Raw genomic sequence first — 288358 nt, forward strand, 5'->3', positions numbered from 1 at the left:
AACATTTTATCCTTTGATATATCATAGTTGTGATAAAACTTTGTCAATCACATTCACTCTTCCTGCTTCATATATAATCTTGAAATTAAACAGCTGTAACAATAAGGCCCATCTAAATAGTCTTGCATTTTTATCTTTAAACTTCTCCAAAAACCTTAATGGATTCTGGTCAGTGTAAATAATCAATTCTGATGAATTGCTGACAACATAAATGTTGAAATTTTGCAATGCCAATCCAAAACTTAATGTCCCCTTCTCGATGGTTGAATATTCATTTTGAAGAGTAGTTTGGTTTTCTGGAAAAATAAGCAACAGGTAATTCTAGCCTTTTGTCATCTTCCTGTAACAGTCCAGCATCAATGCCGACATCACTCACATCAGTGGCCACCTTGAATTCCCTTGCACAGTTCAGTGTCACCAAAACTGGTGCAGTGGTTGACACAGTTTTCAAATTCCTCCTGATATTCAGACGTCCACTGAGATTTTCTATGTTTTTTCAGCAGTTCTATCAGTTGAGTGACCACTGTGCTACAATTTGGCATGAATTTCCTGTGGAGACCAGTCATGCCCAGGAATCGCACCACTCCTCTTCTCATTAAGTGTATTGGGAGCTCCCCAATAATTTTCATTTTCACATTCCGTGGGGCCAACTGTCCATGTCCAATCTTATAGACTAAGATGTGACTTGGGATTTTGCAAATTCACTTTTAGCCAAGGTTATCACCAATCCCACTTCCTGTAATCGAACTAACATTTCTTTAAATGTTCCAAATGCTCCTTCCACATCTGACCGAAAACCACCAGATCATCATCATACATTGCCCATTATTTAGCCCAGAAGTGACCTTGTTGGTTACTCTTTGGAATATTGCTGGTGCATTCTTCATTCCAAAAGGCAGGATTTTTAACTGATACAGACCATTTGGCATCACAAAAGCCAGAATTTCCTTTGCTCTTTTTGATACTGGTACTTACCAGTAGTATTCAAGTAAACCAAACTTGATAATAAAATTTACTTGTCCCACCTTGAGTGAGAGAGAGAGTGAGTGGGTGAATGGCTATCATAGAAATCCTACAGTATAGAAAGAGGCCATTCAGCCCATCGAGTCTGCACTGATCACAATCCCACCCTACATATTTTACTCACTAATCCCTCTAACCTAAGCATTGCAGGACACTAAGGGGCAATTTTAGCATGGACAATCAACCTAACCCACACATCTTTGGACTGTAGGAGGAAACCAGAGGACCCGGAGGAAACCCAGGCAGACACGAGGGGAATGTGCAAACTCCACACAGTGCTAACCACTGTGCTACTGTGCCAGTATGATTGGGTCAGTTAATGTGAGTGCTTGGGTGAGTGCCTGTACGTTGGTGTGAGTGAATGAATAAGTGTGAATGGATGTTTATGTGGGTGAATGAGTGAGTGAGTGTGAATGTGTGAAAGAGTGTGTGAGTGTGAGTTTGAGTGTATGGGTGTAAGTGTGTGGGAGTGAGTGTGTGTGTGTGGATGAGTGGTGTGAGTGAATGGGAGTAGATGGATCAATTACAGTAATGAGGCAGGTTCTTTATCAACCTTGTTCCAGTACTTGTCCCGGAAAAGGAAAGTAGCGAAGATTCTATGAGATATTTTCGCTATTGCAACTGCTGAGGGTTCGTTAGTCTGGGTTCAGCTGTTCGTGTTCAGTTAGAAATCCATTCACCCGCTACCTAACTGAAACAAAACAGCCTGTTGGCTACCTGGTTTCTTTTTAAAAATTTATTTATCAATGTCACAAATAGGCTTACATTAACACTGCAATGAAGCTACTGTGAAAATCCCCTCTTCGCCACTCTCAGGCGCCTGTTTGGGTACACTGAGGGAGAATTTAACACTGCCAATCCAGCTAACCAGCATGTCTTTTGGACTGTGGGAGGAAACCGGAGTACCTGGCGGAAACCCATGAAGACACGGGGAGAACGTGCAGACTCGCACAGACAGTGACCCAAGCCGGGAATGGAACCTGGATCCGTGGCGCTGTGAAGGCAGCATTTTCCAGGCGGCACCTAGAGAATCCGAGACTCGGAACTTCGGTCGCTCCGCCTGTGTGGGAATCACCATCAGTTAATATTGTCAGAAATCTTTCCAGCCAGGGGTACACAGACTGTCAGCTCAGACACTTCTCCCCGTCCTAGGATGTGTGACACCTGGTAGGAAAGTTATCTGGGGACGGCTAAATGCTCCCAGTATTTTCAGTTATTGAAAACAACCCGCTGAGGCAAGAAGTGTGGAAACGAAAGATCAGTTTAAAAAACAGTTATACTGGAAACGGCTGCAGGTTGAAATACAATAAAAATGTGAGATTGGCTGAGAGATTCCACAAAGAGACGTGATTGTAGGAATGCCAGACTAAATAGAAGCAAATACTCCAAAAGGACAAAGTATGCAGGATCTGAATACAGTTGGAGTGCATCTTCTGAATGGGAAAATGCGCCCTGCATTGGTTTAATTTTAATTAGTCGTTTAATTTAGCTTTATTAACAATTTGAGACATCGCCCATTCACAATGTTAATCCTCCAACCTTGTCACAGACTCACCCTGGATTTAAGATATTACGACCTAAATCCAACAACCATACGGATTTAGCAATTTTGCATAAATTAGTGTGTGGATATCGGGCTTATTGCAAGGTTCAGTAAGTATCGATTCTGGCAAATGTATCTCTGGAATGGATTTGTTTGTAATATTCAGCTGACCAGACTGTTCTTTCCCGTTCTGTATCGGCCCTCCTGCAAATCTAAACTACTATTACAGTGAATTTTGAATAGAAAAACCCGAATTTATTCGGAAATCTAATCATTGTGGGGTGGGGGGGAGATGGTAATTGAATGGGGTAACCTTGCATCCAGCCCATGACTGTAACAATTAAGACTTTCTGCATCCAACAACTGCCGGTTAAACAAGCCTCAAGTTTGTCTACTGTGCAACTCAAATTAATCCAACACATTAACTCTATGCGAAACCTTGACAATAAACTGGAATAAACTGCGTCCCACAAAGAACAACGCCAAGTAAAACTTGCGCAGATGTGTTCCTTGGTCCTTGCACCGAACCCTTCACCGTTCGCGGTGAATGGTACAGGCTCGATAACTTAGTGTTGGGGAAGTATTGTTCAGGGCTGCCGGATCTGCAGGTAACTTTAACACAGCCAGCCTGGGGACGAGGGGTGGGAGAGATCTGCCCAATAATGACTTTGTACAATTCGCGTTTCCAAAACAATGAACTCTATCACAGAATCAAATATGTCAGACAGGCAAGTTATCATTGATCATAGAGTCCGTACAGCGCAGAAGGAGGCCTTTCGGCCCATCGAGTCAGCACCTACCACAATCCCACCCAGCCCCTATCCGCACAACCCCCTCGATAGTTCCCCTCACACTAAGGGGCAATTTAGTATGGCCAATGCACCTAACCCGCACATCTTTGGACTGTATTAATCTCACCCACACAGTGGTCAGAGGGGAAGTTAAATGCAAACAACCCCTTAATTTCCACCAGCTGGTGTCTGTTGGTTAGTACAGAGTCAGAGTCATAGAGGTTTACAGCATGGAAACAGGCCCTTCGGCCCAACTTGTCCATGCCACGCTTTTTTTAAACAACTAAGCTAGTCCCAATTGCCCGCATTTGGCCCATATCCCTCCATGTCCATCTTACCCATATAACTGTTTAAATGCTTTTTAAAGAACAAAATTGTACCCGCCTCTACTACTACCACTGGCAGCTTGGTCCAGACACTCACCAACCTCTGTGTGAAAAAAAAATGCCCCTCTGAATCCTTTTGTATCTCTCCACTCTCAGCTTAAACCTATGTCCTCCAGCTGTAGCCTCTCCTACCTTTGGGAAAAGGTGCCTGCAAAATCCTGACTTGAGACAATTCACACCTCTTTAACCTGTGATTATCCCTCTCCTCACGTCTGCACCTGTAAAGACTCACATTCCAACCATTATCTTGCAGTTGTGTCTCTGTCTATATATGCCCTGTTTGTGAAACGACCTCTCTACTCACCTGACCAAGGAGCAGCGCTCCGAAAGCTCATGATTCCAGATAAACCTGTTGGACTTTAACGTGGCGTTGTGAGACTTCTTACTGTGTTCACCCCAGTCCAACGCCGGCATCTCCACATTTTGGGAAAAGATGTTGACTACATAAGAACATAAGAACATAAGAAATAGGAGCAGGAGTAGGCCATCTAGCCCTTCGAGCCTGCCCCACCATTCAATAAGATCATGGCTGATCTGTTGTGGCTCAGTTCCACTTTCCCGCCCTCTCCCCATAACCCTTAATCCCCTCTCTTATCAAGAACCCATCAACCCGCTTCTTAAAAATATTTAGCGAGGCAGCCTCCACCACTTCAACGGGCAGAGAATTCCAGAGATTCACCACCCTTTGAGTGAAGAAGTTCCTCCTCAACTCCGTTCTAAACCGCCTCCCCTTTATCTTGAGGCTGTGCCCCCTAGTCCTACTGTCTTTTTTGAGCGGGAAGAGTCTCTCCACCTCCATCCCATTCACTATCTAGCTGATTTATGAAATACCTTGTTAGATGTGATCACCCATGTTGGTCGCTGATTGGGTCTGTCCATAAGGATTAGGTGGACCTCAAAGTGACCACACATCTCTCCCACTTTGCTCTGACAATTTCAAACAATAACCAGGGAACAAATCACAATTTCCCCAGTCGGACGCTGAATTCTCTATTTTCTTCGCAATGATCCGCACAGGTCGGATTTAAGACCCGCTTTAAATCGGGTTTATTGAACTTAGGAAACCGGCCCAAATCAGGGAGACTAATCATTGCAATCACTTTAAATGGAGGAGTTTTGAGAGCAGAATAGTTGGGAGATTTGGGGTTAACTATCATCAAACGCGCGAGTTGTGAAAAAGTTATTGTGCAGGCGTCATGGTTTCGTTAAAACTCAGAGTTAGCACCAACATCCCAGTAAAGCGAGTGAGTCTTCAGTTTCATTTGCCTCATTTTTTGTTTTGATCCGCCACAGTGGAAAATCTGAAGTGTAAAACTGCCTTTTCCCTTTTATCCTGGGTTTTAAATATCCAATATTCCCCCCTCTCCTCCCACCCCCTTGTCGCCCCTGGCCCAGCTGCCAACTCCCTCCAGATCCTCCCAAACCTGTAATCCAGTTTACAATATATATAACCGGTCATTCCCTCGCTCCCCGATCTAAACACAATTCCATCAGTCAAAGATAGTGTCCATTTTCCGACTGGCGGCAAATAATGTCGCAAAGGTGAAATCGTCAATTGTGATTTTACAAGCCCGAGACCATGCGACATTTTCCGGTCCCGACGTCTGGTCAAATGGCTGTCAATGGGGTGTCTAACCCGCAAGAGGTGACGATGCCGAATCTGAGCTCCGTGTTCGAGACTGGCAATGAGTAACTTTAATTGCCTGGAATTAAGGTGCAGCCTGAGCAAGGAGCGCCCACATTTCACTCCAGCGGAATCCTTCATTCAAATTCTGTGTCCAGCTTCTCGCCGCAAATGACTCGAATCGGACCTATTTTGTAGACAGAAATTGCTAAGCCGGTCTGACTGATTTGATTTGATTTATTATTGTCACATGTGTTAACATACAGTGAAACGTATTGTTTCTTGCGCACTATCCAGACAAGCCATACTGTACATAGAGAAGGAGCAGTTAGAAGTCTCGCAACACCAGGTTACAGTCCAACAGGTTCACTCGGAAACAAGAGCTTTAGGAGCTCTGCTCCTTCATCAGCTGAGTGACCCCATGAAACAGCGGTGCACCAAGAGCTCTTGATTCCAAATAGACCTGTTAGACTTTAACATGGTGTTGTGAGACTTCTCACTGTGCCCATCCCAGTCCAAGTCTGCATCTCTATATCATAGAGAAGGAAAGGAGAGAATGTAGAATGTAGTTCACAGTTATAGCTAGGGTGTGGAGAAAGATCAACATAATGCAAGGTAGGTCCATTCAAAAGTCTAATGGCAGCAGGGAAGAATTTGTTCTTGAGTCAGATGGTATGTGATCTTAGACTTTTGTATCTTTTCCCGGAAGAAGGTGGAGGAGTATGACTGGGGTGCATGTGTCCTTAATTATGTTGGCCGCTTTTCCAAAGCAGTAGGAAGTGTAGACAGAGTCATAAGAACATAAGAACATAAGAAATAGGAGCAGGAGTAGGCCATCTGGCCCTTCAAGCCTGCCCCGCCATTCAATAAGATCATGGCTGATCTGTCGTGGCTCAGTTCCACATTCCTGCCCTCTCCCCATAACCCTTAATCCCCTCTCTTATCAAAAACCCATCAACCCGCGTCTTAAAAATATTTAGCGAGGCAGCCTCCACCACCTCAACGGGCAGAGAATTCCAGAGATTCACCACCCTTTGAGTGAAGAAGTTCCTCCTCAACTCCATTCTAAACCGCCCCCCCCTTTATCTTGAGGCTGTGCCCCCTAGTCCTACTGTCCTTTCTGAGCGGGAAGAGCCTCTCCACCTCTATCCTATCCATCCCATTCATCATCTTATACGTCTCAATGAGATCTCCCCTCATTCTTCTAAACTCTAACGAGTACAAGCCTAGTTTATTCAGCCTCTCCTCATAGGACTGAAGCAATATTGTGACCAATCACAACTATCTGTGTATATCACTGGATGTGCAGTGTTACTCATGAATCAGATGTTACATTATTTCATGGGACAGAGTTGTTATAGGGAAGTGGGGACAACTGTCCATTTCCACTGCAAGAAATCAAACCAAAGATTGTGACCCATGTCCTGTTTTCTGGCAGGGAAAATAATTACTATTTTCCTTACCATTGTTAGTTTGACAGGTAAGTGTTTCAAAAGCGGGCCCAATCTGTGCCCAAAGTGGAAACTCGGTAATTTGTATTTTTTAAATAACGTAAGAAATCTAATTTTGAGCTCTGAGTTTATGAAGAAGAGTAATAGAGATTTAATTAGTGCAGCTTCTGCTTATTTAACTAACAAACTTTTTTTGTCACTTTTTCTCATAGTTACAGGATTCCACTGTGTTTGGAACATTAATTTTTAACCAATCTCAGCCTGTGGCACACAAAGGCTGTGTGTGTGTGTGTGTGTGTGTGTGTGTGTGTGTATATCCACCATTTTCAAAGCAATTATAGATAAAGCCTTCCAATTAGCATATCTGCCATGCATTGCAAAGCCAGGGTCATATGTCCATCTGGTTTTCATGTTCATGAAACAACAACAACAACAACAGATACAATGCAAAAATTGTAATCAAAATGGCCACTTTTTTTGTTAACTGCTTACTGGTAACTTTAATAACTTGTCCCAAGGGTAGAACAGTCATTGGGTGGGAGGCTGGTTTGCATGATGGATTGGGCTACATTCATGGCCTTTTGTAGTTTCTTGTGGTCTTGGACAGAACAGGAGCTACGCCAAGTTAAACCAATGTCTAACAGAGCCAATGTTCCGAGTCATGATGACCCTTCATTAGAGCTGAAATCTTGGCTCTATTCTCTCTTCACAGATGCCGTCAGACTTGATAAAGGTGATCCAAGTAACCCAATCTTTACCCATTGGCTTGGGAAAAAGATGCAGCTTGCAAACTGTGGGTTTCCATTCCCAGTTGAAGATAGATATTTCAAAGTTATTTGATTCTGTGGCCGGATTTTACCTTCTCACCAACTTAACTAAGAACTGTGCCCAAATATGGATTTTAAATTTTCTCAGACCAAATGATTTTGCAGTCTACAATAGTTATTATTTAGTCTATGCTCATGAGATGAATCATCTGTATTTATCTGTTATCCTGTCAATTACCTCATAACAATGTGAAGTAAATAATTATTGTAAATGTTAATTCAAGATAAGGGGCAGCAAATTTAAAACAGAGTTGAGGAGAAGCTACTTCTCCCAAAGGGTTCTGAATCTGTGGAATTCGCTGCCCCAAAGTGCGGTGGATGCTGGGACAGTGAGTAAATTTAAGGAGGAGCTAGACAGGTTTTTTAATTGGTAATAGGTTGAAGGATTATGGGGAGAAGCCAGGAAAATCGGGATGAGGAGGGTATCAGCCATGATTGAATAGTGGAGTGGACTCAATGGGCCGAGTGGCCTAATTCTACTCCTATATATCTTACCTCAGTAATGTTGTCACCTGAATAGTCAGTCTCAGATTTTCATCTTTAACTGTGCTGTTGATGTCTGCTGTGGAGGTGGATGGATAAATCCTGGTTAGGACATAACACAGCTCCAGGTGATATCTGATATCAAGGCTCAGTAGATGCAAAAGGTGGAGATTTTTGGGAAACTGGGGCTGAGAAAGACGTGTAGGCAAATTACATTTTGATCCTTCAATTCACAGGACAACGAATGCAAAAGTGCAAAGCAAGCTTTCCTGACCAAAATGACCAAATACAGGAGAAATAACTTGCATTTACATAGTGCCTTTCACAACCTCAGGATGTTCCAATGCACTTCACAGGCAATGAAGGGCTTTTGAAGCTTAGTCTTTGTTCTAATGTGTAGTCCAAAGGTGTGCAGGTTGGGTGGATTGGCCATGGTAAATATACAGGGTTATAGGGATAGGATGGAGGAGTAGGCCTTGATGGGATGCTCTGTTGGAGAGTTGATGCAGACATGATGGGCCGAATTACCTTTTTCTGTACTGTTGGGATTCTATGGTTCTATGGAAATGGACACAGCAAGGCCCCACAGACAGCAGTGTCTTAGAGTCATAGACAGAGTTATATATATATTTATCAGAATATCAGAACTCTGATACTTTTCATCAAAATAAGTCATGGAAGCTTTCCACCCTCTGCACAGGTTAGATGGGGGCCTTGGTTTAGGGTCTCAAACTCCTCTGTGGTATTATGGCTCGCTATCTCTTAATCTCTTTCAGCTCAATAGTCCTGGGAGATCTTTGTGTCCTTCCCAAAAAGCCTCTTGAACATCCCCAATTTTTATCTCTTCACCATCAGTGGCTGAGTTCTTCTGTGGTCTAGGCTTTAAACTGTGCAATTTTCTCCCTTAACCTCCCTAACTCTTTCTCTCTCCTCCTTTAAGACATCTATTGGAACCATAACAAAAGCCTTTGGTCATTTGTCCTGATAACTCCTTGCACCATTCAGTATAAATTTTATTTGCAAATAAAAATAAAGTTTCTTTCAAGAACGTTAAAGGTGTTATATAGATGCAAGTTGTTGTTGTCACAAGAGATTAGCTTTACAGAAGCCCTTCTCACGAGATAGGATATAAGCAGCTTATGATTTTATATCTATTTATTTTAATGGATCAAAAATCTCGAGCAGTTTGTGCCCAATTTTGCCATTAAACCTTCTGTCCAATTAAGTTCTTGCCATTCTGATGAGGAAAATCCTTGTCCCATGTGTATTAACCAAATGATTCACATCTTTAATTTGACAAGTGATCCTGCATCGTTGCAGGCAAACAAGCTAAAATTCTAGATTAAAGACTAATCCACTCTTCCAATTATTTGTTTATGTTATCTATTCGTTTCTCCAGCCGCTTACTATGAATTAATATATTTATCAGCGTACGTTGTGGTAAGGTAACATTTTGTTGCTATCATATTTACATTGTTAAAAATTACAGGAGAATAAGGTTTAGGTTTGTCAAGTACATTTTTCACCTGCCCTGAAGATGCACACATACGGTGTGTTATATCTTCATGCTACCGGCATCCCTCCAGCATCTCATCAAAGGCATCCTCAAGAAGGATCACTCAATAACTATCAGGGCAGGGGCTCTGGCCAGTCTGTGCACCTTCCAAGTACTGGAGCACTACACTCTAATTTTAGAATCCCTAATGCCTCGCTGGCTGTGACCAGCTAACTTAGAGCACAGTACTGATGGATCCTGTGGGTCTACATAATCAGTCTGATTGAATATCATACTGGGTATTGGATTTGTCCATTAAACTGGCAAATTGCATCTCCGAAAAAGGGAGGCTAATGGGGATGGCCTGATAATCAAAGAGTTCAATAGGGTAGATGTAATGAGAATGTTTCCACTTGTGTGGGTACACGAAACAAGAGGTCATAAATATAAGCTAATCACTAAGGAATATAATGGGGAATTCAAGAGAAAACTCTTTATCCAGAAAGCAGTGAGAATGTGGAACTTGCTACCAGAGGGAATGGTTGAGGTACATTTAAGAGGAGGATAGATAAACACATAAACGAGAAAGGCATAAAAGGATTTGGAGGTAATGTCAGATGCAAAGGCTCAGGTAGAGAAAAATCTCCAATAGATCAGTTGGGGAGAATGGCTCAATTCTGTACTGTGCAGCTGATGTAACTCAATGTACATCAGATGCATTGGTTACATTACTTAACCAAAATTGTTGTCAAGGTAACACATAGACTGGGAATCTCCACTAGTGCTTCAGTGTCAAATTTTATTTGCAAATGCTCCAATTGTGGCATCACCAATCCAGAATTTGCCATTGCAAGGAATACATTTTCATCGTGCTTTCAGTACCAACAAGGGCAGCACAGTGGCACAGTGATTAGCACTGCTGCCTCACAGCACTGGGGTCCCAGCTTCAATTCTGGCCTCGGGTTACTGTCTGTGTGGAGTTTGCACATTCTTCCTGTGTCTCTGGGTGCTCCGGTTTCCTCCCACAGTCCAAAGTTGTGTGGGTTAGGTTGATTGGCCATGCTAAATTGATCCTTAGCGTCAGGGGAATTATGTGGGGTTATGGAAATAGGGCCTGGGTGGGATTGTGGTCGGTGAAGACTTGATAGACTGAATGGCCTCCTTCCGTACTGTAGGCATTCTATGATGATGATACAAGTATAGTCACAAATTGATCATTATTGCATGTCAATGGCAAGGGTAAGTTTATCTCATGGGTAAGATTATCCCGTGCCATTAACATGCTTTGGAGACAAAAAAATTCTCAATATTGTGTGGTTAAAAGCATGACTATGCAGAGATCCAAAATCACCTGTTCAGGTTTCCATGGATTATTTTAAACTGAGAAGAGAGCTATTCATCCTACTGGCTCATTTCTTTGACTAGGAACTTAAGATGCAGTCAAACTATACTTAGTTATTTGCCATCCATTGCTCAGTAAGTTACAGTTCCACCTCTGATTTAGAATATTGTGGATTCAGGTCCCACACTAGAAGCACAAGAACATCATCTATGCTGGCAGTCCCACTGCAGCACTGAGAGAGTGCTGCATTGTCAGAGGGGCCACTTTTCAGTTGTGACATTAAACTGGGGCCTCAGCTGTCCTCTGAGATGGAATTGAGAAGTCCCAGGAAACTATTCAAAGAAGAGTAGGGTAGTTTTACTTCTGTATCATTCAATATCTATCCATCAGCTAAAAAAATTGACCTGATTGTTTACTTTATTGCTGTCTGTGGGACCTTCCAGTGTGCACAATTACATCTTCCACATTACGTCAGATATTACACTTCATTGTACATCAAGGACTCTGACATGTGCTGAGGTGTACAAAGAATTTGGAGCACAGTAATTCTGTGCAAGAACTCAGAGTAATTAAACAGGAAGGTAAATTCTGAATAAACCAAGATTAAGGACCAGCCATCCCCAGTAATGCTGCATTTAAACAACAGTGTGGGTGGTTTTGCTTCACAGTTACAAAACCTTTTTAAAAACTTCATTCATGGGATGTGGGCATCACTGGCTAGACCAACATTTATCGCCCATCCCTAATTCCACTAGAGAAAGCGATGGTGCACTGCCTTCTTGAACTGCTGCAGTTCCTGTGGTGTAGTTACACCCACAGTGCTGTTAAGGAGGGAGTCCCAGGGCTTTGACTGAGTGACAATGAAGGAATGCCAATATATTTCTAGGTCAGGATGGTGTGTGTCTTAGAGGGGAACCTCCAGATAGTGGTATTCCCATGTAGTTCATGTCTTTCGAGATAGTAGCGGCCATGGGTTTGTAAGGCACTGTCTAAGGAGGTCTGTTCAGTTGCTGCAGTGGATCCTGTCGAGGATACACACTGCAGCCATTGTACGTCAATAGTGGAGGGAGTAAATGTTTGTGGATAGGATGCCAATCAAGTGGATTGTTTTGTCCTGGATGGTGTTGAGCTTCTTGAGTGTTGTTGGAGCTGCACCCATCCAGGCAAGTGGGGGCTATTCCATCATGCTCCCAGTTTGTTCCTTATGGACAGGCTTTGGGGAGTCAGCAGGTAGTTATATATTGCAGGATTCTGAACCTCGGACCTGCTCTTGTAACCACAGTGTATGTGTATTTGTATGAGTGGCTCAGTTCAATTTCTGATCAACGGTAAGCCCCAGGATGCTGATAGTGAGGATTCGGCAATGGCAATGCCATCGAATGTCAAAGGGCAATGGTTAGATTGTCTCTTGTTGGAGATGGTCATTGGCTGAGATTTGTGTGGTGTAAGTATTACTTGCCATTTGTCAGCCCAAGGCTGGATACTGTTCAACTCTTGTTCCATTTGGACATGGATGGATTCATTATCTGAGGAGTCACAAATGATACTGAACATTAGGCATTCATCGCAGCCATCCCCATTTCTGATATTCATTGATGAAGCAGCTAAAGATGATTGGGCCTAGGACACTAGCCTGAAGAACTCCTGCAGTGATGTCCTGGAACTGAGACCTCTAACAATCACAACCATCATCGTTTGTGTTCGATATGATCTCAACCATTGGAAAGACTTCCCCCTGATTGTGTTAACTCCAGTTTTGCTCAGACTGTTTGATGCCACACTTGGTCGAATGCTGTACTGATGTCAAGGGCAGTCACTCTCACCTCATCTCTGGAATTCAGTTCTTTTGTTCATGTTTGAACCAAGGCTGTAATGAGGTCAGGAACTGAGTGACCCTGGCAGTGCTAAACTGAGAACCCATGAGCAGATTATTGCTAAGCAAGTGCTGTTGATGACTCCATCCATTACTTTACTGATGATCAAGAGTAGACTGATGGAGTGGTAATTGACTGGGCTGGATTAGTGTGTACAGGACATATCCAAGTAATTTTCCACATTGCAGGGTAGATGTCAGTGTTGTAGCTGCACTGGAACAGCTTGGCTAGAGATTAACAAGTTCTGGAGATCAAGTCTTCAGTACTATTACTAGAAAGTTGTAGGGGCCCAGAGCCTTTGCAGTGTCCAGAGCCTTCAGCTGTTTCTTGATATCATGTGGAGTGAATCAAATTGGCTGAAGATAGCTATCTGTGATGTTGGGGACCTTTGGAGGAGGCTGAGTTGGATTATCCACTCGACAGCTCTGGCTGAAGATTAAAACAAATGCTTGAGCTTTACCTGTTGCTGGGCTGCACCATCATTGGGGATGGGGTATTTGTACTCCCTCCTCCTCCAATGAGTTATTTAACTGTCCATCACCATTCGTGATTGGAGGTACTGCAGGTGAGATATACATGGGAGGAGGCTAGTTGGTTCATTTTCCCATGTTGGCTCTTTGAAAAAGCTGTCTAATTAGGATATTTTCCCCACAGCTCCACATATTTTTCCCTTCTAAGTACCTGTCAAATTCCTTTGTGAAAGTTCCTGTTGAATATGCTTCCTTTCAGCCAGACTATTCCAAATCATAACAACTTGTGGTACAAAAAAAATTCCCCTCATCTTCCCAATGGTTCTTTTGCCAATGATTTTAATTCTGTGTCCTTTGGTTAGTGACCATCCCCACCCCCAGTGGAAACAGTTTCTTCATAATGACCATATCAAACACTTCAGAATGTTGAACACCTCTGCTCTACTTTCTCAGGGGACTAAGGAAATTTAGCATCTCCACTATGACTCTCATCAACTTTTACAGATGCAACATAGAAAGCATTCTTTCTGTTTGTATTGCAGCTTGGTATGGCTTCTGCTCTGTAGAAGACTGCAAAATCTTCAAAGGGTCATGAACAAAGCTCAGTCTATCACACAAACCATCTTCCCATCCATTGACTCTGTCTACACTTCCTGCTGCCTTGGAAAAGCAGCAAACATAATCAAGGACCCCACATACCTTGGACATGCTCTCTTCCACCTTCTTCCATCAGGAAAAAGATACAAAAGTCTGAGATCATGCTCCAACCGACTTAAAAACAGCTTCTTCCCTGCTTCTGTCAGACTTTTGAATGGACTTACCTCATTTTAATTTGATCTTTCTCTACACCCTAGCTATGAATGTAACAATACATCTTCCACTCTCTCCTTTTCTTCTCTATGAGCAGTATAGCTTATCTGTTTGGTGTACCAGAAACAATACTTTTCACTGTATGCTAATACATGTGACAATAATAAATCAAATCAAATCAAAACCTATTAAATCTGCTAAACCTATTAAATTAGCCTACTCTGCCCTTGGAGAACAGTCCCAGCTTCCCTAATCTCTGGGTGGCACGGTAGCACAGTGGTTAGCATTGCTGCTTCCATTCCCGGCTTGGGTCACTATCTTTGTGGAGTTTGCACATTCTCCCCGTGTCTGCGTGGGTTTCCTCCAGGTACTCCGGTTTCCTCCCACAGTCCAAAAACGTGCGGGTTAAGTTGATTGGCTGTGCTAAAAATTTCCCTTAGTGTCCTGAAATGCATAGGTTAGAGGGATTAGTGGGTAACGTATGTAGGGATATGGGGTTAGGGCCTGGGTGGGATTGCAGTCAGTGCAGACTCGATGGACCGAATGGCCTCTTTCTGTACTGTAGGGTTTCTATGGTTTCTCTCCATGTAACCTAAGTCCTTCATCCCTGAAACCATTTGAGTAAATTACCTCTATATCTTCTGCAAGGCTTTGACATCCTTTCTAAAATGTGTTGCCCAGAATTGGACACGGGCAGCACGGTAACACAATGCTTAGCACTGCTGCTTCACAGCTCCAGGGACCTGGGTTCAATTCCTGGCTCGGGTCAATGTCTGTGTGGAGTTTGAACATTCTCCTCGTGTCTGCGTGGGTTTCCTCCCACAGTCCAAAGATGTGTGGGTTAGGTTGACTGGCCATGCTAAAATTGCCCCTTAGTGTCCTGAGATGCATAGGTTAGAGGGATTAGTGGGTAAATATGTAGGGATATGGGGGTAGTTCCTGGGTGGGATTGTGGTCGGTGCAGACTCGATGGGCCGAATGGCCACTCTCTGTCCTGTAAGGATTCTATGATACTCCAGCAGAGGCCAAAGGCTTTCATGTAACTCATCGCTTGTTGTATTCAATGCCTTGATTAGAAAGTCAGGATCGTAGGTTTTTTTAAAAAACAAAATCATTCTTATGAACTTGCTCTGCCACATAGAAAGGTTTTTTGTATATGAACCCCTAGGTTTATTGGTTCCTTCAGCCCCTCTAAATCGTATCATTTAGTTTATATTGTCTCTCTTGATTCTTGTTGCTTAATGCAATCATGTTGGATCCAGATTTGCATTATATTTGAGGTATGAATAGCATTAGAAGAAATATTGATATGTGAATGTTGTCAGATTGTAGGATGCTTGACTGTAACTGAAAGCAGAGTCAATCACAATACTTCAGAGAGGGTATTAGGTTATAGGGGAACAATATGAATTGGGACAGAAAGCAATGATATGGGGCTGATGAAGAATCTAATGGCATAGGAATGATGGGATTTGATTTCATTTATTATTGTCACATGTGAAAAGTATTGTCTTGTGCGCTATACAGACAAAGCATACCATTCATAGAGAAGGAAACAAGAGAGTGCAGAATGTAGTGTTACAGTCATGGCTAGGATGTAGAGAAAGATCAACTTAATGCAAGGTAAACCCATTCAAAACTCTGACAGCAGCCCGAAAGAAGCTGTTCTTGAGTCGATTGGTACATGTCTTCAGACTTTTGTATCTTTTTCCCGACGGAATAAAGTGGAAGAGAGAATGTCTGGGGTGAGTGGGGTCTTTAATTATGCTGGCTGCTTTACCGAGGCAGCGGGAAGTGTAGACAGAGTCAATGGATGGGAGGCTGGTTTGCGTGATGGATTGGGCTACATTCACAACCTTTTGTAGTTCCTTGTGGCCTTAGGCAGAGCATATCAAGCTGTGATACAACCAGAAAGAATGCTGTCTATGGTGCATCTGTAAAAGTTGGTGAGAGTCTTAGCTGACATGCCAAATTTCCTTAGTCGTGATGGGTTAAGCAGTCATATATTGTGATATATATAGAAGTTTACCATGCCATTGGTGGCTGTGCCTTTGGTTGCCAAAGCCTCATCCTCTGGAATTCCTTCCCCAAATCTCTCTGCATCTCTCCCTCGCTTTCCTCCTTTTAAGATCCTCTTTAAAACCTGCTAATTTGACCCTAGGCTTCTGGTCATCTGACCTAATATCTCCTTATGTTCTTCGGTGATATTTTGTTTTTTTCATAATGGTCTCCTAATAGCCATAGGACATTTGATTAATTACAGGCATTCTATAAATATAAGTTATAGTTATTTGATAGAAAAAGTGCGTACGTTCAGTATAAGTGAGTAGACATAACTTAAAATAAATGAGTGATTTACATTGCCTGAAGAAAGCCAGAAAAGTTAGATATATATATGAAAGAAGGAAATAATTCATCAATGATTTAATAAATATACAGCAGATAAAATCATTTTTTCTGAACTGTATATAGGAGTATTATGGCCATTTTGAATAGCAGCTGCGATTTTACCGATGATTAGAAGAGAGTAATTGACAAAATTTCAATAGCCCGCTAAGATTCTAACAAGCTATTAAATTAAGTTCTTTATTTTTAATTTGGTCTTCCTGGTTTAATCAAAACTTTTGATTGTATTTTTATGAGGTTGAAGGCTTTGTGGTTTTGTGCACCTTCCACCTACGACTGTGGAAAAAATTTGCGTTTGTGTAAATTTAAATAATTCAACACAAATTAATAGTAAATTGGAAAGACATGGAAAATGGCATGAAAGCCTGAAGAATAATTAAAGGCATTGTCAGTTGTTCACTGAATCATTTGCAAAACTGAAAATTGACTACTGGTTTAACTATTCTAGAAAGCATGTACTTTCCTCTCATTTTTACTCTTTTATATTAATGCATAAGATTGAGAAATATATCTTTTACCCCGTCAGATGCAATTAGCTGTGACAGCCAAAAAATTTTTTAAAACCTCTATAATTAGAAGTCTTTGACCAATGCCACTCTTTGAAACCACCTCTGAGGTTGGTGTGTCATTGGACTTGTGTTAGAATTCATTAAATCTCATCCATCTTCGAACCATGGCCATAATCAAAACCTCCACACGCCTTGACGACTCTCACTGAATACTTGGCTGCAATAGTAATGGTCTGGTCTAGGTGTTGGTGGCGAGGTCGGGGTACTCCTGGGGTGTCCTCCAGTGGTCAGGCGCCATGATAGAAGCTGTTGGCGTTTGTCTTGTCCAAGATCTCCCCTCCCTCCTCTCCCCCTTCCCCTCGGTTGTGAGTGACGTGTCTCGGGGGAGTGTCTGCTACTCTTGCTACATAAACAGATCCCTGACATTTAACCCGGCGATTTAACCAAGATAATGGAACTTATCAATCATACATTCACAATCCCACAGCACCACACACAAACACAAACCCTAGCAAAGAACACAATAGCAAGAGGGACAATTGTCAGCATTTTATTCCACTAATAGTTACTTTAAAGTTTACGTTTGGTGACACTGTTATTTATTCCTTAATGAAAATATCACTTTACACATTTTCAATTAGGTTCCCCGAGCCAACGAAAACCCTCTGTAGGTTTCCACCGCATATTAAAATAGAAGAATAATTAATCGAGTGATAATAGACAGCATAAAGTTAAACTCGCACTCGCCAAACACAGAGCCCTCTCCTTAAAAATAAACCAGTAATTATCAACCAGCCACTTAATTCGATTCACAAGAAATTATGTATCGTCTAATAAGGAAATTTCACCCAACAAATGTCCTTTGATGAGAAAGATTTGCCCAGTGAGTACCCTGTAGTAAATGGTGTAGCAACATGCATTGAATTTATTAAATTGCTATTTTTCAACCCTTAATAACTTATTATTTCTCATTTTAATAAGGACCAAGCAAATGCACTGACAATTTTTTTCACAGTTTGGGTGGGCGGCATATTAATTTTGACGCTTACATCAAGAAAATGGATGAATGTGTAATTTAATATCACTAGACTGTGCAACCAACAGGCGGAGAGAATTCCCTCGCCCCAGTTCTTTCTACAATGACATAACTCGCCTTTCATTTAAATCGCTCGGTCAGGGAATAACAGGTCGCATTTATATAGCGCCTTGAAAGTACTGAAATATCCCAAGGCCGATTTTTTAAAAAAAATCAAAACCCATAAACGCAAGCTCCGGGAACACGGAAATCCCTCAGTCTGGAGGGTGGGGGTGACAAAGGAAGGACTTTTTCGAAGCTGCCGCAAATTTTAGAAGCGACCAGGCTGTCTCCCTTCAATAGTGAAATGATTTGTGTTCCAGATTTACTGCCGGAGTTCTGGGACAAGTCGTGTAAATCCTAATAGGCTGCCTGTCAGGGCTGCCTACAATTACTGGGATTACATTCAGGGCGTAAACCTGCATTCATTTCAAATAAAGAGAAACAGCCATAAATGAGAAGACCCTGCCTCCCCTTTCCTTGAGTCTCTTTTGTTTTTCTTGGCGAGGGTCGGTCAGGAAACTTCAGAAAAGGACCCTCGCTGGCCGGTCCGGGGGGGGGTGTGGTTTGTGGGCGGGGTGGTGTGGGGGCGAGGGGGGGTGGTGGTGTGGAGGTAACGTTTAACCAACCTGTATCCAAATCAGCCATTTTATTCTGGGCTTCCCGGTGCCATCAAAACCCAACAAGAAGCGCAATTCTAACCCAGAAATAGTCAACTTCCTTCCCAAGTGACAAAAAAAAAGCAGATACTAATCCAAAACATCCAGAACATAATCTCAACAAGAGTACAGCATCCAAAGCAGGGTAGAACAAAAAATAACTCCTCAAAACACAAACCAGCAGAACCGACACATCAACGAAAGGAAACCAGAACACATTCTGTACAGGCATCTCAACCGCAGCACGCCGTTCCCATAACACGAATAAAATGGAAACAAATACACTCCAACTTACACACAGTCACTCCAGCCAGGGATGTAACCTCAGCACACAGACCCAGACATCAGCAATGTGCTGGGTCAGGCCTAGTGGCTTGTTTCTGTGCAGTATGTCCTACTTATGTCCCACTAAAATAGCAACATAACCACTGCCAACCCAAAATTAAGCAAGGTGGACAGCCACCTCGACAAGCATATAGCAAACTACAAACCATGGCCAGTAAAACACAAACCATAGCCAGAAAAACACAAACCATAACCAGAAAAACACAAACCATGGCCAGCAAACACAAACCATAACCAGAAAAACACAAACCATAACCAGAAAAACACAAACCATAACCAGAAAAACACAAACCATGACCAGTAAAACACAAACCATGGCCAGTAAAACACAATCATAGCCAGTAAAACATAAACCATGGCCAGTAAAACACAAACCATAGCCAGAAAAGTTCAAACGATAACCAGAAAAACACAAATCATAGCCAGAAAAAACACAAACCATAACCAGACAAACACAAACCATAGCGAAAAAAACATACCAAACACTAAACCAGTGCCACAAAAATACTAAAACCCTAAACCGTCACCAGAAAAACATACCAAAGAACTAAACGATCACCACTAAATCATACTAAATTAAACCAATGTTTCTGTTAAATTGGCATCTCTGTCCCCTTTAATGTTTGAGCATTCATTTTGAAATACTAACAGTATTAATTGATAGAGACCTTTAATTGAATTTTATAAATCATGGACAGACATTGATTGATAGCCTGTCTGTGAGGTTTAGCGTTGTAAACTATGCAACCTTTGCATTTTGCCGATGTGCAGCCTATAGAGCCACAGCATATAGAGTACAGGGCAGTGTCTATAAAGTTATATAAAACTGAGTAGGAAATAAATGGGAATGTTTGATACTTCCAACAAATAGTGGAACAGGACTTCCCCAGACCACCATCCCTCCAAAAAAAAAGGTGAACAGAACGCACAAGCACGCTCCGAAAAGAAAACCAATGGGAACTCCTCACCCTGAAAAAAAAACACATGGAAACATAATTCACAAGGACAGAGGGACAGAAATCCCTCAATCGGGAGGCAACCATCATTCTCTGAGGTTAACAATCCTATCGAACATTGAAATATAATCCAACTCAATTAGTAATCAGCGGACAATATTTCAAAATTAATCTCTGAAAGTTATTTTCAGCAGTTCAGCATTTTTCGGGCGAATTCTCACTTATTCATTTTTTTTAGGAAGTATGATAAATCTTGCAAGAAAATATTGGTTGACGCAGGGAGGTTAGGGCTGTTTGAAATGAAACGGCTTTCCCCAGTCTTGGCCCACTCAGATGTGTGTTTCTAATAATTAAAAATGCATTTTTTCCAACCCCGCCGAGTTTTTTTTAATGGAACTGGAGTAAACAAAATAAGGAAGTTTTCTGTGTGTTTCGGGTTTTACTGAGAGGGGTTTGGCGGTCCAATGCAACTAAAGGGAACGGCGCCAGAGCATCCTAATTGACAATATCACCCTCATCTTCAACTCAATTCAGCAGTTATCTGCAACACCGTCCCGATAAACCAAAGGCCACACAGCACAACTGTGACACATCTAATTTTTAAAGACGCGACTCAGATAAGATCCCCACCAGTCTTTTCCTCTGTTGCTTGTATGAATTAACATTGAGCTAAAATCCATCTCACTAAGAGCCACACCTAGCAAACCCTGTACTCTTTAAATTAAAATTAGAATCGTTTCATTAAATGGGCAGATTGCGGATTCGCAATCATTCTTCGCGCCGTTTTATCGATTTGAGTTTTGTTCGATGAGTAGATGGAATGAAATCTATTGTCAAACGCAATAAGAACTCGAGGGTTTCACTAAACTGGTGAATTCACACTCCAGTAGCATTGGTCCGAGTCGCAAAATACCGACCTTCACACATTTTCATATTGCAGAGTTTACCTATTGGATCCTTTATTTTGGATGCAGATCGGAAGGATTTACTTTTAACAACAGTCACCGACTGTAAAAATTTCTAAAAGTTTCCTTTGATTGTGTTGAGGCCAAGTTATTGTTCAAATACAACACGGAACAGTTAAGAGATTGAATCTAAAATGGGTTATGCCAAACAATTCCATACAACTTCCTTTATGTCCATCTGCCAAAGAGGTTGAGAGATTCCCTTCCTAATATTCCGATTTTTATTTTGCGAATTTGTGTTAAGCGTTGGGTCAAATAAGTAAACCTTCATCAGCTATCTTACATCCCTGAGCAGGTTACCATAGATACTGGAGGTGTACATAAATAATCATTCATATTTCAGATGGAATCAGCATTTGGTAGTTTGAGATGTTGCCAATTCGGTTACGATGCGCGCGATTTTGTGTCGAATGCTTTGATCCCATTTTACTCGCTTTCTTCCCCTATCGCTTCGGGAGGGTAAGCGAGACCCACGTTGGTTAAAAAGAAAAGTTCCCTGGGTCTCAGACAAGCTGCAGGTGCATTAGGGAGTTTTTTTTTTGGAAAAAATATTGCTGAAATGAAAAAAAAAGTTGGAGAGACAATTGTCACACTGTAACGCGTCTGATTAACATAGTCCTGACACTTTTCCCTTGTAGATTCGGATCCTAGCAACAGTGGACAAAGGGATAGAGCGGCCTTAGTGGGGTCCAGTGGGAGACACTGAAGCCTTTGATCTGTCACTATTAAACATAGGAGGAGAAAAAAAGTCAGAACCATTAACCCGGGCCAGAAGAGAGCCGGGGCACGGCACTCCTATCCTCACACACTTCAAACTTAATAACCAGCTCCTAAAGAAAGAGGATTATCTTTCAGTAAAATAGACAGCGACATCTTCCTTTAGCGCCAGTGAAAATGACATTGAATTGGAAAAGTTCCACTCGTTTTTTTGAGCTAAAAGTTAACAGGCTGTGTGTGTGTGTGTGTGTGTGTGTGTGTGTGTGTCACCTTTATTTGGCGATTGATTGCTGTTTATCTTTTTACTTGTCGCTGTTTTTTTTAATCTTTTGGCGGGTGGGTACAATTTTACTCTAATTCCATGATTTAAAATTTGCCTGTTAGTGCAATGGAACAAAGGTGTGGCGGGGGGGGCGGGTGGGGAGTGGTGGTGGGCAGAGAATATATCACAATTATTGAACCTCAAATAACACACAAGCGGGTTAAAAATATAAACCGCAGGCACGGATTATTGAATGCAACCGCCGCCGCAATAGAATACACTGACAACTTCTACATTTTTTTTCGGGGGGGAAGGAGAGAACTAATAATAATTGTTAACAGTTTGGATCTGGTGGAAAAGTCAGCACTATACATGGATCGTTCGTTTGGTTGCCGCTGGTCTGTAGATTATGGTGATTTCAGACTCAGTCTTTGAAGACTTGTCCCATTCATTTACTTTTGACTGTAGCACAAAGCGCCCATGTTTTGCCCTGTTCTCCGTGCTCGCCATAGCGGAAAGAACACGGTTTCTCCAACAAAAAAAAACCTGAGGTTGGAATACCTCTGCCACACCAGCTTTATCTTTCCTGTTCGGGAAAAGGGGGGAAAGAGAGAGTTCCTGAGCTTTTCAGCGCGTTTTTGCACCAGTCAAATCTGTCGCCCACCCTCACTCCTCCACACTCCAATAACATCGAAAGCTCAGCTCTGAGAAACCAGGAATGAACGGAAACTCACTCCACACCTCTTCCCCCAATCCCCCCCCCAAAAAAAATCCTCCAATTCTGCTTCCAAACCAGTGAACAATATGTGAAAAAAAACTCAGGAAAACTCAAAATGTTAGATGCAACGGAAATTAACAACGAGGTTTTATTCTTTTTCTCAAACCTGCCATAATTTCGATTATTTTTTAATTATAAAATTGTGATCAATAAATTGCCCGATGGAATATAACAAGCGAGCGCAGGTTGTGTAAATGCGGAACATCCAGCTTTTATTTTTGTCGAAATGGGCAGGCGCTTGATTTGTAAACCGTTTGGTGAAAGTCGCTGGATCCCCCCCTTCACCACCACCCCCCCGCCCCCCATCTTCACACCCCAATTTGACGAATTCCAGCGATATTGCTCATTTACTCTTTGGTGTTTTATTGAGGAGAAATTCGCTAACAATGGAGTGACCAGAGGGCGCTGATGGTGGGGAGAAAGCAACCCAACAGTAACGAAAGTACGACCCTCATGGCAAAGCCAGCCTGAGACGCACAAGTCTGGGGCTGCCTAATCTTCCAAAGTTGTGTGTGGGGGAGGGGGGGGGGTTCGAAGGCATTTTTATTTAGCGTCTCGTTTTGGGGGTCCCCGATTGCCAGGGCGTTGACAATACTAAAAGGGACGCTGTTTCGATTGGGAGGGACGACACTCAGTCTCCTCTCGGGCTAGTCTGGCGTTGCATTTTACAAATCTGCTTCCTAATCACTTGTTAAAAAGAAAATTGGAAGTGTGTTCCCCATTCCGAGTGTTGGTCTTGCTACCCATCAGCAAAATGTTTAAACTCAGTGCCCATTCATTGCATCCCGCTCATGTGTGCATCTCCCACTTTGCAACGAAAGAAAAAGAGCCACTGGCCCATAACGGCGATATTAGTGTCTAGAGTTGAATATCAGAAAGAGATTTATTTGCCCTGTAGAATCAAGAGGTAGAACCGGTTCCGAAAAAATAGCGCAAGAGAGCAAGGCATGGGGCGAGAGGATGCTAACAGGAGCAATATCCCACCTCTGAAATCCTACGGAAGGCAATGTTTAATTTCAAACTCTACCGGCTCTTAAATTCACCTTGTTAGTTTCCAGCGATTCCTGAAAATGCACACAAATTCCCAGATAAATACTAAAGATCCCGATCAGTCAGATACAAGGGGGAAATCGGGTTGTTATTATTTTTGTGTATATATTTCTTTAAATCGTCAGGGTTCAGAATATGTCAGTGAATGCAATGTGGGATTAGTCTATCAGACCGCGAGCCACATACCCCTCCCTTTTGCTAATAAAATCCATTAAAACTGAGTTAAATCATACGGTTATAGTCAAACTCGATAACCGCAAATTCTATCCTACTGTCATTTTACGAGAAATCATTTTGACAGTGACTGGACATTTTAGTTTAACAAATTACTTCGGAGAGAACTTTTTAACAATAGTTCACCTCTCCCGCCCCCTAACTCCACTTTCTTAACGGGTAGCGGGGGGGGGGGGGGGGAACTCAGCAATCCGTTCCAAATTTTAGTGCACCTGCTATTTCATAATCCCAACTGGTTAAAAAGTACACGAACTACAAGCGGATACCACCATTTCCCAATATGGACATTCAATTAGGAGGGATATTCTTGCTGTTTGTTTTAAAGTCTTGCCTTAACGTCGGACTTAAAATCGCGAACGATCCTTTATTGCCGGGGAGGGGGGGGGGGGGGGGGGTGGGAGGCGGTGGGGGGAAGGAAAATTAACCGTTTTGACCCCTCACACAAAAAGCCTGAGTAATAATCGGGCTAACACCTGATTAGTCTGAATGGCATGGATCACTTGAAACGATGCTGAATAAATACTTTACAGAGTGCAGCGGGCTCTCAGGAAATCCGTCCTTTCCCGACACTATGATTGTTATAATCACCTCCCCTCAAGAAGAATCAAAACCTCCCCATCAATAATTAAAGTCAATTTTCCTCCCCAGAAAGATAAAATTCGTATTATTATTTTGAAATGTAAATTTCCAGGTTCCTAATGGCGTGATCCAAACTTTTTTGTCCCCTCCTCAATCTAAGGGAGATTTCTATTTAATTCCAGCCCCCACCGCCCCCCCCCCTCACCCCCGGCCCCCCTTTTTTTATATATATATTGGCAAGCGAAGCAACAACGATTGACAGAGGTTTTAAAGATTTAAATCTGGAGAACTGGTAATTGCTTTCTACCCCCCCCCCAGCCCCCCACCTCCCCCCCCCCCCCCCCAACCCCATTCCTCTCCCGAGTTCTGCTGTAAAATACCGGCAGGAGGTCCCTTTGGCACAAAGCAATGTGCCTCCATCCTGGCGCACAAAATCTACAATTACAAATGCAGTATTTGCACTTCGGGGTCATTACTATGCACAAAATCCCACAGCTAATCTTATAATCCGTTTTGTTTCATTAATTGCCTTTCTAACACAGGCAGGAAAGAAAGAAGGGTTAAAAAAAAGATTGAAAACACCTCGAACCTCTGGTACTCAATACTTGTGTCTCTTAAAGGAGTTGGGGTGGAGTGGTGGGTGGGTGGGGGGGGTACAGTTGCAGATACATTTATACATTTCACGCGATTTAGCACCACGTTTCGGCATCTGGCAACTCCTCCCACCACCACCACACCCCAAAGCAGGATCTGAAACTTTCCAACATATTTAAATCGACGAAGAACACCTTTATTTTCAATATATATATGAGTAACATCATTAAAACACAGTTGGCACTGTTGCCTCTCAGCGGCAGGCACCCAGGTTCGATTCCTGGTTTGGATCACTGTCTGTGCGGCGTATGCACGTTCTCCCCGTGTCTGCGTGGGTTTCCTCCGTTTTCCTCCCACAGTCCACCGATGTGCGGGTTAGGTGGATTGGCTATGCCGAATTGCCCCTTAGTGTCAGGAGGACTAGCTAGGGTAAATGCATGGGCTTATGGGGATAGGGCCTGGGTGGAATTGTGGTCGGTGCAGACTCGATGGACCGAATGGCCTCTTTCTGCACTGTAGGTCTCTATGATTCTATGAAAATGGATTAAACTGTCTCTTCATGATGTTTACAACTGGGGCAACACAGTGGCATGGCTGCCTCACAGCGCCAGGGACCCTGGTTCGATTCCCAGCTTGGGTCACTGTCTGTGTTGAATTTGTACATTCTCCTCATGTCTGCATGGGTTTCCTCCCACAGTCGCAAGACGTGCTGGTTAGGTGCACTGGCAATGCCAAATTTTCCATCAGTGTGCCTAAACAGGGGCTGGAGTGTGATGACTAGGGGATTTTCACAGTAATTTCATTGCAGTGTTAATGTAAGCCTACTTGCGACGCTAATAAAAAAAACTAATTGATCAATCTTTATTCACATTATTGCAAAAGCATGTCCTTTCAAAAAAAAATTCATGGGATGTGGACTTAGGTCCAGCTTTTGTTGCCAATCGTTAATTATGCTGGACAAGGTGGTGGTGAGCCACCTTCTTGAACCATTGCAGTCTCAGATGTGTAGGTACACCTTCAGTGCTGTTAGGGAGGGAATTCCAAGGCTTTGACCCAGTGACAATGAAGGAATGGTGATATATTTCCAAAGCCAGGTGGTGAGTGTTTTGAAGGGAAACCTCCAGCTAGTGGTGTTCCCATATATCTGCTGTTCTTTCCTTCTAGATGGGTTTCACAGAATCATAGAACCCTACAGAACAGAAGGCGGCCATTCAGCCCATCAAGTCTGCACCAGTCACAATCCCACCCAGCTCCCATCCCCATAACCCCATGCATTTACCCTATCTAGTCCCCCTGACACTAAGGGGCAATTTAGCATGGCCAATCCACCTAAACCGCAGATCTTTGGCCTGTGTGAGGGAATCGGCGCACCTGGAAGAAACCCAAGCAGATACAGGGAGAACATGCAAGTTCCATACAGACAGTGATCTAAATGGAGAATCGAACCTGGGTCCCCGGTGCTGTGAGGCAACAGTACTAACCACTGTGCCACCCAATGGGTTTGGAAAGTATTCACTCCTGACTTACTCGCCCAATAACAGATTGCTGTTTTTCTCGTTTAGCATGTTGCACAATGGAACTATAGCAGAATCAGTGCAAAAAACTGGAATGACCATACTAAAATGTGAATCACTCCAAGGTCTCTCGTTGCCTCTGTAATTTTCACCAGCCCCGTAACCCTCTGAGATCTCTGCAACTACAGCCACCAGCACCTCCCCAGTTTTAACTGTTCGGCCGTACCTTCAGCTGTCTGGATCCTAAACTCTGGAACTCTGCTCCTTGGCCATCTCCAATACCCCACCCCCTCCTTTAAAAGCTCTTTTAAAAACAATCTTTTGGTCACCTGCCCGCATATGTCGTTTCGTAGCTTGGGGTCAATTTTTGTCGGATATTTGCACGTTCCATATATAATATTAATATAAATGCAAGTTGTTGTCTAAATAGAACAAGTTCATGATCAATTCTAAACACATTAAGGTGAAGACGTGAAAAATCAATACTCAGCAGGGGTCCAGGATATCACTCCAAAAGTGGAATTCAAAGGAATCGAGAGCTAAGTTGGCGAAACGTTCTCCCATTCCCACTCTGACATAAAGCAGCAACCTTTCACTTTTGCAGTGTCCATAATTATATCTACCACATGTGGGAGTAGGGCCTGGATGATTGCAGACAATATACTGGATGTAAATCAATCTGGAGTATTGACAATTTTTTTATCACATGTAAACTGTAACGCATGCTGGGGTATTGATTGAAAATGGAATGTGCACTTTTCCCTTGAATACCATCAACTAATGAAGAGGAAGTCGTTTCCTTATTGGCCAACAGCCAATTGAGTATGGCTCAGGTGACTGACAGAAGGCGATTACAATCCTTTGTGAGGTCATCATGGAAGGATTACAGCAGAGACTGACTTGCCACCAAGCTGTTCAATGAAGAGCAATTGATTCATGGGAATTGTTACGGGGGATCTGGTGACCTCACCAAACACAAGGATTCCAACATCGCTTGCTGTTTCTCTTGAGGCTTAACCCTTAGTTCACAAAAGTGTGAATGGATTTACTCCCAAGCCTCCAATACACGGCACCATCGTAACTTTCCTTGTTGTCTTCTTACCTCTCTCGTAATCCAGACTTCCTTTGCCGCTCTTTGGAAATCTGCTGTCTTTACCTGGCCTGGCTTACATGTGACTCCAGAGCCACAGCAAAGTGGTTGACTTTCAATTGCTCCCCAGGGGCAACTAGGGTTGGGCAATAAATGCTGGCCAGCCCATGTCCCACAAATGAATAATAAGAAGTATTTACATGGTAAGCACCTGGGGTCAAATTGCTTTGGCCACTGTAATGCCATACCCAAAGACATTGGGGCCAATGAGCACTGCAAATAATTGAGAGGAAATCATGGATTTAGGTGACATTTTCCTGGGATGTTTGGACTGCTTGACCATCAACTTCACTTATATTGATGATCATGGGTCTAGAAATAAAGACAGGTTCACGGCACTCACCATTATTCATGACCCAGAACCACCACCAACCTGCAGCGAGGGTCATACTCCCTGTGAGTTGTAAATTGCCCCACGTTACTGGACAAATTTCTCCTCTCTGCCATTAGCCTGATGACACCTCCTGCTCAGTCTCCCCGTGAATTTCAGGGAATTCATCTACCTGTTAAGCTTGCCGCAGGAAGTTAGGGCTGGTATTTCATTGCAGAAGGATCCAGTTAGGAATGTGGTTTACACTGCTGACATGAAACGCAATGTTTGGGAGGCCTAGAAAAGGACCACCTGAAATTGTGGAATCTGATTTCCACGGGTAGAAAATGGGTCCCAGGGATTTACTAAATCTTCCAATGTTTCTTTCTTAAATTTCCTTGTTGTCGTTTTATCTTGGTTGAGGAGATGCACCCATTGGAGCCAATGGTCAGGGAGATTGCAGGGGACCCTGTGGCAATGTTCCCCCTAAGTGAGTGGGGGGGTGGGGACCAGTGCAGCAAATGGGCAACGCACAGCTCAAGGAAATTAAACGCAACGTTGCCCTTTTACAGATCTGCAGCAATTTGAATAGTGAAGGAAACAGTCCTGTTCGCGGCGAGGTGGTCCAGCCCAGCAAATTCTGGGCTGAAGTGTTCAAGAACCCAAGGGTCCACCTGCGCTCTTGGTAAACCAGCATTTGGCACTCTGTATTGGAATTTACAATCCATGCTATGTTCAACTGAAGTTGCGAAAAATTAACTTCCCCATTTTGGCCTCCTTCAGTCAGTTGGGCCAGGCTCTGGCGACTGAGGAATACTCCAGCTTTTGATTTGAAGAAGTGTTCTCTGGAAATCTTATTCTTTCATATGGTAATCACAAAAAAAAGGAAATGTCAATAGCTAAATCAGATATTAACGCCAAACCTCCAGGTCTAACAGTGTGGATGTCTTGTAGTCTGTCTGTGAATTTCCTCAGAGGACGGTGTTTGATGATAGGATCCTGGGACTGATTAGATAGAATGCAGTCACATGGGTGTGAGTAGTGCTGGCAAGATCCCATTTATTGTCCATCTCAAGTTGGCTCAGAAAGGCTGCTGCCTTGAATTACTGCAAGCTTGCATAGTATGAAGCCAGGGAGAACTTAACATTGATGTTAATCTGACAGCCACCTTTGACCACTGTCCTGAACCAGCTAACAGGCTACATTTGACACAGCAGCGAGTGACGCATCCCATCTAGAACCATGGAAACATACCGCACAGGAGGAGGCCATTCGGCCCATCAGGCATGTGTCAGCTCCTTGAAAGAGCTATCCAATTAGTTCCACCCCCCTGCTCTTTCCCCAGAGCTATGAAAATGCTTCCTTTTTAAGTATATGCCTAATTCCTTTTGAAAGTTATTATTGAATCTGCTTCCAGCATTCTTTCAGGCAATGCATTTCGGATCACAACAAGTAGCTGCCTAAAAAATAAAATCCTCATCTCCCCTCTGGTTTTTTGCCAATTACCTTAAATCTGCGCCCTCTGGTTACCAACCCTCCTGCCAGTGGAAGCAGTTTCTCCTTATTTAATCTATCAAAATCCATCTCTTAGTCAAAGAATGGTGTCGAGATTTTGCAAGCACTGAAAGAAGTAGGATGATAAAATTTTAAAAAACTGAAGCCAAAGAAGGATTTCTGTTAAAAACAAGATAAAAGCAAGATTTTTCACTGGGATGAAAATTGGAATGCAGAGGTGAAAATTTGGAAGGAGGATTGCGTCATAGGACTTTCATTAGAAGGACCTTTCTACAAATATTAAACAACTTACAGTCTGTCAAAGCCACTCAGCCTGTCTGTTTTTACGTATAAACAGCCATCCTGCAAATCATCAGAAGGCGTGAAACAATTTCATGTCATTTGCTACTCCTGTTAGCCAGCTATTGATATTCAAATTGTCCCACATTAATAGCCATCTCTGCACCTCATTGACCATTTCAACATTCTAAAGAATATTAAACAAATTATTGATATATGCTCTCAAATAAAAATATGTTTGTGTAAGAGCACTCACATGAAGTTACGGATTATATGATCAGTTTTCCAAATCAGTCACGCACCAAATCAGCACCATTATTGAAACAAAAATGCAGACTATATATTATTAAAATAATGTGCTGTGTTTATTTCACATGATTAACTCCAGTGTAATATATCAATATATTTTCACAGCAACAATGTGCATTTATATGACACCTTTAACATAGTAAAATGTCCAAGGATACTTCACAGGAGTTTTATCAAACAAAATTTCACACAGGCCGCATAACGTTATATAATGAAAGACGCAAGATTTCAAGAAGCACTTTAAAGGAAGAAGAGAGCGAGAGGTTGAGAGGGTTAGGCGTGGAATTGCAATGCCTAGGGCCCAGGCAGCTAAAGCACGGTCAGTAAATGTTGGAGCAAAATAAATCAGGAATGTCACAGTATTATTGTACTCCACACGTAACATGAAAGATTTAATAAGTTCTCTTACATGTCTGTAAATCACAATAAGAACAAGGAGAGCAAAAACAGGTGTAAAATAGACTTACATTTAAGACAAAATTCTCTCTTTCCCTCTAACCCTATCTACTATTAAATTTGCCTCCCCCTCTTGGAAATCATTCACCTCTATTATTTTTTGCACTTGTTAATCATTCCCCACCTGATTTCCCTCCCCTGCCCACATTCCCTCTCCCCTTCTGAAGGTTCTTTCTTGTGCTCAAGTCAAGTTCCATAGGCACCAATCCTCCAGTGTTTCTTTCAGGATATTCCTTAATATTCAGAGCTCAAAACTATTCCTGCCTAATGCCCAAGTTTCAGCATCAGTAACTAAATAAGAAAGAGGAAGACCTTGGAACTAGATCGAATTTTTTCAGGACACACCAAAGCATTTTGTAGCCAATTAAATGTTTTTGAAGTGTCATCGTCGACACAAATTTGTGCACAGCAAGTTCCCATAAATAGCAATGGGATGACGATGACTAAGTAGTTAACGGTGGAGGGATAAATACTGGTCAGAATTCCCCTGCTCTTTTTCAAAAGAATACAATTGGATCTTTTACAGCAATGCAGCACCCCCTCAGAAGTGCGATGGAGTATCAGCCTAGACTTTGTCTTTATATCCTGGTACAAGATTGGGATTCACAACCTTCTGTGTCAGAGGCAATAGTGCTACCCACTTGAGCCAGAAACGCAACCATTCTTTCACATCCAGCATTACACCATTTGTTACAAACCTACTGCACTCCCTTCGAGCTCAAGCAAATCAGCATTGATTTATTTATTTTTTTCTATTCATTCATGGGACATGGACATCACTGATTGGTCAGCATTTATTGCCCATCCCTAGTTGCCCTTGGGTCGGTGGTGAGCTGCCTTCTTGAATCGTTGCAGTCCATGTACTGTGGGTTGATCCATAATGCTGTTAGGCAGGGAATGCCAAGATTTTCACCCAGCGACTGTGAAGGAACAATGATATATTTCCAAGTCAGGATGGTATTTCTGCTTGGCAAGGGAATTAAAGATTACGGGAGTAAGGCAGGCAAGATGGAGGTGAGATACGGTTGAGTCACAACCAATATGAATGGTGAAAAAGCTTGAGGGAGCTTAAAGGCCCAAACCCATTTCAGTTTCGTAAAGCATTGCACATTTACCCTGTCAAACAGTCAGAATTTGAATTCATTTCTCCAGATTTCTCCTTCTGAGTGATTTAGCTGCTGTCGTACACATTCCTGACACATTGGCAGCACATGACGGCAAGTGTCTAATCACGAGTACCAGAAAAACAAATTAGATCTCTGAAAAAAACTGGAAAATTTGGAGAGCTGTGGAGAAAGAGAGGACAGAATGGGAATAATTGGACAGCTATTCAGAAGTTCAGCACAGGTATGATAGGTTGAATGGCCTCCTTCTGTGTTGCATCATTCCATGAAAATTAAATATAAATGATGGGATAATTACAAAAACCAAAGTGCTCAAGATGTGATTTGACAATTAAATTATTTGTGGCCACAACAATCTGACTCGCAGTTTTATTACTTGTGTTGTACTGGAATCCATCCGATTATTTAAATGTTGGATCTTTACAACCATTGTGGTGTCTTTTATATCTATCAGAGTACAGACATTTAAAATAAACAGTTTGGCTGTTTTTGGTGACAATTTTATCCCTTCCTGAAGGCACTGACACCTTGCAGTGTCCATGGACATGGGTTTCCATCCATGGTAATTCACTGTTTGTATCCCCATATACTGAGTGCCCTGCAGGTTATTTAACTGTAGGGGCTTTGGGATGAAGAAGGGTGGGGAGATGGTATCACCAAGAGCCTAATCCAATTCCCAAAACCTCTTCAGCAGGGAATAATGATATTTATATAACACCTTTATTATAGCAAAATGATCAATGTGTTTCGTAGGAACATTCTCAGACAAAAAAACTGACACTTAGGGGGGAGAATTTTCCGATTCTGGATGCCAGAACTGGAATTGGAGCTGGCCAGGGGTAGACCATGGAAAGATACGTTGACCTCAGGCAGGATTTTCCGGTTTCGGGATGAATGCGGCCAGAAAATCCCACCCTGAGTCACATAACGAGATATCAGGCTGGGAGAAAGAAGCGCTAAAGGAAGAAATTCCAGAACCCAGGGCCTGGACAGCTGAAGGCATGGCTGCCAATGGTGGAGCAATGGAGACCAGAAATGGAGAAATGCAGAGATTTATTTTATTGGATGGTATTTGTTGTCCATGAAATGTTTAATTTAAGAGTCAATCACATTTATGTGGATCTGGAGTCACATGTAGACCTGATGAGACAAGGATGCTAGATTTTCTTCCTGAAAGGATATTAGTGAACCAGTTGTTTTTTTTAATAACAAAGCAGACCACTTGATTGGCACCACATCCATTCCCTCCAACACCATCTCTCATTAGCAGCAGAATATACCATCTACAAGACACACTGCAGAAATTCACTAAAGATCTCTAGACCGCACCTTTCAAATCCATAACCACTTCCATCAAGAAGATCAAGGGCAGCAGATATTTGAGGACAAAACCATCTGTAAGTTCCCCTCCAAGTCACTCACCATCCTGAGTTGGAAATACATGACCGTTCCTTCACAGTCGCTGTGTCAAAATCCTGGAATTCCCTCCCTAATGGCATTATGGGTCAACCCACAGCACATGGAGTGCAGCTTTTCAAGAAAGCAGCGCATCACCACCTTCTCAAGGGGCAACTAGGGATGGACAATAAATGCTGGCCAGCCAACAATGCCCCTGTCCCATGAATAAATTTTTTAAAAATAATTTCATGGTCACCACTTGCAGGTTTAGGAATGGAATTTAATTGATCTGTATCCAAATCCCCAAAGCATTAGCTTGGGCCTCTGGGTTAGTAATCCAGTGATGTTACTTACCACTATGGTACCAATCCCCTCAGAGATTTGCAGACCTTGAGAAGGTTATTGAAATAGGGAGGGGTTTGGTGCTGGAAAAATTTAAAGCAAAGAATGAGAATTTTAAGGTTGAAGTGTTGTCAGACTGGGAGCCTATGTAGGTCAGTAAACACAGGGAATAATGAATGAATAGGATCTGATGCCAGTTAAGGACATAGGCAGCTGAGATTTGGATGGACTCTAGCAAGACAGCTATGGTTTTCATGTGAAGGAAAACTGAAATTAGTTCTCATCCAAACTTTTGTTTAAAAAGCTTTCTCTTATGAGTGATATTCCAGTCTCTGACACAAAGGTGCCAGTTCCAATTGGGATGCTGCTATAAGCCTCCTGACTGGGGTTGTTAACACAGTGCAGACTTTTAGAATGAATCTGGCAAATTCACTGATGTGCATGAATTCATTGAGCCATCAAGAAAATTGCATTTACATTTCTGAAGATAAGTAACTGTAAATGGAAATATTACAGCTTTCGCTGAAGATAAACCTTGCAAAAAGCCAAAGGGGTGCTGGGACAACATAATCTTCACAAAGGGGTGCTGGGATTCATCAAGCACTCCCTATAGCCACTCCTCCTCTATGCTTTATTAAGCTAATGAGTGTTAGGCTGGCAAGATTTGATGCATTTTCCCTTTGTCCCCAAAGATCAATAAATTACTCCAGTCGGTTTTAATTTAAATGAAACGATTTATTTAATTGGGAAAATTCTCTCTGTTGTGAAGATGATGTTGTCAAAGATTGTAATAAAGGACCTCAAAACAATGAAGACATTGGTCGGGGAAGCCCTAGGCATGAATTAACAGAATAAAACAAATGTTGCCCGCGTGTCCCGTTGAGATGAATGAAAATATTATGCAAAAACATACAATGTAGATTTTATTAAATCCATAGGGTTAGTTTGGTTTCAGGTTACTTTTGGAGATTTAGAACTGATGTACTTAACTGTAACACATTCACTTTTATCTGGTACATCTTATTTTATTATTTATGCTTTGCGCATAATCTGGCTACATGCATTGTTCAAATCAAAAGATTATAAATTAAGAAGTATGGAGCAGATTTCAATACGGAATGAACTAAATGACTCACTCACTAACTGTGATACATTTACTAATTCATGGCTCCCATTAAAGCATTTGACAAGCGGAATACTTATTAGGATATAGTAGAAATGTCCTGTAAAACAATTACATCTAACACTAAGTCAATAGGTTAGGGGGCTGCAATAAATAATGTGGTGTACAGTTGAGGTCAGGGATGGATATGTAAGTAGGCTTGTGTACACATTGTATATGACAGTGAGAGATGGAGTTCATTTTTGGTGAATTTGGATGTGTGCATTTTAATTTCCTAAAATGAGTCTCTTTTGTCACAATACCAATGACATACCAGTCGAGGTTTGTTATTTGAATGTGTTGTATCATGTTTATAATTGTAGTCCATGTAACCTTCAAAAATATATACACATTCTTTCACAATTACGATTTGTAGGGCAAGGACATGGCATGTGCTCATTGTGGGGTCTTGTCATAAAGTGAAGATTAAGATCAGACAAAGTGAATCTGAATTCCTCGAAGTCTTGACCATATTTGGATTTGTACCATGCTATAGGGTGCCACGGCAGCACAGTAGTTAGCACTGCAGCCTCACAGCACTAGGGACCTGAGTTCAATTTCGGCTTCGGGTCACTGTCTGCATGGGTTTCCTCTGGATGCTCTGGTTTCCTCCCACAGTCCAAAGATGTGTGGGTTAGGTGGATTAGCCATGCGAAAATGACCCTTAGTGTCAGGGGCATTAGCAGGATAAATACATGGGGTTATGGCGATAGAGTCTGGGTGGGATTGTTGTTGGTGCAAGTTTGATGGGCTGATTGGCGTCCTTCTGTTCCATAGGGATTCTATGATAAATATTAGAAAGAATTTAACAGACTGGAATAGGTGAGTCGACCCAAAGGGTCTATGCTTTGAGTCTATGGTTCTTCACAAGCACTCTAAATTTAACCATTTCTCTCTTAATCTTGATGTAACTTCCACTTAAATGCATCTATGCTAATTGTCTTAGCCACTCCACACATCAGTGAGTTCCATATTCTAACCAATTTCTGGATGAAGAGTTTGTCAATTCCAAATTGAATAAACTAATGACTACTTTATATTTATTCTGCCCATAAGTGAAACTATCTTCTTTCTAGGTGGCATAGTGGTTAGTGATCACATTCCAGCTTTCTTAAGAGTGAATGCTATTTAGTAGGAGCAGGAGGAGGCCATTCAGTCCATCAGACTTGTCCCCCTCCCGTTCATTTAGATCATGGCTGATCTGTATTTTTTCCACCTGCCTTGGTTCCATGATCTGTAACACCCGATGTAATTAGTTCAGTTTTGACATTTTCCAGGGACCCCCACCCCCACCCCACAAAGCCTCAGCATTTTTTTTTGGTGGGGAGGAGGTTCCAGATTTCCACTCCTCTTTGTGTGAAGAAGTGCTCCCTGGCATCACTAAAATAAAAACAAAACACTGAGGTAAAACCAGAAAGTCCTGGGCAGCATCTGGGGAGATAAACAAAGTTGACATTTTTTACTGTCCCGCCGGCCACAGGAATCGGAGCAGGCGAGGGGCGGACCATGGGAAGTTCCATTTACCTCTAGTGGGATTTTACAGTTTCGGGGTGAATGAGGCCTTAAAATCCCGGCCTGTCCCTCTCTTTTCAACAACATTCATTTTCTGAACAACCAAATGATCATTTGTGTACACTGAAAATTATCTTCTCGAAAAAATATTCCTGTACTCCAATTGCAAAATTACATTGTTTTTATATGATTAATAATGGTATAGAGTACAAGAGCAAGGAGGTTATGTTGAACTTATATAAGATGCTGGTTAGACCCCAGACTGAGCATTGGGCATAATTCTGGGTGCCGCATTTTAGGAACGATGTGTTGGGGTCTGGAAGGCACTGCCTGAGAGTGTGGTGGAGGCAGGTTCGGAAGAGGCACTCAAGGGAAAGTAGGTGATTACTACAAGGTTAGGGGGAAAGGGCAGGAGAATGGCACTAAGTGAAATGCTAATTCGGAGAGCTGGTGTAGTCATGACGGGCCGAATGGCCTCTGATCTTTAATGTTTGAACAGATATTAACAACTATTAACGTAATGACTCACAAGCTATGAATGTACCACAATCTGAATGATGAATGAAAATTAGCTGCATGTGGTAAAATGACTAAAGAACATTTAAATATTAAAACAGAAAATGTAGTAAATGTACAAACAAATGTGTCAGATGCTACACCTTAACTGATTTTCCATGAACTTAGGTTGTCACTGTTTCAACAAAAATATAGAATAACGCTGTGGACAACTGTGAAACAAACCATTAATTCTGGTATATTTTAATAGAATGACGTGCATTTCTATAGCACCTATCATAACCTCAAGGTGTCCCAAAGTGCCTTCCAAGCCAGCCCTGGTCACTGCTGTAATTGTAGGAAATCTGACCAATTTGCCAAAAGCACAAGCGCAATGTGATAAGGAACAGATCATCTGTTTTCAGTAACGTCAGTCGGGTGGGGGGGGGGGATCGATGGCGTCCCGGGACACTGGGAGAACGTCCCACCCCCTCTTCCTCCTCCTTACCCCACACTCCTACTTTGAAATGGTGTTTGTGGAATCTTTAATGGGCACCCCAGAGGGTAGATGGGGACCTCAACTTAATGTCTCCCAGTTTATGTCAGAGCCACGCGTTTCATCCTGATTCGGGCGACCTGTTCACTCTAGAAATGCTGGTTGAAATTTGGCTTTTACCAACAAATGGACGTTCGGAAGATAAGGGTGACGCCTTATTTTGTTTAGTGCCATGCAGGAACACCTGTTCTACATTATTTACAGTATATAATGACAAAGATGGAGTGTTGAGCGGCGCTTTTTTTTTGCACTTTGAACGCTACAGGACTTCCAGCCCTATTGGAGCCACAAAGTAACTCTAGATCCAGATTGCATGTTTGATTTGTAGAAAAGGATTTTTTTTGGACTGCTCTTCAGCTTGTTTAGACAGAAGCGCCTGTGTCTGCTGAATGTGAAAGTAACACACATCAAACGCATTTAGTTCCTCTTTGGACGCAGCAATTCATTTATTCAGATGGTCATCTTGAGTCATTGTGTTAAAAAAAATTAATTTCCAGTGTTCACATTTGCAGACAACGCTGATGCAGGGAAGCAGCGTTAGATACAACAATAAATCACTGACAACAGAGTACAATCTGAGAGTCACTGTGTCAAATATACTTCAATCATTGCCTTGTAAAAAATGTCAAAATGGAATTAATTGCAGGATAGTAAACTTGTCCATTTTTAAAAATCTGACATGCCACAAAATCAAAAACACATCTCCGTTCATTAACTAATATCCTAGTGTCTGGGGAAAGCAGGTCAGCTGATGTTCTGGCCTTGGGGCAGGGTCAAATATATCTTTAATTTCCAAAGGGGTGAAAACCCCTGATTTTCTGAAGATCTTTTTTTCAGCAATGCGAATTTCATCTGGGGTTGCATAGTAACCAAACTTCGGCCCTTTGCAACCCTTCAGCGCAGGATTCTCTGCTGCACCATGTAACAATGAGTGACTGTTATGCTTACTTACCCTGCTACAAGCCGGGCAAGGCTCTGGTAAGAGAACCTTGCACCCCGGCCTGTTAACCAGCCAACACATCTGACCTGCAGCAGTGTATTTTTTCATGTGATATGCACAGTGACAGGGGTTCACCCAGACAAGTCCTGCTGCACTGCGCTTCTAAGTGTTGCGACAGAGAGAGAAAGAAAAAAACTACAGCTCTACATCTATCAGCGTCCCTAACTATACGAGTATGAAGTTACTGGGGTCTGGTTATGTACAACTGCTGCACTCAGTAGGGGGGTGGGTTCGGTCTAGACAATCTCATACGACTACACCAACCAAAAAAAATGAACAAGATTCTTTTTAAATTAACATGGCACGGGCCTTAAGGTATCACATTATTAAACTCCGGCACTTGATGCAGTAACCTCCACAACGCTTCCCACAGGCAACTGGTCCTGCTCTTCATTTTCTGCTGACCACTGCATCTGCCGAGCGATCTACGGCACAAATCAATCTCCTCTTGAGCCTTCACATTCCTTCGATGGCTGAAGCCAGTGTAATGACGTTCTGTGCCTGCCTCAAAGATGGCATGTCGATCATGCTTCCCTTGAAGGTGAAGGCCCCCTGGTACAAATAAAAAAGAATCAGACAAGGAGAATTTAAAAAAAACTTTCCCCTCCTCAGAACAACCACAGAGTGACACTTTCCATTGCCTGAGACTTCCCTTCCTACTGTAACCCTGCAAAGCTGAGCAACTGGGGGCTGAAAACATGAAGGTTAAAAAACATTATCTCGCACAATCAGGGAATGATATTACATTTCGAAACAGCTCATGCAGGACATATTATAGTAAAATGACACATATTTTCCCTCCATGTTGGTGTTATCACTGGGCATCGATTTATTTCCTATTACCTTGGTACAATAGACCATTAACTTCAGCTCAAACTATGAATTGTTTCCTTGAAATGCTTCACAATTACTAAGTGCATACATCTCCCAATATGCACCTCACAGGCAAAAGGGACATTAAAATAACTTTGATAATAATTTTAGCACATTTCATTTTGCAATTGTAATCAATCGTAAAAATTTGATTTTGTAACTTATCAAGATTTATGGATCGCTCCCTGGAAACTGAAGAGGCAAAATTAAGACATTTCTGTTCATTGCCAACAGATATGATTTTGCACAAAACATTCTTATAGAGGAAGACCCCAAGCTTGGGCAACTGTTGGGATGGATGATGAAGATTATATGGTGTTAAATAGTTCCTATGGAAGAGTTCGTAGGATGCAAACATAAGGTTCTGCTAAGATAATTAACTGACAACGCCGCGATTACCACAAATTCTTCCTCCAGGCTATCCTTAATCTGAGCATCAGTGGGACAAAGCGGGAGCAGACTGTGGATCACCACTGAAATATATATACAACAATAACCCACAGAGCAGGAAGCACAATGCGATTCAATGATGCAATAAATTAGGAAAGCAATGCGACATCACTAATTTACTTCTATTTGCCACACTAATGGGCCTCAAAATGTTTTAATCCCATTTGAAGAATCTAGCTCTCATACAGAGACTTAATAATCTTTAGTTGCAAAAACAACAAAACTTCAATTTGGTCATTAACCAAACTGCTCAAATAATTAAGTGGGGGTGTGGTGTGCAAGTACGAAAGTTCACCTTTCCGACTTTTTGATGTTCTTCAAAAGCCTCAATCAGCTCCTGTGCCCACCTCACCCTCTCCGGACTTGGTGAAAATGCTTCTTGTACAATTGGGATCTGGCTGGGGTGTATCACTTGTTTACCTGAACACAGATACCACAAGGCGATTTATTATTCCTGCACTGCGCTCACAAAGATATGTTTTCAGAAATACACAGCCCGTCTTTTAATTGTGAAATATTTTGCCTCAGATCCTGCATGCATCATTACTCAGCCCAGCTGTGGTGTTCTGTCACATCCATCATTCTCTGTAAGGGCAACTGCTTCTATTTTATATTTGCACACACAGGTGTATCTTTCTTCAACATGTCCACTCTGCTAACAATGAAGGTAATAAATAAATTGGCTAATCATGAGAATTAACCCCTTTCCATAAAAAAATTCAGGATTGTACACTTTTATATTTAGTCATGTAAATATTATTATTTTGTGCTTTAGAGATAAGAATTACCTGTGCACACATATTTACAATAATCATTTCACACCTTGGGCTGTTAGATAGAATGTTCTGGTCACCCGCAGACCATTGAGAAACAGAAATGATTTCCACAAATCAATGGTGGTGATCAGATTTATTTTTCAGCTGCAGGTACACCCTCTAAAATTACTTGCATTGGGCTGACTGAACGACAGACCACATGCCCCTCGTCTCACTGAATACATGTGTTTGCAACACATTGTACATTCATGTTACAATTTCATAATACCCATAAGTTCACGTATGATTGCATGCTTGTGTCCCAGGATCAAGTCATACAAGGAGTGGATTAAACTGCATTCAAAATGTTACATGTTACAGGGGACAATTGCAAATCTAATTAAATATTTCTTATGAATTTCCAATTAAGTTGCAAACACTTGATGTGCAAAACTAGAGACTTCCAGTTGTGATTACTAAGAATACAAAATAGAAAAATGCATTTGATTTGATGCAAGAAATAAAGGAGGACAAACATTGGGTCATATCTCAGAACTCAATACTGTTAATACATAATCAATGTGTATTATTTTCTATAGATAGCTCCAAAAATAATAGCATGCTTCATTATTTCATTTATATATAATTATGATGGTAGGCATTATTGTATATTAGTGGTTAGTATACTTTATTATACATAATGCATGGAAAGTGTATTATCAAGATTAGACAACGTGTAAATTCCTGGATTTTGCCCTGTAAGCATTTAGATCAACGTGACAAGTTTGAATGCTAACGCGGGTTAGACACTCAAACTTACCTGACTTCAGTGACCAAGGTTCTTTCAACAAGCAGTCACAACAGCAGCAGAAACCTTCTCGTCTCTGGGTGCAGTACGAGTAGGTAAACAGGGGGAAAATAAACTGGCAGGATCAACTGTGTCCAGAATCAACAGAGTGCTTCCAATCTGCTGACCATGGGACAGCACAGCTGGTGACTCTGGACATTTCTGTGCCAGGGATTATGCTGCCTTCCCCAGTCAGGGAAGGAGCATTTTGCTGGGTGGGAGCAAGATGGGGCTGTTATTTGTCTGCACAGGTGTGGTGAGGGGGTGAGAATCACATTTTAAAAAAAAACATGCATCAGTTACATGTTTAATGTACATGTGAATGTAGGTGAAAGGCTAAATCAAGTGATTCTGACCCTTACTTATGATACGAAATGAAATATATCCTCCATCACTGTCATTACGGTGGACATTGTACATGAACACCAAATGTAATCTTTAAGTCGATTTCTATTGTTAAATTTTTCTCAAATCCAATCCCTTAATGAAAATATCGGGAAGTGCAAAGCCTCAAAAAAGTAGTGAGCTAAATATGCAAAATTACATTGTTACGTAAGTTTGCTCCTGTTAGTTGGTAGGGGTGATTGTACTAACTGACACAGAATATCATCCATTAATAAACCTCTGCAAAAAGAAGAACACTGATAAATTTGTGCCAACATGTTAGTAATCTAACTACTGAATGCATGGCTTTAGAACATTTCAAATATTTATTGACAGATCTATCTCGTCTGAATAGATAATCCAAATAATGTTCCACTATTGGAAAATTAATTTAAGTTCCTGTGTGCTCTCAAAATATTATTTGCAGCAGAAATATTCGAGTATCATTATAAAGTGAAACTATAAATATGCAAGGAACTTATTTAATATTTAACAATTTATAATAAATATCACTTAGTATTTAATTTTGGTGCTTTTAAAGTGAGAATCAGAATACCTGCATTAAAGCACTGGTTAACTTGTTTTGAATGCTTTAATTGCAGGTTTCCTGTAAAATCTCCACTGCACATTTTTATTGTGCTCATTGGTATAAATAAATTCGATCATATTGCTGGTATAGCACAGAATTGCATCAATCAGTTGCGATCAGCATCATGGTAATATCTTTTAAAAGACATTCCAAATTAGTTTCTCAGTACTCAAACTATACGAGCTGCCAAAAATTTCCAAAAACAACATTTCTTAATAAATCACCAAACTGTAATTCACAGGAATGCTATCCTGCCCCATAAAGAACATGTTCATTTTCTTTTAAAGTGCAGCAAGGTGATATTTCTGATTGGTAAATATTACCCACATTTATTGTGAGCTGAGGGCACGGAAAATATTCCTAAAGTGTGGATTATTTACAGCTAGGGAAATCCGACATTCTGCAACACCATTTGATGTGTCCTGTTCTTGATCAATTTTGGTCAGATCCATTCTGAAAGCGTGACATTAACATTCCTTTTCAGTTTTGTGAGCAGGACTAAAATGTTGCAGCATAATGCTGTCATTTCAGATTTATGACTTAGCTTTCATATGTGAGATTAAGCTTTTCTAAATTAAGTACAAAAATGTTTAATTTTTACTCGACAAATACTATTACAGCCAACGCATGGTACGTTCCTCAGGGAGAGATTAATGGGCAGCAACAAAACTGGTAACATTTGAGTGCAAAACATTTCACTCTCCTGCAAACAGTTATTTTCAGGTGCAGTGAAACGATAGCTCATTAATGCAGCCCTTTATTTCTGATCCGTTTATCAATTTTGGAAAAGTACAATGCAGTATCTCTGTCCTCAATGTGCCAAGAAAGAAAGGGAACAACCACAAGTGTTGGGAAATTGAAATGTGAAAAAAAAATCCACAGAAATTACTGCAAATGTACAGCATATGTCCCCGAAGGAGGCTTAAGGGGCCAAATGTCCTTTCTTTTGTGATCTAACATTTAACGATTTTCTAAACAGCATCTGAAAGTGGAAGGTTAATAGTTTGGATTCCAAAAGCTCACAGCTATCTGACTCTTTTAGAAGCTTTTTTAACGTTCTGGTGTTTTCTGGCTCATTTTATATTCTGACTTAAGGCTGAGTTCATTATTTTTGCACAGTATCCCTAACCTTCACTGTCAAGAGACCATTTTACATTTTTAAGTAATGGTGAATAATTGACTTCTTTAACAATATTTTTCCTGGTTACTTAAAGTGTATTAAAAATAGCACAAGAAGAAGAAATTGGGGAAAGTGAAATCCAAGGACACATCTTGCAACATCACCTGCGTAATTCAATCAGAGAATGAAATTTTCAAAAATGATTCATCAAATAATTTGTCATTATTGAAGCACCTGTGCAAATATAAATTGGTGTATATTCCTTTTTACTTTAAAAATATTATTATAGCAAATGTATTGTACGTTTCGCAGGGAGAGATTAATGGGCTGCACAAAACTGATAACATTTTAGCGCAAAGCGTTTCACTTTTCTGCAAACAGTTATTAAGAACAGGATTATTTCCTGTTACGTTATTAAAATAGGAGGGTTCACATTTCAACTTTTTCTTTGCCACGTCAAACACCTGGCACACGATGTTACCCTCTCTGAGCACATCAAAAATATAAAAATCATTTTTGACTTCATGTCTAGAACAACATACAGGTACAATAGTGGAGACAATATGAAGTGTAAAAAGATTTAACAAGGAATATATAAGGGCCATGATCAGCTTCGAATCATACCAGTGAATCCCATCAAGGCACCCTCTCTCGATTGCCTGCAAAGGCCCTCTTCATCCTTGTAGTCAATATAGACAAGATCTATGGCTTGGAGACCAAATGCCTTGGCTGTAACAACAACCTTCTGTCTTGCATAAACAAGCTCTCGAGCATCTTTAGTTCTGGTGGCACCTGGAACAAAAGAAGTGAGAGCACTTCCACAAGGAAATTATTCCCCAAATTGGTTTAAAATTAGCTACATCCCATAAATTAGATCGGTTTCTTTCCCACTAAACACGACAAAGTATTTCATGTTTTAACAATAATTGATACGAGCAAAATGAATAAGTGATCTTAAAAGGTCTTTAATCTTCCTGTTAAAAATCCAATGAGAAGGTTTCTTGTGATTGGGTAATGATGTTTCCTTCTTTCTGGACACTGTTAGTAAGTAAATTAAGAATTTGAACACTGAAGAGAATCTAAGATAACTAGAAAGTTCCATTGGAAGTGAAAAAGAGGAATATTTATCAATTTATTTACAAAGTCAGCTACTAATTACAATAAACAAAAAGGTCTACATTTAATGTGGATCGTAGTTTGATCTTGGTGCGATGAAAATTAATCTGTTTAAAAAGTGAAAGTGTGGGATATTTGCATTCTAAAAAAGTTAAATATAAAGAATGAACGCGTCTATAGGTGATGACTGAAGGAAGGAGAAACATCGAGAAATAGGTCCTTTTTCCTCACCTATGCTGGCACAAAAATCATCCGACCCAAATACCACTCCGTCAAGATGGAAGCCAGCATGTGGCCCGAGACGCTTCGCTTCTTCACACCCAGCCTTCAAGAAAAATAACATTTCACAATACTGATGTCAATGGAATATTCCGTACACCTGGCAGTTTGCAAACATGTTTTCAATCACACTAACATGATCAGGGGCTGTAGCACACCTAATAACCATCCAGACTGAGTGAAAGGCTGGCGAGGTTCTTTTCTTCTTTACTTGTAAAGTGCAGGCGAAAATTCGATTTTGTAAAGTTTTTGGGTTGCGAGGTAAAAGGGGAATCATTTAATTTGGAAGGAAGTGTGACCATTGTTTTATTTCCTGGCCAACTCCTTCAGGAAAGACTGGTGTGACCCCTCTCTGTAATTCAGCGACCGCTTAGTTATCCATTTCTTTTTCTCATGGTTTTCTGGTTACTGAATTTCAGGAAGAATTAGATTATACTTTCTTCTGGGGAATCGCATATTTGTGGTGCTGGGACACAATAATCTTATTGCAGTCTTAAAAACAAGCGTGCATGATAAAAGTATGTGACATAATTTAACGTGTATTTTTGGACTTATATTCAGAACTAACTGCCTTTTATCTTCACTAGTTAAATGTAAACTCCTTAGAGTATCAGAACTATAACATTGCACATTTCTGTTCTTTGTTGAATACCTCATTAATTTCACACATTTTTAATGTTTTTCAAAATAAAACAAATCTTCAGGTCATAAAAATAATTTATAATACAGAATTTATTATTAGTCCTTAACTGGGTAACTTCAAAATTAGTTTTATTTCTTGTTGGACATGTCCCAAAATTTTCCCTGAATGCTCTGTGGCAAATAAGATTAAATATTTATTTGAATTTGTGTTGCCTGGATTGAGCTTTTATAAAAGGGCGTATTATTGACTATTTAAATACTGTAATGCCTTTATTTTTTTAATTTGTGCAACTATGATGATAGAAAATCTAAGTATGAAAAATTACCGAATACATGCTTTACATGACATTATTCTTTTCAACCATGATTAAAAAATAATTTCATTTGAATATATTATTTCTCTTACCTTGAAATTCAGCAATCCTACTGCCGTCTCCACAAAAGTGATTAAGTTCACTGGCTCCTTCAATGTCCGACCTTTGGAGTATTTTGCAAATCTGTCTGCAAACTAAATACGGGAATAATTCTTCATTTACATTTTTTCCCAGTTTTATAAGAGTGGCGAAATAATGCCTGAAAAGGGTTTGATTTGTACTCCAACCTTTTAATTTCTGCAAAGTAATGCTATAGTTTGTATTAAGTACGATTGTGTTTTCCAAGCCTCTTTCAAAGATACTGAAAATTGACTGTTGTCCCAAACATTTCTTTGAGATTATTAAATATTTAATGGCATTTTAAAATAAAATTTGTGTGTGGATTTTATAAGTCTCACGTCATTAACACTTAGATTGATGTCTATCTACAACTTAAGGGTGGCTAAATATTCACTTCCAATTTACTGATGTACAAGTAAAAACCATACACTTTAATATACTTGATTCTACTGAAATGAACACCTTCATGTATATCCCCTTTTTTGGGCTTGGATTTTGCAGCAAGGTGTCACCAGCTCTCATTGTGGTTCATTCAATTTCTGCAACAGATTTGAATTAGACTGGACTGTGTTATTAAACACACATAATATGACACAAAGTCTAATAATTCAGAACTCTGAAAGGTTGGGATTACAACGGACAAATCCTTTTGCTATTTTATTATACTGGTGGTGTAATTCCTGAATGAAGAACCAGCCTCTCAGACTGGCAAGCCCTTGCTTCAGCTTTTATACTATATGATTTCCCCTAATACTTTTGAGTTTTAGTTGGGGTGTCATAGAGAAAGTAGGTTTCTTTCTTTGAACACTGAGGATTGGAAAAATTGTCGCCAATTCGCAAGTCGTACTGGGCTGTCAGTGGGGTATCCCAAATTCCAAAATCTATCATCTGGAAAGATACAATAGCTCCTGCACACCACTCTTTTTTCCCTTTCAGAAGGAGGATTAGAGTACAAAACGTACTACATTTAAGTTGTAATCATCGTAGTTCTAAAGCTGACGAAAGTATCTCAGGTAAACCAACGAAGACAAAAAAAAAATCAGACATCTAAAAATGTAAAGAAAATTCATTTGTTGAAGGATTTCAAATGAGAAAAGGGAAATTTTAATCATCTCCCCATTCAATCTCAGTTGGGTAAATCATATCTAAGAGATTTGCATAAATATAAACCATCAAAGCCTTTTCATCTTCAAAGGGGGTTTCGGGACCCTATAAGCTTTGTACTGTAATCATCACAGGTCACAACCCTGCAGGAGTAGGGCTGCTATGGCAACATAAAAAACTAATGCTACAGGCTTAACATAATATTCTGGTTCATAGAAAAGTGCAGTAACAGAAATGCCTTTTATAAACTGCCAACTTATATTACAATACCTGAATCTCACTTTCAACTGCGTTAAGTCCCAGTTGTTCTATTAACGATGCAATTAGTTTTGGATTCAGATTTATTTTAATAAATCAAATTATTATTTCATTTTGGTTACATTAATTTCACCACACACCCCCATACCCCCCGATCGACCTTTACCCCAACGTAAAGTCCTTTTGTGCATGCAGTTTGCAGACTCAAACTGTAAGTTGTCTGCAGCGAATATTAACATACAAAACCTGGTAAACAGGTTTCAATTATTTTTTTTCCCTCTCTCTCTTTCTCTCAAAGAGACGATTAAAAGTTTCCGGCTTGGTTCAGTATTCACTGCACCGGAGTAAAAGAAAAGAGAAATTGGGGAGGAGAAGTAGCAAGCCTTAGCAATTCTTTCAATTCCAAAGCACACCCAATACTATGTTGGCAAGAATGCACACTGTTCAGGATTTGCGGTGGCATTGTTTCACAACAAAGGAGTCAGAGTTACGCTTGTTATAGTCCAATAAGCCAATGCCAGTCAAACAAGTGCCCATAACCAGGACAAAGGGGAGCAAGAGATTCTCACACAATAGACAACAAGTAAGTCCATCTTTTAGTTACAAATCAGCCTCCATGTTTATTCTTAATATAATTTTTCCCCAACCACCACCCCCCCTCCTTCCCCTCAAACGGGCAAAATGAACAGTAAAGGGTTAGGCGTGCATCCTGGGAGAGTGCAAATAGGCGTGTTCAAAACGGGAATCCCCAGGAGAAATCCAAAGTTAAGCAGAGGCCGATCAAACAGTGCTATCTACCAACTCATAATGTCGCAACCTGAGGAGTGGGGAAGCGGAGGGTGGCAGGGTTGGTGGTGGTGATGATGGTGGGGAATGGTGGGGGTGGGGGGGGGGTGGTAAGCGAATGAACAGGGACTATTTATTTGATAACATTTTATTGTCATTCCCATTGCCAATGTAGCCGAACCACTTTTCATCATTGCGAAATCTAGAGCCTCAAATTCGGTAGACTTTGCAAATTAAGTTAAAAAAAATAGACACAATCCTCTACTCAGGTTTTTAGCGGGTGAATTTACTTATGTTTTTGTCGTGAAAACAACTGCAGTAAAAGCTTGAAAACAAAGTCAGCATTTCACTTGTTAGCCATAAAAATCAGAGTTAAAGACGCTTTTATAAAGTTTTATAAATAGGTTTGCTTCAATCCTATTTAGGATTAACTGTTCCTATACTTTATAATTGTCCTCATTTATTGAAAGCATGTTAAGGTAATGAGGGCTATTTCAAAGTTGACTTAAGTAATTTGATGTGTCTCCTGTTTTTATTTCAAGACTTTACGGGCTTAAAAAACCTCAGCCATGCAGGAAAAGCACACCTGCTAGCAATTAAAATGGAAGAAATACAGAACTCTTCAGGAAATAATATCTGTAGTAATTAAAAACAGTGGTTAAAAGCTTCCTGTTCATTTTTCTTGTTTGCCCCAAGCACAACCCCTCATATTCCTTTTCCTCTTTTTTATTTAACCCCTCTCTCTCTCTCTATCTCTCAGCAACTCACCCATTTTATTTCTTCCACCGTTTCCACTTTAGGGAGCATCAGGGTGGGAGGAAGTGCTTCGGGTTGAAGGATGATTTCCATGTCGCGCTCAGCCAGGCCGCTGGACACAGAGTTGATGCGCACACACAGGTCTGTGCGGCCCGAGCGAGGTCGAGTCAGCACCTTTGCCAGTGTCAGCCTCGCCTCTTCCTTGGGCCAAAAGAAAAATCTATTCTTAGCCATCAAAACAAGAACAGCGGTCCAACCATTTACAGTCTGCGGTGGACGTCAATTCTCGACATCGCCACAATACAACTTGAGCACGTTGCAATATAAAATAATCTATAAAAGTCAGCAGCCTCAGGCTGGCTGTATTAAATCTAGAGGCATCTGTTTCAGTGATTCAACTATCTCTGGCGCTGGATGTTTGTGAACAGATTAGCGATTTGACGACTCTTCTGGTTAATATGTAGAGATATGGCGATGGGGCCTGGGTGGGATTGTGGCTGGTGCAGGCTTGATGGGCCGAACGGCCTCTTTCTGCACTGTATGAATCTATGAAATAATTCACCTTACAAGGGCCCCCCAGTGATGTGATGTTTTGTTGTGCATTTGCCACGTGCGGCGTGAGTGGCCAGGCTGCTGATGGGGAGAGGAGGAATGAAACCAAACCTTCGGTTGGTGGGGGGTGTGGGTGCAATGGGAGTTTGGAACTGGACAGATGTGAAAAGAAGGGACAACGCCAAGAGCGAGGAGACACACACACATACACACAAAAATGGCCAAAAGATTTGAAAATGTGGTCTGAGTTAAATGATGTAAGGAAACAGTAGCTTATAGTTGTCAGATTAGATCAGAAATGGGTGCATAAAGTTGTTTAAGACAGCACGGCAGATTTACGGGGGTTTAGGCGGCTGATAATTAGAGTAAGCACAGACACAGAATGAAGTGATGGCTCTCCGCAGTTCAAGTGAAAAGAATAATAAACCCCAAGGTTAATGAAACCTGAATCAAATAGCCTTGAGCCTGGTATCATCACACTTTCATGAAGGGCTAACACATGCCAGTCAGTGGGAGGGTGAAGCTGGAAGCGGCTGGTGATCATTTACTATCATGCATAAAATGCTGGAAGTGGAAAAATTAAATAAATAAAGGCGTACGGGAGCCCGCAGACCAATCCAGATGCGACTTCACCATAAAGAAATAGGGGAAAGAAAATGTACAGTGTGGCCACCCCGGCAGCTGTTCATCAGTCCTGCTGCAGATGAAATCAAAGACTCCTATCTCAACAACCAATCAAATCACATTTCCAGTCCCATATAAATCATGCTGAGGATGGACTTAAAACAGACACAGCGAGATACCTTGTTCCTCAGTACTTCCACACTGTTAACCATTTAGCTCCCCAACTTCCGGGCACATTTCATCAGGCAAAATTGGGAACTTATCCCAGAAGCATCCAGGAATGATGTCCCAGTTCGTAGAATCCCACAGTGCAGAGGGAAGCCATTCGGCCCATCGAGTCTGCACCAATAACAATCCCACCCAGGCCTTATCCCTGTAACCCCACGTAATTACCCTGCTAGTCTCTCTGACACTAAGGGCAATTTAGCGTGGCCAATCTGCCTAACCTGCACATTTTTCACAGAATCTTACAGCACAGGATGAAGTGCCTAGCCCGATACTTTGAAAGGTCTATTCCATTAGTCCCATGCCTCTTTGTTCTCATCCTGATAACCCTGCAAATATTTCCCCTTCAAGTATTTGACCCATTCCTCTTTGAAAGTTACTTGTGGATCTGCCTCCACCTCCTGCCCTCCTCTTTTAGGCCCCTCTGTTAGAATGTAACCGATTACAACATTGGATCTGTTGTAGTGTGACCAATAGTACCAAACCGTAGGGGTCACCTGACCCAATAAACTATGTAACTAATGACAAAATGAAATATAAATACGTGTGTGTAGGCATTGTTAAGGAGGTGGGAATGGCCCAGGGTGAGGCCGCAAGTGTTGAAGTAATGATGTTTCTTTATTAAACCTTTTTCTTTGATTTACAGGTTGGAGTAAGTTTTGTTTCATTTTATTGCCTAAAACTGAAGAGTACCTTCTATTGGATGAACACCCTCCAGATCACCCACACTTCACTGCTTAAAACACAGTCTCCTCACCTCTCATTCTGACTGACTAAGTTGAATAAATTTTACATGTCGAACAAACAATGCATTTCACAGTGAGAGAGAAAACTGCATTTGCCCACCCATTAATGGTTGTTTCATGTGTTAGCACTGCTTTTTGCTCAGGATTTTGTAAGAAAGTAATGGGCCCAAACACAGCCTCAACATTGCTTTGCCACTGAAAGCACTGCTTACATTGAAACTGGAGGCCAGGAGTAGGCCATTTGGCCTTTCGATTTTGCACCGCCATTCATTATGATCATGGCTGATTATCAAATTCAATGTCCTGATCCCTCTTCCCTCCCCATATCCCTTGATCCCTTTAGCCCCAAGAACTATCTCTAATTTCTTTTTGAAATCAAACAATGTTTTGGTCTCAGCTACTTTCTGTGGTAATGAATTCAACACATTCACCACCCTCTGGTTGAAGAAATTCCTCCTCACCTCAGTTCTAAAAGGTTTACCTCTTATCCTCAAACTATGACCCTTAGTTCTGGACCCCCCTCCCCCCCACCACCATCGGGAACATTCTTTCTGAGTCTACCCTGTCTAACAGGATAGAATTTTATAAGTTTCTATGAGAAAGGCTCTGCATTAGGTAGGATTTCTTGAAATAATTGTTTGTGCATCTATTCATTTGTTCATAAGATGGATATAAATGTGTCAAAATAGATTTGAAATCTCCATCTGACCCTATGGTTTCTAATGAGATCTGACAGTAACGGAATTACGTGAAATTATCAGTCTGGCTGCTTGATGCAGCAGCTGGAAAGGTTCCTAGTTGGATGTTGTAGATAATCTCAAATGGTCATCTTCATTTGAAATGATCCTGATATTCAGTCACACGGACATTTTCATCACTGCCAGACACAAAACACCCAAAGCAGATGATACTATTCCCACAGCGATGCAATCTGCTGTCCGACTGCAAGCAATCTAGGTGACATAGTTAGGAATCAAGGCTGCTTCAGTCTTTGATGTAAGCAAACCCAAAACAGAACTGCTTCACATTTTAACTTCATTGCAATGGGTAATGTAAGCCTGCTTGTTTGTGTCAATGGTAAATAAATTTTAGACGTTACTTTTCTCTATCTGTGAAGTGCGTCTTGAATGTTAAAAAATAACGCTTTCCCCTCACTTCTCGGAACCAGAAAACAACTCCTCGCCTTTCCACGGATTTGTTCACACTATCAAACCCCCTGCAGCCTTTGCAAGAATTGTTTCAGAGGGAGGGGTTCAGAAATCTCTGCACCCTTTCTCCAAAAAATGGTCTGCCGTAGGCACGATGGACTGAATGGCCTCCTGTGCTTTGTTATTCTAAAATGGGCGATTCTCAGAGTAAATAGTGTTTTCCTCACTCATATGATTGATAAACAGGTCAAATTCCCGCAATGCAAGGCTAGCATCAAAGTAACACAATAGCCTTCTCCAGCGAACGCCATTATTGCATCTTCCATCATCATCTCTTGTTTTAGATTCTAAAACCCAGACCAACGCTGTGAAATTCAATTTTTAGCTCTGGCCTGTAACTATCTAACAGCACAGGAGGAACAGCGGCTAATAAATATGTTATTGCGCTGACTATCGGGTACAGCTGTGCACTGATGAGAAGCCAGGAGACATGAGGATTTCGGCTACCATGCAGCCACCAACACCTGGAGAAGCTGAACAAGGGCCCGGCGCCGACAGGGGGAGGAAGGGGCCGCACAAGCCGGGAATGATTCAGGATGGGAACGCGTGTGCAGCCCCCCCCCCCCAAAAAAAAGAGGGAAACAAAAAGATTAATCGGCAGCAGCCATCAGACCCACTAACCAATCAGCCTCGCACATTCTGAGCTCCTGAATGATCAAAACTGCAAAGAAAACAACATCCGTCCACTTTCACACACCAGTGGAAATGGTGCTCCCTCACGGCAGGGCTGCACAGTCGCACCATCTGGAGAATAAATCGTGTGTGAAGTACAGTATAGTTTGGGACCGAAATCTGTGGCGGCAACTCAGCGGTTAGTTCATTAGTTCCAAACTTCCAGGGATTAGTCCGGCATCTATTCTGCTGTCAGAAAGGATAAGACAGACAGAATGCAAAAAAAAACTTCAAGGAGGATTGGGACAACCAGGGAGAGGCGGGGGCTGGTGGGGGGGGAGGAGAGGCGGGGGCAATCCCAGGGCTCATTTTCAAAGTACGGAGTATAACAGTGCATTGGCCATCCTCAACATAGTTAACATCACTATTACTAAACAAAATGATTCATTCGCTTGTTTGACCGAAGGATGTTAAACAATTCACAGGACTGAACAACATTACAGTTCATCAAATGGGAATGTATTAACAAGATCATACCACACAGCACGGTGTCATAATTTAGTGGTTACATTACAAAGTATGCTCGTGGGTTCTTAGACTAGTGTTATCTGACGCTTCAGTCTTCCATCTACATGTTTATAGGTACATGTATGTGTACATGTATATAGGTACACGTATGTATACATATTTATAGATACATATGTGTACATGTATATAGGTACATGTACATGTTTATATACATGTATGTGTATATGTTTAGAAATGCATGTACATGTACACAGATATATGTACACCTTTATAATGCATGCATGTGTACATGTATATAGGTAAATATACATGTTTATAGCTACATGTGTGTGTGTTTATAGGCACATGTGTACATGTAAAAAGGTACATGTACATGTTTAATAGGTATGTGTATGAGTATATGTAAAAAGGTGCATGTACATGTTAATGGGTACATGTATATAGCATTTAGAGAGTGCAATCGAGAAATTAGAACCTGGGCAACTGAAGATTAAAGTTGCCATACAAAGGAAGCTCAATGTTACTGATGCAAACATGTTAGTGGGCAGCATGGTGGCACAGTGGTTAGCACTGCCTCACAGCGCCGGGGACCCGGGTTCAATCCTGACTTGGGTCACTGTTTGTGTGGAATTTGCATGTTCTCCCCGTGTCTGCATGGGTTCCCTCTGGGTGCTCCGGTTTCCTCGCACGGTCCAAAGATGTGCGGGTTAGGTTGATTGACCATGCTAAATTAACCCGAGTGTTAGGGGTATTAGCAGGGTGAATATGAGGGGTTATGGAAATAGGGCGGGTGGGATTGTGGTCGATGCAGACTCGACTGGCCTCCTTCTGCATTGTAGGGATTCTATGATGCTATGAAAATACTTTACTAAATATCTCCACTATTTATTGATCACCATCTAGAAAATTGACATTCCTTTTCTCTTGGATGTCCCACCTCAGTGTCGGCAAGTTCTCTTCTCATTGATGCCCATTTTGAAAATGTTAGCTGTATTTGGATTAAGTGGGTTTGGGCAAATTGCATTGGAGGTTGGCAGTTGAGTTGAGGAAGTGTAGAAAAATGGAGACAACCAAATGACTTGCGTCTGTGCTAGACTGAAGCACTGAAACAGTGAGACTTCTTACACAGCAAACTACCCAGCCTTCAGGAGAACACTGACCACGACACCACACAATCCTGCCACAGCAATCTCTGCAAGATGTGCCAGAGACCTGGTTAAAGAGTTAGGTGGTAAAGGGTGACTTAAGGGTGGAGAAAGTGGCAGAGAGATTTGAGGGAGGGAATTCCAGGATTTAGGGCCAAAATGACTGAAAGAATCTAGGATGCGGTATAAAAGATTTATTATGAATATTAAAGATCATCAGTCTCGGCTCCAGAGTGGTGTTGTCATTACTCACATCCTTCACAATAGAGGGCCAAGTTTTATAGGAACTCTTTGCAGTCTTGTGGGGAGCAGAGGGGGAGGGGGATTGTTTTGTATTGTGAGATTCCTGGGTAGTGACAGAGTTACGATGTTTGCTGTTTAATGCTCTCACCACAGCCGACACAGGAACACAATAAACAGCAGCTTCATGTTCTGTCAGTGGGAATGATGCCACGCAACCCAGCACTCAGCAACAATAATCACATGTCAGCACCTTCACGCGCAGGAAATAAGCCTGTTGACCTCTTCTGGAAGGGCAATAATCCACATGGGCTCATTGGACTAATAGGAGAGTTGATCAATGTGAGTCAGCATAGATTTGTGAAGGGGATATCATGGCACAGGCACAGTGGGCCAAATGGACTCTGTCTGAGCTATGACTCTTGCAATCTGCCTGTCTAGCAAACAAAACAGGAATGGCAATACTGAGGCGACTGGTAATGTTCTGGAGGACACACAATGAGGAGGGAGCTCTCTTTAGCACTAGAACTCACTTCTTCTAAACCACAGGACAGTGAAAAAAATTAAAATCCTGGAGGGAAAAGCCAGATGCCAAAAAACAACTTTGGCCAAAAACAGGATGGCAGGAATTTCAGAAATGATTTCTGGAATCAGCTGTGAGTCGCACTCTTGCCTCCAACTCAGAAAGTTCACCCGCTCCAGAGACTTGAGCACAAAATTCAGGCTGACCGTTTGGAACAGTACTGCGGGAGTGCTGCACTGTTGGAGTAGCTATAATGTCAAACAGAGGCCTCATTTCCCCTCTTGGGTGGATGCAATAAGGTCTCGTTGATCACTATTTTGAAGAGGAGCAGGGGAGGTTCTGATGAGTGTCCTGGGCTATTATTGCACAGTCAAGGCCACTAAAAAATACTATAAAAATATCTGGTCATTGTCACATTGTTTTCTGTGGGAGCTTGCTGTGCACAAATTGACTGTCGTGTTTCCTACATTACAAAGGTGACTGGATTTCAAAAGTACTTCATTGGTTGTGAAGCACTTTGGAATATCTTGAGGTCGTGAAACCTGCTGTAAAAATTCAAATCTGTCTCTGAAATTCAGGCCCAAAAACATCACCTCCAAGAAAACTGACCAACGTCCAAAGTTGTGCAAGTTAGACAGATTGACCATGCTAAATCGTCCCCCTAGTGTCTGAGGGATTAGCAGGGTAAATAAGTGGGGTGATGGGGATAGGGCCTGATTGGGATCGTTGTTGGTGCAGACTCAATGGGCTGAACGGTATCCTTCTGCACTGTCATCTATGAGTCATAGTAAACAAAACAGGTCATTGTAAATCTATGAGTCAGCAACACTTTACGATACTCTTCCAGTAGTTTCACAGTTGTGCTATTGCGTATTTGCATCTTTACTTGCGGGCACTGCGCAGTACCTTCTTGTTCAATGCAACACCATCTTCACAGTCAAGGACAGCACAATCTACATGGAGACTGGTAATCTTGTGGAGTTTCCTTTCATCATTCCCAGGGACGTAGAGAACTGCCCTCCGAGGCACGTACTTATGCTTGGTATTTGCGCTGCAGGCGTAGTGACAACACTCCACGCGCCCAAACGTCTTGACAGAGTTACTTCTGCAAGGAAAAAGGGCCAATGTCATCAAATATTCAAAGTCAAAAGGGAAAACAAAGAAAAAGCAGGCTTCAAGCATGGCAGGCAATTTGGAAAAAGTAAATGTTCAATTTGCTTTTTATGGGGAAATATGATCAGCATCAGCAGTGGTATGTGAATCTCTGCAAGTTATCAGTAGTATGCCTTTCGTGACAACTTGAGGTACAGTATAGGCTGTCTGAAAGACAATATGTTGTGCATCCTCTTGGAAGTACTAGCTTAATAAGGTGATTCATTAAAGGACCTGGCTCATCGCTTCTCGGTCTTTTTCCTAAAATCAAGCATCAGATTAAGCCCAAGACTCTCACCAACTTTTACAGATGCACCACAGAAAGCATTCTTTCCGGATGTATCACAGCTTGGTATGGTTCCTACTCTGCCCACGATGACAAGGAGCTACAAAGGGTCGTGAATGAAGCCCAGTCCATCACACAAACCAGCTTCCCAACCGTTGATTCTGTCTACACTTTCCGCTGCCTCAGAAAAGCAGCCACCATAATTAAGGACCCCACACACCCCAGACATTCTCTCTTCCACTTCTCCCATCAGGAGAAAGATACAAAAGTCTGAGAACAGGTACTAACCGCCTCAAGAACAGCTTCTTCCCTGCTGCCATCAGACTTTTGAATGGATCTACCTCACATTAAGTTGATCTCTCTCTACTCCCTAGCTATGTCTGTAACACTACATTCTGCATTCCTTTTCTTCTCTATGAATGGAATGTTTTGTCGTATAGCGTGCAAGAAACAATACTTCTCACTGTATAGCAATGCATGTGACAATAATAAATCAAAGATGGGGTGCAACGCCTTATCTTGTCAGCTTGGATCTTGTTTGTCTCTCCTTGTGGGGACCAAGAATTGGATTCAATAGGAATTTGAATTTGGTTTTTGGAATGAGCAAGGAATGGATCCAGGTTTGTCCACTCCACTCTGAGCACTGGCTTTGTAACTTTAAGGATGGAGTAAAAATGTATGTGGCTTTAACGAATGGGAATAGGAGAGAGGGTGGGGATAATATGGAATTGGAGACAATGTGTGGAGAATGGGAAAAGGAAAAAAAGGAGGAAGAGGATGGGTGGGTGACAGGCAAGAGAGTCACACCAACAAAAAGTTGTATTTATGCAGCACCTTCATATAGCAACTATCAGACAAACATTGGACATGTAGTGCTAATCACTATGCCACCATACCACCCAATGCTTAGTTCATTTCCAAGTTTACCGTCATCTGCAAACTTTGAAATTATTTCCTGTGTACCCAAGCCCAAACCATTAACATATATCAAAAGGAGTAGTGGTCTGAATGACATTGTGCACTGGCCTGTAGGAAAAATGACTGTTCAGCACCACTTTCTGTCTCTTGGTCAGTGTTGTATCCATACTGCCACTGCTTAATATCTGGTACTTCATCAATCATCTTTATAAGTCCACGGGCACAGCATCAACCCACACGGTCCTCATCAACCTCATTTCATCACATGGCATAAGCATAAAGTGACATGAACTGGGATAACAATAAGCTCTGATAAAGGGTCATCCAGACTCAAAATTTTGGCTCTAATTTCCCTCCACAGATGCTGTCAGCCTTGCTGAAATTTTTCAGCATTTTCTGCTCTTGTTTCAGATTCCAGTAGCCGCAGCATTTTGCTTTTAACAATAAGTGGACTTGATTCTATTAGTAACACTCCGGGAAAAGGTTAACTTGAACTGTTCAGTTCGATGAAGCTTTTATTGTGTTATCCAAGCTACTTTGGCAGAAAGTCATTACATTTTCTTATAATTAATCTCAGAGCGGTTACACATGAGGAGGCAGACGATCGAAAGCTGGATCAAAGAGGTAGGTTTTAAGGAGTGGTTTAAAGCAGAGAGATTCAGGGAGGGAATTGCAGAGCTTTTGTCCTTGGCAGCTGAAGGCATGTCCACCAATGATGGAGTGATGGAAATTAGGATGCACAAGGGACCAGAAATGGGGATGTGCAGAGATCTTGGAGAGTTGTAAGGCTTGAGGAGATCACAGAGGGACAAGGTCATGGAGGGATGTGAACACAAGGAGGAGAATTTTAAAATCAAGGTCATGCCAGACTGGGAGTCTAAGCAGGTCGATGAGTTCGGGGATGAGGTTGAATGGAACCTGGTGTGAGTTGGGCAGCAGAGTTTGGAGGAGCTCCAAGTTTCTCAAGAAGGAAAAGTATGAGGTCAGCCAGGACAGCCAAGGAACAGTGAAGACTAGAGGTACAAAAAGCACAGTCAAGTGTTTCAACAGTAGCTGGATAAAGGGAGGATCAGAGGTGGATGATATAGATAGGTGATATTGGGAGTATGCAGTCTTGGTGATGGAGTAGTCATGAGAGGGGTGGGTGGAGAATGTTTCACATCTTAATGCTGGGGGATGGAGTTTTTCGAAGCGTGTTTTGACATTCTTAGAATCATAGAATCCCTACACTGCAGAAGAGGCCATTCGGCCCATCAAGTCTGCACCGACCACAATCCCACCAGGCCCAATCCCCATAACCCCACACATTTACCCTAAGTAGTCCCCCTGACACTAAGGGGCAATTTAGCATGGCCAATCCGCCTAACCTACACGTCTTTCGGACTGTGGGAGGAAACCGAAGCACCTGGAGGAAACCCATGCAGACACGAGGAGAATGTGCAAACTCCACACAGACCCAAGCTGGGAGTTGAACCCGGGTCCCTGGCGCTGTGATGCAGCAGTGCTAACTACTGCAATGAGATGGGTCAGAAACATTTTCCCTGAACATAAACAAGGGGCTGTTAGACCATGTTGAGGTCATTGTGTCTTTCAAAGGTTACCTCATTGACACATGCAGAATTCTTGAGAAGGCAAGATGATATGGAGCTGTTCCCACTAGGCTAGAGGATCCACAAATAAGATTCATCAACTTTTTAAAAATTCATTTGTGGGACAGGGACATCACTGGCTAGACCAGCATTTATTGTCCATTCCTAGTTGTCCTTGAGAAGCATTTGGTGAGCTGCTTTCTTGAACTGCTGCAGCCCATGAGGTGTAGGCACACCCAGAGTGCGGTTAGGGAGGGAGTTCCAGGACTTTGACACAAAGGAAAAGGAAATAGTCATTTAGGATTGAGACACGGAGCAATGTCTTTCCCTAGAGGCGAGGGAGTCTTTGGAATTCTCCATCCTATATCATCATAGATCCTCCATCACTGAGTATATTAAAGGCAGCATTCAATGGAGTTTTGTGTGGGAAGGTAAAAGAGGTTCAGCCATGTTCTTAGTAAATGTTAGAGCAGGTGATCTCTGGTTTAATACACGCCTGGAGGTTGCATCACATGACTTTCATCCCAGCCTCCAATGAATGCCCAACACACTCAACTGTGCACCACCACCTTACACCAATCAGAAAGCTTTTTGCAACTTGATGGCTCCTTGCTGTCGGACAGAGCCATTTTCCAGGTCCAATATTTTTACAACTTGTAATGACTTCAATCAAACCATTGAGGTTGGCCTATTGGAATATGAACTCCCTGATTAAGGAGTCAATTGATGGGCCAATCAGAGAGTCCTTTCCTTGTATTTAACCAGGAGTGTCAATTCCTCTGGCACTCCTGAAAGTAGACTGCTGACTGATAGTGCTCTGTGTACCACTGCTGGAATTGTAAATAAAGGGATTTTGGTGAAGGAACTTCTGCCTCTGAAGGCTTATTACACAACTAATGAACAAGAAAAATGAGAAAGATCAGAAGTATGTTTTATTGCCCCTATCATTTCATCCTCGGTTTGCTCACAGTTGGAGTCTTGAGGATTGCTGGAGGGAAGACAATCCTGTAAAATGGGTCACCTTCCAGAGCACCTGATTATATATTCTCAACTTTGTGGCACAGTGGTTAGCACTGCTGCTTCACAGCACCAGGGACCTGGGTTTGAATCCTGGCTTGGGTCACTGTCTGTGTGGAGCTTGTACATTCTCCCTGTGTCTGCGTGGGTTGCCTCCGGGTGCTCTGGTTTCCTCCCACAGTCTGAAAGACGTGCTGGTTAGACGCATTGGCTGTGCTAAATTCTCCCTCACTGTACCCAAACAGGTACCATAGTGTAGCGACTCAGGGATTTTCACAGTAACTTCACTGCAGTATTAATGTAAGCCGACTTGTAACATTAATAAATAAACTTAAACTTGAAATGAAATACGCCAACAGAAATGTAATAAAGATCAGATAATCTGTTTTAGTGATCTTGGTTGAGGGATAAATATTGCGTAGGACACTGAGGAGAACTCCCTTATTCCTTTTCAAAATAGTGCCACGGGATGTTTTACATTCATTTGATGGGGCAGACAGTGCCTCGATTTAATATCTCTGAGAGTGAGGTGCATACAGTTCACTGATATGTGCAGCTTAATATTCAGAACACATGGGCATTCAGCAATCACATGACACCTCTCCCAGTGATCCCAGAATATGCCTCAGTATGCTCACACCCTGGGGCCTCTTCAAAACACTTCTACACCCTGAGATTTCACCCGTGTCCTCTCAAATCTCTGATAACCAGAGGACACAGACTTCAGATATTTGGTGAAGGAACCCAAAGACAAGTTAAGAATAATTCATTTTTGCAGCGAGTTGTTCTGATTTGGAAGGCACTGTCTTGTAAGGCAATAATAACTTGATACATCGAAGGGGTGAAACTTACAGAGCTATGGAGAACAGACAAGGAGAGGAAGTCGTGCGGTAGCACAGTGGTTAGCAATACTGCTTCACAGCACCAGAGACCCAGGTTTGATTCCCAGCTTGGGTCACTGTCTGTGTGGAGTTTGTACGTTCTCCCGGTGTCAGTGTGGGTTTCCTCCGGGTGGTCTGATTTCCTCCCACAATTTGAAAGATGTGCTGGTTAGGTGCATTGACCCAATCAGGTGCCGGACTGTAGTGACTAGGGGAATGTCACAGTAACTTCATTGCAGTGTTAATGTAAGCCTTACGTGTGACTAATAAACAAACTTTACGTCACTAATCGCATCGCTCTTTCAAAGAGCCGACACAGGTGCGATGGGCTGAATGGTCCCCTTCTGTGCTGTATCATTCTCCGATTTCACATTTGCTCACAATCTTTATGTCCCTGGTAACAATACCCAGCATCGCGATGAGCCAGTTTAAATGAAATCTCCGATTCACCTGAAGAAATGCTCTGGGACAAATCTCCTGTGTCAGATGATGACAGGTTTGTGATGCGCCTTGCTATGAAGTAGCCTTTGTCATTTTGTGGGGTGGGGCTGTAACTCTGAGAACCCCAAAGATGCGCAGCACATGAAAGCTGATTTCACCACCCTGCTTCCTCTCACAGCAATGCCGTTTCCTCAACCTGAAATAATTATCCGTTCTTGCCTTGAAGGATGGAATGGTATCTGCCTGAAGTATTCCCAGTGGCACAACATCATACACCAACAATTCTGAAGAAATTTCTCCTCGCTTCCCTGAGTCAAAATCTTAAATTAAAAACCACTCAACACTGACTCCCAAAGCACAGGAAATGGCCTCTTCCTTTTTGCCCTATTAAAATCCCTTAGAATTTTAAAAGCCTCTATTAAATTGTACGGTCTCCTGTACTCCAATGGAAGTAATCCCAGTAACTCAAAACTTTCCTCATAACAATTCTACTTTATCCCGCTGAACCTCAGTATGTGATCCCTGTAGCTTTGCTGTGCTTCCTATATATGGGGCCTCAGCAATGACCTTGTACGTATTAATCTCACCCTGTAGCATCTCTCCAAAGGCTTTTCCCAATTTTGTTTTTGCAAAATATTTTCAGGGACTTGGATGCCCCTGCCCTGCCGCCAAAACTGGCATTTAGATAACACATTTCCTACCCTCAGAATTTCCAAAGCGTTATACAGTTAACAAGACCATAAGATATAGGAGCAGAATAAAGCCAATTGGCCCATCGAGCCTGTTCCACCATTCAATCATGGGTGGTACGGTGGCACAGTGGTCAGGGCTGCTGCTTTATACCACCGGGGACCCAGGTTCAATTCCTGGCTAGGATCACTGCCTGTGTGGAGTTTGCACATTCTCCCTATGTCTGCATGGGTTTTCTCCAGCTGCTCCAGTTTTCCCCTACAATCCAAAGATGTGTAAGCTAGGTGATGTGGTCATGATAAATTCTCCTTCAGTGTATCCAAACAGGTGCCAGACTGTGGTGACTAGGGGATTTTCATAGTAACTTCATTGCAGTGCAAATGTAAGCTTACTTGTGACACTAATAAATAAACTTTACTTACTTTATGTTTCTCAACCTCATTCTCCTGCCTTTTCCCTATAATCTTTGATCCACTTACCAATCAAGAACCTATCAACGCAGACATGGGGAGAATGTGCAAACTCCACATAGACAGTGACCCAAGCCGAAAATCGAACCCAGGTCCCTGGTGCTGTGAGGCAGTAGTGCTAACCACTGTGCCACCAAGCCACCCTTCATCTCTAACACTACAATTTGCACTTTCTCGTTTCCTCCCACAGTCTGAAAGATGTGTGAGTTCGGTGCATTGGCCAGGCTAAATTCTTCATCAGTGTACCTGAACAGGTGCCGGAGTGTGGCGACTAGGAGATTTTCATTGTAACTTCATTGCAGTATTAATGTAAGCCTACTTGAGACCCTAATAAATAATAATAAAAAAAAATTTAAATAGTGTCGGGGGGGATTAGCAAGGTAAATAGGTGGGGTGAAGGGCATAGGGTCTGGGTGGAATTGTTGTCGTTGCAGGTTCGATGGGCTGAATAGCCTCCTTTTGCACAGTAGGGATTCTATGAAGGCCCAAGCGGAATACCCATACCCCATACCCCAATTCTCCACGACACCAGTGGGAAAACATCTGGTTCAATAATACTCTCGAAGGAAGGGAATCTGCCGTCTTTACCCTGTCTGGCCTACATGCGATGCCAGACCCACAACAATGTGGTTGACTCTTAATTGTCCTCTGAAATAGCCGAACGAGCCATTCAGTTCAAGTGCAATTAAGAATGGATAATAAGTGCTGGCCTAGCCAACGACACCCACATCCCATGAAAGAATAGAGAAAAGAATCATGGAGCTTAGGTTTCATCTTTGGTTTCAATATAAGCTTTTTCTCTTTAACTTTTATTCCGATGGCAAACAAACATTCCTAAGCATAAGCTGTAAAGCAATTCACGTTGACATCCCATCAGTATGAGTAAAATTTCTATCATCAATTTGCGCAAGCCTATTTCCTCTGGAAACAAGTGACAAATTTCAGTAATTCCAGTTCAAATTCTTCATTTTTTTTCCCTACTAAACACAGAGTGCTCTGTTTTCCCCTGCCCAGTTTCCAGTTTTTTCCAGGGTGCATTTGCGAAAAACAGAAAATTGTCAGCACCACCCGAGACCCTAATCCAAATAAACAAGTCCAAACCACAGGACCTGCAAACAGAAACCTCTCGATTTCTAAGAGAATTGCGAGAAAGGCGTCTTCAATTAAGGTTAGATCCAGTCACTGTTACAAAATTGCTATGAAGTTGCATATATAAGGTTAAAAATGTGATGTTCAGCTAATGTAAATATTGAAATGAAATGAAATGCTGAAACCAAAAGAAGAAATCATATTGCACTGTCCCTTTGAAAAGCGTGTGTTTTTGTGCTTGGATTTTTAAATTGAAGAAGATAGGCTGTAGAAGTCAATTTTGCAACATTGTGTCAAAATCCAAGCAGCGGGAGTTCCAGCAGAGCAAAACAGGCTTTTGAATTGGACCAATGAGTTTAAAGCAAGTACTCAAAGACACAGAACCAACTGCATTCAAATTTGAGTTTTGTTGATAGCCTCAAGCCACTCAAGTTGCAGGGATACTGTGAGGGAATTCTAGGTATTTAAACCCGGACAAGGGGAAATAATGGTTAGAGTAACCTTGCCACCTCTTTAGTCAGAAGGAGGGAGAGATGAGTCTCTCATATAGAATCCTGCAGGTTTAATGTATGTCTTTGCAAAACTTACCATCTACAGTCAGAAAGTAGATCAACTTGGGAGATGTGTCAGACCTGAACAGCAAAGACCTCCAGAATTCTAGCAAGTACCTGGTTGTATACATATCCTTTTGAGAATGACTGGGATTTATGAGCCTTTGTTTCATGCATGGGTCATGTTATTCGGACATCATTCTATTGGGAGTTTATTCAGTTTGTTAATTGTTTTAATAAAGGTTGTCACCAGTTTTAAAACAAAGACCTGTTAATTGTTCATGACAGAGAGTGTCCGATCTTGTTTCAATTTACCTAAACTAATAACTTCCTACTCCCTCACAGATTATGAGGCGAGGTATATCCCTTTGGGTGATTCCAAAATGGCGCAGAGGGAAACATCACCTCCGTGTCATAAGAATTGCACGCAGTTTAAATATATGAGTTATTCGAGTTCACCCAAAACACTACAACCTGTGTTCTGGTTCAAGTGCCATTCACCCATCTCTCCTCTGCTCTCCAACTGAACTTTAAAATTCTCATGTTTATTTTCAAATCCCTTCCCTTGGCCTCACCCCAACTTGTAAGCAGAGCATAAGGATGCACATTCACGCATTAGAATCACAAAAGATACTTTTTAATAAGAAAACCTGCATAGAGGTCAGTGGCCCATCAATATCCCAGTCCCTACATGTCTTCATTCCAGTTGATCCCCTTCACTCTCATTCCAGTTGATCCCCCAAGTCAGGTGACACTTACTGTGCTGTGCTGCCCTTAACGGGGCAATCACCACGTCCCTTTCCCTTTAACTCGTTTATACAATCTTCTATAACTATGTTACTCTGTCCTAAACAAGTTAGACAACCATAATTACACCTATGCAGAGGTGTAATTCTGTAGTCTGAGAGCTTCCACCAGAATGACATTAACAAGAACTGCAATGACCTCTTTTGACACAGGCAGTTTATCACTATGTGCATCCATGGAGACATCAGTTATGTCTATAACAGGTCAATCAGCTACTTTGGTGCTTTAGGGTTTGAAAACATTTCTTTACGACAACACTGGCTGCTGGAGCATCTCTCTACTCCTCAAGTCATCCGCATGTTTGTCAACGATCCGTACCTCCATGTCTACTGGGTACAACAGGAGTTTGGTCATAAAGACAATTCCAGAGGTCTAACTTGATCCACTACTGAAGTTTCGTATTGTGACACCATTCAAATTATGTACTTAATGTGTTTTTTTTTATTGTTGCCGTAGTGATGGCTCATTGATGAGATTGTGAGGCTTATGTGCCCAAACAGAAATACTTTTATTGGTAGGCTTTAACTATGTACAGTTCCAAGTATAGACTTGCACATAGCTCTTCCATGCAGGCTTGCTGCTTTTCCATTCGAATGACCAATTCAGCAATCTTGTTCTAGTATGTAATCTCAGTTCCTTCCTCTGTCTGAATTGCTGATTCTGCTGTCAATTTCATGAATTTTATTCTTTTGTTAGTTTATCATTGTCAAGCTTCCCTTCTTCAAACACATATTCTCCTGATTCAATTCTTGTTCTTACTTTCTGGTTGCTTTCCATGGAGTTCAGTTTATTTTCCATTATCTCATCAAGAGACCAAATGGCTCCTTCTGCGCTATAGGGATTCTATGATTTTAAGTTCTTCTTCTTAACCACATTTTTAAAGTTTTTTGCATTTTTTTATGTTTGCTGTCAGTCATTTCATCTTAACATACATAAGTTTCATACAGTGCAGAAGGAGACCATTCAGCCCATCACATCTGCACTGACTCTTTGACAGAGTATCTTCCCCAGGCCCGCTGCCCCACCCTGTAACCCCACACATTTACCATAGCTAATCCCCCTAACCTACACATCTTGGGACAATTTAGCATGGCCAATCAACATTTTTGGACTGTGGGTGGAAACTGTAGCACCCAGAGGAAACCCACATAGACACAGGGAGAATGTGCAAATTTCACATAGACAAGACAGCCAAGGCTGGAATTGAACCCATGTCCCTGGTGCTGTGAGGCAGCAGTGCAAACTACCGTGCCACCAACAATCTTGTTGTTTTAATGTCTGCTCTACAGCATTTTTTTTGTTGATTCCTCCAACATTCAATATTTCCTAGTTTATTTTGCAGTCTTTAATTTCTGCATTACTTCTGAGGTGACCTAACCACGTTTTTACTGTACATACACATTTCACAAAATAAACCTTCATTTCTACTTGTTTTAACTACAGCTCAACCCTTTTAGTCTTCACTGTTGCTCAGGTCTGTCTCTGACGAAGTGTTGACTTGTCTCCATTCTGCATTTCTCTCACTGTCCTTCATTTGGTCATTTGGTGGCTTTCATTGCCCTCCTTCTAGGGTCTTTTAGTGTTGCCCTCTTTTTGGGGTCTTGATTGTCTTCCTGTGGGCTTCCTTCTGGGCTCTTCCACTGCCTCTTCTCAGCTCTTCTGTTGCCTCTTCAAGGTCTTCAGTGCCTCCTCTGAGGTCTTGCGTTGCTTCTTCCTTAAGGTTTTTGTTGCTTATGGACCCTTTTTTTTGAGAGCTGCCCTGCACCTGGGGTCTTCTCCAATTTTCCTGTCCATTGACATTTGTTTCTTCTTGAGGTTGCTACATGAAATGTATTACCAATTTAAATCCATTACCGCTTCAAGACTGTCATTTATTTTCACTGCTGTAGCCAGCTACTGGTTCTGTGTTTTTCCCATGCTCATGAAGTTTTGGGCATGAATCCCAATATTCTTCACTTTCCAAACATCCATAACTTCTCTTTTTATCCCTGGAAAGCTGTCTCAGCCTCTTTTTGCACTGTCGCGATTCTATGAAAAACTTTGCTGCGACTCTTTGTTTTCTGTTAACTTATGCTCTATTTCCTTCAAACTTAAAAATCACAGCTCTTGGTTCTGAGGTTTATTTTCTCTTTTCTTTCTACATTTTTCTAAACTTCTGCCTTTTCTGGCCAATCCAGGCTTGTTCTGCATTTATTTCTGAGGGTCTACAAAACAACTCAACACCTGAAATGGATCTATTCGCCCAAATTCAGGCGAGTGAAGGGATTATAATTATTGAATGCAGTACAGCTTTCTGTGAATGGAGTATAGCACAGTTCCTTGGAAAGCCGCTGTGAAGGTGTTTCAATGCAACTCCTGCACTTATAAATGGGCAGCACAAACAAGCTGACCAAGGTTCAAGACGGTGAGAACTTTGATAGGAATGGTAGCCAGAACAGCAGGTCTGGGCATTTGGATGGTGGAACCATGTAAGTGTCCCTCATTAGTGATCAATTATTATAATTAGGCAAGAATATAGAGGCTGTAACTGGTTAACTATATTCACCTGACATAAATGAAGTAATCAGAGCTATTAATTATAATTAGATAGCAATGATTTCAGAACAAATGTACACTTGTAATTGTAATATGCAAATTGCTTGTGAGATAAGCAAAGGTATAATTGTTCATGCCATGTCTCACTCAGCAAGTCTGTATACCGCCTTGTGGAAGGTAGATTTCCTCACTAAAGCTTGAATAAAGGCTGATTTAAAACTCTGAAAACTCCGTCTGGTCTGTCAACAGTACAAAGTATGGATTTCGCTGGCTAGTGCTGAAATTCTGTATCAGTGAGTGTTTTATTAGACTTCAATTAAAGCCGATACTCATGGGTGTTGGGCCAAAACTGAATCCTCATAATCCATTTTTTAATGTTCTGGGAACCTGGGTTCGAATCCCGCCATGGCAGCTGGTGGAATTTGAATTGAATAAAAAATATGTGGAATTAAGAATCTAAAGATGACCATGAAACCATTGTCGATTGTCAGAAAAACCCATCTGGTTCACTAATGTCCTTTAGGGAAGGAAATCTGCCATCCTTAATGGTCTGGCCTACATGTGACTCCAGTGCCACAGCAATGTAATTGACTCTTAACTGCCCTGGGGCAATTAGATATGGGCAATAAATGCTGGCCAGCCAGCGATGCCCAATGTCCCATGAATGAATAGAAAAATTATCCTTGTCACCAAATATGATGATGCAGGTATGCAGAATTTGTTAAAAACACAAAAGGTATTTATTAAAAAGAAAAACTATACAGGGGCCAGCAGCCCCTCCCCCCTGCACCAGTCTCTACATGCCTTTCACGTGTCATCTAAATGTCCTCTGTCTAAGAGTGGACTCCACCTCCAGGGTGATCAGCCACTCTCATCCCAATTGGTCTCCCAAACCTAGTGACACTGCTGTGCTGTGTTAACCTTAAAGGGGTAGTCACCACAAAGTGCAATCTCAATGTTAATCTCTCCGCCATTAGTGGCCATTCAAGCTGCCTGGGCCCTAAGCTTTGGAATTCCATCCCTAGACCTCTCCACCTGTTTCCTCCTTTAAGGCATTCCTTAAAACTGGCTTGTTTTTGGTCACTGTCCATGTGTAGCTCAAGTTCCGCACACATGATGACAGCCTCAACCGGGATTGTGGGTTCATGTCACACTATCTGTAACCCCCATGATTTGCCTGGGCTTGCAAAATCTCACTAACTCTCCTAGCTTGAGACAACTCACACCTCTTTAACCTGTGCTTAACCCTCTCTCCACTCGCATTGTCTGCACCTGTAAAGACTTGATTACCTGTTAAGACTTGTATTCCAACCATTATCTTGTAAATTGAGTTTGTGTCTACATATGCCCTGTTTGTGAACCCAATCCTCCACTCACCTGATGAAGGGACGACACTCCAAAAGCTCGTGCTACCAAATAAACCTGTTGGACTTTAACCTGGTGTTGTGAGACTTCTTACTGTGCTTTCAAAGCTCAGTATCAGATTTTGTTTGATAGCTCTCCTGTGAAGTGCCTTGAGGGGTTTGCTATGTCAAAGGCGCTATATAAATGCAAGTTGTTATATTTTCCACAGCTAGCATCCAAAGGTCAGGAGCAGCAGGCAAGTGCAGTCTATTTGTTGCTGGAGAAAATCCCGTACAGAACAGGGGGTTTCAGGCTTACGGGGACACTCATCAATTACAAACTGGTTCGGCAAGGTCTTGGCAAAATCGGGTTTGAACAGAATGTGAAGAAAGGGGTGTGTGAAAGTCTTTCTTTGCCAAACATCAACTCTCCCTTGTAAAGTTTGTTTTGACTTGAGCTGCCCATTCAACAAGGTTTGCAGTGTGGGCCAGCAGTTCCCAATAGTCTATCAAAGCCAGATCAGATGTAATTGTTCCTCACTTAGTCAGCCTTGTGTGAGGCTTAACAGATAGCAGCTGAATTAATCCATTCAAGTCCAAACACAATTGAGCAAAGGGGAACAGATTAAGAATCCTTAAAAAAAATAACATGGACAAAAATCTACATAGAACTGCCTTCTAATTAAAACTGGAAGACTTGAAATGTTTGTTGTAAACAACGACAAGTCTTACACAAACATTCACCACTCACAGCTCCTGAAACTCAGTTGCCGGCAGTCTGCCTTTGCTTATTCAGTACAGTTGTCCAAACGCTTTTACCATTACCCCATTTTACCCTACATTTTATCTGAAACACCAATGATCACAGTTACCAGTCTCTACTTTCCACCATCAGTTCTGTAGTCTTTGTTTTCCCAAGCAATTAACGCTAACATTTCCACAAAATTGCATGGATCATATAAGACTTGTCATGCTACAGCACACAGTGCTGACCTGGTTTTACATGGCAATTATTCTTCAGTGAGTGAGTGAGTGTGTCAACGTGTGAGTATATATGAGTGAGTAACTGAGTGACCATGCATAAGTCGGTGAGCGACTGAGAGAGTGTGTGTGAGAGTGAGCGAGTGTGTGTGAGTGAGAGTGTGTGCGAGTGAGGGTGAGCGTGCGGGTGGGTGAGTGTACATGAGAGTGAGTAAATGTGTGTGCGTGAGTGAGTGATTGAGTGAGCATGAGAGTGTATGCCAGAGAGTGACTGAGCGTGTGTAAGAGTGAGTGAATGTGTATGTGTGTGTTCAGAGAATCCCTGTAGTGCAGAAAGAAGCCATTCGGCTCATGGAGCCTGCACCAACTACAATCCCACCCAGGCCCTACTTTCATAATCCCATTTATTTATCTTGCTAATCTCTGTGACACTAAGGGGCAATTTAGCATGGCCAATCAACCGAACCTGCAAATCTTTGGACTGTGGGAGGAAACCAGGAGCACCCAGAGGAAACCCATGCTGACACAGAGAATATGCAAACTCCACACAGCTAGAATTGAACTCAGGTCCCTGGCGCTGTGAGACAGCAGTGCTAACCACTGTGTTAATATGCCAACCCAAATGTTAATGATTGTGTGTGTGTGTGTGTGTGTGTGTGTGTGTGTGTAATTGTGTGTGTAATTGTGTGTGACAGTGTATGTGAGTATGCAAGAGGATGTGTGTGGGAATGAATGAATATGTGTGTGTACACAAATGAGTGAATGATTGTGAGTGAGTGTGTATGAGTGAGAGTAATTGTGAAATTGTGTGCACACGCAAGTGGGTTTATTTCTTAATGTCACAAGTAGGTTTACATTAACACTGCAATGAAGTTACTGTGAAAATCCCATAGTTGGCACACTCTGGTGCCTGTTCGGGTACCCTGAGGGAGAATTAGCATGGTCAGTGCACCTAACCAGCATGTCTTTTGGACTGTGGGAGGAAACCGGAACACCCGGAGGAAACCCACGCAGACACTGGAGAATGAGCAAACTCCACACAGACAGTGACCCAAGCCAGGAAGGTCCCTGCCGCTGTGAGGCAGTAGTGCTAACCACTGTGCCACCGTGCTGCTCCATGAGCATGTGTGAGAGTGCATGCGGGAGTGGAAGTGTGTGCAAGTAGGTGAATGTGTGCAAGTGGGTGAGTGTGTATGAGTGAATATGAGAGAGAGTGTATGCATGTATGTGTGCATGCATAGGTGAATGAGTGTGAGTGAATAAGTGAGTGGGTGTGAGAGTGTGTGAATGTGTGTGACTAGTCTTTTAACAAAAAAGAGGGTTTTCCTAAAAGTGAATGACTCAGTGTTTTTTCTCCCCGCTCTCATTGTTCCCACGTAAATGTAAAGTCACTTCAAGAGGCACTTAATCCCATCATCTACACTGACAATTGCCTTGAAGCATCAATCAAACAGAATCAGGACCCAGATGAAGTACCGCTATGCGGTGTAATTAAAAGCAATTCAGGTAGCTTTGCCTTTGGGCCATTTCCACTGAGGAGTACATGCAGTACCTCAACAGGGATCTTAAATACTGTCGTGTTTAAAAAAAGGAAAAGGTCAGTGACAATATCTCTGAGCAAAGGGGAGGAAGGGGAGGAATAAACATAGCTTTGCTTTATATGGATTGTAAAACAGCCCAAAAAAAAGGGGAGGAGCATCCAATCTCCCAGGACAAAACAGAAACCCTGCAGTTACTGTATTGAACAGGGTCAAAAACAAAAGCAGAAACAAGAGGAGGGGGAGGTGAGAGAGAAAGAGTTTGCAAAATCTTGAGAATGCAAGTGAGAAGTTGGCTTGGGAGGTACAAAGTGCTCCATATTAACCATGAAGATAAATCCAGTGTAAAAAGCAGAAATGAATGAAGTGGTGTTTAGTCAGGAAAGGAGTTTAAAAGCAGGATTAAATCACTGGAACATTGTTGTAATAAGCTCCATCTGTGTTTGTCTGGTGAGTTTGCTGATGGCTACAAATCAGTTCATTTTTCTTTACCAGTGCAGTTCACTTAACACATTACCATGTATTAACAAGTATGAACAAATTACCCCAGCCAATTTCTGGCAACTGAAACAGCAAATCATAGAGTACAGGGTTCTGCATAATAGATTTAAATACAGTGCTTCATTAGACTAGCATTCCCGATTCTGTATGGAGTACCTGGAGTATTGCATGCAGTTTTGGTATCCTTATCTGAGGAAGGATGTCTTTGCTATAAAGGGAGTACAGCAAATGTTTACCAGGCTGATTCCTGGGATGGCAGATCTGACATACGAGGAGAGACTAAATTGGTTAGGATTATATTCACTGGAGTTTAGAAGAGTGAGAGGGGGTCTCTAACAGGGTTCTAAAATTCTAACATGGTTAGACAGGGTGGATTTAGAAAGCATGTTTCCAATGGTGGGGGAGTCCAGAACTAGGGGTCACAGTTTGAGGATAAGGGGGTAAACCTTTTAGAACATAAGAAATAGGAGCAGGAGTAGGCCATCTAGCCCTTCGAGCCTGCCCCGCCATTCAATAAGATCATGGCTGATCTGTCGTGGCTCAGTTCCACTTTCCCGCCCTCTCCCCATAACCCTTAATCCCCTCTCTTATCAAAAACCCATCAACCCGCGTCTTAAAAATATTTAGCATTTAGAACTGAGCTGAGGAGAAATTTCTTCACCCAGAGGGTGGTGAACGTGTGGAATTCACTCCCACAGAAAGTAGTTGAGGCCAAAATGTTGTGATTTCAAGAAGAAATTAGATGTAGCTCTTGGGACTAAAGGGATCAAGAGATATGGGGAGAATGGGGGGATCAGGATATTGAATTCAATGATGAGCCGTGATCAAGATGAATGGTGGAGCAGGCTTGAAGGGCCGAATGGCCTCCCCCTGCTTCTAGTTTCTATGAGTATATAAAAAAAGACAAGAACCCCTAATGCCCTTGGAGTGGCAGTACCCAGTGGATTACCATTCCATAGTGACTTCACTTTGCTGCAATTCCAAAGCTGCTGCCTTGCCCGACCTTCCTCACACAGGTCAGCTGAGATTGGAGCAGTGAAGCTTGGCCCCTTTTGCAAGCTGCAAAAGGCGGCCTCATCCACCCCACCCCACTCCACCCTTTTCTCACGGCACTAACCGCACTTGCCCAAAACAGGAAAATCCCACCTGAGGTCAACAGGCCTATGCATGGTTCACCCCCCCCCCATCCCCTGTATCCGCTAGATTTTCCATGGAGAGCAGAATGGGAAAACACCTCCCCCCCATGAATTTCAAAGGTAAGTGAAGGGGGTGTGGGGGTGAGAGTTCAGACAATGGCGGGGATGTGGGGGTGGGGGGGTGGGGGGGTGTGTCGGGCTGAGCAGGGCCAGGGGGCAGGAATCCCCAAGGGGGTCATGGTGTCTCATGCGGGGCTCAGGCTGGGTCTTTACAGTAATTATTCTGAAGTGAAGAGTGCTTTTCTTCTCTCCTGCCGACTCTTTCAAGGTAACTCCCACGTAAGACTGACAGAACCATCAGTTAACGATTTAAATCACTTCTGTCAGATGGTTCCCAGCCCAGCACAATTGTCAAAGGGAAGTCAGTGCTTCTGGACAATTGCCGGACAAACCTGGGGCCTTCCTAAAGGGATTCCTCGGTGCACCATTGGGGTACACCCCCCAAATGCAGGGGAATCAGGAAGTTACGGTCCATAATGTCTTTCACAACCTCATGGTGTCTTAACAGCGAGAGAAATGCATCAGAACATGAGTCACTGTTGTAATAAACATCATTATAATTAGAAACAGGAGGAGGCCATTCGGCCTGTGGAATCTGCCTCACCATTCAATGAGATCATGGTAGGTCTGTGTGACTGCGGCCTTAACCTCACTCTCTTGCCTGTCCCCTAAATCTATCTCAGCCTTGACCCAGCCCCACTATCATTTGTGGAAGACACTTCCATAGACTGTCTCCCTCTCTGGTATTCTCCTGAAGGGGGAAATGGTGTGTGCCAGTCTGTGGTAAGAGCCTGTGCATGGAGTCTTTCAACATGGGGACACCGTTCTGACTGACCAGGAGACTGTCCCACTCTCACCTCCTGCCATTGGCACATCAACATGTTTTACTGATTGAAAAACAACAGCATTATGATGTACCCGCTGTAATCAGCAAGTCTGGAAGTAAGTCTTGCAAAGCTGGAGATCTCCTTTTCCAAAGACCAATGACCCTCTGACAGGAGTAATTCCTCCTCATCTCTGTCTCAAATGGGAAATCCATTATTTAGAAACTGTGCCTCTCAGTTGTGGTTAGCACAGCTGCCTCACAGCACCAGGAACCCGGACTCAATTCCAGCCTTCTTCTGTAGGAGTCAATGATTCCCCCACAACAGGAAAGCACACCATCCCAGCATCTACCCTCTCAAGCACCACTCAGGATCTTGTATGTTTCAATGAGTTCAAGTAGAAAATAAAGCAACCAATTTGCACACAGCAAGATCCCACAGACGGCAATGCACTGATTGACCAGATAATCTGTTGACCACAATGTCAGTCGAGGGATAAATACTTCCCCGGACACTCCCCTGGGGAACTCCTGGCATCAGATAGCAACATGGGAACATTTACATTTAGCTGAGGCAGGGCGCAGTTTAACATCTATTCAAAGGAAACAAGCAAGAACTAGCGCATTTGATAAACCATAAACCATTCTCATTCCGCTTCATAGTCAATGAAATGCTTTTTAAATTCTTGTCACTGGTGTTTGTGGGAAGAAGACATACGAGACAAAGCTCCCACAAACAGCCGATAGCTGCACACCCTCACGACAGCATTGGACAAGGAATAAAGAACATTATAGCACAGGAACAGGCCCTTCGGCCCTCCAAGCCTGCACCAACACATGACAGTTTTCTAAACTGAACACGTTTTGCTTCTATGCGGTCTGTGTTCCTCAAGAACAGCTTCTTTCCTACTGCCCACAGACTTTTGAATGGACCTACCTTACATTAAGCTGAGCTTTCTCCACACCTTAGCTATGACTGTAACACTGCACTGGAGTGCCTTACTGCGATATCTAAGCCTTTTCAAATTTTCTTATAATCATATTGCAACTAGGGTGGCGTGGTGGCACTGTGGTTAGCACTGCAGCCTCACAGCGCCAGGGATCGAGGTTCGATTCCGGCCTCGGGTCACTGTCTGTGTGGAGTTTGTGCATTCTCTGCATGGTTTTCCTCCCGGTGCTGTGGTTTCCTCCCACACTCCAAAGATGCGCGGGTTAGGTTGACTGGCTGTGCTAAAGTGCTCCTTAGTGTCGGGGAATTATCAGGGCAAATCCATGGGTTTACGGGAATAAGGTCTGGGTGGGATTGATGTTGGTGCAGGTTTAATGGACCAAATGGCCTCCTTCTGCACTGTAGGGGTTCTACAATTGATTCTATTTTCATTACTAGCATTTAAAACATTCTTCAATGTTTTCCAAATCATCAAAAGTTGAACATGTTACTGCAGCTGCCGGAATGTGCTATGTTCTCAGGTTATGTTACCATATGGTCTGTGTTATGGCCAACTATACAAAAGGATACAAAATTAGCTTGGATGAGAAGAGTTCAGCATACAGGAAAACATTCAGGAAACGATCTGGGAGAAGGCAGTGACATTAATGGTTCATAAAATACAAAGCTTCATTAAGTCAAAGGTCAGATAATTACTTAGGAAAATACACCATCCATCTTTCAGATGAGACATTAAACTGAAGTCCCGTCCGCTCCCTCAGGTAGATTGTAAAATATCCCATGGTGCTAATGCGAAGGGGAATGGGAGAGTTCCTGGCGAACATTTATCCCTCAACTAAGATCTGTAAAATGGAAATACAGATTATCTGGTCATTAGCACATTGGGTTTTATTTAGCATGGGTTCATAGAATCCCTACAGTGCAAGGAGGCCATTTGGCCCATCGAGTCTGCACCGACAGCAATCCCACCCAGGCCTTTTCTTGTAACCTGACACATTTTACCCTCCTACTCCCCTGACACCAGGGTCAATTTAGCACGGCCAATCCACCTAACCCGAACATGCACAATTCTGCTGCAACATATCCTCCATTACAAAATTAACAACACTTCAAAGGCTTTGACAGAAGGTCACCTGGACTCGAAACGTCAGCTCTTTTCTCTCCTTACAGATGCTGTCAGACCTGCTGAGATTTTCCAGTGTTTTCTCTTTTGGTTTCAGATTCCAACAGCCACAGTAATTTGTTTTATTACTTCAAAGGTACCACCTTGGCTTTAAAGGGCTTTGCCTGAGGATTTGAACGGTGCTATATAAATGCAATTTCTTCCTTGAGAGAAGAGTAGTGACCTGATTTTACCCCTCGGCATTTAAATCCTAAAAATATTGCCTCAAGAACGGCGGCAAAATAATTATTCAAGTAGTACAGAAAGACAGAAGGTTTGCTGGAAATAAATATTTCAGTCACCATCTCAATGGTTCTGTACTTAGACCATCTGAAATGGTGGCAGAATAAAGGAGATTCCTTCTATCGCCCAATGGAAGGAGAAAATGCTGATGAAGGAATTGTGAAAGAACATTGATCTAAAGAAAACCTAGCTCCTCTGCAAATCTCTAACAAGACAAAGGGCAGCATTTTCCTGCCGTACTTGCCCCAAAACCAGAAAACCCCACCTGAAAATCCCGTAGCATGCGGGACGGGAAAAATCCCCCAGAGTATTCAAAGGGGAGCTAATCGAGCAGTGTCAGGAAATTTTCCAATATTGGAAGCACATTCATGTTCAAACTCCCCCATGGCCTTGCCCCTTTCTATCTCTGTGATCACCTCCATCTCTTCAAATCCCTGCGCCCAATAAACTGCACACTTCTCGGCCTTTTGCGCATCTGCAAATTTTGATGGTCCCACCACTGGCAGTCGCGCCTTCATCTGTCGTGGTCCTAAACTCTGGAATTCCCTCCCTAAACTTCTCCACCTCTCTCTCTTCCAAACTCCGGCACTGTGGAGTTGCAGTCCATTGACAACGTTTGCTGGAAAGAACGTGAGGACATGGGATGATTTTTGTTTATGAAATTCATAGTCCAAAGACGTGTAGGTTTGGTGGACTGGCCATGGTAAATGCAAGGGGTTTGGGGATAGGGTTGAGTGTTGAGGCTAAGTAAGATGCTTTTTTGGACAATCAATGGAGACTCAATGGGCCAAATGGCCTCCTTCTGCACTATAAGGATTCTATGAACTTTTCATGAGCACCTGATCTCTTGAAGAGCTTTCAAACTGATGAAGTACACTTGAATTGTTATAACGTGGAAATCACGGCAGCTAATTTGATATAGCAAGCTTCCAAAAACAGCAATATTATAATGACCAGATATACAACATTGTGATGTTCATTAAAGAGTAGATATTGGCCAGGGCATCAGGGAATAAGTCCCTTGCTCTTTGTCAAAACTGTGCCATGGGATCTTTTACATCTATCTGAGAGGGCAGATAGGACCTCAATTTAACATCTCACCCGCGCGTCTCTGATAGTTCAGCACTCTCTCACTACTGTGCTGGAGTCTCAGCTTTGATTTATGTACACAAGTCATGAAAGGGAAAGAATGACCAATGTGTGGCATTCACAGTGAAAGGACAGATCAAAAATTTACTGAAACTACCTGGAGTACAAAAACATGAGGCAGGAACTAATCAAAGTATTCTCCTCAACACAAGGCTTGCTTCAATGCCCCTGTCTTCATTAAGTGGGATAAACCAGGGGTAAGTGGTTTCAATAACCAACCTCAAGAGCAATCCAAGTACCACTTGTGTCTGTTTATTCCTTATGACCTCATTAGTAAGGATTTTCTGGAAGAATCCAAGTAAAGTGTTAGTTATGTTAAACTGCAACTTCCCATACGAGTCGAGTGATCCATGAGCCAAACACAAGCAGCCAAAGACAAAATAATCATCTAGACATGAGACATAGCCAAATGCGAGAAATCATTCCAGATGGTAAACTAGGCAGGGGCTGTTAACTAAGCACTTTATTGACTTTGAGATACAGAATAACCTGGCATATTATAGTGTGCATTCTGGAGCAGACATTCAGTGCCTTTGGTCCCTATTGTCCTACTCTGAAGAGAATAAAGAAAACCCCCACTGTTTGGTATCCAGCAGTACATCTCCACAACACAGCACAACTGTTCCCTCATGCATGAATGGGAGAGAGATAAAAGAAAAAATGGACTTCTGAGGTACAGGGAGAAACAAAGGCAACAATAGTCCTGATCATGAGGGAATGACACAACCCGTTGCTGTGGAAAAGGAGATGGAAAGCTGTTCAAACAATAGCGCGGACAGCTAAGTGACTTGTAGAAAAATCGTTAAGAAAAAATAAACTGAAGAAATGCTCCTTTTATTGCAGCCTAACTTAATGGGGAAGAATGCACTTCAAACTACTTTAGCCTTTAAAGAAAGTCAAATGTGTTACCGCAGTACAGACCCGGTACAGACAGCGGGTGTAGCTGCAGCAGGCAAACTTCAAACTAGCTCTCAGCAAATCTCACTGGACTCGCTGCATCATTCCATAAAACCAATTTAGAAAGATTCTACCATATAACAAGTTCCTAGTGAATTAAAGATTTGCATTCAGTATACACAGCGCATCCCAAAGCGCTTTACAACAATCGAGATGTTTTTGTAATGCAGTCACTGTTGTTATGTAGGAAATGTGGCAATCAATTTGCGCACAGCAAGCTCCCATAAACAGCAATCTGCTCGTGATCAGTTAATCTACTTCTTGTAGAAATGATTAAGGGGGAAATACTCATCAGTACACCTGGGAGAAATCCCGCACCCTTCTTTAGGGTCGTGTCCTGGGATTTGTTTTACGTCCACTTGAGAGGAGGGTCTCGATTTTTATGCCTCATCCGAAAGTGAGCACCTCCGAAACACAGCACTGGGAGTGACGGCCTTGGTTTCTGTCCTGGAGCGGGATTTAAAACCACAACCTGGTGCAGTGAGGAGAGTGCTACCCACTCAGCCATAGCTGACACGTAAAACAAACTGCCTCGTTAAGGCACGATGTGGAGATGCCGGCGTTGGGCTGGGGTAAACACAGTAAGAAGTCTCACAACACCAGGTTAGAGTCCAGCCAGTTTATTTGATGGTAATCTCACAAGCTTTCGGAAACGGTGTTCCTTCGTCAGGTGTGTGGAAGGTTCCCTTCCACACTTCAAGCAGTTCAATGATAGCCAGTTTTAGCCATTCCTCAGTCAAAGAACAAAAAACAGTACTGCACAGGAACAGGCCCTTCAGCCCTCCAAGCTGCATCAATCATGATGCCTAATGGTGTCTGTATCCTTCCACTCCCATCCTATTCATGTATTCAGATAGATGCCCCTTAATGCAGCTATTGGCACAGGGGATAGCACTGCTGCTTCACAGCTCCAGGGGCCTTGGGTCACTGTCTCTGTGGAGTTTGCATGTTCTCCCCGTGTCTGTCTGGGTTTCCTCTGGGTGGTCCAGTTTCCTTCCACAGTCCAAACATGTGCGGGTTAGGTACATTGGCCATGCTAAATTGTCTATTAGTGTCATGGAATTTGTAGATTAGATGGGTTGGCAGGGTAAATGTGAGGGATTGTGGGGATGGGGCCTGGGTGGGATTGTCTTCAGTGGAGACTCGATGGATCGAATTGCCTCCTTCTGCACTGTAGGGATTCTATGTTTCTATGTAGCTGCTCCTACTACCTCCCCTGGCAACGCGTTCCCGTCATTCACCAACCTCTGGGTAAAAAACACTTGCCTCACATATCTCCTCTAAACCTTTCCCCACACACCTTAAACCTATGTCTTCTGGTATTTGACTTTTCCATAAAAGCAAATGACTGCGGATGCTGGGATCTGAAACCAGATTCTGGAAAATCTCAGCAGGTCTGGCAGCATCTGTAAGGAAACAGCTGACGTTTTGAGTCCAGATGACCCTTTGTCAAAGCTAAAAGGCACAGAAAGTGGGAGATATTTATAGTATAGGGTGAGGGAATAAAAAAATGAGTCATAGCCACAGAAACCAGGGGAAAAGACAGCTAATGGCTGCCCACAGAGGGAATAAAACAAAAGGGTGTCAATAGCCAAATGGCAGAGAAGCTGTAAGATGTGATAGATGAACATGTTGGGGGAGAGGGGTTTCCTATCCTAGAAAAGAGCATCTGACTATCCACTCCGTCCATGCCACTCACAACCTTGTAAACCTCTACCAGGTCACCCCTTCTCCCTCGAAAGTAGTTTTACTTTTAAGTTCAGCCACAATATTCTTTTGTCAGGTGGGTGGGAGTTCTGATCACAAACAGGGCATATAAAGACACAAACTCAATTTACAGAATAACGATTGGAATGTGAGTCTTTACAGCTGATCAAGTCTTAAAGGTACAAACAATGTGAGTGGAGAGAGCGTTAAGCACAGGTTAAAGAGATGTGTATTGTCTCCAGACAGGACTGTTAGTGAGATTTTGCAAGTCCAGACAAGTCGGGGGGTTACAGATAGTGTGACATGAACCCAAGATCCCTGTTGAGAATGTCCTCATGAGTGCGGAACTTAGCCATCAGTCTCTGCTCAGCGATTCTGCGCTGTCGTGTGTCCTGAAGGCCGCCTTGGAGAATGTTTATCCGAAGATCAGAGGCCGAATGCCTGTGACCACTGAAGTGTTCCCCAACAGTAAGAGAACAGTCTTGCCCGGTGATTGTTGAGTGGAGTTCATCCATCCGTAGTTGTAGTGTCTGCATGGTCTCCCCAATGTACCATGTCTCAGGACATCCTATCCTGCAGCGTATCAGGTAGACAACGTTGGCCGAGTTGCAAGAGTATGTACCATATACCTGATGAATGGTGTTCTCACGTGAGATGATGGCATCCGTGTTGATGATCTGGCACGTCTTGCAGAGTTTGCTGTGGCAGGGTTGTGTGGTGTCATGGTCATTGTTCTCTTGAAGACTGGGTAGTTTGCTGTGGACAATGGGCTGTTTGAGGTTTGTGCGGTTGTTTGAAGGCAAGAAGTGGTGGTGTGGGGATGGCCTTGGTGAGACGTTTGTCTTCATCAATGACATGTAGAAGGCTCCAGAAGAGATATTGTAGCTCCTCCGCTCCGGCAAGTACTAGACAACAAAGGGTACTCTATCCACCATGTTTGGTTTATTGAGGAAGTCAGTGCGGTTTTCCGCTGTGGCGCATTGGAACTATCGATTGATGAGTCGAGCACCATATCCTGTTCTTATGAGGGCATCTTTCAGCATCTGGAGGTGTCTGTTGTGATCCTCCTCATCTCATCAGATCCTGTGTATACGGAGGTCTTGTCCGTAGGGGATGGCTTCTTTAACGTGTTTAGGGTGGAAGCTGCAGAAGTGGAGCATTGTGAGGTTATCTGTGGGCTTGCGGTACAGTGAGGTAGAGAATGCATTTGAGTCGAGATGACCCTTCATCAGAGGTCTGGGAGGCTGGTTTGCCTGATGGGCTGAGCTATGTTCACAATCCTTTGTAGTTTCTTGCGGTCTTGGACAGAGCAGGAGCCATACCAAGCTGTGATACATCCAGGAAGGATGCTTTCTATGCTGCATCTGTAAAAATAGGTGAGAGTCATAATGGACATGTCGAATTTCCTTAGCCTCCTGAGAAAGTAGTGGCTTTGGTGGGCTTTCTACACTATAGTGTTGGCACTGGGGGCACTAGGACAGGTTGTTGGTGATCTGGCCACCTAGAAGCCTGAAGCTCTCGACCATTTCCATTTCATCCCCGTTGATGTGGGCAGGGGCATGTTCTCCACTATGCTTCCTGAAGTTGGTGTCAATCTCCTTCGTTTTGCTAACATTGAGAGAGAGATTATTGTCCCGTGGTGGTGGAGGGGTGGGGTTAGTTCTACTGAGGGGGCTGGATGGCTAAACCCCCAGTGTGTGGGTAGGGAAATTCCACAGCAAGACAGGTCGAAAGTTTATTTGCTTGGAGGAGATCATCTGCTGTTCCTGAACTCGAGGAAACTAAGAATGTAGCAATTATTTACTTCACTGGACCGCTCTTGTTCCAGGTTCAGTTTCCAGCAGACTTGGTCTGGTCACTGTTTCTCCTACTCAGAACTCAGCTTAAGTTTTTAAAAATTTCCCTATGATTTTTTAAAATAATCATGGTGTTAAAATCTACAAAGAGACTATAAACATTTAAAGAGTAAATCGAACACCTAGTGATCTACTGAAAGAATTATGCTGCAAGATTTCATATGACTTTACTCAATATACAGAAAAAAATTAAACCATGCAAGCTAACCTGGCAAGACTTAAGAGTATAAATCCAGATGTTCCCCTTTATACTTCCTAACTCCATCCCAGAGTTCCCTTCCACATTCCACAATTGTGCGGAGGGTGTGGGGAGTCTACAGAAGGATCTAGATAGGCTGGGCAAATGGGCCAGGAAATGGCAAATGGAATTTAATGTTGGCAAGTGCGAGGTGGTCCACTTTGGTAGGAATAATGGTAGGAAGGATTATTACTCACGTGGCGAAAAACTGCACGAGTCGCAAAAACCCAGCTTGCAGGTGCAGCAGGTGGTCAGGAAGGCGAATGGGATGCTGGCCTTCATAGTGAGGGGGATTGAATATAAAAGTAGGGTGGTCTTGCTGCGGCTGTATAGGGCATTGGTGAGGCCGCAGCTGGAGTACTGTGTGCAGTTTTGGGCGCCGTACTTACGCAAGGATATTTTGGCCTTGAAGGGAGTGCAGAGGAGGTTTACTAGGCTGATACCGGAGTTGAGGGGGTTGAGCTATGAGGAGAGGCTGAATAAACTAGGCTTGTACTCGTTAGACTTTAGAAGAATGAGGGGAGATCTCATTGAGACATATAAGATGATGAATGGGGTGGATAGGATAGAGGTGGAGAGACTCTTCCCGCTCAGAAAGGACAGTAGGACTAGGGGGCACAGCCTCAAGATAAAGGGGGGGCGGTTTAGAACGGAGTTGAGGAGGAACTTCTTCACTCAAAGGGTGGTGAATCTCTGGAATTCTCTGCCCGTTGAAGTGGTGGAGGCTGCCTCGCTAAATATTTTTAAGACGCGGGTTGATGGGTTTTTGATAAGAGAGGGGATTAAGGGTTATGGGGAGAGGGCGGGAATGTGGAACTGAGCCACGACAGATCAGCCATGATCTTATTGAATGGCGGGGCAGGCTCGAAGGGCTAGATGGCCTACTCCTGCTCCTATTTCTTATGTTCTTATGCTCAGTAATTTAAAAAGTAGAAACACCCTTGGTTCCTCATGGCCTCCATGCTACTTGTCCTGTTTGCTGCCACAACTCCTTTATAGCTCTTTGGTCCCACTGCTGCTTTACAGCATCTGTTAGACTCTATTTCTGTTTCTGCCGCTTCCCATGCTGAACAGCTTGCTTCTGCGAGCAAAGACACACAGAGAAACTGAAACAAAGGAACCTCCCCAACACCCCAAAAAACCATCTCCATGGCAATATGGCATATTTTTGGATTTTTCCGAACAGAAATATATCTTATTTTTTCTTTTACCTTCAAAACAACCCTTTGACTCTGTGATATGTTTATGGAGATTCCAATGAACATCATTACCCTTGTAAATGTTTCCTTCTTCAATAGTTTGCCAAGTCCTATTCAAAAATCACTATTGAATCTGCTTCCACCTTTCAGGCAGTGCATCCCAGATCATGGTAACTTACTGCATGAAAATAATTTCTCCCCATTTTCTCTTTTGCCAATGGCTTTAAACCTGTGCTCTCTGATTATCAACTTTCCAGCCACTGGCAACAGTTTCAATTGACTTATTTTATCAAAACCTTTCTTGATTTTGACTACTTCTATTAAATTTTCCCTTAATCTTCTCTGCTCTAAGGAAAACAATCCCATACTCTCCAGTCTTTCCACATTAACTGAAGTCCCTTATCTGTAGAACTATTCTCGTAAATCTCCTCTGTGCCCTCTTTGCTTCAGGCTGGTTGCATGAATTGGACACATTATTCCAACTGGTGCCTGACCAGTGCTTTATTAAGGTCGAACCATAACTTCCTGGTTTGTAAAATGAGTCTTTAATTCCTAGAGCTTTAGGGAATCTCTAGTAACTCTGTCACGCCCTCGCTGCTTCCAAACACCACACCAATTCCATCTCCTAAATGCATTAACATAATGGGGTGGCACACTGGTTAGCACTGCTGCCTCACAGCTCCAGAGACCCGGGTTCAATTCCAGCCTCGGGTGACAGGGTGGAATTTGTACATTCTCCCCATGTCTGCATGGGTTTTCTCCTGGTGCTCTGGTTTGCTCTCACAGTCCGAAGATATGTGGGTTAAGTGGATTGGTCACATAAGTTGCCGCTTAGTGTCGTCCCAAGATGTGTAGATTGGTTGGAATTAGCCATGGTGAATGTGTGGGATTACGGGGATAGGATGGGGCAGAAGGCCTGGGTGAGATGCTCTGACAGAAAATCGGTGCTAACTCGATGGACCATCTGCACAGTAGGGATTCTATGATAATGCTGACATATGGCTACATAGATATAGGCAGCTGACTCCTGTACCCCTTCACTCCCACCCCTCTCCTATTACCTGACCCTTAGTATGCTTCACTCTCCGAGCACGAACCTACGTGATGAACACTGACAGGACACTACAACAACTTTCCTTTATATATCCACTTTAATGTGTAAAACATCCTGGGACATTTCATAGATGCCCAGTCAGACAAACTTTGACAGTCAGCCGGATGAAGACTAGTGATCAAAAGCTTGGACAAAGAAACAAGTTTGAAGGAGCTTATGAAAGGAAGAGAGTGAGAGGCGGAGAGATTCAGAGAGAAATTCCAGAGCTCAGGGCCCAGGCAACTATTAGTATGGCCGTAAATGGCGGAGGATTAAAAACAAGAATACAGAGTGCACAGAATTGGAGGAGCGTAGAGATCTCGGAGGAGCACAAGGAAGAAGTCTCACAACAGCAGGTCGAAGTCCAACAAGTTTATTTGGAATCACGAGCTTTCAGAGCACTGCTCCTTCATCAGGTGAGTTTTTGATCCTCATCTGAGGAAGAAGCAGAGTGCTGAGAGCTCATGATTCCAAATAACCCTGCCTGACTTTAACCTGGTGTTGTGAGAATTCTTACTGTGGCCACCCCAGCCCAACGCTAGCATGTTCACATCATCACAGAGGAACGCAGAGATCTCAGAGGATCCTAGAGCTGAGGGAGATTTCAGAGATAGGAAGGCGGAAAGATCATGGAAAATCTGAAAATAAGGATGAGAATTTGCATCTGAGGCATTGCTAGACTGGGTATCAGCGGAGATCAGCTTTTGTAAAGGTGGCAGGGAGGTTCTTATATTTTTGATTTGATTTGATTTTATTGTTGTCACATGTATTAGCATACAGTGAAAAGTATTGTTTCTTGCATGCTGTACAAAGCATACCGTTCACAGAGAAGGAAAGGAGAGAGTGCAGAATGTAGTGTTACAGTCATAGCTAGGGTGTAGAGAAAGATCAACTTAATGCAACGTAAGGCCATTCAAAAGCCTGATGGCAGCAGGGAAGAAGCTGTTCCTGAGTCGGTTGGTACGTGACCTCAGACTTTTGTATCTTTTTCCCAACAGAAGAAGCTGGAAGAGAAAATGTCCGGGGGGCGTGGGGTCCTTAATTATGCTGGCTGCATTGCTGAGGGGAAATTTCAGCGTTACGCTAAAAGAATCTGAGAAATATTTTCATGTCATGCTCGCAGCGTTGCTAAAACTGCAGTTGTATTTTCCCTCGCCTCCTCGAGGGAAACAAAGAACAAAATTTTGCTTTCATATTTTTTAAATTACTCAAACCTGTGACTTTCTGACCTGTTTGACTAAAGTGTGCAACACTGGACAATAAAGGGAAGGTATTGTAAGACATGTAAAGCAGGCAGCATGTTAGAGTCAGTTCATTTGATTCAACCCAGGTGTTATAAACACTAAAGACTTTTAGTTAGAAACTGGAATGATTTCTGGTCTGGGTTGTGAGTGCAGTTCGGCACAACTTTATTCATCATTACCTTGGGAATGTCTCAGAATGCTTTACAGCCAGTGAAGTGCTTTTCCTGAAGTGTACTCAATGTCATGATGTAGGAGATACCAGCCAATTTTCGCACAGCAAACTCCCAGAAACAGCAATGCTATCATCACCAGATAATCTGCTTTTACGAGTGTGGGTTGAGGGATAAATATTGAACAGTGAAAACTCCCCTGCTGTTTTCAAGAGTGCAGCGGGATCTTTTCCATGTGGATTGATGGGAATCTTCCAGTTGTAAGACAGCACTGCCAACAGCGTAGCACTTTCTCACTTCTGCACTGGAGTTGTTTTTATTCATTCATGAAATGTGCACGTCGCTGACTAGATCAGCATTTATTGCCCATCCCTAATTGCCCTTGAGAAGGCAATGGTGAGCTGTCTTCTTGAATTGCTACAGCCCTAGTGATATAGATACATCCGCATTGCTGTTAGGGAGGGAGTTCCAGGATTTTGACCCAGCGACAGTGAAGGAAAGACGACATATTTCCTAGTCACTGTAGCGCAACTGGTTAGCGCATTCAGCTGTTGTCTGAAAGGATGGTAGTTCGATCCCACCTATAGATGAAGAGCATACGTCCTTTGCCCCTTTAACATGACTGGCAAGATGGCACATTGGTTAGCACTGCTGCCTCACAGTGCCAGGGAGCCGGGTTCGATTCCCAGTTTGGGTCGCTGTCATTGCAGAGTCTGCATGCTCTCCTCATGTCTCTGTGGGTTTCCTCCGGGTGCTCTGGTTTCCTCCCATAGTCCAAAAAATGTGCTGGTTCGGTGTATTGGCCGTTCTAAAATCTCTCTCAGTGTACCCAAACAGTTGCTGGAGGGGATTTTCACAGTGATTTCATTGCAGTGTTAATGTAAGCCTACTTGTGACATTAATAAATAACCTTAATGTCAGGATGGCGAGTGACTTGCAGGGGAACTTGCATGTTCCCATGTTTCTGTTCCGAGGTGGTAGAGGTCGTGGGTTTGGAAGGTGCTGCCAAAGGAGCCTCGGTGAGTTACTCCAGTGTCTATAAGAATTAGGCGCTCAAGTCTCTGGAGTGAGACTTGAATCCACAACCTTCAAACTCAGAGAAGACAGTGTGATCAAATGAGCTACATAAATACACAGGAGAGAAAGGACTAGATGGACATGCTGATAACGTTAAATTAGTTATAATGTAGGAGGCTTGTACAGAACACAAACAATGGCATTGACCTGTTTCTCTACTTTAACATTCTGTGTTATTGTAAAAGAATTGTATGAATTGTATCCAAAACTTGGATTAGAATGTGTGTGATGAAGTAGGTTCAAAATGGGAGATGGGATGAGACCAGCATGATTAATCAGCTCAATGTGTGTTACTTAATGTAATTAATATAGTAGTCAGACTAGCATGACTAGATGAAGTGTAACTAATATAATCAATGCATGTGACCCAATGTAGTTAGTATAGTAGTCATTCATTAATGAATGTAAACAGCAGCCGCTCGGGAGGACATTGGACACTGTCCAGTTGTCCAACTTGATATGTGACAGTAGCAAAAAGGAGAGAATAAAGTAAGCATGTTTTTCTTCACTATTCGGCCTGAGTTAGCTAAACCACGATTATTATGTAAGCAGAATTGTCTAGATAAGGGCAAAGGTCATAACTACCATGGTTTCAAGAAGCAAAGAGATGTAACAATGAATGACCAATCTCAAGCAAGGTAGATAAAGGGTCGACCCAGAAACAATGGTGGCTAAACAAGGTTGAATCTTGAAAGTAAGATAAGAATCTTGAGATATGGAGCTGTAATGTGCATAAAAAGACTGTAAGCAGATGGTTCAGTGGATTGTTCCGGACATCCCGGCTTTATTCTCTTGTGCTGGAAAATAAAGTCTACTGCTTGGAGGATTACGACTCAGACTCTCTGTTTCAATCAGCTAAAATCAGTTGTCGTCCTGGGGAACCACAACAAAATTGGCGCTGCGAGCAGGGCTGGTGTCAGATCACCTGGAAAATAGCATCTGGAAGGAGCGGCGGGGATGGTGGTCTGACTGGGGCTGGACATCCCAAAGCCGGCATTCTGACAGCAAGGTAAGCAGACTTATATTGCATGTAAATCCTTGTTGTCGGAAAAGGGATCTCGAGGCCCGGCGCACCCGGCTCTCTGCCGGTCCTGGATCTCCCCAACCCAAAAGACATCCTGCATAGGTAAAATTAAATTGTGTAAAACACTTTGAGAGACTGAGTCCGATCTGAAGGGTACAGTTTTGCATGCAAAGCGCGCTGCGAATACTGTATTGTCTGTGAATGGGTAAAAAGTGAGACGCAAAAGAACCGAACGCTAATTGATGCAACTAGGTTAGTCGAGCGGTTTGGAGCGGGATTCCAGGTTACAACTTGCCCAAGGAGAGTAAGTGTAGGAAGGCCTGCCAGTCCGAACCTACCCAGGACCTTGGGTAAAGGACGTCAACCGAGAGGGGGAGAGGTCTATGAGCGAGATTATTCTCCTACCTAATACGGTAGTTAGAACGACAGAAGCACAAATCGGCAGAAGAGAGGGAGGTAGTTAAAGGGTAATAAGAGACAGTAAAAGATCGATCTGAGTAGAGTAGCGTGAGATAGTAAGGTGGGAGTGATGATCAATGAGGGATTCGGGACATATTCAAAATAACCACAAACAACTTGGAGAGACTGCACTGACACAGTCCCTGAGTAGCGGAGCGAGCACAACTATTTTAAAAGGAAGATTCGCAAAGGAAGTTGGAGGAGGAGTTAGGGAGTGGTATAAAAACGAAAAAGACACTAGATTGAGAGGATTGCCGCATATAGTTAATTTGGATGGGGTAAGAAATGAATGGCCATACGTAAATTGGGAAGGAATAACCAACAGAAGTTGGATAAATAAAATAGAGACAGACACGCTAGAAGAAACCCAGCCCGTGTAGGGCTCTAATACACATAGATGAACAAGTAAGAGCATACTACCCTTTAGCAAGGAAAAGAAGGATAGTACCGGGAAAGGGTATAACGGGAAAGTGGATATCAGGACCTCGGTTAGAAGTACAAATGTTAACAAGGGAAGCGCAAGGGAGAAGTAAACAGGGGACTGACCAAGGAAAATTGGTACATTGTGTGATAATAACTATAGTGCCAAATTCTGACGAACTAAACAACAGAATTCACGATAGTAACTCAAGGGTACGGATAATGGCAAGCAAGGCTAGAACACTAGTGGAGATATTGGGGGATAAATTTCCAGCCCTCAGAGGGGACATAGCACACATTTCCAAAAAATGGACTAAGAGGACGAGTAAGTCAAACACGCAGTGGCCAGAAGGGGGCACGTGGGGCATAGAGAGATGTGAAGATCAGAAGGGGATACTAAAAAATTATAAAATTAAAGATAAATCGAGAAAAAGAGAGGAGAAGCGAGAAGAAGAGCTAGAAATATTAACGCTGTTTGAAGAAGAAGGGACAGAAAGAAGAAGGACATGGGGGGAAGATAGGATGCAAATGCCAGTCCAATTTCAGGACAAGAAAGAATTAGAAGACCCAAACGTAGCCCCACCCCCATACCCAGAGGAGCAGAGGTCTACGGGGCTATATCCGGTCATAACGGGCACAGTGAATTTCGAGGGAGAGTGTGATATAAAACAAATGACAAAGGAGGAGTGGTTAAAACAGGAGGAAGAGAAGAGACAGAATGTTGAGGAAGAAAGTAGGAAGGTAGAAGACCATTAAACCTACTAGGGAGAGATGCAATCTTAGGATCAGGGCTAAAGTTAGAATGTACAAATCAGGGAGTTAACCTAACAGGAATGCATCCCCTTAGAATACAAGGGGAGGAATGGGCCAATGTATATTGGTTGGGGGACATAGGAGACCAAGTCAAAGAGTGAGTGTGGGGAATTTGGGGAAAGTTTGTGGAAGCACAAATTCCACAAGCCGAATGGCCGGAAACAGAATTACACAGTACAATGATATTTGATGAAGAACAGAAACCCGAGATACAGGAGAAGTGGGGAAAGGAGGCAGGACAAGAACAGGAAATAAAGTCAGGAAGTATTTTAATTGGACCAGAGGGAGCGGCCCTCACGGTCGTTAGGAATGAAAGGGTTAACAAATGGTTCTCTGTATCTGGGGCGGAGCCACATGTTACGTTAAGAGTGAATCCAGGATACAGATCAAAAGACCTAGGACCAATGGTACTTAGAGCACGAGAATTAGAATTTGTTCAAACAGACAATGTAGATATTTGGATATCCACTAATGGACAAATGATAAAAATAATCTTGGATGTTAAGATGCTCGGGAAACCAAAACAGGTAAAAATAGAGGCAAAAAATGAGGAACAAGAACAGGAGTGGAGAGAAGGCTTAGAAAGAGATTTGAATTCCCTCCCACAGGAGCTGTGGTCCAGACAGGACACTGATGTGGGAAGGGTCAAAAACGCTAATCCAGTGGAGGCTAAAGACAGGACGTCAGGGACCATACAGGCCACAATATCCCATTAAGGTAGAAGCAATAGAAGGAATTAGAGGAACAATTAGGGGACTGATAGAAGCAGGAGTGTTAAAGGAAACCCAGAGCAGATGCAATACGCCATTACTACCAGTGAAAAACGCGGATGGGGAAAAATGGAGACTGGTACATGACCTAAGGGCAGTTAACGAGGTGGTAGAAGATATGCCGGTAGAGGTTCCAAACCCTTACACCCTGTTGACTAATATACCACCTGAAAGCAGATGGTTTACTGTGATAGACCTATGTTCAGCATTTTTTAGTGTGCCATTAGCCCAAGCAAGCCAGTATCTATTTGCATTTACATTTGAAGGGAAACAATACACATACAATAGGATGCCCCAAGGATTTAAGCGTTCACCGCATGTATTCAATCAGGTGTTGAGAGCAGATTTAGACGGGATACAGTTGGAAGGAACATTGATACAATATGTGGATGATTTATTATTATGCACAGAAACAAGATAACAATGCAGGAAGGATAGTCTAAAACTATTAGAAAGACTAGCGGAAGGGGGTCACAAAGTATCCAGGAAAAAGCTGCAGCTGTGTCAGAAAAAGGTAGAATATCTTGGAAGGGAAATATCAGCAGGGCAAAAAAGGATAGCTTCACAGCAGATAGAAGCGGTATTGAAAGTTCCAAAACCACAGACAGTGGGGCAGATGATGACGTTCTTGGGAATGACAGGATTCAGTTCAGAATGGGTGGAGAGCTACGCAGAAAAAACACAGGCATTACGGAAGATAATGAAAGAGGCAGGATGTGAAGAACTAAAAGCCAAACTAATATGGGACAGAGAGGCCTCGGAAGCATTTGAGAACATAAAGAAAGAAATGGCGCAGGCACCAGCATTGGCTTTACCTGCATATGACAAACTCTTTGACTTATTCGTGAGCAACAGAGAAGCAGGATTTGCTACAGCAGTGTTAATGCAGGAGAGTTGTAAGGGCAGACGAAGGCAGGCTTAGCATACTATAGTACCAAGCTAGATGACGTAGCGATGGGATATCCCCCTTGCTATCAAGGCCTGGCAGCAGCTTGGGGGGCACACGAAAAGGCAGCCACAGTCACAATGGGGTATCCGATAAACATACATGTATACCACAAGGTAGCCGAATTGATTGAACAAGGGAGATTTGTCCTGATGCCGGTTAGAATTCATCACTTTCGAATGTTGACCACATTCCCCGACATTACGATAGTAAAGTGCAATAGGGTCAACCCAGCTGATTATATGCCATTACCACATGAGGGAGAGGAGCATGAGTGTGTAAGAGAGACAAGAACGTTTATGAAACTGAGGAAGGACCTGAAGGCAGATAGATTAGACACAGAAGGAAAAAGAACGCTGTATGTTGATGGTTCGTGCTATAGGGATCATGTAGGAAATCACGCAGGTCACGCCATAGTTGAGCAAAAGGGGGAGACATTTGAAGTGATTAGAGGCGGAAGGATGCGAGCAGCCTTGCTCAGCCCAGTTAGCAGAACTTAAAGCGTTGACCAGAGCGTGTGAGCGAGCAAACGGGGAAGCAGTGGAGATTTATACTGATTCAGCTTATGTACACGGGGTCTGCCACTTATTTGGAGCAATATGGAGACAGAGGGGATTTATGAAAAGCGGAGGAGGACCCATACAACACGAAGGCCAAATAAGGACATTAATACGGGCCATGATGAGTCCGAGGGAATTAGCGATAATTAAGTGTCAGGCGCATAAAAAGGGAACGGATAGCATCACACAGGGAAACGCCAAAGCCGATAAGGCAGCTAAAGAAGTGTCAGGATGCATTGAGACTACGATAGCCCCGGTAGAAATAGCAAGACCGCACCCAAGGCCAGGTGTGGGGAATATCGAACCCCAAATTACGTTAGAAGATCTGGCACAGCTACAGGAGGAAGCCCCCATAGCTGAAAAGACAATGTGGAAAGATAGGGGAGCAATACAGGGACAACATGATGGACTATGGAGAAATGGGGAGGGATTGATCATAGCACCCACACCACTACTAACCGTACTAATCAGCGAAGCACATGGGGTTGACCACTGCGCAAGAGAGGTAGCCAGGAAAATTAAAAAAGGGGGATTTTGGTCACCATACTTGCAAAACTCAATTGACTACATACTAAGTCAGTGCGAGGTGTGCGCTCAGAATAATATCAGAAAGGGCATTACTGCCCCAATAGGGCACATACCCATTCCCGAAGGACCATTTAAACATTTATGCATGGACTATGTGGACATGGGAAAGGTGGTAAGAGGGAAAAGATACATGTTAGTGATTATTGACAGATTCAGCAGATGGATAGAAGCAACGCCATCCAAAGATCAAGGATCTGGAACGGTGATTAACTTCCTGTCAAAAGAAATTATCCCAAGATTTGGCATCCCTATGCAATTAAGTTCAGATAATGGATCTGCTTTTATCGGAAGGGCACTGAGAGAAACATTCTCGGCGCTCCGAATAAAGCAGAAGTTTGGGTGTGTATATCATCCTCAGTCCCAAGGAATGGTGGAGAGAGCAAACGAGACCCTTAAGGCTAAGATAAGCAAAATTTGCAGTGAAACAGGGAAAAACTGGATAGATGCTTTGCCATTGGCTCTAATGCAATACAGGAGTCAGGAAAACAGAATTACGCATTTAAGCCCACATGAAATGATGACAGGAAGAGTAATGCCGGTACCAAAGATTAGGGGATCAGGGGGCCCCACGCTGGAGTGCTTAGATCAGGACACAAGAGAGTATATACAACAATTAACTGTTATACATAGAACTATATTTGAACAGGAAAAAGCCAAGGAGGAGGAGAGTCCCGCAGCGGAACACCAGATCAAACCTGGAGATCGAGTATACATCAGAAAGTTTCGGAGGTGTTGGAACGAACCAAGAAGAGAAGGACTGTTTGAAGTCACCAAAGTTTCTCCCACGGCTCTGCAAGTAGAAGGCAGTACACTGTGGTATCACTTAAATCATTGCACCAGAACGGTACCAGGAGCAGGGGAGGATAGGGAGGTCGAAGACATTGATCATCTGGATAGGAGCAGTAGTGAGGAAGAGGGAGAACTACAAGGGGAGGGTCTTAGGGAACAGGAACAGAACCAAATCAGAAAAGAAGGTGAGGAGGATGGTGAAATGATTCTATGCATGAGCTGGCTGATGATGCAAATGTCCAGCCTGGGCTTACTAGCCAAGGTACAAAGGGAGGTGAGGAAGGGGCAGGGGCCTCTTTCCCCACCTGGGATTTGGAAACCATTTCCCTCCAGGACTTTCTTGACTCATGATAAAGGAAGACGGGATATAGAGGATGCGCGGTTAAAGGATAGGGGAGGCGAGGCCTCATTAGGGCTGAAGATGCAGGGACCCTTGAATAAGATACTAAAGGAGGTGAGAAGTAAAATACATAGGGAAGGTAATTTATCAAGACGGATAAAAAATAAACGATCAGTAAACACGGATACTATTTGGGAAAAAGCACAGAGAAACAAGTGGTGGAAGTGGGCTGAGTATACAGGTCGGAAGAACAATGATGGGAAAGAGTGTGTGGTATGCGCAGAGAGACCCCGCACTCAAGTAATCGACATACCGTGGGGATCAGGGGAGTGTAGGGCTTGGCAGCAAAACTGGAAGAAGGAAAACTGCCGGGGAACATATGCAACATATCCACACACCCACACTGTAGGGAATCAGACAGTTACTGTCCACATGATAAACTGTTCGGGAACCTCATGCAGTGACCTCTGTAGCAGAAAAATGCCAGTGTGCCAGTACCACTGCATTTTATACGCCGGAGTAGGGAATGACACATATAACGTAGCCTCAAGGTGCCCGAAGTGGCCAAGAATAACAATGGAAGAGACCCCTGAAGAATGGAGGATAGAACCTGATTTACAGATCCAAGACTGCTATTGGAGAGAGGATAACAAGGGAACCGAGTTAGGGAAGTATACAGGGAGATGTGAAAGGATATGGGATGTGACCGACATTCGCAGTTTGTATATTCCACAGAAAGGGGGGACCCCACCTCCCCTGCGGGTGCTGGATTTACAAATAAAGCAGTTAGCTGATCTCTGATGGCTGTGTGGCCCAGAAAAAGGACTAATGGCACGATTACCGCCAAACTGGACAGGATTGTGTGCCCGAGTCATGCTGGCCCAAAGCACTGTCATATTGCCAGTAAAAAAAAATAGAACCCCGAAAGATAAAAAGGTCAAACACCCCTAGCCCTGAGGTAAAATTAGACGCGATTGGGCAGCCCCGAGGCATTCCCAATGAGTTTAAAGCCAGAAACGAGATAGCTGCTGGGTTTGAATCCATTCTAATTTGGGTTACCCCCAACAAGAACACCGAATGGATTAATTATATTTACTATAATCAGCAAAGGTTTATTAATTATACGAATGATGCCCTCGCCGCACTGGGTGAACAACTGGATGCAACCAGTAAAATGGCCTGGCAAAATCGACAGGCACTAGATTGGCTTTTGGCAGAAAAAGGAGGAGTGTGTGTCATGTTTGGGGATCAGTGCTGTACATTTATCCCTAATAACACTGATTCAGAGGGGTCATTTACCCAGGCCATGACCAAGCTGCAAAATCTCAGGAGGGAGGTGCAGGAGAATGCTGGGTTCGGGCATGAAGTATGAAGCTGGCTAGACAGCATGTTGGGGAGATGGGGGGCCTGGTTCGCTAAAGCTGTGGTCATGACAATAATCATCATGGGATTAATATTTTGCTGTTTTCTACCTGCCCTGAGATCCCTCCTTGCTAGACTGGCAGTGCGACAGATGGTGACACAAGTAACAAGCAACCCACTTTCAGGAGAAGAAACAAAGGAATGGGGAAACATTGAACTGCCCTCGCTGAATGAATTCACAATGACCCTGATCGAAACTGAAACTTGTCATTCTGTAAAATAGCAATGTTAAGTGGAAGATCGCCTTATGACAACAGTAACACCTTGCGGATGCCTATTGAGTCCAGGAAACTTAGTCTATACACAGTGATCAGTCTTTTTCCCTTCCCTAGACAAGAGTGGGAAGGTTTTTGGCTGATAACTGTTAGCGGCAGGTAATCTGGGGGAGCAACCTAAAATCAGGACTTTGATAGACAGGCCACGATAAAGTTAGAATAGGGACATTGATCCCTGACCAAAATAATTGGCTCCCCCACATTACTTGTAAATATGATAAAAATGTGTCTATGTGAAGAAGATTAAAACAAAGTGACTACCTGAGTTAGCATTTTGGGGAACTGAGATGAGACTAGAAGGTAGAATGTGTGTGATGAAGTAGGTTCAAAATGGGAGATGGGATGAGACCAGCATGATTAATCAGCTCAATGTGTGTTACTTAGTGTAATTAATATAGTAGTCAGACCAGCATAACTAGATGAATTGTAACTAATATAATCAATGCATGTGACCCAATGTAGTTAGTATAGTAGTCATTCATTAATGAATGTAAACAGTAGCCACTCGGGAGGACAATGGACACTGCCCAGTTGTCCAACTTAATATGTGACAGTAGCAAAAAGGAGAGAATAAAGTAAGCATGTTTTTCTTCACTATTCGGCCTGAGTTAGCTAAACCACGATTATTATGTAAGCAGAATTGTCTAGATAAGGGCAAAGGTCATAACTACCCTGGTTTCAAGAAGCAAAGAGATGTAACAATGGATGACCAACCTCAAGCAAGATAGATAAAGGGTCGACCCAGAAGCAATGGTGGCTAAACAATGTTGAATATTGAAAGTAAGATAAGAATCTTGAGATATGGAGCTGTAATGTGCATAAAAAGACTGTAAGCAGATGGTTCATTGGAATGTTCCGGACATCCCGGCTTTATTGTCTTGTGTTGGAGAATAAAGTCTACTGCTTGGAGGATTACGACTCAGACTCTCTGTTTCAATCGGATGAAATCAGTTGTCGTCTTGGGGAACCACGACATTATTCAGCCCCCACCTTGTAGTGTCCTGGTTTAAGTAAAGGTCACTATCTGAAAACATGGGTAATGGTCTCGAATGATGCAGTGTTGGAGGGGAGCACCTGGTTATAGAATGCCCGTGAGAGTCAGCATCTCAGGACAGGTTCTGAGATGCTGAGATTAAAAAGAGAGAAGCAAAAAGAACAAGTGTTTACAAATCAAAATGCAGAAAACAAATGAACAGAAATTTCAAATTTCTTATGGGATCCCTGACTTTATAAATAATCTAAAACATGGGAGTTAAGCCAAGAGCTTTATTAATCACTGGTTCGGTCCAGTGGAGTATTGGGCAGGATTTCCTGTGTAACTGGCGAAGGTTTTTTCATTGAAGGCACCCCTTGGGAAACCCGGGAATGGTTGCACCATCGGTGGTATCGGAAGATCCCGCTGGGGAGAATGACCACAAAATTCCGGCCACTACGTCCAATTCTGGCCACGACACTTTGGGAAGGATGTCAAGACCAGGGAGAGGCTGCAGTGAAGATTTTTCAGAACGGTGCCTGGGATAAGAGGCTTCGGTTTACGTGCAGAGACTGGAGAACCTGGGATTGTTCTCCTTAGAGCAGAGAAGACCAAGCCAAGGGAAAATACAATAGATGTGTTCAAAATTCTGAGGGGTTTTGAGTGAATAAGGAGGAACAAGGTTTCCGCTCAGTAATTAGTTAACTAAGCAGTCATATTATCTTCCACTTTCTTCCGTCGGAAAAAAATGCAAAAGTTTGCGTTCACGTACCAACCAACTCAAGAACAGTTTCTTCCCTTCTGCCATCAGACTTTTGAATGGACCTACCTTGCACTAAGTTGATCTTTCTCTACACCCTAGCTATGACTGTAACACTACATTCTGCATTCTCTCCCTTCCTCTTCAATGAACGGTATGCCTTGTCTGTATAGCGCACAAGAAATAATATTTTTCACTATTTGTTAATACATGGGAGAATAATAAATCAAATCAAAATTAAATTAGAGACAACAGATTTAAGGCAATTGGCAAATGAACAAGCAGAGAGATAAGAAATTACTTTTAAAAACTAGTGAGCAACAAACATGTTGTCTGAAAGGGTGGTGGAAGCAGATTCAGGCATAACTTTCAAAAGGGAACCAGATATAAAACTGAAGGAGGAAACAACTCGAGATCTTGGGAGAAAGAGGAAGACTGTGGTATTTATCGAATTGCTCTTTCAAAGAGCTGGCACAGGCATGAAGGGCCAAATGTCCTCCTCCTGTGCGCTGCATCATTCTTTAAAATTGCAGGGTAATATTTGATTTGATTTGATTTATTATTGTCACATGTATTAACATACAGTGAAAAGTATTGCGCTCTATACAAACAAAGCATACCGTTCATAGAGAAGGAAACGAGAGGGCGCAGAATGTAGTGTTACAGTCATAGCTATGGCGTAGAGAAAGACCCATAATGTAATACACTGAATATAGTTTAACTTTTAAACAATTCATCACAGGCACTTAATCCAACACACACTTTATTGTAAACACAGTGATAATCTCTAGATCGGGTCGGGGGGGGGGTGGTGTGGAATATGACAGAAATAAGTTAGAAATCTGCTGAAAGATTAATACTTGTGTCGCACCTCGCAATGGGTTGAGTCGTAACTAAAGAGCTATTATTGGGCTTATGAAAGGCTGCCACAATGCTTGATTAATGGGATAAATGCTGTAATTGATTAGCATAGGAGCGGGAATTAAAACTGAGTTCAGCATCAATAATGATTGTTGGACAAAGGCAGCTGACATAAAATGTAAAGTGATAGCCTGCAGCCATAATGCCATCAAAGAGCAAAAACAGTTCAAATCAGGGGGCTGCCTGGTCTCCTGTTCTCCGCACTTCTTCTCTTTTCTTTTGCTAATGTTGTGTGTTAAACTGACAGGAGCCATTACACAAGCGGTTTGTCAATTCACCTTCATACATCAAGTTGTAAACTTTGCAACAGAAGAGAGCCAAATGGCTCCATTATATTCGATGCTCTTACTCAATGCTAAGGTCTTTTTTGTATATGAAAAAAATCCTCTGTCATTTTAAACATTTCTTTCCCTCCAAATTGTTATTGCATCAAAACTTGTTTGCTCCCTTACTATACACAAACCAAAAATGCTGGAAAATCTCACCACTCTCTGGAGTGAAATCTTTCAAACTACATTTTCCACCAGATTCCATTTCAGTTGGAAAAATAAATTAGGAAGCATTTAAATTAAGTTTATGTTTAAGCTTTCCCCCGAGAGTTGCATTAAGGTATTTAATTTTTTTTAAAAAAAATCAGAGTTTAATATTAATTGTTCAAAGATATAAACATCACCAAATAATTTAGCAAGCCATTAATTTTCAAAGAAATGCATCAATCATTTTTAGAATAAGGTACTGGCACTCATGGGATCGTAAGACAACATCAAATGAAGAGAAAGGGGCTTTCAACAAGTAGAGAGACAGGTAAAATAATTGTGCAGCTTGAAGTATAAATCGCTGAAAAAATACAAGCTCTGATGAAGGGTCACCCTGACTCAAAACCTCGGTCAGGATTGTCCTGCCGCGCTCGCCCCAAAACTGGAAAATCCCACCCGAGGTTAACAGACCCTTGCATGGTGCTACACCGCCCGTTACGATTCCTGTGGTGGATGGGATGGGAAAATTCTACCTGTTAGTTCTGTCCTCTCTCCACAGATGCTGTCAGACCTGCTCAGTTTCTGCAGCACTTTGTGTTTTTGGTGTGTGTCTGCATGCGCATGTGTGTGGGTGTGTCTGTGTGTTGAATATGTGTGATGCACGTGCCTGTGTGCATCTCTGTGTGCATGTATCTGTGTCCGTGTCTGTGTGTGCCTGCATCTGTGTGTGTGTACCTGTGTGCACGTGCGTGTGTTTGTGTGTGTGTGTCTGTGCGTGCACGCATGTGTCTGTCTGTGTACATGTGCATGTGTGTGTATGCATGTGTGTGTGTGTGTGTGTATATACACGTAAAAAAAATACTGCTCTACATCTGGTTCCTCATAATGAAAAAGGGAAGTAATTTAATTTCAGAGCTGTGAATAAGTTAAAATGTTAATATTACCTGAAGGGCAAAAAAACTTTTTTTCTCAAGGGCCTTTCGAAACGATCTGGTGGAGAAACAATTCAATTCAAATAATGTTTCACTTGTAGCAGGAAAATCTGAATGAAGCAGGACAGGAAATTGTATATAACTCACAGGCTCAGACTGTGTCACTCCTCTTAAGCAATCAGTCATAATAACTGTGGGTGCAAAATACCAAATTTAAGCCCACATTTTTATGCTGGGCTGCAGCATGGGGAAAGACAGTGGTGTAGTGATAATGTGATGCTAAATTCTCCCTCAGTGTACCCAAATAGGCGCCAGAGTGTGACAACTAGGGGATTTTCACAGTAACTTAATTGCAGTGTTAATTTAAGCTTAGTTGTGTCAGTAATAAATAAACTTCAAACTTTAAGATGGGGGGTGCCCTTTCTCTCCTGGTATTTCTACAGCCTGGAAATTAAAGCACTCTGCAAAGCATCTTCTTACTTCCAGTTTAATGTTGATGTGTGAAATGTTGAATAATGGGGGTTCCTGGTGGCAGGCATAGTATACGTGGGCCCCGGTCCAGAGAGATAGTCGGCCTCCAGACCTCCAATGGCCAAGAGAATTGGGCAAGACTAGAGCTTGTGTTTGAGTGAGCCCTTGTGGTCAGAGTTCCAACAGAACATCCCCTGGACTATACCATCCATTTTGAGGACTTGAATGTGTACTTCTATCTGGCAACACTTTGATTATAAATTTGTCAATTCTTGTTTTCAAACCCCTCTGTAGTCTCACCCCTCCCTAGCTCTGCGACCTCCTCTGGCTCCATAACCCTCCGAGGCCTGTGTTCCTCCAACTTGGGTCCCTTGTGCATTCCACATTCATCTTTTCATTGTTGGCTGTCCCTTCAATTGCCAGGGTCCCAGGCTCTGGGATTCCCTCCCTAAATCTCTCCACTTCTCCCTCTCCTCCAAGCACTCCTTAAAAACCTGCCGCTTTGACTAAGATTTCAGTCACTGGTCATACCTCCTCTGTGGCTTAGTGTCAAACTGTGCCTGACAGTGCTGCTGTGAAGCACCCTGGGCGATTTTATGACTTTATAGGCGTTATGTAAATGCAAGTCATTGCTCTAGCTGTTCATATCCAGTGTAATGACATGTGGGACTAAGGTTCATCCTGTCCAGTCTCTCATTGGAGAGGCAGGTAAGGTACAGCCATTAGGCTGCATATTGGGCCCATATTAGATCATAAGATATAGGGTAGAATTAGGCCATTCGGCCTATCGAATCTATTATTAGCATACCATATTAGCATACCACGTATTAGCATACCATATATTATGAATCCATGTATTAGCATACAGTGAAAAGTATTGTTTCTTGCGTGCTATATAGACAAAGCATACTGTTCATAGAGAAGGAAAGGAAAGAGTGCGGAATATAGTGTTACAGTCACAGATACGGTGTAGAGAAAAATCAACTGAATGCGAGGTACGTCCATTCAAAAGTCTGACAGCAGCAGGGAAGAAGCTCTTCTTGAGTCGGTTAGTACGTGGCCTCAGACTTTTAGATCTTTTTCCCGATGGAAGACGATGGAAGAGAGAATGTCCAAGGTGCGTGGGGTCCTTAATTATGTTGGCTGCTTTGCCGAGCTTTGCTTTTCTGACTCAAAGACACTCAATAACCTGGCCCCCACAGCCCTCTGTGGCAAAGAGTTCCACAGATTCACCACCCTCTGGCTGATGCAATTCCTTCTCATCTCAGTTTTAAAGGATCGTCCCTTCACCCTGAGGTTGTGCCCTCCAATTCTAGTCTCTCCCACTAGTGGAAACATCTCTGGAGCTTAGAAAAATGAGAGGTGATCTCATCGAGAGCAACAAAATTCGGAAGGGGTGGACGCTGAGAATTTGATTCTGCTGGTCGGGGAATCGAAAACACCAGGGACACAGTCTCAGGTTAAGGGGCCCATCATTTTAGGACTGAGATGAGGAGATATTTCTTCACTCAAGCGGTTGAGCGAGTCCTGGGAGTTCTCTCCCCACCGGGTTGTGTATGCTCCAACATGGAATATGTTTAAGGCTGGGATAGATTGATGTTTGGTTTCTTGGGGAATTAAGGGATATGTGGAGCGAGCAGGGAAACGGGAGTTGAAGCCCAAGATCAACTGTAATCACACTGAGTGGGAGAGTAGTCTCAAAGGGCTGAATCTTGCTTCTTATTAACCCTTTATATAGAATAAGGAATGGGAGTAGAGGAGTTCAATATATGGGCGGCACGGTGGCACAGTGGTTAGCACTGCTGCTCCACAGCGCCAGGGATCCAGGTTCAATTCCCAGCTTGGGTCACTGTCTGTGTGGAGTCTGCACACTCTCCCTGTGTCAGCATGGCTTTCCTCTGCGTGCTCCAGTTTCCTCCCAAAGACGTGCCGGTTAGGTGGATTAGCCATGGCAAATTGCCTCTTAGTGTCAGCTGAATTAGCAGGGTAAATATATGGGGTTATGGGGATAGGGCTTGGGTGGAATTGTGGTCTGTGCAGCCTTGATGGGCCAAATGGCCTCCTTCTGCGGTGTACGGATTTTATATCTTCTAAACATGGTTTCAAAAACAAGTCACTCAAGTTAGGAACCTTCTCTCAGTAGGGGAGTCAGAGTCCAAAACAATGGAGCGTAATATTCAAATCAGGGTCGGGTTACTAGGAAGCACCGCTATAGACAAATAGTAGTGGAAATCTGGAACACTCTCCTCCCAAAACCAGCTATTGAGTTTGAGGGTCAATTGGAAACTTGGGTAAGAGTGTTAAAGGTTACAGAACCACAGCAACGCAGATAGAATTAAGATTCTGACTGAACGGACAGGCTCAAGGAGCTGAGTCACTTCCTCCTGTTCCCTTCTTCCCAAACCAGTGAAAGGTTTTTTTTTGCATCCAGGGACACCAGCAGGGTGGATATGTCTGCGCAATTGGAATAATGCAGGACATTGAAAAATTAGAAATATGCTCCAATGTTTAATTAAGCCTAAATACATGTGCCCAGAGGGTGCACAAAGAAGAATTAAAATATGAATATTTCTTGAAACAAATAACGTTAAAGGAAACAATAGATAAAGCTTCACGTCTTTAAACAGCTGGAGGCATAGGGAAGGCTCTCAATTATTAAGTCCTGTAATTCATTAACCCTCCTTGCGTAGATAAGCCATCAATCATGAGGACCATCTGCCATTTTAAGACTTAAAAAAGACAGACTTGCAATAATACAGCCTCATTCAGGATGTTCTGAAGTGTTTTACAGCCAATCAAGTACTTTTCTGAAGTGTAGTCCCTGTTGCAATGCAGGAAATTCAATGGCCAACTTGTGCACAGCAAGCTCCCACAACATTTTAACATTTATTTATTAGTGTCACAAGTAAGGCTTACATTAACACCACAATGAAATTACTGTGAAAATCCTCCAGTCACCACACTCCGGCACCTGTTCGGGCACACTGAGGCAGAATTTAGCATGGCCAATGCATCAAACCAGCACATCTTTCAGACTGCAGGAGGAAACTGGAGCACCCAAAAGGAAACCCACGCAGACATGGGGAGAATGTGCAAATTCCACACATACTGTGACCCAAGCCGGGAATCGAACCCAGGTCCCTGGTGACGTGAGGCAGCAATGCTAACCACTGTGCCACTGTGTTAGTGGGCAGTCAGACTGTTTTGGTGAACATGAGATATCCTCTAGAGACTTTTAATTTGATTTATTATTATCACATGTATTAGTACACAGTGAAAAGTATTGTTTCTTGCACACTCATACAGCCAAAGCATGCTGTTCATAGAGAAGGAAACAAGGGAGTACAGAATGTAGTAGAGTGAAGTTCAGGAAGCATAGAACGAGAGTAAAAGATAGAATTAGAAGTTATGCTGGGCACAGCTTGAAAAAAGTTGCCTCATTCCAGCGCCATTCTTGAAACAAAAAGACCCTTCATGATCCTGGATATCTTCATCAAATCTCCTCTCGAGTCTCTCTTCTCCAAGGAAAACAGTCCCAACTTCTCCGATCTATCTTCTTAACTGAAGTTGATCGTCACTGGAATCATTCCTGTGAATCTTTCCAATGTCACCTATCTGTCCATTCCACTAATTTATCTGTGTCCTTTTGAAGTTCTACACTACCGCCTCACAGTTCACAATGCTTCCAACTTTTGTTTCATCCACAAATTGTCAGCTTGTGCTTTGAACACTGAGGCCTTTGTGATTAATATATATGAGGGAAGGCAAGGTTTCCAACACTGACCCCCGAGGAAACATCACTACAAATCTTCCTCCAGCCTGAAAAACTTCAATTAACCATGGCTCTCTACTTCCTGTCACTCAGCCAATTTCATATCCATGTTGCTAATGCATCATGAATTATAGCTTTTCTCAGAAATCTGTTGTGTGGCACTGTATCAAATGCCTTTTGGAAGTCCATGTACACCACATCAACAGCATTACCCTCATCAATCCTCCCTGTTAACTCTCCAAAAAAACTCCAACAAGTTGGTTAAATGTGATTTTCCCTTAGGAAATCTATGCTGGCTTTCCTTGATTAACCCAGATTTGTCCATATTGCTATTAATTTTGTCCTGGATTATTGTTTCTAGATGTTGCTTTGCCACTGAAGTTAAGCTGACTGATTGCCGGGCTTATCTTTACACCCTTTTTGAACAAAGTGTAATATTTGCAATTTTCCAATCCTCTGGCACCACTCCTAAGTCTAAGGAACACTGAAAGATTTTGGCCAGTGCCTCTACAATTTCCAATTTCACTATCCGATCTCTCAATGGATGCTATTAGCACCATTCTGAGCCTTTATCACAACCATTTAGCATTTTCTATGTCCTTTTGTCTATGATATCTTGGTCAATTACCCAACATACCCCCCTCCCCAACAGTATAAATCTTGTCCTACTTTCTTTATCTTTAGCTCTGATGAAGGATTATCCAGACTCAAAACATTAGCTGTATTCTCTCTCCACAGTTGCTGTCAGACCTGCTGAGATTTGCCAATATTTTCTGTTTCTATTTCATCTCCAAAGTATTCTTGGATGCTTCTCATTCAGTCCAGGTTGCTTACCAAATAAGTACAGACAGCCTGTCCAATAGCCCCTCCTTTCCAATCTTAAACCTTTCTATTGTCTGAATTCCCTCTTCTTTCACCCTGGTCTGGGCAGCATCTTCTTTCTTCACAAAGACAGGTGTAAAGTGTTCATTTAATACCTCAGCCATGCCCTCTGCCCATATCCCTTTTTTGGTCCCATATTGGGTCTATTACTACTTTTGCCACCTTTGTACTATTTATTCGGCTACAGAAGACTTTGGGATTCCCTCTTGTATTAGCTGCCAGCCTCTATTCAAACTCCCACTTTGTTTCACCTGTTTGTTTTTGCACCTCCCCGCAGAACCTTCTGTACTCGGGATGGCTTAGTGCTGTACAACGGAGCAGACTGAGGATTCTTCACTGGCTTACTCACTCACGGGATAAACAAGTTCACTCATCGTGCGTGTGTGCATGCGGGGATGGCAGTGTGCCCCATCTTGAGTACTTACACAAGTATTCTAATAAAAGGACATCTGCTTGAAATGATGCCTGGCCTGCTAATCATTTCCAGGATTTTCTGATTATGAAAGTTTAGACATACCAGGAAGGAAGTTTTGCAAAACAAGACTTCCCTCCACGATCTTCTCCTACGCTATGGATTGGAGCGTGGAGGCTAAAATGACGATGATAAAGGAGAAGCATAGAACTTTTCAATGGGTTTCTTGTGTCTCCTCTTTGGGATTGGAAGAACTGAAATTATAATTTCTATCTCCAAGAAATGATTCAGCCCATTCACTCATCTTCAGAGAGAAAGTGCAGCAGTGGAATGAAGTCCTCTCATTCATTGTGTGGAGATGCTGGTGTTGGATGGGGGTGGGCACAATGAGAAGTCTCACAACGCCAGGTTAAAGTCCAACAGGCTTATTTGGAATCACGAGCTTTCAGAGCACTGCTCCTTCATCAGGTGAGTGGGAGAGGTATGTTTCACAAGCACGGCATATATAGACAGAGACACAATTGCAAGATAATGGTTGGAATGTGAGTCTTTATAGGTAATCAAGTCTTTACAGGTACAGACAGTGCGAGTGGAAAGGGGGATAATCACAGGTCAAAGAGATGTGAATTGACTCAAGCCAGGATAGTTAGTAAGATTATGCAAGCCCAGGCTAAATGATGGCGGTTACACAGAGTGTGACATGAACACAAGATCCCGGTTGATCCCTAAACCTCCTGCCTCTCAGCTTGAACCTATGTCCCCTTGTGACTAACCCTTCAAATAAGGGGAACAGCTGCTCCCTTTTCACTCTGTCCATGCGTATCGTAATCTTGTACATCTTGGACTGTGGAGGAAACCAGAGCACCCGGAGGAAACCCACGGAGAGAACATACAAACTTCACACAGTCACTCAAGGTTGGAATTGAACCTGGGTTCCTGTAGCTGTGAGACAGCAGTGCTAATCACTGTGCCACCACGTACTGTCTCTTGTCTACTTTCAATTCCTATCAGAATGTGTTTGAACTGAGCACTGTGGGGCTGAGAGATTACAGAGTTAAGGCCGGGTGAGGCCAAAAACAATGATATGAATTTTAAAACTGAGGTGTGGCTGGGCTGGGAGTCAGTGCAGGCCAGTGAGCACTGAGGTTCTAGGTGGATGGGGCTTGGTGCAAGTTATGACATGGGTAGCAAGTTTTGGAAGAACCTCAGGTCTACAGAAGGTAGCAGTCGAGAGGCCAGCCAGGAGAGTGGTGGATTAGTAAAGTTTTGAGGTAACCAAGGAATGGGTGAGGGTTCCAGCAGCAGATAAGCTGAGGCAGGGGTACAGATGGGTGAGGAGGTAGTGTTAGGAAGTGAGTATGGGTTATTTTCTGTCAGAACCAGCTCTATCTATTTCCACACAGAGATAAAATGGCTCTGGGCTGAGTTTCAGGATGAAGACTGATTCTGGATGGTTGTTTCCAGAGGATTACGTTGTCAGGACATCTTGGAAAATAGAGTCTCTTGCCTGCAGGTTACTGTTGGTCCCCGTCAACTCAATCCTCTTTAGCCAATATCCCAAACCATGGATTCTTGATTTGTCCCCACAGCCCGTGTGTTACATTTGAGATTCATTTAATTCTTAACTCCAGCAAAAGTTGGGATTGAAATCCCTTTGTAGTGTATAAACTGCAAGGATGTGATAGCACAAGCAACGCAACATATTTTAATTTTGTTTAACACCATGACAGAAAGCAGCAGCAAACCCCCCCGCTACACTCAATGGATTTGGATAACCTTACTGCATCATCAGGGCTATCCTTTAGATACCCTTGCATCTAATATTCATCCATTAGACTAAGTTACTGGTGGTGTAGGCATCAGAGGTTTCAAATATAAAAAACCTTACACTGGAGAGTGGACCACAGCTTTCAAATGAATGAGGAATGAGATAGAGAATCTGGTGAACCGCTGCAGCACCAATAATCTCTCCCTCAATGTCAACAAAATGAAGGAGATTGTCATCGATTTCAGGAAGCGTAAAGGAGAACATGCCCCTGTCTACATCAACGGGGACGAAGTAGAAAGGGTGGAGAGCTTCAAGTTTTTAGGTGTCCAGATCACCAACAATGTGTCCTGGTCCCCCATGCCAAATTCTATAGTTAAGAAAGCACACCAATGCCTCTACTTTCTCAGAAGACTAAGGAAATTTGGCATGTTGGCTACGACTGTCACCAACTTCTACAGAAGCACCACAGAATTTCTGGTTGTATCACAGCTTGGCATGGCTCTTGCCCTATCCAAGGCCGCAAGGAACTACAAAAGGTTGTGAATGTAGTCCAATCCATCACGCAAACCAGCCTCCCACCCATTGACTCTGTCTACACTTCCCGCTGCCTCAGCAAAGCAGCCAGCATAATTAAGGACCCCACGTGCCCTGGACATTCTGCCTTCCACCTTCTTCCTTTGGGAAAAAGATACAAAAGTCTGAGGTCACATACCAACCAACACAAGAACAGCTTCTTCCCTGCTGTTGTCAGACTTTAGAATGGACTTACTTGCATTAAGTTGATCTTTCTCTACACCCTAGCTATGGCTGTAACACTACATTCTGCACTCTCTCCTTTCCTTCTTTATGAACGGTATGTTTTGTCTATATAGCATGCAAGAAACAATACTCTTTACTGTATGTTAATACATGTGACAATAATAAATCAAATCAAAAAATCAAATGAAAAACATCAAAGGTAAAGAAAATGTTTGGAAAGAGTAAATTAGAAACCATAAGAGTTGTGGGTAGTCTTTATACGTTGGCACAGTGGTTAGCACTGCTGCCTCACAGTGCCAAGGAACCCGGTTCAATTCCCGGCTTGGGTCACTGTCTGTGCGGGGTCTGCACGTTCTCCCTGTGTGTCTGTGTGGGTTTCCTCTGATTTCCTCCCACAATCTGAAAGATGAGTTGGCTAGGTGCACTGGTCATGCTAAATTCTCCCTCAGTGTACCCGAACAGGTGCTGGAATGTGATGACTAGGAGGTTTTCACAGTAACTTCATTGTAGCGTTAATGTTAACTTACTTGTGACACTAATAAATAAACTTTATTTTGCTAATATTAGGAAGCATGCATGATGTTTCCCCTTTTCTAGCCCAGTAACATTAACATAGGCTGTATCATATTTATTGCTACATCAACTAGTGAATCTGGAATTCACTGTGGCAGTGTTTAAGGGGCTTTTAGATGGGGGTGTTTAAGGGGCTTTTAGATAAGTACATGAATGTGCAAGGATTAGAGGGATGTGGACCAAGGGCAGGCCGAAGGACTTAGTTTAATATGGCACCATGTCCAGCACAACGTTGTGGGCCGAAGGTCCTGTTCCTGTGCTGTACTGTTCTATGTTCTATGTGCGTGGAAGAAGATTCAACAGCAACTTTCAAAATGGAATTGAATAAGTGCTTGAAAAGGGAATATTTTCAGGGCTCCGTGGAAATTGCAAGGGAATGGGGCTAATTGCATAACTCATTAAAAGAGCTGACATAATTATGATGGGCCAAACGGCCTCCTTCTGTGTATCATAATATACCATAGGAAGAGCTTGTGTCTTCAAGGCAGGAGGACAGTACTAAGACAGTAATTTTGTAGATAATACAGCTCTTGTACTAACACAGAAAACCACAAAAGGGAGATTAAGAAAAATCTTACGCTGCAGGACAATTAGAATTCTTTTTTGGTTATTAATTCACTAATCAGTCTTTGAAAGTGGCACCTGAACAACAGTAATTCTACAATGAGCAGCAGGATTAGTTACAGGATGGCACATTCCAAAGATTTAATCAACCTTATGAATATACATGTCAAGACACTGCATTCCGATGTTATTAAATGCAAACCCTGTCAACAACAGCGTGAGATGGCAGCACGGTGGGGAAATAAAGCTTTCACATTTACGCTAACACTTGGTGCAATCTTTGAAGATGGCAGCATAAATTTTAACTGAATTAAGTGTGAAAAATGTAGAATATAGAGAAAAAGAGACACTTGCTAAGATGAACCATTAGGACGGATATGGACAGAAAACCAAATGAAATTCTTACACAAAGATGTATGGCATACTTAGCATTCCACAGTGTGGCACACACACGTACAAAATACACAGACACACAAACATAAAAACACACAAATATACACACACGAACATATAAGCAAATAGGGGAGGCAGTGTCTTAGTGGTACTTTCACTGGACTATTAATCCAGAGACCCAGCATGATGCTTTGGGGACCCAGATTCGAATCCCACCACTGCAGATGATGAAATTTGAATTCAGTAAAAAATATCTGGAATTTAAAGTCTGATGATGACCATGAAACCATCAACAATTGTAAAAATCCACCAGATTCACTGATATCCTTTAGGGAAAGAAATCTGCCATCCTTACCTGGTCTGGCCTACATGTGACTACAGACCCACGGCAAGGTGGCTGACTCTTAAATGCCCTCTGAAACGGCCAGCAAAGATGGATCGTACTACCTTTTTTCTAATTAATTTTTGGGACATGGGCATCGCTGGCTGGCCAGCATTTATTGCCCATCCCTGGTTGCCCAAGAACAGTTGAGAATCAACAACATTGCTGTGACTCTACAGTCTCATGTAGGCCAGACCAGGTTAAGACTACAGATTTCCTTCCCTGAAGGATATTGGTGAACTTGATAGATTTTTCTGACAATCAACAGTGAGTTTCATGGTCATCAGTAGATTCTTAATTTCAGATTTTTTTTTATTGAATTCAAATTCCACCATCTGCCGTGACGGGATTCGAACCCGGGTCCCCAGAACATTCGCTGAGTTTCTGGATTAATAGTTTAGCAATAATACCACTAGGGCTCCCCTAATTACAGTCAAATCTTAGTTTCCAGAGGTAAAGAGCACCCTAAAAATTCTAGTTAAATAATTACTGAGAGGTCACTTTGCATGACTTCATTTACACTGGTGCAGAATCAAGCTGTTTAAAATAGTAAGCTAGATCATATGTTTGAAATAGATGTCAAGATGCCAGCGCATTGGCATCCCCTTACTGTCTGGATAGAATTAGCTGAGCTTGAAACATGGAATATGCAGAGTAAAACCCTTTCCATCTTGCTACTCAATCCTATTACAGGAATGGACAAGGTTTAGTTTAGAATATGGCGTGGTTGACATCTTTTGAGCTTTACGTGACATGCATGGTTTATACTGATTTAGTACCTTCATGTAACATTATTCAAATGAACAGTCCGTGAAATGGGAGCCAAACAAGTTTCATTAAACTATGCAAGTCTTGGGAATATATTTAAATATATATATATTTAAACTAAGTTAGCAGGGGGATGGGAAAATTCAGACAGGGGAATAAAAAATTGAGGAGTATTAACTGATAAGATGTTTTTGCTGCAAGAGTGTTTTTAAGACAGAGATAGATAGGTTCTTGATTAATAAGGGGATCAGGGGTTATGGCAGAAGGGCAGGAGAATGGGGATGAGAAAAATACCAGCCATGATTGAATGGAACAGCAGATTCAATGGGCTGAGTGGCCTAATTCTGCTCCTACGTCTTATGGTCTTCTGCAATTGTACAGGGCACTGGTGAGGCCACACTGAGCTGTTTTGGTGCCCTTATCTGAGGAAGGATGTCCTTGCTATACAGGGAGTGCAGTGAAGGTTTACCAGGCTGATTCCTGGGATGGCGTGTCTGTCATACGAGGGGAGACTAAATCGATTAGGATTATATTCATTGGAATTTAGAAGAGTGAGAGGGAACCTTATGGAAGTTTATAAAATTCAAACAGGATTAGACAAGGTAGATTCAGAAAGAATGTTCCCAATGGTAGGGGAGTTGAGGACCGGTGTCATAGTTTGAGAATAAGTGGTAAACCTTTTAGAACTGAGTTGAGGAGAAATTGCTTCACCCAGAGGGTGGTGAACGTGTGGAATCCACTACCAGAGAAAGTAGTAAAGGCCAAAACGTTGAGTGATTTCAAGAAGAAATTAGATACAGCTCTTGGGGCTAAAGATATGGAGGGAAGGCAGGATTATAATATTGAACCTCATGATCAGCCACGATCAAGATGATTGCTGGAGCAGACTTGAAGGGCTGAATGGCCGACTCCTGCCTCTAGTTTCTATGCTTCTATGTCAGAGAGTAGTATTGTGGTAAATAGAATACTTAGAGAGTTGATAGATTTACAGTAGGCTATAGAAAGTCATTAGATAGGGTCAGCCCTTATGAAGGGCTTGAAACATTGGCTCTATTCTTTCCCCACAAATGCTGTCAGACCTGCTCAGATTTCCCAGCATTTCCTGTTTTTGAAAACCAAACCTTACGATTGATTTATCTGGCTTGTCCGTAGCCAACCTAATCAGCTCCTCGCTTCACAGGTCTGACTTTAATGTTAATAAACAGTATTTGCTCCAAGGGCAGTTCCTCTTTGATTCTTTTGCCTCATTATTCCTCGAGTTTATTTTCCATTCCATGATTTTGAGGATTCATCTTCCTTTAGTTCCTCTGGAGCTTGCTTTCATGCCCATTAGTCCATGGCTTTCCTACTTCTAGCAGAGCTGAGAGCTGTTCGCCCCCTTGCCCCAACTCCCATAAACCAGCTAAAACTCAACTCAAAAAACATTCCTACGCTAAAGGTGCCCCTGGTTACTAAGCAACAACTTTATACTTCTCCCAGCTTGTTTACTTTTCATAACCTAGCCCTTTCTCAGCACATCACACGTACAGTTTGAGCTGACCAAATCCCCACACCTACAAACACCTTTGTCTAGCATGTATCTAACCACCCTTCCTTACGCAGCAAAGACCATATCTTATTTCTAATATTTAACAGTACAAATTTAGCTGATCTAAAACTCTTTTTTCCTGATAGTGGAAATTTCAGAGGCAGTCTTCCTTAGGCACAGGGTGGTGCCGGAGGACTGGTGAACTATGAATGTTACACCCTGATTGAAAAAGGCCTGTGAAGATGATGCCAGCAATCAGGCCAGTTCAGTTTGACCTCAGAAATTTCTGCACATCATAGTTTGGGACAAAATCGACAGTCATTTAGACAGGAGCAGGATAATTAAGGAAAGCCAGCACAGATTTAATAAGGAAAAATCATGTTTAACTAACTTGCTGGAGGTTTTTTGAGGAGGTAACAGAGAAATTTGATAAAAGCAATGCTGTGGATGTGGTGTATGTAGATTTTCAAAAGGCTTTTGATGCAGTGCCGCGCAACAGACTTGTGAGCAAAATTCTAGCTCAAGGAATACAAGTGAAAGTGAGCACTTGGATAAGAAATTGGCTGAGTTACAGAAAGCAGAGGGTAATGATAAATGGCTGTTTTGCACATCAAAGAAAGGTTTGAAGTGGAGTTCCCCAGGGGTCAAGGTTAGGACCCTTGTTTTTCCTTGGTTTTCAGGTCCTGTCCAAAACCAGAACCTCAAACAGTGCAGCACTCTGTCCATTCTGCACTTGGAGGCATTGTGGCACAGTGGTTAGCACTGCTGCCCCACAGCGCCAGGAAGCTGGGTTCGATTCAAGCCTCGGGTGACTGACTGTCGATGCAGAGTTTGCACATTCTCCCCGTATCTGCGTGGGTTTCCTCCAGGTGCTCTGATTTCCTCCCAGATTCCAAAGAGTGCAGGTTAGGGGCACTGACCATGCGAAATTGCCCCTTTGTGACGGGGGATTAGCTAGGGTACATGCATGAGGCTATAGGAATAGGGAATGGCCAGGATTGTGGTTGGTGCAGCCTCAATGGGCCAAGTGGCCTCCTGCACTATAGGGATTCTATAATTCTAGGAGCATCAACCTAAATTTCATGTGTGTAAAATTCTGGAGCTGGACCTGAACCCGTAATGGGCAGCCTTGGCACAGTGGTTAGCACTGCTGCCTTACAGTGCCAGGGGCTCTGGTTTAATTCCCGGCTTGGGTGGCTGTCTGCGTAGAGTTTGCATGTTCTTCCCGTGTCTGCATGGGTTTCTTCCGGATGCGCCGATTTACTCCCACAGTCCAAAAGATGCATGGGTTAGGTGCATTGGGCCATACTAAATTCTCCTTCAGTGTGCCCAAACAGGCGCTAGAGTGTGGCAACTAGGGGATATTCACAGTAACTTCATTGCAGTATTAATGTAAGCGGACTTGTGACTAATAATTAAACTTTTACTTTAAAAAATCTCCTGATTCGCAGCCAAGAGTGTGACCCACTAAGGCACGGCTGATCTTTGGCACAAATAGAAAAGATCACCTTTTGTTTGCAAAGTTTCAGCAATTTTCGAGTTGAGAGAAGGGTCAAAGCTATGGAAGTGGGGAATGGCTTTCCATCCAACAACCATTAAATCAGCTTCAACTACCCATATCCTGCTGAGATTGGTCACCATCTCTTTGAATGGTGGAGCAGGCTTGATGGGCCAAACGACCTACCTCTGCTCCTACATCTTATGGTCTTGCTATCCTGAAACATATCCTGCTCACCCATCACCCACCTCTATGTTACAGTGGCTCTCTTTGCCCAATGCTTCCAACTTAAAATTCTCAGCCTTGTTTTAAATCCCTCCGTAGGCTGGTCCCTCCCTACCCCTGTAGCTCCCTCTGGCCCCTACAATCTGTACAGTTTGAACTCTGGCCTCCTATATATCTCCACCATCTTTATTCCAAAATTGGCTGCCATAGGTTGGGTCAACTGGGCCCTTACCTCCGGAAATCCCTCCTTAAAGGTTTCCACTTACCAGCTCTCCTCTTCAAGAGGTTGCTTCAAACCTATCTATTTGAATAAATTTTTAATAAACTGCCATAATATTGTCTTCCTTGGCTTAGTATCAGTTGATGTCTGGTATATTGCAATTCTGTGAAGTATTAGACAATAAGACCATAAGATATAGGAGCAGAATTAAGCCATTCAGCCCATCGAGTCTGCTCCACCATTCAATCATGGCTGATATGATTCTCATCCCCATTCTCCCATCTTCTCCCCATAACCCTTGATCCCCTTATTGATCAAGAACCTATTATCTCTGTCTCAAACACACTCAATGACCTGACCTCCACAGCCTCTGTGGCAATGAGTTCCACAGATTCACCACCTTCTGGCTGAAGAAATTCCTCCTTAATCTCAGAGTGTCCCTTCACCCTGAGACTGTGCCCTTGAGTTCTAGTCCCTCCCACTAGTGGAAACATCCTCTCCATGTCCACTCTTTCCAGGCCTCTCAATATTCTGTAAGTTCCAATTCAATCCCCCCCCCCCCGCATCCTTCTAAACTCCATCAAATATAGATCCAGACTTCTCAACCACTCCTCATATGATAAACCCTGCATTCCTGGGATCATTCTTGTGAACCTCCTCTGGACCCCCTCCAAGGCCAGCACATCCTTCGTTAGGTACAGATGCATTCTTGAATATTGTTCCAATAACAACTTGCACCTTTAACCATTGGAGACAAATACTGGCCAAAAACACTGGGGAGAACTCCCAAGATATTTTGGAGGGGTGTGGGGGCTGGAAGAGGCTACAGAGATAGGGAAGGTTGTCAAGGCTGGAGGAGGTTACAGAGATAGGAAGGTGTGTAGGAGAGCTGGAGGAGATTACAGAGATAAGGAGGGTTGTCAAGTCTGGAGGAGGTTATAGAGATAAGGAGGGTTGTCAAGTCTGGAGGAGGTTACAGAGATAGGGAGGGATGTCAGGGCTGGAGGAGGTTACAGAGAAAAAGGGTTGTCGGGGCAGGATGAGGTTACAGAGATATGGAGAGTTGTCAAGGCTGGAGGAGGTTACAGAGATAGGGAGGGTTGTCAGGGCCGGAGGATGTTAGAGAGGTAGGGAGTGTTGTCAAGGCTGCCAGGAGGTTACAGAGATAGGGAGGGGTGTAGGGGCTGGAGGAGGTTACAGAGATAGGGAGGGGTGTAGAGGCTGGAGGAGGTTACAGAGATAGGGAGGGGTGTAGGGGCTGGAGATGGTTACAAAGATAGGGAGGGGATGTAGGGGCTGGAGGAACTTACAGAAATAGGAGGGGGTGTAGGGGCTAAAGGAGGTTACAGAGGTAGGGAAGAGTGAGGCCAGAGGAGAGTTTTAAAATTAAGGCTTGACAGCACCCGGTGTAATTCAGCAAACACAGGAGCTCCATGTTAAAAGCACAATATAAATGTGTGCTGTTATTGTCTCAGATTCGAAAACAACCATTGTAGAATGAATGATCACTCGGTTAGTGCTGGCTGATATAAATTCCTCTTTTCTCTAAATGACTGCAATGTTACTGCTGATTATTTTGCTCACTAATCACTCCTTTTTTTTTCCAGTCAGACAAATCCCGAGGAAGGAAGACATAAAACAAAATTTCCAAAGAAGAGCGGAAAAAAAAGTTACGGAGTGATGTGTGTATTTCAATGCAAACGGTAAAAAAAAACACACTGGGTCACAGTGAAGGTAGGAAGTAGCTGATTGAGAATTGCCAGACTAGATTTAGTTATTTGGCTTTTGGAGTGTGGGAATGAAGGGAATACAACACCCCAGAGACCTGTCAACAAGTGGCTAGGTGGCAGCCTGATGTCTCCCCTCCCCTACAGGCAGGAAAAAACCGGTGAACCCCTCCTGCAGGATATGTCAAACAGGAAGGAAGAAGAAGGCAGAGACCCAACACTGTTTCATAAGCCCAGGCTGTTACTGACGAACGTCAAACTGCCAATTCAGCTATACCCCCGCGCCATTAAAGACCTTTTTCGCTTCTCTCCTCGTGCCTTTTTCTTTTGGATTAACAGCTGTCTGTCTTATGAACAAAGTTGAAGACAAAACACGCGTTTATTCCTTCTCCCCGTACAGATACAGTCCACCTTTTAAGGGGGAAAGAAAACCCCACTTAAAACGGTCATCTGAGGGGATCAAGTGTCTACTGCAAGTTGACTCCTTTTAGCCACATAGATGTACTTTATTTTCTAATTATCACCTTTTAAGGGAGCAGCTGGGGCTCCACTATTCACCATCTAGGGGGCAATTCCATTTGCATTGTTCCTAGACTTACTCAGGATCAACCAGTCTGGTAGTGAAGTTTATTAGACATAAGAGCCACAGTGTTACAGCTAACAACAGCACTGACACAATGTACACTGTATCGGTTAGCCAGCTGCTGGCAGGCGAGCGGACAGGCACCGGGGCTCTTCCCCTCCTTGGTAAACGATTCCAGTTCTGACTTCATCCCCAATGCCCCCATCCCGCAGAAGAGAATCAACCGATAAGAGTAAACCAGGAGCCACAATAAAGCAACAGGGATCATCGGATTAAAAAGAAAGCATTACAAAGTGTTAGAATCATTTGTTGCCCTCATCTGGGGAAAGTCAAATCAATGCATAATGAGTTGTTTACTGGTGTAAACTCTTCCACAACATTTAATAGGTGTTAATTATATTAGAAGAAAAATTCTTTCATCTTGGCTGTTTGATCTGATGTCATTTTCCCATGAGAACACTAAGCTTCCTGCGTTCATTAGAATCTGGCATTTGGAGGTCCAAATGCTTTAAGCAGGACGTAAATATTTACTACGCGGCTTTTCAATAAACTGGAAGATTCTACAACGTCCACAGGTTTATGTCGCAACAAGGCCACGACAACTCTCACTGACCCAAAACCTCTAACATGGCAATATGTCCCCAGGCAGGAGTGTCATCAAACCAAATTTGACAATGTAGGTAAATATTAGGACTAGTGATCAAAGTCTAGTGGGAGAGGTAGGCTCCAAGGTGGGGCTGTCTTAAAGGAGGAAAGGGGGGGGGGGGTGGAGGAAAGCCAAGAGGGGGGAATTTCATAGCTTGGGGCCCAGGCACCTGAAAGTACAGCCACCAACAGTGGCGCAATTAAAATGGGGGATAAACCAGATGGCAGAATTTGAGGAGCAGAGAGATCTTGGAGGATTTAGGGCAGAAAGGTGATACAGTAGAGAAAGGGAAAAAGAAGAGGAGAGGCCTTGGGGGGATTTGAACAAACAGATTGAGAATTTTAAAATTGCACCAACGTAACCTGACTGCCACAGGGACACAAAGATAAAAGCAAAATACTGCGGATGCTGGAACCTGAGACAAAAACAGAAAATGCTGGAAAATCTCAGCAGGTCTGACCACATCCGTGAGGAGAGAATAGAGCCAGTGCTTCATATCTGGATGCCCTTTGGTCAGAGATTTACTAGTATGGTATCAGGGAGATGAAGGAGTTCAGTTAAAGAATAGAAAGGTTAAGATCATTCTCCTTACAACAGAGAAGGGATAAGGGGAGATTAATAGAGGTGTTCTCAATGATAAAGCAATTTGATCAAACAAATGGGAGAAACTTTCTGTAGAGTCAGAAACCACAGGATACAGTAATTGGCAATTGAGCAAGATGGGAGATTGGGAAGCAGACTTTTACACAGCAGTCACGATCTAGAATTCGCTGCCTGAAAAGGCATCGGGAGCAGATTCAATAGTAATTTCCAAAGAGGAGTTGGAGAACTTGAAAAGAAAAAGTACAGAACCAGGGGGAAAGAGCAGGGGAGTGGGACTGATTGGACTGTTCTTTCAAAGGGCTGGCAGAGATACAATGGGACGAATGGTCTCCTCTGTGCTATAAGATTCTATGATACTCAGGAATGTTTGTGCTGGGGATAATCACATTTCCATCACCCAGCACAAGGTGGTTGGCCAGAAGAATTCGATTAATGAGAAATCACTGCACACAAAACAGGTTCTGTTCCTGCTCACTATCTTTTCCCTCCAGCTACACCCAGCACAGAAGATAGGGCCATTTGGTCCTTTGCACTTATGCTGATCCTCCCCATCCCCAAGTCCTACAACCATCTGAAATATCGGCACCCCTCCAATCCTGGTCTCAAGTACGTCCCCAATTTGAATCGCTCCACCACTGGTGGCCGTACCTTCACTGCCACCACCTTAGCTCTGGAATTCCCTCCCTAAATCTTTCTGCCTTTATCTCCTACTTAAAACCTGTCTTTTGGACCAATTGTTTGGTCACCTGTTCTGATATGTAGCTTAGTGTCAGATTATTGTTTGATGAAGTCTGTGATGTACCTTGGCATGTTTTAACCACATTAAAGGAGCTATATAAATGCAAGCAGTTTTATTCATCTATCCAATGACAGATAGGAGTGAAAGAAATGCGTGAGCACGCTGATATTTCATTGCTGAGTATTTTGCCACGTGTAAAAATGGCCCCTTCCCAATACTCACAGGCTGCAAAGAAAGAATCTACATTTATGTGGCCCCTTTCACAACCTCTAGACAACCCAAGGCACTCTCTAGTCAATGAAGCACCTTTGGAAATGACCAGATGATCTGTTTTTAGTTTAAATATTGGTCTGTACACTATAGGGAACCTCTCTGCTCTTTATCGGAATTGCATCATGCCTACGAGCACAGCCTCCATTCAATGCCTTATCAGCAAGGCAGCACCCTCCAACAACGCAGCACTCCCTCAGTAGTGCACTGGAAGTATCGGCCAAGACTTTTGTGCTGAAGACTCTGGAGTGGGACGTGAGCCACCTTCTTCTGCACTGTAGGGATTCTAGGATTCTGAACCAAAGACAGGTTTGATTATATGGATCCATATTGGGCAAGTGAAGAATTCATGTTGCCCCACTCCAGCGATTTGAGCAGATAATCCACACAATTAACATACTAAAACACATTATCCGGTCACCATGCTGTGTGTAAATTATTTGCTGTGTTTCCTGCTTCATGACAGTAACAACACTCTGAAAATATTACATTGCAAAGTGATTTGTGAAAGGCATTATATAAATTTAAATAAATAAGGTAAATAAATGCATATGTATTCGGAACAAATTGAGCAATTGCAGTATTTAAATGAAGGCCAACTGAGTCCCTGCTTCTTGTGATCTGGTAAACTGTGTTCTCAATTAGGAGCCAGCCTTACTAAACAACCCCAACCTGCTCTGACCTGACTGATTTTAGCTGGTGCTTACCACTTCAATTCCACATTGCTCCCTCACTTTAACCTTGTTGTCTCTGGCCTCCTACACAATCCTGATGAAGCTCAAAGTGAGTCTGAGGAACATTGCCTTTTGCTACTGGTTTAGATTCACTTCTCTTTGATAATCCGGGACGGATGTTCCAGTGATCCCAGAGTGAGCGGACGGGATTTGGATGAAGCTGAGGGGCAGTTTGATGCTTGGGGTGGGGATCCCTCCTTTGCAATGGTGTCGAAACAGGTAGGCCTCCAGCCTCAGTGGTGGCCTTTTTTTTTGGTTCCTGGATTTCTGGAGGTTGTGATTTTGTCAAATTTTTGTGCTTCCATTTCCATCACCCTTCTCCTCACCATCACACTGTGAGTGTGTGGTGTCTGCATGTGTGTTAGCGTGTGCGCATGTGTGTGTGCGCCAGCATGTGTGTGTGTGCATGCATGTATGTATACGTTTGTGTGCATGCAAGCGTATGCACCAGCATATGTATGTGTGTGTGTACATGCATGTGTATACGTGTGCATGTGTGCACGTTTGTGTAGTAAATGAATACACGACCATATGAATTAAGAGCAGGAGTGGGCCACTCGGTCCCTCAAGCCCATTCTGCCACTCAGCCTCGCAGGCCAGTTCCGCCATTTAATAAGTTCAAGGCTGATCTGACAGTAACCTCAAGCCCATATTCCTGCCATCCCCCAATAACCTTTCATCCCCTTGTTAACCAACAATGTATCTCGCTGTGCCTCTGAAATATTCAAAGACTCTGCTTCTGCTGCCTTTTGAGGGAGACAGTTCCAGAGACTCTCCACCATCCAAGAAAAAAAAATTCTCCTCATCTCTGTCTTGTACGAACAGCCCCCCTATTTTTAAACAATGTTCTAGATTCTCCGACAAGAGGAAACATCCTCTCCCCATCCACCTCGTCAAGTCCGTTCAGGATCTTAAAGGCTTTGATCAAGACTGGAATTGAAAGCTAATCTCGGTAATGGTGACCATTAGATTATCATTGATTGTCATAAAAACCCACCTGGTTCACTCATGTCCTCGAGGGAAGGAAATTTGCTGTCCTTACTTGGTCTGGCCTAAGAGCCACAGCAATGTGGTTGACTCTGAAATGCCCTTCGAAATGGTTGAGCGAGATGCTCAGTTCAAGGGCAATTAGGGATGGGCAACAAATGCTGGCCCAGCCAGCCACACCCACATCCCATGAGAGAATAAATTTTTAGAAAAATCACAGCAGCAAGATCCCACAAACAATAAGGTGATAACGATCAAATCATTTTCTTGACCTTGATTTAGGGATTTGTATTCGTCAGGAAACAAAGGAGAACCCCTGCTGCCCCCAGCACCCAATAACTCCAACTCCCCGTATCTGCGTGGGTGCTCCAATTCCCTCCCACAGTTCAAAGATGTGCGGGTTAGGTTGACTGGCCATGGTAAATGCGCACGGTTATGAGGATAGTGAGATGGGAAGGGGTACAATTCGATGGACCAAATGGCTCTTTCTGTGCTGTTGGGGTTGAATGGTTTGGTCTGATTCCACTATATAAATATGCAGGAGGGTCTTTCGCATCTACCCAAGAGAGCAGACAGAGCCCGGGGTTTAGCATCTCATCTGAACGATAGATTTATTTTTTAAGTCGCTAGCAAACAATGGTGTTATAACGTATTGAAATTGGGAACTGTCTGCATTTCTATTGTTGACAGTGGAGAATATTTTCCAAGTATGTTACGGCACAATAAAGCTACTCCACGCATTGCTTTCCACATGCCAGATGGCCTAATAATCACACATTTGACATCCAGGCCCATTGGACAGATCTAGTTTCAAAAAGCACAACAATTGGTATGAGCGTAAACAGCTATTAATACATCGAAGGTACAGAAACCTGCTGGGAAAGAGGCAGAATGGTGCTGCAATAACATTTTCTGCTCAAAAACCAGGGCAACGAGCATGGAGATCACTGCTCAATGCAGCCGAACAACAGCAATTTGTTGTAAAAAGTTGAGGATTCAACTGCTAATAAAAAAGATAACTTGTGTTGCAGCAGCAGGGGGGGTTAACTGGAAATGTTCACAGTGGCGACACCACAAATAACTACCATGTAGTTTGATGTACCCATGGTAACAGGAAAATGTTCCCTTAACGTTCAATACTGTGGGTGAGAGTAAGCAACACAGCTCCGATTCTGCTCAACTTCTGCATCATTTATGTGCAAATCCTTCTCATGATTAAAAAGTCATACGTGTCACTAAAGGGTCTGATTTTTTTTTGAAATAAACAAATATTACAGAGCCACCTCTGTATTCCTGAAAACCAGAATGCACTGTCTGAAAGGAATATTCAATAGCAACTTTTAACTGGGGTCATGGATAAATACATGAAAGAAGGAATTTATCAGGTCTATGCGTAGACTCTGCTGTGTTGTCAGATCATGTAGTGGCAACCCTCCCATTCCAAGTGTTTTTTTCAGGCCAACGCCGTGAACACGAGCCAGTCTGATTCTCCTTGTATTCCTTTCTGCTCTCTCTTTCCCACTCACTGCATTAGATCATTTCCATCCACTTCTCTCGGATCCCAATGTCCCACCTCCCACACAGCTCCTTTCTCGCCTCCTCTCAACTGCTCGATGGGTTTTCAGGGACCTGGGTTCGATTCCCAGCTCGGGTCACTGTCTGTGTGGAGTCTGCATGTTCTCCGCGTGTCTGCATGGGTTTCCTCCGGGTGCTCCGATTTCCTCCCACAGTCCAAAGATGTGTGGGTTAGGCTGATTGGCCATGTTAAATTGACCCTAGTTTCGGGGGGATCAGCAGGGTAAATATGTGGGGTTACAGAGATAGGGTGGGATTGTTGTCAGTGCAGGCTTGATGGGCCAAATGGCCACCTTCTGTACTGTACAGGTTCTACGTTTCTATGCTCACTCCCTCCATCTCGTATTCTTGTGCTCTCCCCTCTCTTCTGTTCCCCCTTCCTTTCCAACTTGCTTATATGGCACAAGTAGGCTTACGTTAACACTGCAATGAAGTTACTGTGAAAATCCCCCCATCACCACACTCTGGTGCCTGTTCAGGTACACTGAGGAAGAACTTAGCATGGCCAATGCACCTAACCGACACGTCTTTCAGACTGAGAGAGGAAACAGGAGCACACAGAGGAAGCACACGCAGACACGGGGAGGATGTGCAGACCTGCACAAACAATGGCCCAAGATGGAAATCGAACCTGGGTCCCTGGCGCTGTGAGGCAGCAGTGCTAACCACACTGCCACCGTGCTGCCCATTTCCTCCCTCTTGCTTTTCCTGCTCTCCCTTTCCATCTTTTCCTTCTCCCCTTTCTTTTCTCTCACTTCTCCCTGCTCCCTCTTTCCCCTGCTTATATCTTGGTCCAGTTAACTGCTTCCTTTGAACTTGGCATGACCCACACTTGGTTTTAAATGCCACACTTGGTTTTAAATATAAACTGTCGTAATTAAATCCCAGTGTGCAATGGCACAGGGGATTGACAAATAGATTTTAAACTTTACTTTTAATTATATTTGAATTTCCTGAAAAACAGCAAAATCTTAATAAAATTGTATTGATGTCTTTGTCCTGAATGTTTGAAAATAAGGGGCTTGGAGATGAGGAGAATTTTTTTACACAGTAAACACATGTATCAAGATCCAGTGAAAAGTACTGTTTCTTGCACGCTACACAAAGTATGCCATTCATAGAGAAGGAAAGGAGAGAGTGCAGAATGTAGTGTTACAGTCATTGCTAGAGGTTAGAGAAAGATCAACTTAATACAAAGTAGGTCCATTCACGATGGCAGCAGAGATGAAGGGGAGAAAAAGAGAAAACCAGAACATCCGAGGAAACTCACGTAGACATGGGGAGAACATGCAAACTCTGCACAATCACCCAAGGCTGTAATCAAACCTGGGTCCCTGGCGCTGTGAGGTGGGTGTGCTAACCACTGTGTCACCATGCCGTCACGTTGAGGCACGGTAGGTATTCACTGTGAACCTCACCCCATCCCACAGCTCCCCCCACCTCAGAGTCAACTAGCTTGCCCAATACTCGCTTTGCACAGTCACTCAAGTCAGGTACGTTCCAGAAAACGTCCAGCACGCTATGGAACTCTAATTAAGTAAGTAAGCTGATGCCTCAACAGAAGTGGAATTGGAAAACGAGCCACATGTAAGGTGAAAATCACAAGCTTTATTTCTGGCTATTGAATCTTTCTCTGGAGTCTGGAGAAAGCTGTTTGTGGCTAGAAATCATATCTTGGGCCTGCTTATCCTGGCTGTGATGAGAGTAAGCTGGCATCTCCAGAAGTAACTGATAAGATGGACACTCTCTCACTGCCATTTGTCCAGGAAAACCACTTCTTCTGATTGGTCTTTTGTATCTTCAAAGCCAATGGCATCACCATCCACTAACCTCAGAGTTAGTGAAAGTGAGACAGACAGAAAGAAAGAAAAATAAAACAAAAGCCTTGCAATTTTCAGGAGATTACAAATACTTTAGGGAAGGCAATGGCCTAATGGTATTATCACCAACCTATTAATACAGAAACTCAGCTAATGTTCTGTAGCCCGGGTTCGAATCCCGCCACGGCAGAGAGTGGAATTCGAATTCAATTAAAAAAATCTGGAATTAAGAATTTACCAATGACCATGAAACAATTGTCGGAAAACCCACCTGGTTCATGAATGTCCCTTTAGGGAAGGAAATCTGCCATCCTTACCTGGTCTGGCCTACGTGTAGTTAACAACTACACAGCAATGTGGTTGACTCTCAACTGCCCAATAGCAACCGGGGATGGGCAATAGCTCATGTCCCACAAATGAGTAAATAAAACAAATTTTAAAAACTTTGCAGCCAATGAAATATTTTTGCATTGCCACTGCCATCATGTAGAAAGTACGGCAACTAATTTGCACACAGTGAGTTCCCACAAAGAGCAACGTGGTCACAACCAGATCATTTCTTTCCGCTCCAATGAAGAGATCATCGATCTGAAACATTGGCTCTCTTTCTCTCTCCACAGATGCTGCCTGATCAGCTGAGTATCCCCAGTGTTGGTTATTTTATTTCAGATTTCCAACACATGCAGGATTTTGCCTTTTTTGTTTGGTGTGATGTTTGATTGAGGGAACTGAGGGCAATCCCCTTGCTCTTCTTCAAAATAGTGCCAAGGGATTGCTTAGGTTCATCTCAGGTGGCAGACAGGGATTGGTTTAACATCTCAGCCGAAAAGCAGAAGCCATGCTTACCAAGTTTGTGTTTTTGAGGCAGATCCTGACTGAATACAGAAACCAACATGGGAAATTTAGAAGGGGAATTACCCTCCCAATTTTTAAGGAAACAGAAACTGAGATTTGGAAACTGAAACACTGGGGCAGACCAATACTGGTTGAGGCTGTAGAAAGGGGCACAGAGCCAACCAAGCCAAGTAACAGTTGATGAGTCCAGTGGTGTAGTACAGGCAGGCTGAAGAAGACAGAGTCCAGATCCAGAAGCTGAGAATACATTGCTGCAGTTGTTTCCATTACTTGAAGCTAACATTGGCAGAGCAATGCCACCCAGAACCAAGTTGAGGAGGATCTGTACAGGTGAGCCATTTATGTTGAAGATAATGACCAGCTCCGATGGTGCCGTATTCCCACAGTGCTGGCAACCTGAATATCAAACTAGACATTTCTGTGCTCAGGACTCTGGAGTGGGACTTGAATCTGCAGCCCTCTGACTTAGAGATAAAGGAACAATTTCAGTTCAACATACTCCCTTTCCCAAGATGAAAACAGTGGTAGCAATGGAATTTCAATTGATCTATCTTGGAACATCACTGTTATACTTGGCATGCTAAGAGAAGGTTTTTCTCCCTCTGCCAATGGGAAGTGATCTGACTTCCATGGATCAGACCTGGGTGAAGTTCTGCCGGTTATGATGTCTCCCCATCACCACACTGGCACAGTGTGAAGAGTAGAGGTATTCAGAGAGAATGTCCAGAGTGCAAGGAGTCCCTAATTATGCTGGCTGCTTTGCCGAGGCAGTGGGCAGTGTAGATAGAGTCAATGGATGGGAGGCTGGTTTATGTGATGCATTGGGCTACATTTACAACCTTTTGTAATAACCTATAAAGACAGATTATCTGGTTGTGACCACGTTGCTGTTTGTGGGAGCTTGCTGTGTGCAAATTGGCTGTCATATTTCCTAAATTCCAGCAGTGCCCATTCAGTCGCGGTAAAGCACTAGGACATCCTTAGATCATGAAATGAAGTCAGACTTTCATTTCTTCCCATCTCAATAACAACATCTAACTCTGTCCGCATCTCACCTCATCAGCTACTGGACCTTCATCTTTGATTTGGATTTGATTAATCCATTGCAGTCCAAACGGGTGTCCCACATTCTACCCTGCACAAACTTCTGCTGCCCCGTCCTTACTCATGTCCCACTATAGCCCGTGCTTCTTGACCAATAGGGCTTCCCCCAAGCAACACCTTGATTTTAAAATTCTCATCCTCATTTTCAAATCCTTGCATGGCTTCATCCCTCCCTTTCTCTGTGACCTCCTCCACCTCCACAATCCTCCCAGATATCTGAGCTCTGCTAATTTGAAGCAATTTATTCCTTCAGCTGTTTGGGCCCTAAGCTGTGGATTTCCCTCCTTAAACCTCTCCAGCTCTCTCTCCTCCTTTAAAACACTCATTAAAACCTACCTTTTTGTCCTTGCTTTTAGGTTATCTGCTCTAATATCGCCTTACGTGGCTCATTGTCAAATGCTGTTTTATAACAGTCCTGTTATGAAGCATGTTAGGCTGTTTTAATACATTAAAAGTGCCTTATAAATATATGTTGTTGTTTTTAGAAGATAGAGGGAAATTATATTTGACACTTTAGTCTGAAGATAGTTCTTGATCTTCTAAATGTGTCTGTTTTAGACAAAACTATAGTGTGCAGCAATACTCAATGGTCTAAATTCTAACAGGGTTACACAGAGCAGATTCAGAAAGAATGTTCCTGATGGTGGGGGGATCCAGAACTAGGGGCCATAGTTTGAGGATAAGGGGTAAACCTTTTAGAACTGAGGTGAGGAGAAATTTCTTCACCCAGAGATTGGTGAATGTGTGGAATTCACTCCCACAGAATGTAGTTGAGGCCAAAACATTGTGTGATTTCAAGAAGAAACTAGATATAACTCTTGGGGCTAATGGGATCAAGGGACATGGAAGGGGAACTGGAATCAGGATATTGAATTTGATGATCAGCCATGATCAAAACGAGCGGCAGAGCAGACTCGAAGGGCTGAATGGCCTACTCCTACTTCTAGTTTCTACGTTCTGAATCCTACTCTTTTTACTTATTCATGGGACATGCCTGTTGCTGGCTGGCCAGCATTTATTGCCCATCCCTAATTATCCTTGAAGCTGAGTGGCTTGCTAGGCCATTTCAGAGAGCAGTTGAGTGGCTCTGGAGACACATGTAGGCCAGACCAGGTAAGGACGGCAGATTTCCTTTCCAAAAGGGCATTAGAGAAGCAGATAGGGTTTTCCGACAATCAACAATGATTTCATGCTCATCAGTAGATTCTTAATACCAGACTTTTTTTAAAATTGAATTTAAATTCCACCATCTTTCGTGGCGGGATTCGAACCCGGGTCCCCAGAACATTCGCTGAGTTTCTGGATGAATAGTCTAGCGGTAATACCACCAGGCCATCGCCTCCCCGTATTGTGCAGCGATAAAAATGTAGCCCGTTGCAGACGTGCATTTTTTAACCTATCTTTGTTGCATATCCATTTTTCCCCATGAAACTGCAACGTGCCGGCAGTTTAAATGCAGAGCTAACTGGATGCAAAAGAACAACATGCCTGTCCAAAACCTAGACGTGGCATAAAAAGTGCTGCATACAGTCGGTTAGATGCTTTTCAATGACAGCTTTGTAATCCATCTGCTGCTAATAATAATGTGGCTGAGCGTAGACCTTCCTTTTTAATACCTTACTGTATAATTGTGCTGGGACGGCAGACCCTCCGAGTTAAAAGAAAACTGAAACAGTACACCATTAGTGCTTTAAAAGCTTGCACCTCAATGGAAAAATTCTGGACTGCAGCCTTCACCTAATAGGAAAACAATTCATCCATCAGATGGCGGAAGTTCCTGTATTACACCCTAAAGCCCAATTAGGCATGTCAAGAGATTCTTTTTCTGAAAATTAAAAATGTGCACTGTTTTGCCCATATCATCGGAAAGAAATGCTCATGCAACAACACTGATGTTTTGCCAAACCCGTGGACCATTGCCAAGTCGCTGCCATTTCATATTTTTGTCAGCTACTTTCAAAACTTGCAGGAAAATAACAGGTGAAATAATCAATATATATACTTCTTGTTGCTTTTACCCGTCCCCCTTAACCCTCTGGTTACCAGGGAAACCATTTGCAAAACTGGACCCCAGTGATGCCTTGAGGTTCGCTGGTAAACACACCGCCCAGATTTAAAACAGATCATTCGGTAAGACACGTAAAAATTAAAATGTAATAATATGGCAAACCACAAGATAATGAACCACCCTCAGCCTGAGGCTCCAGTGCTAAGAAACCTGTAATGAACTGGGGTGCCCAGTGACTGCAAGTCAGAGTAAATTAATAAGATATGTTAAAGAAAGGATTATAAAGGTAAGTATCATATTCACTGGAGTTTAGAAGAGTGAGAGGGGGTCTCACAGAAACTTATAAAATTCTAACAGGGCAGATTCAGAAATAATGTTCTCGATGGTGGGGAGTGCAGAATTAGGGGATCATAGTTTGAGGATAAGAGGTAAACCTTTTAGAACTGAGGTGAGGAGAAATTTCTTCACCCAAAGGGTGGTGAATGTGTGGAATTCACTAGCACCGAATGTAGCTGAGGCCAAAATACATGATTTCAAGAAGATTAAATAAGTAAGGTTATTTATTAGGCACAAGTAAGGCTTACATTAATACTGCAATGAAGTTACTGTGGAATTCCCCTAGTCACCACACTCTGGCACCTGTTCGGGTCAATGCACCCTAACCAGCACATCTTTCAGACTGTGGGAGGAAACCAGAGCACCCGGAGGAAACCCATATATCGCTCAAGGCTAAAGGCATCAAGGGATATGGAGGGAAGGTGGGATCTTGAATTTGATGATCAGCCATGACTCAAATGAATGACGGGACAGGCTCAAAGGGCTGAATGGCCTGCTGCTGCTTCTAGTCTGTATGTTTCTGTTTGTTATACATGAACAAATAAAACTGCCTCATTAGATCGAGGCACAGGTGAGATGAACTAGGTTGCATCTTTCTGTGCAATATCATTCCATGATTCACTTGATGATTAGCTGAGTGCTCAACAAGAAGGTTCTAAGTTCTATGCTCAGACTGTGTTCAATTATCTGATGCTAATTAGGAAGGGTACGAGTGCTCTGCCTCTGTCTCCTTGGTTTGAAGAAGGGATAAGGAATAAAAAACATCATTCAGTGATCCTGTACTTGAGTCTGTCCATCAATTCTGTTGGAAGTATGTTGGTCAAGATCAGCCTTGGCTTACCAACTATGTAACTGCTTCTCCCCACACACCTATCCACTACCGTGCCTCGTCACAACCTCCCACCAACACCAAATCTCCCGTTTCTTACCCATTTCCCTACCCACCCTCTCAAAATTCACACGTGAACATAAGACACAAATCTCCACCAACGTCCCAGCAGATAAAGGCCAATGGCCAATGTCGAACCTCCCCATACACAGGAAAAAGCGGCTCCACACTTAATCCTTAATCTGTGTGAAGTTTGCTCACCTTTGGCTCTGCCTCAGCTCATCAGCTGCTGAAACCCTCATTTAATATCTCTGGATTTGACTATTCCAGTGCTCCCTGGTTGGCCTCCCACCATTTACTCCCAAACTGCTTGAACTCATCCAGAACTCTGCTAGCCGTTTCCTAGCTCACACCAAGTCCTGTTCCCTCGTCACCCTGTTGCTTTGTTCGCTGACTTACATTGGGTTCTGCTGTGGCTTGATTTTAAAATATTCTGACCCTGTTTTCAAATCCCTTCTTGGCCCCCCTACTTTTTGCAACTTGGTCCAGCTCTGTAACTCTCCAATATCTCTGCATTCCTCCAATCCCAGCCTTGGTTAGCTCAGTTGGCTGGACAGCTGGTTCATAATGCAGAGCAACGTCAATGGCATGGGTTCAATTCCCATACCTGCTGAGGTTATTCATGGCACCTTCTCAACCTTGCCCCTCACCTGAGGTGTGGTGACCTTCAGGTTAAATCATGAACAGACAGTTCTCCCCCCACAAGGAGAGAATAGCTTATGGTCATCAGGGACTATGGCGACTTTCATTTCACTATATAAATGCAGTGTTGTTGTTGTTGTTCAATGTTTGGAGATCCACAAAAGGTTCCTAGGCTGAGAGTCAAAAATGAATGCGGGTTCAATCTCTCTGCCATTTATTCTGGGTTAATCACCATTGTGTAACTAACTCTGTAAAAGATAGAACTAAAATACTGCATTTATATAGAACATAGGAAAACTACAGCACAAACAGGCCCTTCGGCCCACAAGTTGCACCGATCATATCCCTACCTACTAGGCTTACCTATAACCCTCAATCCTATTAAATCCCATGTATTCATCCAGAAGTCTCTTAAAAGACCCTATCAAATTTACCTCCACCACCACCGACGGCAGCCGATTCCACGCACCCACAACCCTGAGTGAAAAACTTACCCCTGACATCTCCTCGTACCTATTCCCCAGCAGCCCAGTGCAGTTCACAGCCTTGAGAATCCAAAGCGCAAAACAATGAAGTACTTTTCAAAGTGTTGCCACACCAAGTTCTCACACACATCAATGGGACCAATGATAAACGCTCATGGGTTTTATTTAAGTGCTGGTTGAGGGAGGAATGTTGGCCAGACCCCAGGAACAACATCTCTGCTCTCCTGCTAAATATTGTCAACTGTGCGGACTGGAAGGTTAGGGGTTTACGTTGCACCCCAGAGGCTTGAATACAACAACTAAAGGCAAGTCATCCAGTGCAGCACCGAGGGAGTGCTGTACTGTCAGAGGAGACATCTTTCAAAAGGGGAATTAAACCGACTAACTGTCTGCCCTCTCAGGTGGGCATAAAAGACAGTGTGACATTGTTATTTATCTGTGTCACAAGTAGGCTTACATTAACACTGCAATGAAGTTACTGTGAAAATCCCCTAATCGCCACACGCCAACACGTGTTCGGGTACACTGAGGGGTGAATTCAGCATGGCCAATGTAGCTAACCAGCATGTCTTTCATGTGGGAGGAAACTGGAGCACCCTGGAGGAAATCCACGTAGACATGGGGAGAACGTGCAGACTCTGCACAGACGGTGACCCAAACCGGGAATCGAACCTGGGTCCCTGGCGCTGTGACGCAGCAGTGCTAACCCACCGTGACACCTCTTTTGAAGGAGCACAGGAGTTCTCCCCTGTGGCCTGGCCAATATTGATCCCTCAAACAACACCTATAAAAAGAGATTATAATCACTACCACATAACAAATAATACGATCGTGCTTTGTGCAAATTGGCTACTGCATTTTTTTACATTACAACACTGACCTAATTTCAAAAGTATTTTATTGGCTGTGGAAACACTTTGGGATTGTGAAAGGTGCCACAGAAATGCAAGTTTCTCTGCCTTCCTTTCCATGTAGATACAGAATCTCTCTGTTAAGTTGACTGTGCGGTATGCAGTCAATACTGAGCTGATCCAAGGCAAATTTTGCAATTTGCAGCACCACCTTCAGGCAAGGCTGAGTTTAGCAAGTCTAACTTGATACAATTACAAAGAAACATTGTCACATTAACCTACTGCAGCAGAGCAAACAAAAATGAATTGAAAGCAAAATCATATTAGGTACTGGAATACAGATTGATAACAAGTCACTTTATCCCTATTACCAAAAAAGAAGTAACTTCATCTTTATTGGTGAAACTTATTATAAAGTTTATTTATTTGTTACATTAACTTATATAACTTACATTAACACTGTAATGAAGTTACTGTGAAAATCCTCTAGTTGCCACACTCCGGTGCCTGTTCGGGTACACTGAGGGAGATGTTAGCATGGCCAATCCACCTAACCAGCACACCTTTCGGACTGTGCAGGAAACCGGAGACACGGGAAGAATGTGCAGATTCCGCAAAGACAGGTGACCCAAGCCGGGAACTGAAGCCAGGTCCCTGGCACTGTGAGGCAGCAATGCTAACCACTGTGCCATGTTGGTATTGTTTGATTCAGCCTCAGATGAAAAAGAGATTTATATATCAACGACACAAAGCCCTATTTAAATGTTTTATTCAAACAGAATGATAACAACTTGTGTTTATACAGCCAAATGTCACAAAGTGTTTTGCAGGAGCATTTTCAGAGAAAGTTTAACACCTGATACCTAATTGGATTTGTTTGTGACTATCTTACATCGATGGCCATAAGACCATAAGACATAGGAGCGGAATTAGGCCACTCGGCCCATCGAGTCTGTTCCGCCATTCAATCATGGCTGATATTTTTCTCATCCCCATTCTCCTGCCTTTTCCCCATAACCCCTGATCCCTTTATTAATCAAGAACCTATCTATCTCTGCCTTAAAGACATTCAGTGACCTGGCCTCCACAGTCTTCTGCGGCAAAGGGTTCCACAGATTCACCACTCGGCGGTACATTAGCACAGTGGTTAGCACTGCTGCTTCACAGCTCCAGGGACCTGGGTTTGATTCCCGGCTTGGGTCACTGTCTGTGTGGAGTTTGCACATTCTCTTCGTGTCTGCGTGGGTTTGCTCTGGGTGCTCCGGTTTCCTCCCATAGTCCAAAGATGTGTGGGTTAGGTTCATTGGCCATGCTAAAATTGCCCTTCGTGTCCTGAGATGTGTAGGTTAGAGGGATTAGTGGGTAAATATGTAGAGATATGGGGGTAGGGCCTGGGTGGGATTGTGGTCAGTGCAGGCTCGATGGGCTGAATGGCCTCCATCTGTACTGTAGGGTTTCTATGATTCTCTCTGGCTGAAGAAATTCCTCAAGTCTGTTTTAATGGATTGTCCCTTTCACCCTTTACCCTTTGGCCCCTGGTTTTGTTCTTCCTCGTTCCTCAAATGAAGACATTTTCTCTACATCTGCACCATTAGCCTCAACAACAGTGCACAGAACTTTTGCTACGGGATAGGAAACTTGGCAGCTGGATGAATACCAGGTCACGACCCCCTCACCCGAGGTGCATCACACTGGCAATGCAACCTTCAAATTCAAATGGCTCAGTTGGTCAGGAGGTAAACTTGGCACGCAAGCAGAGGCACTGAGTGTCTCAAGGTGGCAGGAGCTTCCTGCTGCTGCCAGTGGTGAAGGCAGGTATTAGCCATACTGGGGACTGCTGTTGCTTGGCTGGGTTCATCAGGAGGTTCTGTGGATGGCCGTAAGTTGAATGAGGTGGACAGCAGCCTTACACCGGAAAGGGTGGAACTGTTGGCATTGGACTGGGGTGGGCACAGTAAGAAGTCTCACAACAGCAGGTTAAAGTCCAATAGGTTTATTTGGAATCACGAGCTTTCAGAGCAGCGCTCCGAAAGCCTGCGATTCCAAATAAACCTGTTGGACTTTAAGCTGCTGTTGTGAGACTTTTTACTGTGTTACATGACAAAGTAAGTGACAGCACTCATGCCAGGACGAGTTAACCCTACAGGTTCCTCTGAAAACGATCGCTTGGGGAAACGTGTTCAGGCCCTGGGGTGAGCCCAACAATTGTGAACTAATGTACACAAGACTGGTTAGCTCGTGCGGAAAAGTTTGGAAATTTCATCTGTTCTGGACAAACCCTGCCTCAAATCAGAGGAGTACATCTTCCTCAATTGCTCCCCACTGTCAAACCACTGAAACTCTCCTGGAAACATCGGGTGTCGACATGATCTCCAGCAACCTCATTTTCAAAGCCAACCCACGCCAGGTCCTCACCCCATGCTCCTTTGACAGTTTCACTGGGAGTGTCTGTGGACCTAGAGTTAAGGAGATTGTTGAAAGAACCAGAGGCAGAATGAAGAAATAGATTTTACATCGTGGGTCATTCTGATCTGTAATGTTTTTCTTATTAATTTGTGGGACATAGGTGTCGCTGGCTGGCCAGCATTTACTGCCCATCCCTAGTTGCCCTTGAGAAGGTGATGGTGAACTGCCTTCTTGAATCGCTGCAGTCCATGTGCTGTGGGTTGACTCACAGTGCTGTTAGGGGGGGAATCCCAGGATTTTGACCCAGCGACTGCGAAGGAACGGTGATATATTTCCAAGTCAGGACGGTGAGTGGCTTGGAGGGGAACTTGCAGGTGGTGGTGTTCCCATGTATCGGCTGCCCTTGTCCTTCTAGATGGTAATGGTCATGGGTTTGGAAGGTGCTGTCTGAGGATTTTTGGTGACTTGCTGCAGTGCATGTTGTAGATAGTGTACACTGCTGCTACTGAGCGTCGGTGATGGAGGGAGTGGATATTTGTAGATGTGGTGCTGATCGAGGGGGCTATTTTATCAGGATGGTGTCAAGCTTCTCGAGTGTTGTTGGAGCTGCACCCATCCAGGCAAGTGGGGAGTATTCCAACACACTCCTGACTTGTGTCTTGTAGATGGTGGACAGGCTTTGGGGATTCACCGCAAATAATAAATGCAATTCATATCCAATTGCAATTAACATGTGGAAGTCACGACCACAGGGAGTGGTCGAGGCAGACGGAACCAATACATTTAAGGAGAAGCGAGGTGAACATAGAATCATTGAATCCCTACAGTGCAGAAGGAGGCCATTCAGCCCATCGAGTCTGCACTGACCACAATCTCACCCAGGCCCTATCCACGTATATTTACCCTAGCTAGTCCCCCAGACACAAAGGGGCAATTTAGCACGGTCAATCCACCTAACCCGCACATCTTTGGACTGTGGGAGGAAACTGGCGCACCCAGAGGAAACCCACGCAGACATGGGGAGAATGTGCAAACTCCACACAGTGACCTAAGCCAGGAATCAAACCTGAGTCCCTGGCGCTGTGAGGCTGCAGTGTTAACCATTGTGCCACCGTGCCAGATAAGTTCTCTTGAAATAAGTTTAACATGCTAACCACGAGTTGGTAACTTCTATAATGTTGAACATATGAAGAAGAAAGGGTTAGAAGGTAATGTCAATGCAGTTAGATGGAGAGGGCTGGGAGAGGCTCAGGTGGAGCGTAAATATTGGCACAGAACAGTTGTCCCGAGTTCCCACTCTCCTTAATTTGAACCATAATGTCATCAGGCGATTTACATTATTAAATGCTGCTTGATTTCTCTAATTCTTTAAAAAAAACTATAGAAACCATACTCACTGGCTGCTCCAAATGTGCTGACAGTTTATGACTGCCTCCGACAACTGGGGAACACACTAGGGTTTTGAGAAACCTATCACAAATGCAAATAAACATTACCCATATCTATGTGGCCAAACAGTAACTTAACTCTACCAGAAATAAACAAAAAAAATCAATCATCTTTCAACTATAAAGCTGCTTTCATCCCAACACATGATCAACATAAGTTTATTTCACATTCCACAGTTCACTATTTCTTACAATTTCTTATGAGAGACAGACTGAAAAGTAGACAGGATATCTTAAACGTGTGTCAAAATCTCTCTCGGAGTAGTGTGTAGGTCTAGTCTCCGTACTGCAAGAAGGACTTTTGAATTGAATTGACTTATTGTCACACGTTTTGGGATACAATGAAGAGTATTGTTTCTTGCATGCTATACAGGCAAAGCATAGGGTGGGAATTTTTTTATTAGTCACAACTAGGCTTTCATTGACACTGCAATGAAGTTACTATGAAAATCCCCTAGTTGTCACACTCAGGCGCCTGTTCGGGTACACTGAAGAAGAATTTAGCATGGCCAATTTACCTGACCTACACAACCCATACGGAGTATATGACCTAGCTCGTCCCCAAACTGTAAAATCCCACTGAGGTCCATGCTCCACTCCTCGCCCACTCCGAATCCCACGGTGGCAGAATGGTAAAATTCCAATCATACCATCCGTAGAGTATGTAGGGGAGAAGGAAAGGAGTGGATGCAGAATATAATGTTACATAGGGAGAAGAGAAAGATCAGCTTAATATATAGTAGGTCCATTCAAAAGTCTGATGGCAGCAGGGAAGAAGCTGTTCTTGAGTCAGTTGATACGTGATGTCAGACTTTTGCATCTTTTTCACGATATAACAGCATTGGAGAAGGTACAACAATGATTCACAAGAATGTTGGCAGAACTGAGAAGTTGAAACCACCAGGAAAGGTGGAACAAACTGAAGCTCTTTTCTCTAAAAAAAAAGAAAAGATTGAAAGGTGACGTGACAAAGATCTAGATGGAAGATTATGAAAGGATTCAGCAGAGTGGACATGGAGAAGATATTTCCACCTGCAGAAGAGTCCAGAAGTCAGAACCATAAGATATTCACCAACAAATCCAACAGGAAATCCAGGAGAAACCTTTTTCCCAGAGAGTGGAGAAAAAGTGGAATTCACTACCACAGAGAGTAGTTGAGATGAATAGTATTTATGGTGAAGTTATGAGAGTACATGAGGCAGAATGGAATAGGAGGATATCCTGGTAGGATGAGTGAAGTTGGGTGGAAGGGGGCAGGTGTGGACTAGTTGAGTTCAGTGGGCCTGTTTCTGTGTGGGGGTTTTATGTAATTCTCCATAAGTAATCCCCCCCATCCCAAAAAGATGTAATCCAACTTTATCACTATAGCTAACAACAGGAAAGTTCTGAAGATATTGAATTAAGACAAAGTAAGTTCAGTTGGAATAAAACCATTATCTATTTCACTTGAAATGCATTTTCTCACACCATTTATGATTATTTTCCTCATCATTCTAGCTTGTAACTGCATGTTATAACGTTCTCCCATTAGGAGAATGAATTGTTTGAAACAATAGAGAAGGTCTGCAATTCGTAGAATCATAGAATGCCTTCAGTGCAGAAGGAGGCCATTCGGCCCCTTGAGTCTGCACCAACAACAATCCCACCCAGGCCCTATGCCCCGTAACCCCACATATTTACCCTGCTAATCCCCTGATACTAGAGTCAATTTAGTTGGCCAATCAACCTAACCTGCATATCTTTGGATAGTGGGAGGAAACCAGAGCACCCGGAGGAAACCCACGCAGACATGGGGAGAATATGCAAACTCCACACAGACAATGACCCGAGACTAGGATTGAACCTGGGACCCTGGAGCTGTGAGGCAGCAGCGCTAAACACTGTGCCACCATGCTATCCTAAAACAGATCCTTTCACCCCTTCAGGAATCTCAAGATTGCTCTACAGCTAATGAAATTTTAAGAGTAACCACCACTATCATGTAGGAAACATGTCAGCCAATCCATGTCAGCAAGCTCTCAGGAGGAGCAATAAGATAATAACCAGATCATCTGCTTTATCACGAGGTTGAGAAAGCCAGTACACCACGGAGAACCCGCCTGCTATTTGACTAGTCTCATGGGTGTTCTGGAGATGCTAAATGCAAAGTTGCTGTGGCATAACTTCCACCCTTTTGCATTTCAATTCCTTCGAAATAAAGGCTAACATTATGCCGGAGTCTTCCTGCTCACTGTGACTCAAGATAAAGTCACCAAATGGTGAGGAAATCCCAATTAGACGTAGTTCGTCTTTTCTCATCTGGCTGTGAGTTCTCAAAAGATTTACCTACATTTGTCACCAGGTCTTTGGAATATCAATTAAATTAGAGTTTTCACAGCTGTTGTACACACAGAGCCAGGGACACACAGCAAATGTCTATTACTAACAAAACAGTGTTGATTAGTTTAGCACCTAGTATCGTTGACTTTTCAATGGCATGTAAATAACTCAGTAGTTATCCTTAATTGACAAACATTTAACAGTTAAACCATCAGTCGCTTTGCCGTGCAGAACTCGGAAATTGCAGAAAGGAGTGATGTGTTCTGTCTTGCACTCTCAGGGCTAATACAAGACAGCTAATTTTAAAAGTTTTTTGAAGTTTAAAGTTTACTTATTATTGTCATAAGTAGGCTTACATTAACACTGCAATGAAATTACTGTGAAAATCACTGAGTTGCCACACTCCCAGCACTTGTTCAGGTACACTGAGGGAGAATTTAGCACGGCCAATGATAGAAGTCTACAAGATTATGAGAGGCCTGGACAGAGTGGATATAATGTGGGTATGCCGGCGTTGGACTGGCGTAAACACAGTAAAAAGTCTGACAACACCAGGTTTTAGTCCAACCTATTTATTTGATAATAGACTCACAAGCTTTCGAGGGACACCCTCTTCGTCAGGTGAATGGAGAGTTCTGGCCTCAGACAGAGCATATAAAGCAGTTCACCATCACCTTCTCAAGGGCAAGAACTCTCCATTCACCTGACGAAGAGGGTGTCCCTCGAAAGCTTGTGAGTCTATTATCAAATAAATAGGTTGGACTAAAACCTGGTGTTGTCAGACTTTTTACAGAGTGGATAGTCAGATGCTTTTTCCCCAGGGTGGCAGACTCAATTACTAGGAGGCATAGGTTTAAGGTGCGAGAGACAAGGTTTAAAGGAGATGTACGAGGCAAGTTTTTTTTACACAGAGGGTGGTGGGTGCCTGGAACTTGCTGCCGGGGAAGGTAGTGGAAGCAAACACAATAGTGAGTTTTAAGGGGTGTCTGGACAAATACATGAACAGGATGGGAATAGAGGGATACTGTCCCCGGAAGGGTTGGGGGTTTTAGTTCAGTCGGGCAGCACAGTCGGTGCAGGCTTGGAGGGGCCGAAGGGTCTGTTCCTGCACTGTAATTTTCTTTCTGTTCTTTGTCTTTCGGACAGTGGGAGGAAACCGCTGGTTTCCACTCACTGGAGCACCCAGAGAAAACCGGCTACTAAACGGGCAGATCCTGCACAAACAGTGACCCAAGCCAGGAATCAAAGCTGGGTCCCTGGCACTGTGAGGCAGCTGTGCCAACCACTGTGCCACCCTTTGTAAACAGTCACAACAATTTATACCACAGCACCTTTTATTCTCGTGGTATAAATCATTGCGATGGTTCGAAATCTGCCATTCTCGGGTTAGCCCTGATGGGTGTGTGGCAAAATGCTTTGTCAATGCATCCCTCCTGGCCAGCAGGTCAATCATCATGCGGTATCGCACAAATATTTCAGCAAACCAAACAGCAAAACGTTAAAAAGATTCAACAAATCTCCAGATGCCAAATTTACTGCTATGTGACGACTAAGGTCTATGATGATAGAATCGTACAACACAGATGGAAGCCTTTTGACTCTTTATGCTTCTGGTGACTCTGTCGGAACTACCCAATTAGGTCTACTCCCTCTACTCTTTCCCCATAGCTCGGAAAATGTCTCCTTTTCGAGAATGTATCTAATTCCCCTTTGAAAATTATTACTGATCCTGCTTGAGGCATGTGGACCCAGATCAGAAAAACTCACAAAATAAATCACTTCTCACCTCTTCTCCTGGATTGTTTTTTACCAGGTAACAGATTCATACTCGCACAGTAAGGAAAGTTTAATCAACACAATTTCAGAATTAAAATATTAAAACAAATTGTTGATCTACTGGGACATGATGGTTTGAGTTATAAGAGGAGGCTGGATAGACTGGGACTCTTTTCCCTGAAGCGTAGGAGGCTTAGGGATGATCTTACAGAGGTCTATAAAATAATGAGGTGCATAGATCAGCTAGATAGTCAACAGCTTTTCCCAAACGTAGGGGAGTCTAAAACTAGACGCATAGGTTTAAGGTGAGAGGGGAGAGGTAATAAAAGGGTCTAGAGGGGTCACTTTTTCACACAGAGGGTGGTGAGTGTCTGGAACAAGTTGCCAGAGGAAGTAGTAGAGGTGGGTACAATTTTGTCTTCTAAAAAGCATTTAGATAGTTACATGGGTAAGATAGGTGTAGAGGGATATGAACCAAACCTGGGCAATTGGGACTAGCTTAGTGGTTTAAAAAAAAAGGGCAGCATGGACAAGCTGGGCCGAAGGGCCTGTTTCCATACTGTAAAACATCTGTGGCTCTCTGATTTCTTCTATCTTGACGTTCAAGACCAAGGCCGAATTTTTCTAGCATTTTCAGTTGGTGGGGTCCTCTGGTACCAGCAAGCGTGGTTTCTCACCCCCACCGCGGATTCCTGGGCGATGGAGAGTGCAGACAATGGGAAAACCCATTGACGGTGGTGGGACCAGAGGAACCTGCCCCTGGACAATGAGGGGCCACCTCCGCCACTGTGAAACACAGAAAATCCCACCCCAGGTTGTAGGGTTGGATCAAGCAGAGTTAGAAGGTACGGTGGGGGGGGTGGGGTACGCGTCAAGGAGGGAGCAGTTGAGAGGAGGGAGAATGGGTGGGCAGAAAGAAAAGCTGAGTGCGAGAGGAGTGAGCAGCAGTTAGAAGGTGCTGGGGGGAAAGAAGGAAGATGAAATAACTCATCAGATTCTCTTTATTTACAAATTCTATTCCATTCCTCCAGTGCTTCAGGTACACAGTCAGAATCAGGGGTGCCAGTGGACCTGACACTCCCATATTTGTATCCAGGTGAGGCTCCCTGATTGGGCAGGTAATTATGACCTCAGTGAGGGAGCTCGTACTGTAAGAGGCCTACCTTACAGACAAAAGTAAGTGAGAGCGCTACAAAAAATACACAAGCTTGATTAATAAGGGGATCAGGGGTTATGGGGGAAAAGCAAGAGAATGGGGATGAGAAAAAAAATCAGCCATGATTGAATGGTGGAGCAGACTCGATGGGCCGAGTGGCCTAATTCTGCTCCTATGGCTTATGGTCTTATGTCAGAGGGAGCAGGTGGGGCAAAAAGAAGAGGAGAAGGCGAAGTGCCGGATGAAGAGAGATGGGGAGAGGACGGGAAAGCCATAGAATGATGAACACAGATAGAAGCGAGAGGGAAGCCGAAAGAATGAAGATATGACAGGTTCAGGCTCAGGGTAATGGCCTGAAAAGGCTTTTGACAAGGGAGAATTGCAAAGCAATGTCTAAATGATTGAAATGAGGCCAGGTCCCAATTTCAGGCTGGCTTCAGTGAGGCAAATTTCAACCCCAATGAGTGCCGACAGCTTGTTTCACCATGTGGAGAAAGCATCTGAGCCAATCCAGATCACACTGACACACAGCCGCAAAGACATACAGACACACTCACACATATACCATGCACAGACTCATTCCTACACACTAAGGCACTCATACATTCACTTACACAAACAAATAGACAGTTGCACACGCATGCACATGTATAAATGCACAAACATACACACACCCATCCCCATGCATATATGCACGCCCCCATGCGTGCATGCAATCCCATGCACACATCTACACTCAAGTATAAAAGCACAATTGCACAGATACATAGCCACACACACACACACACACCCACCCAAGCCCATACACATACAGACAACTGGGGAAAGATCAGCAGCACAAACCCTGAAGTCTGATCGCACTAATCCAGAAGCACTGAAACTAATTGAATTACATCCAGAAGAGACAACGTCACTCCGCACAGATTTGGAAAGTTGCCTTTCATGACTTCAAGATGTCCTACCGCACTTAAGCAGATAATCTGAAGCATCGTCACTGTTGCAATGTAGTAAACACGACACAGCAAGGTCACATTAACAGCAATGTGATAATGGCCCAATAATACTTTTATCTGATGTTGAATATTGGGCAGGACACTCAAGAAAACTCCCCTGCTCTTCTTCAAAGTCATGAGAACTTAACGTCTCATCCTAAAACAGTAGCTCCGACAGTGTAGCACTCACTCAGTACTGCAAAGGACAGTGAACCAGATGGGTTTTTACGATAATCAACAATGGTTTCACAGCATCATTAGACTTTTAATTCCAGATTTTTCGTTGAATTCAAATTTGACCACCTGCCTTGATAGGATTTGAACCCTAGTCCCCAGAACATTACTGTGGGTGTCTGGATTACTAGCCAAGTGACAACACCACTACATCAGCACCTCCTCTACAGGAGAGGCAGTTCCAGCATTTTGACAAAGTGACAAGTTTGTAAAGGATAGCGTTGAGAGAGAGAGAGAGAGAGTGAGAAAGCAGCAAGAATTGTTAGTGACCTCATATTGGGTTGGGATGAAATTCTGAGGGCAGTGCCCACAGGCTGGTATTTCAGAACCCAGTTTCCACTCTCTATAAATTCCATGGAATTAGATAAGGAACACAAGATGATCAAATAATATTCAATTGGGCGAGAGAAATAAACAGGCAGAGGAAGAACAAGAACCGCACAGGAATAACAGAAGGCCATTCAGCCCCTCACATCTGTTCTGTATTTTAAATCCATTCACTCATCCTGGTTCCGTAACCCTTAACCCCCTGGCCGGACAACACTCCATCAATCCCAGTTTTGAAAATTTCAACTGACTCCCAGTTTTACCAGGGGAGAGAGTTGCGACATTATTGTGTGCAGTTTTGGTCACCTAATTACAGGAATGATGTTAATAAGATTGAAAGAGTGCAGAGAAGGTTTACAAGGATGTTGCCGGGACTTGAGAAACTGAGTTACAGAGAAAGGTTGAATAGGTTAGGACTTTATTCCCTGGAGCGTAGAAGAATGAGGGGAGATTTGATGGAGGTGTATAAAATGATGGGTATACAGTGAATGCAAGCAGGCTTTTTCCGCTGAGGTTAGGGGAGAAAAAATCTAGAGGACATGGGTTAAGGGTGAAGGGGAAAAAGTTTAAAGGGAATATTAGAGGGGGGCGTCTTCACACAGAGTGGTAGGAATGTGGAATAAGCTGCCAGATGAAGTGGTAAATGCGGGATCACTTTTAACATTTAAGAAAAACTTGGACAGGTACATGGATGAGAGGGGTGTGGAGGGATATGGTCCAGATGCAGGTCAGTGGGACTAGGCAGAAAAATGGTTTGGCACAGACAAGAAGGGCCAAAAGGCCTGTTTCTGTGCTGTAATGTTCTATGGTTCTATTCTGATTGTCACCAACATCTGTGAAAGCTTACCACACGATAGCTGGCATATACCTGGCATATCTTCATTATGCACAACTAGGGGTATGGACAGGGTGAGTAGGGAACAGCTATTTCCCCTTGGTTGAAGGTCAGTCACAAGGAGGCATAACTTCAGGGTGAGATTCTGAGGGGATTTGAGATAAAACCTTTGCACTCAGAGGGGGTGGGAATCTGGAATGCGCTGCCTGGGGAGGTAATGATGGCCAGAAACCTTATAGCCTTTATAAAGTATTTGGATGAGCACTTGAAACATCATAAAATTCAAGGATGTAAGACAAGTGCTGGAAAATGGGATTAGTGCCCCTCTCGTGGTAGTTATTGTCAGCACAGGATAGATGGGCCGAAGGGCCTTTTCTGTGCTGAATGACTGTATGACTCTAGACCCTTCCTTCATCCCAGACTAATTCTATGCTTCTTCAATTAGCTTTTACTTTTAACATGTGTTTTTTCTCAACATTTTTTATAACATTGCCTGATTTCAAAAAGAAATTAAATATAGCTCTTGGGGCTAAAGAGGTATGGGGGGGCACGGTAAGGTGGGAATTAGGATATTGAATTTGATGATCAGTCATGATCATAATGAATGGCGGAGCAGGCTCGAAGGGCTGAATGGCCTCCTGCCTCTAGTTCCTATGTTTCTCTGTCATTCAGTGTAACAACGCATCAAAGGACTTTCAAAATCCAGGTTGACACACAGAGTGTATTACAGAGGGAGCGCTGCACTGTTGGAGGTACCATTGTTCTGATTAAACTGGAACCTGTCTGCCTACTCAGGTAGATGTAAAATATTTCACAGGCACTATCTGAAAAGCATGGGAGCTTTCCCCAATGTCCTGGTTAATCTGACAAAAGAAAAACAGATTATCATATCACATGGCTGCTTGTGTGAGCTTGCTGTGTTCAAATTGGCTGCTGGGTTTTTAATGTTACAATAATGACTGCTCTTCAAACGTATTTCATTGGCCAGAAGACCTTTGAGTCATTTGAAGGTCATGAAAGGTGCTATAGAAATGCAAGATTTTCTCTTGCCACTCAAGATAATGCTCTCAGAATCACAGAATTATTACGGCACAGGAGAAGGCCATTTGGCCCATCCTGTCTGTACCGGCTCTCCAAAGGATCATCAAGCCTTAGTGCCATTATATGGTGCCTTTTCCCCATACCCCTGTATGTTATTTCTATTGAAATAATCATCTAATGTCCTCTTGAATGCATCGACTGAATCTGCCTCCATCACACCTCCAGGCAGTGCATTCCAAACCTCAACCACTCGCTGTGTGAAAACTCATATTGCTACTGTCTCTTCTAATCCATGAGCTATAGGTTTTCTCACACGTCTGTTGTGTGACACTATCGCAAATGCCTTTTGAAAGTCCATGTATGTCGTTATTATCTCATCGATCCTTCAACACAGCATCAACTGTGCACCAAATGACAGCATAATTCTCTTGCATTTACAACAACTTTCATTTATATGGTGCCTTTAATCTAGCAAAACATCCCAAAGTGCTTCATGGGGGCAGACAAAATGAGTCACGTAAGGAGATATTTGGAAAAGTGACCAAAAGCTTGGCCAAAGAGCTAGGTTTTAAGGAGCGTCTTAAAGGATGGGAGAGAGAGGTGGACAGATTTAGGGAGGGAATTCTGGAGCTCATGGCCCAGGCAGCTGAAGGCACGACTGCCAATGGTGGGGCGATGGAAATCAGGATGTGGAGGAGGAGGAGGATGTTGGAGGAACATGTGGGTCTGAGAGGATTGTGGGACTGTGTGAGATCTTAGAGACAGCTAGGGGCAAGGCCACAGAAGATTCTAATTTTAGAATCAGTTTCATTATTTCCTGCAACTTTTACTTACAATAGTGACAAATGACATTATTATTGTCTATAGCTGACAATGTATCAAATATGTAACCCCTGCTTCAGGGAGATCGAACACAAGATTGGTATTCCATTTGGACTTGATTAGATTTATTATTGTCACATGTATTAGGCTACAGAGAAAAGTATTGTTTCTTGCGCGCTATACAGACAAAAGAATACCATTCATAAAGAAAGGAGAGGGTGCAGAATGTAGTGCTACAGTCATAGCTCGGGTGTAGAGAAAGATCAACTTAACATAGGCAGCAGTGCTAACCACCGTGCTGCCCCCTCACAGCTCCAGGGACCCAGGTACGATTCTCGGGCTTGGGTCACTGTCTGTGTGAAATTTGCACGTTCTCCCTGTGTCTGCATGGCTTTTCTCTGGGTGCTCCGGTTTCCTCCCAAAATGTCCAAAAGTGTGCTGGTTAGGTGAATTGGCCATTCTAAATTCTCCCTCAGCCGAAGTGTGACAACTAGGGGATTTTCACAGTAACTTCGTTGCAGTGTGAATGTAAGCCTACTTATGACTAACAAATGAATTTTATGTAAGGTGGGTCCTTACGGAAGTCTGATGGCAGCAGGGAAGAAGCTGTTCTTGAGTCCATGGCTGTTTCTAAGCTCTATTTTGAAACTGTTACCCAAAGTCTACAAATTTCCAAATTGGTATGTTGGGTTTGTATGAACTGAAAAGGTCATACTGGACTTTTTTGTGAAGGAAGATTGCTTTTGGCAAGATCTCAGATTCTGGTACACCAGCAAAGGTCGCCACCTTCAGGAGAGGAGAGAGAAGGGAGGAAATTGAGTGTGACAGAAGGGGAGCTAAGCTCCTCTGATATATTCACTCAACTTCTGCCAACCCGCGTCAATCCTTCGAACAACAGATTATTAAACATTACTCCGACTTTCTCTGTGCAACTACTGTTAAATGCCGGATACTTTCTCGAAAGTTAAAAACATGATTGATATTCATTCGCCAAGTCCCAAACTCATCGACTGCCAACCACCCCTCAGACTTCACCTTCACTTCTACTCCTTTCTGCTCAACTCTGTTTACACAGGTGCAAGCCGCCATCTCCTCATGTCCACCTCAATCGGATCTGTTCCGTAGATCAAAGATTCTTGGCTGGAATTGAAGACGTTGTCCCTCTGGAACTGCCCGCACTTTCTCTCGGACTCCAGAGCTGGTTTTCCATCTGCTGTCCTTATGTACTTTGGGTTATCCTGCAGTCTAATCGAGCAGCTCAAATACCTTCTACATAACAACTCACGTTTGTTCAGCTGGCTTCAAAAAACCCTTTTTGACAACTGCCTTTGTTCAAGAACTACACAGGGCAATAAGAGACCATTTACTATATTCAAAAAGTAGCAATACTGAGTCTTCTAGCTGTCACTCTGGCACATGGCTGTTCAGTTACATGAAAGTGCAATAGCCTTGAGGATAACAAACACACAGCAGATGGAAGTTAACTCTGCTGGACCCAATATAAGTGCACACAGTATGCTGCTTCTATGGGGCTCCTCAGAGTTGGGCATTAAGATAAACACAATCCAAACACCTACTAAGAGTTTATGACGTGTGGACCCACCATCTTCTATACAAGTCTGTCAGTGAAAATGTAATATATTACCACTATTAAACTATACAGAGGGCATCAAGCTTCATAGGACTCCCTTATTACCATGCAAAAGTAGGAAGGTGAAGAAGAATGATAAAATTCCATCTTTCAAAAAAATGTGACATTACGGCACAGTGGCTGGCACTGCTGCCTCACAGCGCCAGGGACTCAGGTTTGATTCTGGCCTTGGTAACTGTCAGTCTGGAGTTTGTATGCACTCCCCGTGTCTGCATGGGTTTTCCCCCGGGTGCTTGGGTTTTCACGGTCCAAAGGTGGGTGGGTTAGGTTAATTGGCCATGCTAAATTCTCCTTTAGTGTAAGGGGGATCATTTAGGGTAAATACATGGAGTTATGGGGATAGGGCCTGAGTGGGATTGTTGTCGGTGCAGGCTTGATGGGCCGAATGGCCTCCTTCTCCACTATAAGAATTCTATGAGACGGATGAAATGTTAAACCTGTTCTCTGAGTTGAACATAAAAGATCCCATGATACTGATCACGGAGTTCATAGGGAATCATAGAATCCCTACATAGAATCCCATTCGGCCTATCAAATCTGTACTGACCACAATCCCACCAAGCCCTATCCCTGTAACCTCACATATTTACCATGCTAATCTCCCTGACACTAAGGGCAATTTGGCATGGCCAATCAACCTGACCCGCACATCTTTGCAGTGTGGGAGGAAACTGGAGCACCCAGAGGAAACCCACGCAGACATGGGGAGAACGTGCAGACTCCGCACAGACAGTGACCCGAGGCCGGAATTGAACCTGGGTCCCTGGCGCTGTGAGGCAGCAGTGCTAACCACTGTACCTCCATTGATATTATCACAGAGGAGGAAGTAGGCTGCCTCGGTGATGGAGAGGATAGGGGCTATCCAGAACACCAGATTTTTCTTTTCATCCATTCTCGGGAGATTGGCATCGCTGGCAAAGTCAGCATTTTATTGCCCTTCCCAAATTAAAGAGGTGGGGAGGCTGCCAGCTGAAACCACCGCAGTCCGTGTGACGGTAACACGTGGTTGTGGCATCAAACACCAATAGGTGAAAGATCTGATGGCACTGTTTTTGAAGAACAGGGTGAGTTCTCCCCGGTGTCTGGCCAATATTTATCCCTCAATCAACATCACTAAAACAGATTATCTGGTCATTATCACATTTGTTGTTTGCGGGAGCTTGCTGTGCGCAAAATTGGCTGTCGCATTTCCTATAGTTTCATATAGTAAAAGCAGTTTACACGGGCCCCTTTTAAAGACCCCATTCAGTCACTTCCCAGAAACAGGTCCCAATGGCAGGGGAAATTAGCAGTTCACCTACTTAACCTATTGAGTTTAAGCAGCATCAAAACTAACTATAAACGGACTTCAAACATTGCTCCTAAAGTTCCACTCAATGCTTGCCAAACATTGTAAAATCTTGTTGATCAAAGTGAAGTATTGCCCGTGATTTCTTAAGGCATGAAGGATCCACTAGGATGGAAAATAGGTCAGTGTAAACCCTGGCATGTCAGCGTAATGTACAAGGTTGCTTAAGACAGGTCAATCTTGGACACTGAAGTCATTCTGTAAAATTTGATAGCAAACTAGCCATGTTAGTTATTCCTCCTTGTTTAATGCAAGTCTAGCCTGTTCTTAATTTACGGCTCAGTGCAGAAACACAGTAAAAGTGGACTTGTGTTTGACCTAAGGGAAGTCTGCACAGATTACTGGGCACCTTGACATAGTTTTAAGCTTTTAGTTTGCCACAAACCAACACCATTCACTTGAACGCAGCACATTTTACTTAGGCTCGTACTTTTCTATCACTCGCACAACTTTACAAGGTGTCCACTATTCCTTCTCACAACATGCTGGTGCCCCTGCCAGCTCCTCTTCCCAAACAGCGATCCTCTTAAATAAATTCCAGGGCACTGACGTAGTTCCAAATCAGTCGCAGATGTCAGTTTATCATTCCCAGTCCCTGGGCCATCTTTATCCAGGTAATGTCCAGACTGTCTATGAGGAATTTGCACATTCTCCCCATGTCTGCATGGGTTTCCTCCGGGTGCTCCAGTTTTCTCCCAAATACATGTAGGTTAGATGAATTGGCCATGCTAAATTGCCCCTTAGCGTCCAAAGATGTGTAGGTTAAGTGGATTAACAAGGTAAATATACCGGGTTACGTGGGTAGAGCAGGGGGTAAGCCTGGGGATTAGTGGCTGGGTAAGGTGCTCTTTTGGACAGTTGGTATTGACTTAATGGGCCAAATGGCCTAATTCTGCACTGTAAGGTTTCTATGGTTCAGCTAATATCAATCGCTTATTCAAGGCACAGTGAACCAGATGGACAAAAAGTCCACTATTGAACTTCATAGGAAAGTAAATCTAACTCAAATCGCGTAAACTGCAATGAGTGGTGCAATATTAGGCCATAGTCCAATTTGTACTTTTACAACATGTTTAATATATTGAAGGGGAGGCAATGGCCTAGTGGTATTATTGCTAGTCTATTAATCCAGAAACTCAGCTAATGTTCTGGGGACATGGGTTCAAATCCCATCACGGCGGATGGTGGAATTCAAATTCAATAAAAAAAATCTGGAATTAAGAATCTACTGATGACCATGAAATCATTGCCGATCTCGTTCACTAATATCCGTTAGGGAAGGAAATCTGCCATCCTTACCCTGTTGGCTTACACGTGGCTCCAGAAGGCAGCAATGTGGTTGACTCTCAACTGTCCTCTGAACAAGGGCAATGAGGGATGGGCAATAAATGCTGGCCAGCCAGCGATGCCCCTGTCCCAAGAATGAATTTAAAAAAATGAATAAAAAGCCCTTCACAAAGTGAATAGAATAACAAACTCTGAAGGGTGTTGGGAGAAGATCATCAAGGCAAATAATATTTAACCTGGAGGTTATGGTATTCAGTTAGCCCCACATATTTACCCCGCTAATCCCTCAAACCTATGCATCCTGGGACACTAAGGAGCAATTTAGCATGGCCAATGCGCCTAACCTGCATATCTTTGGATTGTGGGAGGAAACTGGAGAATCTGGAGGAAACCCACACTGATATGGGGAGAATGTGCAAACTCTACACAGAAAGTGACCCAAGCTGGGAATCGAACCCAGGTCCCTGGCACTGTGAGGCAACAGTGTGCCACCGTACTGCCCCCTCACTTCAAAACGCATTCAAAAGATTTGTTAAATTGTGGGGAAATTAAGTGATGATGAAAAGTGGCTGCTTGTCCTGGAATCCAGCTGGTTCATGAATGTCCACCAGGGAAGGGAACAAGTCATCTTCACATGGTGTGGGTCCATTGGATTTCATCATTCTGATGAGGCATTAAACCATGAGAGTCCTGCCCCCTCGACTGGACTTACGGATCAAGAGCAGGAGAGCTCTCCCCTGTGTCTTAGTCAATGCTCATGCAAAAGACATCACTGAACAACATTGACTGGAATTCTCCAACCTCACCTTGTGGCTGGGATTCTCTGAGTTTTGGCTGAGTGGCAAATTCTCGCCGGCAGAGAGGCAACGATCTTGTCTATGGGTGACTGTCTGTGTGGAGTTTGCATGTTCTCCCCGTGTCTGCGTGAGTTTCCTCTGGGTGCTCCGGTTTCCCCTCTCAGTCCAAAACTGTGTAGGATTAGCCATGGTAAGTTGTCCTCAGTGTCCCAAGATGTGTAGGTTAAGTGGATTGACCATAATAAATGTGTGGGGTTACAGTGATAGGGCAAGGAAGTGGGACTGGGTGGAATGCTCTTTTGGAGATGAATTCTACACTGTAGGGATTCTCTGGATCTATGGGTGCTGGGAAACAAGTGACAGAAACTGTAATCTGAGGCAGGACCCAGCCAACCAGATGGGTCTCAGTTTCTTAAACCATGGCATCCATCACTTCCTTGAAATTTGGTATTGTCACTGTGGAAGGGTGAGGGATGGGAAGACTGAGCAGAGACAAAGTGCTCAGAGGAAGCAGTTTACTACAGAAAAGAGGAGCATTTAATGAGATACCCATGGTGACTTTGGACACAGCAGCTTTACAATGAGTTGCTCCCACTGTATTAATTATCATTGCACACAGGACCTGCTCATTGAGCTGAGACATTAACTGATTCTCTCCACAGGATGCTGCCTGATTTGTTGCCTTTTTGCAGGTTTTTTTGATTCGTATGTAAAATTCTCAACCTTATTTTCAATCCCTCCCTGGCCTCTCCCCTGCCTTTATTTGTAACCTCTACATCTCTGCACCCTCCTTGCCCCCATCCCCACCCTCAACCAACAGATCACTGCACTGCACCAAATTTGCCCTCTTGTGCATTTCATCACCTCATCATTGGGCGAATCAACTACCTGGGCCCTAAGCTAAGATCTGGGAATTTTCTCCCTCAATCCCTCTGCCTCTCAATTCTTCTTTAAAGATGCTCCTTAAAACCGACCTCCTGGTTAAGCATTTTTGACACCATTCCTAATGTTTCCATACAATGATAAACATTGTGCATCATTCATTGAGGAAATTCTCACTGCACAGTTAGTTAGTAATAATCGCTGCAGTTCACTGTGGCAAATAATGGGAGTTGATTATTGGAAAGCTGCATGCAATGCCTTTAAAAATGCTTGAAATTGAATTTTTTTAGAAGATGGGGGTCGGAGAGAAGTAACAAATTACACTCAAATAATTTGTGCACTGAAAAACATTCTTTCACTGCAACGAATACCCATACAACATCCTGAAACAAGTATTGCAGGACGTTTATTCAGTTCTATCTGCACAGAAATAGACAGTGACACTGAGTAAAACATTAACTTCTGGAAGTATTTGGAAAGAAGTTCAAAGTTTATTTATTAGTGTCACAAGTAGGCTTACATTAACACTGCAATGAAGTTACTGTGAAAATTCCCTAGTCGCCACACTCCGGCACCTGGTCAGATACACTGAAGGATAATTTAGCACAGCCAATGCACGCTAACCAGCACATCTTTCGGACCATGGGAGGAAACAGAAGCACCCAGAGGGAACCCACGCAGACATGGGGAGAACGTGCAGACTCCATACAAACAGTAACCCAAGCTAGGAATCAAACCCAGGTCCCGGTGAGAGGCAGCAGTGCAAACCACTGCTGGCAATGCTGAATGAGATTGACCGATAGATAATTGGCTCAGAGTCATCGAGGTTTACAGCAGGGAAACAGGCCCTTTCGCCCAACTTGTCCATGCCACCTTTTGGTTACCACTAATTGCCACAATTGCCCATCGTTGGCCCATATCCCTCCATTTCCATCTTACTCATGTAACTGTTTAAATGCTTTTTAAAAGACAACATTGTACCCGCCTCTATTACTACCTCTGGCAGCATGTTCCAGACACTCACCATCCACTGTGAAAAAATTGCCCCTCTGGACCCTTTTGCATTTCTCCCCTCTCACCTTAAACCAATGCCCTCTAGTTTTAGATTCCCCTACCTTTAGGGGAAGATGTTGAGTATCTTGCTGATTTGTTATTATTTTATAGACCTCTATAAAATCACCCCTAAGCCTCCTACGAGGTTCAAACTGAATAACAGAAAAATACTTAAAATGATCAAGGAATGTATAAATTTTGTGTTAGAAGTACTGTCTAATTTTGTCGAGAAGATTCTCTTGTGATATGAGAAGTTAGAAGTTATTTACTTGTGTTATAACAATAACTGCACAGGCCAAATTTGAATTGACAAAAATTTGCAAAATCTTCTGAATGCTTTTTTTTTAAAAAAAAGAACTATATAGTAAAAGTGTTGTAAAGTCTACATGTAGATGTGGCTGTTAATTCCTTCACAGCAAGCGATACCATAATGAGCAGGTAATCTGCTTCAGGGATTCAGGCCTTCAGCATTGCGGAGAACTCCCTTTCAGAATGATGCCGTATACGCATCTGCATTCACTTGAAGGGTCTCAGATTAAACTTTTCATCTGAAACATGGCACGTTCGACAGTACAGCGCCTCTTTGTGCACTGGACTGAATGTCAGTTGGGATTTTTCTATTTTAATCGTTTGTCTCTTTGAGCTGTGACTGCTGTAGTCCTAAAGAGTATGGGCACACCACCTGAAGAGATAGATGATTATGGACGTTGGCCCAAGGAAAGATAATTGTGTGATTGAGGAATTGGGTCAATAACATCTCAAAAGCAAAGAGGTGACTTGAATGGCATGGTGGCACAGTGGTTGGCACCACTGCTTCACAGCACCAGGGACCTGGGTTTGATTCCTGGCTTGGGTCATTGTCTGTGTGGAGTTTGCATGCTCTCCCCATGTCTGCGTGGGCTTTCTCCAGTTTCCTCCTACAGTCCGAAAGTCATGCTGGTTAGGTGCATTGACTTGAACAGATGCTGGAATGTGGCAACTAGGAGGAATTTCACATTTACTTTGTTGCGGTGTTAAGGTCAGCCTTACTTGTGACTAATAAATAAACTTTTGCTTATGGGTGAGGGGAAAGAGGCAAACATTTATGAGGCAGAAGGAAGCTGCTGACCAAGTGGATCTCAATTCCTTAAACAATGATATCCATTAATTTGGTCCTGTCATTGTAGAAGGGTGAAACCTGGTGCACTTCACTATGAAATAAAATTAGTAAACTGGCAATTCCTTTTGTATCAATCAAGGTGTTCAAGAGGGAATTAAATGATAACCTGAATAGAAACAATGCGCAGGGGGACGGGGGAAAACGTAAGGGAATGGCACGAATCCACAATGCTTGTTTGGAGCCAGTACAGACATGATAGGTCAAATGGCCTCCTATGCTGTAACAATTCTGTGATGATACTCACATAGCACTGAACATGGAGGTTTCTGCCTTTGAAGGGGGTTATAGCTAAGATGCAGGAACGGAAAAGCTCTTATATGATCAGAACTCCAGGTTGCTAGTTTTTTCACAAAAAAAATACCAGATTTTTGTTTACATCCTTCATTTTCAAAATATTATCCATATTCTTTTACTTCATTTTTAACATGCTTTCGTTAAAAGTTTATCTGGGTTTCTATTCTCCAAGAATGCTGTTTAAACTAAGCCACAGGCTGTGAAATACTTCTGTTCGGGAATCGAAGAAACTATATTTGCCGCATATACATTCACACTGAAGGGTTCAAGATCCATCCAGACCGGTGATTCAATGCAGTACAGAGGGAACCCGTGCTGTTGGGAGTGCTATCTGTTGTCTGAGATTAGACTGAATGCCTCAACGAAAAGGGACATAAAAGATCCAAAGGATATATTTGAAAAGCAGGGATTTCTCCCTGATTTCAGCTCATTTGTAGTTTATGGGATCTTGCTGTGTGCAAGCTGGTTATTAAGCTTGCTTATATAGAAACGGTGATCACACCTCAGAAGTGACTTATTAAATGTGACATTGGGGCAGCCCAAAGGAATAGTAAAAGATGATACAAATGCAAGGCACAGATATTATGACATACACACACACTTCCTCATTTGTTTCGTTTTTCCATAGAATCCTACAGTGCCACAGGCCATTCAGTCCATCAAGTCTGCACTGACCATAATCCCACCCAGCCCCTATTCCCAAAACCGCACATATTTACTCTCCTAGTCTCCCAACACTAGGGTCAATTCAGCATGAGCAATCAACCTAACCCGCACATCCTTGGACTGTGGGAGAAAACCCATGCAGATGTGGGGAGAACGTGTAGACTCTGCACAGTGACCCAAGGTCAAAATTGAACCCGGGTCCCTGGTGCTGTGAGGCAGCAGTGCTAACCACTGTGCCAATCTTATGGTGTAGACATATCAGGATTACCTCCAATAATCCTGATACGTCCTCTCTTCCTGTGGGAAAATCTTAATGATGCTGTTGTATCTACAGTAAAAGCAAAATACTGCGGATGCTGGAAACCTGAAATAAAGACAGAAAATGCTGGAAAAACTCAGCAACCTTTCAGAGCTCTGAAGAATATTAGATACAAAACATTAACTGTCTCTCTCTCTCTACAGATGTTGCCAGAGTTTTTCAGCATTTTTTGTTTTGATTTGTGCCTACAGAATATAGTAAAACATCCCAATGTGTTTCACAGGAGCACCATATTGTGACAATCATAGAATCCTTACATTGCAGAAGGACTCCATTTAGCCTGCACCAACAACAATCCCACACAGGCCCTTTGCCCCATAATCCCAAATATCACCCTGCAAATCCACCTGACACCAAGGGCAATCTACCATGGCCAATCAACCTAACCCATACATCTTTAGAGTGTGGGAGGAAACTGGAGCACCTGGAGGAAACCCACGCAGACACAGGGAGAACATGCAAACTCCACACAGTGACCTGAGGCTGGAATTGAAACCAAGTCCCTGATGTTGAGGCAGCAGTGCTAACCACTGTGCCACCAGATGAAGCACTTAAGCAGGTATTAAAGACAGGCTTAGTCCAGTAAGAGGGACTGAGAAGGGTCTTAAAGAAGCAAGGCAGAAAATTTGGAGACCAATTTCCATAACCTAGAGCCTGACTGTGAGCTTTGGATAAACATTAAGTTTATGAAGGATGCAAGGTGGGAAACCAGCCACAATAATGGAACAGTCAAGCCTTAAGGTAACAAAGACCTGGATGAGGGTTGCAGCCGGAGATAAGCTAAGAGTTGGCTGTTGTTACAGAGATGGCAGTAGTCTAGCTGAAGGATGGTGCAGGTATGTAGCCCTACACCAAGGTTGTGAATACTCTGGTTTGGCATCGGACAGCACCCAGGGAGAGGAATGGGAATCCAGGGCACAGAATTTGCAGCAGGGACTCAAAACAATGGCTTTGGTCTTCCCAATATTTATTTGGTGGAATTTATTGCTTGTCCAATACTGGATGTTTGATAAGCAGGCTGACAATTTGGAGACAGTGGAAGGGTTGAAAGAGGTGCTGGTGGCGAGACAGAGCTGGGTGTTGTGAGCGCACATGTGGAAACTGATGCTGTGTCTTTGGATGTCCGTGGAAAGCATTGTGTAGGTGAGAACTAGGAAGGGGTTGAGATTAAACCTTCAAGGACACGAGAGGTAATAGTGCATGGAAGGGAAGAGAAACCATTGCAGATGCTTTTCTACAACAGGAGATAGAGCACAATTCACTGAACTGTGCATTTAGCAGTAACAAAAGATACAGCCAAGATTTTTTGATTTCAATATTTATTATCATTGAAATAATTACATTGAAAGCGTTAGTGATTGGAATTTCAATTTCGCTACATTTAAGCTTCTTCAGTAAGAGTGTTGAAACATAATTACACATTTCCGTCACTAAGATCAAAATGAATAACGAATTCAATGACTGACATAAATTCTAAATTGTCAAGATGCACACATAAGACAGACTTGCATTTATACAGATCCTTTTACAACCGCAAACCTCCCAAACCTCTTTACAGCCAATTAAGCAATTTTTGATGAGTAGCTGCTGTTGTAATGTAGCAAACGAGGCAACCAATTTGCACACAGCAAGGTCCCACAAACAGCAATGAGATTCTGATCTGATAATCTCTTTTACTGATCTTAAGCAAGGCACAAAAAGCAGCCATGAGAAATCCCAGCTTTTATTCCAAAAGCGCCCCGGAATGGGAGTCAAAATAAACTGGAAGAAATGATGCAGCATCACAGCACTGGAATCACACAGCAGAATTACTGCCTTGTAGTTCACTTATATGTATACATTATCCTTGATCAATAATATTGTGGAGCAAATTCACAGTCATTAATTGTTAATGTCAGTATCATGTTTCACCTGGTAACCTTTAAGCAAATACGTAGTGAAGTTAAAATTCAAAAACATGCCACCTCCCTTATTAAAAATTATACATAATTTCTAAGTACTCCCAAAATGAACAGCAATTCTGACATTTCTACATAATTGACTTCAGTCAGATTACATTTAACTTATCTCTGTGCAAAAAGGAAGTCCACATTCGCTATTATCTGTATTTGTAGCGAACAGGCAAGCCTCTGCTTTACTGTGCTGTGTCACAGTCCATTCAGCACTTTATCAGTTAACCCAAACTGAAAGAAAAAAAATCTGCAAGAGTCTAAGTGGCTAGCCTTAATTGGATATGTTGTAGGAAATAGATTACACTTCTGATTTTTATAACCTGCACTTTAAAGCTTCTGCAGGCCAAGTAAAGGGGAAACTGCCCATTAACTTATCAGTTCCAGGCCTTGCCTTTTTAATTGACAACCTCAGGGCTACTTTCATCACTTGTCGACTTCATACTTGCAGTCAATTTTTTCCTTTGGGATATTACTTAATCTTTGTCACGATGGTGTTCTTGATACAATGCAGCCTGCAGTAGAAAGCAGGCAAGACATTCGAACTTTGCGGAAAAATAAAACATACCCTTCACAACAAATGCCTGTGCTGAACACTGCAGTGTACATTCTTACATAGCAACAGTCAATGAACTTCAAAAGCAACTGAACCACCGCTGGACCATTCTGAGACGTTTTGACGTCAGGTTCTACATATCTACGAGCAAACATTGATTTAAGAGAAATCTGTGGAAAACTACACTGTTAACCTTTCCCTTCACCTCCAGTCACTTACATTTTACACTGTTACAGAACTGACGGCAGTAAGCTAAAGTTCACAATCCTCATCTGTCCGAGGCACTGATATCTTTGTTGCTCAACTTCATTATCAATGTGACAAAGATTATGTACAGTAATATTGTCTAGCCCATGTCTCAAAGTGGCCATAACACTGTGTGACAGATACTCTGTACACTCTTGTGCTCAATTCTGTGCTGAGGATTAGCACAACCTCTATAATTGGGTCTTAGGAATGTCATCTGCCATGAATTACATACACCTGGGAAACATGGTTTGATGCTCAATATGGACAGATTAATGGAATTTTCAAACCGCGCTTTCTTTGTAATTGACATTTAAATTGTTTGAAGTTTCTCATTAACTTCTTTTACAAATGAAGTGCAGATGTATATAACTTGACAGTGTACAGTACAAGGAAAATTGATGATTGAATCACAATTTCTTTCTAAAATCCAACACGGGTGAACTTAACTCTTCCAGTGCTTGTGAGTCCTGAAATTCAGAGCTCTGCATTCTTGCATGGACGTGCACTTTATCCCTGCGTTCGAAATAAATACCCAACAGTTGGCTCAGGGGATCACACTCTCACCTCTCAAATCAGAAAACTGTGGGCTCAAGTTCCAACTCCAAAGGCTGGAGTACAAGGCAGGCAGACTGACAATACAAACACAGTGATGAGGGAACTGAGTTGCACTGATGGAAATGAAGTCTTTTGGATGAGATATTGAAGCAAAGCTCCATCTGCTCCCTCAGCTGGAGGTAAGATGATCCTGCGGCAGTATTCTGAAGGAGAGCTCTCCCTAGTGTCTTGGGCAATAGTCACCTCTCAACCAACTTCATAAAAAGAGATTATCTGGTCATCATCATATTGCTGTTTGAGGGAGGTTGTGACAGGCACTACAACAATGCAAGTCTTTCCTCCTTAGCAGAGTAATGAGCATTATAAAAAAAAATCTCTTCTGTAGAACTGAACATATCTGTCTTGTTGAAACCCCGATTCATCAGTTGTGGGATTCAGTCACGGAGCTGTGATATCCTATCTGGGGTGAATTAGTTTATCACTGCCAAGTCAGCAGCAGAGGGGTTAAATTGTCTCTCAGTTCGGTTCTAGGGAAAAAATGGAAAAATCATCTAGGGTTCCCGATTCCCGGTTAAACACCTACTGCAGCATGTGGGAACAACAATTTCAAGCTCAAGTTACACATCCAGTTAGCTCTCACTGGCTAGCTCAAATATACAGAGCAACTTCTAGGTGATGTACTTCAGTTCTCTGCTAGCTGACAGCAGTCCAGCATGTCCACAAGGAGAGGAGGAAAGGCAATGTGGGATGGGTAGAAAACCACAGCCATACAAATTTTGAACAGGTTTCGCACAGTGGTTAGCAGTGCTGCCCCACAGTGCCAGCAACCCGGGGTCGATCTCCGGCTTGGGTCACTGTCTGTGTGAACTCTGTACATTCTCCCTGTACCTGCATGGGTTTCCTCCACACTTCAAAGATCTGCAGCTTAGGTAGACTGGCCATGCTAATTTGATCCTTAGTGTTAGGGAAACTAGCTTGAGTAAATGCATGGATTTATGGGGATAGGGCCTGGGTGGGATTGTGGTCACGGCAGACTCGATGAGCCAAATGGCCTCCTTCGGTACTGTCGGATTCTATGAGCATTTTATGGGTAGGGAGTGTGACGAAGGAGGAGGAAAGTCAACAGGAACATTAGCAAATAGCCTTGTTGTAAGTTTCAGATGGTGCTTGGCCCATTACCACCTCCTTCTGTCTTACACCATCATCCCCCTTATTATTTTAATTTCTCTTTCCCATCACCCTATCACAGATCTTCCCATTTGTCCTTTCCTCACCTTTTTCCTGCCTTGGCACTTGATGAGAAACTATTCAGGTTGCTATTCCAGTTCTGATGAAAGATCATTGACCTGAAATGTTAACTCTGCTTCACTCTCCACAGATCCTGCCTGACTTGCTGAGTGATTTCCAGCATTTTCAGATTTCCAGCAGCTGCAGTTCTGGGCTTAACCTGAGAAATCATCACACCGCTTATTAAATAAACCATTGAGTGTTTTGAGAAAAACAGAGACAAGAGAAGAATCTGTATAAGTGATATGTGCTAAATAAACTGTTGTTTATATCAACCCGTTCCTTAAAGCACAGGATTTAAGATCCTGATCACATTAACTCCTGTGCTATTCTTGGCAAACTGTGTAATCAGAACTGATGACACTGTCAATTAACACATCCATCTCGACACAATATGTCACAACTCACTCTACAAAAGAATAATAATTGGGAGAATCAAAACAACGCTTATATATAGTATGCAAACAACTCCAGGGGATGAATTTTAACCTCATACCGGGGAGAATATTTGTCTTAACATTTCAGCTCAGGAAACTCTCACCAGAACATATGACTAAAGGTTACTGACCTGAAACATCAACCCTGCTTCTTGCCCCACGGACGCTGCCAGAACCGCTGGGTGTTTCCAGCACTTTCAGATTTCCAAACATCCACAGTACCTTGTTTCCAAGTTTAATCGAGGCTTTTGTTAACTGCTTGCCAATTCATGTATTTACATTTCTGAACATTCTGCCTAATCTGATATTACCAGTTCTTTAGTCCACTTTGAACTAATGAAACAAAATAACTTGACAAGAGTGCGAATAATTTAAGAGTTTATAAAATAACTTTACAGGTAAAACCTCATCCTGTTTTTTCAAGGTTGAGAAGGCCCCGCCTTCTCAACCTTGCCCCTCGCCTGAATCCTCAGGTTGAATCATCACCAGTCAGCTCTCCCCCTCAATCATCACAGAATCCCTAGTGCAGAAGGAGGCCATTCAGCCCACTGAGTGTGCACTGACTCTCCAACAGAGCATCCCAACCAGGTCCTCTCCCTGTAGACCCACATATTTACCCTGCTAATCCATCCAACCTACATATCTTTGATTTGATTTATTATTGTCACATGTATTAACATACAGTAAGAAGTATTGTTACTTGTGCGCTATACAGACAAAACCTACCATTCATAGAGAGGGAAAGAGAGAGTGCAGAATGTAGTGTTATAGGGGTGTAGAGAAAGATCAACTTAATGAGGGATAGGTCCATTCAAAAGTCTGACAGCTGTTGGGAAGTGTTCTTGAGTCAGTTGATACGTGACCTCAGAATTCTGTACCTTTTTCCTAAAGGAAGAAGATGAAACAGAGAACACCTGGTGTGCGTGGGGTCCTTAATTATGCTGGCTGCTTTGCTGAGGCAGCAGGAAGTGTAGTCCGAGTCAATGGATAGGAGGCTGGTTTGCGTGATGGATTGGGCATATCTTTGGACACGACGGGACAATTTAGCATGGCCAATCCATCTAACCTGCACACCTTTGGACTGTGGGAGGAAACCGGAGCACCCGGAGGAAACCCACACAATCACGGGGAGAATGTGCAGACTCCACACAGACAGTGACCCAAGCTGGGAATTGAACCGGGTCCCTGGCACTGAGAGGCAGCAGTGCTAATCACTGTGCGACCGTGTTGCTTGGAACTAGTCTGTGGCACTGAGCAGAATAATGTCACAGGGTTTTCCAGATGAGAGAAAGCAGTGAAACACAAGTGATTATTGTTTTATTTCAGTAAGAAGCATTAAACACCTGAGACTATTTCTGAGGTCAGCTGTAAACAAACTCAAGATCAACTCAAAGACAGACATCAATTATAGAGACGTCAGAGGTGTGTAATTCATTGCTACCCTGATGTATCAATGACCTTGATTCAGTAAGGGGTGAACTTGAACATGACCCTCACCAGGTTGAATTGCCTCCTGCTAAGGATGACGTATGGTCACTTGGAGAATGATCGGTGAAACCATGCTCCAGATATAGAGGAGAAGGGTAAAAAATGGGAGAAATCTCAGGAAATAAGTTCAGTAATAACAGAAATATAATGAGAAGCTCATAGATGAGGGGTCTGGATATACAAAATGGCACCAGATAAATACTTGGAGAAAAATTACAGGACTGTGGGCAAAGAGCAAGGGGACTGATTAGCGAGATGGGCCAAATGACTCCTTCTGTCCTGTCTGATAAGGTAACAGGACTTCCACAAGTAGCTTCAGATGTGACCTAACTGACAAATAGAACGCTTTTGATCATGTTCAACTGCAATAATTTACTCACGAGTAAATTCCTCTGTCAATGGTTCTGAAGCAGATGTTACGCTGTGGAGAAAACCACCTTGTGACACTGATGGAGATCCTGTGGGAGGGATTACAGCATTAACTCTAGCTTTAAGGTCAGACTAAGCAGTCACCATCTTGAAGTAAGGCAATCAAATGGAAGTAAAGCAATTTTACTAACACTTAATTTTTGAAAATTCATTTATGGGATGTGGACTGGGTCAGTATTTATTGCCTGTGAGTAGAGGGTGGTGAGCCCCTGCAGTCCCTGTGGTGTAGGTACACCCACAGTGCTGTGAGGGACAGAATTACAGGATATTGACTCAGCGACAGTGAAGGAATGGCAATATATTTTCAAGTCAGGATGGTGAGATACTCGGAGGGGAACCTCCAGGTGGATGTTCCCAGGTAACTACTGCCCTTGTCCTTCTAGACGGTAGCAGTTGTGGGTTTGCAGGGTGCTATTTAAGGAACCTTGGTGAGTTCCTCCAGTGCAACTTGTAGATAGTACATACTGCTACCATCGTGCATCAGTAGTGAAGGGAATGGTGTTAAGGAAGGGGTAGCAACCAAGCAGGCTGCTTTATCCTCAATGGTGTTGAGCTTCTTGAGTATTGTTGGAGCTGCACTCATCCAGGCAAATGGAGAGTATTCCACAACACTCCTGACTTGTGTCTTGTAGATGGTGGACAAGCTTAACAACGTTAAGAAGCCTCAGGAAAATTGAAAGCCTGAATTAAATCCATTCCTTTGTGTTGAGTCAATTCTAAGCACATTAAACACAGGAGAAAAACAGAGATAGTGTTCCTTCAGGGAAGAAGGAAAGCCTCCAAATATGCAACATTGGAATGCAATGGGTTATCAATTACCTTCTACACATAATTTTTCAAATTAAACGTTGGTTCACACAAATCTTACTTTTAGAACCCTCAGTAGGTACGAAGCATATCCTTATATATGTTCAGAAATCATAGAATCCTACAGTGCAGAAAGCCATTCGAACCATCAAGTCTGCACTGACCACAATCCCACCCAGGCCCTATCCACATGCGTTTCACCTGCTAATCCCCTTGACGTTAAAGGGGCAATTTAGCATGGCCAATGTACCTAACTTGCACATCTTTGGACTGTGGGGGGGAAAATGGGAGCGGAGATCCATGCAGACACGGGGAGGATGGACAAACTCCACACAGGCAGTGATCTGAGGCTGGAATCGAACCCAGGTCCCTGGCGCTGAGGCAGCAGTGTTAACCACTTTGCCACCCCAAAGTATCAGTGATGTTAATCACCACAACCATTCATTGAAAACCTGTATCCAATACAACTGCCAAATAGGTAAAATCATTCCGATAGTTCGAGGAATTGGAAAAGCATGGGGCTGCTAAAGGTTAATTGAAGTAAACAAGTAAGTTTCCACTTAGCTCAGGTGGTAGTATACCTGCCAGTTGGTACCCAGTGCTCAAGTGGGTTCAAGTTCCACTAGGCTGGTATTCAGTGCAGGGAATGTGGCACTGCTGTGGCAGACGAGAAAATGCAAGGAGAAAACTAAACAGCAGTCAATACCACCCCTGGCAGGACAGAGGGAAGAAATAAATGGACCGCAGAACGCTTTCACAGTATATCCCATAGTGCAATAAATAGGCATTTTAATCCTTTGTACACCTGCAAATTTAGTAAACTAACACTAAAAGTTTATTTATTAGGTGACAAGTAAGGCTTACATTAACACTACAATGAAATTACTGTGAAATTCCCCCAGTTGCCACAGTCCGGCACCTGTTCAGGTCAATGCACCTAATCAGTACGTCTTTCAGACTGTGGGAGGAAACCGGAGCACCCGGAGGAAACCCATGCAAACACGGGGAGAACATGCAGACTCCACACAGACAGTGATCCAAGTCAGGAGTCAAACCTGGTTCCCTGGCGCTGTGAAGTGGCAGTGCTAACCACTGTGCCATCGTGCTGCCACTTAGCATAAAAAGTGCTAACCTGCATATTCTATCCTTATTGTGTGTTAAACAAAATTTTGCAAAGAAATAACCCCGGAATACATACCCTGAGAAAAGCAGCAACATCTTTCTGAAGAAAAGTTCACACCTGATATGAACTTAAGTTATTTTTCATACGTTGCATCTGACCTACTCAATACTCCCCAACATCTTCTGCTTTTGCATCTGCAGTTATTTGCTTTGACTCTTTAACATTGCTCGTTGTCCAAGTGCGCAGTTTTGACAAATTGGTAACTGCCCACCTTACACAACTACACTCAATCGTAAGCAAGACATCGATGACAACTTGCCTTTAACATAGAAAAATGTGCAGACACATTGAGTAGTGAGCCAAAAATGTACGAGTGCTAGCACACCTTACCAATCCCTCCACATCCATCCCCAAATCCCAGGCACCCCTTCCTTCCTCTTGGCTCCCCAGGCCTTGCCTTCACCCCACTGATTCCCTAATCCCTCCCAACCCACGCTGATCCCCTTCCATCATTTGTCTATCCCCCAGGCCCTCATGTGACTGTCTGTGTGGAGTTTGCATGTTCTCCCAGTGTCTGGATGGGGTTCCTCCAGTTTCCTCCCATATTCCAAAGATGTGCAGGTTAGGTGCATTGACCATGCAAACTTGCCCCTTAGTTTCCAAAGACGTGTAGGTGAGGTGGATTAGTGGAGTAAACACACGGGGTAAATGCTCTGTCAGATATTTGATGCAGACTCGATGGTCTCTTTCGATGCTGTATGGATGGTAGAGACGCTGGACTTTTACAGATGCACCATAGAAAGCATTCATTCTGGCTGTATTAACACCGGGAAGGCTCTGCTCTGTCCAAGACCACAAGAAACTACAAACGGTTGTGAACGTAACCCAATCCATCACGAAAACCAATCTCCCATCCATTAACTCTGTCTACACTTCCTGCTGCCTCAGTAAAGCAACCAGCATAATTAAGGTCCCATGCACCCCGGATATTCTCTCTTCCACCTTCTTCCTTCGGGATAAAGATACAAAAGTCTGAGGACGCATACGAACCGACTCAAGAACAGCTTCTTCCCTGCTGCCGTCAGACTTTTGAATGGACCTACTAAGTTGATCTTTCTCTACACCCTAGCTATGACTGTAATACTACATTCTGCACTCTCTCCTTTCCTTCTCTATAAACGGTATGCTTTGTCTGTATAGCGCGCAAGAAACAATACTTTTCACTGTATACTAATACACGAGACAATAATAAATCAAATCAAATGGATGCTAGCAACGACTGGGGGAGGAAGCTAATCCCATGTTAATGGAGGCCATTTCCAAGGGTGAGTGAGGGAGAGGGGCCAAGGCCAGATTCCTCAGGTCAGTGCAGAGTGAGGAAGGGGGGGACCCGGGAGATACCAGTCAGCACCCCGGGCAGAGCGAGGCAAGTGCAGGCCTGGCAGCTCACGGGGGCGGGATGGGCTTCGCCCCGCTCTGCCTGACCCAGTCCCCGGGCCGGGGTTTGGGGCTTTGCCCCGCTCTGTCTCTCTCAGTCCCCGGGCCGGGGTTTGGGGCTTTGCCCCGCTCTGCCTCTCTCAGTCCCCGGGCCGGGGTTTGGGGCTTTGCCCCGCTCTGCCTCTCTCAGTCCCCGGGTCACTTACAGCCGAGCGCCGCTCCGCACCGCCGCCATCTTAGCGCCCAGAGAAACACCGCTGATTGGTGCAGACAGAGAGAGTCTCTACGCTGATTGGTGCGGACACAGAGACCTCTGATTGGTGTAGAAGGAGTTTCCCTTCTGATTGGTGCAGGTGGAGAATCTCCACTCTGATTGGTGCAAACGGAGTGTCTCTCTTCTGATTGGTGCAGACAGAGAGAGGCCGCTGATTGGTGCAGGAGTCTCCCTTCTGATTGGTGCGGGATTCTCCCCTCTGATGCAGAGGGTTCAGCCCGCTGATTGGTGGGATGGGATCCGCCCATTCACTGATGCCGGAAGCTGATTGGCCGACGGGTGTGATTGGCAGGGGTGTATCCCTGGAAAGCCCCGCCCCTCGTAGAGGCTCCTCCTCTAGATTGTATAAAGTTTTAAAGTTTAATTATTGTCTTTGCATTTGCTTTTTGTTCTATTTAACCATAACCAAGTTGTTTTGCGTTACTTCCCCCGTTTTCTTGTTGAGATTTATTTGAAAACGCAATATCACCTTTAAACTTGTTGCAGCTCCCTAGAGTGATGCTGCCCCTCAGAATGATATTAAGTTTAAAGTTTATTTATTATTGTCACAAGTAGGCTTACATTAACACTGCAATGAAGTTACTGCGAAAATCCCCTAGTCGCCACACTCCGGCGTCTGATCGGGTACACTGAGGTGGAATTTAGCATGGCCAATGCAACTAACTAGTACATATTTCGGACTGTGGGAGGAAAGCGGAGCACCTGGAGGAAACCCACACAGACATGGGGAGAATGTGCAGACTCCTCACAGATAGTGACCCAAGCTGGGAATCGAGCCCGGGTCCCTGGCGCTATGAACCAGCAGCAGTGCTAACCACTGGAGGTAAGGAGGTAAAGGAAAGTGTTAAATTGAAGGAGGTAAAAAAAAGTGTTAAATTAAAAGAGGATGCGTTTAGAGTAGCTAAGAGTAGTGGGCGAGAAGAGGATTGGGAGAGGTTTAAATGTCAACAAAGAATGAGAAAGAAGTTGATAAAGAAGGGTAGGAGAAACTATGAAGCTGGGCTAGCGCTTAATATAAAAAAGATAGTAAGAGTTTTTATAAATATATAAAAAGGAAGAGGCTGGCTAGGGTGAACGTTGGACCCTTAGAGGATGAGAGGGGGGACTTAGTGGTAGGGGATGGGGAAATGGCTGAGGCCTTGAATAACTTTTTTGTTTCGGTCTTCATGGAGGAGGACGTGAGTAATTTGCCGGGTGTTAGCGATGGAAAGGTGGTAGGACTGGAGGGTCTCAATGACATTATTGTTACTAGAGAGGCGGTGCTCGACAGACTGGAGGAGCTGATTGTGGACAAGTCCCCAGGACCGGATGGAATGCATCCAAGGGTTCTGAAAGAAATGGCGGAGGTGATAGTGGATGCCTTGGTGGTTATTTTTCAAACGTCGCTGGATTCCGGGGAAGTGCCGGAAGATTGGAAAACGGCTAATGTTACGCCGTTGTTTAAGAAGAGTGGCAGGCAAAAGGCAGGGAATTATAGGCCGGTTAGTTTAACGTCTGTTGTAGGTAAAATGTTAGAATCCGTGATCAAGGGGAAAATAGCGAGGCATCTTGAGGAGAATTGTTTGATAGAGCAGACGCAGCACGGTTTTGTTAAGGGGAAGTCGTGTCTGACAAATTTATTGGAGTTCTATGAGGATGTGTCTAGGGCAGTGGATAGAGGAGAGCCGATGGATGTGGTGTTTCTTGATTTTCAGAAGGCGTTTGACAAGGTGCCTCACAAGAAGTTATTACAGAAGGTCAGGGGCATGGAGTTGGGAGTAGGGTGTTAGCGAGGATAGAGGATTGGCTGTCAAATAGGAGGCAGAGAGTGGGGGTCAGTGGGTGCTATTCGGATTGGCAGTTAGTGACTAGTGGAGTGCCCCAGGGGTCGGTGCTGGGGCCTCAGCTATTTACCATTTATATAGATGATCTGGAGGAGGGAACCGAGTGTATGGTGTCAAAATTTGCTGATGACACCAAGATTGGTGGAACGGCAAATTGTGCGGAGGGTGTGGAGAGTCTGCAGAAGGATCTAGATAGGCTGGGCAAATGGGCCAGGAATTGGCAAATGGAATTTAATGTTGGCAAATGTGAGGTTGTCCACTTTGTAGGAATAATGGTAGGAAGGACTATTACTTACGTGGCGAAAAACTGCAGCAGGCGACGGTGCAGAGGGACCTCGGGGTCCTTGTGCATGAGTCGCAAAAACCCAGCTTGCAGGTGCAGCAGGTGGTCAGGAAGGCTAATGGGATGCTGGCCTTCATAGCGAGGGGGATTGAATATAAAAGTAGGGAGGTCTTGCTGCAGCTGTATAGGGCATTGGTGAGGCCGCAGCTGGAGTACTGTGTGCAGTTTTGGTCGCCGCACTTACGCAAGGATATTTTGGCCTTGGAGGGAGTGCAGAGGAGGTTTACTAGGCTGATACCGCAGTTGAGGGGGTTGAACTATGAGGAGAGGCTGAATAAACTAGGCTTCTACCCGTTAGAGTTTAGAAGAATGAGGGGAGATCTCATTGAGACATATAAGATGATGAATGGGATGGATAGGATAGAGGTGGAGAAGCTCTTCCCGCTCAGAAAGGACAGTAGAACTAGAGGGCACAGCCTCAAGATAAAGGGGGGGGGGGTGCGGTTTAGAACGGAGTTGAAGAGGAACTTCTTCACTCAAAGGGTGGTGAATCTCTGGAATTCTCTGCCCGTTGAAGTGGTGGAGGCTGCCTTGCTAAATATATTTAAGACGCAGGTTGATAGGTTTTTGATAGGCAAGAGGATTAAGGGTTATGGGGAGAGGACGGGAATGTGGAACTGAGACACGACAGATCAGCCATGATCTTATTGAATGGCGGGGCAGGCTCGAGGGGCTAGATGGCCTGCTCCTGCTCCTATTTCTTATGTTCTTATGTTCACTGTGCCACCAGTGAGGCAAATGATTTTCTCTCAGTGGGTGGTGAGGCTCTGGAACTCTCTTCCTGAAAAGGTGATGGAAGCAGGGTGTTTTGAATATTTTTAAGGCAGAGGTGGATAGGTTCTTCGTTAGCCGGGGGAAGATTGATTCGCTATCTGGGGGTAGGTGGGATGCAGATATCAGGTCAGCCGTGATCTTATTGAATGGTGGAGCATGCTCGAGGGGCCGAGTGGCCTCCTGTTTGCTTGTATGTTCGTAAGCTGATTCCTAATTCCTAATCAGCTCTGGCAGAAGAGGATTTCTGCACCTGTGAGGGAGCGTCCTGTTCCCGCTGCTTAATGATTGGCGAATGAATGACATTCCAATTCTCAGAGGGGGTTTTTTTGTGGGTGGGGGTGTGGGGGTGCGGGGGTATGGGAGGGGGTGGGGAGGTGGAATTTTCTGATGGTAAATGGATTCAATTGAACTCAATTGATTTAGTTTTGTCACATGTATCAGTATTCAGTAACAAGTATTGTTTCTTGTGTGCTATACAGACAAAGCATACCATTCATAGAGAAGGAAAGGAGAGAGTGCAGAATGTAGTGTTACAGTCATAGCTAGAGTTTAGAAAAAGATCAACTTAATATATGGAGGTCCATTCGAAAGTCTGAAGGCAGTTGGGGAGAAGCTGTTCTTGAGTTGGTTGGGACATGACCTCAGACTTTTGTATCTTTTTCCTGGTGGGAGAAGGTGACAGTATGTGCGGGGTAATGGAGTCTTGGCAGCAGGAGCCATACCAAGTTGTGATACATCTGGGGCAGCATGGGGGCACAGTGGTTAGCACTGCTGCCTTACAGCGCCAGGGACCCGGGTTCAATTCCAGCCTTGGTCACTATCTGTGCAGAGTTTGCACGTTCTCCCCGTGTCTGTGTGAGTTTCCTCTGGGTGCTCAAGTTTCCTTTCACAGTCCAAAGATGTGTTAGGTGGATTGGTTATGCTGAATTGCCCCTAGAGTCAGGGGGATTTGCGGGGTAAATGTGTGGGGTTACAAGAATAGGGCCTGGAATTGTTTAGTGCAGACTTGATGGGCCAAATGGCCTCCTTCTGAACTATAAGGATTCTATGGAAAGGACAAGCTGAATTTCTTTAGCCTCCCAAGGAAGCAGAGGCATTGGTGAGAAGAGAGGGCTTGGGGGGGAGGGGGTCCCGAAAGCCAGGATATTTGTGCAATTTGGAAAAAATGGTGAAGGGAACGTGATGCTGAATGGAAAAGCAGGACTTGGACATCTAGTCACCCAGGCTGAAGTGCAACCAAAAACAGAGGAATGGCAGAGGGGTGAATGCAAGCTGACACATTTTACACTCAACGTGAGACATTGATTCCCTCTAGGCTGCAGAAATCTCTGAATCCTACGGTAATGCTCAGCACCTGAACACAATTAAACACCATTAATATACAATTAACACTCTGCTGCGCTGGATTGACAGAACGTGTAGCAAAAGGGGATTTGCAAATGAGATGCATTAAATCAGGTGCCACACATAGACGCTGCTACATTTGCAGTCTACACAATCTATGCAGCACAGTGGTTAACACTGAGGTGCCTCACAGCACCAGGGACCCGGGTTCAATTACAGCTTCGGGTGACTGTCTGTGTGGAGTCTGCACATTCTCCTCGTGTCTGTGTGGGTTTCCTCCAGGTGCACTGGTCTCTTCCTACACACGTGCATGTTAGGTGGAATGGCCATTATAAATTGCCCCTTAGTATCCAAAGATGTGTGGGTTAGATTGGCCGTGGAAGGGTGACCAGGATAACGTGTGATTACGGGGATAGAGTAGAGGAGTGAGCCTGGATAAGGTCCACTGTCGGAGAGTCAGTGCAGACTCGATGGGCCAAATGTGTTTGCCAAAGGCAAGCTGCCGCTGATGAGGGGGTCACATTGCACCTGTCGGTAAACCATCCAGTACCGAGGATGATGAATGACTGCGGCACATTCAACCGAACACCGTTCTGGGTGCAACAAAATCTTCAGGTACGTTTGCGAGTTTAACGTAAATCTTTGGGCTGATAATAATTTTTTTCCAAAACTATACTTTATTCAGAAAATTGGTCAAAGTACATTCCAGAACATTTTTGGGAGGCATGGTGGCAAGTGCCTCACAGCTCCAGAGACCTGGGTTCGATTCCCAACTTGGGTGAATGCTTGTGTGGAGTCTGCATGTTCTCCCCATGTCTGCGTGGGTTTCCTCCGGGTGCTTCAGTTTCTTCCCACAATCTAAAGATGTGTAGGTTAGGTTGATTGGCCGTACTAAATTGCCCCTTTATGTCCTGGAATGCATAGGTTAGAGAGATTAGTAAGGTGGGGGGGTCGCAGGAATAGGGCCTGGGTGGGATTGTGGTCTGTATAGACTTGGTGGGCTGAACGGCTTCCTTCTGCACTGTAGGATTCTATGATTTCCGCTTGAACATTACAGAAAGAGCAATGGAATTCGCCTTGTCTCCACACAGCATGTTCTACTCTTAGGTGTCTCCACACAACATAATATTCCTGATATTTACAACATACATTCCCTGTAAGACATTCAACCTGAGGGCAAAACATTTCAAATTAAAAAATTACAGAAAGTGCAAATGAAAATAAACAGCATGTTTAAATGGAAATTGGTCTGAGCATCGTGTGCTGCACTGTGATGTGCAGTTTATTTATTAGTGTCACAAGTAGGCTTACATTAACACTACAGTGAAGTTACTGTGAAAATCCCCTAGTCACCACACTCTGGTGCCTGTTTGCTAAGGGAGAATTTAGCATGGCCAATGCACCTAACCAGCACATCTTTCAGAATGTGGGATGAAACCGGAGCACCCGGAGGAAACCCATGCAGACATGGGGAGAACATGCAAACTCCACACAGACAGTGACCCAAGCTGGGAATTGAACCCAGGCCCCTGGCGCTGTAGTGCTAACCACTGTGCCACCGTGAAATTAGATTCTGACATAGGATTCAGGGATCCTGTAACAAACAAAAAGTACATTCAGTGTTTTAAAAAAATGAGGCTGAAGTGTAACTGAAACAAAAGTGGGGGGGCTTATGACTGCTGCCTCTGATAATTGGGGGTCTTTATAGGGTGGCCAACTCTGGCTGGAGATATTCCGGGAGATGTTATCACATGAACTTCTACCATTAATCCCCCGCCTCCTGTCATTGGTCACCCAATATGTCAATCATCACAGAAATCCACCTTCCCAAGGCTTTCTTAAAGTGTTCTGATTTTGACTTTTGGCATTTTGGCCACCCTGATATCAGCTCTGTGCTTTTGATCCGGTCTGCCTGGCATGGGGGGGCAGAGCAGGGAGAGCCTGGCCAAGAGGCTCAGTGACAGGTCCTGGCAGCCTAATGGACTGGATTGCTCGGGCCCCACTGGCTACCTCTTTATCAGTGTCCCCGGCTGAAGAGGACACCCACAGTTGTCTGTTGCTTGATTGGCACCTCCCCCCACCACCAATTCTCAACGCGGTGTGTACCATCTACAAGATGGGTAGCAGTAACGTGCTAAGACTTCTTCGACAGCACCTTCCACAGCCCCAGGCTCTACCCATCCAGAAGGACAAGAGCAGCAGATGCAAGGGAACACCACCACCTGTAAGTTCCCCTACAAGCCACTCACCATCCTGACTTGGAACTAATCCTCATTGGCGCTGGATCAAAATCCTGGACCTCCCTTGCTAACTAACAGCACTGTGGGTGTATTTACACTACATTGGCTGCTGTGTTTCCCTACTGTATTACAATAATTACATTTTTTTTAAAGTAGTGCTTATTTGGCACATTTGGAATTCTCCAGTCTTGAAAGTTGCTATATAAATACAAATGTATAATATGTATATAAATATATCATCTATCTGGGACAATGAAGAAAGTTAAAAGAGCCCCCCAGCAGGTGAGGTCCATGTGTTCAATTTCAAAATTGCCAACATTTCACTGCAATATCCACAAACATCAGGCATTACCGGGGAATATACATCATCAGTGGCAAGGCATTTACTATCACGAGTTAGTCTTTCACTGCTGAAATTGTAAATTTTAGCTAAAATGCAAATACAAGTATGATTCCTCGCATAAAGCAGGGAGAAGAACACAAGAAATAGGAGCAGGAGTAGGCCATCTAGCCCTTCAAGCCTGCCCCGCTATTCAATAAGATCGTGGCTGATCTGAAGTGGATCAGTTCCACTTTCCCGCCTTCTCCCCATAACCCTTAAGTCCCTTGTCCATCAGAAACCTATCTACCCGTGACTTAAATATATTTAGCGAGGTAGCCTCCACCACTTCAATGGGCAGAGAATTCCAGAGATTCACCACCCTTTGAGCGAAGAAGTTCCTCCTCAACTCTGATCTAAACCACTGGCCCCCCCCTTATCTTGAGGCTGTGTCCTCTAGTTCTGCTATCCTTTCTAAGTGGGAAGAATCTCTCTACCTCTACCCTATCCATCCCCTTCATTATCTTATACATCTCTATAAGATCCCCCCTCATCCTTCTAAACTCCAACAAGTACAGACCCAGTCTATTTAGTGTCTCTTCATAGTCCAACCCCCTCATCTCCAGTATCAGCCTAGTGAACCTCCTCTGCACTCCCTCCAAGGCCAATATATCCTTCCGCAAGTGCGGCGACCAAAACTGCACACAGTACTCCAGCTGCGGCCTCACCAGTACCCTGTACAGTTGCAGCAAGACCTCCCTGCTTTTATATTCTATCCCCCTCGCTATAAAGGCCAGCATTCCATTCGCCTTCTTGATCACCTGCTGCACCTGCAGACTGGGTTTTTGCGACTCATGCACAAGGACCCCCAGGTCCCTCTGCACCATAACATGCTGCAGCTTTTCGCCTTTTAAATAATAATCCCTCCTACTATTATTTCTGCCAAAGTCGATAACCTCACACTCACTAACATTATACTCCATCTGCCAGGTCCTTGCCCACTCGCTCAGCCTATCCAGATCTCTCTGCAGACTTTCCACACAATTTGCTTTTCCACTCATCTTCGTGTCATCAGCAAATTTCAACACCCTACACTCAGCCTCCTCCCCCTGATCATCCATATAAATGGTAAACAGTTGAGGCCCCAGCACCGATCCCTGCGACACTCCATTAGTCACCAACTGCCAACCAGAAGGCGGTGTGTGCGTTACCCATGGCTCAGTGGGTACCATTCTACCCTCTGAATCAGAGGGTTGTGGGTTCAAGTCCCATTCCAGAAACCTGAGGATAAAATCTCAGCTGACACACTCTGTACGCTACCAAGGGAGTGCTGCACAATCAGAGGTGCTGTCTCTCAGATGAGAGGTCAACCGACATTCTCGTTGTCCGCCCCTTGCCTGCTCCAATTCTGTGGCGGGTGGGGCGGTAGAATTCCGGCAGAGATGTTAAACTGAGGTTCTGTCCACCCTCCCAAGTTGATGTAAAAGTGCCCAAGAAGCTAGATTGAAGAAGGGCAGAACAGTTCACGCTGGTTATCCTGGCCAATATGCATTAAAAAAAAGCTTATCTGCTCATTACTGTGGGATCTTGCTGCATGAGAATGAACTGGCAAGTTTCCGGCATTACAGCAGTGACTCTGCACATTATAAAGCATTTCATTGGCTGAGAAATACTTTGCAACATTCAGTGGTGATACAGAGCACTCTATAAGTGTAAATATTCCTTTTTGCTATTAGTCAAAATACTCCTTCACTTAATAAGATCACGTTAGATCTTGTATCTCAACTCCACCTACCCGCAATGTCACCGTACCCTACGATTTCCTTCCAAAAATCTCTCCACTCCTGTCTTGAATGTACTCAACAACTGAACAGCCTTGTGATTTTTGGGACAGCTGCCTTGTAAAGGCTGATCCCATTTCTCGTTTGGATTTTAATTGGCTACTGTAGTAAGCCTTCAGAGGCAGACATCCCTTCACCAAAATCCCTTTATTTACAATTCCAGCAGCAGTGCACAGAGTGCTCGCAGGCAGCAGTCTACCTTCGGGAGTGCCAGAGGAACTGACAGTCCCAGTTAAATACAAGGAAAAGACTCCCTGATTGGGTCATCAATTGGATCCTTAATCAGAGAGTTCATACTCCAATAGGCCAACCTCAATAGCCTGATTGAAGTCATTACAGCTACAATTAGTAATGTATTATTATTATTAACATGTACCCTCTTTATTGCAGCATTTAAATATTCAACTCAATTCTCAGAAATGTATAAATAGGAAGGTTATAATCAGCCGTCGCTCAACTACCATTGAAACCCTTATCCCAACTGTCTCTCTCCAGCCGTCCACTCCACCCTAAGCCGAGAATTAACTATTCCAACACCATCCTGGCCAATCTTCCACACTCCACGAACTCTGTCCATATCTAAACTTGCACCAAGTCCCCATCACCCATCACTCCCTGAGATCACTGATCTACACTGGGCCCCAGTCGGGCACCGTTTCTATTTTAGTTTTCTCATTTTGTTTTCAAATCTCCTTGCTATCTCTGCAATCTCCTCCCTCCCTGCAACCTCCTGTGCTCGCCTAACTCTGGCCGTTTGAGCATCCCCGATTTTACTTGCTCCATCATTGGCGGACATGCCTTCGGCTGTCCAGAGTCTAAGCTCTGGAGTTCCCTCCCTAAACCTCTCCATCCCTCTCTCCTCCTCAGAACCTACTTTTCCAGCTGTCCTCCTACGTGCCTCATCAGCGCTTATTAGTTTCTAACACTTCCTGGAAATGTTACTGACTTAAAAGTGCTGCATAAATGGTAGTTGTTGTGAAGGGCAGCAGTTCTTCTAATATCAATCACTCTTGTGAAAAGGTTTGGAATCTGTAATTTGAGACGCGGTCGGCGGGTTTTCCGTCTGCTCTCACCTCAAGACCGGGAAGTCCCACCTGAGGTTAATGGACCTTTGCATTGTCCGTGCCCCGCCAGCTACAATTCCCATGAAGGAGCAGGATGGGGAAATTCTGCCCTGTAAGTTTGTATTAATGAAAGATCCTAATGGATACTGATGTTCAAATTTTGAAACAAAAAGTAAAATCAAGGACTTGCATTTCTGCAGCATCTCGACAACCTCGGGAAGTCCCAAAACATTTAACAATCAATGAGATACTTTTTGTAGTGTAGTCGCTGTTGTAATGCAGTAAAAAAAAAAGGCAGCCAATTTGCACACAGCAAGCTCCCCACCTACAGCAGTAAGAAGTCTCTCAACACCAGGTTAAAGTCACCTGGTGATCACCAGCTGCGCTCTGAAAGCCCATGCTACCAGGTAAACCTGTTGGACTTTGACCTGGTGTTGTGAGACTGCTTACTGCGCCCACCCCAGTCCAACACCAGCATCTCCACATCATGCAAAATAGCAGCGTGAGAACGACTGGGGATAAATATTGTGGGGGCACTGAGGAAACCTCGCCGTATCTTGCGATCTTTTGCATTCACCTGAAGGGGCAGACATGGCCCCGTCAGAAAGTCGGCACCTCTGGAAGTGCAGCACTCCCTCAGTACTGCACCAGGAGGAGAGTCAGACTAGATTTTTGTGCACAAGCTCTGGATTGGAACTTGAACCTATGGGAATCACAGGAGGGAGAAAGAGAGAGAGATTCTTATCCACTCCCTGCAGCAATTGTTCAAACCCAACAGAGCACGGAATAATGTGCAAGGTGAAATCTTCATTGGGAATACGCATTGCATCTTTAGAATGATTTTATCCGATCCTCAGTCGAGCAATCATTGCAGAATAATGTGGGTGTTAACTGAAGGGTTAGAAATTACTCTTGTGTCTATATGCTAAGGTAGACAGCTGCCCCTGGAAGGAGACTTGTTATCCTGCAGGCAGCTTAAGTGTGATTGCGATAACAATTTAGATCAGCCTGCACAGTTACCATGGAAACGTTGTATGGTATCACAGAGAGCCAAACTGTGACAGGAACAGAAGCTGTGTCAAATGAAGACCAAGGAACAAAGCACAAGGAATGAAAACACATTAATGCCCTATCTACGTAGGAACATGCACTTTGCTGGATCCTTATTGCATGGTTTCAAGAGACTGATTGAAATATTCAAATTTACCAGTTTTATCTAATGATCATGAGATTAATAATTATCCCAATTGCAATGAATATGTGCATATTGGGCTCCCACTACATAAGGACTAAGAAATAGAAAGGAATATAGGCCTAGTTTACTCAACCTCACCTCAACACCACAATCCCCTTAGCCAGAAGTCAGTTCAATGAACTTTCATTGCACCTGCTCTGAGACAAGTATTTTGTTTTCTCTATTCTTTCATGGGATGTGGGCGCTGCTGGAAAGGTCAGTATCAGGAAGGCCCAGTATAGATGAACAGAGACATTCAGGATACAATGAGAAGGAAAAGAGAGGCTTTTAATAAGTATAAGGCATTTAGGATGCTTGGTTTCATTGATGAGAACATTGAATACAGCATTTGGGATGTCTTGTTGAAGTTGTAATACACATTGGTAAGACCACACTTGGAATACTGTGCAATTCTTGTCACCCTATTATAGAAAGGATATTATTAAACTAGAAAGAGTTCAGAAAAGATTTACTAGGATGCTACCAGGACTTGATGGTTTGAGTTATAAGGAGAGGCTGGATAGGCTGGGACTTTTTTCACTGCAGCATTGGAGGCTTAGGGGTGATCTTAGAGGTTTGTAGAATAACGAGTGGCATAGATAAGAGAAATAGTCAACATTGTTTTCCAAAAGGGAGTCTAAAACTAGAAGTAAAGTTTATTTATTAATCACAAGTAAGGCTTACATTAACACTGCAATGAAGTTACTGTGAAATTCCCATAGTTGCCAGAGTTCAGCACCTGTTTGGGTCAAAGCACCCAACCAGCATGTCTTTCAGAACATGGGAGGAAACGAGAGCACCCAGAGGAAACACACACAGTCAGAGAGAACATACAAACTCCACACAGACAGTGGCCCAAGCCAGAAATCGAACCCAGGTCCCTGGTGCTGTGAAGCAGCAGTGCTAACCACTGTGCTACCTTGCCACCCCAGAGGGCACAGGTTTAAGGTCAGAGGGGAGAGATACAAAAGGGTCCAGAGGGGCAAGTTTTTCACACACACAGGGTGGTGGGTGTCTGGGATGAACTGCCAGAGATAGTGGTAGAAGCGGGTACAATTTTGTTTTAAAAAATTTAGACAGTTACATGGGTAAAATGCATATACAGGGATATGGGCCAAATGCAGGCAATTGGGACTAGCTTAGTGGTTAAAAACTGGGTGGCATGGACAAGTTGGGCCGAAGGGCCTGTTTCCATGCTGTAAACCTCTATGACTCTATAAGGGGAGTAAGTCTGTGGAAGCATTAGTGGAATGCAGAAATTGCAGGATGGAGCTTAAGAAATCAATCAGGAGAGCAAAAAGGGGATATGAGAAAGCTCTGGCTGGTAAAAGTAGGGAAAGTGCTAAAATATTCTAGAAGTATATCAACGGGAAGAGGATAACCAGGGAAAGAGTAGGGACCAAGGGGGAAATCTGTAGGTGGAGGCAGAGGACATTGACCAGGTGTTAAATGAATATTTCACACCTGTCTTCACCCACAAGAATGAGGAGGTAGTTATGGAACTCAGGAAGAGAGACTGTGAGGCTCTAGAGAAAATTATCATAGGGAGTGACAAAGTATTGGCAGGCTTAAAAGTGGACAAATCTCTAGGTTCGGATGAATTCCAGACTGTTGTGGGAGGCAACTGGGCTCTGACCCAAATTGGAATAGAAATTAATGATTGGATGAGATGAAGAGCGGGCAGGAAGAGGCTCTAAACATCTACATAGACCCATTCGGTCGACTGGTTGGTTTCTGTCCTTTAATCGCTATGCAAATCTATGAAAGGGAAGGGTTGACTCAAATAATTGCTAATTTTCCCTCCCACTTTGGCAAACTCAAGAAATACTTGTAAAATATGAAAGCATACAAAATATTAAATTAATTCATTTTGTGTTAGTCATTAATACGGGCTTGTGAACATGTTCACTACATTACCACAGTAAAGAGAATTACAGTGGAGAGATGACTCTAATAGATCTGATGCTAATAGGGACACATCAAACCTGTTAAGCTGCAGGGAGCTGAATTGCAAAAGACTTAACATGAATCCTTCGTAAAAATTGATTAATTAAAAAAAAACAAAGCAACTTCCAATTGTGATATTGTATTATTTATTTTGGACATTAAAAGCAACCAATTTTTTTAAATCAAAAATTAGCAATTAGATCAAAAGTGACATGAAAGTGTGTGTTCAGAGCAAGAAAACAGGAATAAAATATTGAAACTTAAATCAGTGTCATTTGATCGGGAATTAATGAACTCAGGTGTAAAGAATTGAGACATTAGAAAGATGCTTGTGGGAAATGTTTGCTATGCAATGCACCAGGGCAGAAAAGACAATTAAATGGCTCCAGGATAGAAATTAAAAGGCAGGCAAAGGTGCTGAAACAACTGGTGTGCCCGGGAATTACGTTATGGATTAGAATGCTTCACAGAATTTTTGTATCTTCTTTCTATTATTCGTCCCGGGCAGGGCAAAGCCGGAGAAAACTCTGGTGGAGGTCCATAGTCCTGATGTGCAAATTGGCTGTCCAACCTTGGTAATGGGACAAAAGACTAATCGAACCATCTAGTAGCTGGTTCCCTTCATAGTTTCCCTCACGATAGCTGGTGCTCAAAAGGGGCAACTTGGTGATGAGCATTGCTGCCTCACAGTGCCAGGGACCTGGATTCAATTCCGGCCTCAGGTCGCCATCTGTGTGGACTTTGCACATTCTCCCCGTGTCTGTGTGGGTTTCCTCCCACAGTCCAAAGATGTGCAGGTTAGGTGGATTGGCTATGCTAAATTGCCCCTTAGTGTTCGGGGGATTAGCGGGGTACATACATGGTGTGACAGGGATAGGGCCTGGGTGGGATTGCTGTCGGTGCAGACTTGATGGGCCGAATGGTCTCCTCCTGCACTGTAGGGATTCTTTGATCTTAACTACTTTTATTTTTGGGTAAAGCAAGCATTAGACAGAACTGATGCATAAACGGGCCAGTCACTCCATGTCTTTGCTCCACAACTCTCCTCCTACCCTACCAGTATACAATTTCCTTTTATTCCTTTCTCCTTTATGTTCCTCTTATATAAAGCTGTACATAAAGTTGGGCGGCTTGGTGGCATGGCGGTTAGCATTACTGCCTCACCGTTCGATTCCCGGCTTGGGTCACTGTGTGTGGAATCTGCACATTCTCCCCATGTCTGCATGGGTTTCCTCCGGGTTCTCTGCTTTCCTCTCAGTCTGAAAGACGTGCTGGTTAGGTGCATTGGCTGTGCTAAATTCTCCTTCACTGTACCCAAACAGTGTGGCAACTAGGGGATTTTCACAATAACTTCAGTGCGGTGTTGTCAACTGATTTATGACGATAAGTTATTAAAACTATTAAGTGATTGACTGAAGGATTTTCATAGAATGCCTACAGTGCCATTCAGCCCAAACTTGCACCGACAATCTCACCCAGGCCCTATCCCCATAATCACCTTGCTAATCCCCCTGACATTATGGGGCATGGTGAATACATAAATACATAAGAACATAAGAAATAGGAGCAGGAGTAGGCCATCCAACCCTTCGAGCCTGCCCCGCCATTCAATAAGATCATGGCTGATCTGTCGCTGCTCAGTTCCACTTTCCCGCCCTCTCCCCATAACCCTTAATCCCCTCTCTTATCAAAAACCCATCAACCCGCGTCTTAAAAATATTTAGCGAGGCAGCCTCCACCACTTCAACGGGCAGAGAATTCCAGAGATTCATCACCCTTTGAGTGAAGAAGTTCCTCCTCAACTCCGTTCTAAACCGCCCCCCTTTTATCTTGAGGCTGTGCCCCCTAGTCCTACTGTCTTTTTTGAGCGGGAAGAGTCTCTCCACCTCTATCCTATCCATCCCATTCATCATCTTATACGTCTCAATGAGATCTCCCCTCATTCTTCTAAACTCTAACGAGTACAAGCCTAGTTTATTCAGCCTCTCCTCATAGCTCAACCCCCTCAACTCCGGCATCAGCCTAATAAACCTCCTCTGCACTCCCTCCAAGGCCAAAATATCTTTGCGCAGGTGCGGCGCCCAAAACTGCACACAGTACTCCAGCTGCGGCCTCACCAATGCCCTATACAGCTGCAGCAAGACCTCCCTACTTTTATATTCAATCCCCCTCGCTATGAAGGCCAGCATCCCATTCGCCTTCCTGACCACCTGCTGCACCTGCAAGCTGGGTTTTTGCGACTCATGCACAAGGACCCCGAGGTCCCTCTGCACCGCCGCCTGCTGCAGTTTTTCGCCACGTAAGTAATAGTCCTTCCTACCATTATTCCTACCAAAGTGGACCACCTCACACTTGCCAACATTAAATTCCATTTGCCATTTCCTGGCCCATTCACCCAGCCTATCTAGATCCTTCTGCAGACTCTCCACACCCTCCGCACAATTTGCCGTTCCCCCAATCTCGGTGTCATCAGCAAATTTCGACACCCTACACTCGGTTCCCTCCTCCAGATCATCTATATAAATGGTAAAAAGCTGAGGCCCCAGCACCGACCCCTGGGGCACTCCACTAGTCACCATCCGCCAATCCGAATAGCACCCGTTAACCCCCACTCTCTGCCTCCTATTTGACAACCAATCCTCTATCCACGCTAACACCCTACCCCCAACTCCATGCCCCCTGACCTTCTGCAATAACCTCTTGTGAGGTACTTTGTCAAACGCCTTCTGAAAATCTAGAAAGACCACATCCACTGGCTCTCCTCTATCCACCGCCCTAGACACATCCTCATAGAACTCCAGCAAATTTGTCAGACACGACTTCCCTTTAACGAAACCGTGCTGCGTCTGCTCTATCAAGCAATTCCCTTCAAGATGCCTCGCAATTTCCTCCTTAATGACAGATTCTAACATTTTACCTACCACAGACGTTAAACTAACCGGCCTATAATTCCCCGCCTTTTGCCTGGCACCCTTCTTAAACAACGGCGTAACATTAGCCGTTTTCCAATCATCCGGCACTTCCCCGGAATCCAGCGACGTCTGGAAAATAACCACCAAGGCATCCACTATCACCTCCGCCATTTCTTTCAGAACCCTCGGATGCATTCCATCCGGTCCTGGGGACTTGTCCACAATCAGCCCCCTCCAGTCTGTCGAGCACCGCCTCTCTAGTAACAGTAATGTCATTAAGACCCTCCAGTCCTACCACCTTTCCATCGCTAACACCCGGCAAATTATTCACGTCCTCCTCCGTGAAGACAGAAACAAAAAAGTTATTCAATACCTTAGCCATATCCCCATCCCCTACCACTAGGTCCCCTTTCTTATCCTCTAAAGGACCAACGTTCACCCTAGCCAGCCTCTTCCTTGTTATATATTTATAAAAACTCTTGCTATCCTTTTTTATATTAAGCGCTAGCCCAGCTTCATAGTTTCTCCTACCCTTCTTTATCAACTTCTTTGTCAATCTTTGTTGACATTTAAACCTCTCCCAATCCTCTTCTCGCCCACTACTCTTAGCTACTCTAAATTCCTCCGCTTTTAATTTAACACTTTCCTTCACCTCCTTCGTTATCCACGGCTTATTACCTCTCCTCCTACTATCCTTTTTGACCATCGGAATAAATTTCCGCTGAGCACCAAGAAAGATCTCCTTAAAGATCCTCCACTGCTCCTCAACAGACCCTCCCTCCAACGCGCTCCCCCAGTCCACATTCGCCAATTCTTCTCTCATCCTACCGTACTCCCCTCTATTCAAACAAAGGACGCGTGTCCGGGAACCCACTTTCTCCTCCTCCATCTGCATCCACCCAGCCTGCACATCTTTGGACTGTGGGAGGAAACCAGAGCATCTGGAGGAAACCCATTCAGACACAGGGAGAATGTGCAAACTCCACACAGTGACCTGAGGCTGAAATTGAACCCGGATCCCTGGCACTGTGAGGCAGCAGCGCTAACCACTGTGCCACTAGGCACAGTCACACCACATTGCATTGTGTTCCAGATAGACTCATAAGTCTGTCAGCAAGCCAAACAGCCTATTGAGCCTGCCCTGCCATTCTATAAGATTATGGCTTTGAAGTCATGGCACATTCTGGCACTGTCCATAGATTTCAAACTTTGTTAATGACAAGGAGGTATTTATTGATAAAGAAAAACTTGGTACAGGGGTTGGTTTGCAGTTCCAGGTTGCCCTGCAGTTAGGCTCCAGTCTTTACGTTAACTACATGGCTACAAGAGGATTCTATCCCAAAGAGGACTCTACCCTCAGGGGTGACCACTCGCTCAGTTCACATTGGTCCCTCAAGTCTGGTGACCTGCATCTGCCGCACTCTCTTAAAGAGACAGACATCTCACACACACACAATGACTGATCTGACTGTGACCTGAATTCCATTCTCCTGTCTGTTCTAACCCCACTCCCCTTCCTCCTTTGATCCTCTTGTTGACCAATAATCACTTAAAAACATTCTGGGTAAAATCTTTACAAAATTTATTTCAGAAAAGGTACTTTAGATATTGGAATAGGAATCAAAGATCTGTTATTGACAATGTCAAAAATTGGCAATTGACAAACCAGAGAAGGGTTTTTTTAAAAATGATTAACATATTGCAACCCCTGCATAAGGCAGACAGAAACTTTACTCACAACTGTGGAATCACTGTTCAAACAGTCTCGGATGACTGCAGGATCAGCACATTAGATCCACCAATATTTGACAAACTGATACCATTCTATATAATGAGTTCAGAAGAGAAACAGGAGGCCATTCATCCCCTCAAGGCGTTCTGCCATACAATTAGATCACAGCAGATTTGTCTTGATTCCATCTCCCTGCTTTGGCTCAATAACTTTTGCTGTATCCAGTGAAAGCTGTTTGAGAATTTGGATCTTAAGTGACAACTATAGCAGGGAATGTGTTTTGGAGCAAAAGGCAGCACAGTGGTGAGCACTGCTGCCTCACAGCGCCAGGGACCCGGGTTCAATTCCCAGCTTTGGTCACTTTGTGTGAAGTCTGCACACTGTCATGTCTGCGTGGGTTTCCTCCGGGTGCTCCGGTTTCCTTCCGCAGTCTAAAAGACATGCTGCTTAGGTGCACTGGCCATGCTAAATTCTCCCTCGGTGTACCCAAACAGGTGCCAGAATGTGGCAACTGAAAGATTTTCACAGTAACTTCACTGCAGTCTTAATGAGCCTACTTGTGATATTAACAAATAAACATTAAACTCTATGTCAGAGTGAATGGTGGAAATGTAGGAAATTTCAAAGCAAGTCTGATACAGGAACTGTATTAATTCTGGTCATTATTTTTAAAACAGTCGATAAGAAAAAAATTACTTTTGCCAATTAGTGAACAGGATAAAACCGTAGTTTTTGCTATATAACTAATTGTACTCGGTGTCCTGCTGTCATGGTATGTCACGTACTAATTGACTCAAGAACAGCTTCTTCCCTGCTGCTGCCTGACTTTTGACTGGACCTACCTCACATCAAGTTGATCTTTCTCCACACCCTAGCTATGGCTGTAACACTACATTCTGCACTCTCTCCTTTCCTTCTCTATGAACAGTATGCTTTGCCTGTATAGCGTACAAGAAACAATACTTTTCACTGTATACTAATACATGTGACAATAATAAATCAAATCGCAATTCAGAAAATGTTCCATATTAGCTATAAAATGCTTTGAGATTCTAGAGATCCTGCTGGTCATGAAAAGTGCTATATAAATGCAAGTTTATTTTTTTTCTTTAAAATCAATGCAATAAGTAAAAGCTTTTACTTCACACAAGGTTTATTGAACAATAGATTGCTCACCGGTAAATTGAATGATTCAGAGGCACTGTTAGCCAGGCAAGGAGTCATCCCCACTCAACAAAACAAAACGAGACAGCGTTCGATGACCAATCATCCTATTAAAAAGCGTTCACCATTTATAAATAACACAGCATAACACAATCTCTCACAATCATAATTAATGTTCAATTCTTTACAAATCAAATTAGTATTGTTTCTAGCTGTAGAAAATCATTTACATTAAAGAATATTGTGAAGCAAATAAAGTAAAATCTTCAAATAATAACAAACTGATCAACAATCACTAAAACAGGCCTTTTCCAACCAAATGTACATTTCGTAAGAACTAGGAGCAAGAGTAGGCCACCTAATCCCTCAAAGCCTGCTTCACCATACAATCTTTTCGTGGACTCAGCACCACTTATCCGCCCGTTCACCATAACCCTTAACTCCTTTACCGTTCAAAAATTTATCTATCCTTGCCTTGAAAACATTTAATGAGGTAGCCTCAACTGCTTCACTGGACAGGGAATTCCACAGATTCACAACTCTTTTTGTGAAGATTCTCCTCAACTCAGTCCTAAATCTGTCTTATTTTGAGGCCATGCCCCCTAGTTCTAGTTTCACCCGCTAGTGGAAACAACTTCCTTGCTTCTATCCTATCTATTCCTTTCATATTCTTATATGTTTCTATAAGATCTCCCCTCATTCTTCTGAATTCCAATGAGTATAGTCCCAATCTATTCAGTCTCTCCTCATGAGCCAAATCAATATAGAAAAAAAAGTTTCCTTTTAATTTGCCCCTGTAGTTTTAAGTACGTGGAACACAAACAAGTCAAGGATGGAAAATGGTTAATATGACAGAAATATATTTTCATAGGATCCCTGGAGTACAGGAAGCCATTTAGCCCATTGAGTCTGTGCCAACCACAATCCCACACAGGTCCTATCCCCGTAACCCCACACATTTACCCCGCTGATCCCCCTGACACTAGGGTCAATTTAGCAATTTAGACAATCAAACTAACTCTCACATCTTTGGACTGTGGGAAGAAACTCGTAGACAGGGGGAGAACGTGCAAACTCCACACAGACAGTGATCCAAGGCCGGAATTGCATCTGGGTCCCTGGTGCTGTGAGGCCGCAGTGCTAACCACCAAGCTACCATGTCGCCCGGTTTCAACTTTTCATTGTTCTATTTCTAATCTCTTTCCTTCCCGTCTTCTCCAACTGTCACCACCCTTCAACCTGTGCCCCACTCCCCTGTCCAACTCGCCCTTGCACCTCACTTTGATTTATTCCTTTATTTTGTTTTAAAGAAAAAATTCTTTTACAGCTTCTTTCAGTATCGCAGGCTGACACAGCAAGACTGAAATGGGAAACATCGCATGCTCACAGAATGGTTACATGCAGGTGGTCAGCATTCAGCCCATCATATGTCTGCACCAACTCTCTCTGAATGAGCAATTCACTTCATGTCATTACCCAGCCTTTGGGGTGAATCAGTTTGCAAAAAGAGACAAGGCAGCTAAAGTCAATCTGGAAAATATGAAGAAACACTTTTTCGTTTGGCAGGGAAGGAACTAGCAACATAGACAAAGTAAAATAGGAATAGCACAGTCTAAGAATAAGTAGTAAGCCATTCAGGACTGAGATGAAGAAGAACTGCTTCACTCAGAGTTGTGAACCTGTGGAATTCTCTACCACAGAAAGCTATTGGGGCCAGTTCGTTAGATACGTTCAAGAGGGAGCTGGACATGGTCCGTGTGGCTAAAGGGATCAAGGGGCATGAAGAGAAAACAGGAGTGGGATACTGAAAGTGTATGATCAGCCATGATCATATTGAATGGCGGTGCAGGTTGGAAGGGCCACACCTACACTTATTTTCTATATTTCTAATAACAATCTTTTTTTGTGTGTTGTTGAGAATGAAGAAACGTGCGGCAACCCTTTGAAGCCCATTGTGAAATTCTATGCCTTTTAAGTTTTTTATTAAATCTTTCGAGGCTAAAATGGACAAATACATATTTTTCATTCTGCTTTGATGTGACTGATCAACCATTCCCATTGCACCACAACCAACTCAGAGGAGATAGCTGGCAGCATCATCACACCAATAAATATTACCTTCTGGAATCAATTGCCTTGAACTTGCACCCTGGGATGCTGGTGTATGAATCGTCAACTTGTCCATCTGAAGTGTCTTCCTCTGCTGCTGTAACACGAGGCTCGAACAAAAAAAAGGGTCAACGCCTCATGGTAACAAGGCAAAAGGAAGAAAATGTCATACAAACTCTTTAATCGCTTGCATAACTATTGTTTTGTAACTTCAAAGTCAATCGGTGAGCAATGAGGAGAGTAGAAGAGTGGATGGAGTGACAAGTAAGAAAATACATTTTTAATTAGAAACCAGTTGTTTTGGCTTACTGCACTGAGATTTTACCATCTCAAATTTACAGATGTTTTGAATATTAAAGATCGCTATTTCAGTAGACAGTATAACACAATTTACAGAAGCATTATTGTCACACGCACCTTTCTAAGCAACTGTGCAAACAGAATTATAAAATATAACGAAGAAACTTAAAACAAACCCCAACTCAAAAAGGCAAACTGGACAGGTTTTCCTTCAAACTGAACAAATATGCAGTCATTTCAAAATGATTTATATCCCAATAAGTTTTAGATAGAAAATATAAACATGGTGTCAGTATCTTGTTCAATAGTTCTTCTAATGCAATCGGATTCTTCCATGTGCAAGTCATCAAATCAATTTGGTAAACACAGTGTTCTGTCAATCACTTCCCCAAGAAGTTAGTTCTTTTAATCCACCTTGACAACGCTGTAGATCTTGCTCACAAACCAAAAACATGCAACGTAACCAATAGTTCCTGAAATAAAACGTAGAGTTTATAAAAGCAAAATCATTAACATTCAGGCACACAAAAAATAAATAAATGAAGGGCTGCTGCCTTTAAATCTCACCAGCATGTCACGCTAAGGAATATCATTTTTCATGCTCCTTCAAAGTGCTGATGTTTTACCAGCTCATTGCCTGGGATACCTTGCTGCCAACCCAGCTGTGAATCAGAGAAATCTATCTTGCAGCTAGTGGCATTCTGCCTGTTGAAGATGGCCAATGACCTGGAATGCAACAGGAATGTCGGTGCCTTCAGCAAGTAAACCACTGATTTAACAGCAGGGCACCACCAGAAGCCACAGCACTGGACATTTTCCAAATCTGTCTTTTCCTCTTAGCTGAATAAACATATGTAGAGTATTTGTGACACAGATTCGTGCACTGTCAACTAACAACAAGAGTAGCAAGACAGATTTATCTTGTAGCTTTTCATATCCCACAGCCATTACTATGGGCAGTGTGCTCAGCTCTGAATGGAAAGCATCATCCCCTCGCTACTGGACAGCCAAACATTTTTTCAGCACGTTAGATCAGATTGCTTGCAATCTGAACCGCAAATAGTATAGGGAATGATTTTCAAGCTACATTTATAAATGACTTTTCCCTCCTTCAGAGATCATGAATTTTTGACTGTGACAAGAAGCTACAAATAAGGGGGAAAAAAAGACTTGTGTTTATGTGGAATCTTTCATAGAATCCCTACAGTGTTGAAGGCAGCCATTTGGCCCACTGAGCCTGCACTGACAACAATCCAACCCAGGTCTTCTCCCCGAAGCCTCACATATTCACCCTGCTAATCCTCCTGACATTAAGGGGCAATTTAGCACGACCAATCCACCCAATCTGCACATCTTTCATGACATCCGAACATCCCAAACATTCCAGGCAAAAAGGGCATGGATACAATGGATAGTCGGAATCCTTTTCCCAGTAGAAATTTCAATTACTAGAGGACATAGGTTGAAGGTAAAAGGGAGAAAGTTTAATGGAGACATGAAGGGCAAGGTTTTTTGTAGAGGGTGGCAAGCTTGGAATGCGCTGCCTGCAGAGTTGGTAGAAGCAGATACAATTGCAATGTTCAAAAGGCATCTTGACAGATACATGAATAGGCAGCAAAAACAGGGATACAGACTGCATAGAGGCAAAAGGTCTAGAGTTTAAAAAGGCATCATGCGTTTGCACATTTGGTGGGCCGAAGGGCCTGTTCCTGTGCTGAACTGTTCTTTACTTTTGAGGCATCGTCATTGTTGAAGATAGAAAGCACAGCTGCCAATTGGCACTCAGCAAGCACTCAAAAGTATCATACAAATCATAGAAACTCTACAGTACAGAAGAGGCCATTTGGCCCATCGAGCCTGCACCGACAATAATCCCACATCATTTATCCCCATACCCTCACATATGTACCCTGCTAAACCCTCTAATCTATGCATCCCAGGACATTAAGGGGAAATTCAGCATGGCCAATGCACCTAACCCGCACATCTTTGGAGCATGGGAGGAAACCGGAGCACCCAGAGGAAATCCATGCAGATGCGGGGAGAATGTTCAGACTCCACAAAGTGACCCAAGGCTGGAATCGAACCCAGGTCCCTGGAACTGTGAAGCAGCAGCGCTAACCACTATCACCGTGCCACCCTTCTTGTAACAAGGTGTTGGTTGAGGGATAAATATTGGGTAGGACACCATAGATAATTCCTGTACTCCTCTTCAAAACAGTTTGCTGGGATTTTTTACTAACCGTCAGGAGAGTAGACCAAGACACTGATTTAAATTTTTGGTCCAAAAGACAGCATTTCTAACATTGCAGCAGCAAAGAGTTTCAGCCTAGATTGGTGCTCAAGTTACAATCTTCAAATTCAGGAGGATAGCGTGTGACCAGCTGACCCATGGTTGACACTGCCCTGCTTCAGCTAACAGAACGTGCCTCTCAACAGCTGATGTGGAGACACACTTCCATAATACCAGCTGCAGGACTCCTGAACAAAATAAAACTGGAGTTCCCTCATAAAAGGATATCAACTAAACTGATCTATGCAACCAAATCCAATGCCTGCTCCTAATTCTTATGTGTTTTCAGAGTGGCAAATGTGCACAAGGTCAATTCTGCTTCTTAGCAATCCAATTGAGGCTGTTAATATTGCACCTTTTCTCCCATATTAAAAACATTACAATCACCTTTCTCACTACCACTGTGTTCAGCCAAGTTTCACTGCATTACAGCTAGCGTCCAAAAGTACAGCATCCTTTCCTACAACATCACTGCCAAAGAACTGAACATTTCAATCATATTTGTTTGGAGATGGAGTTGAATAAGGTGCTGCTTGTGGCGTGGCTTACACACTCAGCTCCTAATCACATGGTTTTTGGTTCAATATTTGCTCCAGAGACTTGAGCAACAGATTGAAGGAGGCAGCGCAGTACTGCACTTCTGACATCTCAAGATGCCCCAAGATTGGGAAAGGTGCTAAATAATTGAAAATCTCTTGCCATTCTTTAATATTCATCCGAATTCCATAACATTTACAAATAGCAAAATGGGACCAAAATAATCCAAACAAATAAATTCTTCACCCAAGAGCTTGTAAGGACCGTAAAGCAAAATTGTACCTAGAATTACTCCCCAGTTACTGAACGCAAAACAATTGGCCAGTGGTTACAAAGGGGATAATGCCAAACTGTAAAGGTGATTTTGGTGCTTTATTGGTGGTAATTTATTTATTTATTGCCTGAATTACTATTCTAAAATTTCAATCACACCCTAGTACATTTTTTAGAAAGCTAGAGTTATGATATGCCAGGAGAGGACTGTATTTTGGGATCTTACAACACAGATTACTATAATTACAAAATTCCTGCGTTTCATTATTTTCCGTAAAACAAAGCACATAAGAATTAGGAGCAGGCACAGGCCATAAGGCCCCTCTTGCCTGCTCCCCCATTCGATAGGATTGGGCTGATTTGGATTTTGGCCTCAACTTCACTTTCCCGTCTGCCTCTCATAACCCCGTGTTAATCAAAAATCTGCCTAACTCACCTTGAATATAATGGCCCAGCCTCCACTACTGGCTGGGGAGAGAATCCCACAGTCTAAGAATCCTCAGAGAAGAAATTTCTTACTTTGGAGTCCCCCAAATTTTACATTGGGTCCTCTAATTCTAGGCTCCCCAACAAGGAGAAACATCCTCCAAGCATCCACTCTGTTAATTCTCCTTAAAATCATATGTTTCAATAAGATCACCACATTCATCCACCCAAACAGTTTGCAGAAGTATTCAAATTGTTACAGGAGATTTAAATTCAAATCAGTGCCTGTTTCAGGAATGGAACTAATGCCTCCAAGAAGGGAGGGGAAACACTAACAAAATAATATGATGTTCAATAGAGGTAAATACCAGTTGGTGTGGAATTGTTTTAAATAGATTACCTGTGAATAGGAAGAAGATCAAAGTCATTATTGCTGTATATCCAAAATACAAAATAACGCTGGCAGTGCCTGTTATCTGGAGTTTGGAGTAGAAATAGTGGATTGCGTAGATTAAGAAATATACTGCTGTGAACCCACTAGTTAGGAACGATCGCCATTGCCAGTGGTAGTCCTGAAATGGTAAGGAACAAAATCTTTTTATTAAAAGAATAAGAGAGGGTTAAGTAGGATCACATGCTTCATTCGCAGTCTGCAATTATTTTGATTTATCAGAGTCACAAGTAGGCTTACATTCACACTTCAATGAAGTTACTGTGAAAGTCCCCCAGTTGCCACACACCCCGGTGCCTGTTCGGGTACACGGAGGGAGCATTTAGCACAGTCAATGCACCTAACCAGCACATTTTCCAGACTGTGGGAGGAAACTGGAGCACCCGGAGGAAACCCACGCAGACATGGGGAGATCATGCTGACTCCACACAAAGTTACCCAAGGTGGGAATCGAACCTGAGTCCTTGGTGGTGTACAGCAGCAGTGCCAACCACTGTGCCACCATGCCGCCCTGCGATTAATGGGATCAGCAAACCTAATGACTAAACAGTAAATAAATTTCCCTGGCAGCACTGACATTTATTGTGTAGAAAGCACGGTGCAGAAACAGGCCCTCTGGACTAACAGGTCTGTGGTGGTGCTTATGCTCCGCACATTTCTCCTCTCACTCTATCAGCATAACATCCTATCCCTTTCTCCTTTGGGTTGACGTATTTGACACTTTTGATCGCAGTTTTGTGAAAATGATCTATGCTTGTTCTGTAGAAATAAATGGTTCATGTTATTCTGAACTCTTCAATTAGTTTTTCAAGATAGGATAAATTTTTAGCTAGACGTCACATGGGGTGGTTGGAGAATCAGAACATGCTTCAGTTTCCATCAAGATGCTTCTGCTTTAAAAGATGAACAGAGGAACAGAGGGGTGGGCCATTTGAATCTGCTCTGCCATTCAATTAGATCATGGCTGATCTTCTACCTCAACGCCATCTTCCCACACTATCCCCATATTCCTTGATTATTTTATTCACTCGAAATCTATTGATGTCTGTCTTGAACATACTCATCGACAGCCTCCACAACCCTGTGGAGTAGAGAATTCCAAAGATTCACCACCATCTGAGCGAGGCAGCAGTGCGAACCACTTGCGACATGGTGGCACAGTCGTTACCACTGCTGTGTCTCAGCGCCAGGGACCTGGGTTCAATTCCAGGCTTGGGTCACTGTTTGTGTGAAGTCTGCACGTTCTCCCCGTGTTTGCATGGGTTTCCTCCCACAGTCTAAAAGACGTGCTGGTTAGGTGCATAAATTCTCCCTCAGTGTACTCGAACAGGCATCGATCGGAGTGTGGCGACTCGAGGATTTTCACAGTAACTTCATTGCAGTGTGAAACTGATAAAATAAACTTTAAACTTTTAGTCCGAAATAGCCTGCCTCCTTATTCCGAGGCTGTCTATCCTGGGGAAACATTCCTTTCAATTCCACATAAACTTCAGTAAAACTTCAACAGCGCATTATTTTGCATAACATTTGCACTTAACTAATGTAATTTAAATGTGACTACAGTTGAAAAAAGACAAACATTTCTCAACATCATCGGGTGCCAAGTTTGCTTCACTGTGGCTCTTCAAGTGGCCAGAGCTCACACATTAACGATTCTTGAGCTGACTGCTGCCGCCAAATTATCCAGTATACAATTAGTACAAATTTAATGTTTTGCCTTCTCAAACTCTTGCAACTGTTTACCTAAGGTTTAATCAATCTAAAACATATGCTGATGCACTAGAATAAAATCAGGGATTATCCCATTTATAATTAAATTTCACATTAAAGTTTTGCTTCAAAGATGCGGGGTTTGTGTACACAGTAACTCTTAAGCATACATCAATTCCGTACCAAACTGCCCTCAGATGTGAGCACGGAGCATAGAGGAGGATCTTAAATCAAACAAAAAATCAATTTTTAAAAGCGTGACCTTGTGGCGATTGGCAAAATGTGCACATCCTTTTGATGCATGTGGGGTTCAAACCAACAGTTGCACCAACTGTAGAATTAACTCATGCAGTTGTATTTTACACTAGCTTGTTCAAAGAAATAACAAATTGCACAAAATGTGTTATTTCTAAATATATATTGCATCGAATAATCAAAGCAACAACAGGTTTCACTCAACCTTTCTAAGCAACTCCAATAAATTACTCTTTGATGAACATACCTCAGCACAAAGATGGAAATAGCAGAGTAGAACAGTGGCCTCTGAGCAGGTTAAGACGAGAATAATGAACACCAGAAATAGGAAACCAAACATGTAGTACATCTGGTGAGACCTGCAATGATAGCAAAATTAGTTGGAGGTACAGCTCCATTAGGAAGCAAATTCACAGTATTTGTGTTACCTGATTTAGTTGACTTGATTTATTATTGTCACATGTATTAGCATAGTGAAAAGCATTGTTTCTTGTGCGCTATACACGCAGAGCATACTGTTCATTGAAAAAGAAAGGAGAGAGTGCAGAATGTAATGTTACAGTCAAAGCTGGGGTGTAGGGAAAGATCAACTGAAAGAAAGCATCAGTTTAAAACAGTTAGAATGAAGTTTTAGAAGATACAGCAAGAGTAAAAGATAGAATTAGAAGATGCTGGGCACAGCTAGCAAGAAGTCACCTCACTCCGGTGCTATCTTGGAACATACGAAAGCTATTGTGAAATAGAAGCTGTTGTACAATTTGTGGTAAAATATATTCAGTGATTAATAATGTAAAATATCTGAACTGTCCCTTTCAGAGTGCCAAACCCGCTTTTATTTTGACAGATGCATTTAGTACAGGAATAGATGTGTGAATGGAATCACGTTGCTGATTTTGTTTTCCACAATCGAACTCACCAGATACTATTGAGGATGAAGAAAAGCTGAATGAAGATGCATCCAAACGGCAGAATGCCACCCATAAAGATTCCAGGCACAGACTTTGTGTAGAACGATTGTTCAGGGATCTGGCGTGGGATCTGGTTGATGCGAACGGGATGCTCCATTGTCTGTAAGAGTGACTGCAGTTATTCAGTGCGACCGAACCATTTTTGACTCATACAAACAGACTTGAAACTGAGTCAGTCTCAACTGTTCAATTAAGAGAAGTAATAAATCATCTGATGCCACAGAACTTGAGTATTACTGAGAAAGAGATATTATCTAAACTTTTCATCTTGCACTCATCAGGATAGCAAGAAATACTAGCAAGGGGAACAATAATTTATACTGAGTCTGCTTGCCAACCAATTTGCAACCTCTTATCATGCAATATAAATTGCTGTTCCTATTTCTTGGTACTTCTTGCTAGCTATCCTAACAAGAGCAAGATAAAAAGCTTTAATAGCATGCCTTACTTTCAGCAAAACAATAGATTGGAGCAGTCAACATCACAGCAACATTACCCAAGACTGCCTGTTACTCAGCCAATTTTTTTACTGCCACATCCACATCCTGAAAGTTACTTTTAGTAAGCTGATGTAAATGTAGTTAGCAGTGGATGTAACATGTTACACATGACCATGGAAAGTCACCAACTAGTCCAAGACATCATGTACTGCTATAATTATAGACCATAAGGCATGGGAGCAGAATTAGGCCACTCAGCCCATCGAGATTGCTCCACCATTCAATCATGGCTGTTATTTTTCTCACAGATAGTTGATTAAAATTGTCCAAAGACATGCAGCTTAGGTGGATTGGCCATGCTAAATTACCCTTTAGTGTCAGGAGATTAGGAGAGTTAATAGGTGGGGTTATGGAGATAGGGCCTGGGTGCAATTGTGGTCGGTGCAGACTCGATGGGCCAAATGGCCTCCTCCTGCACTGTAGGATTCTATGAAAACAATGTTAGATTTTAAAAATTGTTTAAGTGAATTTTGATTTTTAAGGTAGTATTAATTGGTTCAACAGTTTTAAGCGGAGAACTTTATCCCAAAACAAAAGGGATGAACCAGAGAAACTTACGTGTTTCTTGAAGCCAAAATAGGCACCAAGAAAGGTCAGAGGCACTGAAATACCGAACCACATTGCCAGGATGGCAACCAGTGTTCCAAAAGGTATAGCTGCTGAAGATCCTTCTCCCCACAGAATTAGATTCATGATAAAGAAATCAGCAAAAACAATCCTGGGGGCAAAAAAAAACATACACACATAAGCTTGGCATCAACTATATATGTCAGTTGACCGACACAGTAAGAAGTCTCAACACCAGATTCAAGTCCAACAGCTTTATTTGGAATCATGAGCTTGCAGAGCACTGCTCCTTCCTCAGATGAATGAGGAGCTGGGTTCACAAACACAGCATACAGTTGACAGATAGACACAGCATAAGTAGAAAATCCAGGTGTTTGTTATATGAAGGAATTTTCAGATGTCACATACATGAACTCAAGGAAATAACTTAATTGGCACAAGTTTGAAAATTTTTGAATGCAGCCTTAGGCAGAAATGCATCTCTTGTAAAAATCCAAATTACTGACACAAAAATTACTACTCCTCCAAACATATTGTGTTTAGCATCTTTACTGAAATTATTCCTTCCCCTCTTACATATAAATTTAAATTTATCAGTCAGCCGTTTTAATGCACATTTTAGCTATCAAATGTGAAAACACAATAGTTTTTAAAACAACGAAGGATTTTATCATAAGGTAAACACTGCAAATAAAGCCAGGGCTAAGAGAACTGCCCAACTATGTTTTTATCAACATGTTTCCTGGCAGTTCAATTTCGCAAACAGTCCTTGTTCTACATGAAATTCTATAGGAGGTGACCATTTGGCTTGTTTTTTGAAAGGGCTATACAATTAGTCCCAGACCCCTGCTCTGACAGAATATAATCATAATGTTCACATACATGTTCACTTCATCGCTATAGTATCCTGTGTTCATCAGTTTTAATTATCATGAACTCTAATTCTATTTAGACTGGGATGTTCACCACGAGTGGAGATTCTCCAATGATATAGCATGCTTTCCTCCAATATGTAGTGCCATTGTTACTGTAACCTTCAGCAAAGAGAGCTCAAAGGCAACTTCGCTACTGCATTAGGAAGACATCCAACGCTCAATCGTGTTCAAATATCTTAGATTTCCAGTCAAACTTGTCCCTCACACTGGCCCCATTAAAAAAACGTTGCTCAAATAGTTTTGGGAGAATAACAATTTCTTGCACTATCAAAATAGGATCTTAATCAGTTGAATGGAATGCTACATTGTTGGGCAAAAGTGCAAGAACTTCTCAATCATTCCCAAGTTTGCAAAGTGAACACATTAATTTACCAGCTTTACAAAAAGAGAGACAGCAAGCAAAAAATACATGCTGAAATAGTTTGCTGTTACTTTCACTAAAACTAATTGCAACAGCAGAATAGCACACCCAAAAAAAACTGTCAGATGCAAATTATGTTGCAAATACAGTTGGCCAAAGAGTCCATTCATCTGATTATGATAAATAGGTGATAAAAAATCCATGACCGATTTGTTAAATCAATCAGGTATTGGTGCATGTTCAAAGACTCTAAACCTTAAGACAGGATGTATCCCAACATAGGATAAGCGTGCAATTGTATGAATAGCTGTGCTCCATGAATTAATTCAAACATTTGAGAAGATATGAATGCTATATCTCCTTCAGAGTACTTGAGACTTTAGGTCAGAAATATCTCCGGTTTGAACCCTCAGTTGGTGCTGAGCTAGTGGAATTCAGACGCAACAGGGGTGTCCAACTAGCCTCAGCAAACTACAGCGGGAGTTAAAAACTAGCCGGCTTTGCCAATTTGGATCACCATTCAACAATCCTTGCTGAAAGAGCAGCTTGATGCTGGGCCAATTCAGCTCGGGCACTCTCTCTGATACCCACTGTATGTTCTGGAAGTGAGTTTGTGAAACTATATTACAGGCAGCACCCAATGCCTTTGGCAGAGGAAGAAAATTATCCAGGGGAAAGAAAAAAGAAATTGAAACAAAATTAATGGTTAAATATCTGATATTTCCAATCTCCTCCCTAGAGATTAGCCTTACATGTTTACAAAAATTGCATTCTTTAAAAATGCATGATTGAAAAACTTCTCTTCAATGTCTCGGCAGGTATTTATTCAAAACAGCCAGATAATTTAAACTTTGAATACGCAATGGGACTCTCTTGTAATGGAGACAGCAAGCTGTAAAGCACATTAACCAGTAGAGCATCAGGTCAATGTCAGGCTCCTTAATTATACAGGCACTACATGACTAACACATATAGCTTCCACTCAACTCATGTCAACCCTATCCAAATTCACTGCAGCCACAAATCTCATCCTCTAGACTCAAGCTTCCAAAATGCTCAGAGCTTCATAGAGTCAGAGTTTTACAGCACAAAAGAGGCCCTTTGGCCCAATGTATCTGTGCTAAGCACCTACATTCTAATTCAATTTTCCAGCACTTGGTCCATAGCCCTATATGTTACGGCACTTCAAATGCTCATCTAAATATTTAAATGATGACAGTGTTCCTACCTGTTACCATTTCAGGGACAGGAGGTTGCCACTTGGCCTATTGAATCCATGCGGCTTTCTGCAGAGCAATCCAGTCAATCCCATTTGCCCAGTCTGTGTCGCCCTAGAATTTTATTTCTCGAAATGCTCATTTTGAGATTGATTACCTCCATTTCCACACCCCCATAAGCAGCAAGCTCTAGGTCATTACCACTCACTGCGTAAAGGAGCTTTCCTCACATGCCACGAGATCTCTTGCCCAACACCTGAAGGCCCACTCGCCCATGTACCATCAGCTAATGTGGCAGCCTATCTAAACTGGCCATAATCTTACACACCTCTATCAAATCTTCCCCACAATCTCCTTTGCTTCAAGATAAAAGCCAACCTCATTCTGAAGCTGAAGTCCATTCTTCATCCTGTACAAGCTTAAACTTTTCTACATTTTCTGCACAGGTCCAAAACTGAACCATCACTCAAAACTTTCACCAACCTTTACTGGTCTCCGATCCAGGCAGAGGGTTATCCTAACACTCGCGCTCTTATTCATTTATGGATTGTGGGCATTACTGTCAAGGCCAGCAACTACTGTCAATTCCCCATGCCCCTGACAAGGTTCAGGTAAGCTATCTGCAACCGAGTGGCTTTCTGGGCCATTTCAGAGGTCAGTTAAGAGTCAACCACATTGCTGCAGTTCTAGTCACATTGAGGCCATACCAAGCAAAGGTGGTAGATTTCCTTCCATTTGGCCATTATCAAAGCAGTTGGGCTTAAAATGACACAATCTGGTAGTTTCATGGTCAGGATTAGTCATACCAGCTTCAATTCCAGATTGATTTAATTAAATTTAATTTCCTCAGCTGTCGTGGTGTGATTTGAATTCAAGTCCCCAGATTATTAGTCTGGGGACCATAGCCCATAAACACCTCCATGGCTTATATCTCTAAAATCTTTCAGTCCATATTATTTGTCTTACAAACTTTGTTGTATACGTATTTCTCCTTCACTTCCGACTTTTCCAAAACTCTCAAGATGCCTCCTTCGCCATACCTTTTCTCTTCTCACTCTTGTTTGGATCTGGATGCATGTCCCCATACCCCAGCAACGTAATATTGGGACACAACATTGCTTTACAAATCCTGAATAAGCTTTTATTTTTTTAAACAAAGCAATTCACTTACCCGGGGCACAGAAAAGAAGTGAGTAACACATTTGTTTTCCATTTCTCCCCACCAAATGCTATTAGGAAATGAAAATAAGCAGAATTTTTTTTTAAAGCATGATAGAGAATCTGTACAGGCACTAGTAAAATACTTTACTGGAATTATTTAGTTCTCTATGGTAAATGCACTAATGAAAAACAATGGTATAATACATGTGTTCCCACATTAGCACCCCTTTCTAATTTTTAGGGGGTGCCTTAAGACTGCAGAACCCGTATACAAGCAAAATTGTGGGCATATACTTGGATTTAAAGATATTTCATTACATAGAAGAATGACCAGGAGATGGGCATTAAACAGAATTATTGAAAGGAAATGATGGGCTGAATGGTCTGGTGGACCAGACAGAAGTCTAAGATTATGGAGGGGCACAGTGATAGTGGATACTCAAAAAGCTTTCTCCCCCGGGTGGAAGAGTCAATTACTACTAGGGGGCATAAGAGCGAGAGGCAAGGTTTAAAGGAGATGTACGAATGAAGCAGATTTTTTTTTAAACACAGAAGGTAATGCATGCCTAGAACTTGCTGCCGGGGAGGTAGGGGAGGCAGATACGATAGTGGCATCTTGACAAATACATGAATAGGATGGGAAGAGAGGGATATGGGCCCCAGAGGGGTAGGGCGTTTTGGTTCAGTCAGGCAGCATGGTCGGTGCAGGCTTGGAGGGCCAAGGGCCTGTTCCTGTGCTGTAATTTTCTTTGTTCTTTGAATGTGCTTCATGGTTGTGGGAGCAAAGTTCGTGACTCCAACATGTTACAGCAGCATGATGACACATGGCTTTCTGATCACATACTGGACATGGTGAACTTCTGTTCTCAACTGCCCTGCTTCAGAAAAAAAAACACATTGGGCCTCTACTGAAAAAAAATGTCCTCAATTATTACACACTGCTGCATGTTTCCCAACGTTCACTGAAGAAAACAGGTTGTAGAGACTTAATTAGATCTTAAAAGGCTATACCAAAAATAATTAAGTTGTTCAGTTGCCAAAGGGTGACGATAATTGAAACTAATGAATAGAAATCCTGTCAGTTTAAATTTCGCTTACTTACATTTGTAAAATCTGGCAGCTACATAGCCTGCTGGGGTCCCAAGCAGCACCCACAAGACAACGGCACAAGTCATCAAAGAGCCTCGGTTTGCAGGTGACAAAAATCCCAGGCACGCAAAAACTGAGGAATTAAAAACTAAAGTCAGAATATCTTGTAAAACATCACTCTCTCTCTCACACACACACACAGCAATGGGAATAAAACACACCAAGACATATATATCCACCTCCATTTTACATGATAGAAACAGACATTTTAAGAAATTTTAAGGTGCAGCACTGGGGCTAGCAGTGCTGCCTCATAGCGCCAGGGACCAGGGTTCAATTCCAGTCTCGGGTCACTGATGTGTGGAGTTTGCACGACCTCCCTGTGTCTGTGTAGGTTTCCAATCTCAGTCCAAAGATGTGCGGGTTAAGTTGACTGGCCACATTAAATTGCCCCTTAGTGTCAGGGGGATTAGCAGGGTAAGTAAGTGGGCTTACAGGAATAGGACCTGGGTGGGATTGTGGTCGATACAGACTTGATGGGCTGAATGGCCTCCTTCTGTATTGTGGGGATTCTATAAAGTTCTATGAGATATGAAAGTTAAGAATGAGTACAATTCTTAATTTGATTTGAAGTATTGCACAGTAGAAGGAGAATCTAGCAATATGATACTCAAATTATAAAATTGTAATCTTTTCAACTTTCAATCCTCTAGCCCATTTGTAAGTGGAACATTGATTATTTTGATTGGTTACTTCAGTTTTTAAAAATAAAAGACTGTGCACCTACATAGAGTAACAAACATCATGATAAAGATTTGAACACCAGAACCCAGGAAAACAGATAATATCATTCCCTTCCGAGGTGGTCTAAAGACGTCCCCATGTACCAATTTCCATCCAAATTCCTCCTGGGCTTCTTCCTAGAATAAATTAAACAAGGTCTTAGAGAGGATGCTCCCATCATATAATAAAACCACTTACTCAAAAGATAATTTATAGGCAAAATATACTCAGTCAAGCTAACACATATGTAAGCTTCAAAATACAAGATCAGTGTTATTCTACAGAGAAAGAAGGAAGAAATGTGAACTTATACTGGGTGACTCAGATGAGGAACAAGCAGTAATCACACAGACGCACAGCTTGAGAAAATTTCTACACTTTTCATAGGACCTTTGCAAAGTTGGCCAGAAGGAGGGCACAGTTTTCAACAATTCCAACCAAGTTACAGGAACTCAGATCTTGTAAGGATTATGTTACATCATTAAGTATCGGACAGCAAGCAAGAGCAGAAGGGACTGAAAAGGGAGGGACACAAAGAAATGAACAAAGGGGCTTCGAGTGTTAAATTTTAAGGGCAGTTTGCATAACCAGATTTGCATTCCTTTGACTTTTGGAGGTAGAGGGATGATCTAATAAAGATAGTTAAAAACGATAACAAGATTCGACAAGATAAACACATGAAAACCTTGCCCTTCTAGGTGACAGGTTGCAGGTTTGGGAGGCAGTAGAAACCAGCCATGAATTACTTGAATGACAGAGCAGGATAGAGGGCCAAATGCACTACTCCTCTTATTTCTTAAGTTTCTATATCTTGTAGACGTTACATACTTCAGTGGTGATGGTGGAAGAGTGAATGTTTAAAGTGGGGAATAGAAAGCTAAGATAAGAAGGATAGATCTCAGTTAGGAAGGCATATGAAACGGTACATAACCAACTTGAATAAGTAAATGGAGATACAAATCAGTCATGATCTAACTGAATGGCGTAGCAGACTCGAGGGCTGACTGGCCTACTCCTGTTCCTGTGTAGGAGTGGACAGGAAACCAAGAGTCCTTAACCCTTCTTTGAAAGTGCCATGAGATCTTGAAACAGAGTGTACAGATGGTTCTGTTTAAATTGGTAGAAAACTTTAAAAAGTTAGTGTGACTGGACTGCTTTTTGCAATAAACACAAAAGCTGCAGCCTGAAATGAACACACTCTTAAAATTGTAAAGATAATCTTTCAAACCTTGATTAGATCAATATAATTTAGTTAAAACCAGATATTTAAGAACACCATCCAGCAATCAATACATTCCACTTTATGACTTTGACTTCTCTCCCATTTTGAGTGTTGAAAACACAGGAAGTTACTTTGAGGTTGTTTTGCCATTCAGTGAGAACATGGTTGATCATAACCCTACCTTTGCTCATACCACCAAATATATTTGGAATGCAAAAATCTATCAATCTCATTTAGCATCAATTACCATTTGCTGAAGAGTTCCAAATTTCTACATCGCTTTGCATGAAAAAGTATTTCCTAATTTCATCCCGAAAGGTCTGGCTTGAATTTTTAGACTCTACCCCCTAAACCTAGACTCTTCAACCAGTAGGAACAGGTTTTCTTCTCCAATTTATTAGTTCCCCTCAATATCTTGAAAAGTCAGATCAAACCACCTCTTAAACTTCTAAATTCCATGGATTAAAACCCTAGTTTTTACAATCTCTTGTAACTTTATCCTCAGAGCTTGGGATATCATTAGGTAATCGTCTCTGACAGAATGTAAAATTCAGCAAATAGTGAATAAACAAAAAAAAAAGAGGGAGCGAGAAATAGAGTATGAAAGAAAGCTAGCTAGAAATTAAAATAGTAAGAACTTGTAGAAGCCATTTTGGCAAGCTGTAAAAAGTGGAGCATAACTAGGATCAGTGTTGGAGTTTTAACTCCTTATAATCTGTATCAATGACTTGGATGAAAGGACGGGTAATTTTGAATCAACGAGTGATAATTTTGTCGATGACACAAAGATTAGTATGAAAGTAAAATATGAAGGAGGACATACAGAGTCCACTTAAGGATTTAGATAGGTTAAGTGAGAGGGCAAAAAATTGGTAGGATGAGTATAATGTAGGAAAGTGTGAATTTGTCCATTTTGACAGGAAGAATAGAAAGTAGTATATTGTTTAAATTGAGAAAGATTAAGAAACTCAGTGGTACAGAAGGATCATGCTGACCTGGCACATGAATCACAAAAAATGCAGGTACAGCAAGTGATTAGAAAGACAAATGGATTGCTGGCATTTATTGCAAGGGGAATGGCATATTAAAAAAAGGAATCATATGCAGTTTTGGTCTTACTTGAGAAAGGATATAATAAAAGCATTAAAATAATTCACAGAAGGTTCACGTGACTAACTCCTGGATGAAGAGGCCAGTTCATGAGTAAAGGCTGAACAAGCAGGGTATATATCCATTACAGCTTAGAAGAATGAGACACAAAGCCATTGAAACATTAAAGATCTTTAAGGGAATTGACAAGAGTGGCATCTAAGAGTGTTTCCCCATGTGGGAAGAGAACAGAATAAGGGACACAGGTTTCCGATTTAAGACAGGAGAATTTTTTTCTCTGAGGGTCACTGTTCTGTGAAATTCTCTGTGAAAGCAGTGGGGGCAGGGTCATTTAATATTTTTAAGGCCGAGTTAGATGGATTCTTGATCGACAAGGCCAAAATATCTATCCTTCGTTATGGTGCCCAGATCTACTCACAACACTCCAGGTGTAGCATAATCAACAAGCAATTTTCTTAAAGCAACAATTGTAACACTCACAGTTGAATCCATTTGATTGTATCTTGCTATGTCCTTATGCAAGGTTCGAAGCATAATCATAGCAACCATACCAGAAAGGAATAGAACAATTATCAAAGAATTCATAATGCTGTGGGGGGAAAAAAGAAAACATCCTGAGTTTCAAGTTAACAGAGTAGATTTCATTTTTAAAATACTTGTTTTGAAAAAACTAATCTGATTAATAGTGCACTATAAAAAAAAAGGAAATCACATTATAGTCATCCACAAATCTGAAAAACTTCTCAATTTTTTAATCATTAGAAAGTTTATAAAATTCATGGTGTCGGAGAATTCAGTTGAAAGCTGAAATCCAGACCAACACAGAATGCACTGGAGGAGCTAGAAAGCCAAGTTATTGATTTTAAGATCTCAAGTAATTTGTTGAAAACCTTCATGTTCCAATAAATCATGTGGATGAAATGTTTTAAAAGCTTGTTTTATTTCCCCTCTGTAAAATTGTCAGACGTACGACAATTAACTTATACACTGTCTCTCATCTCAGTCATCAACAGGAATTCTCCTTAATAAAATGACCTTTAATGCTCTGGAAGCTGGACCTTTCAAATACACAAAGCTCTAAATTGCCCTTTGAATTAGAAAGGCCAACAGCCAAAAAGTATCAGCAGCACACAGTGCAGAGTAACTGCGATCACAATCTATCTTACTGAGGTCTGAATGTCATGCTAGTTGGGTTTACACAGAGCTACTCACTCCACACCATTCTTTGGCAGACTGGGAAGAAATGCGACCTCTTCCTTGGACTGGCTGTGCTAAATAGTGTGTCTTTTAAATTCTTTCTCCCCACTTTCCCAGCAAAGGCATGGGCTACTTCCAGAGTATGGCCATTAACAAGATCATAGGATCCCTACAGTGCAGAAGGAGCATCAGCCCATCAAGTCTGCACCAACTCTCCGGAACAGCATTCCACCCAGGCCCTATTCCTGTAACCCCATGTACTTTACCCTGCTAAACCACCCTATCCTACCGATCTTGAGACATTAAGGGGCAATTTAGCATGGCCGATCCACATTTACGTAACCTGAACTTCTTTGGACTGTGGGAGGAAACAGGAGCATCCGGAGGAAACCCACACAGACACGGGGAGAACATGAAAACTCCCACACGGTCACCCAAAGCTGGAATCGAACCAGGGTTCCTGGCGCTGAGGCAGCAGTGCTTACCACTGTGCTGCCCCAAAGTTGTGTGAGGAAGGAGTGTTGGGGAGTGGGGGGGGGGGGGGGGGGGGGTGTATCTAATCACTGCACCCCTACTTGATAATGACTTTGCAACTAATTCACCATAACCAGTTAATTTTGATAACCAAATCAGTCTGCACTGCATTGTAGCTCCATCATTTTCAAGTGGTTAAGTTAACAGAGGGAAATAAACCCCTCAAAACCAGGGGACCCAATCCTGTAAACCATTCATTAATCTCAGCTTGAAAACATTCATATGCAGACAGCAAATAGAAGCACTGGGCTCGATCTTGCTATAAAAACAACAGCATTACACCAATGCATGCTGTTAGCAAAATGCAAATAAGACAGCAAATTCAGAGGACGAAAAGATACAGAGTTGAAAATCTCTCGAATTTACACCATTTTACACAAATAGCATGTCACTCTCAGCCTCCCTGTTACTTCAAGAATTTGCTAGATTTGTATATTAATTGTCCATTAAGTTTGCAGCAGAATGTTAAATCTGGTAATTAACCAGTAGCCTTATAACCATGTAAAAATTGTTATTGCAATGCCAATCAATCTCCTTGGCTGGCTCAGAAAGGGAACAAACTTCAGGCAGTAAATTGTTTTCAAAAGTATTAAAGACATCAATTCCCTTTCATCTCTCTCTTAAACCGATCTTTCTCTCCCCCTACTTCACTTGACTTCCTATTACATCACCCTTCGGTTTTTTCTCAATCCTCAAACCTTAATGGTTAAACAGACGGACCGTTAGTCCCATCGTTCACTGAGGCCCCAGATGACCCATCATCAGCTCGCATTGCCAGCAAGTTACAGGGTAACAGGCCATTCGCAAAGCTCCATTGTAGCGTGATCCAGCTTATTACATAATGCCCCGCTGTGAAGTAAGTTACGGTATAGGGTGGCACAGTGGTTAGCACTACTGCCTCACAGCACCAGGAACCCGGGTTTGATTCATGGCTTGGGTCACTGTCTGTGTGGAGTGTGCATGTTCTCCCTGTGTCTGCATGGGTTTCCTCCCATATCTGAAAGATGTGCTGGTTAGCTGCATTGGCCGTGCTGAATTCTCCGTGTACCCGAACAGGTGCCGGAATGTGGCGACTGGGGAATTTTCAGTTACTTTATTCCAGTGTTAACGTAACTTGTGACACTAATAAATAAACTTAAAAGTTGAACACACAGCCAATCAAAAGCTCATGCACGCAACATGTAGACTGAACACAACTTGCTGCTGTGGAATTATATACCACCAAAAATCATTAAGTTTAGGGGAGGGGGGAAGAAAGGGAAAAGAAGATTGACCAATTCTTGTTATACCAGTTGTTACATCAACCCTGGAATTATTGTATGACACCATCTTAGTTGCAATCTATAATGATGTACACAATTAAAATACCTTACTCCTGACTAAAAAGTAGTAAGAAGTCTCACAACACCAGGTTAAAGTCCAACATGTTTATTTGGTAGCAAAAGCCACTAGCTTCCAGAGCACTGCCCCTTCGTCAGGTGAATGGGAGTTCTATTTACAAACAGGGCATATAAAGACAAACTCAATTTACAAAATAATGATTGGAATGCAAGTCTTTACAGGTAATCGAGTCTTAAAGGTACAAACAATGCGAGAGGAGAAAGCGTTTTAAGCACAGGTTAAAGAGATGTGTATTGTCTCCAGACAGGACAGTTACTGAGATTTTGCAAGCCCAGATAAGTCGTGGGGGTTACAGATAGTGTGACATGGACCCAAGGTCCTGGTTGAGGCCGTCAACCTTTGTTTCTAAATAGTTTTGACGGCCTCAACCAGGATCTTGGGTTCATAAGCATGTCTGTCAGCATCTGTGAAGAGAGAATAGGGCTAATGTTTCAAGTCAGGGTGACTGACGTTGGCCCTATTCTCTCTCCACACATGCTATCAGGCTTGCTGAGATTTTACAGCATTTTTAGTTTTTGTTTCAGATTCCAGCATCTGCAGTATTTTGCCTTTATGGAAAACTAGGGGACCTCACATTCAAAGAAAATATGCAAAAGTATCACCAACCTGTTAGAAAGAGGAAATAGTGATCATCTCAAAAGCTGTTAGACAATGTCAACAAATACTTCTAAAAAATTTTAAAAACACAAGGAACACTATCTCAAAAATATAATTTCCCTTTTGGATATAATGTAAATAAACATACAAAAGCCTCAAAGTCTTCAGAGCAAAGGTTTGAGAAATCGTCAGGTCCCAAATCTACAAAATACAGAATTTAAGTTTTCCCACAACCAAATAGAATCACAGACAACACTTGCCTAATGTTCCTCACCTATGCATGTGTCAAGTGGCAAAGTACTGCACACCCTAAACACAGTTGGACTGCAATCAAATCCTTCAATAAAACATGTGGCCACCATGCAAGCTACATATAGAAATTACCAATAATTCAAAATACAATCTCACAATCACACCTGGAATGAAAAGCCAGTATCAATCTCCATAGTCTTTCAGATGTGTGTTACGGACACTACCCAGCTTTCAACTTCGCTAATGTTTCATTTTAAATAAAGTTTATGTGGTTACTTGTCTGCATGTGTCAAAGCCAGTGCAGTGGAGGGTTAAAATGATTTCTTACCTAAACCACTGAATATTTGTGTGATGCATGGATTCCAAAATGTAATCCCATCTTGATGCCCATTTGATATTCGAGGTCTGGAAATAGAAAAATAGGCACAAGCTGTCAGAATTTCTGCCAGTATTCTGGAAAACCAATTACCTGATAAGGAAATTACAATTTATTTTCCCCAAGATGTTTCGTAGTGCCAGAAATTTACACCATTCCTTTGAAAGCTGTGAACTTCAAGTCATGCCAGTATATAGAGAGCACGAGGTGTGAATTTACAAGATTATTTCCTGAACAGTAGAAAAAGAACACCAAAAGGAGCAGGCAAAATTAGGACAACATAAGTCACCACCCCAATATATGAAATCTCAATGTTATATTCCTTTTCTTTGGCCTGCTTATGCATTTAAATTTAATATTCATTGCAAAAGATTTCCAGTAGGTGCCTCAGTTGAAAAAAAAGTGGATAGATTTATACTACTAATGCTGAGTAGAGATGCGATGCACAATAAGGAGGATCCATGACATTAGCTTCAGTATAATTTGGAGGCAATGACATATAACATTTATTTCATACACGACCCCCGAACAGCTTTGAGAATTAAAAGAACAAAAAAAAAATCCCAGAAAGAAACAGTTTACAATTCAAAATTACGTTCAAAAGGCCAACGGGCTTATCTACTAAACATCATGTGGACTACGATTGGGAATATAAATTCAAATAAAAAAAAGTTACTAATGGTCAGAACCTCTGCTGGACTTTCGGGATGTGGAAATGCCGGCGTTGGACTGGGGTAAAACAGAAGGAAATCCCGCAACACCAGCTTAAAGTCCAACAAGTTTATTTGTAGCAAACACCCCAAGTTTTCGGAACAGGCTGTCCCATCGTCAGGTGGCTGGGAGTTCTCCCAGAACTCCCAGCCACCTCAAGAAGGGACAGCCTGTTCCGAAAGCTTAGGGTGTTTGCTACAAATGGACTTTTGGGAAACAGTTAACTGCTGAAGAATCTTTGTACTGAACAGGAAAAGATGGAGTGAAAGTAAAGAAAGGTAGTAAGTAATTTGGCATCACCGATGATATTCTACTGACTTCCTGAGGTCACTCGCACAAGCAACCAGCTCTTTTGGTCAGATGTATAACACACAAGGGTAAGTCATCACGGCAGCACTACATCCTGACCCAGCAACAGGCTAGGCTGGACATTAAAAATGCACTGCTTATACACTGGGCACCTTCTTCTCCTAGTTCATTACAAGCCAAAAGATCTCTAATCTGGATAAAGCATTTTGCAAGCCATCTTTTTTCCCAGCTGAGGTCTGTTTCAGGACAATTATTACTATACTTCACTTTAGGAAAACACTTTTTAAAAAAAGCACCATAATTCAATTAATTTTGTTCCATAAATCAAACACTGAATATTTTAGTTTGTCACTTCTTTAGAGGGCTCAATGATACTTACTCCTCGTGACTTAACAATCTCCTACCAAAAACTGTTCAAGGCTTCTCTGTGTCCTGGAACTTTCTCCATTTGTTCTGGTCCTGTCACTGCTTTGTTACTTATTAAACTGGGAGCTAACCAGAACTCTGTCTTTGATTCAACTCCCTGATAACCTCCTCCTCAAATTCCAGCTTCTACCCTCTTCAATGCATAACACTTCCACTGTTTTTGTAGCACGATGGGGAAATCTCTCTCAATTTCGTGCCTCTCTTTCCACAGCGAATCGCAGATATACAGTTCTTCTGAACCTTCCACTGTTGAACCAGAAATATGACTGCCATCATGTCTTTATTTGCCCAGAACTCATATCTTCATAAAAGCTCTACAATGGGACTCTAGCTCTTTTGGTTTATCATTCATCTACAAGCCACAGCCTTTTAAACCTCAGTGAGGCATCATTTCATTTGCCCAAATTCTCTTTAATTTTTCTGATCTTGAGCATATCCTATACTGTGGACATTGACCCACTTTGGTTCATAACACAAGTGAACAGCGTAAAAATATTACTCACAGCATATTTAACAGAGTAGGTATAGGCAATACTAAATTTTGATCCAAATGCTTTAGGGATACCCATAGGCGGTCCTGTGCAGTCAGGTTTATCAATGTGTGTGTGCTTGTAGCTGTTGAAACACAAATTAAGGATTGATAATTAAGAATGGAAAGCAATTTTCTCCCATTAAGACAAAAACATTTCAAAAAAATAGCAATTACTTTGTTATCCAGCTACAAAAACAAAATCTTTAATCTACTGAGTAGAAAATGGAGAAGGCCATTGATGCTTAAACCGTACAGATATATATCATAATTATTTGGCCAAAGATCCACATTGACGGGGGAAGAACTCAAATCTCTAATTTTTACCATTTTGCTGGGCAGCAGGTCATACAATGGGGCTACACCACCGTCATCTCACCTCAGTTTAAATCAAACCTCAGCTGGCAAGAAAACATAGGAACAGGAATAGGCCTGTGCCAATCCAACTAACGTACACATCTTGGGGCACTAAGGGACAATTCAACACAGCCAAAACGCCTAACTTACACTTCTCTGGATTGGGGAGGAAGCTGGAGCACCTTGGGGAAACCCACGCCATACAGGGTGAACTTGCAAACTCCACGGAGTCATGCAAGACTGGAATTGAACCCAGATCCGGGGTGCTAAGGGGCAGTAGGGCTAAACACTGTGCTGCTGAGAGTCGGTCTAGTGAGTAAAGAAGGCTGTGCACCTTTTCAGATAACTGGAATCCAGTATGCGAGCACCAGTATCGTTTAGGTCAACTTAAAATCAAATTTAATTCAATAAAGAATTTAATTGCAAGTTTCATATTACAATTTAACGTAAGAAATAGAAATAGGAGCAGGAGTAGGCCATCTAGCTCTTCGAGCCTGCCCCGCCATTCAATAAGATCATGGCTGATCTGTCGTGGCTCAGTTCCACATTCCCGCCCTCTCCCCATAACCCTTAATCCCCTCTCTTATCAAAAACCCATCAACCCGCGTCTTAAAAATATTTAGCGAGGCAGCCTCCACCACTTCAACGGGCAGAGAATTCCAGAGATTCACCACCCTTTGAGTGAAGAAGTTCCTCCTCAACTCCGTTCTAAACCGCCCCCCCCTTTATCTTGAGGCTGTGCCCCCTAGTCCTACCGTCCTTTCTGAGCGGGAAGAGTCTCTCCACCTCTATCCTATCCATCCCATTCATCATCTTATATGTCTCAATGAGATCTCCCCTCATTCTTCTAAACTCTAACGAGTACAAGCCTAGTTTATTCAGCCTCTCCTCATAGCTCAACCCCCTCAACTCCGGTATCAGCCTAGTAAACCTCCTCTGCAATCCCTCCAAGGCCAAAATATCCTTGCGTAAGTGCGGCGACCAAAACTGCACACAGTACTTCAGCTGCGGCCTCACCAATGCCCTATACAGCTGCAGCAAGACTTCCCTACTTTTATATTCAATCCCCCTCGCTATGAAGGCCAGCATCCCATTAGCCTTCCTGACCACCTGCTGCACTGGCAGGCTGGGTTTTTGCGACTCATGCACAAGGACCCTGAGGTCCCTCTGCACCGTCGCCTGCTGCAGTTTTTCGCCACGTAACTAATAGTCCTTCCTACCATTATTCCTAACAAAGTGGACCAACTCGCACTTGCCAACATTAAATTCCATTTGCCAGTTCCTGGCCCATTCGCCCAGCCTATCTAGATCCTTCTGCAGTCTCTCCACACCCTCCGCGCAATTTGCCGTTCCACCAATCTTGGTGTCATCAGCAAATTTCGACACCATACACTCGGTTCCCTCCTCCAGATCATCTATATAAATGGTAAATAGCTGAGGCCCCAGCACCGACCCCTGGGGCACTCCACTAGTCACCAACCGCCAATCCGAATAGCACCCATTGACCCCCACTCTCTGCCTCCTATTTGACAACCAATCCTCTATCCACGCTAACACCCTACCCCCAACTCCATGCCCCCTTACCTTCTGCAATAACCTCTTGTGAGGTACCTTGTCAAACGCCTTCTGAAAATCAAGAAACACCACATCCACCGGCTCTCCTCTATCCACCGCCCTAGACACATTCTCATAGAACTCCAGTAAATTTGTCAGACACGACTTCCCCTTAACGAAACCGTGCTGCGTCTGCTCTATCAAGCAATTCCCCTCAAGATGCCTCGCTATTTCCTCCTTGATGACGGATTCTAACATTTTACCTACAACAGACGTTAAACTAACCAGCCTATAATTCCCTGCCTTTTGCCTGCCACTCTTCTTAAACAACGGCGTAACATTAGCCGTTTTCCAATCTTCTGGCACTTCCCCGGTATCCAGCGACGTTTGGAAAATAACCACCAAGGCATCCACTATCACCTCCGCCATTTCTTTCAGAACCCTTGGATGCATTCCATCCGGTCCTGGGGACTTGTCCACAATCAGTCCCTCCAGTCTGTCGAGCACCGCCTCTCTAGTAACAATAATGTCATTGAGACCCTCCAGTCCTACCACCTTTCCATCGCTAACACCCAGCAAATTATTCACGTCCTCCTCCGTGAAGACCGAAACAAAAAATTTATTCAAGACCTCAGCCATTTCCCCATCCCCTACCACTAAGTCCCCCCTCTCATCCTCTAAGGGTCCAACGTTCACCTTAGCCAGCCTCTTCCTATTTATAAAAACTCTTGCTATCCTTTTTTATATTAAGCGCTAGCCCAGCTTCATAGTTTCTCCTACCCTTCTTTATCAACTTCTTTGTCAATCTATGTTGACATTTAAACCTCTCCCAATCCTCTTCTCGCCCACTACTCTTAGCTACTCCAAATGCCTCCGCTTTTAATTTAACACTTTCCTTCACCTCCTTCGTTATCCACGGCTTATTACCTCTCCTCCTACGGTCCTTTTTAACCATCGGAATAAATTTCTGCTGAGCGCCAAGAAAGATCTCCTTAAAGATCCTCCACTGCTCCTCAGCAGACCTACCTTCCAATGCGCTCCCCCACTCAATATTTGCCAATTCTTCTCTCATCCTACCGTACTCCCCTCTGTTCAAACAAAGGACGCGTGTCCGGGAACCCACTTTCTCCTCCTCCATCTGCACCAGAAACTCCACCACACAATGATCACTCTCCCCAAGAGGATCCTTCACCACAACATTACATAACACCAGATCCAAGATAGCTCGCTCCCTCGTTGGCTCCAGCACACACTGTTCAAGGAAACTATCCCGGCAGCATTCCAAGAACTCCTCCTCGAGCCCACCGCGTCCAACATGGGTCGACCAATCAATAGGTAGATTGAAATCCCCCATAATTATCGCCGTTCCATTCCTGCACACCGCACTTATTTGCGCGTTAACAGCCCGCCCCACCTCCAGATCATTATTCGGGGGCCTACAGACGACACCCACCAGCGTCTTCCTCCCTTTGCTGTTCCTTATCTCCATCCACAACGATTCCACTTTCTGCTCTTTGGTTCCTATATCATCCCTTGCTACCACCCTGATGCTATCCTTAATCAGCAGAGCTACACTCCCCCCTTTTTCCTCCCGCCTATCCTTCCTAAACACTTGATACCCCTGGACATTCAGCTCCCAGTCCCTGTCACCTTGCAGCCGCGTCTCTGTAATGGCCACCAGATCATATCCATTTGTGCTGATCTGTGCCACCAGCTCATCCACTTTATTCCGAATGCTTCGTGCATTCAGATAAAGTGCCTTCATCCCAGCCTTCACCTGGACCCTATTTGCCAGAACGCCACCAACCATACTCACGCCCCCTACTCCCTTTATTATTGGGACATCCTCGGCCTCTTCCCTTACTTGTACCCTCTCCTTAACTTTAGACCCCGTAATGTCACCTACCCTCGCACCCTCCCCCCACCAATTAGTTTAAAGCCCTGTCTACAGTCCTATTTACACGATTCGCCAGGACTCTGGTCCCAGCACGGTTCAGACCAACCCCATCCCACCTGAACAGGTCCCACCTACCCCAATACTGATGCCAATGCCCCATAAATTCAAACCCATTCCTCCCACACCAATCCCTGAGCCACCCATTCACTTCCTTAATCTTATCAACCTTACACCCGTCTGCACTCGGTTCAGGCAGTAGCCCAGAGATAACCACCTTGTCGGTTCTACTTTTTAATTCCATTCCCAGCTTTTCATACTCCCTCCCCAGATCCTCAGTTCGCATTTTGCCTACGTCGTTGGCACCCACATGTACTACAACGACCGGATTCTCACCCTCCCACTCCAGGTTCCTCTGCAGCCCAGATGTAACATCCTGGACCCGAGCACCAGGCAGACAACACCCCCTTCTGTGCTCTTTGTCATTGTGACAAAGGACAGTGTCAATACCCTTAACCCCACTATCCCCAATTACTACTACGTTCCTTTTCACCTTCTCTTTGCCTATGTCCTGCATCTGCATCACTGTACTGCGTGTAGTTTGCTCACCAAATTTGATTTGCAAGAACCACTGAGTATAAAAAAAAGCTCACATCAAGCATGTTAGATGCCTTTCATCTCATGCATGCAAGATATGCAGCAGCTTTCCTGCGTATCTACCTAATTTAAGAAGTTTCATAGTACATCACCTGTACAAAATGGGGAGGAAAAGTGACGAATGAAAACATTTAACATACTTAAAAGACTATTTCATAAACCTGGCATCATTTAAAATAATAAAAGATTACCAGCTAATCTGTGGGGAGTTAAGATAAAGAGATGCCTTTGGGTAAAATGGGATGAGCAAGAAGGGATAATTAGACCAGGGCACGCAGACTTAATTCAGTCCCCCCCTTCAAAATCTTAGGTTTTGTAAATGCAGTTGTATTTCCATGCTGAAATGCTGAGGTCGCACTTACCATGAAATTGCTTGTGTCACATTGCTAGGCAGAATTTACTGTGAAAAGTAACAGTACCTTGAACGGAGCTCAATGCTATTTATGCATTAAACAGATAGCAGCTTCAGGACAGGGTAAAATGTGAAGAACGTGGGAAAGTGCACTGCTCCTTTGCAAAATTGGCATTTTACTGTCTGACTTCCAATTCAAATTCATTGAATAGCATCAAGTTCCTGTATTAACACGTGGCTGTGAACTATGTGCCACAGAATGGGCCCTACGGACAGCGGCAACACTGCGTAGAGCCCAATTACAAGCTGACGAGTTTTACGTTGCCATTTTCCATAATAAACACTGACACCAGAATTTATAAGAGGTGAAGTTCACTGGAGATGTACTCAGGCACATGATTAATATTTTCTAGGCTGTAAGAAATTGCATAAAATCCAGTGACCACTTTATTTCTTTAGATGCTGTACTTATTCCATTTAACTATTTGCATACCTTTTTGGTTCTAGCTTGGCAGCCACAAGTCTTGCTTCAGACCCACCTTCGCTATGGAAATATATTGTGATATCCACATGATTGAAGATGTAGTAAGTATCTTTCTCATTGAAGGCAGACTGTAAAATAGATGAAAAGTTGGTCAAAAAGATAGTTAATCAAAAACTAAGATTTTCAATTAACTTTGCATGGAAGCTGCTTACTTGTTTCTATGAAGTCCAAGAGTTGCTTTAAGATTAATTTACAAACTTCTAGTAGCTTTCATTTACCAACTTAAATGAATGATTATTGCTGTTAAATTTGATAACATGCAAAAAGGTAATATGCAGAAACTTACACTAATAACACAAGCATCTTTTGGACGCCCATCTTTTGTTATGTAGCATCCAATGGGAAATCCTGGATTACAGAACTTCTGCCCATCTTCTACATCGTAACACCATGTGACAGGCATATTATCAATGATCCTGTAAGAACAATGAGATTGGTTGCATCTGAAAATCAGAATAAATGTCTTCTCCATCGAATATAGACAGGCAAAATGCAATCTTTATCACAATACTAACACTACAATAGTCCCAAGGTTCTTGATGGGTCATTTAGCACAGTCACACAGATAATAGGTTAGGTGATCAAAAAAAGCTTGTCCAAATAGATAGGTTTTAAAACACATCTTAAAAACGGGGGGTAGATGAGTGAGAGGTTGAGGGGGGAATTGCAGAGTCTTGGCAGCTGAAGGCATAGCCACCTACAGGGGTGTGATAAAAATCAGGGACATGCAGGATACCATAATTAGAGGAGTGCAGAGATCTTAAGAATTTTAGGATTGGAGAAGATATGAGAGATGAGGGTGGACAAAGCCATGGAAAGATGTGAAAACCAGAATGAGAACTTTAAAATCAAGGCATTGTTGAAATAGGAGTCAATATAGGTCAGTGAAACAAGTGATCCATGAAAAGAATTTGGTTTGAGTTAGGTTTAGAGTTTTCAATTTCATCCATCTTTTTCAGGACTAATCTATTCCTGACATCACAATGTAAAAAAATTAAGTTTCCTTGTCTCCTGCATTCACACGAAGTGGTGTGTATGGAACTAACTCAGACCAGCCCATCAGCGTGTCAAGGACTACAAAAAACCTTTGTAGCTGAAGTGCAAACTTGGCAGGCTCGATGTATGGCTGTGCTTGCCCACACGCTCAATTTAAGCCAGTACCAACAAAATGCTAGACAAGAAATCACACTGTTCCTGCTGCCCAAACCATCAGCAAGCAACAGCCTCTATAGCAGAAAAGCAGCCAGATGGATTGCTGACAACCCAGACAACTTACTGCAAGTTGACTCTGGATCACATTATATTTCAGACATTACACACATCTAAATTAAATGAGGTGTAATGATGCCCAGCAGATCCTGAAGATTACATGCAAGCTGGTCTATAAAGTACAGACACTGATTGAGAACCTGTAAATCACAAAAAACACAGGCACTCAGCCTTTCCTCAGCAAGTTGTTAAAAAACTCTGCACTCTTCCCATGCAAAAACATAACATCTTCCAGCCAGTTTCTGCAGGTTTGAACAACAGGAGACACCACTGACAGCAACGGGACTGGAAGATCATGCTGCCAGCCAACGGCAGGCTGCCTATGCTGCCACAAAATACATTGCAGAGGGGGGAATCCCACCCGTTATCCTCAACAGCCATTAACGAACAATGCCAAAATTCACAACAATGGTTCGTTTGCAAAATTTCGTTACAGGATATTTTACGAAGACATTAACCATCAGCACCCTAATATACACTGACTTTGGAAAGGCTGACTATTCATGCTGTTATTTCATGAACATTTATGGAAAAGGGTAAATGGGCTTTTGATTATTGCAATATTACCTCTCCAATATTCTGTCAAAGATGAGTGTAAAAAGTAGACAGTGATATTTACAGCCTAAACATGAAACAATGAGAACCGTAAATCAAAGTTCATTTTAAATACATTTATTTACATTATTACGGCAGCGTTGAACGTGAGTTACTCACTGGTTATCCAACAGCCAGGTTAATCCATGCAATCTTTACAAAGCTTGATTCACTTCTGCAATCATGCGGACTTCCACTGTTCTCCCAACAATTTGATTAATTCATTTGAATCACAGGACATGGAACCTCTTTCTCCTTCAGTGATGTGACTAGCCTGTAGGAGTCACAACGGGCTCGCCTGATTTCTTTCCTTCTGTTAAGGGCTACAACTCTTTCTTCAGCTCTCTTCTCAGCCTTGTCCAAATTGGCATTGGGCCTTGTGCTCTCCTTTCTACGTGGGGGAGAAACCCCAGACTATCACTCTTACACTTTTTTGGCTTCAACAACAATGTGATTTGATTTATTGCCACATGTATTAGTGTACAGTGAAAAGTATTGTCTTGTGCATTATACAAACAAAGCATACCATTCATAGAGAAGGAAAGAAGAGAGTGCAGAATGCAGTGTTACAGTCATGGGTAGGGTGTAGCAAAAGATCAACTTAGTGCGAGATACGTCCATTCAAAAATCTGATGACAGCAGGAAGGAAGCTGTGCTTGAATCAGTTGGTATGTGGCCTCGGCCTTTTGTATCTTTTTCCCAATGGAAGAAGCTGGAAGAGAGAATGCCGGGGTGCGTGGAGTTCTTAATTACGCTGGCTGCTTTGCCAAGGCAGCGGGAAGTATAGACAGAGTCAATGGATGGGAGGCTGGTTTGAGTGATGGATTGGGCTACATTCACAACCATTTGTAGTTCCTTGCGCTCTTGGGCAGAACAAGAGTCATACCAAGCTAGGATACAGATGCTTTTTATGGTGCATCTGTAAAAGTTGGTGAGTGCCGCAGCAGACATGCCAAATTTCCTTAGTCTTCTGAGAAAGTAGAGGCGTTGGTGAGCTTTCTTAACTATAGTGTCAGCATGCAGGGGATCGGGACAGGTTGGTGGTGATCTGGACACCTAAAAATGTGAAGCTTTCGACCATTTCTATTTCATCCCCATTGATGTATATAGGGGATGATTCTTCACTATGCTTCCTGAAGTCGATGGTAATCTTCGTTTAGTTGGCATTGAGGGATTGCATGTAGTAATAACATCCAACATCAATGAACTCCAAAAATCTATGCCCTAAAATTACATTCCCCCACCACCAAGAAATGCCACAAAACAACATACGTAATTAAGTGCCATCTATTTCTAATACTCTTAAGCCTAAACAATTTTATAGAAGTGATTTATCTTGCATAACAGAATATATTTCCACGATCATGCAATCAGAAATGCCAATTTCATTAGCTAGGCTAACATAAAATTTAGATTCTTTGCTATAAACAGTTTCAGGAACCTTCTCCATGAAAAGCTTAGTTACACAAGTTTGAGGAATTTATGGAGAATTGAAATTCTTGAGCATTTCACTGGAAGTTATAATTTCTAATTGTCAGTTTGACTTGTCAAGGGCTCAGGCTTCTTTTCAAGAATGTATGTAGAAATTCTAGGTTGGCATCCCAGTATTATACAGAGGGACTGCTTCAAGGCCTAAAGTCCTGCCTTTTGAATGTTACAATTGAAGTCCCAGAAGTAAAAGGATCTCATGGGGAAATGCAAAGGGCGTGAAAGCCTGGTCAACATTTATTCCTCCACTAAGTTAACTGATCATTTATCCCTCCCTCCCTTTTGTGAGGCTTTGTGCAAAGAATTGGCTGCAACATTTGACTACACTCAGTGCGGTGGGTGCTGGGACGGAGTAAATTTGAGAGACAGATTTTTAAATTAGTAACGAGTCGGAAGATTATGAAGAATGGGCAGGAAGGTGGGGATGAGGCCAAGGTAAGATCAGCCATGATCATATTGAATGCAGAACAGGCTTGAGGGGCTGAATTGCTTACCCCTGCTCTTAGTTCTTACAAACTTCCACCTTAACTTCTTTCCTGTTTAACTTTGGATGAATCCACAGCATTTGGACAGGATGCTTAGCTTAAGTTCTTGGATCTTCATTAGCTACCATCTTGGGAATTTTCATTTTCACCAGACATTTTGTAGACCTTTTTTGTAACTCTTCATGTTCTTGCATTTGCAGACCTTTGGAGTTTGAGAGATCGGACTCTGTTGCTTGCTTACAGTCCAGGACAAAAGATGGAACAACCCGCATGTCTCTGATGATGTCACTACAGATCATCTGACAAATCAAACCAAAATGCACTGGTTTACAATGCATAATGGATATGGGGATAGTGCAGGAAAATGGTGTTGAAGTAGATCAGGCTAACATCTCATTGAATGGAGGAGCAGTCTCAAAAGGGCTGTCTGGCCTACTCCTGCTCCAATTTCTTATGTTCTTGTATAGTTAGGGCACATTATTTTAACGCAATAATCAAGAATAAACCCTATAATCAAAGAACCCACAGTGGTGTAATCTTTCATGAACAATGAAATGGCTGTCACACAAGTGTAGTTGCTTCCTGTATGGATAATTCTTTTTCACTACAAATCAGGCTTGCTTTAACCATTTATGCTAAATCCAGGTCAGTGGTACAGGTTCAATTGTTACATTAATTCTTTGCAAATGACTGACTGCATGCTGCTGACATCCAAATAATATGTCATATCAAAGGATGTATTTATGTAGTTTTATATGCTTTCTCTAATAGCATTTAATTGCCCTGCAATTATCAGGCACTTCATTTGATCATTGCTATTTCAGTTCAGAAGGAAGCCCATATTGTTAATCACCTTTGTGCACGCATCAATAAGAACAGTGCTTTGCAAAGTAGCAGCGAGTTATAACACTAATTGTGTACACCCTTTGCAAAATAAAAACCCTGTCAATTAGCTACAGTTAGACAATTTTAGTGGAAACAAGGTGACAAATATGGAAACTTAACACCACAGTTTTGAGCAGGGTTAGTGAACAAAATAAATAAAGCTCACAATTAACCAAAACCCACAGTGAACAATTTCTTGTTAGCTACTCACCAATGATGTTGATAGTTTAAGTACATGCCATTCTGCAGAAATGCCAACTTTGATTTGTCATCCTTATTTGATGGATTGTATTCTTTTGTACACACATGTTTACATGCTTCTTCCTTCTTGAAGTGGAACTACAATTTAATAAACAATTCTTCAGCTGGTTTCAGTAACCCAGGAGCCTACTATTTGGTTCATGATTATATACACTTACACGACATATTCTACCCCATCCCACCTCAATAATTTGTGGCCTAGGGCTGAAAACAATCAGTACACTCCTTAGGTCCAATATTGCAAATGCAAAAATCTCAACTTTAGTACTAACAGTTGATCATTTTCATAATGCAGGACAGCACATAATAATAAATAGCATGCCACTCCACGTGCAAAGAATTTTCTTATTATTTTTTCTACACCATTAATTAGGTGAAAGTTGGGTAGACCAAGCTTTTAGTTGCCCGTCCTATTATTTCCTTCTTCAGCTCAATGCCAGTTTTGGTCTCAATGTGCTTTGGAATGTTTTCCTATGTTAAAGGTACTTTATATAAGGAAGTTGCTAAAATGCAGGCTCCCTTGAAAGAACATGAGGAAACAAATAGGGAATAAGAAAAAAAGTAAAACTGGTAAAAGGAAAAAAGCACAGGTCTGTACAGGGAAAATAGAAAATAGGCTGAATAAACTTAACAGCCAGAAAATGTTAAACTGAGAAAAACAAATATATAATTGCAATAATGTGGGAATTGTTTTCTTGTAGTGACCTGAACGAGAACGCACCAACAGTTGTGCAAAGATGACGAACAGATCCATTATCATTCCTTATTACTAAATACTTCCCAACTGTGCTCGGACAAAAAATACTGGTCAAATTTTTAATAAATGTTTAACACAGCTTGACAGAAGATAAGGCAGATTGGGTTTATACAGCACCTCCAAAAGTTTGCTGCTGCAGCATGCAACGACCCACAGATGTGAAACACAGAACTGAACAAAAACCTCCTGGCCACGCTCTTCCACAGGTTTCTGAATTGGAGGCTGGTGAGTTTTAATTTTTTTTCATTTCTAATGACAATTTTGTTTCTAAATGGCAGACACAGGGAACGTTAATTTTTCTTGGTCTGGTCTCCCAGTATCTCAAATCACTGTTCACACTGGAACGACGGGGGTTGAGGCGCGACCTAATAGAAGTCTACAAGGTTACGAGGGGTATGGACAGAGTGGATAGTCAGCAGCTTTCTCCCCGGGGTGGAAGAGTCAATTATTAGGGGGCACAGCTTTAAGGTGCGAGTGGCAAGCTTTAAAGGAAATATACGAGGCAGCTTTTTTTTTTACACAGAGCATAGTGCGTGTCTGGAACTCGCTGCTGGGGGAGGTAGTGGAAGCAGATACGATAGTGAATTCAAGGAGCTTCCAGACAAATACATGAATAGGATGGGAATAGTGGGATATGGTCCCCAGAAGGGTAGGGGGTTTTAGTTCAGTCGGGCAGCACTGACAGTGTAGACTTGAAGGGCCGAAGGGGCTGTTCCCGTGCTGTAATTTTCTTTGTTCTTTGTTACCTGAATCCTTCCTTAAATTGAGTGACTTTCTTGAAAGGGATATTATGCAAATGGGAACAGCAGTCTGCTGCAAAGGGACTTCATTTTGCTAAATCCCCCGGTATTTTTTTTTGAGAGAAACTTGAGTGAATCAGTTGGGAAATGCAGTGTAGTGGCATTTTATTGTAATGGGAAGAAAAAGAAAATATTTATTAAAAAACTTCCATTTGTTTTAGTATTCATCTCTCCCTTACTTTGGCCTTTTAAATTGGTATGATTTTCTGGCATTTCAATTACTGACAGTGTGATGATTTCTATGGTTTGGAAATGAATAAAAATCCTTGCATGCAGCATTCTTAACCAGGCATCCAGAGAAAGCTTTATGACAGCTTGATTCAAAAGACATTTCATTTAAAAAACAGAATCCCTGGTAATCGTGGACAAATTTCACTTCACCCCATCCACAGATCAATATCTCAGAAGATACATTTACATCAATACAACAGCAAAATAATATTAATCTTTGAAAAGAATTACATTATTTCAGTTAGACAAACCCATACCTCGTACGGAGATGACTCAATCCTCTCACCAAATAGTACTTGACCGAGGTTTTCTGAAGGGCGCTTTTCCTCTTCCAATTGACAGAAATCAAACCTTTATCAGGGAGAAAAATTTTCAGTACCTCATCTCCTGCAATTTTATCAACTCAACATATATTTAATGACAATGCAGCATCTTTATGTTACAAAATATTCTGCATTAAATTGGTTAATATTTTAAGTATTCCAAGGGTTTTTAATTAAGCTAAATTTACTTACGCATCGTATTCATAAGGCAGAACAGATTCCACTGAGTCCAACCTGTTCACAAATAGTTGGATAGTACTCTGGAGAGGGACAATGGAGAAAAAAATTAGCATAACTAAAAACCACCTCAACTTTTGCTTCTTCAAGTATTTTAATATACTTTCAGAGTGGAGAATAGAATTAGCAGGCATCATATTAATCCTTGTACCCTAAAAAGAAAGATGCAGTAGGATTTTAAACAGCTGAAGTGTAATGCAGAGTTGCAGCAGTTTTTAAAACATAAACAATACTCAAGTTCAGTATCATTAGCCACTCTTACTCCTCCATGATTTGCATTTCACTTTTCCTGCCCAATATTAAACAATAGGTCTGGATCACAGCAGGGAACTCTGATTCCATCTACCAGTACCGAACTATGACACTTACCAAAACTTTCAATCCACTTTCCAATTTCAGGAATTATGACAGAAAAACTGTCCATTGAGAGAGGGCACAACTTGATAATAAGAACTTACTTCTTTGTAGAATGAATCTGAACAAGTACATGTTTGATGTACACAAAGAATTTACTATAGTGAAACAGGGCATTCAACCCAACTGATCTACACCAGTGGTTATGCTCTACTCAGTGCTTCTTATCATACCTTTTCATCCAACTCTAAGCATGTCCTATTCCTTCCTCCCTTGAGTTTGGCTTCCCATTAAATACACGTCTGTTTTTACCTCAACTACACAATGTGGTAGCAAGTTTCACATCCTTAGCAATCTCCAGGCAGAGGTTTTTACCACTAGTATTTATTGCTTATAGTTTTCATTGCTCCAAAAAGTAGCATAAGAAATTTGCCATGTCTCCTCAGTTAATTAAAGTAATGCATACGTAAACAACTTTTGCATTTATATATATCCTTCACAGGAGCATTATAAAGCAAACTTTGACACCCAGTCACATAAGGAGATATTCTTATGGTCAGAAGCTTAGCCCAAAATCAGGTTTTAAGGACACTCTTAAAGGAAGAGTGAAGGATAGAGAGGCAGAGGGATTCAGAGATGGAATCCCAGAGCTTAGGATCAAGACATCAGAAGGCATGGTGGCCAATATTAGAACAATGGTAATAAAGGATGCTCAAGAGGCCAGAATTGGAGTTGCAAGACTGAAGCATTAGAGATAGGGAGGGGCCAGAGGCTAGAGAGGGATCTCAAAACAGGAAATTAATTTTTAAATCTATACATTTCGAAACATGCAGTCACCTTGAGTAAACTGGCTTGAACTTTTAACATGCAGATTGGTTTAAGCGTAAAGAGCTAACATGGCTCCTTGGGGGTGGCGGGGGGGGATTTCTTAGGAATGATAATAAGCATGAGTGTATAAGAGTTTCTCTGTAGGCTTTCCCAGTCTTATGTTGATGAGATGGGGTCTTGGACAACTGAGTTGTCAGTCATACATAATATTTAAATGGTTACCCTCAGCCCATTTTCCAGCAAAGCTATTTAAATATGTACAGCTCTTGTTCCTCACAATCAGATAGAGGTTTTTTTTTAAAAAGTAGACTGCCTATTACTTCCAGGGACTGGGAGAGGCCAAATATGTGACAGCATTGGGTGAGTTTGAGGATCCAGGAGTAATTTGAAGGTTTATAGAATCTGGACTCAATTTTGGGGTTTTGGTGCAAATCTGAAATGGCTCATGGCAAACGACGCTCAGATCTTAGATCACTGAAGCAGCTGTAGAATCTGGGAACACTGCCAAAATGGGTTCCAGATCAGGAATCAAGGCAGGAGGAGTGTGGGATCACCATTCAAAATTGCTTTAGCTTCAGATCCCCCGCAATCACCCACACTATCAGGCTCTCTTCTGTTTTCCCATCTTCTGCTGTTCATTATAGAGCATACAAACACCCCAAAATATTTCCAAATCTACCAGATTCTTATCTCCCTCAGTACCCCTCTTACCAGTCATAGAATCCCTACAGCACAGGAGGTGGCCATTTGGCCCATCGAGTCTGCACCGACCAACCTTTTTTATCTTACCCAGGCTCTAGCCCCATAACACCATATACTTACCTTGCTAATTCCCTAACGTACATATCTTGGGACATTTGAGGGGCAATTTAGCATGACCAATCCATCTAACCCGCACATCTTTGGACCACAGAATGAAACCGGAGCACCCAGAGAAAATCCATGCTGACGCGGAGAAAATGTGCGAACTCCACAGAGCCAGTCATCCAAGGCCAGAATTGAATTTTGGTCCCTGGCACAGTGCTAACCACTCTGCCAACATGCCACCCAAAACAAATATTTAAACTGGAGTTTTACAGAAATACATTCGTAGACATGGAATGCCTGCAGTGCAGGAGGTGGCCATTTGGCCCATCAAGTCTGCATTGACTCTCTGAAAAAGCAACTTAATCATCCGTCCAATCCCCATACCCTCGCATTTTTAGCATGGGTAATCCATTTACCATAACCTAACCTGCATATCTTTGGAATGTGGGATAAAATCAGAGCACCTGGGAGGAAATCTACGCAGACATGGGGGGGGGGAAATGTGCAAACTCCACACAAAGTCACCTAAGGCAGGAATTGAACCCTAGACTCTGGTGCTGAGACAACAGTACTAACCATTGTGTCAACCGAGACATTGGGAATCCCTGGCCAATGATCCTAGATTGTTTCTGTATCTCCCTCCCAAACAACACCATGGGAGTACCTTCACCACACAGGAAGTACCAGTTCCTGAAGATGACTCACTACCACTTGCTCAAGGGCAAATAGGAATGCGCAATAAATGCAGGCCTTGCTAGTGATGCCCAAATCCTAAGAATAACCATGTTCCAAGTTCTTTTGGAAAATGCAAAAAAAAAACTTACAAATCTTCACAGAACAAGGGGAAACATGGTCTATTTGTACTCAAATTTACTGATACATGCGAACAAGCCATACTCTCATTGCACAAACGTGGTTTGTAAGCCTTCAACTTATCTGGCCAAAGTATAGCCAGCTGGAGCAAGGAGAACACTCCTCAGTTTTAACATTGTGCTGTTTCAGCTCAAAGCAGGGGTGTTAAAGATGGAATTATTTAAAAAAGGCAACCAAACACACCAGCCTATGTTTCTGAGGGAGGGCTGCAGTGTTGGAGGGGTCAACTTTTGAAGGAGATGTTAAACCAAGGCATATCTGCCCCCTCAATGGGAGGTAAAAACATTCAACTACATTATGAAGACAACAAGTTAAGGAGTCCTGGCCAATATTTATTCTTCAATCAACAGCATGTCACTTCTATCAAAAGAACAGATCAACAAGTCATTATCACATTGCTGTTTATGGGACCTTGCTTTGCTGTGCACAAATTGGCTACAACATTTCCTGCAGTACAACTGTGACTACGCTTCAAATGTGTACCATTGACTGTAAAACGCTTTAGGGAATCCTACAAAAGGCACTATAGCAATGCACACTTTTCTTTCCAGGAAACACAGCTCCAAGCCCCATGTTCTCCACAAGTTCTGGCATGTTTCTAATATAAGACAATTTAGGAATCCAATTAAAATCAAACTCTCTCAATAGAAAATGCATTAATAGCACCAGTGATATAAAACTACCTCAAAAGGAACAAGAGACCACAGTGAACAGACAAGAGAAAACTCTGAAAGACAAAATGTCACTGCTGTTGCAAGCAATAGTGTCAGAAGTGATGATATGAAAAAGTGATGATATTAAATAGCTTCCCTCTATAATATGGATACAGTAATTAACTTGGAACTTGAGTAATAGCTAATTGACAGTGATGGAATAGCTATCCAATTTTGTTAACTTTAAACTAGAGCAATGAAATTAGCTCATGAACATTGTGTACACACAGGTCTGTGTTTATAAAGCTGAGAATTGCAGATCTTTTTTGCATTGGTTCTGAAAACATTGCCTCCAAGGCCGGCAAAATATCTACCTAATCCCTGCTCCCTGCCCCCAGTTGTCTTTTTACTTACCAATTACGCACTCAAATAATCCTGCAACCAACAGCGCACAGCACATATTTTAATCAAAGATCTAACAACAAAAGGCCACTCAGTCCATTGGTGCATTCCAGCTTATTGAAAGAGTTGTCCAATTAGAAACACCCCTCAGTCTATGCATAGACCATATAGATGTGTAAAAGTTAAATTTAAAGCACATTTTCCAGGCCATAAGTATTGTTTTTGAGGGGTTGACACAAGTGACAGATTTGGGCTTAAAAGACACAGTTACAATGGAGTAAGGTTAAAGGAACCAACACTAACTATTCATATGAATTCCAACATGTATTGATTATATAACATTATAACCTATACCTATTCCATCTAACACAATATAAACACATATCAAAGAATCAACCACAACATTTCACACTTAAATCCTTCAAAATCACCATTTGCCATCTGAATCATCAAACAATTATCTCAATAGCCTGGGTGCATAAACATCCTAGTCTTCTTCATCCTTGCTAGCACTGGTAACTTTGGCATTATCATTCCACAAGTAAGCATTCTTTGTATCAACTGCATTTGATATTCCAGACTTTAGAAATCATTTTTCAACAACACTGGTGTCAAGTTTATTCCACACATCTATGGCCACTTAACATAATGTTGTTAGTGAGGATACTGACATACTGCTCCTCATCTTTTGGATACTGTCCTCAGAGATTATAGACTTATTCAAAGCTGGGCAACAATTAAAACTGCTGGGAATAATTGCCACCTCAGTGTGGGTTGATCGCAACTTCATTTGACTGCATTTTTGACAAGGTGGGATCTGAGCACCTTTTTTCCGCCTCACACAGTCCTCCAGATCTGAAATTCCACATTTCCTGTGACCGCTTTCATCCATTGGACCTTCCTTGTGAAAATGGATGGTAAACCTTTCTCAAAATGCTCTTGGGGATAATTTTGCACTTGAATATCACTCAGCTTTAATTCTGTGTCACCCACCATGCAAGGTGAAACTTGTGAGCATATTTTCTTGTGGTCAGTCATTTTTACCAGAACAGCATTTTTCCACCTAGTCTAGGTAACAGCATTGTTTGCTGACATATTGAACTTGATCAGCATTTCATTCATGTTCCCAGTGCAGGGCAATTGATAGGAATTTTCCTCTTTGCATCAAGTTCAGGTGGCGGGGACAACCTTTAGTTTTCTGATGAAGTTATAAAGTGAACCTTTTCACAAATCTTGTTCACCACCAGGCACTCGTGAATTCTAGCATACCATCTTTCTTAGATTCTGAGGGTGGGTGAGGGGGAAATCACATGGCTCATAAGTGATGTGACAAATTCTGCTAACGCTCATTAACTCATTAAATCAATTTGTTTGTCCCAGTGGGGCAACTTGCTTGGGACTTCCTCTGCTGGCACACTTATTCTTCAGCATCTATTTGCAGTTTAGTAGATGATCTTGAAGTCTCGATTTTCTCAGAAACGTTAAACTCTCGTGCTCCTGCACAACCCCCAGTGAATGCTACAATTTTCATTTTAAATTTAGCTGCTACTTCTTATTCTTCCTTGAAGGCATTGTGAAAGATCATGTGGCACACAGTAGGCTTGTCGATTGTCACTAATATTGGCAGGGGGAAATCTAAATGTTCCCGCTTGTACCTTCATATTAAATGAACTGTAGCAATTAATTACAGAACAGTTCAATCCTTGAAAAACTTGAGTTGACTTTTACATGAGGTATGTGTAAAATTCTGTTTTTTTTGACCAAGAGTCATGGGTCTGACATCTACACAAGTACTTATGATGTTTAATTTTTTTTTAGGTACTATGTAATTCTCTGTTCAAATACTCTTGGGAAATACTCGAGTTACAAGCATTTCCTGCCCATGGTTAACATTGAGAAACAAAAACTTCAGGACAGATCATAATTTATGGATGAACTTTTCCTTTTCTTTACATCCTACTTCCTCCACCTGCTTGCATTACTGAATTAATCATCCACGCCCACAAAAGAAAAATAAAAGAGTACCTTTCACAATCTTTTAATGTCCCATAGTCCATGACATATTTTAAAAGTGCAGTCACAGCATGAGGTTGACTCTTAACTGCTGCTTGAAATTGCCCAGCAACTCACCCGAGACCAATTAGAGAGGGGCAAGAAATACCAGTTTTGCCACTGAGGCCTACAGCCTATAAATGAATGATTAAGAATTACAGCAGAAAATCTATATACAGCAATCTCCCATAAACCAGCAAGATAATACTATTTTTAAAAAAATAGATCGACTGAGGGAGGAGACCTCGACACCAGGGAGAACTCCACTGCTCTGCTTTGAATTAGTCCCACGGGATCTACTACACCTGCCAAGGAGGCAAAAGGACTTTTGGTTTAACATCTAATCCAAAAGATGGCACCTCCTTCGCACAGCTCCTTCAGTAGTGACAATGGGGAGCACCAGCCGGGATATGGTGTGTAGGCCCAGAAATACCTGATTCAAAAGGTGAGCACATGACCCACAGATCCTTGGTTGATCCCAGCACAGAGAACCTGGGCAAATCAGTTGAATTGACACTAAAATCACAGAATAAACTACTGAAATTAAACAATATATACATACACACATACATTTATACAGCACATTTAACATAAGAACACAAGAACTAGGAGGAGTAGGCGGCCACCTGGCCCTTCAACAAAACAAGGAGATTGTCATCGACTTTAGAAAGTGAAGTGGAGAACATGCCCGTCTACATCAACGTGGATGAAGTAGAAAGGATCACAAGCTTCAAGTTTTTAGGTGTCCAGATCACCAGCAACCTGCCTTGGTTCCCCCTCATGCCAACACAATAGGTTAAGAAAGCCCACCAACACCTCTACTTTCTCAGAAAACTAAGGAAATTTGGCATGTCAGCTATGACTCTCACCAAGTTTTACAGACACACCATAGAAAGTATTCTTTCTGGTTGTACCACAGCTTGGTATGGCTTCTGCTCTGCCCAAGACGGCAAGGAAGTACAAAAGGTCATGAATGCAGCCCAGTGCATCACGCAAACCAGCCTCCCATCCAACAACACTGTCTACACTTCCCACTGCTTTGGCAAAGCAGCCGGCATAATTAAGGACCCCACGCACCCCAGACATTCTCTCTTCCATCTTTTTTCATTGGGAAAAAGATGGAACAGTCTGAGGTCATGTACCATCCAACTCAAGAACACCTTCTTCCCTGCTGTTGTCAAACTTTTGACTGGACCTATCTTACATTAAGTTGCTTTTTCTCTACACCCTAACTACAACACTACATTCTGCATTTTTTCCTTCTCTGTGAACAGTATGCTTTATCTGTATAGCACGAAAAAACTTTTCACTATATGTTAATACATGCAACAATAATAAATCAAAGTCAAAAGAAACCTGTTCCGCCATTCAATAAAATCATGGCTGACCTCTTCATGACATAAACACCCAAATGCAGCACATGAAGGCATTCTCAAACAAAATATGACAACACAACATAAGGAAATGTTAGGGCAAATGACCAAAGAGGTAGTTTTAAAAGAGGAACAGATGGAATGGTTTAGAAAGAAAATTCCAGAGCTCAAGGTGCAACCAACTGAAGGCACAGCTGACAAAAGCAGAGTGATGAAAATCAGGGATGTGCAAGAGGGCAGAATTGGAAGACTGCAGATATTGCAGAGGGTTGTGGGGCTTGAGGAGAGTAGATTAGATTTTGGAGAGTGAGGGACACAAGGTCATACAGGGATGTAATAAAATCAACATGTTGCCTGTGCAAATGGTCAGGAAGTTCAGGAGATAATGGACAAATGGAGACTTGCTGTGAGCAAGAACAGGAGAGTTTTGCAAGACTCTCAAGAGGGTAGAAGCAGGGTATCAAACTCTAAAAGGACACTTTGACCATGAGGTGGGCGGGGAGGAGGAACTTGGTGACCAATTGAACAGCAGGACTTCAACTAAAACTTACAATTTATCTTGCAGAGCTATGATATCATCTCTCAGCTGGCCAACTCTCAGCCCCACTCAACTGAGAACCTGCCAAATCACCAGGCTCATTGTCCCATAGACTGACTTATAAACAGGGTCAAAAAGCGCCACTTTAGGGACGTGGGAGAAAGAGTCTGAATAAGGGGGGCAACCCCTCAATGTACAGGATGGCCAGTCACCCTGGGTGGAAATGGAAATCATGATGTGGAGATGCCAGCGTTGGACTGAGGTAAATACAGTAAGAAGTCTCACAACACCAGGTTAAAGTCCAACAGGTTTATTTGGTAGCAAAAGCCACTAGCTTTCGTCAGGTGAGTGAAGAGTTCTGATCACAGACAGTGGACGTAAAGACACACACACAGTTTACAGAATACTGACTAGAATGCAAGTTTTTACAGCTATCTCCACTCACATTGTCTGCAGCTTTAAGACTTGATTAGCTATAAAAACTTGCATTCTAATTAGTATTCTGTAAACTGAGTGTGTGTCTTTACATCCCCTGTTTGCAATCAGAACTCTCCACTCACCTGACAAAGGGTCACAGGCACGAAAGCTAGTGGCTTTTGTTACCAAATAAACCTGTTGGACTTTAACCTGGTGTTGTAAGACTTCTGGGAGTTGGAAGACCAGGTAGAAACAGCCAGCCAGTGTCTGAGGCAGTTGCTGACATTCTATCTAGCTCACATTTCTATGGAACTGCGGGCTAAGAGGCCTTGTGTGGCGTCAGTCACACAGGAGGAGTGGGGGGTCCATTCGGTCCATCCTACCTGGGTTAGCTCCCCTCCCCAGCTCTCCAATTGGGCTTAGTGCCCCGGTGTTTATAAAGGCCCTGAATGGGGAAGGAGGGGGCTGTGTTTGAGGGACAGGCCTATTCCAGGCTGGATTAGGAGTGTCCGGTGCCGGGGAGATGATTCCAGACGCCCGGGCTCCCCTCACTGAGGGGGAGGGGGCAGAGTCCGCGGCGCCGGGTTACCTTGCACTCGCCGCTCTCCGTCTCGCAGAAGCTGACAGGCGCCAAGCCCGGCAAGTAGAAAGCCGAGGAGAGCCGCAGAGCAGCCGCCAGCAGCAGCAGGAGGAGGAAGAGGGCCGGGGACACAGAGAAGAAGCTACGCGTCGCCGCCATCGCTGCCGTTCCTGCCTGAACCCCGCCGGCCGCCGGCACTGCCTCGCTGCGCACGCGCACACCCCCCCCACGCACGTCACAAACGAGACACGTCACCCGCCGCGCCCGCGCCGCCCCCCGGGATAGTGGATGAATCCTCCAGCTGGCAGGTGAGAGTCCATGGAGGCAGCCCCACCGGGGGCGGGAGGACCTGGGCCTAGCAGTGAGGGGGACACTAGATGGGCCGAGCAGCCTACCTTCTGTGATTTATTCCAACATGTCTGGGAAAGAAATAAACTTTTTTTAACCCACGGCAACAAATCTTTTTCTTAGAAGTTTATTTATTAGTGTGACAAGTAGGTTTACATTAACAGTGCAATGAAGTTACTGTGACAGTCCCCTAGTCGCCACACTCCGGTGCCTGTTCGGGTACACTGGGGAGAATTTGGCATGACCAATGTCCTTGTCTATATCAGTGGTAATGAAGTGGAAATGGCTGAGAGCTTCCAGTTTCCAGGTTTCCAAATCACCAACAACTTGCCTTGGTTCCTCCACACCGATGGTACAATTAAGAACGCCCACCAATGCCTTTACTTTCTGAGGAGGCTAAGGAAATGTGGAATGTCCGCTACAAATATCACCAATTTTTACAGATGCACCATAGAAAGCATCCTTGCTGGTTGTATCACAACTCAGTATGTCTCCTGCTCTGTCCAAGACTGCAAGTGTCATGAAAGAAGCCCAGTCCATCGCTGAAACCAGCCTCCCACCTGTTGACTCTCTACACTTCCCATTGCCTCAGAAAAGCAGCCAGTATAATCAAGGGCCTGCCCTATGCACAGTAAAAAGTCTGACAACACCAGGTTTTAGTCCGACCGATTTATTTGATAATAGACTCACAAGCTTTCGGGGTTAGCCCCTTCGTCAGGTGAATGGACTTTTTACTGTGTTTACGCCAGTCCAACGCCGGCATACCCACATCATGACTGCCCTATGCACCTAGGGCATATTCTTTTCCACCTTCTTCCATTGGGAAAAACATAACAAAAGTCTGAAATAATGTACCATCAGACTCAAAACAGCTTCTTCTCTGCTGCCAATAAGCAGATCTTTCTCTTCGCCTTATTTTAGACTACAACACTATATTCTGCACCTTCTCTTTTCCTTCTCCCCAATGTACTATACAGATGATATATTTTATCTGTATAGTGCTAGAAACAATACTTTTCACTATATACCAATACATGTGACATTCATAAATCATATTAAAACATATCAAGTCAAAACATGTGACTGGATACTTTCTGTTTCCGATCCACAAATACCTCTCTTACATTTCTCTTGTAGCCATACTATCTCCCAGAACAGACATGAAGTACAAAGTAAAAATCTAGACAATAAGTGAAAAAAAATGCTGAAAAATCTTTCTAAACTGCGACTCCTTCAGGGTATCTAAACCAGTCATAGAATCATAAAATTCCTTGTGCAGAAGGAGGCCATTTGGCCCTCCGAGCCTGCACTGAAAACAATCCCTCCCCATAACCACACACATTTACTCTAATAATCCCCCTGACACTAAGGGTCAATTTAGTGCAGCCAATTAACCTAACCTGCACATCTTTGGACTGTGGAAGGAAACCAGAGCACCTGGAGGAAACCCATGCAGACCCCGGCAGAATGTGCAAACTCCACACAGTAAGAAGTTTGACAACACCAGGTTTAAGTCCAACCGATTTAAATCTGGACTTAAACCTGGTGTTGTCAGACCTCTTACTGTGTTTACCCCAGTCCAACGCCGGCATCTCCACATCAAACTCCACACAGTCACTCAAGGCCAGAATTGAATCCAGGTCCCTGATGCTATGAGGCAGCAGTGCTAACCACTGTGCCACTTTGCCACCCATTCAAGAGACTGCATGGACAAAGTGTGCTCCATAAATAGATCTGTATGAATACTGGACATATACACCCAAGGAAGCTTATTGTGGTTAGATATAGGCAAACAAACCTGTAGTGAAATAAAACTATATATCTGGCAATGGGAGGAGCGATGAAAATCAGAGATCAGAACTTACGGAGCACAAAGATCTTGTAGGGTTATCAGGCTGGAGGAGGTTACAGAGATGAGGAAGTAGTAAGGCCATGGAGAGATTTGAAACCAAAGTAAGAATTCTAAAACAGAAACATCATCAAACCGGCAGCTAATGAAATTCCATGAGCACAATGAGTGATGGGCAAACAGATTCTGGTGCAACTTAGGGTATGGCAAGCAGGATTTGATTTGATTTATTATTGTCACATGTATTAGTATACAGTGAAAAGTATTGTTTCTTGCCCGCTATACAGACAAAACATACCATTCATAGAGAAGGAAATGAGAGAGACCAGAATGTAGTGTTACACTCATAGCTAGGGTGTAGAGAAAGATCAACTTAGTGTAACGTAAGTCCATTCAAAAGTCTGATGGCAGCAGGGAAGAAGCTGTTCTTGACTCAGTTGGTACATGACCTCAGACTTTTGTATCTTTTTCCCGAGGAAGAAGGTGAAAGAGAGAATGTCCAGGGTCCGTGGGGTCTTTAATTATGCTGGCTTCTTTGCTGAGGCAGCAGGAAGTGTAGATAGACTCAGTGGATGGGAGGCTGGTTTGCGTGATGGATTGGGCTACATTCACGGCCTTTTGTAGTTTCTTGTGCTTTTCGGCAGAGCAGGAGCCCATACCAAGCTGTGATTCAACCAGAAAGAATGCTTTCTGTGATGCATCTGTAAAAGTTAGTGAGAGTTGCCGCAGACATGCCAAATTTCCTTAGTCTTCTGAGAAAATAGAGGTGTTGATGGGCCTTCTTAACTATAGTGTCGGCATGGGGGGACCAGGACAAGTTGATGGTGATCTGGACACCTAAAAATGTGAAGCTGTCGACCATTTCTACTTCTTCCCCATTGATGTAGGCAGGGGCATGTTCTCCTTTGTGCTTCCTGAAGTCGATGGCAATCTCCTTCATTTTGTTGACATTGAGAGAGACATTATTGTCACTGCATCAATTGACCAGATTCTCTATCTCTTTCCTGTACTCTGTCTCATCATTGTTTGAGATTTGACCCACTACGGTGGTATCATCAGCAAACTTGAAAATGGAGTTGTAGGGGAATTTGGCCGCACAGTCATAGGTGTATAAGCAGTATAGTAGGGGGCTGAGAATACAGCCTTGTGGGGCACCGGTGAAGGATGTTCGTGGAGGAGATGTTGTTGCCTATCCTTACTGATAGTGAGTTAGGGAGTTCAGGATCCAGCCACAGAGGTGGTGGGGAGGGGGGAACGCGAGCCTGGAGATGGGTTTCATAGGAATAATGATATTGAAGACTGAGCTGTAGTCAATAAATAACAGTCTTAACATTAGATATCTTTGTTCTCTGGGTGTTCCTAGATAAGTGCAGGTTCAGGGAAATGGTGACTGCTGTGGCTCTGTTGCGGCGGTAAGAATTTTGCATGGGGTTCAAGTTGATGGAGGGTCTAAGATGGGAAATTGGGACAGGGAGACAGTCACTGAGCCCCTTACGCATGTTCCATCACCTTTCAGTGAAATCACAGCTTAACTCTGCAGAAGTCTGGTCAGGAGAGTTTGTTATTCTTAAAACAGAGAAATAAAATACATTTCCCGCTGCCTTGGAAAAGCAGCCAGCATAATCAGAGACCATCATGCACCCCAGATATTCCCTCTTCCACTTTCTTCCATCTGAAAAAAAGATACCATACAAAGGTCTGAGGTCATATACCAACCAACTCAAGAACAGCTTCTTCTCTGCTGTCAGACTTTTGAATGGACCTACCCTATATTAAGCTGCTCTTTCTCCACACCCTATTTGTAACTGCAACACTACATTCTGCACTCTCCTTTCCTTCTCCCCTATGTGCTCTATGAGTAGGGTGCTCTGTCCGTATAGCGCACAAGAAGCAATACTTTTCACCATATCCCAATACATGGAACAATAATAAATCAAATCAAGTGTCAGCTAAACCCAGAAGCCAAGCTGAAGTATGCACCACACAGCAGGAAGTAAACAAAGAACAATTCCATGATTGCAAATCAATCCAATTGCAAAGTTCATTGGGAGAACTGAAAAGTGAGACCCTCACACATCTATCTTCCACCCTGACTGGTTTGTCACTGGTGTTTCCATCAGTGCTTTTATATAGCAAGCTTTTATATTGAGCTGTTACTCATCTAAGTCACACAGAGACCTCAATTCAGAAAAAAAAATGCTGCTATAATATTGCAACGTTGGCTGACACACAAATTAAAGCCTTGATTTTTCCGAGCATGTAAATAAAAACAGAAAATGCTGAAGTGTTCATCAGGTCAGGAAGCTTCTGTAGCTACCTCACAGTAAGTTTCTCTATACCCTAGCTATGACTGTAACACTAAATTCTGCACTCTTTCCTTTCCTTCTCTATGAATGGTATGCTTTGGCTGTATGCTTTTCACTGTATGTTAATACATGTGACAATAATAAATCAAATCAAAAATCAGAGTTAACATTTCAGGTTGATGACCTTCCATCAGGATTGGAAAATGTCAGAGATGCGTCAAATGTTAAGCAAGTACTGAGTCGGGGATAGTGGGGAGGGGCTGGGAGGGGATAGCAATGAGGGGGAAGGTCAGTGATAAGTTGGAAAGTGGGAGAGAATAAAAGAGCTGAGACACTGAGATGAAAGCAAAGAAAGGTGTGCCGAGAGGGGCAGTAAATGGTAACAGCAGAATCATTACCAACAGCTGCTTTCTGGGAGAACGAGAGCAGTTTTATGATCTGAAATTGTTTAAGTTAACGTTGAGTCTACACAGTTGTAAACCTGCTCAGTCAGTAAATTCATAACCTTCTGTTGAGCTTCAATAAAAAAGTTTGGGGGATCCAAGGTGCAAGTGCTGTTTGAGGTTTCTCAACGCTTGTTGCAGGACAATGATCGTTTCCCTGGTTTCTTTGAGTGAGAGGTGATCGGTTTTTGGTCAGGATGGTGGGCACTTCTTAACATTCATTAGTGAGGTGCAAACATCACTGGCCAGGCCAGCAATCATTGTCCCTCCGTTAGTGCCTTTGAGAAGGTGATACTGAGCCACCTTCTTGAACCTCTGCAGTCCATGAGATATGTAGGTACGCCCACAGTGCTGTTAGGGAGGGAGTTTCAGGATTTTGACCCAGCGACAGTGAAGAAATAGTGACCTAGTTCCAATTCAGGATGGTGAATGGTTTGAAGAGAAATTTGCAGGTGGTGGTGTTCCATATATCCTTGACATTGTCCTTCAAGAGAGTAGAGATCATGAGCTAGGAAGATGCTGTCTGAAGAGCCTTGATGAGTTGCTGCAGTGCATCTTGTACGTCAGTGGTGGAAGGAGTGAATGTTTATGGATGCGGCACCTGCCAATCAAACAGGCTGCTTTATCCAAGTTGCTGTCAAACTCACTCGCCCAGGGAAGTGGAGAGTATTCTATCACACCCCTGACTTGTGCCTTGTAGATTGTGGGCAGGCTTTGGGGAATCAGGTGATGAGTTATTACCTGCTGTGGTACTGAGCCACTTCAGATCAGCCATGATCTTATTGAATGGCGGGGCAGGCTCGAAGGGCTAGATGGCCTACACCTGCTCCTATTTCTTATGTTCTTATGTGGTAGCCTCGGTATTTATATGGCTGGTTCAGTTCAGTTTCTGCACCTGAGGATGTTGATGGTGGAGGGGAATTCAGTGATGGCATTGCTGTTGAATGCCAAAGGAGAGACAATACTTGTGACAGTGAGAAATCAAACCAAATCTTCTGAAGTTGTTGCATTGCTAAAGGCGTTGGCTGGTAAATCAAAACCACGTTCAGGTAGATTCAAAAGATCCAATGCCATCATTGTGAAGAGGACTAAACCAGTCGTGGTAGCAACAAATTAACTGGTCGTTTATCACCTTGTGTGCTCTGTGAAAATGAGCTGTGGCGTTTGCTGATGTGAAGCTTAACAGAGAAAGGAATGAACTGGCTGTGAGGTGCATCGTGACAACTCGGCAGCGTATAAGAGCAAGTTCTGCTTTTATTTTTACAAACCTCAGAATAAGCAGAAAGGAAACCGAGAGAGCAATTTTGAAATGTGGCTAAGACTTTGCAATTAGAGCATAATTTATTTAATGTGTACATGGCATCATGAAGTGCTGGCTTGGATTCCGAGCAGTTAAGAGAAACACTACGCAAGGCACAGTGTGACAAGCTGTCTACTGTATGCAATGCTGTTTTGACAAGCTGAATGTAGGAAAGGGAATGGGTAATGGGGAATTGAACAGTCCATCTGCAAATAAAACAGCCGTTAATGGCTGTTTTTGGAAAACATTAACTTGGAACATCTGCTCCGCAGGGTAGCAGCAGGACATTCAGAAACTTCTAACACATGTATGAGTCTGAAAAACCTTAATAGCTCGGATTTTGCTGAAAATACAGCAGTGATTTTAATGGTCCTTGCTGCAGTTAATGTGTAAAATCTGCCAGCAATGTGTGGCAATGAAAAGATTCCCCTTGAGTTGTGAACCGACACCTGAGGAAGATGGCAGCTCATCCTCAAACATTTTTGCCAAAAACCGCCATCTCGTCCGTGGCTGGGATTTTCTGATGCTGCTGAAGTGAATGGAGTTTTGGCTGGATCTTCAAATACTCCATTCTCACTTGCGGGTGGTCACGGGCGAGTTCAGAGAATCCTGCTGGAGAGCCCGTTTATTTCCTAGAATAGGCGTAGGCAGCACTGGTCCGAAGTTGAACTGCTTTTATTGAGCATCATTTAAAATTAACATATTTGAAAGTGAAAAAGGATTACTTGAGAGAGAGAGAGAGAAAGAGAGAGGGACCAGCAGAAATTAGTTTTGATACAGACTTGATCCAAACCTTGCACTGAATTGAACTAACTTAACAGAAAACAATTATTACAGTATATGAATTCTTATCAGTGTTATTGAAATTGCTGGTACAAACCGTGTCCCTAACTTTCATAAACAACTGGCAGCTGTGCCCTGAAAATCTCCTGTTTGGGCTTATAGAAAGCCTTGCTTACAAGATTACTTTTAAAAAATGCAGCCCACTTTCCAGGCTAATCCCAGAATTCCCAACTGAGTTTAAAATGTGGCCAGGTTAGCTTTAAAGCTTAGCATAACCAGTTACATAGGCAGAAATATCTTAAAATTAAGTCTTTTAACTAAAGCAAACCATACAAAGGATCCCACACTCACCTGTCATGATTTATAAGAAATTGCTGCACTCATGACATTAATTACCCCATTAAACTCATCGCAGAAAGTTAGAGATGGTATTTAACAGCAAAAGGACCATTTTAAGGATGAGATCATTGTTAATGACTGCTAATCAACCTCTCCAGCCCAGGCAGTAAACAATCAAAAAATATGGAGTCACATTCCTTCAGATTGTGAATTGTTGTTGCAGATTTTAAAGATGTCAAACTTTAATCTTTTTAAAGATGATTTTTATATCTTATCTGTGTCTTTTTTCCCTCTTTCTCAATCTAGTCTTTCTTTCCCTCACATTATTTTTCTTCCTGTTCCGGATCTGACTGTGTTTTACTGCATTTTCTTTTCCCTCATCCCTGCTTCATTCTCAATCACTAAGAACATTAAGAGCAGGAGGAGGCCATTCAGCCCCTCGAGCCTGCTCCGCCATTCAGTATGATCGTGGCTGATCGCATCTCGGCCTCAACTCCACTTTCCTGCCCATTCTTCATAATCCTTCAACCCCATAATTAATTAATCTATCTCCTCCTTAAAGTAACTCAATGTCCCGGAAACCACCGCACTCTGGGGAAATGAATTCTCCTCATCTCAGTTTTTAATCTGCAGCCTCTTATCCTAAAACTCATCTCAAGTATCCAACAAGAGGAAACTTCCTCTCCAAGTTTACTTTGTCAATCCCCTTTATTATCTTATAGACCTCAATTAGATCTCCTCTCCTTCTTCTTCTAAACACTAGTGGGTATAGACCTAAACTGCTCAGTCTCTCCTCATAAGGCAAACCTCATTCATTAAGGAGATAGACTGTTGGTTACATCATTCACCTGGGACCCAGCAGTGAAACTGAGTCATTGAATAAAGTTTCTTTATTAGTCACAAGTAAGGCTTACATGAACATTGCAATGAATTTACCGTGAAATTCTCCTAGTCGCCACAATCCAATACCTGTTCAGGACAATGCACCTAACCAGCACATCTTTCGGACTGTGGGAGGAAACCGGAGCACCCGCAGGAAACCCACTCAGACATGGAGAGAATGTGCAAACTCCACACCAAAAGTGACCCAAGCCAGGATTCGAACCCAGGTCCCTGGCATTGTGAAGCAGCAGTGCTAACCACTGTGCCACCCACTGCCACCCATGGAATAATAAGGGTTATGCACATAAACTACAGCAAGGATCATTAAAATCACTGTTGTATTTTCATAAAGTTAAGGATTATGGGGAAGGTTAGGGAGGTGTCAGGTTTGGGGGTGGTGGTGGTGGTGGGAGCAATGGGGGGTGGAGATCAGTGTGTGCGTGTGTGTGCGTGTGCGCGTGTGTGTGTGTGCAGACAGGACATTGGAGTTGAGGTCACAATCAGACCAACCATGAACTTATTGAATGTTGGAGCAGGCTTGAGCAGCCAAATGGCCGACATCAGATCATAATTCTTGGGTACTCGTGTCAAGATGACCCATTGCCCTTGCCACGCTGTTTTTTATCACAGTGCCAGTTACAGGGCAAAAACATCATTGTGTCCAAGGGAGTCTAATTCATGGGATGCCCCACCTCCTGCAGACTCTGGGCTAACCCTAATTCTTACTGAGTTATTAATCTACTTGAAAAATAGAAAGGACAAGACTTATTAAGGAACCAGTTAATGAGTCTTCAGCCACAGGGATCACAGAAATATTAACTGACCTTACACATTAAGTGATAAGAGAGGGGAAAAGCTAAAAGCAGAACATATTTATTCAAGACATGTTAAACGGTGACCACTGAGAGGATCCAGTATGGGATCTGAAGTTGGAATTTTCTGGTGACTGTCTTTGGGTTTGAATGGCAGTCAGACAGGATATGCAAGGCCAGCTGATAGACCGTGGGCCTAGGGAACATTACCTGGCCTTCTTGAGCCATCTAAGGCACAGTGGCACGGTGATTAGTGCTGCTGCCCCACAGTGTGAGGGACCTGGGTTCGACTCCCGGCTTGGGTCACTGTCTGTGTGCCTTTCCCCCGGGTGCTCTGGTTACCTCCCACACTCCAAAGATGTTAGGTTGGTTAGCCACGCTAGATTGCCCCTTAGTGTCCTGGGGCGTGTAGGTTAGAGGGATGAGCAGGATAAATATGTGGGGTTGTGGAGATGGGGCCTAGGGTGGGGATTGTTGTCGGTGCAAACATGATAGACTGAATGGCCTGCTGCTACACTGTAGAGTTTCTATGATTCTACTCACTGGCCGATCTCTTTTTCTCTTGGTATAAACATTGTTTATCTTGGTTGTAATATGACATATCTGGAAGAAAAAAAATCAACGATGAAAGATATAAGGCGGGATTTTCTGGCTGCACTCGTTCCAAGGCCGGAAAATCCCACTAGAGGTCAATAGACCTTTGCATTGTTCATGTCTCGCCTGCTAACATTCCCATGGTGGGCAGGATGGTAAAATTTCACCCATAATCTGGGAATTTCCTCATACCAATTGGTAATGCATGTATCCCAGAAATTGAGAAAATTTACCCAAACTTTCCATTTTTGCTGAAGATGTACGTAGACTATAAGACTGGAAGACATAGGAACAGAAGTAGGCCATTTGGCCCATTGAGTCTACTCCTCCGTTCAGTGAGGTCATGGCTGATCTGATATGATAATCCTCAACTCCACTTCCCCCTTATACCGATATTCCTCGATTCTCTTACTGATTAAAAATCAAGTCGATGAATGTTTTGCTGAGTCACAAAGTTTTCCATCCACCCAGATAAATCCTGACGCCCCCCCGCACCCCCATCTGCTTAATTCCCTCCAACCCTGTCACCCTCCCAAGATATCTGTAGTTCCAGCCTCTTGCACATCCATGATTCTCATCACTCCACCATTGGTGGCCATGCCTTCAGCTCACGGATCACCTACTGAAGACAGAAATGAGGAGGAATTTATTCTCTCAGAGGGAAGAGAATCTGTGGGGCTCTTTGCCGTAGAGGACTGTGGAGGCTGGGTCGTTCAGTCTGTTCAAGGCTGAGACAGGCACCTATTTTAATCAATAAGGGAATCGAGGGTTATGGGAATAAGATGAGAAAGTGGATTTGAGAATTACATAATCTCATTGAAAGGCAGACCAGACTTGATAGACTGAAAGACCTACTGTTGCTCTTATGTCTTGTGGTCTTATGTTGGTGTCCTGGGACATGAATCACAAAGAGTTAGTATGCAGGTACAGCAAATAATGAGGAAGATAGATGGAATAAAGAACAAAGAACAACCCAGCACGGGAAACAGGCCCTTCGACCCAACGAGCCCGCGCCGCCGCATCATCCTACACCTATCCTACCCTGCGTGTCTACGAATGGAACCCCTAACTTAGCCAAATTCAGGGGAGAATAGTGTCAATTTGGTAAACCAATCAGCCTAAGAGCACATCTTTGGGGTGTGGGAGGAAACCGGAGCGCCCGGAGGAAACCCACGCAACCACAGGGAGAATGCGCAAACTCCCACAGACACAGGCCCAAATCCATGTATCTGCACAGCAAACAGTGCTAGTCACCGAGCTGTTGTGGCGCCCGTCTACCGGTCCAGGATCAAGCACACACACCGACACGAAGTACTAGGCCACTCCTGGAACCTCCAAGAGCGGCCCACGCACGACCCACCGTGTGCATGCCCCTCATTTGACAACAAGGTGGACCTCCACCTGCGGAATAAAAAGACAAAAACGTTAACATACAAGTCTGCATTTCCAGTGTCTCCCGAGGCTCTGACCCTATTTAATACCCCCTACTATAACCCTCCATCCTCGTTTCGCTCATGTGTCTGTCTAACTGAACCTTAAACGAGTCCAACGTTCCTGCCTCCACCAGCCTACTCGGTAGCGCGTTCCATACCCCCACGACCCTCTGCGTAAAGAACCTTTCTCTCACATCCAAATTATACCTCTCCCCCCTCACCCTTAGATCATGACCTCTCGTATTTGTACCCAGTCTAGGGAGCAGTCTCTCACTATTGACTCTATCTATTCCCTTCAGTATCTTATATACCTAATGTTGCTGTTTATTGCAAGAGAAGGTGGAACAGTCCGTTTCTAGGAGGCATAAGTTTAAGGTGCAAAGGGCAAGGTTTGTTGGAGATGTACGAGGCAAGTTTATTTTACACAGAGGGTGGTGAGTGCCTGGAACTTGCTGTCAGGGAAGGTAGTGTAAGCAGATATGATAATGACTTTTAAGGGGCATCTGGACAAACACATGAATAGGATGGGAATAGAGGGATATAGTCCCTGGAAGGGTAGGGGATTTTAGTTCAGTCAGGCAGCATGGTCGGTGCAGGCTTGGAGGGCCGAAGGCCTGTTCCTGTGCTGTAATTTTCTTTGTTCTTTGGGAAATGGAATCTAAAAGTGGGGAAGTGTTACTACAGTTGTACAGGTGGTTAGTGAGACCACAGCTGCAGTACTGTGTACAGTTTTGGGATCCTTATCTAAAAAAAAGACATAATTACATTGGAAGCAGTTCAAAAAAGGTTCACTTCATTGATTCCTGGGATGAAGGGGTCATCTTATGAGGAAAAGTTGAGGAGGTTGAGCTTGTATCTATTGGAGTTCGGAGGAATAAGAGGGGATCTTATTGAAAACTAAAAAGATTCTAAGGGGACGTGATAAGGTGGATGCTGAGAGAACGCTGGGCTGTCTTTAACCGGGGACACAGTTTAAAATTACAGATCACTAGTCTGTGGAATTTTCTTCCCCAGAGAGCAATGTAGTGGCTGAGTCATCAAATATATTTAAGGTCGAGACTTTTGACTGACACAGGTTTCGAGGGTTATGGGGGCAATGAGAGTGGGGATCGGGGTAGATTGGGCAGTCAGGTCTTATTGAATGATGCTGTAGGCTCAGAGGGCTAAGTTCCTACCCCTGCTCCTATTTCTTATATTCTTATCAAAGATTGGGGAATATTAAATGTTGGCTGAGTTGCACTGAAGCCATTTATACTCATGATTTCCATAATTCATGGAGGCTCTTGGAAGCACAGAATCCCTACAGTGCAGAAGGAGGCCATTCGGCCCATTGATCCTGCACCAACAACAATTCCACCCAGGCCCAATCTCCCTAAACCCATATATTTATCCTGCTAATCCTCCTACACTAAAGGGCAATTTATCATGGCCAGTCAACCTAACCTGCACATCTTTGGAATGTGGGAGATAAACCAGAGCACCCAGAAGAAACCCACGCAGACACGGGGAGAACGTGTAGACTCCACACAGACAGTGACCCAAGCCAGGGATCGAACCCGGGTCTCTGGTGCTGTGAGGCAGCAGTGCTAACCACCGTGCTGCTCCAGCAAGTGGTGCCCATTCTATCAGATGCACCACCACAAGCTAGCAGGATTCAAAATTGGTTTTCGTTGAGAAAAAAATTTTAAAAAGTTATTACGTGATTTTAAACCCTGTTACTCACAGATGGAGCACTGGACAGACAGCCAGTCTGAAAATGTTTTATTTCGGGATATTTTTAGCTGAGTGAATCAAACTACACTATGCGGGTTACTGTTCTTAAATACATCAAGGGGTACTTTCTAATGGAGAAAAGATGACAATTACATTGTGTCCTACTGCCTGACTACAATCAGTCATCAAATGTTTTACATCCTTGATTATGGATATGAGTTTAAGCAGAAATTAAAAACTCTTCTAATCATTGCAATTTCAAGTGCATTCTGAGTGTTATTACCCATTGACATACAAAATGCAAACTCCAACTCCATGCATTTGCAGTTCCTGCATTTTTCTAAACACCTTTGTGCTTTTATCTGCTCTGAACTTTGACTGTCAAACAAACTGTAATATTAAATCCTGCTGACTTGTGCTGGTGCGTCGGGCAAAATGAGCACCATCTGTTGGGCGGCATGGTGGCACAGTGATTAACACTGCAGCTACAGTGCCAAGGACCAGGTTCGATTCCCAACTTGGGTCACTGTCTGTGCAGAGATTGCACATTCTCCCTGTGTCTGCATGGGTTTCCTCCAGGTGCTCTGGTTTCCTCCCACAGCTTAAAGATGTGCAGGTTATGTGGATTGGCCAGGCTAAATTGCCCCTTAGTGTCAGGAGTACTAGGTATGGTAAATGCATCAGGTTGTGGGGTTAGGGCCTGGATGGGATTGTGGTTGGTGCAGACTCGATGGACCAAATGGCCTCCTTCTGCATTGTAGGGATTCTATGTGCGCACCTCTGATAAGGCTAACATTTGTTGCCCATCCCTAATTGCCCTTTAACTGAATGGCTTGGCTGGGCCATTTCAGAGGGTAGTTTAACCATGTTGCTGTGGCTCTGAAGTCATATGTAGACCAGGCAGGATAAGGATGGCAGATTTCCTTCCCTAAAGGACATTAGTGAACCAGGTGGGGTTTTTTTTTTGTACAACAATCAACAATGGTTTCATGGTCACCATCACTGAGACAGATTTGAACCCATCTCCTCCGGACTGTTAGCCTAAGCCTCTGGGTCACTGGTCCAGTGACCTTCCCAGTGATCCTTCCCGCAAAGTTATCATTCACTTTGTCAATCAGGATACTCAGGTCTTTGACAAGCGATCAGAGTTTAATGATTCTTCATCCGGTTTTGTCTTCGAACATTATTCCCTGCCATTAAAAAAAATCCTTTTTACTGTAAAACAATTTTACAGTGGTGTGGTTTTAATTTCCATTTTGCATGTTCTGATTGGCTGACCCAGCGAGTATTAAACCTCAATAAAGTTCTGTGTTCCGAGGGCACTGTTTGAAAATAAAATTGCTTCTGCATGCAGGCTGCTTACTAATGATTGTGGCACAGACTTTAACAGCTGGATACCCCTAATGGAGGAGGAAGCCACCAACTGATTAAAACATTGTGTTTTAGTCAGGTCCCTTCCCTACTCCAATCCGCAATCTCACACATTTTATATGGTGTTCGTAGTTGGCATTCTTACCAAAATGTATCATTTTTTGCACTTGGCCATCATTACCAGTGTCCAATTCTTTTCCATCTAAGTGTAGGTGTAGGTGGAAATTCGATTATAAACGTTCTCGTTTGTCTCCGGCATCATTGCTTTATAATTGTTCCACTGTTGGCAAACCCTCTGCTGCCTGGGCCCTAAGCTCTGGAACTATCACCCCCCCCCCACACCCCGAAATTTCTCCACTTCTCTGCATCCCTCTGTTCCTTAAGATATTCTTTAAATCCTCTCTTTGACAAAGTAGAAATGGTCGAGAGCTTCAAGTTTCTAGGTCTTCAGATCACCAACAATCTGTGCTGCTTTAGTGTAGAAAGCCCACCAATGCTTCTACTTTCTCAGGAGGCTAAGGATTTTGACATGACCGCTACGCCTCTCACCAATTTTTACAGATGCACCATAGAAGGCATCTTTTCCAGATGTATTACAGCTTAGTATGGCTCCTGCTGTGTACAATACCATAAGAAACTACAAAGAGCCATGAATGAAGCCCAGTCCATCACATAAGCCAGCCTGCCATCCATTGACTCTGTCTACACTCCTCACTCCCTGCAGCCAGTATAATCAAGGGCCCCAAACACCCCAGACATTCTCTCTTCCATCTTCTTCTGTTGGGAAAAAGATGCAAAAGTCTGAGGACAGGTACCAAACCGACTCAAAAACAGTTTCTTCCCTGCTGCCATCGGACTTTTGAATGGACCTACCTCACATTAAGTTGATCTTTCTCTACATCCTAGCTATGTCTGTAACAGTACATTCTGCACCCTCTCCTTTCCTTCTCAATGAGTGGTATGCTTTGGCTGTATAGCACACAAGAAACAGTACTTTTCACGGTATATTAATACATGAGACAATAATAAATCAAATTAAAATCAAACATTTGGTCATCTCTTCCCCTTTGCTTGGATTGGTGCACCTCCAACAACACTCACGAAGTTCTACAGCCAACTTGATTGATACCCCATCCATCAGTTCATACATTTACTCGATCCACCATTGACGCACAATGGTAGCAATGTGTGACCATCTATATGATGCCACACAGCAATTCACCAAGGCTCCTTTGGCAACACCTTCCAAATACGCATAATTTACCATCTAGAAGGACAAGGGCAGCAGATGCTTGGGAACACCACCACCTGTACCTACATCACATGGGCTGCAACAGTTCAAGCACGTGGCTCATTATCACCTTCTCAGGAATTAAATATGGGCAATAAATACTCAGTCCTGATAACGATAGCCACATCTCTTGAAAGAATAAATTATAAACAATATTTCAGGATGTTCCCTGCAGTGCAGGAGGAGCCCATTCGGCCCATTGAATCTGCACCAACTACAATCCCACCCGGGCCTTATTCCTGTAACCCTGCATATTAACCCTGCTAATCCCCTGACACTAGGTTCAATTTATCTTGGCCAATCAATCTGACCCGTCTATCTTTCAGACTGTGGGAGGAAACCCCAGCACCGGGAGGAAACCCACGCAGACATGGGGAGAATGTGCAACCTCCACACAGACAGTGACCCGAGACTGGAATCGAACCTAGGTCCCTGGCACTGTGAGGCAGCAGTGCGAACTAACCACTGTACCACCTTGATCAAAGATGATCTTTGTAATATCTTTGCAGAAAGTAAAAGAGACCTTATTGTACACGGAAGCCAAGCTACTGACTGAACTGGTCTATTCCAGTTTGACTTACGTATATATTTATATAAATAGCCTTGAGTTTAACGAAAGTGGAAGATGAGAGGCCTGAGAATAATTGAACCCAGAGGTTAACAAAGGGATAAATGAGGATTTCGGCAGCAGGTGAGCTGCGGTGAGCTGAAGATGGATGATGTTATTTAGAAGGAAGTAGGTGAGTTTGGTGATAGACAGGAATGAGGTCAAAAGGTCAACTCAGTGTCAAATATGGCACTGAGGTTGTGAACGATCTGGTTCAGCATTAGACGGTTGCCAGGAAGAGGGAATGGAATCAGAGGTTAGGGAGCAGAGTTTCAGGTGTGGATTGAAGATCACAGTTCCAGTTTTCCCAATTTTTCACTGGAGGAAATTTCTGTTCATCCAAACTGAATATTTGGGCAGCACAGTGATTGGCACTGCTGCCTCACAGCACCAGGGACCTGGGTTCAATTCCTGGCTTGGATCACTGTCTGTGCGGAGTCTGCACATTCTCCCCGTGTCTGCATGGGTTTCCTCTGGGTGCTCCGGTTTCTTCCCACAGTCCAAAGATGTGCTGGTTAGGTGCATTGGCCATGATAAATAGCCCTTAGTGTCCTGGGATGCATAGGCTAGAGGGATTAGCACAGCAAGTATATGGTGTTACAGGGAATGGCCCTGGGTGGGATTGTGGTCAGTGCAGACTCAATGGGCCAAATGGCCTCCTTCTGCACTGTGGGGACTAAATGATTCTAAATAAGTAGCGTGACAAATCAAAGACAGTGTAGTAAATATGAAAGTTGGAATTTAATTTGTTTTTAATTAGTAATTGTCACAATTCTGATATGAAAACCTGAGTGGCCAAATAATTTTGTTTCTGGGGTTGGAGGTGTAAAGCTTATATTGCAATACCAAATATGGCCATTGAGTGTCGCCAAAACGTCAAATTTGCCATCACAGATACTGACACTACGCCCATCATCTACAAACTGGGAAGAGAGATTTTAAGTTTTGCATTTCTGTAGTGCCTCTCACAACCCCAACAGGCCTTAAAGCAAATGAAGTGCTTCTGAAGTGTAGTCATTGTTGCACTGTAGGAAACACAACAGCCAATTAGCACACAGCAAGCTCCCAAAAAGAGCAGCCAGATAATGGCTGGATACTCTGGAGGTTTTATTGAATGATGTTGGTTCAGAAATGAATATCAGGCAGGGCCCTGGGGTGAATGGTCCTGTTCTTGTTCCAAATGGTGCCTCAGGAACTTTTACACCCACCTTTGGGGGGAGACAGGATCTCGGTTTAATATTGCATCTTGGGACAGCACGGTGGCACAGTTGTTAGCAGAGACTGATAGCCAAGTTCCGCAAACATGAGGACGGCCTCAACCGGGATCTTGGGTCCATGTCACACTATCTGTAACCCCCATGACTTGCCTGGGCTTGCAAAATCTCACTAACTGTCCTGGCTGGAGACAATACACATCTCTTTAACCTGTGCTTAACACTGTCTCCACTCACATTGTCTGTACCTTTAAGACTTGATCACCTGTAAAGACTCGCATTCCAACCATTATCTTGTAAATTGAGTTTGTGTCTTTATATGGCCTGTTGTGAACTGAAATCCCACTCCCCTGATGAAGGAGCAGCGCTCCGAAAGCTAGCGAGTTCACTATCAAATAAATCGGTTGGACTTAAACCTGGCGTGGTCAGACTTCTTACTGTGTTTACCCCAGTCCAACGCCGGCATCTCCACATCAGCATTCCACACAGTCAGGGACCCAGGTTCGATTCCCAGCTTGGGTTACTGTCCATGCAGGATTTGCACATTCACCCCGTGTCTGTGTGGGTTTCCTCCGGGTGCTTCAGTTTCCTCCCACAGTCTGAAAGACGCGCTGGTTAGAGTGCATTGGCCAAGCTAAATTCTCCCTAGTGTACCCGAACAGGCGCTGGAGTGTGGTGACTCGCGGATTTTCACAGTAACTTCATTGCAGTATTAATGTAAGCCTACTTGTGACACTAATAAATATACTTTAACTTTAAACTTTTAAAATCTGAAAGGCAGCCCCTCCAATAGCGCAGGACCCTTGCTCAGCGCTGTGCTGGAAGGGGGATCTTAACATGATGGCTCTGTGACTGGACCAGTAATCCAGAATTCAGCATTAATACCTGCATGTCAGAGGCTTTGCTGAACTGATCAGAAATGGCAGCCTACAATGAGCTTGCCTCAAGGCAGAGTCGTGTGACTGTGGACTGATTTACAATTCACAACCCAAACAGCTCTCTTTCCATATTGACCAGCTCACCGATGCTTGACTCTGATAATGGTTTGGCCGTCTTGACAAACTAAAATCTACATTTCTTTCATTTCACCTAGATCTTTTCACTTGCACCTGTCACTGCATCTGGTTTCAGTTGTTTTGATGCTATTGGAAGATTAGTTTGTGATGTTGGTCTCTGGAAAGGACTATTTTCCATGCCTTCAGTCAGTGTGTTCCTCCACCCATGGGTTGTCTTGTGTATGTCTGTGCTAGATTTGTTCCATTTCTTGGTGAGTCTTTTGGATATTTTCACTGCCACCTCAGCCTTTTCGTTCAACTGGAGATAGGGCAGAGAGGGTGCTCAATGCTGAATTTCCCAATTCTTTGTGAATCAGCTGGATTCTTCACTTGTGAACTGAGGGCCATTGTCACTCGTCGCAATGTCTGGAATGCTGCACCAATTGAAGTGTGTTCTCAGTCATTCTACCATTTCTTCCTTCATCATTGGCATCAGCTGATTTGACTTCCAGCAGTCAGAAAAGTAGTCCAGAGTGATGACCAGGGAATGTGGAAAAGTCTGCTCTGAGCTTTGTCTGTGGTATGATTGTGAAGTAATCTGTCACCAATGGCACACTTGTTTGCTTAGCTTGCTACTCATTACATGTACCACACTAGGCAATGTGGTCTCTTACAGGGCTCAGGTTTTGCCACTAGAGCACTTCTCTTACCTTTCTCAGAGTTGATTCAGTTCTTTGAATGCCTGCATGGATACCTCTCAGTGTCTCTCCCATCATCGCCTTAGCACTGATGACTCCACTTCCGATGTAGAAGATACCACCTTGGACTGTCAATTCACCTTGGAATGTCCGATATGCACTTGTGACAACAGGTGTGAACTCAATGCTCTCGGGGCACCCTTTCACCATTACTTTTTGGAGTGCTTGGAAAGATGCACCTTGTTGGGTTGTTCACATGATTTGAGCCAGGCTCTGTCACAACTGTATTGAAGACCTCCGGATCACATCCCGCTGATCCAGCACAGTGGCACAGTGGTTAGCACTGCTGCCTCACAGCCTCAGGTACCTGGGTTTGATTCCCAGCTTGGGTCACTGTGTGGAGTTTGCACATTCTCCCCGTGTCTGCGTGAGTTTCCTCCGAGTGCTCCAGTTTCCTCCTACACTCCAAAGACGTGCAGGTTGAATTGTGGGGTTACATGGATAGGGCCTGGGTGAGATCCTCTGTCAGGGAGTTGGTGCAGACTCGATGGGCCAAACATCCTTCTTCTACAAGCAGGGATTCTATGATTCTTGAAAATTTCACATTTTGTTGTGGTGTTCTCGACTTTTTAAATGGGGATTTCTGCTCTCAACAGCATGTCTGTGATGTACATCTGATTCCCTTGCTTGTATGTCACACCCAGATGATATCTTTGTAAGATAAGCAATATTCTTTGCTGCTGCTTTGGACCAGATAACAACAGTTTGTGAATAACGCTTTGAAGGGGCTTGGACGCCACTGTTACTGTGTCTCTCCCAAGACAGTACTGCTGAAAATGTTTACAGGCAAATACAATAGCCAAATGCTCAATCTGAAGAGGACATTGTAGTGTTTGCCTTAGTCTCCTGGATGTAAATGTGACTGATAGTCTGTGCTGGATCAGAATTGATCTCAGATTTAGAAAGCATCCTTTCTGGATGTGTCACAGCTTGGTATGGTTCCTGCTCTGACTACAAGAAGCCACAAGGGTTGTGAACATAATCCAGTCCATCACGCAAACCAGCCTCCCACCCATTGACTCTGTCTACACTTCCTGCTGCCTCAGGAAAAGCAGCCAGCAAAATTAATGACCCCAAGCACCACAGACATTCTCTCTTCCACCTTCTTCCTTCAGGAAAAAGGTACAAAAGTCTGAGGTCCCGTACCAACCGAGTCAAGAACAGTTGCTTCCCTGCTGCTATCAGGCTTTTGAATGGACCTCCCTCACATTAAGTTGATGTTTCCCTACACCCCTAGCTATGACTGTAAGACTACATTCTGCACTCTCTCCTTTCCTTCTCTATGAACGGTATGCTTTGTCTATATAGTGCACAAGAAACAATACTTTTCAGCGTATACTAATGCATGTGACAATAATAAATCAAACCAAAAGGAAGGTTACATGTTGGGGACGGTTTCTGGGAGAGTGTTCAAGGACCAAATTCGATCTGGTGAAAAAGACTAGGGACAATTCGTATGACTAGAAATCTATAAAGGCTTGAAGCTTAATCAAACTTTACCAGGTTTACATAAGAACATAAGAACATAAGAAATAGGAGCAGGAGTAGGCCATCTAGCCTTTCGAGCCTGCCCCGCCATTCAATAAGACCATGGCTGATCTGTCGTGGCTCAGTTCCACATTCCCGCCCTCTCCCCATAACCCTTAATCCCCTCTCTCATCAAAAACCCATCAACCCGCGTCTTAAAAATATTTAGCAAGGCAGCCTCCACCACTTCAACGGGCAGAGAATTCCAGAGATTCACCACCCTTTGAGTGAAGAAGTTCCTCCTCAACTCCGTTCTAAACCGCCCCCCCTTTATCTTGAGGCTGTGCCCCTTAGTCCTACTGTCCTTTCTGAGCGGGAAGAGTCTTTCCACCTCTATCCTATCCATCCCATTCATCATCTTATACGTCTCAATGAGATCTCCCCTCATTCTTCTAAACTCTAACGAGTACAAGCCCAGTTTATTCAGCCTCTCCTCATAGCTCAACCCCCTCAACTCCGGCATCAGCCTAGTAAACCTCCTCTGCACTCCCTCCAGGGCCAAAATATCTTTGCGCAGGTGCGGCGCCCAAAACTGCACACAGTACTCCAGCTGCGGCCTCACCAATGCCCTATACAGCTGCAGCAAGACCTCCCTACTTTTATATTCAATCCCCCTCGCTATGAAGGCCAGCATCTTAAACAACTGAGGAAAGTTTTGTAAAGTAACATTTAAAAAATAAATGTGTTGCCTGATTGCGTTGGTTCTCAAAGTTTTCACCACCAACATGCAACGAGTTTGAGCAAAGATCTGGTTGGTGGGGAGGGGAATACTTTTCAATCCTTGCCGGGAGTGGCAATTGCTCTCAAAGTGGAAACTCCACCTCACTGCTTCAGGTCTGGCCTGCTAACCGTTTCCGTCCATTCTTTTTTTTTAATTTGAGAGGAGAGAGAGAAATGGATGATTTGGGCAATTGTTGTTTGTGGGATCTTGCTGTGCACAGATCACCCGGCAGCGTTTCCGACGTCGCAGCAGCCACCGCGCTTCAAAAAGCATTTCCTCGGCTGTAAAGCGCCATGGACATCCTGAGGTGGTGAAAGGCGCTATGTAAAGGTAAGCCTTTTTTTCCCTTGGACATTACTGCCCCGTGACCACGCGTATTTGAAACCTTAGGTTTTGATCATCTCTTGCCTCGTAATGGAGCCTTTGCTTGAGTTGTCACAGCTAACGGGCGGCATGGTGGCACTGTGGTTAACACTGCTGCCTCACAAAGCCAGGGACCTGGGTTCAGTTCCAGCCTCGGGTCACTGTCTGTCTGGAGTTTGCACATTCTCCCCATGTCTGCGTGGGTTTCCTCTGGATGCTCCTGTTTCCTCCCACAGTCCAAAGATGTGTGGGTTAGGTGGATTTGCCATGCTAAATTGACCCTAATGTCTTTGATTTGATTTGATTTGATTTATTATTGTCACATGTATTAACATACAGTGAAAAATACTGTTTCTGGTGCGCTTACAGACAAAGCATATTGTTCATAGAGAAGGAAATGAGTGACTGCAGGATGTATTGTTACAGTCGTAGCTAGGGTGTAGAGAAAGATCAACTTAACGCAAGGTAAGTCCATTCAGTCAGGGGGACTAGCAGGGTAAATATGAGGGATTATGGGGATAGGGCCTGGGTGGGATTGTGATCAGTGCAGGCTCGATGGGCCAAATGGCCCCCCTCTATGCTGTAGGGATTCTATGATTCTTTGACATGGTAGAAGGTGAACAGCAAGTGCTGTTTCTCGTATAGCTGGGTCGACAGGTCCATCTTAACCTCATCAATGAACCCTGCGGCTCACCACTTTCCAACTGCATTACTCGGTGTCAAGAAACTAGTGAAGAGATTGAAAAGTTAAATTCTCGTTGCGTTGACTAAAGCCCCCACCGCCAGCAGTTAATCTCGACTGCATATCATTGCTACTGTTTCTTGGCAGGAAGGGATTGTTAAACCAGAGGGAGGTTTGCTACCAAAGCCATGGCACTGTTTCCAAGAAGTGACAGGTGGCAGGTACAGCGACTGGGGCCTGCTTGACATATTTTCTTCATCACATTCCAGCAGGTCATTTTAAAGCCTGCGAGGGCCGTCCAACTCAAAACAAATCATTCACGTTTGATTTATTCCAAGAGTATTATTTCATGAAACGTGCAGTTCCAAGAAATCCAAGATGGCGGCGGAGAGCGGTGACTTCTTGCAAGTTGTGCCTAACCTACCCTCTAATTCTACCTTTTACTGTCGTTCTGTGCTTTTTAAACTCTACTCTAACTCTTGTAGACTCTCCAACAAAGCTCATATTAAGTTGATCTTTCTCTACACCCTAGCTATGACTGTGACACTACATTCTGCACCCTCTCCTTTCCTTCTCTACGTACAGTACATTCTGTCTGTGTAGTCCGCAAGAAACAATACTTTTCACTGTGCCCCAGTACGTGTGAGAATAATAAGTCAAATCACATTTCCCAAATTTTATTTCCAAGTACTCTGTCCATCACGCAAACCAGCATCCGATCCATTGACCCTGTCTACACTTCCCACTGCCTCACAAAAGCAGCCAGCATAATTAAGGACCCTCATGAACCCCGGACATTCTCTCTTCCACCTTTTTCTGTCAGGGAAAAAGGAACAAAAGTCTGAGGTCACGCACCAACCAACTCAAAAACAGCTTCTTCCTGTTGCTGTCAGATTTTTGAATGGACCTATGTCGCATTAATCTTTCTCTACACTCTAGCTATGATTGTAACACTACATTCTGGGCTCTCTCCTTTTCTTCTCTGTGAACGGCTTGCTTTGTCTGTAAGCACGCCAGAAACAATACTTTTCACTGTATGTTAACACATGCGACAATAATAAATCAAATCAAATCAAATCAAATCAAATCTGGTTGAAGGAAGCCAATATTAGTCTTTGCTTAAAGCCTGTGATAGGGGCTGGCAAAAGTGTGGGATAGGCAATTCCTCAGCTGAAGAAAAGCAACCAGAAATCCCTCAGGGTTAGATTAAACAGGAAGGGTCAGTGTTTGTTGATATAATGAGAAGGGCAATTAGGGATGGACAGTAAAGGTTGGGCTTAAAACATGCACCCACATTGTCAATCTCACAATCCCTCAAGACATGAGGAACATTTGCCACAAAGTACAGCTTGTGGCAAGGGCTTGCACATGGGGGGCCGGATTCTCCTACCTCGCTCACAGCCGGGATTCTCCTGTCCCTCTGCAGTGAACGGAGGTTTGGCTGAGTGCCAAATTCTCTGTCCTCACTGGCAGCGACGGCGGGGCGCGAACGGCCGGAGAATTCCAGCCAGAGTCTTTTAACGTGGGGAGCTGCGGTTCTGATGAATCAGGAAACTCCCTCACTCTCACCAACTGCCACAGGCGTGTTGGAAGGAAATGCCGGTTGATCAATTGTGTTATGAAAACACCTCCTGTTCTGGGATGGGTCTTCCAACCCAGTCGTAAACTATTCACTTCCTCCCTCCTGGGAAGGAGTAAAAAATATCAAGAGCCAACAAGGAGAAAAATACTCATGAAAGTTCCTCACGGGCCACCTTACCAAAACCAGTCCACCGGATCAGAAGTGTTGTCTTCTAGTTGATGTGATCTCTGCCCCAGTCAGGAATGGTTACATTTAACTTGTAAAAAGTTGAAGGTGTGACGCAGGTGATTATGATGGGCTTTAGTCAACTTGAATTTTCATCATTTGGATTCGGATCACTGAAGGAAAGACAGATCTGCCACTCCATCTCCCAATCCTAATGCCTCACACCCCCACTCTTGCCCCCAAGGCCTTCCTCTTCACCATCATTCCAGTCCTCTTTTTACCCTTCACCCCTTCACCCTTCTCTTTCTTCTGTAACGGTCCATTCCCCTTCATCCTACAACTAAACCCTTCCAGCTTGCTCACTTCTCTCCCCCAGTACCTCCCTCTTCACTGCCTATCATTCCATTTCTCTCTCTATTCCTCAACACCCTTCCCACTCATTCCCCAAGGACTCCCTCCCCTACCTATCCCAAATCCTCCCTTTTCCTCCATATCCATCTCCTCCCCTCCCAAACCTTTATTCCTCCTCTCAACTCCCAACTCCTTAGTTAACCTCAGTCATCTCCTTCACCCCACCTCCTTCCCCTCTCCACCCCTTTTTATCTCGTCACTCCCAACTCCAGCTCTCCTCATGTAATGTGCACCTCAGAAAGCCTTTGTATGTAACAGATGTGTAAATATCAAAAATAAATTCATAGAATAACTGGAACTCAGGAGTTAATCATTGAAATATATCTGTGGGTGGTCAGTAACTGCAGGTTCCAAGAGAAACAGCATGTTGTATAATGCTGGAACATAGCAGATCTCAATCAATATCTTAGCTTACTCATTTTCCTTTGAAGAAAATTCTTTCTTTGCTCTTATTTCTAAGTAACATTTATCAAAAGTAAAGTGATGGCCTAGTGGCATTATCACTAGACCATTGATCCAGAAACGTTCTGGGGACCTGGGTTCAAATCCCACCACAGCAGCTGGTAGAACTTGAATTCAATAAAATATCTGGAATTAAGAATCTACTGATGACCATGAAACCATTGTCGGAAAAACCCATCTGGTCCATTAATGTCCTTTTAGGGAAGGAAATCTGCCGTCCTTACCTGGTCTGGCCTACATATGACTTCAGAGCCACAGCAATGTGGTTGACTCTCAACTGCCCTCAGGCAGCTAAGGATGGGCGATAAATGCTGGCCCAGCCAGCGACGCCCATGTCCCACGAATAAATAAAGAAAAGAAATCAGGATTAAGTATATTGCCATTAGAGTCAGAGGGCTGGATTCTCTGACCACACCCACAGCTGGGATTCTCCAGTCCCGCTGCAGTGAACGGAGATTGGGCTGAGCGCCAAACTCTCTGTCCTCGCCGGGGTGGTGGTGGTGGGGGGGGGGGGCGTGGTTTGCGGTGGTGAAGAGCTGGAGAATTCTGGCCATAGTCATAATAGTACAGAAGAAGGCCCTTCGGCCCATCATGTGCCTGTCTACGTGTTATTTGATTGGAACTCAAAACGGCTCTGGATCGAATATAAATTGAGGGCATAAAATTCAATTTTCAAAAATACTGCAGGAGGAAGAATTTAAAAAAGAAGATGCACACATTACAGATTGACTCACATCGTGGAATTCAGAACATTGGAACAGAAGCAGCCCCTACAGCCTGTTCCACCTTTCAGTTAGATCATGACCCTATAGGTAGGTGAGTCTAAAACTAGAGGGCAGAGGTTTAAGGTGAGAGGGGAGAGAGACAGAAGTCTGCAGAGGGGCAATTCTTTCACTCAGAGGGTGGTGAGTATCTGGAACGAGCTGCCAGAGGTAGTAGTAGAGGCGGGTACAATTTTGTCTTTTAAAAAACACTGAGACAGTTACATGGGTAAGATGGGTATCAAAGGATAATGGGCCAAACGCAGGCAATTGGGACTAGCCTAGGGGTTTAAAAAAGAGGGGCAGCATGGACAAGTTGGGCCGAAGGGCCTGTTTCCATGTTGGAAACCTCTATGACTCTAATCTGTATCTTGACTCCATTAATATGCCTTTGTTTTGTAACCCTTAAAACTAAAACTACAACTGGCGACAGAGTCTAAAAATCCTTTCAGGAATGAAATTAGTAAATGCTTCCTCGAACAAAGGGAGACGGAGGCTTGGAATTCTCTTCCGCAAATGGCAATTGATGCTGGATCGTATTGTTTAAGTTAGTGATTGATAGATTTTTGTTAGCCGAAGGAATGCAGGGATACGAGGCAAAGGCAGCTTTCTGGCACATTGATCTTATTGAAAGCTGGAACTGGTGTAAGTGGCGGAATGGCCTCGTCCTGCTCCGAGTTTCTTCCCTCGCCAAAGAGAAACCCGTTCTTTCTGGTTGGAAGTTTTGAATTGAACCCCAGTCCCAAAGGCTCTTTGGGGGAGAGACTTCCTGGTTTCATAAGAACATAAGAACATAAGAAATAGGAGCAGGAGTAGGCCATCTAGCCCTTCGAGCCTGCCCCGCCATTCAATAAGATCATGGCTGATCTGTCGCTGCTCAGTTCCACTTTCCCGCCCTCTCCCCATAACCCTTAATCCCCTCTCTTATCAAGAACCCATCAACGCGTTTCCACTGCCTTTAGCGTAAGGATGTGCGTTCTGCCATCACCCCTGAATGGTCTGCCTCCAGTGATAAAGATATGGCCCCCCCCAACCCACCGCACTCCCCACTCCCCCCATCCACCCCCAGGGGAAGCAGTTTTCATCCATCAATCCACAGAGACTAATTTCCAAATCTGCGGTCAACTAACCCAGCAGTATTAGTTAAGAAAAAAACTCTTCAGATACCACGGTTATTTTGAAAGGTATTTATTGGATGTGGGACTGTCTGACTGAGTCAAGAAGCATTTGGTTGGTAAAGAGGAGGATCCTGGCTTTCTGATTGGCTGTGGGAAGGATGGACATGTTGGGTCACCAATTGGCCAATTAGTGGAATGCAAGGCGGGGCTTATGGCAGTGAAATGTCACATGTTGACAGCGCCAGGGGCCCGGCTTCGATTCTGGCACAGCCTCAAGATAAAAGGGGGGCGGTTTAGAACGGAGTTGAGGAGGAACTTCTTCACTCAAAGGGTGGTGAATCTCTGGAATTCTCTGCCCGTTGAAGTGGTGGAGGCTGCCTCGCTAAATATTTTTAAGATGCGGGTTGATGGGTTTTTGATAAGAGAGGGGATTAAGGGTTATGGGGAGAAAGTGGGAAAGTGGAACTGAGCCACGACAGATCAGCCATGATCTTATTGAATGGCGGGGCAGGCTCGAAGGGCTGGATGGCCTACTCCTGCTCCTATTTCTTATGTTCTTATGTTCTTATGTTCACTGTCTGTGTGGAGTTTGCACATTCTCCCTGTGTCTGCGTGGGTTTCCTCCCACAGTCCGAAAGGCGTGCAGGATAGGTGAACTGGCCATGATAAATTGACCTTAGTGTCAGAGGATTAGCACGGTAAGTGTGTGGGGTTTGCAGGAATGGGGCCTGGGTGAGATTGTGGTCTGTACAGACTAGATGGACTGACTGGCCTCCTTCTGTACTGTAGGGATTCTATGAAAGGCATTTTGTACACAGCACAGGAACAAGCCATTTGGCCCAACCAGTCCACACTGGTGTTGACAAATTCCAGCTCAAGTTTCCTTGTTAAGAGGAGTCAGTTCCTGTTCTTATTTGTCACACTGAACTGGAATGCTTAGAGGGTGTTTAAATTAGTAGCTGAATAATACATGGGGAACAAAAACACTTGTGAGGCATTTACTGCTTTTCCCTGTCACTGGCCAATGGAATATAGGAACATATTGGAGCATGAATAGGCCATTTGGCCCTTTCAACCTATTTCTCAGCTCAATAAAATTACAATGAGCCGACTTTGGAACAGGTAGTGACGCTGCTAGTTTACACTCAATAAATGTTTTTACCTATGAACGTGTTACCAGTAGTCTGGGTATTGACTGGGTTCACTTGGCAGCATCTTTTTGCAAAACAGGTCTGCCAAACCAACGGAGTGGAAAATTAGTACCTCGTTCTCAAATTGAAAAAGGTTCAGCTGATTTTTCAATGATTCTCAACAACCCTTTAGTACTTTGCATGGGCAAAGGAGTAACTTCAGAAAAAAATTAACTTGCTTATTTGTGGAGCAGGAAGTAAATTGTATTCTATGCATCAAATCTGGTTCACATATAGAACTATTTTACAAACTTCTGGGAATAATCATACTGTGTTTCAAGAAGAAAACTTTGTATCTGAGCAACTTCAATGTGTGCACCACATATGTTTGCAAGTATGAAATATAGATAAATCTTTGAACCGATTAAGCAATTTTCACTTTTCAAACAGGAAGTAAGATTGTTGCCACAGGATCTGATAAGAGTTGGTGATGTTTTCTGCCCTACTTTATTTAGTTTATTATTTAAAATATTATTAGGAGGATTAAAATATTATTAGGAAGGATTATTATTTAAAGGGCGAAAAGCTGCAGCATGCTACGGTGCAGAGGGACCTGGGGCTCCTTGTGCACGAATCGCAAAAACCCAGTCTGCAGGTGCAGCAGGTGGTCAGGAAGGCGAATGGGATGCTGGCCTTTATGGCGAGGGGGATAGAATATAAAAGCAGGGAGGTCTTGCTGCAACTGTACAGGGCACTGGTGAGGCCGCAGCTGGAGTACTGTGTGCAGTTTTGGTCACCGCACTTGTGGAAGGATGTATTGGCCTTGGAGGGAGTGCAGAGGAGGTTCACTAGGCTGATACTGCAGTTTAGATCAGAATTGAGAAGGAACTTCTTCACTCAAAGGGTGGTGAATCTCTGGAATTCTCTGCCCGTTGAAGTGGTGGAGGCTACCTCGCTAAATGTATTTAAGTCACGGGTAGATAGGTTTCTGACTGACAAGGGAATTAAGGGTTATGGGGAGAACGTGGGAAAATGGAACTGATCCACTTCAGATCAGCCATGATCTTATTGAATGGTGGGGCAGGCTCGAAGGGCTAGATGGCCCACTCCTGCTCCTATTTCTTATGTTCTTATGTTCTTAAGATCCATATTGAATTCAGGTTAGAACGTTAAGTAAATCCCTTCAGTTTGCAGTTCAGATTTGAACTCTTCGACAAAGTACGTCCTGGAAACATTAACTTTCTACCTTCCCCAGTTCCTGTTTTTATACACGTCCCAATATCTGTGCCAAGTTTCACAATGTGTCAATGTCCCCAGATAAATTCTTTCAAAGAGCGAGAGAAACATATCCTACTCTGCACAAATTCTCTTCACCCATCATCTCTGTTCCTGCTGACCTACATTGGTTTCCAACCAAGAATCATGTTGGTTTTAAAGTTCTCATCTTTGTTTTCTAACCCCTCCACAGTTGAGTTGTTCCCTGGCAGGTATTTTAAATTCCTGCTGAATTTGACGGTTGTTTGGCCGAGTCGCCAAGTTTTCCATCCCACCTGGTGAATGTTGGTCCTTTAGAGGATGACAAAGGGGACCTAGTGGTAGGGGATGGGGATATGGCTAAGGTATTGAATAACGTTTTTGTTTCGGTCTTCACGGAGAAGGACGTGAATAATTTGCCGGGTGTTAGCGATGGAAAGGTGGTAGGACTGGAGGGTCTCAATGACATTACTGTTACTAGAGAGGCGGTGCTCGACAGACTGGAGGGACTGATTGTGGACAAGTTCCCAGGACCGGATGGAATGCATCCGAGGGTTCTGAAAGAAATGGCGGAGGTGATAGTGGATGCCTTGGTGGTTATTTTCCAGACGTCGCTGGATTCCGGGGAAGTGCTGGAAGATTGGAAAAAGGCTAATGTTACACCGTTGTTTAAGAAGGGTGCCAGACAAAAGGCGGGGAAATATAGGCCAGTTAGTTTAACGTCTGTGGTAGGTAAAATGTTAGAATCCGTCATTAAGGAGGAAATTGCGAGGCATCTTGAAGGGAATTGCTTGATAGAGCAGACGCAGCACGGTTTCATTAAAGGGAAGTCGTGTCTGACAAATTTACTGGAGTTCTATGAGGATGTGTCTAGGGCGGTGGATAGAGGAGAGCCGGTGGATGTGGTCTTTCTAGATTTTCGGAAGGCGTTTGACAAACTACCTCACAAGAGGTTATTGCAGAAGGTCGAGTGTCATGGAGTTGGGGGTAGGGTGTTAGCGTGGATAGAGGATTGGTTGTCAAATAGGAGGCAGAGAGTGGGGGTCAACGGGTGCTATTCGGATTGGCAGATGGTGACTAGTGGAGTGCCCCAGGGGTTGGTGCTGGGGCCTCAGCTTTTTACCATTTATATAGATGATCTGGAGGAGGGAACCGAGTGTAGGGTGTCGAAATTTGCTGATGACACCAAGATTGGGAGAACAGCAAATTGTGCGGAGGGTGTGGAGAGTCTGCAGAAGGATCTAGATAGGCTGGGCGAATGGGCCAGGAAATGGCTAATGGAATTTAATGTTGGCAAGTGTGAGGTGGTCCACTTTGGTAGGAAGAATGGTAGGAAGGACTATTACTTACGGGGCGAAAAACTGCAGCAGGCGACGGTGCAGAGGGACCTCGGGGTCCTTGTGCATGAGTCGCAAAAACCCAGTTTGCAGGTGCAGCAGGTGGTCAGGAAGGCGAATGGGATGCTGGCCTTCATAGCGAGGGGGATTGAATATAAAAGTAGGGAGGTCTTGCTGCAGCTGTATAGGGCATTGGTGAGGCCGCGGCTGGAGTACTGTGTGCAGTTTTGGGCGCCGCACCTGCGCAAAGATATTTTGGCCTTGGAGGGAGTGCAGAGGAGGTTTACTAGGCTGATACCGGAGTTGAGGGGGTTGAGCTATGAGGAGAGGCTGAATAAACTAGGCTTGTACTCGTTAGAGTTTAGAAGAATGAGGGGAGATCTCATTGAGACGTATAAGATGATGAATGGGATGGATAGGATAGAGGTGGAGAGGCTCTTCCCGCTCAAAAAAGACAGTAGGACTAGGGGGCACAGCCTCAAGATAAAAGGGGGGCGGTTTAGAACGGAGTTGAGGAGGAACTTCTTCACTCAAAGGGTGGTGAATCTCTGGAATTCTCTGCCCGTTGAAGTGGTGGAGGCTGCCTTGCTAAATATTTTTAAGACGCGGGTTGATGGGTTTTTGATAAGAGAGGGGATTAAGGGTTATGGGGAGAGGGCGGGAAAGTGGAACTGAGCAGCGACAGATCAGCCATGATCTTATTGAATGGTGGGGCAGGCTCGAAGGGTTGGATGGCCTACTCCTGCTCCTATTTCTTATGTTCTTATGTTCTTAAATCCTGGCCCCTGTCTCCGTAATTCCCTCCAACCCTATCCCTTCCAAGATATATCTGCAATTCAGGCCTTCATGATTTTCATCAGTCCACCATTGGTGGTCATGCCTTCAGCTCTGGGATTCCCTCCCTAAACAAGAGAACCTCTCAGCATCTACCCTGTCAACCCCCCTGAGAATCCAACATGTCTCAATAAGGTCACCTCTCATTCTTCTAAACTCCAATGACTATGGGCCCAAAGCATCGATTGGGAATCTGAATCATAGAATCATAGAACCGTACAGTCCAGAAAGAGGCCCTTCGGCCCATCGAGTCTGCACCGACTGGTCTCTGAAAGGGCAGTGGAGGCAATTTCACTTGTGACTTTCAAAAAGGAATTGGATAAATACTTCAAACAGGACACAAAGTGGAGGATGATGAAGAAAAGACTGGGAAAGTGAGGCTTGGTCAAAGGGCCAACATGTGCACAATGGGCTGAATGACCTCCTTCAGTCGTTATCTCCCTGTGATCAAATTAGTCAAGCATCCATGGGTAATATAAAATCCAAATCCAATTTCTCCCCCTCCCTAATTGGCAGCAATGGCTTCAATTGCCTGGGTTCGAAACTCTGGAATTTCTGATCCAAATCTCCCTGTCTCTGTCTCCCTCTCTCTCCTCCTTTAAGGCAGTCCTTGAAACCTGCTACATTGAACATACCTCCCCAGACATATTTTCTTCCAGCTTCTTCAATTGGGAAAAGGTACAAAAGTCTGAGGTCACGTATCCAACAACTCAAGAACAGCTTCTTCCCTGCTGCCATCAGACTTCTGAATAGACCTATCTTATATTAAGTTGATCTTTCTCTGCACCTAGCTCTGACTGTAACACTACATTCTGCACCCCCTTCTGTGGGTTAGGTTGATTGACCATGCTAAATTGCCCTAGTTTCAGGGTGATTATCAGGGTAAATATGTTGGGTTCCAGAGATAGGGTGGGATTGTAACTCAGTGGGCTGAATTGATTCCTCTGTACTGTAGGGATTCTATGATTCTTTCCTTCTCCCCTATGTACTCTATGAATGGTATGGTTTGTCTACACTGTGTGCGAGAAACAATACTTTTCACCAATATACGTGACAATGATAAATCAAATCAAATTATGTGACACAGTGACAAGTTCACTGAAGCGTTTCAGGATGGATTGTTATGTTGGGGGCACTTTGCAAACTGCTGTGGTTATTGAGATGACTGACTACCTTAGTAATTTCACTGGTGTTGTTCGAGGGATGAATGTTTGTCAGAAGTCCATGCTCTTTTGCTATCTTGTCTTTCAGCTCCACCAGAACAGGCGGGCATGGCTAACACACAGTAAGTACCTCCAACAAGTGTGGGTCGCCCTGAAAACTGCTTAGGGGCATCAATGTGATTGAAACTGTTCACCTCTGGAATGGGATTTGAATAGATAACCATGTTCTGCAAAGGTAAGAGTGCAACCTCAGAGAAAAACCTGTCGCAAGGCTCATGTTTCCGTCTCCAGAGTTGTGAAGTTTAAAACTGAGTAGACTTACACAGCACAGAAGGAGGCCATTTGACCCATTATGCCTGTGCTGGCCCTTTAATAGAACTATCCAATTAATCCCATACCTCTTGAGATTTCTCTTCATCTCTGTTTTCTGAATGATCTGAATCCTGTGTCCTTTGGTTACCATCCCCCCCTCACCACCCCCGCCAGTAAGAGTAAGTTTTCTTATTTACTCTAGCTAAACACATCATGATTTTGAACACTTCAACACGGTCTCCGCTTAGCCTGAAGGAGAACAGAACAATCCCAGTTTCTCCAGTCTCTCTTCAGTGAGTACCTCACCTCCTGACTCCCCAAAGCCTGTCCACCATCTACAAAGTACCAGTCAGGAGTGAGATGGAATCCACTTGCCCGGATGAGTGCAACACTCAAGAAGCTCAACACCATTCAGGACAAAGCAGCCCCGATCGACTGGCACCCCATCCACCACATTCACTCCCTCCACCACTAACACACAGTGACAGCAAAGTGCACCACCCACAAGATGCACTGTAGTAACTTGCCAAGGCCTCTATGACAGCGTCTTCCAAATCTACAACCACTACCACCTAGAAGGACAAAGGCAGCAAATACATGGGAAAATTACCACTAACAAGTTCCCCTCCAAGTCATTCACCATCCTTACTTGGCAATATATTACCATTCCTTCATCGTTGCTGGGTCAAAGAGCTGGAACCGGGGGGGCATTGAGTTTAAAAATTGGCAAGTCGTGTTGTATCTTTATAGAACCTTAGTTAGGCCGCACTTGGAATATAGTGTTCAATTCTGGTCGCCACACTACCAGAAGGATGTGGAGGCTTTGGAGAGGGTACAGAAAAGATTTACCAGGATGTTGCCTGGCATGGAGGGCATTAGCTATGAGGAGAGGTTGGAGAAACTTGGTTTGTTCTCACTGGAACGACAGAGATTGAGAGGCGACCTGATCAAAATCAACAAGATTATGAGGGACATGGACAGAGTGGATAGTCAGAAGCTTTTTCCCAGGGTGGAAGAGTCAATTACTAGGGGGCAGAGGTTTAAGGTACAAGGGGCAAGATGAAAAGGAGATGTACAAGGCAAGTTTTTTTTTTACACAGAGGGTGGTGGGTCCCTGGACTCGCTGCTGTGGAAGCAGGTACGATAGTGAGTTTTAAGGGGCGTCTTGACAAATACATGAATAAGATGGGAATAGAGGGATATGGTCCCTGGAAGGGTAGAGGCCTTTAGTTGAGTCAGGCACCAAAGTCAGAGTATCGAAGGGCCTGTTCCTGTGCTGTAATTTCCTTTGTTCCCTGCCTAACAGCACTGGGGGTGTACCTACACCACTTGGACTGTAACGATTCAAGAAGACAACTCACCACCACCTTCTCAAGGGCAATGATGGACGAGCAACAAATGCTGGCCTAGCCAGCAGCACCCACATCCCTTGAAAAATAAAATCACTGAACTCCCTCATGCTGATACCATTCTGACCAATTTCCTCAATAGTGGGTGAATGGGCAGGACAGTTTATCCTGATTAAAATAAATTAAAAATTGCAATAAGTTGTAGTTAATAAGAATAAAGAAGGTACTGAGGAAAAAAGAAATAGTTATGAAATCCTATTTTGTTTGACGTCCGATTCTAATTTTAAGAAGCCAGCACAATCTGTTCAGGAATCTGAGCGTACAGTGTGGAAGCCAGACAGGTGGGACTCCGAATGCATCATCAGTGAGCAGCTGTGAATGGTGCAGTGCTGGCCCCCGGGGAGACTCAGACACCTGATGGATTTCCTGAATCTCCACACAGCTTGTCTGAATGTGTTACCTCACTGGTGGCTGAAATCCTTCCCAGACTTTGAGGCAAAAAAACAGTCTGTTACTTCCAGCTTGCCAGCAAGTTCCTGATAAAATCTGTCAGCCGCCATGTGTATTTGTGTAAGAGATAGAGAGGGATTTATTTGTGTGAGATGGGTGTGTGTGTGTGTGTCTGTGTGTGAGAGAAGGGTGTGTGTGTGTGTGTGTGAGTGCGAGAGAAGGGTGTGTGTGTGTGTGTGAGTGTGTGTGCGAGCGAAGGGTGTGTGTGTGTGAGTGTGTGTGCGAGAGAAGGGTGTGTGTGTGTGTGTGTGCGAGAGAAGGGTGTGTGTGTGTGTGTGTGTGCGAGAGAAGGGTGTGTGTGTGCGAGAGAGAGGGGTGTGTGTGCGCGAGAGGGAGGGGGGTGAGTGTGTGCGCGAGAGGGAGGGGGGTGAGTGTGTGCGTGAGAGAGGGGGGTGAGTGTGTGCACGAGAGAGGGGTGTGTGTGTGCGAGAGAGGGGTGTGTGTAAGAGTGAGAAGGATGTGTGTGTATGTGTGTTTGTGTGTGTGTGTGTGTGTGTGTGTCAGTGAGAGGGGTGTGTGTGAGACAGTGAGAGGGGTGTGTGTGTGTGTGAGTGAGAGTGAGAGGGGTGTGTGTGTATGCGAGAGTGAGAGGGTTGTGTGTGACAGTGAGAGGGGTGTGTGTGAGAGTGAGAGGGGCACGTGTGTGTGAGAGAGTGAGAGGTGTGTGTGTGTTTGTGTGTGTGTGTGTGGATTGGGGGGGAGAGAGGGGTGTGTGCATGTGTGTGTGAGAAAGAGAGGGGATCTTGGAAGGGTCAGCAACCTAAAGCACCAACTCTCCTTCCCTCTTCACAGATGCTGCCAGACCTGCTGAGAACTTCCAGCACTTTTGGTTTTGATTTCAGATTTCCTTGGCCTCTAAATTTTATACTGTTGTAAATTTGTAACCAGCACCCAGCTAATGGCGAAATGCAGTGAAATAATGGGAACTCCTGCCATTCTCTTCCATCAGTTAACCCTATAAACTAATGCCTTTGGAGACAGAAAGAATGTGTGCCCACCTGTTTCAGCTAAACAAAATAAGCGACAGCCATTTGCTGACTCGTTCCTCGGGGAGAATACCTTGACCAGTCAAAGTCAAACTGCCCGGTTTAAATTTCAAACAATTCTTGGCAGTTAAACCGTCAGCCACCTGGTGCGCTCCCCATGGCAACACCTCAACCAACCAGAGTCTGCCTGCCAACCAATCGGCACTTTCTTCTCATGCAGTATATATTGTTGTTTTCCCCTTATATTCATGCAAAGTTTCCTGATGAGTGCGAGACAAAAAATTTTGAGATGTCTCTTCTTATCTTGCAGTTAAATCAAATCATCATTTGTGCGCTCTGTATTTCAGTTTTGATGCTCTTAAGTATGGTTCTAAGGTTAATAAACCACTGGTAGTTTATGATTCTGTCAGAAACGAACTCCTTTTTGAACTTAGGAAGAGGCCATTCAGTCTGTCGAGCCTGTTCTGTCTGTCACTCAGTGAGATCTTCTCTCACTTGTATGTATGTCACTTACCCAGTGTCTCATAAAATCCCTACGGAAGGAGGCCATTTGGCCCACTGAGCCTGCATCGACCACAATCCCACCCAGGCCCTAACCTTGTCGCCCCACATATTTACCCTGCTAATTCCCCTGACACTAAGGGGCAATTTAGCATGGCCAATCTGCCCTTCTTTGGGCGGTGGGAGGAAACCGGAGCACCTGGAGGAAACCCATGCAGAAATGGGGAGAATGTGCAAACTCCACACTGACAATCAGCCGACGCTAGAATTGAACCTGGGTCCCTGGTGCTGTGTGGCAGCAGTGCTAACCACTGTTCCACCGTGCCTCCCCATGCTGTCTCATCATAACCTAGCTATTCATAGCAAAAAACTCACAAACAGGAGCCAGCCACTGAGCCTGTTGTGACATGCAACAAGATGACATTGCCCCAAGGTAATTCCAAATGAGATCTGCCCAACGTTCTGTAGAATTGCAGTAACACCTCCTTGCATTCATATTCCCAAAATCAGAAAGTTCATGCCCAGCCCTGGATGGCATGGTGGCACAGTGATTAGCACAGCTGCCTCACAGCGCCAGGGACCCATGTTCGGTTCCTGGTTTGGAACACTCCCTGTGTGGAGTCTGCATGTTCTCCACGTGTTTGCGTGGTTTACGTAAGAACTAGGAGCAGGAGTCGGCCATCTGGCCCCTTGAGCCTGCTCTGCCATTCAATAAGATCGCGGTTGATCTTTTCATGGACTCAGCTCCACTTACCCGCCTGCTCACCATAACCCTTAATTCCTTTACTGTTCAAAAATTTACCTATCCTTACCTTAAAAACATCTCGTGAGGTAGCCTCAACTGCTTCACTGGGCGGGGTCTTCCACAGATTCATAACATAAAAACATAAGAAATAGGAGCAGGAGTAGGCCATCTAGCCCTTCGAGCCTGCCCCGCCATTCAATAAGATCATGGCTGATCTGAAGTGGCTCAGTTCCACTTTCCCGCTTTCTCCCCATAACCCTTAATTCCCTTGTCTATCAGAAACCTAACTACCTGTGACTTAAATATATTTAGCGAGGTAGCCTCCACCACTTCAACGGCCAGAGAATTCCAGAGATTCACCACCCTTAGAGTGAAGAAGTTCCTCCTCAACTCTGATCTAAACTGCGCCCCATTATCTTGAGGGTGTATCCTCTAGTCCTGCTGTCCTTTCTAAGCGGGAAGAATCTCTCTACCTCTACCCTATCCATCCCCTTCATTATCTTATACGTCTCTATAAGATCCCCCCTCATCCTTCTAAACTCCGAGTAAAGACCTGGTCTAGTTAGTCTAAACCTTTGGGTGAAGAAGTTCCTCCTCAACTCAGTCCTAAATTTGCTCCTCCTCACTATGAGATCATGTCCCCTAGTTCTAGTTTCACCCACCAGTGGAAACAACCTCCCTGCTTCTATCTTATCTATTCCCTTCATAATTGTATATGTTTCTATAACATCTCCCCTCATTCTTCTGAATTCCGACAAGTATAGCCCCAGTCTACTCAGTCTTTCCTCATAACCCAACCCTGTCAACTCCGGAATCAACCTAGTGAATCTCCTCTGCACCCCCTCCAGTGACAGTACATCCTTTCTCAAGTAAGGAGGCAAAACTGTACCCAGGTTCCCCCTTCCTCTAGGTGCTCTGGTTTCCTTCCACAGTCTGAAAGACATGCTGGTTAGGTGGATTGGCCACGCTAAATTCTCCCTCAGTGTACCTGAACAGGAGCCGGAGTGTGGCGACTAGGGGAATTTCACAGTAATTTCATTGCAGCGTTAATGTAAGCCTACTTGTGACACTAATAAATAAACTTTAATCATTCATCCTTTCTGCACCTGCAGAACTCACCTCTGTTATTGTATCGCCCTTTTCATCTTCTTTGTTAATTTACTTCTCTTTAATCCGTTCTTCTTTTCCAAATTTCTTTCCACTTGTTTAATTTTAAAATTATTCCTCTTAGCCCCAATTCATGCTCGAGATAGTTCCAATAGTTTTTTTCACAAGTTAAGTTAAATATTGCAGCATTCAGAACTTTTGATAATAAACTTTATGAAGTAAATGTGCTAAAGTCTCTGTTAGAAGATTAGAATCAATATGTTAAAATACCAAGAAGCATCATTCAGTTTCAGGGATAGGGCGAGAATTACTGTGCGTTTCTTCTGTGTACCTTTTCCTTCATACTCAGCTTCCCCTTCAGTAATGAACATTTTAGTAATGACTCATTAATGGTTCAATGCTTCACCAATCATATGCAATTGTTATTGTAGACCTGTCTTGTTCTGTTTTGTCTTCACTCGAACATGCTCCTTTCAGACGCTGCAGAAGGACATCATCAGGGTCAGACTTGGTTGTAATGACTTCCACAATTAAATGATCTTCCTCGACCTACTGTTGAGATGAAAAAGACTGACTTGTGGTCGCAGTTAACCAGAACAGCTGCTATCCGAGAAACCGTCCACAGTCAGTGCCAGGGGAAGAGAAGGGGCGAGAGATTGATAGCAAACACGGGGTGGCATGACAACAATTTGCATTTGTGTAGCACCGTTAACCTGGTAAAACATCCCCAAGGCTTTTCGCAGAGCTGATTACCAGTCAGGATATCACATTGGGCCCTTTCTCACTGGACTAGATTTTGTTCTCAATAACTAACAAATGGTACCCGTGCACATCTATTGACTACTGATGAGCGTTTTGATGGCAAGTTACTGCCAGTGGGGCATTCGAAAAACACAGTACTCACTACTGGACACTGGGAACTTTTGCGTACAAGCCTAATGACTGTGTGTCTCCTTAGCTGATCGGGTTGTAGAATCATTAATGAACAACGAATCAGGAAGAGTAAATTAAAATAGTGACTTCGACATAAAATCAGATACATAAAACAAAATAAAGGAAAGGAAAACAAAGATTAGATTTAAAAAATAGAAAAAGATGAGACAGAAAGATTTAATATCCAACAATTTTGGTAGATTGAACCAGGGCAGGACTTACTCAGCTAATGGTAGGGTGTTGGGGAGAGTTACAGAACAAAGAGATCTAGGGGTACAGGTTCATAACTCATTGAAAGTGGAGTCACAGGGGGACAGAGTGGTGAAGAAGGCATTCGGCATGCTTGGTTTCATTGGTCAGAACATTGAATACAGGAGTTGGGACGTCTTGCTGAAGTTGTACAAGACATTGGTAAGGCCACACTTGGAATACAGTGTACAGTTCTGGTCACCCTATTATACAAAGGATATTATTAAACTAGAAAGAGTGCAGAAAAGATTTACTAGGATGCTACCAGGACTTAATAGTTTGAGTTATAAGGAGAGGCTGGATAGACTGGGATTTTTTGTCTGGAGCGTAGAAGGCTGAGGAGTGATCTTGTCGATGTTTATAAAATCGTGAGGCGCATAGATCAGCTAGATAATCAATATCTTTTCCCTAAGGTAGGGGAGTCTAAAATGAGAGGGCATAGCTTTAAGGTGAGAGGGAAGAGATACAAAAGTGTCCAGAGGGGCAATCTTTTCACACAGAGGGTGGTGAGTGTCTGGAATGTGCCAGAAGTAGTAGTGGAGGCGGGTACAATTTTGCCTTTTAAAAAGCATTTAGACAGTTACATGGGTAAGATGGGGATAGAGGGATATGGGCCAAATGCCAATATGGGCCAATTGGTATCAATGGGTGCTATTCTGATTGGCGGTTGGTGACTAGTGGAGTGCTGCAGGGATCGGTGCTGGGGCCTCAGCTATTTACTATTTATAGATAATCTGGAGGAGGGGACTGAGTGTAGGGTGACGAAATTTGCTGATGACATGAAGATGAGTGGAAAAGCAAATTGTGCGGAGGGTGTGGAAAGTCTGCAGAGGGATCTGGATAGGCTGAGCGAGTGGGCGAGGACCTGGCAGATGGAGTACAATGTTGGCAAGTGTGAGTTTATCCACTTTGGCAGGAATAATAGTAGGAGGGACAACTATTTAAAGGGCGAAAGGCTGCAGCATGCTATGGTGCAGAGGGACCTGGGGGTCCTTGTGCACGAGTCACAAAAACCCAGTCTGCAGGTGCAGCAGGTGATCAAGAAGGCGAATGGAATGTTGGCCTTTATAGCGAGGGGGATAGAATATAAAAGCAGGGAGGTCTTGCTGCAACTGTACAGGGAACTGGTGAGGCCGCAGCTGGAGTACTGTGTGCAGTTTTGGTCGCCGCACTTGCGCAAGGATATACTGGCCTTGGAGGGAGTGCAGAGGAGGTTCATTAGGCTGATACCGGAGATGAGGGGGTTGACCTATGAAGAGAGACTAAATAGACTGGGTCTGTACTTGTTGGAGTTTAGAAGGATGAGGGGGGATCTCATAGAGATGTATAAGATAATGAAAGGGATGGATAGGGAGAGGTAGAGAGATTCTTCCTGCTCAGAAAGGACAGCAGGACTAGAGGGCACAGCCTCTTCACTCAAAGGGTGGTGAATCTCTGGAATTCTCTGCCCGTTGAAGTGGTGGAGGCTACCTCGCTAAATATATTTAAGACACGGGTAGATAGGTTTTTGACAGACAAGGGAATTAAGGGTTATGGGGAAAAAGCGGGAAAGTGGAACTGAGCCACTCCAGATCAGCCATGATCTTATTGAATGGCGGGGCAGGCTCGAAGGGCTAGATGGCCTACTCCTGCTCCTATTTTTTATGTTCTTATGTTCTTAATGCAGGAAATTGGGATTAGTTTAGGGATTTTTAAAAAAAGGGTGGCATGGACAAGTTGGGCCGAAGGGCCTGTTTCCATGCTGGAAACCTCTACGATTCTTTGACTTTATGTCTCTATGACTAATGATTAAAAGCTGAGGGAATGAGACTCCACATCTGTTAAAGTTATTTTTATTGCTAGAGGAATTGTTTGATGCTCTTGGAGACTTATCACACCATTAAAACAAACAAACTCCAACAGGCCATGGCAAGTTTAGTTTGTAATGATGATTTTAATACTGAAATTTGGTGCTTGAATGGGCAGTTGGGTATTAAAATGTCATTCTAGCAAAATTGATGGTGGAGATGTGCATCTCAGCCAAGCAACTAGTAGCTTTCACTGTTTGACCACACATTTCCATTCACCTAAATTTTATATAAATAACTGAGTCCCATTAACCTCACCACTACTTTTGCACTGAGTTCTGGGTCCTCTCTCTACCTCCTTTCCTCAGTCGCCTCTCCACTTGCCTCTTTCCCCGCTCACTCTCTTTTGTCTCTCAATCTAATCTTCCTGTTTCATCTCTGATGAATGGGATGGATAGGATAGAGGTGGAGAGACTCTTCCCGCTCAGAAAGGATAGTAGGACTAGGGGGCATAGCCTCAAGATAAAGGGGGGGCGGTTTAGAACAGAGTTGAGGAGGAACTTCTTCACTCAAAGGGTGGTGAATCTCTGGAATTCTCTGCCCGTTGAAGTGGTGGAGGCTGCCTCGCTAAATATTTTTAAGACGCAGGTTGATGGGTTTTTGATGAGAGAGGGGATTAAGGGTTATGGGGAGAGGGCGGGAATGTGGAACTGAGCCACGACAGATCAGCCATGATCTTATTGAATGGCGGGGCAGGCTCGAAGGGCTAGTTGGCCTACTCCTGCTCCTATTTCTTATGTTCTTATGTTCCTGCTTTTCCCTTCCATATAATCTCTCTCTCCCCATTCTACGTAATCTCCTTCCTCCCTCTACAATGTCTCTCTGCCTTAACTCCCTCTCTCCATCTAATCTTTTCCCCCCTTTCCCCACTCTCTCACCTCCCTCACCAACTAATTTCCCTTCCCCACCTTTCCTCACAGCCTCACATCTCTCCCTATCTGGTCCAGGGTGGCACGGTGGCACAGTGGTTAGCATTTCTGCCTCACAGCACCAGGGTTCGATTCTGGGCTTGGGTTACTGTTTGTGCAGCGTCCGCAAGTTCTCCCCCACCTCCCCACGCGCGCGCCCCCCCCCCCCCCCCCCCCCCCACCCACCGTGTCTGGGGGATTTCCTCCGGTTTCCTCCCACAGTCTGAAAGACGTGCTGGTTCGGTGGATTGGCCATGATAAATTCTCCCTCCGTGTACCCGAACAGGCGCCAGAGTGTGGTGACTAAGGGATTTTCGCAGTAACTTCATTGCAGTGTTAGTATAAGCCTACTTGTGACACTAATAAATGAACTTTAAACTTTATCTCCCTCCCCCCTTTCCTCTCTGCCTCATCTTCCTCTAATATCAGTCCCCTTCTCTTTCTTTTCTCAGTCTCATTCCTCCTCCCCCTGCAACCCCCCCCTCACCACCCCTCCCTTCTCTGTTCTCTCCTCTCACTGTCTGTGAATGCTCTGAGGTGCAGTCATGTGTAACACTTAGCAACACTTCATTTACAGTTGGTAATAAGAAGGGATTAGGCTGTCAATCAGGCAGCACCAAGAGAGAGGCAGCCTGTCACTCCACAGGGTTCCTTTACATAATGAACATTGACTCAGATCATTTAATTTTTCACCACTGCGTGGTTCCTGAGTTGGCACATTGAGGCCAGTGTGGAAGAGAAGGTGGCTGAAGGGGTGACCTAACAGAGGACTTGAAAACGATGAAGGTGTTTGATAAGGTTTACCTTGAGACTATGTTTCCACCTTCTTCAAAAACTAAAATTAGGGGTCAGAAATATCAGACGGTCACTAAAAAAATCCAGGAGGGGATTCAGGAGCAATGTCTTTATCCCAGGATTGGGGACACTGTGAAGTTTGTTACCCAAGGAATGCACAGCCTGAGAGTGTGGTGGTGGCCTTTCAAGAGCCAATTAGATTATTATTTGAAAAGAAACAGTGTGAGTTATGGGGAGAAGGCAGGAGAACAGCATAAATAGGGTGGCACGGTGGTTAGCACTGCTGCCCACAGCGCCAGGAACCCGGGTTCGATTCCTGGTTAGGGTGACTGTGCAGAGTCTGCACATTCTCCCCGTGTCTGTGTGGGTTTCCTCCGGGTGCTCTGATTTCCTCCCACAGTCCAAAAGACATGCTGGTTAGGGTGCATTGGCCATGCTAAACTCTCCCTCAGTGTACCCGAACAGGAACCAGACTGTGGCAACATGGGGATTTTCACAGTAACTTCATTGCAGTGTTAACGTAAGCCTACTTGTGACACTGATAAATATATTTTAAACTGAATCCTCATTTGGAGAGCTGGTGCAGACAAGGTGGACTGAATGGCCTATTTCTGTAACAATTCAGTGATTCTGTGAGCCTGTGGGATAGCTGGGATCCATTTAGGGGGAAGCTGGTCAAATAGATGAGGGAGAAGGGAATAGAAGGTTATGTTGATAGGATAGGATGGAGTAGTGTTGGAGAAGGTTCAAGTGGAGTGTAAACCCCAACATGGAGCAGATGGGCTGAACAGCCTGCCTATGAGCTGGAAGTACAGTGTAATTCTATGTAGTAAGATGTGTCTGTGTATTTGAACATTTACATTATTTAACTATTGGAAAGAGACTTGTTTGGGCAGCTGTGGGTGGAAACTGTATAAAAACATATTCTGCCTCCCCTATAGAAGACCTTGCGAATTTTCAACACTTCTGTAAGGTCATCACCATGTCTTCTATTTTCTAGAGCTTCTCCTGCCTTGGCAAAACAGCCAGCATAATTAAGGAACTCATGCACCCCGGACATTCTCTCTTCCACCTTCTTCTGTCGGGAAAAAGATACAAAAGTCTGAGGTCACGTACCGACCGACTCAAGAACAGCGTCTTCCCTGCTGCCATCAGTCTTTTGAATGGACTTACCTTGCAGTAAATTGATTGATTCTCTACACCCTAGCTATGACTGCAACACTAGATTCTGCACTCCCTCATTTCCTTCTCTATGTACGGTATGCTTTGTCTGTGACAGTGCACAAGGAACAGTATTTTTCACTGGATACAAATACATGTGACAATATTAAATCAAATCAAATCACTCTTTCCTGATAGTTATAATGGGCAGCATTTCCCATGCCCCCTGCGGTGTGTTCCGCTGTAGTGGAGGGGACTCACCATTGGCTGGTGGTGGGATCTTCAGGTCCTGCCACTGGCAATTGGGTTTCCTATTGGATGCACCCCCATTGCCTGGTGGGCACCCATAGCGGGGGTTCACCATCAGCAGAACTAGAAAATCCTGCTAGTGGGAACAGATCGAAAATTCCAGCCAATCCCTCAGTTCTGGTATCTTCCTTGTCAATCCCTTGTTATGCACTTTCTTCAGGATCTCCGTATCTTTTATTAACATGGAGTCTGTGTGTAAAACTGCAAGTTTGGGTCCCACCAAGGCGCGAGGCAATTTAGTATAACTTCTCTCCTTTCCAATTCTAATTGTCTCAATTCTCTTGTTCAAAACATTAAAATGTTTACTTTTTCATTAATTTCACCTGATTGGCGCAACACAAATAAAACCATTGAGTTGTCAATGGAAGCTTCAAAGGTAAAATAGCGTGGATGCTGGAAATCTGAATTAAAAAAAGAAAATGCTGGGAGATGCTATGGATCAGGCAGCACCTGTGAAAAGAGGGACAGAATTAAAGTTTCAGTTTGATGACCTGTCATCAAAGCTAATGAGAGACCAAAAGGACAATCTGACCAAAAAAATTCTAAGTCCCATAAAAACCTGATAATGAAAATGTTTCAGGTCCATTTCTTTATCTTTGAGGCCACAAGTCTAAGCTTAAGCCACTTCTGTGCAAAAATGAATGCACAATCTGTTTCCTGCCAGTAAGGGGAAGGACGGGACCTGAGCTCACTGGAAAGCTGGCAGCTGATTGCAGAGTGCGCAATCACGCATGCACTGATCTCTGTTCTGTTGCTGGATATCTGGGGACGGTGAGATTGCGTTGGATGAGAAATCTGGCATGAACCCAATTTTCCCTCTTACCAACTCACCCCGCCCACTGACTGGCGAGACGAGAAGGTAAAATCGCTTCCCCTCCCCCCCCACTGCCCCTCCCCAGAAAGGTAATTGGTTTTAGTCCATGGAAGGTGGGGGAGGGGGAACGAGGAGGGGGAAGGAAGAGCCAAGGGGGAATCTGTGAAAGACTGCAGGACAGGAATCATTAAGGGTGCGATCTTACCAGCCATTTGCATCACGCTCCCACTGCAGTGAAGCCGGAGAATTTGGCACCCAGCCAAATCTCCGTTCACTGCAGCGGGATGGGAAAATCCTGCCGGTGTGAACGTTCCGGCCTAAATATCAAGAAGGGTTCAACATACAAAATCTTCAACCATCCACAGGAAGAGAAAACCCCTTTGGTCACCAGCTGAAGATTGAGTTCCAGCTTCTTAATATTAGGAGGGGGGATTCTCTACGATCTGGCTTGAGAATGGATGAGATCACAATGAACAATGAATGACGGGTGGGTTATTGTAAGGACCTTGCCTGGCTGGGGATGACAAACACCCAGCAATGCCCTGGTTCATCCAGGAATGAAAGATTAATCTCCTGGGCACTGTTGCTGGCAAACATGGGAGTGCACTTTTTCCAAACACTTCCTTTTTGCATGTTATAAAAACCTTTGCGATGAGGAAATGAGGCTTCCACTGCCAGTCACCAGTCATTCAATTGATAGCACAGAGTCCATTTTTCAATTGATAGCTCAGGCCTTGAGGCTGGGCTAGATCCCAGCACGGAGATCGGGGAGTAATTTAAAAATAGTGGCCCCCCACCTCGGAACAGTGGCGGGTTTATCAAAGTGAACTCACTGGCATCTTTCAGGTGCCAGCGGGAAACACTCTGGTTTTCTCTCCGGCGTGGATACTTAGCCTCAAAGTGGGAGAAGCAGCCCCATCATCTTTGTTTGGTCTTGCTGCTGCATTTTTAAAAAAAAATTATTCTTTCTTCTGAAGTTTGGCAAGCTGTGAATATTCCACGAAGTTCCCTTAAACTGAGCACGTTTAATGTGGCACTTGCTACCCACGGGGGTTGTCAGCAGGAGGGGGTCGGGGGGGAGGTGGAGGGGAAATACTTGACATTTTGAAAATTAAATTGAGGTGTTTATGTTTCTCACGGGATCTGGTCAAAGGACAGCCCCAGGAAGCTGTGCGAACACTTAACACCTGTTGACACAATACAGGATACTGTGCAGCGTCCCCATTAGGCACGAAACTTCTGAGTGGAGAGCAAAGGCAAACAAGACCAAAGGGTACGCGAGGGATAAAGACTTCCCCCAGGCTGCGGAATGTCAAATCCTTGCACGCAGTCACAGGGTGATGATTAGGAGTGACAGGTACAAGTGTGCGTGGCATCACTTCGCCACGTGCCCTGGGGAGGGGCGACAGCTAGCACTCAGTGGAAAGTGAGACATGCCCAGGGACAATGCAACCCTGATTACTCAGGGGAAGGTCTATAAAGGGAAACAAACCGTGGAAAATAACTTAGGATTTAACACATTAAAACTGGAGCTAGGCTGTTCAGAGGGTGATGTCAGGGAGCACTTTCTCACGCAAAGGGGAGTGGAAATCTCAAACTCTTTCCCTCGGAATGTTGTTGAGTGTTTTGGGGCTGGGGTGGGGTGGGGGGGGTGCGATTGGTGGTGGCTGAAAATGTCAAAGCTGAGGCTGAGGATTTTTGTTGGTTAAGGAGATTAAGAGTTACAGAACCAAGGCGGTTAGATGGGGTTAAGATACAGACCAGCGATGCTCTAACTGAATGGCGGGCACAGGCTTGAGACGCTGAATGGTCCCCTCCAGTTCCCGTACTCCTATCTCTACCACACACACAATGTAGAGTCCGCATACACCAAAGTTCAACGTGGGCTGACGTCCAGTGACACACTGTTCAGCAGTTGTCATGAACGAAAGTGATTCATGACTTTTTATGATGCTACAAGTGGCCTGAATGTCAGTGAGAGCAGTCACTTGTGGGCAGCGTGTGAGGTTTGTGAGAACAGTGTCAACGATATGTCATAGATTGTCAGAGATTTGCGGTTCATCTGGCAATTATTGGGAAATTTCAGTAACTCTTTTGAACAACTTGGCAGTGATTCAGTTCGCTTGAAGCATTCCATTTAAAAATTATTTAATTCGGATATCGGTAAACTCAATTTTTATTGATAATCGTGGAATCATATATCGGTACAGCACAGCAAGATACCTTTTAAATTTAGTTAATTTGTTAGTCACAAGTAAGGCTTACATTAACACTGCAATGAAGTTCCTGTGAAATTCCCCTAGTCGCCACACTCCGGCACCTGTTCTGGTACAGTGAGGGAGAATTTAGCATGGCCAATTCACCCTAACCAGCGGGTCTTTTAGACTGTGGGAGGAAACGGGAGCACCCGGAGGAAACCCATGCAGACACAGGGAGAACATGCAGACTCGGCACAGACAGTGACCCAAGCTGGGAATTGAACCGGGTCCCTGGCGCTGTGAGGCAGCAGTGCTAACCCACTGTGCGCTGAGCTGGGAATCGAACCCGGATCCCTGGCGCTGTGAGGCAGCAGCGCTAACCCACTGTGCCAATGACCCATCGTGACTGTGCTGGCTCTTTTTTCAAACAATCCCGTTAGCCCCATGTCCCTTCCTTTCCCTGAAATGTTTCTTAATCACATATTTATCCTGCTTCTTTCTGAAGGAGGTGATTGAATTCAGCACTCCATCTAATGGAACATTCCAAATCCTAACCATTTGTTGTGTTAAAAAAAAAGGCTTTTCCTCATGTTGTCAATCAGTTAAAATTTCTGCCTTGTGGATGACAACTCTTCAGCCATTTTACAGAATTACAGATGTTACAGTGTAGAAAGAGGCCATTCAGCCCATTGTGTCTGCACCAGCTCTCCACAAGAGCAATTCACATGGTACCCTTCTCCTGCTTTCCCCAACAACTCAACACAGTCGTTATTTTCAGATAATTGTCCACCTCTAACAGTCCAGTGCTCCCTCATTGCTGCAGTGGGGTGTCAAGCCTTTTTATGTTCTGTTGCCCCGGATTGGAATTGGAAGCCAAGCGATGCCGAGAGGAGTGTTTACAACAGCGTGAGGCAGGTTGAGGAATGCTGGAAATCGAAAGTGAAAATAGAAAATGCCAGAAATAATCAGATGTTCCGGAGGGGAAAATCTGACCGAATGTTTTAGGTTAGTGACTCCCTCATTCTGTTTTTCTCTTTATTTATTCTTCAAGATTTTAAACATCTCTATTGGGGCTGCACGGTGGCGCAGTGGTTAGCACCAGGGACCTGGTTCGATTCCCAGCTTGGGTCACTGTCTGTGTGGAGTTTGTACGTTTTTCCAGTGTCTCCGTGGGTTTCCTCCGGGTGCTCCGGTTTCCTCCCACAGAGAGAAGATGTGCTGGTTAGGTTGATTGGCCATGCTAGATTGAACCTAGGGGATTAAGCAGGGTAAACATGTGGGGTTATGCGGATAGGACCTGGGTGGGATTGTGGTCGGTGCAGATCTAATGGGCCAAATGGCCTCCTTCTGCACTGAAGGGATTCTATGCTCACATATCCTCTTGGACTTTGCTGTTCCAAAGGGAACAACCTCAGTTTCTCCAGCCTTCCCGTTTAACCGTCCTATCTCAACAACAGGAGTGGGATTGTATATTGAATCAGTGGTGCTGATCCCTGATGTAAGTGTCAGAGTGAGCTTGGTGTTGTGAGGCTGGGAAGCCCTGAAATGATTTTATGGTCCTCAAGCCAAGATCTCTGGGCCACCTCTGGAGAGCCGCCGCACAATCAAACACTGGGAGCCACTCCATGTGCCGTGGTCCCTCATTCCCTCCCTGGTAAAAGACCATCAGCGGAAGAAGGAGGTCCTTAAACAACCATTAATTGGTCATTTAAAGCTCTCAATTGGCCTAAGGATACTCACTGCTGCTAAAATCCTGGGTATTACTGGGTTCCAGGGGTGGCTGGAATTGTAGAATCCCTGCAATGCAGAAGAGGCCATTCGGCCCGTTGAGTCTGCACCGACTGTCTGACAGAGTATTTTACCCAGGCTCTCCCCTCTCCATCTCCATAACCCCACACATTTCCCATGGCTCATCCATCTAACCTGCATACCTTTGGATGCTAAGGGGCAATTTATCATGGCCAATCCACCTAACCTACATATCTTTGGACTGTGGGAGGAAACTGGAACATCCGGAGGAAACCCAGCAGACACGAGGAGAATGTGCAGACTCCACACAGACAGTGACCCAAGGCCGGAATCGACCCGGGTCCCTGAAGCGGTGAGACAGCAGTGCTAACCACTGTGCCACCATGCCACCCTAATACTCAGGTCCATTCCAGTGAATCTCATCTGTACCCTCTCCAAAGATTGATGTGAGCTGCACACAACCAGACACCATGCTCCAGTTGTGGCCAAACCAGTGTTTTATATCAATTTTGCCTAACTCCTCGACTTCTATACTTCATTTATTTATAAAGCCCTAGATTCCATCTAATTTATTTACTTGTTGTTAACTTGACTTGCAACTGGCACAACTGCACAAACACTTTGAGGTCGCGTCTTCTTCCAACCTCTTTATAACTGCACTATTTAGTTAAATATTGTCAAAGGTTGTACAAAAATTTACTTATTATTTTGAAACTTACTTGAAATGTTTGTGGTCCACTCCTATCCTAATGCTGAAGTCTTTATCCTGTATCACAGGCGTGAAGATTTACACTCCTTCGACAGTACTTTCCAAACTCTCGCCCGCTACCATTTAGAAGGAGAAGGGCAGCGGACACACGGGAACACCATTGCTGATCCACCAGAAGGAACCTTTCTTCGGAGGCAATAGAACAGAATAAGACTTACTCCAACTTATAAATCAAAGAAAAGGATTTAATAAAGAAACTTCATTACTCCAATACTTCAGACCTCACCCTGTTTCTTATTTATGCTGAGTCTGCTGGTCAGCTGACCACCACGTCATTTTGTCATTGGTTACATAGTTTACTGGGTCAGCTGACCCCTACAGCTTGTTACCATTGGTCACACTACAACAGATCCAATTGGTTATATTCTAAAAACCACCACCTGCAAGTTCCCCTCCAAGAAACATACCACCCTGACTTGGGTATATATCACTGTTCTTCCACTGTCACTGGATCAAAATCCTGGTTCTTCCTCCCCAAAAGCACTGTGTGTTTACCTACGCCACACGGACTGCAGCAGTTCTCTGCGTGAAAACCTCACTCCACATATCTAGGATGTGGGGTGAGCCTGGGTAAGGTGCTCTTTCAGAGAGTTGGTGCAGATTCGATGGGCTGAAGGGCCTCCTTCTGCACAGAGGGGATTCTCTGCTCACTGAGGTTGAAAATGGAAAGTTCCTCTGAGCAACCGAAGAGGAACCATGTCATGCCATAGGGCGGCATGCTGGCAGAGTGGTTAGCACTGCTTCCTCACAGCACCAGGGACGCGGGTTCAATTTCCATCTAGGGTCGCTGTCTGTCTGGAGTTTGCACTTTCTCCCCGTGTCTGCGTGGGTTTTCGCCGGGTGCTCCGGTTTCCTCCCACAGTCCAAAGATGTGACGGTTAGGTGGACTGGCCATGATAAATTGCCCGTGGTATCCAGGGATGTGTAGACTAGAGGGATTAGCGAGGTAAATGTGTGGGGTTGTGGGGATAGAGACTGGGTGGGACTGTGGGCAGTGCAGACTTGATAGGCCGAATGGCCTCCTTCTGTACTGTAGAGTTTCTAGTTTCTAGTTACGTCAACTCACTCCACAGCCATTTAGCTCTGCTGAGCTGATTGACAATTGTAGCCACATCAGTTCCCGCAGGGCCAGGGAATCGTCAGAGGCTGTAGCTGGACTGGAAAGTGACCCCCACGGCCCCTCCTGCCATTTAACCAGTTGAGGCAAAACATTGGTCTTGCCACTCGCACCCTGCTGACCACACTCATCATTTTATGGTGCGGACAGCGGGTTGGTAGGGTCAGCTGGATGGATAGCACTCTTCATTCACCCTCAATTGTTCAGTTAAATATGGTGGGCATGCTGCCATGTCAGTTCCCACCCGCCCCCTCGTATTATGCGGGTGATCTCCGGGGATGGACGGGAAGGTGGGAGACGGACAGCCACCCCATGTTGCATGAGCCTTCTAAGTTTTGTGCGCTCCTGTCCCAAGAGAAACCTGCGCGCCAGGGGCATGTAAGGTTCAGCCGATGGTTATTACTTCAGCAAGGTGCAGTCAGTGGAGGCTAGCTCCTAATGTGCTGAAAATCAATCCCCGTCGCTCACAATGGCAGGCTCCAGGCAAGGTTGATGGATGAATATCTCAATCACCTCTGCCCTGACTGTGTCAATATCGGTGGTTACTAGGAGAGCAGTGATATTCCATTTGTGAAATGGAATCGGTAGGATGAGAGAAAAAAAAAGACAGGGAATAGGAAAGCTGTGGAATTTTGCAAATCATTGTTTTAGAAACTAGAAGCAGGAAGAGGCCACTCAGCCCTTCGATCCTGCTCCGCTATTCTATTTGATCGTGGCTGATCATCAAATTCCATAACCTGATCCCCCCCCCCGTTCCCCCTATAACCTTTGATCCCTTTAGCCCCCAAGAGCTGTATCTAATTTCTTCTTCAGATCAGACATGTTTATTTTCGAATTCAAGATACAATGAGGGAAATTCCCATTTCAAATCAGCATTATTACAGTGCATTAGGTAATAATATAACATGTCGCATTCCAGAAACAATACACTGTATCCCAATACATGTGACAATACTCAATCAACCAATCAATCTTGGCATTGCAACAGCAGCGTACAATTTGACTCACTTAAGCTACATTCGTCAAGTCGCTGGGTGATTATTCTACTTTAAACCCCTACATGAATGCAAACTGCTGAAGTTACAGCTTCTAACACAGTCAGAAAAGTGCAGATATTTACAAGGGCTGTTAGGTCTACTGTGACTGTTTGCGAGGTTACAGGAAAGTTCCAGCTCATAAAGTTGTAACAATCATAGCAAGAACGATGAAACGTTAGTACTTAATCAAATAAGGTCAGATGAATGAAAGATAAATTTTCAGCAAAAAAATGTATTTAAATTTTGAGCTAGGGAGTGATCCTTATCTGCAGTGAGGCAGAGGTGTTTGTGATCAATATAAGCAAATGGGTTCTGAGCTGATGTAGCTCTGAAAACCAACCACACAGAGAGATGGAACTGATTGCTCTGTCAAAGGAAAGCAGCAACAGACGTGACACGTGTGAACGCTTGTGTAAGGGCTACGCAACCCTCGCCTTTCTACATTGGTGGCATTCTGCTGTCGTTTCTTCAGACTGTAAAAGAAGCGCGTGAGGAAATCTGGGCACAAGGTGAGAATTCATGCGGTTAAAAATGGCAAAAAGTGTCAGATTGATTATTTTTTTTTCAAGTCAGTTCTATTAGGCATAACCCACAGTGCAGAAAGATAAAAGGCAAAACACCGCGGATGGTGGAATCTGAAACAAAAGCAGAAAGTGCTGGATAATCTCAGCAGGTTTGACAGCATCTGTGGGGAGAGAATAGAGCCAACCTTTCCAGTCTGAGAGCTCTGACAAAAGGTCAGACTCAAAATGTTGGCTCTATTCTCTCTTAAAATTTTTGTTGCACAGTTCAGATTATTGTAATTAGCAAAAGGAAATGCAAAGACAATCCACAAGGAAGTTATAACGGTCAGGAAAGATTGAACAGGATGGGCTTCTCATCTCGAAAAAAGATCTGATAAAGGTCTTTAAAATTATGAAGGGGTTTGAGAGGGTGGGCATAAATGTCTCTCCTTGTGGGGAGATCACCCAAAACAAGGGGCCGTTAATATAGGATAAGTCGCTAATAAATCCAACAGGGAATTCAGGAGAAATGTCTTTGGACCACAGGGAGTGGTTGAGGTGAATAACATAATGCACTGAAAGGAGAGCTGGATAAAGAGATGTGGGATAAAGGAATAGAAGGATATGCTGATAGAGTGAGATGAAGAGCGTGTTGGAAGGAGGCTGGTGTGGAGCAGGAGCACCAGCATGGACCAGTTGGGCTGAATGGCCTGTCTCTGTGCTGTAAATTCCATGGAATTCTACCCATTCAGACTGAATTAGTCTTTAAATGATTTCTCTGTTCTGAAGTTAATCTGAGTTTTAGTTACAGAAATGTGTAAAGAGTCCACAGACACAAGTTTTTTAAGTCAAGATTATTATCAGAGTGGGGATTGTGTGGGTTAATGTGAATGTAGGTGGAGTGGGCTGCGGTGTTAATGTACCAATATATCAGAAAGTGTGTGCTTTGGAAGTTACATTGCTGAGCTAATTGCCGTACTAAAGACCGGTGATGATTATTGGCTCAACTTCCAAAATACTATAAATGGGCACATCTGGAATGGTTGGTGTGGGGCAACTATGAGGTGTTTGCATCCCTGCTGAGCTGTGTGTCGAATAAACTTGCTGAAGGTTAAAGGTAAGTCTCTATATTATTTCTCTACGATATACTAACATTTGATATTAACAGTTGGTGGCTGCGTGTGGAAGTGGAAGAGGGTGGAGCACAGTGGGTGGGTTGTGCAAAGCAAAGTGCAATGCTATAAGTTATGACTTAATTATTATCAATTATTGTTGTGTTTTGGAAGAGAGGAACAAAATTGTCCTCACATACCTCCCCCTGAAGTGGGGATTATTACAGGGGCTAATTTTCACTTATTTCTGCAAGAAAAAGAAATAGCGAGGACCATGGTGTCTTGATGAAGTGGACGTAGACTGGAATTGGAAAATGAGTTGAGGTACAAGAAATTCTCCAATCGATGGAGCATTTTAGATCACCTTAAACAAATGTTGCTACTATTCCGAAATTGTTGAGAAAGGACTTTGAATATAAAATACATGCAGAATCCTTATAATAATAATAAAGGTTTAATTGCATTGATTATAAAATTTTTCCCCTTGTTTTCCAAACCCCTCCATAGCCTTGCAATTCTCCCTATCTCTATAATCTCCTCCAGCCTCACAACACTCCCAGAACCTTGCACTGATCCAAATCTGCCTTCTTAACATTTCCAATATTAATTCATGCATTATTGGTGTTCGTGCCTTCAGTTGCCAGGGCCTGAAGCTCTAGAAATCCCTCCCTAAACCTTCCACCTCTTTAACTTCCTTTAAGGTGTTCCTTAAAACCTACCCCTTTGACCAGGCCCCTCATCACCTGACCTGGTAGCTCCTTCTGTGACTTGGTGTCAGATGTTGTCTGATAATAGAACATAGAACACTACAGCACAAACAGGCCCTTCGGCCCACGAGTTGCGCCGATCACATCAACACCTATCTATAACCCCCAATTCCATAAAACCCCATATACTCATCCAGAAGTCTTTTAAAAGACCCCAGCGTGTTCTCCTCCACCACCACTGACGGCAGCCGATTCCATTCACTCACCACCCTCTGAGTGAAAAACCTACCCCTAACATCACTTCTGTACTTTCCTCCCCGCACCTTAAACCTGTGTCCTCTCGTAGCGACCATTTCAACCCGGGGAAATAGCCTCTGAGAATCCACCCTATCTATTCCTCTCAACATTTTATAAACCTCTATCAGGTCGCCTCTCAACCTTCGTCTCTCCAGGGAAAAGAGACCCAGTTCCCTCAACCTAACTTCATAAGGCATGCCTCCCAGTCCAGGCAACATCCTTGTAAATCTCCTCTGTACCCTTTCAATAGCTTCTACGTCTTTCCTATAGTAATGCTGCTGTGAATCCACTTTGAATGTTTTACACTGCTAAAGATGTCACATTGTTCTCAACGATGTACTTTCCTAACTTAAAATAACATCTGTCCAGATCAATTACAAACTGCTTCAATCTGGATCCAGGTTAGGTGAATTGGCCAAGCTAAATTGCCCCTTAGTGTCCAAAGATGTGTAGGTTAGAGATGTTAGCAGGATAAACATGTGGGCTTATGGGGATAGGTCCTGGGTAAGATGCTTTGTCAGGGACTCAGCACAGACTTGATGGGCTGAATTGCCTCCTTCTAGGCTATAGGAATTCTAAAAGCTTCTTCTAAAAGAAAACACAGCTAAAATAATGGATGGGAATTGTGTTCTTTGCAATGTAGATTCTAATCTCATGGTGTAGTAATTTGACAGCTTGTTACATGTGTAGAAGCCAACTCATCTTTTCTATTGAAGTGAACTTGGGTTTAGATGGCAGGGATATTCATTGGAGAGACATTCTGCTCCTCTTTTTCTGTAACATCTTCCAGCCTTGCATCTCTGTGCTCCTCCAATTGGGTTTTCCTGCACAATTTTAATTGCTCCGCCATTGGTGGATGTGCCTCAGGCTACTGAAATCCAAAGCTGTGGATTTCCCTCTCTCTGCCATTCCTTAAAAACTGTCTCTGATCAATCTTGTGCTCATCTGCCCCATTATCTCTCCGTGTGGCTTAATGTCATCATCTCAATTCTTCCACTCTCCAGACTATCAGAGGCCTGACGTATGAGAAAAGCTGAACATCACAACCACTTGGAAGCATTGACATGTGGACCTCCATGGGAGTTAGCCAGGAAGATTGAACATACACCCCCCACCCCCCACCCCAACCAAACACACACACACACACACACACACACACACACACACACACACACACACACACACACACACACACACACACACACACACACACACACACACACACGAATACCCCCAATTGAGTTATAATCAGAAACTTTGGACAGTACGATGGATAGCTATTAAGGAAATGTTAAACAGATTAAAACCTAGCCTTACTTCTGGCTAATATTCACACTGCCCCCCCATCAAGACCCCTTGACCTCCCCACTGCCCAGAATACCCTACATGGCTCCCCTATTCTCACCCACTCAACCATTTGACTACTCCGAGACCCGATCTGACTGATCTCAACATCCCACCCAACTAAACCCCTATCCTGACCCGACTAGTCTCCAGCCTGACTCCCATCTCACACAACAAGCCGGCCCACCATTCACCCGCCAACCACCTCACCCACCCGCCACTCAACTCACCTTCTACCTTAGCCATGAACTCATTCATCCACTCATTGTTCACCACCATTCACACTAGATATTTAAGTTTGCCTGTATCACAGTGAAGTTAAAAGGGGAGGTGGGGGGGGGGCTGTTGGTGGGGAGAGTCCTGTGTACAATGAGTTGTGTCCCATGGTATGTGCGTACCTCTAGTATGAGATACACCGTCAGCATGTGTGCAGTGAGTGCCTGCTGGAGTGCCTCAGAGTTTCCAGGGCAGCGGCTAATGATGGTGTGATGCCATTTTGGGCTCAGGGCTCCAGCTAACACCCTCTCTGAACCACACAAGCTGCAGGAGGAAGAAGCCCACATCCCCCCCCCCCCCAAATGCCTGTGCTATTTAAAAGGATCATCAGCTACTGCCGGATTAGTTGCTGACTGTTGCAACTTGTAGTTGCTGCACTTCTGGAACTGTCTGATGCTTTCTGGAATTCTTTGAAATTGTTAAGTTCTATAGGCTGTAGGGTGGAAATACGGACATGTGAATCAGGAGTAGGCCTCTTGAGTCTGCTCAGCCATTCAGTAAGATCATGGCTGATCTGACTGTGACCTTAACCCCACTTTCCTGTCTGTCCCCCATAACCCTTGACTCCCTCATCAATCAAAAATCTAACTTATCCTTAAATATATTCAATCAGCCAACCTCCTCTGCTCTCTGGGAGAGAGAATTCCAAAACTAACTATCCTTGAGATGAGAAATTCCAAAGACCTTATTTTTAAATTGTGATCCCTTATTCTACAATGCCCCACAAGGGGAATATCCTCTTGCTATCCAGCCATGGGCTGCACGGTGGCACAGTGGTTAGCACTGCTGCCTCACAGAGCCAGGGATCTGGGTTCGATTCCTGGCATGGGGTCACTGTCTGTATGAAGCTTGCATGTTCTCCCCGTGTCTGTATGGGTTTCCTCCAGGTGCTCTGGGCTTCCCCCCCCCCCCCCCCGATAATCTGAAAAATGTGCCAGTCAGGTGGATTGGCCGTGCTAAATTCTCCCTCGGTGTACCCAAACAGGTGCCAGAGTGCGGCGACTGGGGGATTTTCACACTAACTTCATTGCAGTGTTAATGTAAGCCTACCAATAAATAAGTAAATTTAAACCATGTCAATTATCCTCAGAGGGATTTTACATCTTTCTATAAGATCAGGCTTCAATCTTCTAAACTCCAGTGGATTCAGACTATTAAGGTCAAGGGAACCTTCTCTGAAGTTCTTCTAATGTAATTATACGCTTTCTTCAATAAAGAGGCCAAAATTGTACACAATACTCCAGATGTGGGGCAGGATTTTCCGGCCAACTCGTCCCAAGACCAGAAAATCCTGCCCGAGGATCTTTGCATGGTCTTTGTCCCATCCGCTCCGATTCCCAGGCGGGTGAGACGGGAAGATTCCACCCCCTGATCTCACCAATGCACTGTGTGGGACAGGCTGAAAGACTTAGGGCTAAATTGTCCTGTCCCGCCTGCCACGGGAATCGTAGTGGGCTGGGCAGGGACCATGCAAAGGTCTGTTGACCTCGGGCGGGATTTTCCGGTCTTGGGGCGAGTGTGGCTGGAAAATCCCACCTTGGGTCCTCACTTCAATGTTTCTGCATCAACACGTTTCTCTCAGACATGGTGCATTAATAGGTGCCCCTCTTGGAATAACTGGGGGAATGAACAGGTTCGGTGAGTATATTTAGTAAGCCGGTACATTCATTAACCACTCATGAAATAGTGGATAAATTGCTGAGATAGATTGGCAAAAAGAAGGAATAGGGTGATACAAAACTGAAAACCTTTTAGTGGGGGGAAGGATACAGGGACCTGTCTTTCTGCTATTTATAATTGTTGGTATAGGCTCTAAAACTGCATTTCCTAATGACGTACAGCTCTGTCAGAGAGTCAGCACAGACTGGATGGGCCAAATGGTCTCCTTCTGCGCTGTCAGGATCCAATAGCTGGAATTTTACTGGTTTGCCCACCACAGCAATCAGAGCAGGTGGGGAATGGAGCATGGGAATCGGAGTAGGCGAGGGACGGAGCATGGGAATTGGAGCAAGTGAGGGAGGAGCATGGGAATGGGAGTGGGTGAGGGGCGGAGCGTGGGAATCATAGTGGGTGAGGGGCGGAGCGTGGGAAAGTACGATGACCCTGGGCAATTTTACAGTTTCATGATGAGTGAGTAAAATCCTGCCCTCTGATTCAACATAGCTCTGGGGACTGGTGACTCAGTATCTTCAGAGAGACTTAGACTAAGTATGTGGATGCTTGAAATATAATCATTATGTAATTATGAAGGAGGCCATTTGGCCCATTACACCAGCTCAAGAGTTATCAAATCAGTCACACTGCCCCCTGCTCCATTCCCCATAGCCCTGCAAATTATTCCTCCTTCAAGTATTTATCCAATTCTGACTTTGAAAATTTCTATTGAATCTGCTTCTACTATCCCCATTCCAGACCACAACAACTTGCTGAATGAGTAAACTCTTCCCGTCTCAGCCTCTGGTTGGTTCCTTAAATCTGTGTCCCTCTGCTAAGATCCTCTTGCCAGCAGAAACACTTCCTCCTTACTTACCCTTCTTGATTTTGAACACCTCAATTAAATCTCCTCTTAACCTTCTCTGCTCTAAGAGCAACAATCCCGTCTTCTCCAGTCTCTCTGCATTGACCAAAGTCCCTCATCCCTGGGAACATTCTGGCAAATCTCCTCCACGTCCTTTCTACCTCAGCGCACATGTCAAGATAAGGTCCGTGTCTTAAAAAGACTAACCTTCTGAAATCACGTTTGCTCCTTTAATGAGGAGGCAGTGGACTGATGTTTATTTTCTTTTATTGACAGAAGGAAGAACTCCATTGGATACAGAGTTAAATGGTTCCTGGCACTTCTCACCCCACCATGAATACTTCCACAAATGTAACCTGCGATGTTTACATGCACCGTGAAGCAGCAAAGGTCATGTTTACTGTCTTCTACATCATTGTTCTCATCATTGGTTTATTAGGAAATGTTTTAGCCCTGCACATAACATTCCAAAAACATCGAAAAATCAATTCGACCACGCTCTATTTAATCCACCTCGCTGTCTCGGATGCCCTTTTCACCCTGGGTCTACCAACTCGAATAGTCTACACTATCAGAGGATTTGACTGGCCATTTGGTGAGGCACTGTGTAGAGTTACTGCTGTCATATTTTACATAAACACTTACGTCAGCATTCAGTTCATGACCTGCCTGAGCGTTGACCGTTACATAGCGATGGTGCACCCCCTTCGATTTGCCAAGTTTCGGAAAGTACAAAATGTTCGCTATATCTGCGCTGCGGTCTGGATATTTGTCTTTGTCCAGACAGCGCCCTTGTTG

General features: G+C 43.4%; 3 protein-coding genes across 3 annotated transcripts in view; 1 reads left to right on the forward strand and 2 right to left on the reverse strand.

Moving 5' to 3' along the window:
* Nucleotides 1–37797: 37797 nt before the first annotated feature.
* Nucleotides 37798–163940, reverse strand: clybl (citrate lyase beta like). Its single transcript, XM_080198060.1, has 9 exons — nt 163891–163940; nt 160269–160346; nt 56073–56271; nt 48776–48964; nt 45832–45933; nt 44736–44829; nt 44013–44180; nt 39989–40113; nt 37798–38922 (listed from the first exon to the last, which is right to left on the reverse strand). Exons 1-9 carry the CDS (start codon nt 163917–163919, stop codon nt 38827–38829), a joined length of 1080 nt encoding a protein of 359 aa, XP_080054186.1. The 5' UTR covers nt 163920–163940; the 3' UTR covers nt 37798–38826.
* A 21117-nt stretch (nt 163941–185057) lies between these two features.
* tm9sf2 (transmembrane 9 superfamily member 2) lies at nt 185058–229039 on the reverse strand. Its single transcript, XM_080198061.1, has 17 exons — nt 228869–229039; nt 219938–220005; nt 219680–219773; nt 217585–217712; nt 212939–213068; nt 212602–212720; nt 207269–207380; nt 205272–205348; nt 201443–201551; nt 198635–198767; nt 197861–197980; nt 196769–196826; nt 193076–193235; nt 191966–192117; nt 191297–191408; nt 189034–189205; nt 185058–185577 (listed from the first exon to the last, which is right to left on the reverse strand). The coding sequence occupies exons 1-17, from the start codon at nt 229016–229018 to the stop codon at nt 185510–185512; spliced, it is 1962 nt and encodes a 653-aa protein (XP_080054187.1). The 5' UTR covers nt 229019–229039; the 3' UTR covers nt 185058–185509.
* A 53363-nt stretch (nt 229040–282402) lies between these two features.
* The window catches only part of LOC145349334 (G-protein coupled receptor 183-like), a 7225-nt gene continuing 1269 nt past the window's right edge, over nt 282403–288358 (forward strand). Inside the window, exons 1-2 of the mRNA XM_080197835.1 lie at nt 282403–282423; nt 287837–288358. The exon at nt 287837–288358 is cut by the window's right edge and continues 1269 nt beyond it. Of these exons, the coding sequence (XP_080053961.1) occupies nt 287867–288358 (492 nt within the window). The 5' untranslated portion in view covers nt 282403–282423; nt 287837–287866. The remainder of the gene's footprint in view (nt 282424–287836) is intronic.

This window comes from Carcharhinus amblyrhynchos, chromosome 10 (assembly GCF_965287045.1).
Source record: "Carcharhinus amblyrhynchos chromosome 10, sCarAmb.v2.hapA, whole genome shotgun sequence".
NCBI classification, from domain to species: Eukaryota; Metazoa; Chordata; class Chondrichthyes; order Carcharhiniformes; family Carcharhinidae; genus Carcharhinus; species Carcharhinus amblyrhynchos.

Coding starts and splice junctions, on each gene's coding strand:
- clybl (XM_080198060.1), bottom strand. CDS start 163,919: ATGGCGGCGGTGCGGAGCGGCGCTCGGCT. Junction 160,347..163,890: donor GTGCGGAGCGGCGCTCGGCT/GTAAGTGACCCG, acceptor TCCCTCCCACAG/GATCTCCATCAGTGTCACAA. Junction 38,923..39,988: donor AACATCAAAAAGTCGGAAAG/GTGAACTTTCGT, acceptor TATTTGTACCAG/GGGGCCTTCACCTTCAAGGG.
- tm9sf2 (XM_080198061.1), bottom strand. CDS start 229,018: ATGGCGGCGACGCGTAGCTTCTTCTCTGTGTCCCCGGCCCTCTTCCTC. Junction 213,069..217,584: donor TTAAACTATCAACATCATTG/GTGAGTAGCTAA, acceptor TTGTTCTTACAG/GATCATTGATAATATGCCTG. Junction 198,768..201,442: donor ACAATCAAATGGATTCAACT/GTGAGTGTTACA, acceptor AATTTATTCTAG/GAAGAAGCCCAGGAGGAATT.